Genomic DNA, 288,358 nt, shown 5'->3' with positions numbered 1-288,358 from the left:
TCTCGCCGTGTTACATGAACCCTCTCAAATGTCTTTCTTTAAAAAAAAAAAAAAGAGAAATCTCCTGATATAATAATTGTTTTTGCTGAGTTTTTGTATATTTCTTTGCAGTGTAACCGGTGGCGAGCTGTTTGAGGACATTGTTGCGAGAGAGTACTACAGCGAGGCGGATGCCAGGTACTTCATAAAATGTTTCCACGCATTCAAATCACATCAGCGACTCTGTATTACAGCTTCATTTTTTTATTGTTTCGGAAAAGTTAATCTGATAGCAATAGTAGTGTTGCACTGATACCGATACCAGTATCGGGCAGGCCCCCCGATACGGCACTAAAATGGTGGTATCGGTATTGGCGAATGCCAACAAATAGGGCACTGATACCGTTTTCAGGGACAAAAGTTTATTCAACTATTGTCAGCCATTGAAGGTAGGCAATAAAAAGTTCTACTAGATTCACTTTCTATTAGTCTTTTTCCAGCTTCACAAAGGTAGGCAGCAGCTTATCAAAGTCATGATGGCATTTGTTTTAGATCCAAGTAGAATGCAGTTCTTCGTGTATACACAACAGATGGTATCGGTATGGTATCGTTATTGGCCAATACTGCACAGCCAGGTATCGGCTAACCAATAGCATACATTTTTAGCCCTGAGGCTGTGAGCATCATGCTGACCAACATGTTGAATGCAGAAATGAATCACACATACAAAAATGTCATCAGTTTTTTTTTTTTTAAGACTCATGTTTAGCTTGTTGGTATTATTCTTTTTAGTAAATTATTGCTCTAAATCTGAATACAAAGTTGGAAATGTTGGACTCCCTGCAAGTTTAAGGGGCAGCTATTTTTGCCAGAGCAGAAATGGGGAAGAACAACATGTTCTGACGTTTGAATTGGTTGATGATGTTTGTGCTTTGGGCCGTACTGGTAATCTGCTGGTGCGGCTTTATTTCTGACCAAGTGACTCAGGCCTTTTAGATTTAATTTCTTGAATAAATCATGACTAAACTGCTGCTGTGTTTAAATCCTATTTTGAGTCTGTTGTTGGATACTGCAGTATGCTTTTTATTATTGAACCCCTTTACCTGCAGATATAAATTCTTATCTAGCTTTTGGAAATTTGTTGTAATTCATATTAAAAAATGACAACCGCAGCATGAAAATCTGCACAGATAATCAGAAGAAAATGCAATTGTCAAATTTGTCCTTTTAGTAGAGAAGTAAATTAGAACTTTTTAAGATCTGTTTGGTCACAGTTTAGTTTGGCTGATAAGATGAACAAAGTTATAGAAGATTTATATTCAAGCACTTTTAAATCGTCTTAAAGATATGAGATTCACTGATTTAATCCTTTCTTGTCCTTTTAAGTTGTTTTTTTTGGCTTATTAAATAGCAAAAACCTGAACAAGGGGTTGCTTTAAAAATTGTAGACTATTAGTATCTACACTGGTTGGCAGGGCCGCTGGAAATAATTTTGAACAGTGGGTGCTGTGAATGTTTTTTTGTTTCTTTTGGACAAAAGAACTGTTAGCCTGTAGGCTTATTTAGATAAAATGATTTAAATAAATAGATTAAAATAAATAAGCAAATAGATTGACATTCACTCCTTTTTTTTAATATACACTTCAGCGCATGCAACCAGGGTCTATAACACAAAGACACGCGCTATTAATTAAACTTCGCAATAACATTATAACAACATAGATTTGGTCAGCTGGCATGAACCTGAGTCACTGTGTTTGTCACATGCGACTATTAGCTCCTAAATCCTTTTTAAAGTAGAGAAACGGGCATTCCAACCATTGCATCTTCGAATTCTCCCAAGTGGTGCACGACTTTACACGAGTAAATCAAGTGAATGTGATCGTTTATCGAGTGGGCGGGATTGTTGTGGCTGAAGGTTCGCAAGGAAGTTTAAATGTGGCCGGATTCTCGGAAGGATCTTGCTGACCAGTTAGCAACTTGATGTTAGTAGGTTCACAATGGGAAATTATGTTGGGACAAAGTAGCACTTAGCAATGACACTGTTGAGGAACATGCAAGAGGAGGGGAGTTTTGTGTCGGAGGTTGTGGATGAGTCTCCTTCATCATACATTTTTTTAGAGGAGGAAAGCGGGGACAACGTTGTTGTGGAACAGGACGCCAGGGCAGCGGAAGCTTTGTTTTGTGTAGAAGGCTTACAACCATACATGTTTGTCCCTTTGTCCATAGGGTGTAGATGTACCACAGAGTCTTGTCCCGAGGAGGCCGCTCTTCTGTGTTGGGCCATGCTTCTGTGGAGAGGTTATTTGGTTTCTCCAAAATAAAGATCAACGCATTCCTTACTGCATTAAACTGCACTCCACTCAAACGACCCCCATTCCATAGGGGTGGACCCATTCATCCGTTTCCATTGAATTAAAAAAGCTTCCTGCATGGGAAGCAAAATGTCTTCAATCTTGGGAAATAAAAGTCCAATGGATTGTTTTTTAACTTTTTTGGAGTGACATGGTGATTTAACATGTTGGCCACCTTCAACACTTTAGTTGCATACGTTCCTTCTTACATTTGCATTTCCAAATCGGATAGAAAAAAGCTGATCTTCCTGTAGCTTCGTTCTCTCTGCTCATCCCTTGTTCTGAAACATGGTTTACTCCTTACAGTCCATAGTTGCTACAGGTTTGCACTAGTGAGGAGATGGTACCTGAAGCAGTACATTAAGAAATTCACCCAATGTAGCAACATTTTTAGTCTTTATTGTAGATTTTATCACACTGTGAACACACGTGAGGCCTACTTATATTTTTGGAATATGAAGGTCGTCTTTTAAATAAATTAACTCTGTGATAAAAAGAAGACAACCTAAACATAAAACCATCAAATTTGTCAACTTTTTATGAATTATTTGATTCCCTTTCATTTGGATGTTTTTAACTTTTTTTATTCGGATTGGGTGTTTTTAACACAATGCCATCTAGTGCACCCAAATTAACGGAACATAAAATGCTTTTACAATTTATTACAGCCTTTTAGAGGATGGTTTTCATGTTTTATTGAATGTAATCTCCATATCTAAAGATTCCTTGCTTCTCTGTGTGAGATATTACTTGGATATGTCTAGAGGAGTGCCGGCTGTAATGTGTGAGACAGGAACTGGATAAAGATTATACACATTTCATACACCTGGATAATCATGTTGGCTCAAAACGCAAAGGTTATTGAATCAGTTCTCTCATATGAAATGTATTCTGATATTGGCTCAAAGTGAATTTCTATTTGTTCTGTTTTTATCAGTTCTGCAGGAAATTATCTGGGTCTTTCCTTTTACCATCTTCTAACAATCAAAAGACATCCACCTAACCATTACTGTACGGCTTAATCTGCCATATTCTTTGTGCAATGTCTGCGTTTGTGCCATAAAGAAAGAAGCATGAGCAGTTTTTATATCCAACAGCTTAAGAAAATGTTTCTGTCATGCTAGATTCCCCGATCAATAATCAGAAAGTTAAATGAACTCAACATGTTTCTTTTTTTCTTTGCTTCCTTTCATACATTTAACTATAGCCAAACTAATTTCCTTTGCTTGCACTTGGTCTTTCAGCACTCAATAAATTCTTCCTGCTACCCATTAGAGTCCAGATATGTGCATGAGAGCAAAATCTGCTCAATATGGTTTACATCACTTCACTCACCAAAGGCCATTAAAAAAATAAGCTGGAGCTGAATTGACAATCTCAATTTGCTGAGCAGGGATGTTTGTTACCATTTCAATGCCCCTGTTCCCGGCTGTCATATTGAGCTCATCTGTATTTTATTTTAAAAGGCTTCCATTTTCTTACGTCTTCTAAAAATCAGATTTATTTCTTTTATTCAGGGTTTATATATGTAGCTGTTGTCATAGCTTAAGAAAAAACAACCTAAAAATCGTTTTAAAGTTGACACCAAAGACTTTTTTTCTTGGTTTATTTCTTTAAAATGTAATTTTTTTGTATTGCAAATTGACAGAACTGTCTGTGTTTTGTCTTTTTCAGCCACTGCATCAATCAGATCCTGGAGAGCATCAGCCACATCCACCAGCGTGATATTGTGCACAGAGACCTCAAGGTGAGCCGCCGGACACTCGGCATGAATATTGGAGGAGATTTGATTCAATCTGACAGAGTAAATGCACACAAATTGCCCGCGCCCTGAGCGTGCGATTGTGGTTGAAAGGTGTGCCAGCAGATGTACAACAGGTCTTGGGCTGCGCCGACGTCATGCTGTGACGTTAAGAGCATCTTCTGGGATAAGCGTCATTGCTCACCTCTGCAGCTTTTTTTCCTCTCTCAGCTCTCCGGTCCCATGGCAAATCTGTATCTACACCGCCTCTTCCTTCCTCTGCATCCTTTTTACTCTGGCCCCCCCCACCCTCCCCACTGCACCGCCAAGGAGTGACGAAAGCAGACCAGCTGCTATTAATAGCGCATCTGTGTGTTAGATGTCGGCCAGTGACTGGTTACTGCACGAAATAACCCTGCACACCTTAACAACAGAATCCCCACAGCTAAATGGTGGCAACCAAACACATGAGGTTAAGATTCCAGATTTACCCGAATAGAAGATCTCGTTTCCAAACTTTAATTCGGACTTAAACTTTTACCTTCAATCATATAACGGTGTAAAATTTTGCCAGTCCTCTGAAGTTCAGTAAAGAGATATTTTTCATGAAAGCGAACCATTTACAGTAATGATGAAAGATGAGGTCTGTGGACAAACGTTTTTCAGTCACAAAGCTCTCTTTCTATGCACATATGCTGCACTGTTATTATATCCAGATTGTTCTTAGATTTAATCTTGAATCCTTAAAACCAAGTAAAATAAGTATGTTACCCTTGCATCTTAGTTGGTCTCATGAATTTTTTGGCAAAAATTTAGTATAAAAACACCAACAAAAGAATAAACTTAAACTGGAATAAATGTTTCCAGTTCGATAATCTAAAATGTTTTTATTTTTTTTTATTTTTCATATTGAAGAAATGACTGTTAAAAGAATATTCAAGTACTGTATAGTAAGTTTATATGCAAATGTGAGATTATCAGAAGTAAAAATTGGTCATAATTGCGAATGAAAATTAATATCAATGTCAAAATCTTAAATAATAAGGATATATTTTTTAAAGCACCTTTCAGCACACCAATATATATATATATATATAAAAAAACTGTTTTCTCACCCCTCGTGGGGTGTTATGTGTCATCCTCAAGCTCGGGTCCTCTACCAGAGGCCTGGGAGTTTGAGGGTTCTGCGCAGTATCTTAGCTGTTCCTAGGACTGCGCCCTTCTGGACAGAGACCTCTGATGTTTTACCTGGAATCTGCTGTAGCCACTCTCCCAGTTTGGGGGTCACAGCCCCCAGTGCACCAATTACCACTGGCACCACTGCTGCTCTTACTTTCCACATCTTTTCTAGCTCCTCTTTCAGCCCTTGGTATTTCTCAAGCTTCTCGTGTTCTTTCTTCTTGATGTTGCTGTCGCTTGGGATTGCCACATCTATCACTACTGCCTTCTTGTGCTGTTTGTCGATCAACACGATGTCTGGTTGGTTAGCCATCACCTGTTTGTCAGTCTGGATCTTGAAGTCCCATAGGATCTTAGCTCGGTCATTCTCAACTACCTTAGGAGGTGTCTTCCATTTTGACCTTGGGACTTCCAGCCCATACTCATGGCAGATGTTCCTGTACACTATGACAGCTACCTGGTTGTGGCGTTCCATGTATGCACTTCCTGCCTGCATTTTACACCCTGCTGTTATGTGCTGTATTGTTTCAGAGGCATCTTTGCACAGTCTGCATCGGGGGTCCTGCCTGGTGTGGTAGACCCTGGCCTCTATTGATCTTGTACTGAGTGCCTGTTCTTGTGCTGCCATGATTAGTGCCTCTGTGCTGTCCTTCAGTCCAGCCTTCTCCAGCCACTGGTAGGATTTTTTGATATCAGCCACTTCTTCTATTTGTCTGTGGTATATGCCGTGCAGTGGCTTGTCCCTCCATGATGGTTCTCCTTCCTCTTTCTTGTCCTCGCTTTCGGTTTTCTCCTGCCTGAGGTATTCACCAAGCCATTTGTCTTTGGGGGCCATCTTTCTGATGTACTCTTGGGTCTTAGTTGTTTCATCCTGGACAGTGGTCTTGACACTCACTAGCCCTCGGCCTCCCTCGCTACGCTTGGCATACAGTCTCAGGGTGCTGGATTTGGGGTGGAACCCTCCATGCATTGTGAGGAGCTTTCTTGTCTTGATGTCAGTAGCCTCTATCTCCTCCTTTGGCCAGTTTATTATACCAGCGGGGTATCTGATGACTGGTAGGGCATATGTGTTGATGGCTTGGATCTTGTTTTTCCCATTCAGCTGACTTTTCAGGACCTGCCTTACTCTTTGTAGGTATTTAGCTGTGGCAGTCTTTCTTGCCATCTCCTCGTGGTTTCCGTTAGCCTGTGGCACCCCAAGGTATTTGTAGCTGTCCTGCACATCTATAATGTGGCCTTCTGGTAGTTCAACCCCCTCGGTTCTGATCATCTTCCCTCTCTTTGAGACCATGCGACAGCACTTGTCCAGTCCGAATGACATCCCAATGTCGTTGCTGTAGATCCTGGTAGCGTGGATCAGTGAGTCGATGTCTCGCTCACTCCTGGCATACAGCTTGATGTCATCCATGTAGAGGAGGTGACTGATGATTGTTCCGCTTCGGAATTGGTACCCGTAGCCAGTCTTTGTGATGATCTGGCTGAGGGGGTTCAGGCCTATGCAGAACAGCAGCGGGGATAGTGCATCACCCTGGTATATGCCGCACTTGATGGTGACTTGTGCTATTGGCTTTGCATTGACTTCCAGACTTGTTTTCCACAGCTTCATTGAGTTCTTGATGAAGGCTATTAGAGTCCTGTTGATCTTGTACATTTCCAAGCATTCCAGTATCCATGTATGTGGCATTGAGTCATAGGCTTTCTTATAGTCAATCCAGGCAGTGCACAGATTTGTCTGCCTGGTCTTACAGTCTCGAGTGACTGCTCTATCCACTAGTAGCTGGTGCTTGGCTCCTCTGGTGTTACTGCCTATTCCCTTCTGGGAAGGGTGCATGTATTGAGCCATGTGCCTATTCATCTTAGCCGCTATGATGCCTGACAGGAGCTTCCATGTTGTACATAGGCAAGTTATTGGCCGGTAGTTGGATGGGGTTGTTCCCTTCTGGGTATCCTTCATGATCAGGATTGTCCGTCCTTGGGTTAACCATTCTGGGTGGGTCCCATCCATCAGCAGTTGGTTCATTTGTGCTGCGAGGCGTGCATGAAGTGCGGTTAGTTTTTTCAGCCAGTAGGTGTGGATCATGTCAGGGCCTGGTGCTGTCCAGCTCTTCATACCTGCCGCTCTTTCTTGGACATCTGCCGTTGTAATGGTTACTGGTTCTTGTTCTGGGAGATTGCTGTGATCTGTTCTAAGATCTTCTAACCATCTTCTAACTAATGACCTCCTGTTTTTAAAATATATATATATATATATATATATATATATATATATATATATATATATATATATATATATATATATATATATATTTATTAAAAACAGGAGGTCATTAGTGGAGTTTTGCAGTCTGGAAAAGATGAGAGTTGATTTAAATAGAGGTAAAGTTTTAATATTACGAATATCATGTCACAGTGAATCCCTGAGTTTAGGAGCAAAGTGGGAGAAAGCTTTACTCTCCATGGTGACAAGGCGGGCAAGAGGCTCAACAATGTGGGTGGACGAGGAAATCTGAGAGGTATAGGGAAGAAAGATTATGGAAGACCCTGAAAGCAAACAGGAAGATATTAACTGGATTCTGAAGCTGATTCTGGACTAACTGAAACTTATGCAGAGATTTTTGGGGAAGACCTAAAAAAACAAGAGTTGCCGTAATCGATATAGGAGGTGACAAGGATATGGACCAGAACAGAAGCAGAGTGCAGGGAAAGAGAGGGACGAAGACGGTGAATGATTTGTTGGTGAAAATAGGAAGAACAGGTGATGTTATATATGTGGGAGGTGAATGACAGAGTGCAATCAAGAATGATAATAGATTCATATAAGAGGCGGAGCAATGCTTTAGTCTCATAAGATGTATGAAAGCACCATATTTGAGCAGATAATGGGAGTGGCGGCCTAGTGGTTAGGGGATAGAGCTTGGAGTTCTGAGGTTCTGAGTTCGAGCCCCACTCCCTCAGCCTCCACTCTGGGTCTCTGAGCAAGAACCTTAATCCGACACTGCTCCTTGGGCGCCGCACAATGGCAGCCCACTGCTTCCCAAGGGAATGGGTTAAATGCAGAGGTAAATTTCTCCAATCTGAGATCAATTAAGTTCAATTATTATTATTGTTATTATTATTATTAAAATGCAATTCTTAGATATTAAGTGTTTTTATTAAAGGAGCAGTACTTTCTAATCCAACCAAGTCATATGAGAAAAAAGTGCCAATGACTGTCAGGAAAGGTTTGCAATAACTTGTCAGGGTTGTGCACCTGTTCAAGGTTGTGTGACAACATCTTGGTCTGATTTAAATTGAACACTCCCACGCAGAGCCTTTTTTTTAAAAATCTCTTTTTTTAACATGTTCAAAACATTGAAATAATCCAAGACAAGTAAGGTCTGTAGTGCATTAGATGTTGTCGCTGGTTGATAAGTTGTTTTTTGACGTCCTTGTTGAGTCATCAATGAGCCCTTGGAGTAATTTTGGTTTTCCTATTTGTAGACAGTAGCTTCCACAGTAGTACACTGAAGCCCCAAAGCACTGGAACCTCAAAGACTTTGTAATCCAGACTGGTGGATATAAATGACTTGGTTCTTGAATCTCCCCATCATTTTGCCACATCGGTTCTATTTAATCATGCCTTTAATCTATAGGTCTGCTAGTTAACAGGGCAGGGTGCAGCTAATGAAATTTGAGATCATGTGGAGTCCAGGCTCTTTCAAAAAACTGAAAATCCCACTTTAGTTCAGTATAGTGTTAATTTTAGCAGCCATTTTTAAATTTAGTTTTAGTCTTAGTCCAGTTTCAGCATCGTTTGTTAGTTTTTATCACATTTAGTCGCTATCATCGCATTTTTATTTAGTCTAGTTTTAGTCGACTTAAGTCAGCATTTTAGTCTTTATTTTAGTCCAAGAAAACATAATTTTATCAGTTTGGTTTTAGTCAACAAAAACTGTCAACATTTTAGTCTAGTTTTAGTCAGGACATAATTTTAACCTTTTACTTTTTTGTCAGCAGATAACGTTTAAGATTTCCTAAAATTATTTCAACATTTTCTCTCATCTTTTTGATAAAAAACACAATTTTAAGGAACACATGCAGACATGGAAGATGTTCTGACAATATTTGCATATTTTTTTTGAACATTGTTAAGGTTCAAAGACACAAACACAAATGCTTGCATTAAAACAAATAAAACACACCTGGCAAAGGAAACAAATAAATAAAATAAAGTGTCTTATGAACTTTACACAAGTGCTGGCTGTTTAAAGCTAGTTCACATAGAATAATAAAATAAATAGATTTGAGGTCAATGTTGTTAAAAAAAAAAAAAAACTCCAACTGATACAACAAAAGTGCTTTCCTTCCAGCTTTAGCTGGCCTGTCATTGTTTCTGGGTGGCTGGTAGGTTGTTGTTGTTAGTGTATCTTTAATCTGGAACAGAAATGAATACAATGTCAGGATAGATGCACAGCATAACAGGAATTCCAAGTGTATAAGTAGCATATAGGTCTCTTTTTTTCCTTAACAAAAACTAAGTCTCTATAAAAACTACATTTGACCATCCATTTCAAACTCATACAAACAACCTAACTATCATTTAATGCAGGAATAAATTGCAGACATTTTTAGGTGTGCAAGCATTTTGGTTGTATTAATATTGATGCCAATTCAATTAAAATGTCCTTGTAATAGTAATATGCAGATAAACAGAGCAGCATTTTATGTCACCAAATAAAGACATCCCTGCAGTGGTTCCCCTAGCAATGACTATTTTGTATATGAAAATCTTGGTTAAAGTTGTTCTGAATTATGTGTGGTATATTATTTTTATTTGGTCTTATCCTGATAAATAGTTTCAGTTCTTTTTAGCATTTAGCATACATGTGTAGCTGCCGAGTTGTTCTGTGTTAGCTATAGTTCACTTGCAGCTTCTAGATTACCTAAAACGTCTGTCTGCTTTAATCAAACTTGCAATTTAACTAAAACTATAGTTGCCCTGCCAGTATAACATATCTAAGTTAGCATAAATTTAACTTTACATACAATGCTATCAACAAGTGGCTACCGTCGCTACGTGCTAACAAGCTAACGTAACGTAGCCAACCTGGATACTAAATGCTATGAGCTATAAGTTAGCCAACATTGGTTAGTTTATCATTGGGACATTATAGCCGTTGATTTAATGTTACATTATAAACAAGCACCACCAATCTTTCTGTTAACTTACCGTAATGTCTTTGTGGTGAACTGCGACGTGTCTCTTCAGGTTGTGTTTTTTCCAGCTATCATGTGGCCATATTCCTTCCCTTCCACTAAAATCAAGCATTTGGGTTTGTTCTCCACTTAATTGAAGTGAAAATGTGTCCATATAGCACGTCTCCTCTTTCTCCCGAGCCCCAGAGTAGGCTACTCTGTGCCGCCCGCTCCAGGTTTGAAAGTGGGTGTGTAGGAGCTGACGAGGAGGAGGCGGAGGAGGAGACGAGACAGGATTTGAAAAAAACATAAAATAATAATATATAATTTTCGTCTCGTCTTTGTTCGTGAACTAAAATGTCCATAGATTTTAGTCCAGTCTTTATTTACCGAACTGCATTTTCGTCTCGTCTTTATTAGTCCACGAAAATTATTTCTGATTTACTCCCAGTTATTGTTTATTAGTGGGGATTTTCGTCTCGTCTCGTCTAGTTTTCGTTCGGTGAAAAATGTGCGTTGACTAAAATATTTTCGTTTAGTTTTCGTTAACGAAATTAACACTAGTTCAGTACAGATGGGCCGCTCTGAGTAACATCCTTTTTCCAGAATATTAACCATCCTGTTCCGCCTTACATTCATTGTTTTTTGGTATACAAACTTAGCCTGGGTGCCATTTCGAACTTAGTCCCGCCCACAACGTTTGAGTTCGGGAAGTTCGGTCTGGCATTGCTCAATATTAGCGTGAGTATGCTGGCACAAAATCTGGCGATCCAATCAAATTGTCAGGGCGGGCTTTATACGATGATGGACAGATGATCAACCGTAACGTAATCAACCACGTCACCAAAGCACGCTTGGATGACCACAACAATGGCTGCCGCTGGAGAGTTGGAGTTAGTAGATTCTGCTATTAGGTCTGTTCTAGAAGATATCGACAGCAAATTAATCTTAAAAGAGGAACAGAGAAACGCGATCAAGGCTCATCTCCTTATTCTAGGCGTGCAACTGCACGCTTAGATTTTTGTTGACAACAACTATGCGTCGCTTAACATACGTCACTCACTCCGTTGCTCTTATTGGATGTAGGTCTATCCAATTCAGTGCAGAGGCATTTTTTTTCCTGGTTTGTTCGAAACACGCCCCATAATCACAGCTCTATGGAGCAGTATCAGACCCATATTCTGACTAGAATTGAGTAGGACTACGTAAGGCTAATACAAACTACCTCAATACTAAAAGTTTTTAGTTGGTGTCATTTTGTGGATAAATGATGCTAAAATACATATGAGAACTTTGGATATAAGCCATTTCCTTAAATCATATTTCTGATTTGGACCGTCTGACCCTATTAGAATATGGCTGTTTTCATGGCGTCGAAATTGTATCAGGGTGGATTTAAGCTACATCCTGTAGATTGATATTATTCATCCGCATAATGAACTGATATTCACTTTGAGTAGACTTTGAGTACAATATAATAAATTACTTAAGCCACAAGGCTGTATTTTCCTCTTTCTACTTGTAATAACAATCCTTATAACACAAGAGGGGAAAAAAAGATGTTTTATTTGTATTTTATTTTTCAAGAAGGCAGAGGAGGCAGCTGGAATACAGAATACCAGGAAACCAGAACTCTCAGAAGCAAATTAGGCAGTATAGATATGCATCCTCACGCACAGGTTTAATATTTTCTGGCTTTTCGTCATCTTGGGGGTGAACCGCACACTTGGAAGAGAGGTGGCGTAGGTGCGGTGTTGGGATGTAGGAGAGGGAAGAGTTGAATGGTGGTGGCAGGCAGGGTTGCTATGGTAACAGAAGGGTGAGGTCACCCGGCTGCTGCGGTGCCGTTGTAGGGACTCATTATGCCACCTCCCATCTATCTATCTCTGTATGTCTGTTTCTGCTGCTTCAGAAAAGCTCTGTGTTCCCAAGTCCTCTTTTCTTTATTGCCTTTTGTAAGATCTGAGACTTGTGTCGGAAATAAAGAATGTGTAGCTAGATAAGGGCCAACATGTAAAGAGCTAGTACCAGTTAAAAGTATAGCTACAGAAAATGAGCCAGTTTGGATTTTTAATTTGACAGTAAAGTCAATCGGGGTGTGGTATGCAGTTATCCTTTTACTTTAGAAGGATTTGCAGCACAATATTAGCTTTCAAGGTTTCTTCATGGGGAGGTCATGAAACCAATGAAGACAGAGTCAAGAAATTATATCTATAATAATCTCTGCCATTAATAGTTGGGTGTAGACCTGAGGAACTTGGTCGTGCTTGTGGTTTCTATATTTAAATAAATTTGGCATCAAAGGTTTTGTGCTGTAGTAATCCTTTAATGCTGAGTAGCCTCGGTCGACTAATTAATAAATGGCTTTTAATTGATGTAGGCAAAATGCAAAATAAAAGCTTTTTTGTGTTGGAGGTGAAACGCTTTGTTTTTGCTTGTAATGTTGTTTTAAAGACCATTCCTGATGGCAGTGAAGGAGGCCCTAGTCACCCAAGACAAGATCTATAGGGGGCAGCCTGCATGATCTTTAAACTTTAGTAAGAATAAATGAAAAGCAGGCACTAATATTTCAACCTGCGTGGTATGGAAAGTCTCTGTGGCTGCATTTTAATACAGATACTCATAGCGCTCTATGTTTTCACAGCTCTAAATAGTAACAATAGGGAAAGCAGCTTAAACCAGTAGTATACACCCATCCAATGAAAAGAATGAAAAGAGGAGACAAGAACATTGGTTTGGCTTCACTATAGGGAATTTCTAACATTATTACTTGTATCAATTAGAAGATGCATTCCATTTACAGCGTACATACTTAATTTTGTTCATGTTTGCATGTTTATACTCCTCATTTAGGTGGGTGATTAGGATTAAACTAGTAACCGTTTCATAATATACGACTAACGTTGATTGTTTTGGGCTTTTAACATTCTTTGTTGTTTATATAAGAATTTAAATGATTCTACTTTGGCTTTTTTAACTTTTGTCTAATTGGGCTATTAGTGAAAGTAAAAGCCAAAATTACACAAAAAGAAGTTATTTAGTTAAAATGATATGCTAACAGATTGGTCCACTGTCGCCTTGAGTTTAAACATCCCTTCTACCCCCCAGGTTCTAAAGGAAAATGTGTTACAACCAAGGTTTAGGTGTTCCTAAAATATCCCCGATGAAGTGTCGTATAAACCTGAGCACATCTTTGTTTCTCCAACTTAGTAGTTTTATGTTGGTAAATTATTGTGAGAAACCAAACAGTAAAATTATTTAAATATCAACTTCGAAGATGTACAGAGTTGTCTGCTGTGTTAAAGATTGTTCTTGTGCCTTACATTCGATTTATTTATCAAAATGGAGAAAAACAAGGAAAATAAATGGAAAAACTTGATGGTAGACTATCAACTAGATATATATTAACCTTTGTCAAAGCCAGACCTTTATGCTTGACGATGTAATGAGATGGACATAGTCAAAGTGTTGGGTTAAATACCGTGAGAGCCAAATGAAAAGGTTCTTGTCAGGCAATCTACAGTGACCAACTCAGCCTCATAATGCTTCATTGCACTTGTAGATGTCACCATTGTCCTGCAGCTTCTACAGAGATGAGACATTTTCTTAAAGGAAGGAAGCGTGCCTCTTGCAAATAATCACATGGATCAACTTGTTGCTCATTGTCTCTTTTGTGGCATAAAATGTTTTCCTGAGCACGAAATTGCTTCTCTTTCGTTTTTTTACTTCAACTTATGTCCCATGTTTAAGATTCTGACATCTGCTTCATCCTCTAAAATGATTTGCCTGCATGTGTTACAGCCAGAAAATCTTCTCCTCGCCAGTAAGATGAAAGGAGCAGCTGTGAAGCTTGCTGATTTCGGTCTCGCCATTGAGGTGCAAGGTGACCAACAGGCATGGTTTGGTAAGAAGAGGCTCATTTTAACCGTTCCCCCTCTGTACTTCCTCTTCAAAGCTGTATCCCTGCAGCAAAAGTTGCTCCAGTAACTTATAGTGCTACCCTTTGGTAAATGGGTTTTATTAGCTAAGTGTACAGACATGTTGTGTATGGCCAATTGCTGCAAACAAATTGAAAAATGCAATTTTTAAGGACTACTCAAAGTTAAGCAACCCCTTAATGACAGCATGTGTAGTGCATAGCAGAGCAACATTTTGCTGTTAGTGACTACAGCAGACAGGATTCATAGCCAGACACAAGTTTCATTACAAACTCCTTACTTCTTATGGCTAAAGGCCTTTAGAGTGTTGAAATAGTTTGGTTTGTGTATAAAAAATCACACCTGATATAACAGATCAAGCTTAAATCATGCATGTCTGATTGCTACTCTTGTGTCTGGCAGGACTTTTCCTATTTTTTTATCCAATGATGCATTAGCTTCAGCTTCTTCACTGAAAGCATATTTCGAAGATACAGTATCCTGATGTCTGATTGAATCCATCTTGCCATCCACAGACTTTTAGCTTTCAGTTCCAGGAGACACAAAGCAGTCCCAGAGCATTACTGAACTACCACTGTGCCTCACTGTGAAATTGGTGCTTTTCTTTTTTTTTTCAGCTTATAAATTCCAGCTTCTTCCTGCAGGCATGCCCCTGGTTAGGAGCACTATAATGTCCTAGTACTGTAATGATTCAGTGCTTGATAGAATAGATCTTGTTTCTTTTGGTTTACCTGTTGGAGATCAGACATGGAGCTCTTCTACGCTTGGCATGTCCCTTACTGGAACCCTTAGCACCTGCCAAGCTTTTGCTGTTGGGCTTTCAGCAAGAGAGTCTAGCTGCAGACCTGCAGTGTCAGGACCCTTCATTGCAGACCTGCAATGTGAGGTGTCCTGTGCTGTCAGAACTTGACATTTATTCAAAGCCTTTCAAATTAAAAGCAAAGTAAAATAAAAGCTAGTTTATTGGAAATATTTTGTGTTCCCGTGTTTTTTTTTTTTTTTTTTCCTGGGTGCTTTATTAGCTCCGCACTTGAAGCTGTTTCTACTGTGACTGTATTCTTTAACTGCTGCAGGTTTTGCTGGAACTCCTGGATATTTGTCGCCTGAGGTTTTGAGAAAGGACCCATACGGCAAGCCAGTGGACATCTGGGCGTGTGGTGAGTAAAATGTTTTTATTTTAGATTGCAGACACAATTTGTTAATCCCAGACTGAACAAATCATTACTCTATGGTCATTTTCAACACATTTCCATGAATTTCATAACATCTGATTTGATTCAACATTTATCTCTGTTATCCTCCAGTCTGATGAAACATAAGTATTTCAACACATTTAAAGTGAAAATTCAACCTTCTTTTGTTACATTTTTCTCATTTTTGTACAACTTTAAAGAGTTATTTAAAACGAAAAACAAATAGCATTATGGTCTTTACATTTATTCCTAAATTGACTAAAAAGTTCTGTTACAAAGTTTCTAAACTGACAGAAATGTTGTTTTTCATCAGCTTTTTTGCCTCATTGCTCTTATTTTGTCAGATCTGTTTACAGCTAACTGAAATTAATGCGAAAAGGCTTCCGGTTAATTTAATTTAGAAAGATGATGGATTAACCCCTTAAACCCACAGGGTTTTGGAGCAATTTCCACCAAAAATTGGATATCTAATAAAATTGGCTTCAAAATTATAAGGTGGAAATCTAAAAAAAAAAAAAAAAATTTTAGGATAAAAAGTCAAGTGGGGCCACTATTGTGTCATAATTTCTGATTTATAGATGATCAAACAGCAAAAATTGGTACTTCTTTCACCAATACTGACTTGGCAAAGGAGTGGAGAGGGGCTCAGGGGACTGTCAGCCAATCAACAGAGAGTTTGGTTTAGTTTTTGATTAATTTTAAACCCCAAAAAATTGTGAAATTACTACTCTTCACCAATAATGAAACTAGAATCCGATCATTGTCTTAGAGTTTATGCAGGTCTGCGTTCACTGATGACCATTTTCCATGCAGTCCATAAACACCATTTCTAAATCAGCTCTTAAATGTTTCATATCATCAAGTAATGTTAATAAAACTTGTTTCAATCAAATTTCCATTGTTTGTTTGAATGAGAAATCAGTAAGTTAGAACTATGAAGCGTTCACAAGCTCCGCAAAATGGTGTAAAAAATTTAATGTGGTTATATTAGGGCATCTGTTTGCAGAACTAGATGCCACAATTATATGTTGGTTGAATAGTTCCTGTGCACTATGATCCTTTAGAAAATCGGGCAGCAATAGCCTGTATCTGGATGATAATGGGTACCTGATGATGTCATAAAATAGGAATGTAGTTCAGACATGCAATCTAAACACCAAAGAACAGTCAGTAGTAGAACAAGCTTTGATTTATTCATAAAAGGGATTTAGCATGTTTTTTTAATGGGCATAATAAAGCAGTCACATTGCACAACTTTGATTCTAAACTCCAAAACTTAAGTTTTTTTGCTAGGATTAGGTCTGTGGTTGAGTCTTTTTTTTTAAACAATGCTCTCTGAGTATAGCTGAAATTAAAGCTTTAACTTACCTCACTAAAGTCCAACCAGTGATTGACTCCACTCAATCAACACGGCAGCTTCATTCAGTTTGCCTAATGTCCCTCAGATCTTTGTAAGAATGTCCTTGTTAATTGTTATTATTTTTTTTTTTTGTTGCAAGGTGTGATCCTCTACATCTTGTTAGTGGGTTACCCTCCTTTTTGGGATGAGGACCAACACAAACTCTACCAACAAATCAAAGCTGGCGCCTATGATGTAAGTCATTACTTCTATTGTTCTTGTACTTTAGTCCGCTTCTACCATCTGTACTTGTGCGACTGGTTAACAATAAATCTGTCCTTGCTGTTGATTGTTCAGTTACATGCATAAATGAGCACAACATGTGTGTTTGCTCATTACCTGTTGACCCTAACCTGGTTTAACCTCTTCTAAGTTTACATTTTGTTTCCCAGACAATGGAAACAGGATTTATTTCTGAATTCTAACCTTTTCCTCACCTTTTCACAAAGCATCTGCAGTGATGTCTGTTGCATATTCATGTTTTATGGTGTTTTGTTGAGTAATATCTTCAGTTTTTAAACTCCTGAATATTTCATCTAAAGTTGTAAACTGGAAAATTGTACCAATCTGCTGTTAACAATTTTTCACCAGTTGTTAAATTATTAGGTACTGTCCTGCTTTTAGTTTCACAGCTGTTTGAGCCTATACAACATCTGGAATTTATGCAATAGGCTGCAGGCTGCTGTGGCTTTTACCGTTTAAAGTGAAAAACTGTGTTTATCAGTTTATTGGAAAATGCAATACATTCTTAGAGCTTACCTAAGTATTGCTATACCAACACAAAATAGTAATTGTAAAGTAAAAAGAAAAATTAGACATCGATATAGATTTTTTTTTTTTACAAAAGAAAATAATTATGTGCATTTACTCAAATAGTTGAAATTAGAGTAAAGTAGCTTCTGCCTTCAGAAACTACTCTAATAGTACGTTTTGTTCAGGATAATGCTCCTAAACATGCAGAAAGTTTCTGTGGATTAGTTCATAGCATATGTATCTGTAAAATTAAAACTTTAGTCTTAAAGAACATATTGGAAGCTTCTGTTAGACTTAGAAATATATTAATATCCACCTTTTCTATCAAATGCCGTTGAGCTTTAGCTTCAAAGATAAGGAAGCTTTAATTTTGTGCAGATCTGAAAACATCCTAAAAAAAGACTTACAGCTGTAAATACTTCCACATTTATTCACCTTTTTTATTTATTTTTTTAAAGGAATCTATCATTTAAATTACAATAAGGTGTTTTAAAGGTTTTGGTTTTAAAGGAACAAAATGTGAAAAAGTTCCAGAGCTATGAATTGGGAGAGTGTCTCCCTGGTCAATTGCCTTTAAATATATCTAGACACAGCTATTTATCATTTAAGATGGATGGAAAAAAGATTTCATTCACCCCACTGAGACCATTAATTCCAATTTAGTCATTTAGGGATAAACTTTGTGCTTTTCTACCTCTAGGAAAGTATAAAACAGCCCAGAAGGAGTATGTATCAATAATTGCACATTTAGTTTTCCTTCCTTCCTTCCTTCCTTCCTTCCTTCCTTCCTTCCTTCCTTCCTTCCTTCCTTCCTTCCTTCCTTCCTTCCTTCCTTCCTTCCTTCCTTCCTTCCTTCCTTCCTTCCTTCCTTCCTTCCTTCCTTCCTTCCTTCCTTTTCTCACCAATTTGCTGCCTGTTCTGCTTCCTTGCCCTCCATGTTACCCTCCTTTCCTTACCTGTCCATCCATCTTTTTTACATATGTCCTTTCTTCCTTGTGTCCCTTCATCATTCTCTCCCTCCTTTTCATCTTTCCTTCCCAGAGTCTTCCCTCTTTTGTATCCTCATCACCCCGTTTCCTTGCATATTTTCTCTCTTGTTTCCTGCCCGTCTTCTCCTCCTGTCTTTCCTTTTAATTTTGTTCTTTTGTCCTCATTACTTCCATTAAATATTTTGATTTTGCTTGTAACAAATAGGCATGAAAATACCTTTTGGAGCTCTTTGCCTAAGATGAGTCCAAATCTGAGACTATTCCAATTTTATTCCAAAAAAGTATAAAAAAAAAGAACAATCCACTGAAGTTTGTTTCCAAGTTATAAGATGTTGTGCTACTCTTTCAGGAAGCTTTTTCAATTCAAAATGTCAGAATAAGCATTGAGTTGTAAATTGAACCGTAAGAATGGGTCTGCCCCTTAGGAATGGAGAGTCGTTAACCTGCAATACCCGATACTGGTCTATGCCTCTGAAATGGGGCAATGACTATGACCTGGATGACTGAAAAATCTTTACCTGCCTATTCCATTTTTAAAGACATGGCTGCTTTAACCTCATTGTTACTGTTGTTTCTTTGACATGCCTTATCCAGGCTCTGCCTCTTTTACATCGTTAGTGGCATATGCTCTTTGCTTTAACAAAAAATGACTGTCAAGAGAATATGTTAACAAGAGGATTAACCTTCAAGATCAAATCATTAGGCTAAACGTGTTTCTGAATAAAAGTCTAGAGTATCTCATTATTAAATGGATCAAATTTAATCTATGCAAAACTGAGACAGATTTTATCCCCAAAACTCTTTTCTCACAGCTCTTCCATTCATGCATTCCCTTCTTTGACGTATTGCTTCCACACATGGATGCAAATTGCCTAATTTTAACAATCCTGATACTTTTGCAAACCTTGTGGTTAAGATTTGACTCAAACACATCAACATATACATCTATGTCTGAGTTGATAGTTTTGGGGTTTCATGAATTAGATAGGCTATTTACCCTCAGAGTGTTCTCTCAGCAGTGCCAAAAGGAACATAGTGTTCCACATATATTTAATTACATATTTATAAACTTCTTTATGACTGCTAGCCTTTTTTGAAATTCAAATGTCTGAATTCAAAAGCGCTATTAAGCAGATCCCATAAAGCCTGTTTATGTTCCACCCCTGTGCATGAAACATGAACCACAAAACCTGATCTTCATTTCATTTTTTTTACTGTAATGATCTAAGTAATCTAAAACAGACAGGGTGTTGATGTAGAAATAAAAATGTAGATTGTAATTCCTCACTGCTTTTTACTGCAGAATTTTTTCTGTTACTATAGCGAAAAGAAATGCTTTGTCAGAGAGTGATAAACATATTTATTAGATCATATCCTGTGGGTGATGAGAACTTATTACCCATGTTAATTTTCAGAGTCTGAAGCAACCACATCTGGTGATTAGGCATAAGACTAATTTGCACATCTTGAATACCATTGCTTTCATGAAGATAGCTTTTATTTTGGTTAACTATATATTTTGTCACTAATAAAAACGGAAAAACTAAACTATTAGAACCTTTTTTATTATTATTTTATTGGGATTTTAATCAACTTATTTAAGTCTGCTAAAAGGATGTTCACTGATGATTTGTAATGTAGAAATTGGTTGTTAAAAACAAACAGGCCTGCTAAAACCTGCTCCTTCTTCTGCCTCACGCCCCACTTCCTTAAATTTTTCTTACTTTTTACATTCTTATCTTTTAGCCAAAGGAATTTTCTGGGAGACTAAAACTCCCTATTAAAATTTTCTCCATCAGAGCAGACTATTTGAAAAGGAGCAGTACTCGTTACTTTGTTGAATGATTCACTCTGTATCCTGGATGAGTTTGAATCTTTTGAATATCTGGCTGTCCAAGTACAAGGCCCTGTTCGTGCCATGTTTCTGAATGTTTAAAGACCTCAAAAGTCCATCTCTGAAGTATACAGATTTGAGTAAAATGAGGCAATCATGTCCTTAATTTCTTCTGGATCAATAGTTGAGTTGCCATCTTCTTTACGAATTTGTGGGATTTGTTGAGATCACTCGATTTTATTAGAGCATCTGGAAAACTGGGTCAGCCTTTCTGGTCCCTCGCTGGACTGGTTTAAATCCTATCTGAAGGATTGGTACGTCTATGTGTCAGTAGGGAACTCACACATCTACATGTTCCCCTTGGCTCAGGTTATAGCAAACAACAAGATCAGTTACCATAACTATGCAGACAACAGACAGCTTTACATCACAATGTCACCAGGAGAGTATGAACCTATCAGAACCCATTGTTGGCTACATCCATAGAACAGAGAGATATAGAGTTTAGCTACTACAGCTAGAAACCTCTTATTATGGCCAAAATCTTGGTGACTTGATGGACTCAGACCTGAGCCTTCAGGGGCACAAAAAGGCAGTTACTTAGTCAGCCTCTAATCAACATTTCCAGGATTAAATAACTAATGTCTGAACAGGATTTAAAGAAACGTATTCATGCATTTATCTTTAGTAGAATTGATCACTGCAACAGTGTCTTTGCAGGTTTGCCCGTCAGACAGCTGCAGCTGATCTAAAATGATGCTGCATGTGTTCTCAGTACAACTAAGAAAGTAGAGCACTTCAGCCCGGTTCTGAAGTCCTACCACTGGTTCCCTTTAGCTCAGAGAATATTCCTTCTGTTGGTCTATGAATCACTGAATGGATTAGCACCTTAATACGTTACAGATTAGTTTTCAGTGTATCAGCCTCCCAGACCACTCGGGTCTTCTAGTTCAAACCTACTCTGTACAACCAGGACTAGAACCAAACATGGAGAACTAACATTTAGTTCCTATGCTCCATTTTTCTGGAACAATTTCACAGAAGACTTTAAAAGTGCTGAATGCCTGAGTTCTTTTCAGTTGAAGTTAAAAACACATTTGTTTAGAACTGCCTTTAAACTGTTAACTGAGATATTATTAGTTTAAGATTGTGATGTAACTGTTTAATTTTTTTTCTGCCTGCTTTTATGTTTTAATCATTATTTACTTATATTCTGCTTTTAATTTTTATATTTTATTGTCAAATGCATGTACAACACTTGTGCTATACAGATAAACTTGCCTTGTCTAAAATCCATGTTTATTTGTTTTTTTCTTTACTTTAAAGAAGAAAATATTAAATGTAACCTTGTTAACCCGTGATACATGCTGTTAGTATTTACATATGCAATTAATTTGTGACCTTTTATGTAATTTTAAGTGCAAAAACCTTTTTTATGATATTGAATATGACAAAACTTTATTTTGACAAATCATGATTTTTTGTTAAAGGTTAAAGTACTCTTGTTTGTTGTTTTTTTGTTTTTTGTTTCTTTACAAATTTTTAGGATCATACTAAAGGATGTCACTAGTAAAAATCTGATTTTTAAAGGATAGTTCCATTAATTACATTTTTATTTTCATCTCTCTTCAGTTTCCTTCCCCTGAGTGGGACACTGTGACCCCAGAAGCCAAGAATCTGATCAATCAGATGTTAACTATTAACCCTGCCAAAAGAATCACTGCTGACCAGGCCCTCAAGCATCCCTGGGTCTGCGTAAGTCAGAATCTTGCTCTTTTCTTATCACGATGGTGGAAGGACCTTTGGACTTTTGCTCACTTTTCATCTACTTTATGTGGTTCTCATTAAAACTATAAATGAAATAATGAGCCTTACATACCCCTACTCACTGCCCTGTTGTCAACTCTGGATGAGGAAAAAAACTGCAGTGTTTTAATGAATTTAAACTTTTGAACTATTTCAGTTTAATTTCTCCACTATACCACAACATATCAACTACATTAATAAAGATTGTTATAAGACATTTTTTTATTGGAGCTCAGTGCTGAGTTAAATGTAAAGTACTGAATGAGGACTGAAAACTGTATTGGATTGGATTGTAATGTGAAAGATTGATTCCCATCTTATTTTTGTCCATTATGACTGCTTTGAGTTACCTACTGTAGGTATTCTAGACCTCAGCAAAAAAAAAATTACGTGGAATTTCTCAAGGTTACGTTCTCCAGCCCATTCCTTATCTATTACTTATATCTTTGTCCTTCAAAAACATGTATTGCTGTTATCGTATGACCTCAGTCCATGTAGGTCACTAAGCAATTTTGTCCTTGATAACAGTGAGCAGATAGATTAAAACGACTTAAAATGAGCTAATTGATGAAAAGTAAAAAATGGCAGCATGTAGCCACACTAGCTACCTTATGTTCCGGACTTATTTTCCTCACTATAAGCCACGCCCACAATGTCTTTTTTTTTTTTTTTACTGGGAACATACCACAACGGGCTATACGCCTGTGATATCTACTGAACTGTCCCCCACCTCCTGTTAGGTTTTTGACTCGCAGCAATAGAGCTTCTAATGAAAGATGGGGCTTCGTCAGTTCTTTATTTCAGCTCTGTAGGAGTTGATCCCAGTCTCTGTATTGGTTCGGCAGCTTTAATGCGGCAAATGAATGTCAAAATGTGTGATTTTGGGATATTTGTTCTCCGTTGTGTCAGCTGCTAGTCCCTTATTCTTTCATTTCCACCTTTGACTTCCCCCTCTGGCAGTTATGAAAAATCCACAGAAAAGCCGCTGTTCTGTCAGATGAGCATACTCATAGTCAATACCTGTTAATCCCTTTAGTTTATCCCTTTAATTTATGGAGTTCTTTGAGGCGTATGGCAATCTCACCCTAAATATTTTTTTTGTACATGACTAAAGGGATCCACGCCCATAGTTTAAAGTCTATTTTTTCTACAAAACTAAAGGGATAAACGCAAATCTGATGTCTTGCGTATGCTTATTGACTATGGTTTTGCTGGTCTGACGGGGTATGATAATCTGACAGAACACCGCACCTTCTTATAAGCCGCATGGTTGAAAGCGTGGGAAAAAAGTATTTGCTTATAGTCTGGAAAATACAGTATTTATACATTTTTTTAATTATTTAATTTATTTACTAAGAACATTGTCTGATAATTTCCCCACAACATTTTTTATAGTATTTATCTTTTTTTGCTGATGGTTTATAAATGTGAAATAATGCGTCTGTTGTATGTGCAGCAACGCTCCACTGTTGCCTCCATGATGCATCGTCAAGAGACTGTTGAATGCCTGCGCAAGTTCAACGCCAGGAGAAAACTTAAGGTGCGTGGTGACACGATTAGAGGTTCTTAAGATTAAGATAAAAAACAAACACCTGTAAGATTATTATATAATGACATGTTTTTTTTTTGGTCCTGTCTTCAGGGAGCAATTATCACAACAATGCTGGTTTCCAGGAACTTTTCAGGTCAGCTTCTGAAATTGTTTTAAAGTGAAACATACATTGAAATGTCTCCAAACTTTCCATTGAGTGTACACAGCAAACACACATCAGAGCTGCTCTGCTGCTGTTACTCCTCTGCTCTCTACTTCCTTTAATGGCCTGGTTTCAGTTTTGCACTTTTGGACGCACTCTATGATTTTATCGTGGTAAGCAGTTTGATCACTGAGAGCTCATGCCGCTTGTGTTTGAACATCCAATTTGTGGGCCGGATGATGGCCTAGCAGGCCAAGGCGTTAATACTATTGGCTCTGTGTTTACATGCTTTCATGTAAGCAACCCTGTTCAAGTGGATTACTGTCAACCACTGATGTGGACTGAAGGAAACAGACTGAATGTGTTTCCACATCACTCAGAGCTTTTTCACAAATTTAATGATCAGATAATGCAATTTGTCGTCTGAGTGTCTTAGAGTGGAGATTCAACATCAGCTACTTCACTTAAATGAAAGGCCGTTAACTTTTAGTGAACATCTAGCTAAAATGTTTAAAATTCAATATTCAGTAAGTGGCTCTATACATTGAAACACATTATGCTAGCAAGTTAGAGTTTTGCTCACAAGTTGAGATTAAAAAAAAGTGTCCTAGTAGCTCTGCTTAAAAGTTTACACTACCTGCATGTTTTCATCTAGAATTATCTCTAGGCCTTACTTTTGATGCATAAAAAAGGGAAACTACTGGTAGTCGCATTGTTAATTCAGTGGATATGTGTTCAAACTCCTCAAATCAACCCTGATTGGCTGTTTACGTAATTTTGAAGATATTTGGACAATCAAAGGTCATACCTGCCAGGATGGCAGGGTGTTTTAAGACCGATTATAGGGGGACCCATGAAGAAAAAGGGGTCGCCTGCTTTAGTCGACAGATGGCACACACACAAAGTACAAATCTTGTGTAACAAAGTTATTTGGAGAGATAACTGTATTGACCATCCCAAGCAGTCCAGATGAGCTGGATTGTTGATGGTTTGGACATAAGAGAGCTACAAAGACTTGATAAAATTGGTGAAGAGATGAAGGGAAAAATATTGTCGGAAAAATGCAGACGTGATCCACGTGGACGTTCCAACATAACGATGACCTGAATGTCTAGACCCAGATGGAAAAAATTTTGAAGAGGTCATCCCAGCCTCCTGACTTTAAGATCATAAATCTTATGCAAAATTGTAACCTGAGGCTTTTTGCATGAAGAATAGGTTCTATTTCATCCCTACAGACCGCCAGAGGGCGGTGCTGAAAGCACTGAATGTTCCCTTCGGGCATGCGCAGTTCGAGTAATTATACCAACAGAGTCACACCTGTGACACCGGATGACCACTCAGAAGCTATATAGCCTGGTGTCATCCTTTGCTCTGCTCCTTTTTTCTTCTTGCAAGCGGTTCACTAACTTCCCCGTTGTCTGAAGCCCCTGTATCTTGACCGGAGTTGCGGTTATTCTCCGCCCTCCCAGGGCTGCAACGGGTCGATTCTGAGGATTACGGAAGGTAAGTGAGTTGTTTGCTGGTGATGGTAGCGTCCGCGCCCCCTCTCCCGGCTCACGACTTTAGCTTTTTACCTACAGCTTCGTGCTGTTTTGTTTCGAACTGGTGAAGGCAGCGTTTTCGCCCCTACTCCCAGTGTGAATAACTTCACTGCCGAAGTTATATACGGCTAACGTAGTTAGCTTCTTTAGTTTGTTGGTGTTATACCTGCTGACGGCAGCGGTTTTCGCCCCCTCTCCCAGTATATTCCCTACTTTTGCATCCTTTTTTTCACCGGTCTGCGCTGCTATAATTACTGACGGCCGCGGTTTTCGCCCCCTCTCCCAACCAAGTGTGGTCTACTTTGTTTGCGGAAGTTGGAGACGGCTAACGTTGTTAGCCTTTTTTGGTTTGTTTGCAGCCTTCTTCATCGGTCTGCTTAGTTATGAATGGTGACGGCAGCGTTTTCGCCCCCTCTCCCAAAATCAACCTTTTTTGCAGCCTTTTCGTTGGTCTGCTCTCTTAATTGGTGACGGCAGCGTTGTTCGCTCCTACTCCCAACTTAAGTTTCCATACAGCTAACGTTGTTAGCTTTTTTGGTTTATTGGTTTTATACCTGGTGACGGTAGCAGTTCTCGCCCCCTCTCCCAGTATCGGCTGCCTTGTGCTCGCAGCCTCTTTCGTTTCTCTGCTGTAATTGGTGACGGCTGCGTTTGCGCCCCCTCTCCCGATTTTCGATAACTTTCTGTTCTTTAAGCCTTGTCGGCCTTCAACATGGATGGCTCTCACAGCTGCATGGGTTGTGGGGCTGCCCTGCAGGCAGAGGATGGCCACGACCTGTGCCCTACCTGCCTTGGACATGAGCACCTTTTGGAGGCGCTGTCTGAGAACCCCTGTATGAACTGCAGCTTTATGCCCCATGCAGTGAGGGTGGCCCGGTTGGCCCAGTTGTGCCCCCAGGAGGGCTCGGACCTTCCGCCCTCTGGGCAGGTGGTTCCCCCCAAGCGTTCTAAGCGCCGTGGTGGGACCACAGCATCTGTGCCCCTCCCCCGGAGGAAGCGGGCCAAACCTGACCAGGGCCTGTCCACAAGGGTGGAGCAGTTGTCAGCAGAGCTGGCAGAGATGAAGTCCTTGTTGCAGACACAGCAATCTGATCCCTCGCTCCCAGTGGTTGAGCTCTCTTCCCCACCAATGCCCGAGCTGGTTGTAGAGGATGACGTTATCTCTCTGGCTGCTTCCGCTTCTCATTTTAGAGATGAGGAGGAGGCAGGGTCCTCTCAAGCCTCTGAGGCTGGTTCATTTTCATCTCAGAGTGCGGTTGGAGAGGCCGGTGACGGTTCCATGCGGGAGGTCATGTCTATAGCCCTGAAGCAGCTGCAGCTGGAACTCCCACAAGGACAGGCATCCAGCTCCGGCAGTGCCTTTTTCAGACGTGGAAGGGCTCCTACTCCTTTTTCTGTACCTCCATCAGAGGAGTACTTGAAGGAGTTACACGCCTGTTGGCGGGAACCGAGAGCGCTGTCGCGTCTCTCATCGGATGGTCGTGTATTAGCTGCCATGCATGAGTCGGTGAAGGCCGGCCTGGACCGTATGCCAGCAATTGAACCAGCTGTTGCTTCACTGATTGTGTCACCAGATGAAGCCCTGCGTCCTGATGTCTGGTGCCTGCGGACTCAATGTCGGGTTACAGATGACCTCCTCTGTAAGGCGTACAATGCAGGAGCGCGTGCTGGCCGCCTTGGCAATTCTCTGGCGCACCTCATGTTTGCCCTGTCTGCATCTGTTCAGGACACTGGTGGTGCATGTGCGGCGGTTGGTTATAGTGACGCAGCGCTGCAGGCCTTCGGGCTGATGACCAGAGAGCTTGGACGGGTCATGTCTTTCCTTGTCCAAGCTCTTAGACAGGTCTGGTTGGCACAATCTCCTCTGACTGAAGCATGCCGTAGGACCCTCAGGGGTGTCCCGGTTGTACCAGGGGAGCTGTTTGGATCAGCTGCCTTGGAGGCGCTGGAACGGACTGCTCAGGCACGTCAGACTAGCCAGCAGCTTTCCGGCCTTCGCAGGAGCATACCTGCCTTTCCCCAGCGTTCGGGCCGCCCTGCCACTACCCCCAGCGTTCAGCCACGACCTCAGACTGGTGGCAGACCTGTTGGTTCCTATCCCCATGATGTGCGGCAGAGACCGAGGAGGGACTTTCGTGAGCCAGTCTGCCGCCCTGTTAGACAGACCCGGGCCTCAAATCCTGGACGCCCTCTCCCCAGAGCCCCCAGGGGCCGTGGGGATAGAAGATGATGCCACCGGGCCAGCCGTCGGACATTTTTCCCATCAGCAGCTGAATTTCTGGGCTGCTCATGCCGTAGATCCATGGGTGGTTGCCACCTTAACCAATGGCTACAGGCTCCAGTTCCGACGGCGGCCCCCCCTCTCACACCGGGTCAAGATGACTGTCATCACAGACCCGGTGAAATCTCAGGCACTAGACCAGGAGCTTTCCGCCCTCCTGGGCAAGGGAGCAATCGAGTCTGTAGATCCTCTGCGGCAACCCAGAGGCTACTACTCCACATACTTCCTTGTGGCCAAGAAGACCGGCGGTTTTCGCCCCATTTTAGATCTAAGGGGACTGAATCGGTACCTGAAGGTCCTTCCCTTCCACATGCTCACCATAACAGAGGTCCTTCAGACCATTGTGAAGGGAGATTGGTTTACATCAGTAGATCTGACAGACGCCTACTTTCACGTGCCTATTGCGGCAGAACATCGCCGTTTTCTCAGGTTTGCCTATCGGGGGCGCCATTGGCAATTCCGGGTGCTCCCATTCGGGCTCTCCCTTTCCCCGAGGGTGTTTACTCGATGCGTGAAAGCAGCCCTCTCTCCTCTACAGGCCTCCGGAGTCAGGATTCTGCCATACCTGGACGATTGGCTTCTTTGTGCTCCCTCTCAGGTAGCTGCCTCTCGGGATACGTCCCAGCTTCTACTTCATGTGTCACTGTTAGGCCTCAAAGTCAACTTGGCAAAGAGTTGTCTTGTTCCATCTCAGACAACCACCTTTCTTGGGATGCATCTGGACTCTGCTACCATGATGGCCCGTCCATCTGTTCACAGGGTCGACGACATACTCCAGCTTGTCCGTCGATTCAGACTGGGCAGGGAGTTTCCCTACATCATCTTCCTGCGAATGCTGGGCAAACTGACATCAGTCACTCGTGTCGTGTCCTTAGGGCTGCTCCTTCTGCGTCCTTTGCAGCGATGGCTCAACAGCTTTCGCCTAGACGCCAGGCTGCACAGGCATCGCAGGCTAATGGTGACCAGGAGCTGCCTCCATGCCCTAGCTCCTTGGCGAGACGGGACCCTTTTGTCCAGTGGTGTTCCAATGGGGCTAGTAGTGTGTCGAAGGGAGGTGGTCACCACGGATGCCAGCCTCATGGGCTGGGGTGCCGTGTGGCAACACATAGCTGTTTGGGGTCTCTGGGACCCAAGGGAGCGCACCGAACACATAAATGTGCTGGAGCTGCGGGCTGTGCACATGGCCCTCAGGTGCCTTCTGCCCCACCTAGAGGGAAGGCACGTGCTGATTCGGACAGACAACACCTCTGTTGTTTATCATATAAACCACCAAGGTGGCACCAGGTCAGCACGTCTCTTGAAGGTGTCGAGGGAGCTCCTGGAATGGGCGTTTCCCCGTCTGTGTACCCTGCGCGCAGCGTATCTGCCAGGACGGCAGAACCAGGTTGCGGACTCTCTATCCCGCCAGGCACCTGCTCCGGGAGAGTGGTCTCTTCACCGCGACGTAGTGCGCATAATCTGGAACCTCTTTGGGCAGGCAGAGGTAGATCTGTTCGCCACAGAGGAGTCAACCTATTGCCCCCTATGGTATTCCCTAACCGGGATGGCGGGCGCACTGGGCCAGGATGCACTGGCTCATCCATGGCCGCAGGTTCTCCTGTATGCCTTTCCACCCCTCTCACTGATTTGGCCGACTCTACGGAGGGTTCTCGAGCAGGGCCACAGGGTGTTGCTGGTAGCTCCGTTCTGGCCAGCGCGGCCGTGGTTCCCGCTGCTTTGGAGTCTGTGTCACGGTACTCCATGGCGTCTTCCAGCAAGGAGGGATCTGCTGTCTCAGTTGGGGGGACAGATATGGCACCCCAACCCTCAACGTCTCCAGCTGTGGGCATGGCCCCTGGGAGGCTGACTGGGTGTTCAGACACCGTGAGACACACCGTATTGAGTGCTAGGGCTTCCTCCACTCGGCTGCAGTATGCTAACATATGGCGCCTCTTTTCTCAGTGGTGCTCTGCCCACAATGAGAACCCAGTTTCCTGCTCGGTGCCCACTATTTTGGAGTTCCTCCAGTCTCTCCTTGATAAGGGCCGCTCTCCTTCGACCCTTAAAGTGTATGTTGCAGCAATTTCATGTCTTCACCGAACTGTTGACAACCGTACAGTGGGGCGCCATGAACTGGTTTCACTTTTTCTGCGTGGTGCTCGTAGGTTGTGCCAGCAGCCAGCCCCACGAGCCCCAGATTGGGATCTGCCGTTGGTTCTCACAGCTCTGTGCCACCCTCCATTCGAGCCTTTGGCACAAACAGAACTCAAGTGGCTTTCCTGCAAGACTGCTTTCCTGATGGCTATCGTCTCAGCTAAGAGGGTCAGCGAGCTACATGCTCTTTCTGTCAGCCCTAGGTGTATCAGGTGGAATCCAGATGGCTCTGGTGTTACCCTGTGGCCTAATACTGCGTTTGTGCCTAAGGTGTTTTCTCCTTTTCACCGTAACCAGCCATTGCGGCTGGCTCGGTTTCAGCCTCAATCTGGTACAACTGAGAATGAGTCTGAGTTGTTGTGCCCAGTAAGAGCGTTGGAGGCATACATTGCAGCCACCGCCAATCTGAGACGCTCGGACCAGCTTTTCCTATGCTATGGGGGTCCAAGGTTAGGCTGTCCTCTTTCTAAACAGCGTCTGTCCCATTGGATTGTGAGTGTCATCTGCCACGCCTACGCTGCAGGTCACTGCTCCCTGCCAGTCGGTGTGAGAGCACATTCCACCAGGAGCGTCACCGCTTCCTGGGCTGCTTTGAGAGGGGTTCCGCTGGAAGCTATATGTGCTGCTGCTTCATGGGCTTCCCCAACCACCTTCACCAGGTTCTACAGTGTCAATGTGGCTGCCCCTCATCCCCTGGGTCAGGTCCTTTTACAAGGTTCTGCTGGGCCTCCTCTGTGAGGTATGTGCTCAGGATTCCTTGTGACATCGTTGGCATTAGTCATTCAGTGCTTTCAGCACCGCCCTCTGGCGGTCAGTAGGGATGAAATAGAACGAAAGTTACGTATGTAACTACGGTTCTATGAATCCCGGATGACCGCCAGAGCTTCTCTGTCACTCAGAATACTTGCTTTTGCGAGAAGATTCTGTAGGAGCAGAGCAAAGGATGACACCAGGCTATATAGCTTCTGAGTGGTCATCCGGTGTCACAGGTGTGACTCTGTTGGTATAATTACTCGAACTGCGCATGCCCGAAGGGAACATTCAGTGCTTTCAGCACCGCCCTCTGGCGGTCATCCGGGATTCATAGAACCGTAGTTACATACGTAACTTTCGTTTTACCATGTCTGTCATTGAATGCACAATATTAGAACAACAACGCGCTGATGTAAACGTTTGATCGGGGGCCTCTGGGTACCTTGTTTTTATTGTTTCATTTTAAACAGCTTCACCTAAGCACCAACTATTTATGTTCCCTTAATTATGGGGAGAAAATTAGTCATTTTGCCTGGGTTTGTAAACTTCTGAGCACAACTTTAACTTGAGGAATGGCCAAACTGAACCCCTCTCTGTCCAATAGTGGGACGGCAGCACACCAGCCCCGCTGCTACCACCAGTACGGCCGCAATGGCTCAGGAAGGTACGTCTGCTTGAATCGAGTGTCCTACGGGGGGCACGTTCCACTCTGTTTTCGGGCTGTTGGCATGTGGCTCGTGCTGCTTGAACCTCTCTCCTCCCCTTGCCTCCACCTGCCGCCTACACACTGATGCACCACTTTAAAAAATGGTCATCACTGCACAGAGGCGGAACTTGCACACAAGCTCATAGATGGAAAGTGTAGCTGAATCTCGGTTTTTGACCTTTTGGCCTGGTTGCTGCGCTCTTAATGCTCTAATGAGCACGCCTCCCTCCCAGGTCAGACTGTTTGATTTCCTGCACAGAATGTAGCAGTCTTTTACCTGAACCCCCAGCATGACTCTCTGACCTCCTTTCAGCTGCCGCCGATCAAAGCTGTCTTAGTGCAGCGCTGCATTTGCATAAGGGATGCTGCTGCTCTTTTTTCTCTGCAGTGTAACACAGTAAAGCCTTTATATTTCAAACATGAATAATAATCTGAGCAGTTTTGCCTCCTTTGTGAACTGATGCCTGCCTGCTCGCTGCCACCTTCCCTCAGCATGGCCCTGGCTCTAACAGCCAGCCAAGCATGTTTCCAAGTGATTTCAGTTTGATATCCTGCATGGAAAACTGGATGAACAGAATGCAAATTTTCCCTCGCTAACTATTTTTCTTGTTGTCTCTGCTCTTCTGCCTGCTCTCTTGTTTTTGTTTAACTGACTAAATCAAAAGCAGCGTTGCAGAGTTATTGAGCTTTAAACAAAGCGCTTCTGTCATCGCCGGAGAGTCCTGGCAGGAAGCTGTGATTTAGGAATCCCTGAGTGATGCTAAAGAAAAGGAAATGACCTAACAGGAGTAGAACCGCAACAAGTGATGCATAATTATGCAGTGGAAAGTAAATTTTTATTTTTAGACTTAAAAAAAAAAAAAAAATAAGAAATGATAAACATTTGGCATGCTTTTTGTACAGAAGAGGATTAGAACCATTGAAGGGGAAAAAAGTACTGGGAAAAAGTAAGATTCCATATTTATCATATGACATATGGCAGTTGGAAACTGGTTTATATGGAAGGTAAATTATATTATTGCAAAAATATATTGTCAATAAAACCAAATTAGGATATTAAGCGCCCATGTAGGTCCTTTGACAAAACTGGCATTTGCCATTTTTCAACTGGAATATACCAGTTTCCAACTCACAAATGCTTATTACCAACTGGCATATGCTAGCTGGTAATCTTTCTAACTGGCATAAGCCGGTTCCTATGTGGCATAAACCAGTTTTCAACTGGCATAAGCCGGTTCTTATGTGGCATAAACCAGTTTTCAACTGGCATAAGCCAGGTACCTAACTGGCATAAACCAGCTTTCAACTGGCTTAAAGGAATAGTACACCCAAAACATCATTAGCCTTCATTTTCTACTCACCCCCATGCTGAACAACACTCTGGAGTACTTTTTTGATATCTCAAATGCATCTGGAGATCTGGGAGGCTTCTTGCTGTCTGCTGACATTCAAATAATGGAGGTCTATGGTGCCCGAGACAGAAAGGTCCATAAAAGTCCACAAAAAACGTGTCAATATTCCTCCATACTGCTCGTCCAATGTATTTCAAGTGTCCTGAGTGGGTAGCATCCAGAATTTACTCGAAACGTAGTCATTTAGAATGTTTTTAGAGCATAAACAGTAGTGTATAGGATTTCCTGAAAGCGCGCACATGCGCGTTCACGACGCTACGGAAGCCAGCAGACCAAACCAGCGCATTCAGCTCGGCAAAGAACTCATGCTCTTCCTCAACACTGAAGTCCTCAGACATTTTTCTTTCGTTGTTTCTTTCTTTGCACAGGTAAACAGCACATTTCTTCTTCTACGCTTGCATTATTGGCAGAGCAGACGCTGAATGCGCACTATCATCTGGTTTGGTCTGCCGGCTTCCGTAGGCTCGTGAACGCGCATGTGCGCGCTTTCAGGAAATCCTATACACTACTGTTTATGCTCTAAAAACATTCTAAATGACTTCGTTTCGAGTAAATTCTGGATGCTACCCACTCAGGACACTTGGAATACATTGGACGAGCAGTATGGAGGAATATTGACACGTTTTTTGTAGACTTTTATGGACCTTTCTGCCTCGGGCGCTGGGCACCTCCATTATTTGAATGTCAGCAGACAGCAAGAAGCCTCCCAGATCTCCAGATGCATTTGAGATATCAAAAAAGTACTCCAGAGTGTTGTTCAGCATGGGGGTGAGTAGAAAATGAAGGCTAATCATGTTTTGGGTGTACTATTCCTTTAAGCTGGTTCCTAACTGGCTTAAACTAGTTTCGACTGGCATAAGCCGGTTCCCAACTGGCATATACCATTTTTTTTAAACTGGCATCCCACATACCATGTTTGGTTCTTGCTATCACTCCAGAATTCTGACTCCTTTTCTCAGAACTTTACACTGCATGAAAAGTGGGATTTTCGTCAATATACGGCACTGTAGATTGTCGTGGAACTTCAGGTTAGCGGCAGTTTACGGCAATTTGCAGGCTTCGTCGAAAACTCCCGTAAATTGTCAGAAATTGACGTGGAATTTCTTAGGCAGTGTTCCCCCCATGCCTCCCCCCCATGGAATTCTAGGGGAGGCTTTAACATGTAAATGAACATGCTGTGAGCTATACAAATGCAAACCAGGGTTGCAGGGGGGGTTTTACCCCAAGTGACATCTTTCTGAGGAAGAAAATCTCTGATACAAAGCGATCAGGCTTAGTATAGCCTCTCACATTTTAGCTTGAATTGATTTATTTAATTAAAGTTTAGAGACCAAAACAGATCTTTAGCTGACAGAGCAATACATTTAGAGCAGTAATTATTTTAAAAAAAAATTGCATTTAAGATAAAAAATAAAATATTGTCTGTCAATATGCTCAATTCACAATTACTTAAGTGGAAAAGTTTCAAGAAATGAGTCTGAGATGATTCACTTTATAACATGGCGCATTATCCTGTTGGAAGTAGCCATCAGAAGATTGGTACACTGTGGTCATAAGGTCTGGCCAGGTCAAGATCCGCAATTGCAATTGCACCAAACAGGAAAAAGAACATCGACAAATTCCGGTTCGTCAAATTAAAATATAGCAGCAACAGATTGGTGACTAGAAATTATAGCACAATTCTTATAAATATCAAAAAAAAAAAAAAAAAACACCGTTTATTTAAATGATTGGATCCAAACTATTTGTTATTCACCAACCAGGAAGCAGATTTCTCATCTCCATTAAAATATTTATTTTATACCGAGGGACTTAAAGTTTAATCAAATCCAGTTAAAAGAAACTTCTTATTACAGGAATGAAAAGAGATGCTAAGTTGTAGAGAACAAGTTCATAAAAAAAAAAAAAGCAGTTTTGATTTATCCTTATCTCTGTTAAAAAAATCTACAAAAATATATATATATATTTGGGCAGAAACTGAACATATGCTGGATGATGGTGGGATTTTTTTAATATGTCATATTAAATTAAGCGCTCACAGGGTTCATACAGGAATGAGGGACTCTAATTTAATGCTATTTTAATGCTATTAGAAATGATTTTAATGCCATCAACAAGAACCATGTACACAAGTTATTAGTGTACATGAAATATGAAGGAGCTGCAAGCACAGTTCCATGACTCCTGTATGTATGTAAACACACACACACACACATATATACGTATATATATTCTCTAGCTTTTTCTCCGCCTCGAGCTTCCTTTCCGAACATACGGCTTTATAAACAGTTCCACGCAAATTAATAGCGATATAATATCTGACGAAATTGTTTTTAGAAGCATTTTTATTAAAGAATCATAAATGCAACGATAAACATATTTAATTAATTTTAGTGCCAATTAAGGCCTTGATTAAAAAAAGAATTATGAATTGTAATTATTTTTAATGATCCGCGGAAACCCTGGTTCATCTGGCGCATGCCCTCTACGATCTCCAAGGAACTCAGAGAGGAGGGGAGGGGACCACAGCGGCGGCTGTAGGCTTTGCTTTGTGCAGGCGGTCTGGAGCGCAGCGGGGCGGAGCGGAGCGCAGACGGAGTATGTGGGTTTTCGGGGTAAAACTCTTCTTGGACGCGATGGCGACTCTGCATCGAACAAGACGAACTCAAAGAAGAGATGCTAGCGGTAAATATATGTTCGATTACTGCCTGCTAAGCTAAAAGCGGCCTAGCCTGAGCTATGGCTAATAGCAGCCTAGCTATTAGCCTATCTAGCCTAGCCTTGCAAGAACAAGCTTTATTAAAGTGCATTTTTTGTGATTTACAGGAAGCAGTACGCCGTCTTAACAACTCGGAGACTAATTGCAGGCGCTATGAACCGGAGCAAGGGTAAGATTTAAAGAATATGCTTTCATTCTGCTGTAAAAGGTAATGGATACCGATCATAGCTTTACATTTTGTTTTCACAGACCTCCTTTTTGCTCTGAGCCATATCAGCAAGTCCAGATTTGCACGATGTTGATAAAGACGACATTGTGTGTAAGTGACTTGTTTTAATGTTTTCTCCTTCCTTGTTACTGTGACTTGCGTTTGATTTTTTATTTATACCGCTCTCATTTAATTGTTTTCCAGCTGCCTGTAAGAAGTATTTTCAGACGGTACGCAGGAGCTTCAGATATACGCTGCCAGCCAACACGCTGCGTGCGGAGGCTATCTGCTCGGAGTCGGGCCAGAAGAAAGAGGGTAAGACTTTATTTGGTGACTATTTTTCAGGTGCATTAATAGATGTGTTGTGTCCATACGCAGTGCGCTGATTCATTGTTTTTTTTTTCCAGCTGCTGAAAGCGAGGCAGAGTGTGCTAGCAGATGAGGAAGTGGAACTCTGGAAGTCCGCCGTCGTCAGCGGTGTCTCTGGATGGATTGTACGGTCGCCACCATTTCGTAGGCCGGATCCCTCTGAACTCTGTGTTAAGCTGTAGTCCCGGTTAGAAGCGATGCCGAAGTACAGAGCCACGCACAGTAGGCGTCTGCACATCGGACCTGCCTCGGAGGGAATGCTGCCCGTTACCTCCAACCCCGAGGAAGCAAACGGACCGTTCACGGACTTTTAATTTTTAGAAACGCATGTGTTTGGATACGCGTTGTATATAGTTGTGTGTGTTTTAATAAAGCTCTTTCTTTGCATAAACAGCTTCCTGGCAAATGTTCATTTCCTGTATAAATTCATTCATGTCCTTGATGGTAGCATAATAATTGTGTAGTAGTGTAGGATAACATAAATACACACCATATGAATGAATAAATATATGAATGAATAAATAAATATATATATATATATGAATAAATATATATATGTAAATATATATATATGCCAACCAATCACGAGCGACTTTACTTGTTTAAAAAGAAGCGGTTCCGTCCAATACTCAGTAAGAAAATTAAAGCCTGGCGTGGCCATGTGTGGTTTTGCTGCCAATCACGAGCGATTTCATTTGTTTGAGAATAGTGGTTTCAGCCAATACTGAGTAGGTTATTCAAGCCAGACCTGGCCAGCCGCGCGGGTTTGCTGCATTCATATGCTAATTAGGGCTATTAGTACAGCTGATCGCTCTCCACATACGTCACGGTACGTTTCCGACAATTTGTGGCACGACAAACGCGGACAAGCACGGGTTGCAAATTGTCGGAAACTGACGAAAATCAGGCAGATCGGCGGGAGTTTACGGGGGTTTACGGGGACGAAAATCTCACTTTTCATGCAGTGTTAACTTAAATCTTAGGATTCTGGGCATTTCTTCCAGAATTCAGATTTTTTTCCAGAATTCTACCATTTAATCATATGACATTTCTTAATTTTTATTTTTTACAGAGTTGTAATGTTAGTCTCACAAATTCATATTCTGAATTCCTTGAAAATTTCAGATTTCTGAAAAAAAATAATTATTTATTAAAGTCAAAGTTCTTATATTAACATCTTTATAATTACTCGCATGCAGACTGAAATTGTGGTATATTAACTTCACGCTTGTCAAGTAAGTTGGAGATCATGTATGAAAATTAATTTAAAGTTTTAACCAAAGTTTCATATATAAAAAAAAAAAACCTTACTACTGTATGATGCTGCTACCACCAAGTTTCCTCCTGGTTTTGATCGTTCAGGGTGTGATAAGTTAAAATTTTCCTTTCCATGTTTTCTGTGCCAACTACATTTTTGTTTTAGCAGAGGACTTTTTTTTTTTTCCTTGCCAGATTCCCCAAAATGTATTGTTAATCTTTGGATCTCTTCCAGAGATCAATTTCAGGTTGACAGCAGACGTTGGCTCCAAAACTCGTAGTATTGCTTCTTTATCAAACCATAATATTAAAAAGTTTAATTTTCTATCTATAAGAAAAAATCTTTCCTTACACTTAATAATTATGCACTGCGTTGTGTTGTGCTGTCACTCAGTAAAAGGCATTGAAATTAGCGGTTTAACTTAACTTTTACTTTTCTACCTTAAGAAAAGAATAAATATGGTTAACAATAGAAGTGTATGAATCTACCTCATGCTTGTTGTAATCCCTGACATTTTTCCACTTTTACATTTAATGGCAGATAAAAGAAAAATGTTAGATAAAGCAGGATTGAGTGCTGATCCCAAAAAAGCTAACATTGTTGCTATTTGGTAGATTTGACTCATTAGAATAAAGAAACCCAAAGAAAAAAAATGTTAACCTGGTAATAAAGTTAAGGATGATTCCGTATTAAAATAGTTTATCTGCTAAGTTTATTTTTGTGTGTGGAGGAAACACTGAACTAATCATCAATCTGGATTTTTATTTCTTTAGAATGAATTCCAAAAAAGTAAAAAAAAAAAAAACAATCCACTGGTCTTTGTTTCTAAGTTTGAAGACATTTCACTTCCCATCCAGGAAGCTTTTTCAGTTCAAAATTTAGAATGAAGAATTCTGAGAAATGAAACTCAAAAATCCTCTGAAAACGGTCCAATTGTATCCATGTTCATGTAGTTTCAGAATAATCCTACACAGTCATTTTCAGTTTAGAAGAGGCCTGTTTGTCAGATTAAAAATGCTTTTTATTAAGGCAACATTTTTGTATTAGAATGTGATTTTAAACTGGCCTTGTGTTTTTTTTGGTCTCCAATTAATTAGCTGTAATGGAAAATCATCATGGCTAACAGGAATAAAGTAGAACATCAGTCGAAGGGTAATTTTTCTATGTAAATGTTTCACTAATTGAACAGAGTTACTGAGATTAATTAAATGTACAGTAATTCTAATTCATTGAATATATGATATATATGATATATTTAATAAGTTAGAGCAAAAAAATAAATGCTGAATCATGTTACATTAAAAAAAATTCATGATTTTTTTTTAATGTAACTTTAAATATTGCATTTATTGATAAACTTGTTAGTTAAAACCTCCTTCAGCATGTTAATTAGCACGTTTTATCGATTCTAATAAACCTTAGAACATGTTTGAAATGTCTGAAGCTGAGCATCAGGCTTAAGAACAAAAAACAGGTTTATAACAGGATGCTTCCATCATTGGCCCTGATGAGTTTTCCACGCTCCTTTGTTGAATATTTGAGCTCACTCACTGGTTCTGAGTCAGGGACACATTCATGTTGAAATTAAAGGCGCTTCAGAGACTTGGTTCCTCTGCAGCGTTTAGGATGAGGACTTTGAAGTGGATGCTGCATGCCATGCTGCATGAGCCAACCACTTGAATGAAAATGATCTCAGGAAGCTTTTGAACTTGAAGTGAAAGCCTGACTCTTCATCCCTGCAGTTGTCTTTGTTTTCAGTTAAGATTTTAAGATATTAAACGCGTCAATGTTCTCTTGACTTCTTCTTTGCTCTCCTTTTCTATTTTCAAATGGAAGGTAAGGGTGGCTCACTGGGAGGGGATGAACATGGATATTGTTTTTTTATTGTTTATTTGTGGACTGTTAAACATTTTATTTAGCTCCATGTTGGTATGGTTGTCAAATATCTTAAAGAGCTATCAGCACATCTGCTTAAGTTTGATTTTTTTTTTTCCCTGAACTGAAATAACTTGAGTCAAAATAGGGTTAAAATGTGCGTATCTACCTGTTTTTCATGTTGACATTTTATTTAATTTTTTCAAATTGACTTAAAGTGGTCACTGCTGTTTCAATTTCAAACATGTGATTAAAAAAATTGAAACTACAATTACTTAAAAAGGAAAAACCCTGCTAGAAATCTCTGTCTTTATCTAAATAAATGCCTTTGTCTACATTTTTTCTTTCTGTAATCTAGAAAGACCTTTATTTTTATAAGATAGTGAAACTGATCAGATCAAAACAATCTTACCCTTTTGTTTGCTTAAAAGGTAAAAATAAAAAAGAGTTATGATTACAAAAATAAACACATATGGAAAAGTCTTATTTAAAAAATTGATTAAAAAGGTGCTATTTTATCTAACTATAATTTTTTTTACCAATATTTTAACTGAGTAAAAAAGGACTGCTGTATTTTAATTGAAAAATTACATAGAAATAAACTTTGAGACTGATCCTGTCTCCTGTAGCAAAACAAGTATGTTAATATAAAAAAAATACACTAAGAATAAATAAAATTGTTCATAAAGTAAAAAAATAAATAAAACAATTTAAAAGTAATTTAATTTCAAAGTAAATGAAATATAGCACTTCAACCGTTCATTAATCTATTTTGTTTCCGTCATTTTCTGCTGCGCCATCTATATGAAATGACCATTCCTAATTAGTCTGATGGTCCTTTGTGGTACAGCAGTTATGCTTTTTCATATAATTATCTTCCTTACTGCGTTCCTGCTGCAGGAAGGATGAACATGAAGTGAACCTTTTTGTTTCCTGTCTATAGTTTGTCCTTATAGTGTCATTTTGTCTTGCACTGCTCACCCTGTTCTTACCACTTTTGTCTTACTTTCTTCCAGCATGCAAAACCTTACTAAACAAAAAGACGGATGGTGTGAAGGTAAGTTTTGCCCTGATGAGTCTTATTTGTGATTGAAAAAATATCTGTGATATTAGCTTATGAAATGATTTTTTTGTATTTTTTATTATTTTATTTATTTATAATTGATAAGTTTTTGTGACTAAAGATATAGGATGGAACCAGAACATTTCTACTCTACAGAAAACGCCTCTCTCCTTTTGACTGAGAGAAAGCGTCAGTGCATGCGGTGAAGCGCCATGAATAAAACTGCCATTACATCCAGCAGCTCCAGCCTCTCCCCTTGCAGACCTCCACATATGTTACAGCTCTTTTATTGACTCCCTGTGTTTCTTTCAGCTTATTCATTTTTCCTCCTACAGCTTCGGTATTTCCTTGTCTCATCTTTGCACCTGTGCAGCTGTTTTTGTTGTTCCCTCTTTCTCTGAGATGACCTTGGCAGCTTCACTTTTTGTACTGCTTCTGATGCTTTCCTTGTTTCCCGATGACTCCTTCTTTTTTTCCCTCCTCCTTTCCATTGCTGTCTGTCAGAAAAGGAAGTCCAGCTCAAGTGTTTGTTTGATGGTGAGATCGCCTCTGTTGTTGTTTTTTTTCTTCTTCTTTTTTTCGTCTCTTCGTTATAGTTCTTCTCCTGTCTGGTTTTCCTGCTTGCTCTTTATTTCTTTCCTTTTGGGAAAATGAGCTTCCAGTATCTCTTTTTATTTTGTCTACTCTTTTCCCGTTGGATTTCCAAAATCCAACATTTGTATGAACCGCTCCCTTCCACCAAATGTGTCCCATGATATCATTTTAGCTGCAGACAAACAGCACATGCCCAGATTGCTCCTTTGATTCTGCTACTGAAACTTTTGACCAAATCCAAAAGCATCACAGATGTGAACTTTTTTCCCTTCTGCAAACTTTCTACTCCTTTGCAACCATGTTTCCTTGTTCCAGTTATTACATTCCCATTGTTTCATCATTGCATTTTATGTCTAAGGATTCCTTCAGTCCTGTGAAAACAGCTGTCTTGAGCCGCTCCATATAATAATTAAAAAATGTTCTAGTTATGCACATTTGATTAATATGTCTTTTTCTGAGGTCTGTTAGGTTAGGGGGTATTTTCGATAAAGGCCTTCAGTGCTTTTTACTCAAACAATGCCGCACACCAAAATTTTCAGTTTATTATAGCAAACCTATTCTTACCAAAATGGAGGAACAAAGTATTTAAAGGCAGCTTGAATGTTATGGGCAGTTGTTGAAGGATTTCTAGGCCAGTTTAAGCCTCAAGGCAAGGAAGGTAAAATTGAAAAATTGCTAAAATTTCTATAGTTTAAAGCAGTGGTGCTACACTAGCCAGAATTTGCAGTATGAACTCAGCTGCAAGGATAACAACAACGTTTTTAACATCTTTTCTAGCGTCGTTCTAATTCCTGTTTTTCTCTTTTAATCGCCCCTGCCCCTATAGGCTACCTTAGTCAGTTCATAGGAGAGGGATTGGGTTCGTATTCTTTGTGCCTGGGTGTGACGCGCTTTTCTCCACCTCGTTCCTTTGTTGAGTCTCTTCCACTGTTGACGCATTAGTGTGAGAACACAGGTGACTGCTTTTGAAAATAGATCGAAAAACAGCCGCCACAAATGCACTTAACTCATCATAGATGCTTCTCAAAAGTAAGATGATAAAACTTTCTTCCAGTGAAACAAAAAGAGCAAATTTGAAGCCTGGTCAGCGTCTGAATAAGACGAGGGAATATTGGAGGTGCTTTCAACAAGAAGGAAGCTCTTATCTGAACTGGGATCTGTTTGCTTAAAAAGTATGACACTGTGACAGTATCTGTTTTAAATCAGGTGAAAAATGTGTTTTTATGCTCAGAGCAGATCTTCAGATCAGGTGCAGAGTGATTTACAGCAGACGGCGTGTGCAAACCTTTTTTTTTTGTGTGTGTCTCATTGCAGATTATAAAATCTGATGGCCAAACTGTATACACTTGTGGGTTGAGACAACTAAAATGGAAAATTTCTTTGCAAATTCACTTTGGATTCTGGACACAGAAAGTAAAAGCTAGTTCTCGTGATGGAGAAAATAGTGGCTCAGTATTTAACTACAGCCTAATAAAATTGTGCTATTTCATGGGGTGTATGGTTGGCTAAAGCTACCTACCCAACCCATGCGTAATCTGGAATGATTTAAGGAGGCTGATACACTTTTCCCTTCTAAAAGAAAGGGTTGCCCTTTTGCAAAACACATAGTTTAAAGGCCTGAACACACCAGTTGTACACAAATTTTTAATCTCCCATCCAGTTTTTTTTCCATCCATTTTTTTTTTGCATATAGAGAAGCTACAACTAGGCAGGGTGAGCAGCTTTTTTTTCCCCCACTTCTGTCTCTGTGCTATACACAAATTAAAACAATTCCCCACATTTGACTTGGACAGATTCGGAAAAGTTATAAAAAATAAATAACAAAGCCCCACTTAACGAGTCTGTGCAGCATCTCAAAGCAGAACAGATGGAGAATGTTAATATATTAAAAAAAGATAATTAGATCTGCGTCTAAAGAAAAAAAAATATTAATCAATTTTGATAAACTGTGCTTTCTTTGCCTCGATGGTTTTTTGCGAGGCTCAAAGAGGCTAACTACTTTATCCATTTTCTGTCCTCCTGACCTATCATTGGTAAAGAATTCTATTTTAATGTTTCGTTCATTTTGCAAGAGTCTGTCCAGCTTACTATTAAACGTGTTGTGCAACTCCAAAACTGTCTCTTTCCCCATGCGATTAACAGATTTTATTTAGTATTTTCCCCCCGAAGCTGATTGGTTTTCCTTTGTAACCGCATCTCTCTCCATGTCAGACCCATGAAATTTAAACTGAATTGCTTCATAGTCAGACTAAAATCGACCTGGGGTCTATCTCAGTCAGAGCTATGCAAGCCCCCTGCAGAAAATCAGTGTCCGGTGTGATCATCCCCATTGGCTTTCAATGAGCGCTAAACACCACAACCTTGTCCGACACAATTTTCTGTAGGATCGGACCCAAAACCGGATTCGGTTTGTTCTTAAGTGGCGCGCCGGATAAAAACGATTCTACATTTTGTAAAATTTTTATGCATCATTATTACATATCACTACTAATTGTTATTTTAGCATAGCTGGTAAAAAACAAAACAAAAAAAATGCAAAATATTCTTTCTCATAAAAAATGTATCAGATAATGTTTGTTTTTTCTTTTGCATGTTTGTAAAAAGATTTACCAAAAAATGTTCCTCTGTTAATAAAGGTCGCACCATCTTACTGTACTAAACATCAACACACATCACTTCCACCACTTTAAAGGCCTTCACTGCATGCACAGACCTGAACAGGCCCATTTATAGAAGTTTTCTCTGACTGGTAGCTATTTCTTACTGTCAGATGAGTTTAACCTGTATGAGTATTTAGAGTTTTGTTTAGTTGGTGTCTTTATTCTGTCACAGTAAACCAGAATAGACTTTTTTTTATGTTAACTTTGTGGAGGCAACATAAAAATGTTAGTTTGTAAATACCTGTTCTGACTAATTCTTCTACATTTTTTTTTCTTTTTTTTTAAATATGTTTTCTATTTTGTAGGTTGCATTAAATAAAGTCTATACATACTAATGGAGGATTCTAGTCTGCAAAAATTTTGATTATTAAAGGAAATCACATTCTGGACTTTGGCTGCTAATATAATACATATCAGCAGGGGGAAAAATGTATGGTGCATCTAATAACTCCTCTCCACCGTAATAGTTTATGGAATATGTAGCTCTGCCAAGTTATAGCTCTGCTCCTGTGACTCCTGTTTGAAGCTTACCGCTTTAGTGCAAGTCAATCTGTGTTGTGTTTCTCTGACCCAGTCACAGGGAAACAACAGTAAAAACAGTGTAGTAAGCAGCAGCAGCAGCACCAAAGACAGCAGCATGTCATCTTCCACACCAATGGTACCGCATCGGTTTATTTTCACTCACTTTTAGTTTTTTTATGGCCTCATCTTATGTTTTCCTTCTTTTAAATGTTTAGTTTCTCCTTATCATCCTTATTATCTGTCTCGTTCCTCCCCTGCATTCTCTCTGCCTCTTTCCCAAAAACAACCTGTGGTGTTGGTGGAGATTTGGACAGCTTTAAAACTTAAACATCTGCTCTGTGACTCGGAGTGTCTCCCTTGGCTCATGTTTTACCCAAACCTCTTGCAATCACACACAAACTCTGTGCACATCAAGCATAGGCAGACAAATTATTTTTATTTGAACTTTCAGCAGCAGATACTTTGGTTAATTTCTGTTGAGCTTCAGCAAGGTGACTATATTGTATATCTAAATGTTCAAACTGAGTTTTTTTTTACTAAATTTGGGTTCAGAATAACAGCAAAGTGATGCATTTTTACACAAAAACATATTCTGTGGAGGACTTCTGGGTACAACAGGAGCTTGAGAAGTCGAGTAATGAATTGTAACTGCAGGGGGATGCAGCCCCGGTGACCCACTTAAGGTCAGCTTGGCCTGAAGGTCCTCAGTGTTGCAACACGTTGATGGGAAGCCTTTAGTAAAGAAGCAGGACCGTGGAATGAGTTAAAGGTTAAGGTCATGACAAGGAGATGATCAATCACCTGGATCTGAGCCAGTCATCAAAACCAGTGGAAGCAAAATCATGCTCAGCAATTATAAGAGAAGTTTGATGTTGCACCAAAAAATGCTTTTTCTGTTGATTGTTTAGAATGAGAGAAATGTTATTTTACTGGGCTCAGTTATATGGGTTTTTGGGTGAATCATTGTGGCCTTAAAGCTAATATATCCGTTTACTGATAAATTAAAAGAAGAATTAAAGATTTCCAAAACTGATATTTTAAGACAAGTGTCTTAGTTAGAAATTATCATTATTAACCGTAGACCATAGTTTTAATTTGTGTTTTTAAGAGGATATAGACACTTGGAATAACTCGACAAGCTAACAAGATGTTTACAGTTTGAGTGTTTTTTTTTTTCTTTTCTTTTTTTTTTTGGAGGACAATCAGAGCTTGAACGTTCTAAAATTTCAAAAAGATAAAACCGATCCTGTTTTCTGGAACACATTTAGCCTTCCTGTTGTCCTATCAAAGTCTCACTCTCTGCTGACTGAATTTCAACAATTAAAAAATTGTATGCAGTTTAAAAAAATCTCAATACATATCTAACATGTTTGGACCCCCCCCCCCCCCCCCCCCCCCCCCCCCTTCAGTACCATAAATTAAGGCAACAGTGCCTGAATTAATTTAATTCCACATATCCTGCAGGGGCTGCATCCTCCAAGGTTAATTGCAGCTCTAAAATCGGTGTGCAGCTACACTAGAATACTGTGGGTTCTGTCTTTCTTGATGTGTGGAGCTCTTGAACGTCTTTGTGCTGAATGTTCCGGTGGCAGGCTCCAGGCTGAGAAAGAGGGGTTGTTACACAAACAGGGTTGACACCAACTACAAAAAACCAATATGCAGATTTTGGATGGATGCTTGCTGAAAATTTAAGTACCAAGTACCAATCTTTTGGAAGACTGGTGCAAAATAGTATAATACATGCTTCTTGTAAATGACTTGGCTCCTCTATTAAATAGAGACGTTATCCAGCTTTAACCTAAAACTAGCCGTAAAGAAAGAATGTAACTACAGAGAAAATAAAGAGTTTGTACTACACCAATCTGAATGTGCCTGTTCCAACTTTGATATTGACAGAAGTGTTTATGATTAATAAGCTTCTGATGAGACTTTCAGGTTAAATGCACACGTCATGAAATCTGCTAATTCAAATCCAACAGAACCCTCCTCCTCAGTCATGACCTCAGTTGGTGAATATGTATACTTTTGTATGCGTCTGATTTTGTGTGTTTTATACTAAAATCATCCCGTTGACCATGAAGGGGGAATAAACTGAGCGCTTTAATGATATACTGCAAACAGTCTCTCAACCTCTGTGCTGTAGCTGTTGTGCCTTACTGTTTTTGCACATGGGATTGTTTGGTGTGTCTCTGTCATCGTGGAATATGATGGTATTCCTTGGCATCATTCATTCCCTCCCTGCATGGTAAAGTGTCTCCATCCTCCCACCAGGAAGCCCAGACAACAGTTGTACACAACCCAACAGACGGCACCAAGGTAAGCCGCTCCTTCTCCAACCTGAAGCCACCGGCCTGAATTAACAATCAGAACACAGATTGCTGATAAAAATGCACAAAAATTAAAAGTCCTAGATTTGACTCTGTTTTATAAAGTGTTCCCTCTTTCTTAAGATTGATTTAGAATATTTAAATCTTTATTTAATTAGTATAATCTCCCTAGTTAAAGTAAGCCTTCGGTAGTTAGAAGTAGTATCTGACTGGCAATTAGAGGTTAAATTGGAGAGCAGGGCTGATTTAAGAATACATTTTTAATATTATTAGTCTAATATTTGCATATCTCATGACTTTATTGTGCTTTGTTGTTAACCTGTGAGTCCTGGTTGCTTTGCCCCTTTTTCTTTTATAATTCTTGCAGTTTTTGGGGGTTTGACCCTGACTTTCTTATATCAAACATAGGAGAAACTTTTATAGCTTGACTTTATAAAAAGCAAAAAAGTATCAAGAAGCTCCCACTCTTTGTAACCTTTACCATGACTATTTAAATTTATAACCTACCTAAATTATTCTAACATTTACTGTAAATATCTGAAATGAAGTCACCCATTAGCAGGGCTACATTCACAGTATTGACCTATTAACTGGGATTATCCCTAAAGTCCAACTGTTTATGGAATACTTCACACAATAAAATCATGTTTAATTCTTTATAAATCAGCACCATAGTTTGATAAATATGAGATTTAAAAAAATGCTGAGGTTCTCCAACTCAATATAATAATAATAAAAAAATCCTCATAGATGCTGCTTTACTTACTTTTAATGACACTTTCACCTTTGCTTGCATAGAAAACTTCCACAGATTTTCTTTAACTGCACCAAATGCCCAGTGAAAATATTCCTGTCAGATTTTATGAAGAGAAAATTTCTTTCAGATTAGTTCACAAGCTTGTAAGTCTTTTTTTCCTACTGACACTATTCTTAGACCTTCACCCGACATGTGAAACTAACATGCAGCCAGACATTTATTTCAACATTTTAATTTGTGATTGAAAGGAATTAGAACGGTGCGTGCAGCTCTGAGCATGTCCCCTCACCTCGCCGTTGTTTTTGCTGGTTTGTGCTCCTGGGAGGGAGACATCCACCCCTCCATCTGTCCATCAGGTTGACTGTGTCCTTATAGGCAGTGTGTCCAGAGCTGTCAATCATGTCTCAGTCAAATAACTCAGGATCAAAGAAACACTTTGCTTTTTCTCTTTCCTCCCACTCTCCTCGTCCCTTTTGTCCCCATCTCTTTCTGTGTGAACCCTTTGTGTTTGACAGGGCTCCACAGAGAGCTGTAATAACGCAGAAGAGGAGGAGATGAAAGGTAGGAAAGGTACTTGTCCAACTTTCACATTCTATGCATGCTTCTTTTACTTCACTTTATAGCCTTTTCAGATCAGAGGGATAGAAAAATGACAATTTGTTCCCTGCCTTTGTATTGAGGTAATGCATGACTGCAGGGTTGGTGTTTTAAGAAAACTGTCAACTCTTATTTCACAACAAAGAGCTTATGTGAGGGCTGGGAGTCTTGCAGGTTGGGGGGGCGGGGGGCTTTGTAGTATGATGAGCATCACAGGAAAGATAAGTGTTGCATGTAAGTGGTTTCCTTTTGTCTGCTCAAAGTGAAATAAAAAACATGACGCCGAACAGATCAGTTCTACCCTGATTTCTGTAAATGTTTTGGAACAAAAATAAAAACATGCATTTAGTTTTTGTGCCACTAAAGGTCAAAGGTTTCCTCCTTTCCTAAACATGTTTGGCTGTTCATATTTATGTGTTTTAGTGTCTTTCTTTATAGATAAATTATTAAAAGGCTCACTTTTAAAATAATAACTTCTAAAAATATTTGTTTTTTTTCCACACGTTTCACAGCTAGTTGAGTAGATCAATTATTGTTTTTTTTCTAAAAGATAATGTTACTAAGCTTAGTATGTTGACGCATGACTCCGGAGTTTACTATTGTTTTTTAATGTGCTTTTTTTTTAAAAGTTGAAGTGTGAAGAATGTATAACTTTATGGGATGTTAACCAAAAAGACTTAAAAATGACCTTCTGTCTCTAGTCTTTGGCTGCTTCAAACTGTTTTTCCTCTTGGATTCAGCTCCTGTTTCATTTCTAAATAAAATCCCTGCTGCATGATGCTGCCTCTACTGTGTCTGACAGTGGAAATTATACATCCTGGATGGGTCATTAAGAGAAAAAAATATCTTGCTCCAACACGTTTGCTGTGACCCCTATATAGCTTGTGGTAAAGTGGAAACCAAACTTCCCTTTATATGACATCTCTAACGCTAAACTCATCCTGCTGTCAGTTTAGGTGGAAAGTCATGGTTTACTGGGATTGAAGTTTTACTGTTTCCATTTTCAGATGATTCAACCTTATAAGACGTTAAGAGCTTCAGATCTTGTTTTTTAATCCTTTATAGGTCCCCACAAAGTGCTCCCTGACCCATTGCATCTGTTCCATGGCCTTAATTGTGCTTTTTTCACCAATACGTCCCCAAAAATGTAGTTTTTGCAGAAAAAATTAATTTAAATGATAAATTTTGCAACTGCTGACAGCAAGTTGTGTGACTAGACACTTTTAAGGAGGAACAGGGTTATAAGGTGTTGAAAAGAATGTGTGGCACACTTCTGATTTTGATAAGTGTATAGTTTTACTGAAACGCCAAAACTATAATCTACTTTGTGTAAGTTGGTGTAAGTAGAATCTAAATGAAATACCTTGAACTATAATTTTGATTCACGTCTCTAATAGGTTTGATCTTTTTTGAAAAACCAATCCTGATCATTGTAGCTCCTGCCCTGTTTCCCCGTCGCCACACAGCTGTTTAGAATAAATGACTCGTTGCTGCTGATCTACAGAACTAGAGATGTGAAGGAGTTAATTCAGTTCTTGGAAGCAGGGAATCGGCATCATTGGAGGCCACTGTGAGTAGGGACCGAAGCCGAGTCGAGTGGGACTAACCTGAAAGCTGATTGTATTTTCTAACCTCTGTTTTCATCAGTTTCTGTTCCAAAGGTCAGGATGAAGCCGGTTAAGCATGATGCTGTTGGCTGGTTTGCAGTGTTGCTGGGATTTTGCTGTTTGTTTCCTATTATGTCATCTCGAAATGACCTGCTAAGATATTTATGTCCTCCAGCCTTGTTTGTCGTCTGCAGGCTCGCTGTCAGTACGCATCTGTGTTTGTTTTTGTTTATCTCAGGATGGGGGGGGGGTAAACAAAAAAAAAGCATTGGCTGCTGTTCAGACTGCTGGTGCAGAGAGTTCAGCAGCAGGGCAGTGCAGCTCTGCTGAGGAACAGGCCTAGATTTGATCACCTCTATGCCCTTCTGTAGGTTACTGTCAGCTTCCTTTAACTACCAGCAGCAATCCTTCAACCTCACTTCTACCCTGAAACCAATGTAGAAAATGCACTTATTAGGAGGAGGTAAATAAATATGTTCTTTCTTCCCTCCTTTATCCACCCTGTCCTGTGTCGCCATCTGCTGGCATGCTGACATGGCTGCAGTTATCTGCTGCTCTCTAAATCTTAACGTCCATCTCTAAATGTCCTGTGTGCTTCACTGACTGATTTATCATGCAAAGATTAGAGGCTCTGCATATCTTCAACTTTATCTGGACCGACTGCATGTGATATGCAGCTGGTTCCCCACAGGAAGGCAGAAGCAGCTTCACTGACGCTGCAGCTCAGACTGGTTCGGCTCTGGGCTCCGATCAGTCGAACCCAGCACGCGACTTCCAGCTGCAGGCGAGTTAGTGACGGGGCCTGTGTGCTGTGGTTTGTTGGAGCTTTACTTGCCCCTTGCAAAGCCTTTTTTTTGTCGAGTCCAGACATTCTGCACTTGTTTTAGTAGTTTCTCTCTGGTCTTAGACCTGCATCTAATTACCAAAAACTATTCTTTTTATGCTTTTCTTGTGTAATGTTTGAGCTCTAATTTCTCAAGTGCGCACCTATGTGGGTATTTTCTATCTCATTTACCTCATTTCTGGTATCTGAGTGCACTTTCTTAAACAGAGAGACAGAAGGTGTTTTTGTGTTGGATTTGATGCACCCAGGGTGGGGAAGCTGGTGCCCTCATCAGTGGAGTTTTTCCTAATGCCGCGTGCTGAGGTGGAGCATGTGGTGTGGGGTGTGCATGTTTGACCTCCAGATGGGTTCTGACCCTCTATAATGTTTCCGGTTTCCTGCTCCCCCCCTCCTTCCTGTTTTCAGCTCGGAAGCAAGAGATAATAAAGATGACTGAGCAGCTGATTGAAGCCATCGACAATGGGGATTTCGATGCCTACACGCAAGTTTTATTGATTATCATCTCTAGAATAAATTCAGGTTTATAATGTTGTTTTGGCAGTTCTTGGTTCCTCTGGGTTTATTTGCTTATTTTCCTTCCTTCAGGAGAATCTGTGATCCTGGACTGACTTCTTTTGAGCCTGAGGCTCTTGGAAACCTGGTGGAAGGCATGGACTTTCACAAATTCTACTTTGAAAATCGTAAGTTCCTCCTTTTGAAGTTTGTACTCTGTGCTATTGGCTTCACTTTACTGTAGCCTGATATTTTATCCACAAAGAGTTGTCTGCTTTTTTCTGGGGATGTAGAGACTGATAGAAATAATGATACAATTGTGCTGCTGGTAATAGAGGAAGAAGAACGTCTCAGTGGGGAATCAGTACTTTCATCCCAGTCCGTGTGAGATGTGCATCCCCAAAGTCGGTCCTCAGGGGCCGCTGTCCTGCAGGTTTTAGAGGTTTCTCTGCTTCAGCACAGCTGATTCTGATGAATACAGTTCAGCAAAAGCCTGTTAATCAACTATCAATGTAAATCAGCTGTGCTGGAGCAGGGAAACCTCTAAAATCTGCAGGACAACGGCCCTCGAGCAGCGTCTTTGGAGATGCCTGAGAGAATTAGATCTTTGTTTTTCTTTATATAAAAAATTGTTTTCTGTTGTTAAAATAGTAAAAATAACCAACATGAATATTTTACCTTTCTTTTAGTTTTACTCTTTTCTTTTTTAAATGAAGGAAGAATTAAATGGTTTAAGAGAAACCCATATATATTAGTTATTTATATCCAAAATATTGTTTTATTCCAATTGTCTAAATCCCCTATGGGGAAAAAAAAATATTGTTAAATATATTGATATTATTAAATGTTTTTCACAATACAGAACACAGCAGGGGGGTGTTAAAGCAACATTTTTATCCTAAAGCTGCAGTCATGTTGTGCTCAGTTAAGGAAGCACTGATCAGAGAACTAGTAAAGAGTCCCATGGCTTAGAAAGTTTTCATGTTATCCGTTGTTTTGATTTTTCAAAAGAAAGAAATGTTTAAATGTTATTTTTTTTATAGAAATATGAGGAATATATAAATATATGTTGTATTAACATTAAGACTTTTTTTAATGCACCATATTTGCAGAAGAATGATTCTCCTGTATGTGGCTTATAAAACATCTGTTTTCTATGAAAAAAGGAGTTTCCTTCCATGGGAACGTTAAAGTGTTTGTTCCTAGTTATCTTAATAATAAATCTGGGATAGAAAGCTTTAAGATGTAAACACAAAGCTTCCATTACAGTTTCTCTTCTTATCTAACTGCCATGTTGAATCTATCAGTTTATTTATTCCCTTAAGTAAGAGTTTTGTTCCTTTGTGGTCACATAGTTCTGAGTAAAAACAGCAAACCGGTGCACACCACCATCCTCAACCCCCACGTGCACCTGATCGGCGAAGATGCCGCCTGCATCGCCTACATCCGTCTGACGCAGTACATCGACGGCCAAGGCCGACCGCGCTCCTGCCAGTCGGAAGAGACCCGTGTGTGGCATCGGCGTGATGCCAAGTGGCTCAACGTTCACTTCCACTGTTCAGGAGCACCGGCGGCACCGCTGCAGTGAACGAAAATCCAGGCCCAGGTGAGGCTGTATCCAGAGGTGATAATATGAAGCAGACAGCATTAAAGTAGCTAATTCTGCATTTCTAGATCTGGTTTTATATATCACATTTGACTGCAGTAAAGATATTCCATTTATCAAGGTATTCATTCAAAGATTGTGGGGGTTTTTTTCAACCATTGTTATTGTTGATAAGAGCTAGATCCGAATACCTCAAGTTGTAGCTTCTAGCTCATTTTATAGCTAGGAAAAGAGCTCTGGGTAGCCTTAAACCCTACGGCCATCATTACGCAGCAGACAGACAGATGAATGACTAGTAAAATTGGGACTACAGCCTTCGCTTAAGTGTCCATACACCTTTGATGTTTTTTGGATCAAGCCAAGCATCACCCAGAGTCTGGAGTTCTTTTCGTAACCACAATAGTGTTCCTACTGTTGACCGCCACAGTGAACTAATGAGAAAAGCTTTAATTAATTACATACGTTTGCATTTGATAGGAATTTTCTGTTGAATATAGGGCTGAAACAATTAATCGGATTAATCGTGATAAATCGATTAGTGAAATAATAAAGTAATTTGGTAATCGATTAATGGTTAACTTGGGCATCGAGACTTTAAAACATACCTTTAGCTGACAGAGCAACCTGCCTAGAGCAGTAATTATACTACAACTGTAAAAAAAATTTGATAAAAATTTTGCATTGAAGATGAAAAAAATCCAGAGCTCCTCATGTAGAAAAGAATTAGTTTCACCTGGTTTAATTTTGTAAAAAATATTCTTTAAGGAACCTTTGGCTATGAGATTATTACTACAGAGTGCATGTTTTGTTTTTTGATTTTAACAAATGTCTAAATATTAGTAGAGGGAGTTGAGTTTGTTTAAAGTTGATTAGCTTTTTTGACCCTTAGACCCCGTTATTGTTCAGTTTGAAATCATCTAGCTGCATTAAGATGAATGTTTTCCGTTTTTGTCCGCAGGTTTGCCTAAACTCTGAAGCTACTTTACCCTCCGAGGTCGGAGTGGAGCCTGGATCCTGACTGGGTCAAGGCTGCTCGGAAAACTCAAAAGTGGGGAAAATATTACGATCTATGAAAAGGAAACCCCTCCCCCTGAAAAAAAACAAAACAAACAAACACCTGAACACACACAGAAAAAAAAAATGTTTCAAAAGCCTGAGTAAATGACTGACCAACACCAATCCAGTCCATCCATTAGTAGATGATGATAGGGGCCCCAGCTGGTGGGGCCCTGCCTTGCAGAGGGTGCACGCTTCTAATGGCTACAAAAGGGGGATGCTATCCTGCTCTCACACAGCCTTTTTCTCCCAGTCTCAGATTTATCTGAGTGTAAGAAATATTAACACTTATAATTACCTAAAAAAAATTCCTGGGCTGTGATATTTGGTATAATGTGATCACTTTTGCTTGAGCAGAGAAGAAAGTTGTTTACTTTAATGCAAGTATTGTTTGTGTTTTACTTAACTGGTTTATCAATGTGCTCGTAAGGTTCATGGGAATAAGTGACTAGTATGTGCTTAATGCCAGGAGTCAGTGTTTAAACATGATGTTACTGAAGGGATCCTTAGTTTGAGCATTTTTGGAGCATGTGTTGAGAACTTGATGTTGTATCCTGATTGATTTTCTTTTTCTTTTTTTAAGCATTTTGCATTCATTTTTTAATAAAATGGGATTTTATTTAATAGAAGTGTCTATAAAGAGATATTTATATAGAGGAAAATAGGGGGAATAATGTGCTTTCTGGATGTAGGAGGGATACAGTGCAGTTTTTTTGTTTTGTTTTTTTAGGTCCGTAGATGTAAATACAAAGATATCACTAGACAACATGCATGCACAAACACAGTCGCATTCCTCTGCTCTCTTAAGTCGAGTTCAAGGCCAGCTCATCCTGAAGTTGCAGAAGAATCTGTTTGGTATGCGGTGTTTTGATCCAAACACAAGGTGGTGCTGTCAGTGAAATTTTGAAGCTCCTTAAAATGTCCAACCATGAACTATAATTTAGCACAAAGGCGCTGCTGGTTTCAGTTTGCATATTTTGAGGTGAAGCATGATTTCTCCAACTATCCACCGGCTTGGACTGTTTTTTGCACACTTAAAGACTTGTTGCTGTTGCGTTTGCTCCGCTGAAGGAGCAAACCTTTCTGCAACTTCAGGTTAGGCTTGCCAAATCCCCACCGTCTCACTCTACCTCTGCCCTCCTCCTTCCATCAATGACTTCCATGGAAGCAGTCTGATTGTTGTGATGGAGAACCTCTCCCGCACGCGTCTCTTGTTTTGGTGGTGTTCTTACTGTATATTGTCCACCTTGGCTTTCTGTACTTCAATGTGAAGTCCTGGTAATGTAAAAAATAAAAAGTTTTGTCAACAGTCTGCAGCTGAGGGATTCGATGGAAAGAGGGCTACTATCAGGACCTCCGCCGACACCAGTCAGTTGGATTTGGTCCTTTTTATCCGTCTCTGTTCTAAATGTTGTAGTCTTAGATGTTTTGATGTTTGCATTTTAATGTTTTTAAGCTTAGAAAAACAAATGTTTTCAACAGGACAGAAAACATTAGCAGAAGAATGCTGAAGTTGTTAAATGGACTCTTCCAATCGGAAAATGACAGAAGCACACCAGATCAAATGTTCTCTCTTTGGAAAAGGAAAAAAACGCACATATGTGTCGGTGTTTGTCGTCTCCAAGCGTTGTGTGAATCTGTACCAGCACATGAGCAGAGGCTTTGTCGGGTGTCCTTCCTGCACCAGCCTGGTAATTTGTGCGCTATAGCAGTTGAACGAACATGTTTTTTTTTAAGAAACAGTGAGCCTCGTCTTATTGTAGAAACTGCCTGTGCTTCTGTCCGGTCGACGTATCCCAGATGCCATGGAAACTGTCTTCACTCTTTGCAGCACGGCGCTTTGTAAATCAGAATCTGTGTGACTTTTCTTTTTAATGCTTCTGAGTATCTTGTATGTGCTGTGGGCACCAGCCTGGTTGTGTGTTGATGCCACCAAATATTTTTTTTTCTTTTTATTATTATGAGGGTGAATTCCCAGACTCTTGTGGGAATGTTATGATGGGGGAAAAAAGGACTTTGCAGTACATTTAAGATGTTAGTTTCAGAGCAAAGGGGTGTTCTACGAAGCAATAACCAATGGATTCAAAACTGACCTTATTTGAACCCTAACCTGCACAGCTTAAGGTCATGTTTGAATGGAAAACTCCAATTAAGAGCTACGTATTTTCTAATACTGTCCCACAAAGCAGAAACGGGTATCAAATTATAAATATTGGTTAAACAAAAGGAAACAGTTACATTTCAGTTTGACCTGCCCTGAAAACTTTCATGCTGCTAAAGGTAAATATTTGTAGAGTTAGCACCATAGTGGCAGTAAATTAAATCGGGTCTAATATCAAAGACAGTTAGTGTAATTTTAACTGATACATTTAAAGCTAAGAAAAGAAACCATAATCAATAAAAATATTTTTTCAGCTCATTATGGTTGTGCTGAACTTCATCTGCAGTTCCCATCCCAACCTCTTCAGCTATAGGTCAGTATCTTCCCCAGAAACAAAACCTAAAAGTATGCATTTAATTTGTGTTTAACATGCATTGTTTTTTTTTGCTTTAAAGGCGGATATCTTTCCAATTCTGTTGTGGTTTGATGCACACAATGACATTTCACAATGCCAGATATTAAGGAATATGATTTATTTTTATTTTTATGGCCGAGTAGTGGTAGCATTAGATCTGAAACACTAACATGATGTCAAACACAATGTCCACCCGGAAAGAAAGTGTGATAAGAAATAATGTGATCAGGGAATATCAGCTGATTCGTTTATAGAGATAAAACGAATACTAACAAACAAAAGCCACAGCTAAATGTCTTTTCTTATCCAGTAAAATAAAAATGCCCACAACTGAGATGGTCTGCCTGTTAACTCCCCGTTTCACATAGATGTACTACAAACATTATGTAATTATCCATCTACCTATTTATTGGGCTCATTTTTAATAATTTTGCAGCCTTTGAAAATAGGTAAGACTTAGTTTTTAGCTCTAAAATATATTTTTCATTTTAATATCAGTGCTGCTTGCACCACTATAAGGACATAGAAGACTTCCATTTTAGGGAAACATTTCTATGGAAGAATGACCCAAAAATGTAATGGAATTACACAGAATGTGCAAATGTTGTATAAAAGCCACGTCACACCAATTTTCTGTCTGTAAAACCTGTTTCATAGGACACCCCCTTTGAACCTGCAGTAGGTGAGAAACCATTTGTCAAAGTATTTAGAACAAAGTCTTATTTTGAGTTCAATAGAAATACAAACTCATCAACTCTCTTCTTCGGATACTGCAGAGATTTTTTTGCACACTTGTCTTTTACAGTTTTTTTTTTTTGGCCATAAATCTGATTTTAATTTCTCGTCAATTGTTACTTTAACCAGTCATTTGCCATAATTCAAGCTCATGCTCCTCTTTATCTACAGGAAGCAATTCTCTCCATTTAGTTTCCCACATGGTCGTAAAATAATGATATAAATAAAATAAATAAGAGCACAAAAATAGACTTTAAAGCTTGATTTTTATGGTGTCCTGTGAGGTTTATAAGAGTTTGACCACCTAGCTCAAGAACTGATTAGATAGAAATGTTTAGTTCATATGAATCAGTGTCATACACAGATGGTAAAATACACCAATTAACAGTCTGAATGTTTAATATAAAAACATCCAGACCTTTAAAAGATTCTATTCTTTAAATCTTAATCTCTGCATAAGCAAACACACCCAAAAGTTTCCACCATCCACGCTGAGACTTAAAGCCAAATGAAAAATAAATACAAAAAATAAACTCACCCTGAAAACCCTAATGGCAACATTCAAACTAAATAAATACTTTGACAAATGTTGAATATGATTATTTTGAAAACTGTAAAGTAAAATGGAATAAATGCTACAAATATATCGGGTGGGGAAAAAAATCTGAACACTATATATGCAGTTTTACGAAAGGAAGAAATATGCATGTATGTCTACTTTCTGGTAATTTTTCACTGTTGACTTGATAAAGACGTTGAAATTTGTTATCTGCATCCTCCAAGTTATAAAATGGAGATATAAAGAATAGTGTTATTTCACATACAAATGTGTTAAAGATTAGCTGAAGCCTTAGCCTGATTGTGCTCCTTTTAAAGTAAATAATGTTGCATTGTGACTTCATAAAAAGAAGGGGCTACATGTGTCTAAACTGAAATGGATGCTGGATTTTTGCATGATGATACAAATAAAAATGCTGATAAAAGAAAAATGGGTTTTGTTTTGATGACTAGAAAAGGTATACGCAACCAAAGTTGGTGTGTTGTCAGACTTCCCAGCATGCAAGTCTTCTTAGCAAGAAAAATAACTCCAGAAGATTTTTGGAGCCATTTGAGACGCATTCATTGTTCGTTGAATTAAACAGTTTGATAAACATGTCCTGATTCTTAATTGTTGAACAATATATTTGTTGGGTCAAAGCATTACAGTGGAGAGAATAAAAAAAAAAATGGATACAGTGATCAGTTTTGCTTATGATGAACAGTTTAGCAACATTATTCCTCCAACAGAAACTTACCTTTTTGGTGTAAAGGAGAAAAACATATAAACCTTCTCTTTTAGGTCAGTTGTAACTAATTCACTGTTCAGTTTAGTTAAGGTTCAAAATTACATCCTTTTGGTGTGTGAGGAAAAAAATAACAGCTGATAAATGTGTAGATCTCTATGAAATGCGTATTTGTGTTCGTTTTGTCTTAAATTAGTGATGACTGTTCTGCAGTTAAGGCTCAGCTCACCTCTAGGACTGACACTAACATATTTACATTATGTGAATTAAAGTAAAATTGTGTAAAGTTTTTTAATAGAGGATCAGATTGCAAGATTCAGTATTTTGAAAAAAATAAAATTGCTGGTTGGCTTTACATGAAATTGAAATCATTTTATCCATAGGATCAGCTACCTATCAGTCTGTTACTATGAGCATCTGGGTTTTCCTTTGATGGTAAACTTTTGGTTTGACAGTTGGCAATATAAGCTGAACTGGACTGCACAGTTTCATAAGTAGAATCAGTAATTGACTTGAATTTGACATCAGTCTGACTGATCCCTGTTGTGAGCTGCCTATTTCTCTTGGGCATGTTCTTGAAGCAACTATTGCTTTTACTTTCTCCACTTCATATCGATTTTTTTGTTACCGTATTAAGACTTGACAACATTTTTTTTCTGGTAGGCTTTTTGACTATTGCACTAAAAATAGATACAAATATTCCAAATTTGTGACAAGTTACATTTTATAACGGGGATCAGTTGAACCAGAAACGAGTGAGCCAAAGGTTCCTTGTTCTGTGCAGACTGTAATAACTGGAATTGGGAAGAATTTCTACACAATCTTTGCCGTTTATATAATGCAAATGGTTTGTTGCATATTTTCAACATTACGCATGAAGGGGTAAAATTAGAACAACATTTTCTGATAATGTTTTCCACAAGGATAAAGTGAGGATTTGTCATATTTTATAATTGCATTGTATTTTATCGTTATGCACAGCGCTTTGGTCCTGTCGGTGTAAGTGCTTCAGTCAAATGGGAATGTTTTCCAACATACCAATTTTATGGAGTATGAAACTTATTGCATAGGATCCATGAAGCTCCTAACGCACCATTGTTGTGGAGGTCTGGAGCAACCAACTCTTTAGAAAAACTATTTTCCATCTTTTACAGGTTTGCTACAGGACCCATCATCAGTGGAAGGTTTTTAATAGGTCCATAGCAAATTTCACTGATCAATAGTCATATTAAAATGGTAAATGAGTGGTACATTTCCTAATCCTATTCATATTGAACTTTAAACCTTCAAGAAACCTTTTGGTCAGAATCCCTTATGAAATAAACTGATTATATTTGTAATTTTTTTACAAGAAGCGTTTTTGAAATTAGAATTTAAAACAGCTGAACAATATATGGGATAAATTATTAGAAAAGCTCAGACAAGCTTTCAGTTTAAGATTTTTTTTCAATGACCATTTAAAAATCGCTTTTAAAAAAGTTGCCATTTGTGTACTTGCTTTTTCAACATTGATAATTAAAAGTCTTTAATCAGAGAATAAAGCCTAAACCCAATGAATTTCTTTTTACACAAACATACAGAATAAAAACTCTTTTCACATGTAATTTCTGCTTTTTTCAAAATGTCTTCACACATTTCTTTTCAGAAAGGTCTCCAAAGTTTTTTTAGTTCAGGATTTCAAACTCAAAAATCCAATGATGAGAACTTGATGGCATGATAAGAAACCATATGGCTCGACTCAGAAGTCTCGACTCGGGCACGTCTGATAAGTTTTGGACCAACAATCCGATGTTATTAAAACATTCCTTACAATCGCTGCGCTTCATAAATTAAGAGGCATAAACAGTGGTCTTGATGAGTTTTAATTACATCAAATGGAGACATGTAAAAGTGGAAAAAGGAGAAAAAACATTGGGTCTCATTGTCACCATCATGTTGAACACAACAGAAATGTAGTGTGCAGGTCACCTACATCCCAGGTAGACTGGAGCAGTTTGTGATTTCTGTACGTTAGAGCAGGGGAGGAACTATGACTGATTACCAAGGGGTTAACTGTATACGATGGAGGATTTTAGAAGAGAAAAAAGGTGTTTCGGGTCACAAACCGTCTCCTAGGTGACCTGAACAGTCCCGGGATCAGTCTCTTTCTCTCAAATCAAACAAACTTAAGTGTCATGGCTTTATGTCCCACTGTGTCTGTTTCAAAACTTCGAACACAATCCTCCTCCTTGATTGGATAAAGAAAGTGGAATGATTGATTGCTCCATGCAGACTGTGATTCTTCAGTCCAAAACGGAAGCTTTTTTTTGTGCAGACATGCTTCACATTGTTTTTGTGGTCTTCCTGTTTAAACTATGTAGTGATGGCTTCAGGCTTGAAGGATGCGTAGATCTGGGAAGGAGTCCTGGATCAGGGTTGAGATTTCCTTTTTGGCTGTTGTGTTAACATTGGCACTTCAATCAGACTAGTGCACATTAGAGATCTGCCACATTGTTTTAAAATGGCAGAATAATCTGTCACAGTCTTTAAGGGGTAAAATGTCAAAGCGATATTTTTTACTTTACTGTAGCTTCCTTGATTCAAGGAAAAAGAAAACAGAGAAGGAAGCCACTTTTTTCACTAAAGTGTCCTGAATCTCCTAAATAAAAAGTTGAATCTGGGACAAACAATCTTTTCTCACTGTAGACGGCTGCAGATTAGCTCTACAAAGCTCCAGACACACAGCTCCAAGGCCTTTCTCTGAGTGCCAAACAAGCAAAGAGGAGTGCAAAGAATTGGAAAAAAAGAAAGATCACTGGTTAGAAAAAAAAAAGAAAAATCTACAGTCAAATAGAACAAAACATACTTTTTACTGCATTAAAACATGGTTGCAACAAGGGGAGAAAGAGAAGCAGCAGCCAGCCTGGGTCTACATGCAAAAGGGGAAGGATCCAGCATTACAGCAAAGCCATGCAGCAGTGAGAAGCAGCCTGATAAGGAGCCAGGAGTCACATCATTTACACCAACACAGGACACAGCATGGAGGATGAACACTGTGCTTCTCTTGGTGAGGAAGACAACAGGCAGAGGAGTAAAATGGACCATATGCCAAGCTGACCGGGTCCCATCAGGACCTGGGAGGAGTTGGGCACCGCAGGAGCAGAAGGGAAAGGGGGCGGGGCTTACAGGGAACAGCTGAGTGAAGCAGGGGGAGCAGTGCACAGCATGATGGGAGACATCTGTTACACGACCACGTTGTAGGGTTTCCATGGTGACAAAACTGACCCACCCTCCCTTCCCTTCCCGGCCATTTTTTCCATCCCACTCTCTCATTGCCCACTCACCACGCGCTCGCAGCATGGAAGCAGGCAGGCGAGGGTGGCAGGGGCCGAGCTCAGCAGCTTTGCTGCGGCTCCCCGCTCCTGCTTTTAGACTTTCTGCCCTCCAGATCTGTAGGACAAAAGCAATGTTTGTTACATCTCGTAGAAGACTTTCAATAACTTCAGAAATGCACCGACTCTCCATTGGCATAAATAGCAACTAATAAATAAAAAAATCTAACTGCAAAGTTTTAATAAGTTTGGCACAATAAGCAGTGCTTGTCTTTGATTATAAATTACCAACTTTATACAAAACATGGCCGCAATGTGGTAAATAAGGGCAGTATATATATAACAAAAAAATCAAAAAGCAAAAAAAAAAAACAATGATACATCCTTCATTGATAAAACAATCCAACACTTGCAGCCTTTATCATCCATATTATATCAAAATCTGCAGAAAAGTGAAAAATTATTTTCACCAAGATGTTCCAACAATCCGGTACCTTCACTGTCAACTTTCACTTGTCCCACCAATGACATCCCAGAGATCATTTTAAGCAAGAACTTCATCCCTTTGTCACCAGCCCCACATGTTAGTTAGAGCTCACCACACCATAATCAGACACCCACCCGATAAAGCCTCCAGTTTACATATATGCACACATTGAAACCAAAAAAGAACCCCAAAAGAAAATACAATGAATGCACAAAACAAACCGTGCAACAAAACAAAAAAAAGCTTAAAATCCATTTTGATTCTCAAGATCAAAATCAACGTTATAAATCAGGCTGACAGAACAAAGCCATGCAACTTAGTGAACAATGCAGAACAATAGACCATGAAAAAACATTTAGATTAAATAATACCATAAAGTGGGAGGTGAGTTTAGAACAGGACAAACTGAGACAGTTACTTGTGACAGAAAAAGGTTTTGCTGATCTAAATGGATCTTTCCCAAAGTATCAGCCAATTCAGGCCTCACATCTGGAAATATAACTGGATATTTTCAGTATTACAATTACAGCAGAGGAAAAAAAACAGAAAAGGCCTTTGGATGGAAAGTTTAAAGTCCCAACTCAAAAACGGGGTAAAAGAAAAGAGGAAAACCAAAGCATTCAGCACCATGAAAAACAGAAAATAACCTTAATGCACCGAATCAAAAGATAGTGCTGCGATGAATACATGCAGGAAAGAGGTTTGTTCATCAATGATCTCATTCTCCAGCTCTTAGGGGCTGTGATCATCACGTCAGGAAGCTTCGGGTGAATCAAACACAGCCGTATTCATACCACAGAGACTGGTTCTCCTCTGGGTTCAGTGTCTGCTCTGAATTGGCGATCCTGTTGGGATCCATACCATCATTACATTCTGCCAGGCTGCCTGAGCTGGATCTCATCTGGCCATTGGACTGGCAGTGTGGGCTCTGGTTCAGCCCCGGATGATTTTGGCTCTTATTTTGGGCTGGGGGACCACTGATGTTGCTGACTAGGCTGGGGTTCAGCGACAGGAAGGGGAGATTTTCTGCTGACTCACTAAAGATTGAGTCCATGAACACTGACTCTACAGTGAAGGAGGGGCCGAGGAAAGACTCGAAGCTGTCGAGGTCGGGGTCCTCTGAGCTGCTGCAGGGTAAGCTGACAGATTTGGGCATTGGGGAGGTGGCGGAGAGGGGTCCTTTCAAAGAGGTGCTGTTGGGGTAGTACTCACTGGGTTTCGGCTGCGAGCGTACTCCAGCCTTGGGGGAGGGGACGTGAGGAGAAGCATCAACAGACACAGGCTGACGGTGGTCTTTGGACAGCAGGTCGTGGATGCTGGTGCGCCTTGTGGTACCTTCAGCTGTGGAGATGACGCTGCTGGCCCGTGGAAGCGTGGAGGAGGCAGAGTCCAGGCGTTCGGAGACGGACGTGGCTTTCCCCTGGGAGGAGAGGCTGGAGCGGATGGGGGCGGAGCCTTTGACGCGGGTGCTCTCAGCTTTCCTCAGGCTCGGGCGCCCGGGTTGTCCTGAGGATTTCAGAGACCGGTCGGTGCTGACTGGTGCCGCTTTGCCACTGCTGGAGCGTAAAATGCCTCGGCCCTTAGTAGACGAGCGATCTTTCTGAGCGTGCTCAGAAGAAGTGGAGAGGCGAGGAGAGTCGACAGTGAGGTTCTCCTGACTGCCAGACTACAGAGGAAAGAAGAAAATGTATCAAGACGACACCTACATGAAATGAAGAGATCGGGTGGAACAAAAAAAATCTGTTTCTATAGAAACCTGCTGCTCTGCTGAATTTGACAAATATTTGGTCACAAGTATCAGAAGGGGAAATCAGACAGTTTGTCATTTAGGTCTGACTGACATGATAACAAATTAAAAAAGAAATGTTAAACCTGAATTTCTCTTTAAAATCTTAAACTAAAATTTATGATTGGAGAAAATTTTAAACACATGCTTTACCTGCTTCACATGCTTTCTAGACTAAACTCAAATCAGCTCAATAAAACAATCTGTCTGTATTCTGCAACTAAGGCAAAAGCTGGGGAATCATTATTGATGTGCCTTGACTGCGCATCTGCAGATAGATACAAATGCACTTATTTCTATTTTTAGGTATTTACAAGTCAATACACTGTATTCATATACCCTAAATGTAGAAAAAAACCATTATGACCTGATGCATTTTTAGTTTTAATCAGTGCTTTTGATTCAACAAGAAAATTACTCAAGGCAATCTTACAATCTTTAGCATCAGTGAAGAAGTGATGCCAAGTGATGCTTTTAACCTTCTGACCCCAGTCTGGGGTTCTTTATTAAATTGAAGCAATAATAGGACATTAACCTTTATTTTGCCAATATTTTGCAGAAATAAAACAAGATTGTTTTAAATATTGAAGATAGTTAAGCTGCTTTATAAATTACCCCTCAGTCTTCATTGATTGGTACTTAATGGATGTCAATAAGCCATCATTCAGGTTAGTAATCAGGGATTTATAACATTTACTGCAAAATTATAATTAGGGCGGCAGCAAACAATTATTTTGCAAATCGATTAATCTGTCGATCATTATTTTTTTGATTGATAATCTGATAGTCAAAGATTCTATAAAAAAATACTTTTTACAAAATTACACCAGGTTAAACTAAAACGTTTCCACTTGAGGAGTTCCCTATAAAGTATATTGACAGAGGAAAAAATGTTCTTCATCATAAATGCTAAATTTTTTCAATTTTTATATAATTATGTCTTTAAGTGGGTTGCTCTGTCTGCTAAAGGCATGTTTCAGAATCTATATTCTACGATTAACGATTAATCGGATTAAATTTCATCAACTAAATTAGTTGACGATTATTTCAATAATCGATAAATCACAATTAATACGATTAATTGTTTCAGCCCTAAAGTAAATTAAAGCTCATAGGTCTGTTCTTACTTCATATTCATACATCGGTTCAAAGGTAGTTAGCCAAAAGGTCTGATTAATTATAGACTAAATGAGTAAATAAACAGAATCACAGTGGAAACACAAAAGCCTCTTTGATTTCTGCTTCCCTGTCTCGAACCCCCCAACACACAAGCACACCCTCACACCCACCCCTTTATCTTAAAAAACTGCAACATAATCACATTCCAAGCCCTCACCTCTGCAGGATCGATACCCTCGTCCAGGAACTGCTGCAGGGACAGAACCTCACTGGGGGATCCCGTCTTCCTGATCGGAGCCTGGCTAGAGCTGGCCGAGCTGCTGGAAGGCTCCAGTGACCTTCGCAGCTGCAGGGGGCTCTGATGGGAGGAACGCAGGGTGGCGGTCTGCTGGACAGGGCTGCTGCCGCTGCTGGACCACACCTCCTGGTCCAGGCTCAGACTGAACTCCCCACTGCTCTCACTTTGAGGCCTGCTAAGGCAGCCATTCAGGGTGCCTGTGGAAGGCCAAGGATTGGGTAAAGAGGACAGAAACGTTTTCTTTCTTGATCCTAATTACAGCTTTTTGACAGAATAGTCGTCTTTTTTTTTAAACTGTGTCCACCCACAGAAAAACGACAACCTTTATCCTTCAAATTAGAAAAGGTCAGCGTCCTCTGATCATATGGTTTGAACAGAAACAAAAACCAAGAGGTTAAGAGGTTAGTGGAGGTGGCTAAAAATGGAGGAAGATGGAGCAGCATACCTTTGCCCTCCAGGGGAGAAGTGAGGTGTGAATTATTGTTACTATTGCTACTTGTGGTCCTGTTGCTATGAAGACTTGAGGGTCTGGAGGCTGGGTAGAGGACAAGAGGGGAGGCGAACACACGTTCAGTTAGGATTTACACAAGCTTACATTTATCCCCCGACATGCAGTGAAACAAGGAGAAACATGCAGGTGCACGTCAACAGGCCGACAGAGCGTCACCTGCTGGGAAGGCAGATGGCTCATGTCAGGCTGAGGGACAGGAAGGGTGGCTGAGCGCCAGCCTCAAGAAGACAAAGAAACTACTGATGGAGATGGAAGGAACACCATAAAAAAAAATAAACGCACTCTATTTAAGATGAGAGGAAAATCAGAGCGAGTCTGTTAGTATAAAAAAAGGAGATGAAATGGACCGAGTTACAGGAAGCCAAAGAGGGGGATTAGTCCATTTTAATCTGTGCTCCCCTACTCCCACAGGGGTTAGTTCAAAAAGGAAACCAGTGCAGGTGAAATGAGCTCAGACTAAGTTTCATCATACCAAATTAGAGGTAATCTCAACACTTAGAAACCCATTATTACAGGTGTTACTCTGAGAAAAACAGCCCTTTCATTGAGCCCCACAAGTGACAGCCTGTGCACGGTAAATGGCACTTACTACAGATGCTACAGGGCACTCTGCACATTGCCCTCAGCTCAAGAGGACGATACAAAGCAATGCCTAATAAAACACACACATACACATAATGCAGCACATCCACACGGTGGAATCTAAAATTCCTAATGCTCATAAGAGTTCTTAACATTCACTAATGCTAGGAAACAAAACAGACAAGTGTTTCAGAAATCAATAGATACTTCAGACAGAGACCTAATGCATCAGAACTAATGTACAGGGACCGGACCTCCATTTCCTCAATGCCATTATAAGAAAGTGGGAACTCTGTCTCAAAGGATTACATTTTCTTTTATAAATGCTTTATGCAAAGTTGTCTGAAAGAAATGAGCAGTGCTATAGTAAAGCATTAAACTCATTTAATGGAACAAAATTAGCCAGTTAAGTTCAGATTAAATGTGGTTTGATGCAGGAATAAATACAATTCTGAAAAAATGTGAAAACAAATCAGATTTTTCTCTAAACTATATTGAAAATTGAGAATGTTGTAGCTATTTTAGGAGTAAATAACGTGTGACAGCAGTTTGGATGCTGTGTACAAACTGGGTCAGCCATATTTTAACAGCGCAGGCCTGATTAATCTGGCGGGTGATTAGATGTCCTGGACAAAATTCAAAGGCCTAAATAAGAGACAGTTTCACTTTTTACCCTCTAAACTTAAAATTCTTTCAGTCGGGAGACCGGGCTTAATAAAGGCAACATTTCTGCAGATGACCTGCTTTTTTTCTTGATTCCACATCTATTCACTTCTCACATCTGAACATCCTTTATCCTGCTTTCATGTCAGTCTTACCTTGACTCTTGGGGTCATCTGAGGAACCAGCAACATCCTCACATGAGGCATTGTCTGTGGAGACAGACTAAAAGTTAGCCATTTGAAGAGGCAGCGAGGGTTTAAAAAAAAAAAAAAAAAAAAAAACTCAAAAGCTGTGAGAAGCTATTTAAAACCAAAGAACCATGCCGGCTGAGAGATTACATCTTAAAACATCTGACCTCAACATGCTGGATATGAATATATTGCTCCCTACTGTAAATATAACTGCTTTTTTAGTATGCCAACCCTCCTGATAGCTAATATTAGATACTAAAGAAGTTTCAAATAGAGCTGCAAATGATTTTTTTTAATTTTTTTTAAAGTTCATCACTCTTTACATTGGTTGGTCCTGTAAGGTGATATGATGCTGTTTGTGCCACATATATAAATAAGGACAGCCCACTACGGGAAGGCAAAGGACATTTTTAAATGCATGTTCATATTTTACAGTCATAAAGAACAACTATAAAAGGCTCAGTGAGTATTTTAGGTTCAAATACTTCACTAAAAATAACATCTAAATATCATAGGTACATTTTCCTACCTTTGACCTGGAGGCGGAGCTTAGCTCTGCCGTGCCTCGCTGATGGCAGCGTTAGTGCAGCGCAGTCGATAGCATTGGTGGATAAGGCGAGCTCCTTCATTCGCTGCCCACTGCGTCTGCTGCTTCCCGTCATGCCAGAGTCCCCTGCTTCAGGTTCGTCTAGGTTCTCCGTGCTGCCCGTCCACTGTGAGGCGGAAACACCTGCCACTGCCATCTTCTCCAGCAAGTCGTTCATGGCTGATGTTCCAGATAGAAATAAAAAGATGTCACAAATAGCAACTTATAATCATTGAAATGGTTACACTTGAAAGGACCCTTTAATATTAAATAATCTCATTCATCATTTCTCTTTCTAAATCTTTAAAAATGACTCCGTTTTCCTTCCCGTTAGGCTGAACGTGATTAAGAAATGAGCCGGTAATAAATGACAATGCAGCAATCAAAGCTATGATGTAACTTGCTTGTAAAAACACTTCTACGTATAAATGTTTGGGTTTCATTTTAGTTTTGCTTGGTATATTTAATTATAACGGTATTCGAAACAAAAAAGGAAAAAAAAAAATTGAGTAGCACAATCTAGAAAAGTTAATTTAATTAAAATACATAATTTAAAAGTTCTTTTTCTTCCCATAAAGACAGTAAAATTGCTTCCTGAAACACTATTTTTTAAATTGTGTTTTTCACAGTGGAAAGCAATATAGTTGAATCTTTCCAGACCAAGACTAAAGGTTGCAAATAAAGCAGAAAACAGCCATATTTTGTAGGGGTGTCGGAGTCAATTTCTTTAATTTTGGGGGATCGTTGATGGACTGACCCTTAAATGTAAAACCAATTGTTTCCAGAGATCTCATCTACCTCTGCACAGGTCTTAAAATGAATGCTCTAAAATTTAATTTATATTAGAGAGCAGTAATTTCAGGTGTTTTTGTTGTTTCACAGGTACTGCTTAATGCCTATTGAAAGATTGAAGGTGTTTTGTGATCTAATAACAACCAACAGTGTTGGTTATAAAAAAAAAAAAAAATAAAAAAAAAAAAATCGGTATGGATCAAAATTGGAATCGGCATGTCAAGCTTTTTAAAGATCAGTTACCGGTGCAGCCAAAAAGCTGCAATCGCTGCTCTCCTAGTATTTTGCAATAGCCCCTAAACTTGCAAGTAGGTTTATTCAAATCAAACAGCATTATAATCTTATAGCTCAAAACAACTCTTACAAAAGGCCCATGCAGGCAAATATGGCGATTTTACAATCAACCAAAGTGCATAAAGAGGGCAGCAGCAGAACCATCGATCATTCTGGCTCATCTAAACCTTATAGACATTACATATCGTCTTTGTGCACTTTGCTTATTGAGCCATATGCGGCGGTAGAAAGGCATGCAGAGCTGCAAGCAGCAAATGTGAGTCCATGTCAGCAGAATAAGATCTGAAATGCAGCACACTGACAGAAGAAGATAGAGAGAGACAAAGAGTGAGACAGAGAGAACAAAAGGCTCCATTTCAAGTCCTTCGTGGTGAGTGCGAGTGTTGATCGAGCAGTCGGTGATTCATGCCATATATTGGAAGAAACAACTCAGGCGCATGAAAGGCAACCACAGTCTTCCCTGCTATCTCACCTCAACAGGCTATCTTCCACGCACACAAACACACACAGCCTTTCACTCTGGATGTGCAAAATGAAAATACTGAGCACAAATTAAATCTGCCCAACAAATGCCACATCCTGAAGGCCTTTGTCTGGAAATGCAAAATGTGACAGCACAAGAAATACATCTACATAGGGAGAAAATCTGACTTTTTTTTTTTTTTAGTTTGAGAAGGGAATACATTTATCTGAGAACAAGGTGAGACTACACAAGAGAGGGCTTCAAATACTTCACAGCAGAAAGTGGAAGCATTCAGCAGAAAAAGTGATGAGAAGTTGGGTTACAAAGAAAAAGAGTCTGGACAACAGATCACTGATGTTATCAGATGCAGAATGGGGGAATGAAGGATACAGAGAATATATAATGAAGACTTAAGTCGTTAATGCAGACGTTTCTAACGTACAATAGAACCTGACAAGCTATGGCTTATGTAATATTAAACGTTAATGCCACAGCATCGCAGCCCCACTCTCATCAGTATGACATCAGTGACCACTCCCTCTCTGTTTCTACTAGAAACACAACAAGAGGCACTGGAAAGGCTACGGTGGCGGCTAACGGAGGTCTTACACATCGAGCGTCGGTAGATGGCCTTGGCTTTGTCTTTGTCCTTGGATCTGTTCCTCATGAAAGGTAACCTTTTTATAGCTGTCGAAGCACAGCCGGAGGCAGACAGACAGACAGACAAGGGGGGGATAGCAATAGAACAAGCCGAGAGAGGTGGAGGAGAGAAAAATAAAGAAAAAAGGTGGGCAAAACAGATGGATGTGGTTAACGTTGGCTCAATCAGAGCCAGGGGAGACATTAACAGAGAGCTTAGCCTCCACTACTAAACATCAGACGTAAAATATTATAAGTCGGGATCAACTGGAGCCTAATCAGATTGACCAGCATCATATATTAAATTCTAAACAAACAGTTTTTATAACAATAGAGCTGATTTTAAAGACTGGAAAAAAATTTAAAAGGAAAGGTTTTTATTAAGCTTGTGTTAGAAAGACGGCAAATGTTACAACACCACATTAAATCTGGTGACATATTAAATGCCAGCTTAACATTTCGAGTTTCTTAATTATACCTTTCACAAAATTAATATTTACATAAGGGCAGGCTTATATAAAAATCAACAAACATTTAAACAAAAATATAAACATGATATGCAAATAGACACACACTCACACTGCAGCTGTCAGCACGCGTCACAATCATCCTCATGTTAACGATCCTAAACTCTAAAAACTACAATGCAAACTATTTTCCAGACATTACACTGGTTCAACATATGACTGTCGACACATGACCACATCTAGACAAGACGAAGAAGATGAGAGGTATTAAAGGGTGCAATCAGGAGAGTTTCAGGTATTATTAGTGTCCCAAAAGGATCACAGACAAGAAGAACACATATGAGCAGCATAAGCTCTGTTTTTTTATGGAACCGGGCTCAATGGAGATAAAATCCAATCTTACTTTGTTTATTTATGAGGTATATTTCACAGCTAAAAATATTAAGAACATTAGATTAGATAAGAATATTATCTAAGCCCAAAAAAATTATTTCAAACAGAAATATACATATATTAAAAGCTATGCTGTACAGCACATACACTGAAAGCTCACTTTGCATGATAAACATTAGTAATAAATGTTGCTTTAATATAGCACATAGCATTTATTAGAAAGCAGACCATATATAAAAAAGAACAGTGGCCTTCAGTTAATCTCCACTGTTGTATCTGATTTTTTTTCCCCCTTTTTTCCTAAAATATAACAAGCCCTGATTAGTGGAATCAGTGATCTTGCTAACTTATGGATAATTAAATGTTATCCGATACTCGTGTCAGTCAGAATGGCAACTCCAAGACTGGACTTTGATTGACTTGGCCTCTAAGACTCCATGTTCCTCCTTCAGACTCATCATTGTTGCTAACTTACTGCTTTTAACAGCAAGTTGTCCTTCCACTCAACTTTCCATTGGACAGTAACAATCTGCTGGATACCTGTCAGGTACGTTTTCAATGTGATCATGTAGGTAATTTAATATTTGCATAAACACAATCCTTTTACAATATTCACATCTGAAACTGGATTTAAAGTTTACTTTAGCTGTAAGTCTTAATCATTAAAATCAGCTGAAACAACTCTTCTATTAAGATAATAAGTTTCAATTTTAATCTAATTACTGAAATATATTATGTTTTCTTTTAAATGTAAACTCAGCTTAAGTTTGACTACAAAGATTATCCACAATTCTTCAGAAATAAAAATCCACTCCAGCTTCAACGCCTGAAACTACCTTTGCAACGTGTGGGATGATAAGCTGTGATAAACAACATCAATCATCTATTGTGACAATTTCTCTTATTGCACCCTTTAATAGTTTTATTGCTATGGTAGAGAATGATCCCGTCCCTTTTTACAGGTGAACTGCAGTATCAGATGGTTAACCTGCTCTTGGATTGTTTGGAGATGGTAACAGAGGTAGACCTATAGGTTGTAATATGGCATAACCTGCTTTCAGGATTAGAAGCACATGAAGTAAACTGAAGTAATCTGATTACAATTAAGGTAACCTAAACAACTCTGCTAAATTAAACCGTTAAACCTGAAGGAAAGGTAAAATCACCTTAAAATAAAAAAATAAAAAATCTGTGTTAAAACAAAAGAAAATGGTTTAAGATAGAAAGACAAGTCTTTAAAATACACAGTAATTAAGCTTTAACTGATCATTATGCAAGTACTCCTTCGATTTTGCACAATGATGTGTTTGATGATGATGCTTGAGTTCCTTCAAGGTATCAGACTCTGCTTACTCAAAATCAGATGCTTATATTACATAGTTGAACATCAGCAGCTGGACGCCACTGGATAAGATGTTGACACAATTAACAGATATGAAAGGTAAAGGATAAAACATTTTTTTCTTTTAGCCGATCATTCTTTTAAAAATGTTGTTTTATTGTAGCTATTTGGGAAGGGGAGCACACAGACGTGAGCTTATAAAGTAAACACCAAACCAGGTATGCCTCTGTATAACTGTTAAACCGATTAATATTTACAGCTTAATGCTTGTAGTTTTGAGACATTTTAAAAACAAACAATAATAGGGACTATTGAAAACCATAGTCCTATGAGGTGGAATAACAATAATCAAAAATTTTAGGCTTTGTGAGCTTGGTTACCATCAAACTAAGGTTCAACAAACCCACCTTTTGCTGTTTCAAAGGTGAGTTTCTGCTATTTTTGTTAACCAGGTGGAGTCAGAGTTAACCTTGTCTTTCTGCACAGCTCAACTGTAACCTCTATGAGCGACACAGACAATGAACTCACAAAGACATGCCCCAAGAGACATGACAGTTGGGTCATTAACCCCGCCCACCCTCCCTATCCACGGCATACCATTGGAGGAACCCTGACTTTGGGCATGGGGATGCTGCCCTCTCCTTCCTTTGCACAGAGAGATAAAGAAGCAAAGGAGCAGTTAGGGATTTAAAGACTCACTCAGTCCTTCAGGCACACTCTACAAACCCATCTGACCAAACGTTATCAATCAAGAAAGCATGTTTAGGACGAGATAAAGGTATCATTATTATACTCACTGCTGCTCCTCTTCTGTGTGAGCGTGTCATCTAGCGAGTTAGAACCAGAGCCTATGGATGAGCTGTCCTGGCTGTCAGCAGGAAACGTAAAAAAACCGTCTCCGAGCTCCGAACGAGAAGGAGTTAGCGTGAGAGAACGCATCCGCTCCCTCTTTGGCTTGATCAGCTTCTTCATCTTTAGAGTGATCCAGTTACCACGCCTGTGATGAAGAGTAATCACAGTAGGGATTAAATACAGCAACCATGAGAAAATGATGTTGGGGGAAAAAGAAAAAAAAAACTATTTGTAGTGCTAATGAGTTTCCTTTTAAGTGCTTTTTTTTATGCAGCTAATGAAGGCTATGCAAACCATAAATATTTAATGAGTTTCTCATGATGATGGTGCATTTTTTACAAAGCTAGATTGGAAGCTAGATCATTTACAGACTGAATGTAAATTAGGTAAAACATAGTTATGTGGTACAATCATAAATAATCTATTCTTTGCAAAGTAAATCTTATTATATATTAAAGTTGCTTTTTACCTGCGTGGAGGCGAAGGATCGTAGAATTTGTACTGATCCATTATTTTTTCTTCAAGTTTTTCCTTCTGTCTCCTCAGCTCATTTAGCTTGTCTCTATATATAGCAGATAGTAAAAAGCAAAAACAAAGACAAAAACTCTAATAAACCAGATCAAATTGATTAGAGAGAAAAGTATTACAATATTATTCAAACTTTTAAATGTTCACAGACCTGGAAATTTTTCACATTTTATCACGTCACAACCAAAAACATTAAAACACTTTACTGGGATTTAATGTGACAGACCAAAGCAAAGTGGTGCATTTTCATTAAGAAAAACTGAAGACATAAGTAGTATTGAGATAAAATGAATACAACTAGGAAAAATATGGCTTTGATTTGTATTTAGCTCTCAAAACCAATACTTTGTAGAATCATATTTGCGGCCTACAGCTTCAGGTATTTTTAAAATGAGTCATAAACAGGTTAGCACATTTAGGAAGGGGATTTCTTACTCATTTATCTGAGCAAAACAGCACAAACTTTGTTAGATTGAAGTAGGAGAGAAAGAGCAGCCGAAGGTTCCCTTAAGATTCTTAGCTGGACTTTGAATAGGCATCCGATCTAAAGTCTTCCTTGTAGATATAGCTCTACATTTAGGATAGTGTTTGCATTTAGGCCATTTTTAATTCTGGTCCAATCTCTTTTTTTCCAAATTGTTGCCAAACAGAGCTCTTAGCAAACTTAATATGATTACCTATGGCTTTATATAAAAGCTGTATTTTTTTTGTGGGCCTATATTATGATGCAAAAATATTTTTGAGCTTTCAACTATCCTATAACTATTCCTTCATTTAAATCATGCCCAGAGTGGCATTTTCTTTGGTGGTGTCACAATGAAGGCAAGTGTCTTTTTTCCAGGTTGGGAAAAATAACAGATAAGCTATATAAATAAACTGAATTTAAGTGAAAAAGAGGATCTCGGTAGGACATCCACAGCTACCGTGGATCCCTTGGCTGTTTCTCTGATCAGTCTGTTAAGGTAGACCTCCATTCTGTTTATAAAGGACCTTTGTAAGCAACTCAAATGTTATTTAAGGGTCCCAGATGCTAGAATGTGAAAAAGGGGAATGGATTCTTTTGCAAAGCATAGTATGTCAAAATGTATGTTTCCGTTTACATGTATTGTCTTTGCTCTACATGGAACAGGTCCTTGCTCTCCATGGTCTGCTCCAAAAGCGTTCGATTTTGCAGCATCAGCGTCTGGATCTGGTCCAACAGGTGACGGTTCTCCTCCTCCAGGTTTCCTTTTAGTTGGCTCAACAACTGAAAATGGGAAGACTTGCTTATAACTACATCTTTGAACATATCTGAAACAACTGTAAAATGCTCCAAATGAGGGGCAGTATCTTTACCTCGCACTGGTTGGTGAGTTTTGTGGAGGTGATGTCCAACTGCTGGTATTGCTCCTTCAGTTTAGAGAACTCAGCTTCTAGCTTGGTCTGCTCCAGCTTTGCACTGTTCAGCTGGCTCTTTATGTTCTTATGGTCCACCTGCAGGTTCTCGTTGTCCTTCATCAGCTGATGATAGGCAGTGTTCAGCCTAAACAGATGGCACAGAGGTTTAGAGGTTATGTAGTAATTAGTCACTCTGATAACATCCAGGTTTCTACACTTTATCCATTCAAAATGTCCATATATTCCTGAATTGGAGTTTCCAAACACAGGCTCAGTTTAAGATACTAATTTTGTATCTGTTGAGGCAAATTTTTGATTTTAGCAGTGTTAACTGAAGAAAAATCAATCAACCATACCAGACATCTTAAGTAATGCTCCTATCCAGTAATAAAAAAAAAAACTACTTTTAATGTGTGGTTTGTCTGTGAAATAAATTAGAAATAATCTATTTTTAGACATAAATTTATCTTGTTATGCATATACCAACACTTACATGCAACGATCATTTAAGAATACTTAATTTGACCTTAAAATTACAAAAAAGAAAGATGTTAAACTCTTTTTTTTTTTATAAATGATTTCCTTTACTCCAGCCTCATTAGAAGCTAACCTGTCGTTTTCCTCTTTGAGCAGTTTGCACTGGTCAGCTGTGGCTTGGTGGCTCTGATTCTCCTGTGCCATCTTCTCCTGTTGGTCATTCAGGTTTTTCTCCAGCTCCTCCAACTCCCCCTTTCTTTGCAAGAGCTGCTTATATCTGTGTGCATAAATATAAAATGCAACAAGAAATTAGGATTTGTTTCTTTAGTTTGCAATAAAACGGTGAGTGAATATTGCTATATTAAGATAGAGGCTCACTTGTCCTCCAAGTCTCTGTGCTTTTGTTCGAGGCTTTTATGGGAGGTCTTCAGGCCACCATGTTTCCCTATTAGAGCTTCATACTCTGACGCCTGCCTCTCATGAAGCGCTGCAAGCTTCTCGTGATCTCGGAGCAGCAGCTCATACGTCGCCCTCAGCTCCTCTTTCTCCTTCAGCGCTCCCTCTCGTTCTCCCTCCACGCTGCTCTGCTGGCTCTGCAGCTGGGCATTCTGGGCCATGAGGGCAGCACTCTGGGAGTTCAGAGTAGAGTTCTCCACCTACAGCACAAAAATAGAGCAGATTTTTTTTTTTTTTTCTTCATGCAAAGATGTTGGAAATCAGGCCATATTCTCCTCAAACCAAACAATAAAACCAAGTAAGAAGTTATTGTGGTCTTGGTCTGTAGGGGGCACTGTGTCTATTCAGTGAAAGATTGAGATTTGCAGAAATGGAAACGTGGAACTATGTTCCTTTATCAATTTATGAGTTCCCTTTCAGTCAGTATACTTTACCTGCCTGAAACTTCTCTACAGTAATTAACAGTTTATTCACACACACTGAGAAACCATGTCCAGGTAGCTTTCCATACAGCAATACACATAAATGCCATCTGACTGCTGGCTTTGCACACACAGAAACCTGCTTGAACCCTTTCCAGACCCAGTTAGCAGCTACTGTCTAACCCCTGCACACATCAGAAGAGTTTGAAAAGCTGGCAAACAGTGAGAGCAAATGTAAATCCATAGCAGGGAGTAAAGCCGCTTGGCTGGGGAGCTGCACAAACACACAGGGTGCAACAGCTTAACCGTGTTTAAACACACGCTCCTGAACCAATCTTCTGACATTAGGATAATATAAGCAGAGAGGAGCAAGGTCACACTTTCCCACTGGCCAAAAAACTTTTTTATAGTAGGGAAAATCGGCTTTTTAGTGGCAATGGGAACAGCCCGCTGAAGCCGAAACAACTCTGTTTACATTTTACAAACATGGCGCAACACTGGTCAGTGTTAAAGCACACTTATTACTCTCTGGCTTCCTTACATGTTGCTCTCCATTGTTTACTTTCCTGATTTTTTTTTGTTGCACTGATGACAGCATCAAAGCTAACATTGTGTGATTGTGTCACCAGACATGCAGCTGCAGGGCTACAGAGGCCATGCAGATTGCCAGCTAGAGGTTGGACCAGGCTTTTCTTTGCCAATAGGAAGGGAGCCATATACCAATTCTTAGCGGATCGACCCATATTCGAAAAACATGCATGAACCTGGTATTTTCAGTGGGAAATAGGCTTTATTTGAACAAAGACGTACCTGCAGTTTGGCGTTCTGTGTCTGCAGGGTTGTGTTATTCTCTTGTAGGGAGGCTGTCTGTCTCTGCACTGCAACTATCTGCGCCTGCAGGTTGGAGTTCTGGGTCTCCAGTTGTTTGAGTTGGCTTCTCAGGGCCACCTTCTCAGCCTGCAACGTAGCATTCTGAGAAAACACACAAATATGATCAGGAATAATGCAGAGAGTTGGAGTAGAAACAGGAAAAACACATGAGCAATCTGAAATGCTCACTAGAACTTACATTTCTTTCAACTTCAATGAGTCTGTCTTTGACTTTCAAAAGTTCTCTGGTGGCTTCATGGCTCTCCTTTTCCCACTTATTGACACTCTGGGAATTTTCGCCTCCTTTAGGAGGTGAACTGTGGACCATCCTTTCTTCCTCCTCTCTCTGGCGAAGTGCCTCATAGTTTTTCTTTACCTGAGGAGAATCAGAAAAAACATCAAAATGAAAGCTTATGTGGTTTGCAACAACCTAAAAAAAAAAAAAAAGGAAAAAGTACAGTCAAATTTAGACTGTAAACTGTTTGTTTGGCTAAGACCTCAGTAACTCATGCATAATTTTCACAATTTGTTTAATACGTAGGTTTTCTTCAATTTATATATGTATTGATTGTGTCTTTTCATTTTTATTTTCTTTTATAGACAATTTAATCTTTTTAAGCTCATCACATTCTCATTGCTGCATCATTTACCGTTTTCAGCTCCTGGCGAAGTTGCTGGTTGAGGTTGGAGGATTCCTGCAATCGCGCCTCTAAAGCAGCAATTTTCTCCTCTTTAATCTCCAAAGATGATTTCAAAGTTGACTCCAGTTTGGTTTCAAGAAGCTTAAACCTAAATGAAAAAACGTGGTATTTGTACATTAACTGGATAAATGTGACAAATGAATAGTGTTAAAGGGGAAAAAAAGGTAAACTGGTATTTTGCATAGCATGACAAGATTCAGGCACAGAAAAAAAAAATTATAAAACTGAGAACTTAAAGTAAAAAAAAAAAAATCTGCCTCTCTGATTTATATACATTACACTGATTTCAAAATGACCCATCATCGAATAACAATATTATTGCATTATTTTGCTTTTTTGTACGTGTACCTGTCATCCGAGCTCTCGTCATGGAGAAGTCTCTCTTTGTTCAGCCCAATCTTCTCCAGCTCATGAGTTAGCTTCTCCAGGTCATTATTCATCTGCTGAGTCCGCAGTTTCTCACTCACAAGTTCCTACACACACAACACTGCATTCTAATCATCCTGTATTATAGGCCTGTATTTATCTGCAATTCATATTTAAAACATCTTATCAATTGGTTCCTTATTTTTTCAGGTAAGTGATGAATCATCTTGTTAATAAGTGGCTCCGTTTCAACAATATTCAAAAAAATAAACTATTTGGATTTAAAATAAGAGGGAATTTATTTTGACCCGATTGTTGGTCAAAGATTTAACAGTCAATATTAACATAATCAAAGAAAAACTAAAGTGAACCTGGGAAACTGGTCTGGGTTAATAGGGATCGGTTCCTGATTCAGTACTTTTATTTGTACTGGACAAATTCTAATGGTACCAACAAGGACCTCTTCATGTAAAATGAAATGTTACCATGTTTTGGTAGCTTAAATGCATTATTGTGACACTCAAGTAGTGGAAAAGTACCCAATTTTCAATGGCGGACATAAAAGGAGCATTGCATGCACAAGAGCATGATGATGTCAGAAATAAGGTAATTTGGCTAATTTAGATTAGGGTAAATTTAATTTAGGCAGGCAGCAGGATTACTTTAAATTTGAGGAATCCAAGGCCAAAACTCCTCCATTCGGCACTGTTGGCATCCTTTAGCAGATCGTCATCTTTAGCAAGCAACATCATCATCATCTTCATTTATTTAAGGCACATGCAATCACAATTGGCATTGGGACTCTAAGGCCTTAAAGGTGAATGGTACCTATCCCTAGTCTGGGTGTACCTCACATTGGAGATGCTGCACTGAGGGAAAATATTCAGCACAACAAAGCAACACTGCAAACACACCCCGACTGACTGTCAAATAAGATCAGCCCAGATTTGGTAACAGGTTTGTGTCTCAACCTCCCAGCCCTTTGAGGAATGCCAATTTGTCCTTGCTCTCACATCATGTAACCCAGCAGTAACCAAGGAACAGCAACACAATGAGTCGCCGAGCCTGTAGCCAAGTATAGAAAAAGCAAAAATGGCTCAACTACACCCAAAACCTGCGCACATCCATCCTGAGAACAGTCAAAACCAGCAGATCTATGTTTCTGTTGTCAGGAGGATGAAACACATGCATTTTAAGCACTCTCTCAAAGTCAGAGTGCTTCTGATCTAAATAAATCTTGGTGCACACTGAGCTCAAACATACAATGCATTCCAGATACCGAACATAATTCAGTTTGATCAAGGAAACTTGTGCATGCAAACATGGCTACTGTTATTCATGCAGTGACAAGTAAACATGAGCATTAGGTCAGCTAACGTTAAAGCTGAGGGGGGTAAAGCAGGACTCTGCTATCAGAGCTCAAACCAACTGTGTGTGTTTCCCTGCTTTGAAACGAAACAAAGGTAAGGAATTTCAGTGACTCACAATGCAGATGACCTCCCTTGATCCTGATTGGTGTCTGTGTTTTTGCCATTAATGCATAATAACTGTAGTATTCTTAAGCACTTTAAATGAATTTCCAAAGCTTGCATGTTGCCGTATTCATCGTGCAACACGATGACTCAATAATCAAATTATTTTCCGACACTTTTTTTTTTACAATGCAGTATTATTGCACTATTCTTGCAGTTTATACTGTTTGATAGTCTGATGCTGGATCGCAACATGTAAATATATAAGATCTGCCTACCTCTCTGAGTGTCAGTAAGGTCTTTTTATCTATGCTGGCCTGTTTAACAAGTTCCTTGTTCTCTTTCTCCAGGTCTTTGACTCTCGTACACGAGTCCCTGAAGAAGATCATCTCCTTGCCCATCGTGCGGTTCTCTTTCTCCAGGGCGGTGATCCGCTGGTTGCTGTCATCCAATTTGGAGTCGCGGATCTCAGCCTGCTGCCTCAACCGTTTGTTCTCCTTCTCCAGAAGCTTCTTATCCTTCTCCAGTTGGGAGCTTTCTAGTTCCAGAGTTTTATTCTAGTTTTGGATAGTTTGTTATAAAGAGGAGACGGTGGGAAAAAAAACCAAACATATGTGATCAGATTATTTTAGATTATAAAACCTTTTCAGTAGAAGTCTGAAAGTCCAAGTCTAAAAACCTCTTGACCAAAGCATCTTGGATAATCTGTTTCTGCTTTGAAACACTTTCAACGCATTAGTTTAACTGTTGTTGTGTCATTAATTAAAGTCTACAACTGGAGACAGAAAAAAACTGTCCATATATAGTAAAACATGTAATACTTGTGAACAGGGTAATAAGTAAAGTACAATTTGAATATTTCTAAAGTGCATTAAACATTATTTTCACCACTTAGCATCATTGTAGTGACTGTTTTTAGAGCCCACCTCCTGCTCCAGCTGCTCCAGCCTTTTACTGGAGATCTTCAGCTCCTCCAGGTTACGTTGAAGGCTTTGATTCTCAGTTTCCACCTCCTGCAGCTCTGCCTCCAGCTGCTGGATCTTCTTGCTGCTGTTCTCTAAAGCTTTCTGCAACCGCTGGTTTTCCGTATCGAGACCTTGGTAGCTAACCTGGCAGAAGAAATTAAGAAAAATTTTAAAATGATAATTTCTTCCCTGAAGTAGTTGTGAAACTTCTATTTCAATTAAATTCTAATATTACAAACCTCTAAACTTGTCACAAACATCGGCTGGTTTGATATATTTTAGTAAAAACCATAACCATATATTTCATCACTAAGCAAAAATTTAAAACAAAGTTAATTTGGAAAGTTATTTATTTTATTTATTTATTTATCTATTTATATAAGATATTTTATAATTAGGGACTTTAGAAACAAATTTCCACCGACATGTAGTGAGATTAAATCTATGATTAATATAAAAAATATATAAAAATGCCTCATGCCACACTTGATTAAATAATTAACTGCTTTCAATTAAAAATATGATGCATTTCCTTTTTTTCTGCTGTTTACCAACACTTAGACCAATGCTGGGAATCCAACAAGCTAATATTAGCAGGTTAGTTCGTCTGGATATTGATCTTGTTCAGTCAGCTGTTATACAGAAATGTCTCCTGTTGCTTATAAACTGTATTTTCAGTTTGTTATTTCCTCGCTGGTGAGGCTTATTTTACAAACCGTGAATTAGGAACAGCTGACATGGTCTGTAAATTACAAGCAAGAGGAAAAATAAAGGAGCCACTGCCAGGACGTAGCAACAGGTGAGGGAGGGTCAGCTGGCGAAAACTATTCATTTTGACATCTTCTTTTGTCATTTTAACAATACTTAAACCTTTAAAGGGTTTGATAGCATATGTGTGTTGTTCTAAAAGCATAAACTTTAGCTTATCTTTATACCTCAAACCAGCCAAGATTTAATCTTAAATATTTGTTTCCTTCACAGTCTAGTTTCAACGCTTCTCTGTCAGAGGAGCACCTCCTGAATGTGTTAATACCTCTAATCTTTCCGTCTTCTTAGAGGAGGCTTTAAGCAGTTCAAAGCTGCGCTTCAGATGGGTTCTCTCGCTTTCCAGCTCCCTGTTCTCCGCTTCAAGCTGAGCAGCCTTGGCACCTGCTGACCGGAGGTTTTCAGCCGAGCGCCGAAGCTCCAGGTTCTCCTGTTCCAGCTGGGAGTTCTCCTTTTCCAACGCTTCTAATTGGAAAGCCATGTTTTTTAAAGCATCCAGTTTCTTCTTTAGGGAACGACCCTCTGCCTCCAACTCAGAGTTATCCTTCTCTAAAGAAGACACCTAAAGGAAAAAAACAGAGAGCTTAGAAAGGGCCACCTGGGAATACCATCAGGAAGGAAGGAAGGAAGGATGGATGGATGGATGGATGGATGGATGGATGGATGGATGGATGGATGGATGGATGGATGGATGGATGGATGGATGGATGGATGGATGGATGGATGGATAAAATTCCCCACTTTTCTAGACTCTGCAGTAATCATGAATTTTAATGCGTTATACATTTTCATATAATCGAATCAAATCATTTTTAAAATTGTCTACACCATTCTAAAGATGTCTAGACTAAACAAGGACTGCAACTGGGCAGTGCTTTTGGAAATTATTGAAATTATTGGTTAAATGTAAAATACGGAAATGTATAGAAAAAAAATGGAGCAAACCCTTTCACAGGTAATTCCAAGAGTGGCAACTTTCTTCTGCAGACTTTCGTTTTCTCTCTCCAGCTTCTGTAGCCGAATCTCCAACTCTTCCGCTCTCTCACCCTTCTCCTTCATCACTTCCAGCTCCTTACCTGCATTTACACATAAACTTTCACTTTTGCAGGAAGACTTTTGGCTTGATAATTTTTTATAAAGAGAACAGATATCGAACACATGTAAATGCGTAAAAACAAATCTCTTCCCATACATTGATAGACGTATCATAAACAGCACAACTAATATCAGTTAACAGGTTACTCACGCAGCTGCTTCCTTTCAAATTCCAGCTTATTTAGTTTGGCCGTCGTCTCACAGATGGACTCGTGAAGAACTCTGTTCTCTTTCTCTACATCTTTCACGCGGGCCTCTGCTCCAACCTGACACCTCTGACGCAGGGTGGATATAGTTTGGCTCAGGTGCTTGTTCTCCTGTTCTAGACCCTTCATCTAAAGAAAGGAAAGCAGACCTTCAATAGAGGCTTAAAGTCACATTAAAAAAAATATATATTTTTATTTTTTCATAAACCCTGCTCTTTTCTGCATGGCAGTTGTTCAATCCTCACATTTTTCAGGAGAATAGAAAATAAAAACACTAAAAACCTATTAGCCCTTTACCAAGCTGCAGTATGTGTACAGGAATAGCTCAGCATTAGTTACATCTCATTATATTTGCAACAAAGCCGCTAGGCTGATAATCTGATAGCCCGGCGTGCTGTTTGCTTTCCCGCCGAAGCTCATCAAAGCTGGATTTAACTTATCACAAGGTTAAAGTAATCAAAGGTGTCAGATTTGGGTCTGACGACTACAGTCTCCGCAGCTCTTTCAGAGCTGCAGAAATCTTTGTGCAGACTTTACTTTAAATGAAAACATATGATGCTTCATGGGACTAGAGGTCAGAAACCTTATTAACAATATCAACGATGATGTCTGAACCAGCTACCTCTGTCATATTGTACTATAATTAAGATGAGTGGGCTAATCTAAGCCATTATAAACAGAGTTATGGACGGGATTGAGTCCTGTATGACGGACCTGTCTCTCTGAGTTTTCCCTCAGTGTCTCCAGTGTCTTCTCCAGCAAAGCCTTCTCCTTCATCAGGTCTGTACTTAGTGACTCGGCACTACGGAGTGACTCCCTGTCCACAGTCAGTTCACTCTCCAGTCGTTCTAACTGCAAACAAATAATACAGTCCTTACATGTTAGATAAAACTCATTTCATAAAACAAGATTTTTCCAAACCGTGAATTATGCTCAGGCTGAAAACAACAGATATCTTAGTGTAAGCTGTTTGTTACACATGGGAACGGCATCCCTTTTATGTCATTAGAGCCTTTGGAAATGTCTGTGAGATTCAGATTTCCTTTATAACCAGTATTATAGTTCAATTTGGGAATGGATCATTTTTTTAGCATCAAGGGGAAAATAAATCTCAGCCAATGTTCTCAGAGAGAAAGGGGAAATGTAACATATTCACCAGCAGTATGAAGGAGAGCTAAACACTCCACTTACCCCCCCTTCCCTTCCATCTCTCTATGTACTGCAGGTTAGTTGCTGGAAAGAATGGTCTTTTCTGGGAGCTAGAATCAAATTCATGGTGGGAAATTTAAGGAATAATTTAAAATATGACAGCTGACAGGATATGAGGAACATCTGTTATGCAGCTGACTTCACACTGGCTCCTTAAAGGATGTAATAGTTGCTGGTTGTGGATTTCAAACTCAAAAGTCCTTTATTTTTTTAAATACAGGTTTTATAAACTTGATGATGTGATACAGGATTATTTTCTACACAAATTTTACCCATGAGAACTTACAAATTCTTTTTACAGATATTGGGGAAATAAAATGCACCTTTAATTCTGGAGTAGGTTATTATAAACATTTAACATTACTTTCACTGACATGTGAAATATCTAATTTTACCTTTTGGAAAGAGAAAACAATATATGAAAATACATAGGAGCAACAGGATATTGATTAAAGTCTTCATTAGTTTTTTGGAAAGTAAAGAGGAAAAAAATAACTGAGGTACAGTGAATGCACCATGATTTAAGGCACATTTTTGTTTAAGATCAAGTAAAGGGGGGTAGTTTCTGCAAAAAGACAAGTCCAAGGAGCAGGTGAAAGTGTGGGTTAAGATTAATAATTACTATTACATAATAAAATCATAGCAAAGCTTAAAACAAGTCTCCATATTCGAGAGAAAATGTTAAAAATACAGTTAAAATCATAAATTCATTCTCTCTCAACTAAAACTATACAATAGTCCACATTTGAACGCACTCTCAGCAGCTGCTTTCACATTTGAATGTATCCTGGATTAGAACCAAATTCCACATTGTAGACTTTCTCTTCGGAGATGAACTCCATTTTATGCTTTTGCTTTAGAGGGCACAGAGAGGATCTGCCGCTCCTGAAAATAGTTGAGAAAAATCTTTCAGCAGAGAGTGTTCCAGAGTTAAAGGGAAAAGGCTGTAAACTTTGCGTGGATTTACAGCTTTCCTTTCATCCTCCTATCCACCCCTCTTTATCCTTTCCCCAGTTACTTTGTCAGCGTCATTGTGGTCTAATGACCTAAAGCTGAGAGCAGGCTTGTGTGGTATGGATGCGGTGCTAAAGAAATATGCTAATTTTGGCATTGAGGAGGAGAAAATTAAAGATGTCCTAGAAAAGCCCAAGGCTGAATAAACAAAACGTTTGAAAACAATCCATTTTAGAGCAATCAATGAAATTCCAGCTTACTTTCTGGTTGAGTTTCTGGTTTTCTTGGTTGGCTTTGGTCAGTTTAGCTATGGTTTCCTGACTGGCCGCTCCTTTGAGTTCCTCCACCGTCTTCAGCAGAGCCTGGTTTTCTTTTTCCAGCTTCAACAGGCGACTGGAGGTCAGCTCGTTCACCTCCTCACCCAAAGACTTCGGTTGGGCTAAAGCAATTAAACAAACATGTTTAATATAAAATACATTTTCTCAGCTTATCAAAAATATCTCAAAACCTTTGTATATTGTTTAAAAATGCCATATTTTCTGCCACCCATCTCCGACTCATAATATAGGATCATTACAAACAGAGAAATGTGTCAGAAAGCTGCCAAATCATTGGGCAGACTGCTGCCTGGACAGATGTCTGGAAGATATCAACACGTTTCACAAGGAGACAGAGCCACCAAAGGTTATTGCTGAGAGGCAGGAAGTTCACATGTTGTGTATCAACAGAAAGTTGAGTGGAAGGAGGACTTGTGGTAGGAAAAGCTTCAGCAACAGACTGTCCTTACAGCTGCTATTAACGATCATTACTCTTTCAATTTTCCGTTGAATGATAATATAATACTAGTAAAAGCTGAAAAATTTGTTTAATACAAGCCGTTTGATTTGAAATGGGACAAGCTCAAATCACATCAGATTTCTTATCAAACACCTAAATAAATCACAATGCATTAACAAGTGTTGCACCGATACCAGTATCGGCCAGGGCCCCAATACTGCACTAAAGTTATAGTATTGGTATCGGAGAGTACTAACAAAAAGGGCACCGATACCATTTTGAGAGCCAAAAGTTTATTCAACTATGGTCAGCCATTCCACGTAGGCAATAAAAAGTTCAACCTCGATTCACTTTGTATTAGTCTTTTTCTTGATTTAAAAACGTAGGCAGCAGCTTGATAAAGCCACGATGGCAATTATTTTGCATCCAAATGGTATGCAGTTCTTCATATATAAACACACATCAATTTCAAACAGATGGTATTAGTATCGGATAATAATGCACAACCAGGTATCGGGTATTGGTTTTGGGGCCAAAAAAAAATGGCATTGGTGCAACACTAGTATTAATAATTACAAACACTGGATTAAGTCTTACAGGTTGTAATTCCACTAAGGAATTTCTTAAACATCAATCCTCACAAATCTTTATCCAGATCCTTGGCTTGCTAAACCTATTAACAGCCCTTATTATCCAACCACACAGCTTATCCCTTTTGAGCCATTAAATATTAATTACAGTAAAGATCCAAGTGAAAAGGAAGCCCTGTGGAGGCTGGCGAATACAGAGAGCCCTAAGAGATAACGCCAGGATTGAGGGCCAATGACTGTCCTGGTCAGTAGTTTCCAGTATAGCTTACTTGGTTATTTGTTGGCATCTTCATTTTTACTTTATGAATCTTTTTTTATTGAGTCATTCTATGTATAATATATACCATTTAAAAAAAGAAAACTTTTTTTTTTTTCCTACCATCCGCCAGCTCTGGAGTCTTCGATAACTGTTCCAGCTCCCAGCCCAAATGCAAGGACTCGTCCATACTCTGTTTCTGGGCCATCTCCAACACGAGGTTCTCCTCCAACAGCTCCTCCATGCGCTTTCGGTCAAGATCCCGCTCCTGCATGACAGATTAGGTGTAAGAGAAATGTCTTTCTGTACATTCTGCAGCTGTCCCAGATCAGCCACCCCTAAACAAGGCAGCCATATACCATCTCCAGATCATGCATCTTGGACTTAAGCTGAAGGTTTTCTTTTTCCAGAAGATGTAGTTTGTCAGACCGGGTCCTGGTGGAGTCCAGCTGCTCTTCCAGCATTGTCTTTGTTTCCAGCAAAATCTGGTTGTCCTCCTTTAGCTCCTAAGAAAAAAAATTATAAAAAATGTAAGTCTAACACATATATGATGAATACTTGTGTGGTTATTTTAGAAAAGAAATAGGCTAATATCAAAATTCCCTAAGTAATTTCCTTTTGTAAACCATAGTTGCAGGGTTCACTACGCAAACTTTTCCAACCTGATAGATGGAGTGATGATTAAGCAGACTGATAAATAATGGATAGATGTAGGAGAGGGGCCTTTTTTACCTCCACTCTGGCCTTATAGAAGTCGATGTCATGTAGTCTCTCCTTATATCGGCTGACTTCGCTCTCCAGTTTGTCGACACGTATGGCTTTTTCTCGGAGCGCGTCCAGCTCATCGCGGTAGGCCCGGGCTGAGCGAGCGTCTGACAGCAGCTGATAGCTCTGCAGGGATTCACAAACACAGACATAAATGTAAAGATTCAAACTACTAAAACAACAGAAACTAAAGAAAAACTTTTATTTCACACAGACAGAAATCAAAGCATACTGAGCCGGCTATTTTATGATTTATATATGATACGATTAGTACATTATGTAAAACAAACTAATTTATTTTTGTTGGTTACACAAAAAAACAATAAAAAATAACCAACAGACTCTAATAATCAGCTCTAAGAAAAGGACTCGTATTAACATTTCATCACAACAGCTAAAGCTTTTTTGAAGGGGTAAAGCCTTACATCAAAGCTCAGACTGCATCTAAACCAATATGAATCTACAGTTAGACTAAAAATAGCACAAACAGCCCCTAATGAGATAATGAGTGGCGAGCTGATTAAAGCCTGGAGCACTTTTAGAAACAGTACGGAGGAAGAAACCAGGTGGAGAGGAAGTGAAGCCTGTGGAATATTTGAAAACAATGTGCATACAGCTGTGTTAGTGTTGCCATGATTGGTGACTTTACCTCCTGCTGGAGTCTCTTCAGCTCCACCTCCATGTTCTCCAGCTCCTGCCTGGTGTCCAGTAGCTGCTCGCTCTTTTCCTCCCTGCATAAGAGAGCAGGAATTTTTCAGAGGATAAAACCAGAAATAAAAGTTCAAAGTAAAGTGGTATTGGATCGGTGAATCTCTAGTTTAAATGATGCATTCAGTGTTGAATACTTTGTGTAAGCGCATCTATTGGGAAAATCCTCCCCACATTTTTGCTACTTTTTAACACTAATATGGTACTCGAGGCCTGTTGAACGGTACAGGTAGCAGAAATAGCGTTTTAGCAGATTGTTCCCAGTACCGGTAATGTTTGGGCTGTTTTGCTTTCCTTTCTCCCTTAATTTAGCTGAATAAGTTGTTTCCCCCCCCCCCCAAAAGCAGATTTTAGAACCTAAAATGTAAATACAAACATCTTATACTAGGAATGCATAGTGGGAGGAGCCTAGTGCATGCTTTAGTTAACAGAATCCCAAAACAGCCCAAAGCATGTGCAAACACAAGCTGGTGGAAAGTTTAGTTCTCCGTTGGCTGCACTTTCTCACACCCAAATCCTGGAAGAGGAACTAGCTCAAATACCTGAAAAACCCTTTGACAACGCTTAACATACAGCAAATATTCCCCTCAGGCTAAAACCCTTTATCCTCCTTGACTCTGAGAAAGAAATAAAAGCTGAAAAGTAAAAAGACTTTAAAATCAAAAGTCTGGAATGTTTTCATCATTAATAGTAGTGGGTGTTTTATTCCACCTAAAAGGCTACACGCATGGATACCAGGGAAATATGCCACTTTTCTCTGTGTACATGTGTGACTTCTCCATGCTCATCACAAGGGGAGAATCTGTCCCCCTCTTTGAAAGAAAACGACTGCATTCCTGAGATGCTGCTCAGTCTCTGCATGTGTTTGCATGAAACTGAACATCTGATGCTCCATTTAATTACAGCTCTCTTTAGTCTCCCTGTGCATCTCAATAAGGAGAGGCATCCCATCCAGTCATTCTTTTCTCTCCAATCCTTTACCTCCCGCTTTCTATAACAGCTATCTGGGAAGCAAGACAAAAACGGTGCAGGGAGTCACCCCCTTCTTTTTTTTCCAACTGATTGACTTGTCCATTCTCTGCAGCTTTGCATCATTTTTCACACAGACTGTCATTTGGAAATTACAAGCACCTGTCAACTGTTGTGTGAAAGATTAGCTTTTTCTCCTCATATTATGACTTCAGCTGGTTCCGTTTCCTGCCATTTTTACAAAACAAGCTCCATCTGTACTGAATGAGGCTTTCAAATTAAAGCTGCTTCATCAAATGCAGCTGTGAGATTCTGTCCATTTGGTGGATTGGAAATCCTCCACAACTAGCTGGAAATGACTCACCACAAACATTAAAATCAAATAAATGTAAAAAAAACATTACTACATGAAAGGTCCTCATCGACAAAAATAAATAAGTTGCTAACAGACTAAATGTTGCAGACTGGGGTAGCATCTTACCATTTCAATCCTTTTTAAAGGATCTTCAAATCTAAGTTTTTTGTTAACTAAACAGCTCTGGAGACATAATCCATTAGTTTTACTTGACTGGCTCCAACCTCTGAAGGACACTGAATGAGTAACAGAATGTCTTCAATAATTAGACATTTCTAGGATTTACAAATTAATGTCTAATTATATATTCTCCAAACTGAATTGAACTTTATAGCTTCAATGTTGCTGCCATGTAGGACAGATATACTCTTGCACAAACAAAATGTTTAGAAATGCATAAATGTGAAAAAAAAAATAAAAACTGAAAGAAAAAAAAATAAATCTCAACCTCAGCTTTTTTTATCCAGTGGCATCAGCAAGTGTCTGAGGAAAGCTGCAGCCAATTTAACAAACAAGCATTCTATAACAGAGCGCTGTGGGAGCAGAGGGGCATATCCTCCAGCGATGACCTGGCATCCCTTAGACAGAGGTCAGAGACATTATCTCTGCATGCACTCAGTCATAATCATACTTCTCCTTGGCTAAAGAGAGGAAATAGAAGTCATATGACATGATCCTATAAACTGAGATATTTTCTTTCCCTCTTGTACAACGTACTTCAATAAAAAGTTTCCATTATAGATACCGCAGCTACAGGCTCCAAAAAACAGAACAAAAAGAAAATGGCTTACACCTTGTTCTAAATCCAAATTACAATGTTTAAATTGACTTAATTCAGTCTTTCATTCTGCCCACACACAAAGGCTCCAGTTTGAAATGGGACAAAATACACAGTTTTGCTAAATATAGAGGGAGCACGATGATGGATTCTGCAAAACAAAATCATGGCCAAAAATTCTTCATCTTTGTTTCTTTGCTGTTGTTTTGCAAAGTTGTGTTGTTTTTTTGATTGTGCACTATAAAAGTATATGCTCTGACAATAACAGATGTTCCTATAATAGCTCCAGCACAGACTTATGATGGGAAGTGGGTCTGGATCCATTAATATAGATGTTAGTGCAACACAGACATCCCTCCTTGAAATGGGAAGCTAAAACCACCGGCCAGTCATCCTGTACCACCTGATCCGTTAGCCATTAAAGCATCGTCTGGCTAAAGACGACAGCACTCTGAAGAGGAAGTTCTATTATTCATCATCATCAGGCCTCTGGGAAGCCTTCTGGAGCAGGTTTACCGTTACTTTGTGTGTTTCTGTAGGGCAGCAAAACATTGCAACAGCAGCCCCTAAACACATAAAATGTAATAATGATAATTATTACCTACCAAATCTTAGTGCCTGTTTAGAATACAAATCTAATAAAATCTTCTAGATTTCATGATCGTGTCTTAATTCATGTTTAAAAAGACGTTAACTTAAATATATCTCTTTTTACTAAATATGAATGTGAACAGCAAACCTTTTTTAATGGATTTTTACAGATACAAACTAAATGAACTAAGATCATGTTTGACTAAGAATCATGTACCAGGGGACAGATAATAGGATCCTGATAAATAGTCCTAATCGTGGCTTTTTTAAGTGACTGTATTAGAGCCTCTAGTCAAAACTGGACCATCTTGAACCAAAGTAAGAGGAGAACAAAAACATCGGACATTCAGAACTCATTAGTCTGTATTATCAGAGGTCCATTTACATGCTTCATTTGAATAATTGCTGATCTAGCTGATGGGACTCACAGTTCCTGACGCAGGCGTCTGATTTTGGCCTTGGCATCAGCCAACTCTACTGAGAGGTGCTGGCGACTTTCAGTTCTTCTCATACTGGGAGAGTCACCAGGAGACTGGGTGGCAAAGGGAGCCAGTGGAGAAAGCTGTACGCAGTCCCTCTCCTGGGTGAGCTCCACGATTGTCTGAATGAAAGAGGAAGAGAGAAGAAAAGGTAGAGAGGTGAAGCTGTGTTGCACTGTGATTCAAGAAAAAAAAAAAAAAAAACACAGAATGGACTTGCAGATAAAGAAAACCCTTAGATTTTATCAAAGCAGTCTTCATTTAAAAAGTAAAGCAGGGATTATGATAAAGGTTACACAGAGCCCCACACCAATCTTATTTTAATCTACCAGCCTCAACAGGAAATGGGATTTTAATTGAAAACGGCTGGAAAATTCAATGGTAATCTGGGGGCTATTACAACCCCTCACATGCACCCACACACAAAATCAGCCATTGGTAATGGGGATCCGTACCCCATAGCTCGGAAAGTCATTTAATGGTGCGTAAAGTCACAGCAGAACACTCCCACACAATTCAATGACAGTTAACAGTAACAGCCCTTCCTTCCTGCGGCTGCTCTTTTGTGGGAACAACAAAAAAAGGAAAAGTTTCCACATAACCCTGTTAGAAAAAGCATCACTGGTATATATCCCTGTAAAAACATGAAACGAGATAACAAACAGGCTATTACCTCCAGCTGTGTGTCTCTTTCATCCACCAGGCGTTTGAGGTGGAAAGCCAGATTTCGGGACAGACTATCCAAATCCTCGGTGGGCATTTCCCCAGTTTCCAACCACTGCAGGTCCACCACATTTTCCTGGTTCTGAGTCACCTAAAATCAGGACAAGTTAGACTTAATCCAACCAAAATACAGTTAAATAGTCACTGTATTAATCAAACATTTTAACAGATTACTCTATTTTTTTTTTCATTAAAAGCAAACAGCACCTCTTGAATGTGGGATGCTATCGCAGCTTTGGTGTCAAAATCCAGAGTCTGGATACGTTCAATGAACTCTTCTTTCTTCTCACACTGTTAGAGAGAAGTAAGTTAGGAGCTTTTAAATGCATCAGTTTCTAATATAGGGAAGAGAAGCAGGAATTTGTTTAAGTCTTTGAGGAGTTGGAAAGTGGAAATCAATAACTGGTTAGTAGAGATCGTACACACACATTTAAGTAGTAGCTGCACGTGAAAAAAAACATAGTCACATCTTTAAATCTATCTCTTAAACCAATCAAAATGTATTAACCACTAGAAGAACAAAAAAAAATCCTATGTAAGACAAATTGCACACAATGAGAGGTTTGCAGGATCAAGATCAAAATATTCATTGAGAAAAAGTTTTTGCTACAGTTTAAGACATTTGAAACGACAACAAAGCTTGTGAAACATCATGAGCCTAGTATGAAATTTACAAAGACTAAATATGTGGGTTAGATTAAATGGGTAATTGAATTGGTTTCAGATAAATTCTGCATTACAGTGATACCCTTACCTGAACAGCGCATCCTAAAAGCAGCAGCAACATTTTCTTCATCTCCTGCAGACCTTGTTCTAAAAGGGAAAAGTGATAACCATTTTTTAATAATCGATTGGTTATCAAAAGACTAAGAATAGCAGAATTTTTCAGTGCAAGATAAAAATACCTGGTTCTAATAATAGGTTTTAGAAAAACTCTGATAAGTGTGGCATGCAAAGCCATTGTCTGTCGCCGTTAGATATCGCATAATGATGACTACAGTTCTTTTTCTTTAAATATGGAGTAAAGTAAATATTTCCTATTATGTCTGTTTGCACTTATTGAACCATTTGCCCAAATAGGTCTGTGAACTATAATCTAAATAGATAAGATGAAGATAAACAACCCTGATCAGGTTTTATTAGTTACAAAACATTGATAGCAGGGAATGTGACTATTTGGGAAAAAAAAAAAAAAAAAAAGCACAATCTTTTCTTCAATTTGTTCTAAAAGTATTTTGCCTGAGGTATAAAATGGTCAAAATATATAAAAGGCTTATCTTAATTTTTCTTTTCAAATTTTCTCTCCACAAAGAAAAGAAAAAAAAAAAAAAGAATACAGCAAAACCAAGTGTTTTCCCACAAGAAATGCCAACATTTTAGTCCCAGCTAAGAATCAATTCTAAGGCACATCTTTTCTTGGCAGATGTGCGCTCACTCATCTGCAAATACTCGACATATTGCTGTTAAAACCTGGATTTAGTAGATCTAGTTTCCCACATTGAATTCCAATTAGCTGGATTCCAGCGTTGTTACAATTTCCACCTCTATAAATCCCTCCCTCCAGATCCAGAGCCACAATGTTTTCCGTGGAGTATTTGGCCGGCCGGATAAACCTCCAGCTCTCCTCCACATGTTGGGGCATATTATCAGAAACTGCCGAAACCTACAAACAGCTGTCTGCCTATTCAACAGGCCTGAGCTCATCTGGGGATTTGGAGCTGCACAAAAAGCAAAGCAGGTGGTTTATATGTGTGTGTATGCGTGTCCTTGTTTGTAACAGATTTAGTATAAAATAATTAGGAGGGTTACACGTGGTTTTAAAGCCACACATAGATTATTAAGTTTTAAGCAAGGCTTACTTTTGTGTGTGTAATTCTAAATACTGCATATTCATGACTATTATTGTAGACCAAAAGGACTAATTGGAACCAAAGCTTGGTTGTTATACAGTAGAACCCCTTTAAAAAACAAAAACAAAAGGGATGCTCAAGGTAATTATTAGTGATACGTATATAAGAAGTTACTTAAACAGATAAAAGTCAATACAAACTCCCAATAGGGGTAGAAATACAAATGTGTGTGTTTATGCAAGAGAGGGATTTAGTCGTACACAATAAGTAATTAGTCATTTAAGTGCGTCTGTGGCTGAGAAACCGCTGGGATATTTCCGCTGTTTGAATGAGTGTGTTGGTGTGATAAGACAAGTCATGATGTGACCGAGGAAGCAGTGAATGCCAATGCTGTTCCGGCTCTAATGACAATAAATCCAGCTTAATGACAGCAAGTTCTATGAGCAGGGTGGCCTGTTGGCTTGTTTGGTTAATAGACCATCAACGGCACTGAGATATCTAAAAATAGGAAGGGAGATTATAAAGTACATTTTATGTAAGGACTAAGAATGATTTTAAAAATCCTAATGCTTTCTAAAATAATGTACAAAACTACTGACTACTATCAACATTACTGGTAAAGGGGGGAGGGGTGTTAAAATAGTGCTGACACTGCTGGCTTAATGCTACAACAGTTTCCTCAGGATCCATCCATCCAATTTACTAAACAATTATTCCTGAATCAATATATAAACCCTAGACAAGGCACTATTGACAACAGCTGCATGGATGCAAGAGAGATAGCCTATGTTATCATATGTAAGAACATTATATTTTAATTGCAATTAATACTGAACTAAAACATAAAAATTAAGCAAAGAAATGTGTTGTCTTAACTGGTACTAATTTATCTTTTTATTTTAGAGTCAGAGAGGTCACAACATAGGAGGAAGCTGCTGGTAATCTAACATTGCAGCACAAGCCTCCTTCTGCACTTCATTCTGCTTTTAATTCTTCCTGATATGACAGAGTGGAAAAATTTGTATGACATTTCTGTTAATTTCACAGAAATATAAAGAAATTTCTGTTATCTCTGTGATTCTGAGAGAAGCTATTCAGCTTGAAAATCTGAGCTTACTGTGATTAATGTTTACAAATCTTGCCAGAGGCAAAGTGAGGGTTAAATGTGTAGACATTGACATACACTTGTTGGGGCTCATAAAAAACGTGGATACGAGACAGTAGTAGTGGACCACACACAAATAAAAAGAAAGTAAAATAATCAGGTTAGATGTTTCTTATTCCTTATGCAATGCACTTAAGTAAATGTCAGAAACAAAAATGTCTCCAATAAATTTGTACTGTGAACTGGTTATTTATATATTATTTACGAATAAAATACATAAAAGACAACCTAAAACACAGCACAGTTAAATTTATACATATTCTGGACAGTTATTATTGATTAAAACCCAACTTGAACTGGTGCAATACGTAATCATGTAAGAGTCAGTTTTACCATGGTTTAAAGTTAAAAATGAAAATACAGTAAATGACTGATGGATGCTAGTTGATGGAGTGTAGGTAAGTAAAAGTAACTTTTTTCCCCCCTTCTAAGTGTTTCAGGTTGACAGTAGTTCAATGGGAGGATTTGGTATCTAGGTAACGGAGAGTCCCAGCCTCCTCCTCTGCTTCTACATAACCTAAATTTACACCTGATTCTGGGCACATTGCTTTCAATATTCCACCGGCTTTTACAATGTGTCAAACATAAATATGAATTAGTCAATTAATAGCTAACAGTTAATTCTTGGTTTATTTTCTGGGTTTGGTTTCTTACTGAGAAAATTTGTTTGGCTGAGATAAAAGTTAGGCTTCAGATGGAAGAGTTTTGTTCAACTTTGATGTGTTATTAGAAAGCAGGAAAATGCATCCCTAAATAAATAATTCCCTCATCTTTAAAAATAAATCCATGCAAAGAATTTACAACTACTGCAGTTCAACAAGGATTCAATCAAAAAGGAACACAGAGCAAATATTCGGCAGGGTTTCCTTAGCACATTTCAGTTCAACAGTCCATTAATATTAACGGCTGTTAATGTACCGGTAATAGAAATCACACCAGTACTTTACTCATGCTATAAAATAAAATATCTTACGTATTAAATAAAGTTTGAGTGGATTTATTTGTGTCTAGAAGGGTAGCAACAACTAAAACTTTTCAAACCGACAGAGCTTAAAAATACTTCATTAAAACCATAGGAACCTATTTTAGTCAGTGAAGGGATTTAGACCAGCTAATCTACTGGAGGAACCCAGGAGAGATAAAGAAACCCACAGGATAAATAATTCATAAGGTTTGAAAAGAGGAACAAGAGGAAGATGCAGCCAAAAGGAGAGATAAAAGCAAACCAAGAAAGGAGGAGGAAAGCATCATAAGCTTAATAAATAGAAGGATAGAAATAAGTGAGAGACGGAGCAGCAGCAGCAGCAGGGAGGCAAAGACGCAAGACTGAAAATAGAGGAAATCTCCCTGCAGCACCAGAAGCTAAAGGCTTAAAGGAGGGTCCCTGGTCACACTTCACACCTCATCTGGTCTGCATTCCTTTTCTGTTGCTGCTCACACACTCATTTCATCCAGATATGTACTCTCTGCAGCATGAATTCATCCTTCCTTCCTTCCTTCCAATAGGATTGCTATAAATGAGCTGTCCCTTCAGTGTCACCATCTGCACTCAAAAATCTAGTCCTTTGTTTTTATCTTCCGTCTTTCCGCCCATTTTTATCCTTTTGGCAGGAAATGGGGTCAAAAGGACAGTGACTAACCCTTCACTTTGCAATGCCATTGTTGATCAGTCTTCGAGAATGTACCGTGAGTGTTTATGGGCATGTATACAGGTGCTGGTCATAAAATTAGAATATCATGAAAAAGTAGATTGATTTCAGTAATTCCATTTAAAAAGTGAAACTTGTATATTATATTCATACATTACATACAAACTCATATATTTCAGATGTTTATTTTGTTTAATTTTGATGATTACAAATGACAACAAATGAAAATCTCAAATTCATCATATCAGAAAATTAGAATATTGTGAAAAGGTTCAAAATTGATGGCCCCTGGTGCCACACTCTAATCAGCTAATTAACTCAAACCACCTGCAAAAGCCTTTAAATGGTCTTTCAGTCTAGTTCTATAGGCTACACAATCATGGGGAAGACTGCTGACTTGACAGTTGTCCAAAAGACGACCATCGACACCTTGCACAAGGAGGGCAAGACACAAAAGGTCATCGCTAAAGAGGCTGGCTGTTCACAGAGCTCAGTGTCCAAGCACATTAATAGAGAGGCGAAGGGAAGGAAAAGATGTGGTCGAAAAAAGTGTACAAGCAAGAGAGATAACCGCACCCTGGAGAGGATTGTGAAACAAAACCCATTCAAAAATGTAGGGGAGATTCACAAAGAGTGGACTGCAGCTGGAGTGAGTGCTTCAAGAACCACCACACACAGACGTATGAAAGACATGGGTTTCTGCTGTCGCATTCCTTGTGTCAAGCCACTCTTGAACCACAGACAGCGTCAGAAGCGTCTAAAGAGAAACAGGACTGGACTGCTGGTGAGTGGTCCAAAGTCATGTTCTCTGATGAAAGTAAATTTTGCATTTCCTTTGGAAATCAAGGTCCCAGAGTCTGGAGGAAAAGAAGAGAGGCACTTCATCCACGTTGCTTGAAGTCCAGTGTAAAGTTTCCACAGTCAGTGATGGTTTGGGGTGCCATGTCATCTGCTGGTGTTGGTCCATTGTGTTTTCTGAGGTCCAGGGTCAACGCAGCCACATACCAGGAAGTTTTAGAGCACTTCATGCTTCCTGCAGCTGACCAACTTTTTGGAGATGCAGATTTCATTTTCCAACAGGACTTGGCACCTGCACACAGTGCCAAAGCTACCAGTACCTGGTTGAAGGACCATGGTATCCCTGTTCTTAATTGGCCAGCAAACTCTCCTGACCTTAACCCCATAGAAAATCTATGGGGTATTGTGAAGAAGAAGATGCAATACACCAGACCCAACAATTCAGAAGAGCTAAAAGCCACTATTAGAGCAACCTGGGCTATCATAACACCTGAGCAGTGCCACAGACTGATCGACTCCATGCCACGCCGCATTGCTGCAGTAATACAGGCCAAAGGACGCCCAACTAAATACTGAGTGCTGTACATGCTCATACTTTTCATGTTCATACTTTTCAGTTGGCCAACATTTCTATAAATCCTTTGTTTTTATTGGTCTTCAGTAATATTCTAATTTTCTGATATGATGAATTTGAGATTTTCATTTGTTGTCATTTGTAATCATCAAAATTAAACAAAATAAACATCTGAAATATATGAGTTTGTATGTAATGTATGAATATAATATACAAGTTTCACTTTTTAAATGGAATTACCGAAATCAATCTACTTTTTCATGATATTCTAATTTTATGACCAGCACCTGTAATCTATTGCTACAGCCTCATTTGTCTCGAAATGACAGTTATTTAGAACACAATTACCTCCCTGTAAGGGATCAAGCTGTTCAACATACTCACCATGTCTCAAAAACGAAAAACTAGTTTGGGTAATTTTAGAGAAACTTTGGAAGATTAGATTTAGTCATCAAAAAAGGCCTGAAGCCCATGTTTGCCATAGAGAACATCTACATAACCTCAAGTAGCATCATCCAATGAGAACAGAAGGAGCATTAACTTCAAAGTAATGTTTATTAGAGACTTTCAATTAATTCTAATAATCTTTTTCTATTCTGTGTATGTGCTAAAGCCAAAAAGGTTACTAAGACCCAGTAAGTCGTTTTTGCCCAATTACTTTTCACTTTAAATGACTAATTTTCTCTGTTCTGTTAAATGGTTTCTAGATAACTATTATTATTTATCTACATTAAATATGGATCTTTTTACACCGGATATCCAACTTTACTGATTACAACTAGCAAGCACTCAGAGAGTCTGTCTCTCTGTGCGTATTTATGCAAGGCAGAGAGGTTAGCCCAAAGCCTGGGGGGTAAGGAGGGTAATACAGTGCATTCCCACTGTTCACTGTTGTGAAGTCACCCCTCCCCCAATCGCCAGCCAAACGCACACACGCATGTGCCCAGACACATTCAGCGCTGTCCCCTGCCCCCATGTGGGATCATAATAAAAGCCACATGGCGGATGACTTTCAGCTGGCAGCCATCAAACCTCCCTCCTTACTTGCTGCTGGTCTGACTGGGCTGCTGACTGATTATAAGACGGGATATAGGTAAAGCACACGTGACTCTTTCAGAAATCGAATGCTTTCTGTCTGCTCCTGTCCACCTCACCAAAGGCTTTATGCACAGTTGGTTATCTTGGCTTGACTTTAACTCTGCAGCTTTGTGTAAGCCTGTAGAAACTCGTCACTACTTCTGCTAAACTTCCAATGTCGGATAAAAATTTTAGACTGTAATCGGGACTCTCCTTGACGGTCCCAGTTTTTAACCAGGTGGTCATACAGCAATTCCATATCAACTCTGAGATGCTTTATATACGGTGTGACTTTCAGTGTAGCCTGAAAGCCTTATTCAAATGCCTGCTGTTGCCAGGTATTTACTTTTGGATGCAGGAGAACTTAAGAGAGAAATGAACCATGGGTTTACACGGAAAGATGACTACATTTGTCAGCTTCTAACTAGGACTCATGAGAACACTGAAGTGCTCAATGAGCAGCCAGTATAGATGGGGTCTGAACAAAGGGGATGGTTGGGTGAAATCAATTGCTACCAATATAAAGAAAAGCAGATACTCTTCTGTTCAGTGAAATCATTTAGTAAGCTTCCCTTACCCAAAGGCTGATGCCAAATGAAACAGACAAAACGTTCTCTTAAACTTTCATACTGAAAACCCAGGTTTTTCAAAACCTGACACGCTAACAATCGGCTTTGCCTCTTTTCCCATCTGACCAAAAACCTGAGTCTGACCCTCTGCCGGCAAGCTCTGTAGCCACTGTCCTCCACCACTGCATGACTGCTGCATGTCTGATGACGGCATCACGCTGGGTGAGCTTTGATGATGTCGACAGTGCGACCGAAATAAGGGAAGTAAATAATGGAGAGCAACATGGACAGGAGCCAACGCGTAGTCAGTATTCTTTATTGTTTCACTCTATTATGCGTCAGAATCCCTCTTACCAATGCTGTGCTATATTTATCAAATGTAAACAGAGTTGTTTAGCTTGACAGATCAGAAGCGTCTGGCGCGGTGTGTTGGCATCCATAAGTTGCATTCAATGGTTTCACGTAATTTACTGGGTCAACCTGGGTCTGGTGTTCCAACTGTATGCCAATCAGAGGCGAGGCAATTTTAACACGGGTCGCTTGCTAAGTCGTTTGACCCGGGTAAACACGCGCCGTGAGCCGTTCCCACTGCCACTAAAAGCCAATTGTTCCCGGGTTTAAATGGGTTTTTCAGCCACCTGGAAAAGGGGTCCTCTTTGTAGGGGTGAACATCAACATACCTTTGTACATTCTCAGTAGTTCCTTTCACTAGATTAGTATTTTAAAGCATAAATTGTAAATGGATTGTAAATCCATAAGCAAGATTCAGTAAGTCTTAAAAGCTATTGGATATACTGCTCAGATAACTATCCTGAAATAGTACTTTGAAACATAATAACAACTGTAAAATAAAAAAACAACATCATATGTGTATTCTAGATTAGTGCAAAGCAGTGTGTGTTCAGTCCCTTTAACCTTTTTACCTATATACCTTTAGTGCTGAAAGGGGGTGAATGAAAATCAAAGAGGCAACTATGGCAACAAAAGGGTGTTGAAAACCCAAAAACAACATGTGATGGAGCTAGCTGATGGATTAAGAAGCCATTTAATTAGCTTAAAAAGCCAAAGGCTTCTTTCATCAAAGTCTGAAACTCCCTTTATAGAACTGATGATAAACTGATGAACTCAAAGGGCAACAAACCATCTGCTGAGAGTGATTCCAGCTGGTAAACACACATTTTCAACATATCACTCTCCTTTTATTTAATAAACCTGGTTTATTATAAACTCCACTGACCACCTGCTTTTACTTTTGTTCTTCTCAAAGGTTTCATTTTGAGATATCAGGTGTCAGAAAGGCTGCAGGTCAAAGTGTTTAAAGATGGTTTAATGACACTCAGCATTTGACACAGCATCATTGCCCTAATGCCACTCAGACGTATCAAATAGCGTGGCTAAGCGGAGGGTCAAAAAGGCATGCTACGATATGTTCAGATGATTTAACACTATAGTGCTTCACAGATCTGGCCCTGGAGTAAGGACATACTGACAAAGGTAGTCTGTCACCAACCCACAAAACAGTTTTCTGTTACCTCAACAGCAGAATAATCTATTTTGACTTTCTTTTATCTAATACTGATTATTCATTCCAGATTTTCAAACTCTTACTTGTATAATTTCTGAATTATTAGCTCATCAAGGAGATTATGGAGACAGAGATATAAGTAACCATGTCAGGAAATTATCTACTAAAGAAGACAGACAAAAACCAAGTACAAAATCATTAAAAGAAGATTTGTACTTTATTTTAATGGAGAGACGAAAAGACTACTTGAATATCATGTCACCCTCATAGTGACTTGCAAAAACACATCAACTACCAGCATGTAGGCAACCAGAGGATTGCCTTGGAGCACACCAATAAAACCCACATAGCTCCATCCAAACAGTTCACCAGTAAAATGGCATTGCTGTGCTCCATATAAGAGGATTACTCACCAGACAGAGGGTTTCGGCCCAGAATCAGGACGTTTGGTAAAGGCATCATCACCAACTGCTGGAGACTCTCCTGATGAGAGAAAAATTGACACATAGATGTTAGATCAAGACAGTCGGACAGACAGAGGTCATGATTCAGTAGTCAGAGCTGTGAAATTCACATGAAAGTAATTAAGGACATCATTTTAAGTCAATATTGATTTTGTTTATTACCGTCTGAAGCAAATAAGGAGGTTGAATAAAATAAAATCAAGACCAAAGGAACATAGATTGTGATGGTAATGATTCTGTCCATCAACTAGGTCACATGTAGACATTCAGTGGCTATCATAAAAAATGGAAAGACCCAACTGATTTCCATTCCGGTTCTTCGCAATACGACTAGTCAATAGATTGATATGCTGAATCTGTACAGCCCTCACTTAAAAGGTCACATAGTGCTGAAGCATCATCATTCTACATTTCCCTGTTTAACCACAGCTGAAATCAGGGCTCAAACAACAGTGTGTGAAAACATTTAATCATTAAAAAAAACAGCTGTAACCCCTTAAAATATATTTAGTCTTTATTTTTATTTAATGGCTACGTTTGCAATTGCGTGCAAACCTTACATATTTTATGCTCATTTTTCTGCTTTTTCTTTACACTTTAAGCATCCTGTTGTCCACCTAGGCACTGTGCATATCATCTAAAGACTGGATATGATCGGCAGGCCTTATAATGACCATGTCTGCATTGTATAAACAACATTTCTAGCAGGGATGAGAACCATTAAAGTCAGTTGCAATCTATCTGCCAACACATGACCACAACCTTATATAAACATGTTTTAACTGCAATAGTGTCAATAATTCCTGTTAGGATGCTATGATGAAACAGAAAATCTGATGTTCACATGTAGGCACTGTAACAAAAGAGTTTTTGAGAGTGACTATGTGGATTGCGTGAATGAAACAGCTGGGACCTATAGAGTCCCTTTATTCGACCAATCAAAACCAAAACGGGCTCAAAAGCTGCAGTTCATAAGAACCATGCAGGCACATGACAGAGACGGGGGGGGGGGCTGTGGTTCAAATAGCAAACATGAAGATGTAACTTTAGCATTGATGCTCAACAAGCAAACATGAGCTCTCATATTTGCCCAATAAGACTTTATTTCAGATTTAAATGCAATTTCCGATCATCTCTCAGTTACACGGAAACCCTACCACCTGCATAACTTAAAAATGGTCTTTAATGTTTGAATTAAATGTTTGACCCTTAAAGAAGAAAATAAACTAATGTAAAACAAAAGCTTTATTCACAATAAAGTCTGCTTTCTCTAAACAGAAACAGTTTGAAGGTCAAACAAATTGAATATTTCATGGTTTACATTTCTCATTGAACACATAAATCAACTGCAATTCCATTATTAGCTCAAAACTTTGAAGTCTTATTTCAACAGTTTATTTGTGCATCAAACAAATGATACAAATAAATAGTTAACTTTGCAAATAAGGGCTACAGTTTGCAGGCTCTAGTTATAAACCTCAAGTGTGAAAACAAAGACAGATTGATCGCCACAAGGTTCTGACAGAGAAATCAAAACAGAGAGAGCCACAGTTCATCTCACAGAGACAGTTGGTGTGTCTGACAGCCCGCTGACCATGAAGTCCTCCCACACATGCATGCACACGCACAAAAATCAAGAAAACTATGCGTTGTGTGACAAAACAGAACCATAATAAAGTTTTGAGCAAAATGTTAATAATTCCCTGTAACATTGTTCTGGTTTTAGACATATAAAGCAATAATTTTGTCAAAAGCATATTATCCACAAAGCTGTCCTATCAAATCTCCCACCTGTCACTGTGTCTGGCAGCATGCATTTGCAGAGTAAGTATGATGTGACAGCTGTGCTTTCTGTAACCAAGCAAATACACAGTGACTCTGCGGTCAGCAGAGGATACCCTTTTTTAAATGCGCCTGTTAGATAATCCTGCAAAACAACAGAGGTTTAGCACCTTAAAATTCTAAAATCAGGTTATTTTAAAACATTGAATTCATTTTCATTTAAGCCAACGACCAATTGATAATGTGCTGTACCCTGTGGAATCATAACCTGACCATTTTAACATGTTTATACAAAGCCCATCAGCAATGGACTGGTTACTATTAAGGTTTTTTAAATTCCAGTTTCAAAATGTTTGAAAATGTAAAATCCCTTTAATGATGTGATGTTGGACGCTTCTGGTCAGCTGGCAAAATAATTTTATGCATTAAAAGGAAAATAAAGGTTTACTAAACCTTTAGTTTGCTTAAAATGAAATAAAAATCCATGTTTTCACATTCCTGAAAAACACTACCAGTCTGTAAACTCAAAAGAGAAAAAAAATAAATAAAATAAAATCCTAAACTCCCAATGTCAGAGCAAGGCTGAAATAGAAAGGTCTGGTAAACTAATAGCAAACGCAAAGGTTTTCAATTTATATATGTACAGTAATGCACAGCCTAATTAAAATAGTGCGTTACTGGAAAAGAGCACTAGAAGGAATACTTTCACCTCTAGAAGTGTTCTTAATATGACTTTGTAGGCTTTAACAGAGTTGAAACATTGATTTGAGGCCTGAAAGATGTTCAGTGCCAACACCTGAGGATTATAATCCAGTCCACATGGAGAGGTTAAATTACCAATACTGGCTCCAGATTTTTTTAAAGATCTGGGAATGATAATAAACAAAATAAGAAAAAACATAAACTCCTATTTGGCATTACCTGGTAAATATCATTAGATAAACAGTTTATAGATTAAAATGATCCAAGTTAAATGTTCTGGACTTATTATGGATAATAGTGAACATTTGCCCTCAGAAATAGTCAAAATAATAAAAAATAAAGCAGACAGACCTAATACAGACTTTGGCTTATCTAGATATAGTTTGGATTTTATACATATACAAATAATGTACATGACAGCAATGGGAATAACATTACACTGAGGATGTTGTAGCAATATGTGAAACACTGAGGCACACAAGTGAGCACACATTAAGGCTTTAAGATAAAGCTTTAGCACTCTATTGAGGCATCACTGCAGAACTGTCTCCTGCTTGGTCACTTTATTAGTCTCTTCAATGATTTGTATAGATAATCCTGTCCATGTCAGATAGCTGGCTGTGAAAAAGTCCCAGCTTTGTGATGAAGAGAAGTATTTAAAACCATAGATAAAACTGAAATACGGAAAAGCCAAGTGTTAAATCCATCGTTTCTCACTCTAGTGTTGCAGTGCTGCCGTTAACACCTCCCTCCACATCTTTCGGTTCAACACCATCCCCCTATCCTGACACAACATAGCTGTGTTATTGATTCTAGCATCATTCAAGGCTTTTCAACACTGGATCCTATTCCACCCCACAGAGATATTTACACAGACTGAATAAATGAAGCACTGGGTAGAGTGTTCATTCAAGTCATGTTTGGAGTTTTGCGTGACATGAGTCCAGCTCTGTAAACATGTCACATTTTGACGCAACAAATGCACCTCTGCTGATAAAAAGATGTCAATTCTGACGATTTCCAATTATTCTAGCTGATGGTCACACAAAAGCTGCAAACAGTATAAAGTAAGGCTCATGTTGCATTTAATGTTACATTTGCAAGGCTATATACACATTTATTTTGTTTTTATTTTGAAGAAATGCAGAGCAGTTGAAAGGTTGTAAAGTTCCCGTGTTGCTTTTGAACAGTATCTCCAGTTTCCATCCACCTTTCCATCCCTCCACCCAAGCACAACTTCCGCTAGCGGTAACGCTTAAACAGGGGGCTAATTGTACAGCTACTTAATGTGTGTGTGCCTAAACCCTGAGAGCCTGAATCACACCCATTCTGCAGACACAGAGTTACCATAGAAACGGGAAGATGGGTTTATTCTCCCCATACTAGGGAGCCTCCTGCACACGACACAGTAAATTTACACACACAGGCACACCAGCAATCTCCCCTGGTCTCTGCAGACTGTCCTTCTGCTACAGAAGCTGTAGAGATTATGAGATCTACAGTAAAAGGTTATTTCCTCATCAGAAGTGGGAAGAAACATGCTTCTGCTTTTTGACATGTAGACTTGCATATTGAAACACAGATGATCCAACATCACGAAGTGAATCAATGCAAAGAAACTTTGTTTGCAGTTAAGAGCAGTAAAAGACCAAGTCATTCCCATTAAAATCATTTCAAGAAATCAAACTAATGCGCATAAGAAGGGTAAGTAATCTAATATGAGGTTAGTCTATATGACAACACCTGCTGCCTAAAATTGATTCATCTAAATAATACTCTTGTCACCATTTTAGCAGAGCCAGATGACAAAGACACTTTTTTTCAAATGTAAAACAGAAATTAAACTAGTTATATTAAGGGGGGAACACATTCAGATTTTAATAGCAGATTGAAGTATATAGAACAAAAATGTGAAGAAAAAAAAAACCTCCCTGAAAAGAACAGCAGCTGAGGAGAAACCAACAGACAGATGGGCACACGATCTCTTACACGAGTAGGTGGAGGAAACCGGCCATTAGTATCTCGTTTCGTTCGCATTTCTATGTAATCTATTAGCTAAAATGTGTTTTACAACACAGCCCTGAGGCAGAATGAGTGGAGTGGTTGTAGCAGGTGGGCTGGGGAAGCATGACCCCATCACCCCAGGGCTCTGCTTCAGAGTGGCATGAAAAGTTCACACAATCAAATTTAAATCAAGGCAGCCATTTTACTCAGTATAAACATTGGATCAGCTCCTTGAAACATTTCACAAGTTGATAAAACAATATGAAGCCAAAAATCATTTGTGTTAATTCCCAATCAGTCCGAAATCATATGGCTCTGCTGTATTTGAGGCTCAAAAAACTATTAACAAACAGCTGTGAGATATGCTTTGAGATGTTAACATTTCAAATAGATGCTATAAAAACTAAAAACTTTACCATGTTCAAAGAAACGTTGTTGCACTCATTGTACTGTAGAGGTTACATAACATCATAGCCACAGTCAACTGAATGTAAAACTCTATTTTTACTGAAAAAAAAAGCATTTCGGCTTCATCAAACTAATTGTAACGGAGCTACAAGAAGAAAGCACAAACCGCTGAATGGTAATCATGAATAAAATCATTACGTCAACAGATTTCGTTTACATCCCAAACACATTGTTTGATCAGTGAGGCAAAACAAGAAGCCAGCTTTGAGTTTCCCCTAGTTACTCTGAAATAGCTGCCTTTTAGTATATGGAAACCAGCTACACATCATTACTGCCACTAATTCCCCTTCAAGGCAAACGTATAAACAGTAACCGCATATACACATATTCCATTCCCCCTGAAGACTGTAATTACATCACGTTATATTTGGACCAGTTTTTAAACAACCTCTACTTTTATAAAGACAAATGTTTTGCTACTGTAAAGACAAGTCCTGAAATAATTTCATATCAGAAAATGTACTTTTAAAACCAAACCTCTTGCATGTTAAAAATTTTTTTTCTTTGTTTTAAAGGAAGTCATGATGAGGAATAATTTTGTCCTCAGTTCTGCTATTTAAAGCAAACATCTAAAGAGCCCTAGTCCTTGCTTTTTAATAGTATACTGGATTATGCACCAATTATCTTTTGAATGGTAACAGATTCTGTTGCTCTAGGAGAGTGTTAGCCTAGTGGTTACAGCAGTGTGCTTGTGCTCTGAGAAGGTTGCAAGTACCTGGTTCGATCCCTAAAAGACCCTTTAACCCCACACTGCTCCCCTGGCGCCACACAATGGCAGCCCACTGCTTCCCAATGGGATGGGTTAAATGCTGAGAGTTAATTTCCCCAATTATGGGACAATAAAGGGATTTACATCTTTTACATAACTCAGCAGTCTGCTCAAGTACTTATATAAATTATAAGCTGTTTGAATCTATTTGGAGCACGTTCAAAAGCCTTTCTTTAAAGGTAACATTCTGAATCTTCCACCTGAGCAGGCAAACATATCACAAACATGTCACTAGTTTATAGTCATTAAAGTTGGGAAAAAAAATTATTTTCCTTTTTGGCCTCTTCTGGATTATATATTGCTGTATATGAATGACTAAAGATGTGGAATTAAGTAAATTCATGCAACAGAAGCTGAAAAGGAAAAAAAAGCTAACTTTTCACTAAACTAGCTAAAAAAAAATGTCAATACCAGTTATTTGTATAGTTTATGTGATATTAAATACATTTTACTTGAACATTTCCTGCTCATCACACAGACTGAGCACATGTAGATCTATCCAACCTTTTTTCAGTTATATTTCAAGGTAATCAAAATAACATGCAAGTTTTGCAAGTTTAATATGGGTTAAACAATAGTCCTTAGAGCTAAATTAAATAACAAAATAGATTCATTAATACCTTTTATATGTGCCAAAACCAAACAAAAACAAAAGTGGTGAATAAATTAACAGTTAGGTCTGATTCTGGACCAAAGTGAAAAGACAATTCCAGAAAAAAGATGAACGTTTATTATTTACATAAATGCAAATATGGCAACTGCTACATTAGATTCATAAACTACACAAATGTAGATAGTATATTTAAAAAAAAAATAAACCAGCCAGCTAGCAGACATCAACAAATAGATACTCAGAATAGCAAGCATGTGACTTAGCATGATGACACACATTTAGCCTGCAGCTTTAAGCTTGTGCCCTACTAGACTGCTTTGACTATGACTGATGCTGAAAAGAGCAGCAAAGCAAGGAGTCAAATGAGGAACAATGAAGCTTTAGCTACACATGAAGCACAGTGAACATAAACGCATGTTAATCTTTTTATATTAGAAATTAGTGCATTTTTATACAACTATCTGGCATAAAGGATTTCCAATGCCTTTTTGGCCCTAATTAATCTGAAGTGCCTTGTGAGTTTTCTTTGCTATTCCCTAAAGATAGACCATTTGTTGCCTGAACATGAGGACCAGGTACTGTGAGAAACATATGGAAAGAAGATCAACATGAGATAGGACTATACTTTTTTATTTTCAATAAAAAGGGTAAGGTTACCAATTTCCCTCGCAGAAAAACTAAACAAGCGAACAAATGTTCTGATATTAAGACTGGTTAGAGAGTATGAATATGTCAGAAGTATTACCATCTGAAGGTTGAATTGATCCATTTAAATAATTTATAATCAGAATAAACCAGAAAGAAACTAGTTAACAAAAAAGCCAGAGTCCAAAGTATGGTGGAATCTAGCAAACACAGCAAAGCAATGGGAGACTCACAAGCCACCACTCAGACTGACCAAATAACCATAGAGCTTTAGGGCCAGTCGTAGCTTTAATGAATAGGGTTCTCTGTTACCCTTTTAACAGTCAAAACATAGCTCACAACATTTATGACACAAACTAAAGAGATGAGAAAAAGACAGAAGGGCTTTTCTTTTGCAAACTAACTAACTAGATATATATACACAAGAACAACATCTACAATCTACATATGGACAAAACTCTCCCAACTAAAAGTAAAAGACGCCAAGAGAAAAACAGGTTAATGATTCCTTAAGTGGACTCTGCTATGCAAAAATGGCTAAGCAACTGGCAAAGTTAATATGTCGCCCCATAGAGAAGTGGTAATTACTAGTATGCAGATATATCGAGGCCATCATACAGAAAAAAAGTTTCCCGTTTTCGTCAAAAATTAAAAAGCATTTTTAATTTACACGAACTAAAAAGCTACAGCTGCTAAGCCTTGATACGTTTACCAGCTTGTGGAATCAAAGAGTAAGGCCAGTCTAGACAAAGACGTCCTCCTACACAATATACTTAAACAGCAACGAAGACTGAACACTCTCATATGGCACATGGTGTGGAAACACACTCAGCTCTCCCCTAGAAAGCTCATTTTATGAAATTTAAACCATCATTATTGAATTTCTTGTCAACCTTCACTCATCCTCTCATGCATTCTCCACACAAGCTCCTAATATTACACTCAGTAGAGACGTGAGGAGGAAAAAGACAAATGGGGGAGGTGAAGTAAAAAGAGCAGACTAAGGAAGGTCCTCAACTGTCTGTCAATAAGAGTCCAACAAGCTTAATTAATTACTTTTCCTCTTGACACCAAAAGATCCTTTAGGGAGTTAGCCAGGGCTCAGATTTAATGAACTCCTACCTTTGGTTTCCCTCTAAAATAGGAAATATAAAGCTTTGGCATTGTCACAACATTTGATATACATTTACAAAGCTCTGCTTATATGAATTGCTTTGCATCATCTTCCTCCTCTAACAGGCAACAAAGTCAATATTACAAAAGACATTACACGAAAGTGCTCTGTTTATTGCACAGAAAATAAAATATCTCTGAAATAAAATCCCTTTTTGTAGATTAGGACGTCACAACAGCCAAGATTCACAGCACTTTTACACAAAGCCCTTGGAAAGCTTGTTACCCTACCTAAAGCTGGGCATAAACTGTACGATTTTTTGCCCTTTTCGGGCCGATTTTCTAGTCGTGAATTTTATGATCGGGCCAAGTTTCAGCCTCATCGTGTGTCCTGCGTCGTGTACCACACAGGGGGTAGAGAGGGGCGATCAGCCTCTCACGACCATCTCCCAATCAGAGATCATAAGGTCGGGAGGAAATCAAACTTGTCTGAAATTTAGTCGGGCCTCATAAGGTGTTTGTGGGCAAATCCTGCTGTTGAAGCAGAGCTACGAGTGTCTATGAGCGGAAGGGAAGAAGGGAGTCCAACCAGCCCAATCTCTCTGTGCTCATCTTGTATGGTTTTTGGACATGCAGCGTGAGAACATGCATCGTGAGCTGTGAACTTTTAAACCCTGCGCATAGTACAATTGAAAATATTGCACAGTGTATGCTCTGCTTAATTCTAGAGCCCATCATGTTAGTGCGAACCAATCCCAGAACTTGGAATGGACCAGATAACCGCAACTACTGCTGCTCCATCCAAAGCTTGAAGAGATTTGCTTGCAGTGTGTATGTATACCGCTCCCAGTTTATAAGAGGCAGAGTGTGACATAAGAATGGCAGCATTTGGGCAGAAGAAGAACAGCATTTGGAAAGAAGAATCTGCTTCTGGTCCAGACCAATTGATGAGAGGACTTTGTTCTTCATGAGTCCAGAATATTTCAGTGCAACTGAAAAACTGTCTCGCCTGGCCTCAAAATCTGTGAAACTAACGAGTGGAAACTGAAGGTGCACATTTTCTAACTCTACTGAAATTTGTATTAGAACATCAGTGTGAATTCACATTAAAGTCTAGTTTATAATCAATGTATTGATCGTATAAGGTGGTGCAAAATAACCATAATGCAATTGCACCAACCCTACCCCCCGCGTTGTTAAGCTGCATGGTCTTGCTCTCACTACCTTTCATCTGGTTACGTGCTTATTTTCCCTCCTATGCATCAGCATTAAGATGCTGGTAAACGCCTCAGCACTCAAAATAGGAAAAATAGAAATGTGCAAAACCTTTTACACTGAGGTTATGGTCTAAAACTGCTTTTTCTAGTATGCAGCGTCACCATTCTAAAGTTCTTTAACTAGATGCCAGTGAAATATTTTATGTAGGGTCTACATGCAATGATGATATCCGTTATAATAAAGCCTTTTACCCATCTTTCTCATCTATGTTTCAATTACTGTCTGGGAACTTTAGCATCTTTGGAAAAATCACATACTTCAAGTGGACTTCAATATCTGCAACCTTTTAGTCCTGTGTAATATACTAAAAAAACTAGGGCTGAATCAATGAATCCAGATTAATCCTGATTGATTATTGAAATAATCATCAACTAATTTAGTAATCAATTAATCATTACTTGGACTGTAGAGACTGTAAAACATTCCTTTAGTTGACAGAGAAACTAACTCAGAGCAGCGATTATACCAAAATTGTAAAAATATATAAACATTTTGCATTTAAGATAAAAATGGGCTCTATCCTGAACTCCTCAATTGGAAAGTTTTAGTTTCACCTAAGTTTAATTTCCTAAAACATCTCATTTAAGGAACCTTTTGCTATTCATTTAATCCGAAAAAAAATAATCAACAGATTAATCGATTTGAAAAATTATTGTTAGTTGCAGCCCTAGAAAAAATAATGATGCAGCCCAGTTTATTAGCAAATAAAGCACAGAACATCAAAAATTTACCTTTTTGGATCAAGTCCATGTATGAAAACCTAAAATAAAGGCAGACTGAATAAACTCTATTATCTCTCAAATGATAATATGTTTCATTGCTTGATTTATTGTCATTTCAACAAACAACAAAGCAGTACATACCGTCATATTCAACAAATGAGGGTAATGGAAAAGTTTTTTTATTTCAGAAACTCATTTTGCTATGTGAAAAAAAATTAATTACACATAGATTGATTAAGCCTAGGTAATTATGGTGAATTTCAGCCAACAGCTAATTAAAACAAAAACATTCAGGATAAAAATACTACAAACCAATTTAAAAAGATATATTTAATGTAGATATTTGAGGTAATCAGAAAAAAAGTTTAACCCTGGGCAAAGTTTGTTATTTTCAAAAGCTATTTAATCAGACTCTAGCCTAAACAAAGGGGTACGGCATACGCTTATCTTTTGAACATGACTAAATGAGGTTTAAAAAAAAGAAATGTCAACAAAATTTTCATCATCTAAGTGTATTTATGACAGTTTATATAATATTGGTTTGTTTGTTTTTTTTACAGACATTTCTCAATTACAGTCAATCAAGGAGCCTTTAGGGAGCAGTAAAGTCTCTGAAATGCCATCATGAGGGCGAATGAACACACAGCGAGGGATTTAAACCCAATAGGTGGTCTCTGAGTCGGGGCCTACAGACACAAGTAGCAGAACAATAGTATGACCTTAAGGTCAATGGAGGAGATGTGTGCACAAATGGGCAGAATTAATCAAACGTCGCAGACGAACAAGAGTTTCATTGTTGATTCATAATGTTCTTCTAAATCTAAATCCATACAAACCTGACAGCTGAATGGTCACAAACGTCACCAATGTGTTTAGACATTTCTCTGCTGCCAAACAAATTATTTAATTGGTTAAAAACAGAATGCTAATTGTTTCGGGGGGGTTCTATGACAATATATACTTACCTATTTCTCTAACTTTTTTTAACAGTTATTTTGAACTAACCCTAAAACAAATTCATATAAATATCTTTTTAACCCATAGTTCAATCTCTAATGATTCAAATTTCCCATAATCAGGACGGCTCTTTATATCATCATATAATTGCTCTAAAGTCCTAACAGAGTCTAACAGAGTCACAAAGTTGACCCCTGGTAATGTCGTTAACCTCTCTTCATCTAGTCATCCAGACACTCTACAAGTTAGGACTTAATGCAGGCAGACTCTGATAACAGTTAATTCTGCGGCACTTTGAAGCGCCCTAATGGAGCTCTTAGTGGTTCCCTTTCAAACAATAGCCTCACAGTTTACAAAAGATGATCCAGGAGTGTCAACCAGGATTTTTACAATCACAGAAGCAATGATCCAACAAAAACAAGACAAATGATTTCCATTTGAGAAAAACTGTGATATCAATCATAAATCAATTAAATCATAAATAAATAAAACTAACATCTTGCCCACTTGCTGCTTTTAAAAATAAAAAAATGGGGTTTTGATGATGCCCACCTCCTTTCAGCAGACCTGCATCAAACATTTCATCAGCAGGACTTTTCAGAAATCTAAATCCTGCAGAGGAGATGATTTATTGACTTGATGATGATGTGTTGAACAAGTATGCATCTAAAGGTTCCAGGACACTAGAAGATTGGAGTCTTAGACCAAGCGTTAACTTGCGACATTGTGCAACAGGCTGGTTGGTTAGCCTTGACTGCTACCACTACAAAGACTTCACAGGAAATGACAGATATTGCATTTAGACAAGACAGTACAGGAGCAGGGAGACTGAAAAACTAAACCAATGATATAAAAACTAGTAAGGGCAAGTTTTTTATTTGTTTATCTGTTCTTAAATGTGATAAGAGAATGGGATACAACATCTGCGGTTACAAAATGATCAGACAACTGGTACCACCATTACTGAGCTGAAAGGTTACGGACTTTGCAGAAACCTGGCATAAAGCATCTCCTCACAGATACCATCTCTGCTGCTGCAACATGTACTGGCAAAGTAAAGCCCATCCAACTTCATCCAAAACAAGAAAAACAAGATACCTAAAAGTAAGGCTGGACTACAGATTTATATTTTCCTAAAGGCATTGCTATAAATGAACAAGATTTTCTTCTTAGGTATGCATCTTTACAAAATGAACAGACTGCTTTGAAACATCCTGATCCTGAATCAGGGTTGAGTGTTGATTATTCTCAAAACATGTCTGAATCCCTATTTAGATATTCATGATAAAAACGAACTAACTTCAGTGTAAAGGTGGATTTAAAAAGCTTTAAGTTCTTTCCCCTTTTCTGTTCTTTCTTTCAACTCAGGAGCAAACAACAAAACCAGAAATATTAGTTTTAAGAGCTCATCTGCAGCCCTCTAGCTGATTTCAGTTTGCCAAAAACAGCAAAATGCTGCTTGTTGTTAATTTGATCCTTGCTGTATAAAGTCTAGTTAAAGAACTTCTTAATATTTCCTCTTCCGTAGCTTATTTTGAGCACAGAGGGATGGCAAACTGCAGCCATTTTCATTCAGATCAAAAAAGATCGGTCATGGCGATAACAAAAACCTCAATGTTTTGAAGCTGGCTAAGCTGATACAAGCCTCTGAAGCGAAGAAAAGCTGGTAAGATAGCATCTCTTTACAGCACTATGAGCACATGTTTTGCTTTCACTTCAGAGGAAAGCCAAGGTTTGTCTTGTAAGAATTTAGATGACTTTAAAGATCCTCTTTAATATCATCAGTTTCAAGACTCTACGATAAACTAACAAGTTATAGTACAAATCTCGTCTAGAATGCTGATGAACAACAAAGAACATTATCCCAAGGAAACTAAGCTGCAATAAATTAAAGATTTTAAACCAATACAAGAGATTTATTGTTTAACATGTCGCCATATCAATGTGCTTTCATTTTCTGATGTTTGCTTAAATATTTGGCACCATCACAGATCTGGTTGATTGTCTGGATGCTAAATCACAATCATTTACATCTGCAAATATCTTTGTTATACAGCAAAGAGTTGATGACCATGTTATTGTACTTATATACAACAATATGCACAGCTTAAGCCAAAAATAAAAGGAATTTTCATTTGATTTACATTATACAAAGGAAAACCTTAATATTTGAAAACTATTAAGCTAAACTTTATATGTGATGCACATATAAAAATTTAAAATAGGAAAAGTAAAATATCTTACCTGATAGTAGGTTTTAATCTGCCTGATGAGAATAGAAAGGTTCTGAATACGCAGCGTAGGGTCATTGTTTACTTTCTTGTTGGTCCTCTGCACAGTAGCTTTGGGATTTCTAGAAAGAAGAACAATAAAATAAGGTTACCAAAGATTTTTCCCCCTCAAATGTTTAACTTTTAAACTGTTAAAACAAGTGTCTGCTACAAAATAAGGAGGACAGCTTTTAATGGATCATGTTTTAAGAAAAATCAACAAAAGGAAACTACAAGCCTTTAAAATAACAATTCAAACTGAAATATTTTTGATGAAATAAACTGAAAGAACATTTAATGATCGTTCTGGGCCTAATAAGTGTCTCTGGATACTTGTATGACCTCCACACATGACTTTGTTCTCATGACCCCGAAACCAATTCAAATTCCCAACTCTTGTGCAACAGACCCTCTTGACTGCTTATGCAAAACAACACATGACCACTACTGTATTAAAGTCTTAAACAATATCCATATGGCTCATAAATTCTGTACCAGCAATCCTGGTGTAAAACAAACATCAACTATAAATGTTTCAGAAATTTCTAAAACATCTACAACTTCATATTATTTAAACACAGAGAGCATTGACAACTGTAGCAACCTGATGCTTCCCTTAGAATGTATATTTGCCTTATAAGACAATCCGCTATCTGTCAGGTAAAAACATTGTAATCCCTGCATCATTTGAGAGCTACAACTAAAGAGGCCGAGATTATAATACATGAACATGGTTGAAAAGTATTGTTGTGTCTCTACTTGTCACTAGGGTTGTCAAAAGTATCGATACTCAAAAAAGTATCGATACTGAAATGTTGTATCCGGATACAATACTCATTTTCAAAAGTATCGAGTACCAGTCGCACCTAAACAGTCATTCATCTAAAGTGCAGAATAGAGGAAAATGCACTTTCTGAACACTGTGATTGAATAATTCTGTGCACTTTTCAGTTTCAGACTTTTTTTGTAACAGTTGCAGCTGCTGAGAATTATTTTTGTTTTTTAACCGGTTTGGCTAGTGTCATTGTTATGTGTGCAAAGCATAGCCAAGTAAGGAAAACTTAATTTTAATTTTGTAAGTTTTTTATCAAGCTTGCTAAATACTGTGCACAGCAAACAACCTCAAAATGTTGTTCTTATTGTTTATTGTATTTATTTATTTATTGTATTTTAATTATTAATCAAAATATTTCTGTTGAAATTTTATCCTTGTGGTATCGAAAATGGTATCGAGTATCGAATATTTTCCTTAGTATCGGTATCGAGTTGAAAAGTTTAGTATCGTGACAACCCTACTTGTCACAAAAGACAGGCTTTCTCTGACAATGGTATGCTTTGAAAAAGGTTTCGAAAGTGGACGAATTTCACAATCGTCACCCTGTGCATGCACAAAAGAAATTAAAAATAAAATAATAATCTCTCAGCCTGGAGAGCACATGTGCAGTAGGACTGCAATCAGTGAAGCAGGGAGTTTTTATAGCCAACCCGATTTCATTATGTCTTAAAAAGTCAAAAACCAAAAATGCTAAAAAAAAAAAAGATCCCAGGCACTACACTTTATCTGATTCACTATTTTAGCTAGAAATCTTTACTGACATCATGTTATGAGTTAAAAAGAAAGTCCCCCTCTTTATAAAAGTTTCAATTTATTTATGATAAGAAGTTTCAGAAATATCTTACCAAGTTGCCACTTTATTTGCCAGTAAACTTTAATAGTATAAGATATCATCTAAATGGTTATTTGCTCATATATAACCTAAAAGGAAAGAATGTTTAAGTGGAATCTGAAAATATCTAAAAGAATAACAGAATATAAAATTCCTTGCTTCATATAAAATTTATAATTGAGTTTAAACTTAATAAGGATTTACTTTCTTATACAAATCAGAATATTTATTTAGTCTGTTAGACAAAGGAAGCTTCCTCTTGACAATCACTCTCATCTCTCAGCTTCTAATCTTAGAGAGTCTGAAGTAAAAACTATCATCTTCTCTACGCTGTGAAAGAAAACCCATATCTGTATTTCACAGGATCTGACTTGGATTCATGTAGAACAATTCTTTTTATATTCAAGATTTATAGAACCTTAAAGCATCGATGGATCCATTAAGCTTTTCATATGATCTTCAATCGATAACACATATAGACCCAGCGACCTATTTTTTAGGGGTCAAATGCCAGGAACATCCTCTTTAAAAACAGGAGGAGGGGGCTCCAATTGTTTATGAATGCATGCAGAGCAGCAGCACCAGTGAAGTCATGCGTGTTCTGTTCATGCATTGCCTATAGCCTGCTAATCTGTTTACCAACAAATGTGTGACACTTTACTATTGAAATAAAGGAGATGAGAATGTCCCTTTGCATAGTAGGGCTAATAATGGCTACAAAAACATGTTTTCTAAGCAGAAACAGCTGACAACCTCTGTTCTATAGAAATAAATTGTCACATTAAACACAACTGCAAGGTGAAAAATGCCAGCAGACAAACAGGAAGGCCATCAAGGAAATAATGTTAATGTTCATAGTGATGCATGCTTTATATTTTCTGAAAGCCTTTTTCCTCACCCAACTGGCCATTTTTTGTATGTGCTAATTAGCTTAGGTCAGCCTCCACCCCAATACACAGAGTCATTTATGCTAATTGGTGAACACAGGGTTCTTTTAGTGCTGGTCTAAATGGACCCCCATGTGACCTTCCCATCTACCCCCTTCACACACACAGCCCTTTTCGAAGCCTATTATAGGGGGTCTATTTAACTCTTTAATTAAAATCACAGAGGAGGCTATAATCCTATCAGGGCGAGCAGGGTAATGTGTTGTGGGAGGTATGGGGGAGAAAAAAAATGGCATTCCGTCACTGTCGGAGTCAGATGACTACGTGGCTGCCATAGAAGTGGAACCAAAACATCAACATCATTGATGCCACTCCTGAGCGGTGAAGCACAGCCCGACACCCTTTTGGATTAAGAGGTTAATAAATAAGGAGACTTAAAACAGTAACGGCTGTCAAAAACATGCTTATTAACCCCCACCCCCCTAATCCTGCTGATACAGTAAATCTAACACTTTAAATACACAAAAAGATTAGGGGTAGACAGCCAAAGCCAGTTCAGTTGCCAGGAAGGTGGACAACTCTTCAGCAAGACGACCAGACGGCGCGTCAATAAGCCGGCCCGTCGGTGCCGTCCCTCCTCAGCAGCCTCAGACCCCGGGGCCACTGGGCTTCCTCCTCCCGTGTCCCGCCTTTGATTGGTTGAGTGGGTTATGGAGTCGTGTTAACCTATATATGACAGGCTGAATTAGGCTCAGCTTGGGCAGCCACGCACATACACACAGAAGCAGAGAGCAGCCTAAATGTGCACACACACACAAAGAATACGGGCTACATTTGGCCACGTGCTGGAGCTGGGGATTATAAGCTGTACTGTCCAAGCACAGCGGGGCAGCGTGGGCTTGGCTCCTGAGGTGTGCAGGGCAACACGAATAGAAAACCATTTAAGCCCGAGGTTAATAGTTCAGGTAACAGGAAACAAAATAAAATGCTACATGCAATAAAAGTCAAGGTTTCAAACTTTAAACATCACATCAAACCTTTTCTCTCTCCATCTTTTACTTTATGACAGGAAATGATACTAAACCAACAGCAACTAAAGAAATATTTACAATTTAAAATGAAATTAAGTCGTGGTTCTCCGTTTTATTTTGGGGAAAATAAACATTTTGTTGAGCATGGATAGTCATTTAAGATATTATATACAAAAGAAATATCAGCTTAATAAAATAAGAATAAACCCGATAAAAAGTACCCTTGACATCATCTCTGAATTCAAAACCTGTCAAACTGTGAAGCGCATGGACAGCAACAGCAACAGAGGAACCCCCCCCCCACCCCCCCCCACCACATCTATAAGAACAATAAACAGAGGTTAAATATCAGCTCCAACATTTAGATGTTATAGAGAGAAAATTTAATTAACAGTTTTAGGGGTTCTTTCCTGCCTTGAGTCCATACTGTAGTTCAATGTGATGGTCTAATTGTACTGGGAGGTGCCTAAAAACCAAACCTGACTAACTTAAAGTGGTCATGGATGAGGCTAAAGCTTGGATTATGCTTGAAAGGTCCTCGAGGTCCGTGGAGCCAAATTACGTCTTTTTGGGCTTCCACGCCTCTCTGCTCAGACTCGATACAAACAGGATTTCCACACAGTCACCTAATAAAATTTGCGACTACGAGGACGAAAAAAGAGCTCAGGAAACCTGGCGAGAGAGTAGGGGGTCCTGGTGGTGAGGGTTCACAAATGTAAACATCTTCAGACATCCCATTATTTAGCTCAGAAATATCTGCACTATCAGGTTTCAGGTATTACAGGAGACAATCCCCCCCGTTAATGGCAATCCCCCCTTTAACGACCGACCCCTAGAATCATAGACAGGTTCAGATATTACAGGCTAACGACCCATTCATCGGTTACCATTGCATGTTTCCAAGCGATACAAGGCGTGTCTATATAAGACTCAAACTCACTGCGGATCCAGACATTTGAATTGAGAAAGCTTCCTGGAGAGGTGGCGAAACGTCTTCAAATCTTGAAAACCAAGTCCAGTGGATATTTTTTGAATTTTTACGGAATCTGCACTATCAACACATTTTGGAAAAACTCCAGGAAAGAAACTGCTTTCGCTCTCCAACAGCAGTTTACAGGTAGGTCCACTTTCGGCCACCTCAGTAACTTCGGTTAAACATCCTACAAACACTCCACACCTCTATTAGGGTACCGTTGCACATAAGGTCCATTAATGAGCACAGTCTACTCATTTTCTAATGGCTGCTCTAAACATGATGGTCTCCAATGGTCTCCACAGTCAGCAGATGTGCAGCCAATAAATCTGCAGAAACTACCCAATGTCATGCTTTATATGAACCAAAATCTTTCAGGCAAGAAGTGTATTCAAAAAGTGTATTTTATATTAGAACCTGTATTACCTGTATTACCTGAGTATTCAGAACTTTAATGATACAGATTGTTTTGCTCCAAGTCAAACTAAGAAACCAAGATAGTGTAGCTGGTAAATAATTATTGCAACCATGCTGCTAATTGCCAATGTTAAGCTGTAGTTTATGGACCTCAATAATCCTGCTGAAGTTTTATAACAAATGTGTTTGAGGGGACCATTGAGGGGGATTATGTGTCCCTTAAGCCATTGGGAGGCTCAGAACAGATGGACAAAATGTTGAGTCTGCATTAACTGAGAAAAGGCAGAACTAGAAAATTAACCCCAATAATGGAAGCAGAAAATGGAAAATGTAGAAGTAAAACAGTAAAGTATAACCATAGTGTTCAACCTAAACTTTTTGTGTTCGTGCGTGAAAAGCACTTAATTTGCATTGCGTGACATGAGAAAGTTAAGACTCACAGTTGTAACATCCTCCTGGTTATGAGGCTCCTAGTGACTCGCGCATTGGACTCACATCACCACAGCTGTGTGTCAAACTTTCATCCCTTAAGGTCAGAGCTACAGTTTCCTGACAGGTATGATAAACAACCTCCTGCTGTATGAAAAACGAGACTGGCATGACTCAAAGATGATTATAAGTGATGAAAGATTAACATCAAACTGAAAAAAAGAGGCCCTGCTCCCCCTCCCAGACAGTAGCCGTAAAAACGAGACAGAGAGAGACACCCCAGTGGCAGATAAGCCTGGCTCCCTTCTTTAGTCCAAGAATCTGAACTATGTCTGCTATAACCTGGTGCAGGCAGGAAACGGTAGAACAAAGAGAACTGAATAAATGAGTGGGAACAGAGAAGGAATAACATTAAGGTAAAATGGTTCAATATAAGTATGGGCTGAAAGAAGAAGACGGTCAAAAGGTGATATTTTTCACCAGCCAGATGTGAAGCTAAAGATAAATAAATAAACCTATACATTATTGATTTCTTTCTCAAATATTTTTTTAGTCTATATCCCTCTCTTTTATTCTTGTATAGCCAAATAAGAAATTACAACAAAAAGGAGAAGAATTGCAATCCAAGGAGCAGCAATAAATCATGCAAGACTCTGCAATGAACTCTGCTTATTGATATGTATAACTGTGATTCAAATATTCAGTATCCAATTCTTGTTTGGTCTTTTCTGGCTTATTGTATTCGTAAAAACTCATTTTAAACAATGACTTACTGAATGTTTTTTCAGATTATTGGTGTTACCTATGCAGTTACTTAGTTCTCTATACTTTCCTGATATTTGGCCTTCAAATACGACACAAACATCCTTACAACTAAAAAAATCCTGCTCCAACCTCTTCCATCACAAATATAACATAAATGGTTTAGTTTTACAATTGTAATAGAGCCTTAAAGGAATACAATGCCTAATATAGGAATTGAAAACATCTTAATTTAATGACCCAATAAAAAAACTTGATCATGACCAGAAAAGAGTAGTCATCAAGAACACGGGGACTGTTATGTGCCCCAGGCACATTATGATTTTTGTCCATTTCTTTTCTTCGTTTGCTTATAAACTTTAGTTGAAGGATCCTTTTGTTAATATATTTTAGGATTCTTTTAGTAAATCAATTATGTTAATTTGTGGTGCTGTCGTCCGCCTATAAATAGGCTGGCCTTCAGCACGTTAGCGCGTTCCTTGCGCGTTCCTTTCCAACCTCGTTTGGACGCCACTTCCCACCTGCTTCATTTGCTCCATCGTGCGCGGTGCGCACTTGTCTTGTCGCTGCGGCCTGCAGCGGACGTTCCAGCCTGCCATGTGGTATTTTTGTTACCTTTTTCTTACTTTTTTCTTGAGGTTTTTGGCCTGGCGGGACCGGTAGTCCTGTTTTCGATTTTTCTTTCGCTTAGGTTATTTTTTGCCTTTAGTCCGGTACCAGTAGGGGCTTCGACGGCCCTGTATAGGGTTGGCCCCCTGCTGTACCGTTTTATTCTGTTTGATCGGCCTGCCAGGTCCAACTTTCTGTTGTTACTTTGGGTTTCTTTTTTATTTTTTGGGGCACGGGATTTGAGGGCCGTTAACTATTTTTCTCTTCGCAGAACATCTGAAGAAGCCGAACCAAGAACAACTAAAACGGAGAGAATTTATTAATAAAATATCTTTTTTTGAACCCTCATTTTTGTCTCGTGTCCTCAAATATGTTGTGTCCTTGGTGGGCGTAACATATTTTTGGGGGCTTGTCAAAACAAAGTTTGCCTTTAGTGCCCTCCGATATGTTGTGTCCTTGGTGGACGTAACATATTTTTGGGGGCTTGTCAAAACAAAGTTTGCCTTTAGTGCCCTCCGATATGTTGTGTCCTTGGTGGACGTAACATATTTTTGGGGGCTTGTTTAAACAAAGTGTGCCTTTTAGAGACAGGTCGTGTCCTACGGTTGGTTCTTGTTTGTTGGCGGTTGTGCTGGGTTTGTGTGTATTTTTGCGCAGCTGACGCGCGTTGCGCTGATTAGTTAGAGCATTCGGTTCTGGTGGTGCTGTAGCTTTGTTTGTGCAGAGGTGTCCCTGATTTGGTGTGGCTTGATTCCAGGGGTAAACATGGAGTTTGACCTGGATGAGTTTGTTCGAGGGCCCACATTGGACACTTTGCATAAATGCACAAAGGATCTGTTGCTGGTAATGAACGTGCGCCCGCTCTGCATAAATCTATCGGTTGTTTCCAGTGAACGAGATGACGCAGGTGTCGGGGCAGCTGCAGATGCACGGGAAGCCGAGCATTTTGAGGTTATTGTGGATTGGACGATTTGGCTCTGGTGTTTTTTGTGGCTTTGTGTGTGTGCTTGACAGTTTGTGTGGCTAGATTCCAGGGGTGGACATGGAGTCTGACCTGGATGAGTTTGCTCGAGAGCCTACATTGGATGGAGTGTTCCTGTTTAGTGTGGCTAGATTCCAGGGGTGGACATGGAGTCTGACCTGGATGAGTGCTCGAGGAGCCACATTAGATGTCTTTAGTGAGTGCACGAAGGATATTTTTCCTGCTGCAGTTTTAGCACAGAGTCTTGATGAATCGCCGAATAAAACCTCACTTGCAGCTGATCCGTGTCGTTTAGAGGAACTTCAGATCAAATTAGGACAGCTGGCTTTGATGGAAAAGGAGCTGTTTTTGGAAGAACGCAGACTGGAGTTGGTGGATCGGCTGTGTTTGCGCGCTCGGTGGCATTGAGAGCGCATTAGATCATGTCTTGGATGTGAAAGCTATGTGACGCGTTTTTATTGTAGGAAGAGGGGACAACGTAGTGGCTGACGCACTCTCCTGACTCTAGTCCCGCTTTCCTTTTAACGTGTTTTTATTATGTGAAGATAAGACAATGTAGTGGCCGACACACACTCACGACTGTAGTCCCGCTTTCCTTTTTTTTTTCTCTGAATGGGTTGAGCTTTGCTACGGACCCCATTCAGAGTCTTTGGGTGGGGGTGTTATGTGCCCCAGGCACATTATGATTTTTGTCCATTTCTTTTCTTCGTTTGCTTATAAACTTTAGTTGAAGGATCCTTTTGTTAATATATTTTAGGATTCTTTTAGTAAATCAATTATGTTAATTTGTGGTGCTGTCGTCCGCCTATAAATAGGCTGGCCTTCAGCACGTTAGCGCGTTCCTTGCGCGTTCCTTTCCAACCTCGTTTGGACGCCACTTCCCACCTGCTTCATTTGCTCCATCGTGCGCGGTGCGCACTTGTCTTGTCGCTGCGGCCTGTAGCGGACGTTCCAGCCTGCCATGTGGTATTTTTGTTACCTTTTTCTTACTTTTTTCTTGAGGTTTTTGGCCTGGCGGGACCGGTAGTCCTGTTTTCGATGTTTCTTTCGCTTAGGTTATTTTTTGCCTTTAGTCCGGTACCAGTAGGGGCTTCGACGGCCCTGTATAGGGTTGGCCCCCTGCTGTACCGTTTTATTCTGTTTGATCGGCCTGCCAGGTCCAACTTTCTGTTGTTACTTTGGGTTTCTTTTTTATTTTTTGGGGCACGGGATTTGAGGGCCGTTAACTATTTTTCTCTTCGCAGAACATCTGAAGAAGCCGAACCAAGAACAACTAAAACGGAGAGAATTTATTAATAAAATATCTTTTTTTGAACCCTCATTTTTGTCTCGTGTCCTCAAATATGTTGTGTCCTTGGTGGGCGTAACATATTTTTGGGGGCTTGTCAAAACAAAGTTTGCCTTTAGTGCCCTCCGATATGTTGTGTCCTTGGTGGACGTAACATATTTTTGGGGGCTTGTCAAAACAAAGTTTGCCTTTAGTGCCCTCCGATATGTTGTGTCCTTGGTGGACGTAACATATTTTTGGGGGCTTGTTTAAACAAAGTGTGCCTTTTAGAGACAGGTCGTGTCCTACGGTTGGTTCTTGTTTGTTGGCGGTTGTGCTGGGTTTGTGTGTATTTTTGCGCAGCTGACGCGCGTTGCGCTGATTAGTTAGAGCATTCGGTTCTGGTGGTGCTGTAGCTTTGTTTGTGCAGAGGTGTCCCTGATTTGGTGTGGCTTGATTCCAGGGGTAAACATGGAGTTTGACCTGGATGAGTTTGTTCGAGGGCCCACATTGGACACTTTGCATAAATGCACAAAGGATCTGTTGCTGGTAATGAACGTGCGCCCGCTCTGCATAAATCTATCGGTTGTTTCCAGTGAACGAGATGACGCAGGTGTCGGGGCAGCTGCAGATGCACGGGAAGCCGAGCATTTTGAGGTTATTGTGGATTGGACGATTTGGCTCTGGTGTTTTTTGTGGCTTTGTGTGTGTGCTTGACAGTTTGTGTGGCTAGATTCCAGGGGTGGACATGGAGTCTGACCTGGATGAGTTTGCTCGAGAGCCTACATTGGATGGAGTGTTCCTGTTTAGTGTGGCTAGATTCCAGGGGTGGACATGGAGTCTGACCTGGATGAGTGCTCGAGGAGCCACATTAGATGTCTTTAGTGAGTGCACGAAGGATATTTTTCCTGCTGCAGTTTTAGCACAGAGTCTTGATGAATCGCCGAATAAAACCTCACTTGCAGCTGATCCGTGTCGTTTAGAGGAACTTCAGATCGAATTAGGACAGCTGGCTTTGATGGAAAAGGAGCTGTTTTTGGAAGAACGCAGACTGGAGTTGGTGGATCGGCTGTGTTTGCGCGCTCGGTGGCATTGAGAGCGCATTAGATCATGTCTTGGATGTGAAAGCTATGTGACGCGTTTTTATTGTAGGAAGAGGGGACAACGTAGTGGCTGACGCACTCTCCTGACTCTAGTCCCGCTTTCCTTTTAACGTGTTTTTATTATGTGAAGATAAGACAATGTAGTGGCCGACACACACTCACGACTGTAGTCCCGCTTTCCTTTTTTTTTTCTCTGAATGGGTTGAGCTTTGCTTCGGACCCCATTCAGAGTCTTTGGGTGGGGGTGTTATGTGCCCCAGGCACATTATGATTTTTGTCCATTTCTTTTCTTCGTTTGCTTATAAACTTTAGTTGAAGGATCCTTTTGTTAATATATTTTAGGATTCTTTTAGTAAATCAATTATGTTAATTTGTGGTGCTGTCGTCCGCCTATAAATAGGCTGGCCTTCAGCACGTTAGCGCGTTCCTTGCGCGTTCCTTTCCAACCTCGTTTGGACGCCACTTCCCACCTGCTTCATTTGCTCCATCGTGCGCGGTGCGCACTTGTCTTGTCGCTGCGGCCTGCAGCGGACGTTCCAGCCTGCCATGTGGTATTTTTGTTACCTTTTTCTTACTTTTTTCTTGAGGTTTTTGGCCTGGCGGGACCGGTAGTCCTGTTTTCGATTTTTCTTTCGCTTAGGTTATTTTTTGCCTTTAGTCCGGTACCAGTAGGGGCTTCGACGGCCCTGTATAGGGTTGGCCCCCTGCTGTACCGTTTTATTCTGTTTGATCGGCCTGCCAGGTCCAACTTTCTGTTGTTACTTTGGGTTTCTTTTTTATTTTTTGGGGCACGGGATTTGAGGGCCGTTAACTATTTTTCTCTTCGCAGAACATCTGAAGAAGCCGAACCAAGAACAACTAAAACGGAGAGAATTTATTAATAAAATATCTTTTTTTGAACCCTCATTTTTGTCTCGTGTCCTCAAATATGTTGTGTCCTTGGTGGGCGTAACAGGGACCTAAACCCAACTGTAGTAATTTTAGGTCTCAAACACCTCTCTAGAGACCACATCAATACAGTCAGAGGGACTAACCTGCCTTTGGGTAAGAAGTTAACAGTATCTAAAGCCAAGACTTGTTGCAAATCACAGCCATATATGTCAAAGTCAGGTCTGTTTTGCAAAGCACTATTTAGTTCTTTTATTGGTGTAAACTATTTATATAAAGACAGAGATCCAAAACGCATGGAACTTTGTTTGGGGCTTTTGATTTAAAAGAAGAGAGAAAACAAACAAAAACTGTTACCAAAAGATTAGAGTTGGTTAACAACATTGAAGTCAGTATTTCCTTCATAAATAGCCGTTTCTTTGGGGGGGCTTTTTTTTTTTTTTTTTTTTTTTACAGAATCGAAAATAAATTGAGTCCCAACTTCTTGTTTTAAGTGTAACATGAGCTGAATACATCTATACGGTAGTGGAATCTTTTTGCTTTATTCCATTGGTGCAGAGAAACACAGAGACAAACAACCATTCATGCACACAAACACACCTAAAGAGAATTTAAAGACACCAATTAACCTAATCATGTTTTTGAACTGTAGGAGGAAGCCGGAGTACCCGGAGAGAACCCATACATGCACTGGAGGAAAATGCAAACTACATGCAGAAAGACCCGGGGCTGGGAATCAAAGCTGTAATCTTCTTGATGCAAGGCTGCAGTTCTACTTGCTGAGCCACTGAGCAGCCAAAAAAGATCTTCAATGTGGATATTTTCACCAGAGTGGGCAAGAATAAGAAAAACACTACAGTCTAAAACATCAGAAAATTCTTACAGATTGTGGAAGACCATTTAAACCTTCATTCATTAAACCTTCTGTGGAACTGTGGGTTAGGGTGGCATATTTTTCTGCAATTAGCTGAATTTAAAACCAATTTTGCAAGTATTCCCGGTTTTTAATCAATCTTAAAGCAGAGATTATTGATTCTGCATACATGCACTAATAGTACATAGCCATGACTGATTTGTTTTATCGTTTAACCAAAGCAAAAGTAGTACATTCAGCTTGGGAAGCTAAATATACCAAAAGCTTAAATAAGTTTTGTGGGTAATACAGCACAGAAAGACAAGAGCTCAGCAGTCAGTCATTAAAAACCTTCAAGCGCTGTGATAGCACACATCTGGATGATGGATTTTTGGATTATACAAACTTGCAATAAGGGTATACAGTTAATAAAATTAGCCTCTTAGAAATAAAACTAACATTAGAATCCAAACTGCTGGGTTCCTGCTTACCCATTATCTTTACAGAACATGAAGCCAACTATTAAGATAAGAAAACATCAAAGTGACATAGATCACAGTTAGGGATAAACCAAATATTCTTATCTGGAAAACAGCAGAAAGTCTGACTAATGGTGTTCACTCTCACTGAACTATTTTACCCCATCTGAATTTAAACCAAACTCTATAAAAGGACTGTACAAACTGAAAAGGGAAATAATGTATCTGAGTCAAGCGAAAGCTTCACCAAATCTACATACCACCAAAAGTTCAGTTTCTTTTCATCCTTGGCTAGAAAAGCAGCAGTTAGGTTGTGAGAGGCAGAGAGGTGCATCTTACTCATACCTCATCAGGACTGCGCTGGTTTATATGATGCATATCAGGGTGAGGCGTCAGAAAGGCAGGTTGTAAATCGGAGGTTCACTGAGATGCATATAATCATAATATCACTAAGAAATGAACCAATAACAATGGCTCTACTAAGGTATGGGTTGAGGGAAAAATCTTCAGTGAGCATCAGCAGGGATCAGGCCTGTTGGATTTACTTTGGTAAAGAAGTTAACAGTTTCTGCTTTGCAGATTTATGAAAACGTACAGACTTACAGAAAAACAGAAAGTAAATAAACCCAGACAAACTATACAGCATGTTCAGGTCTAACACTAAAAAAATGTTCAGTCAAAATCACAAATGGTAACCATTTAGAAAAATGTCTCTATTAAAAGGATTTTCTTCACTTTATTTTCAATTATTTCCCAACAGTCAGAAAAAGACCGGCTGAAAGATTCACTGGAACGTCCAAACAGTTAGAACTGGTCTGCAGAACTGCCAAGAAAACTGATTTCAGACATGCAGCATCTCTGACTAACTTTAATTGGTGCCTTCTTGCTAAGCAGCACAGCTAATTGGTCTGACATCAGTATGGAGGCGATGTAATTGGCTAGATGATGTCAGTCACACAAGGGCAAGGGGAGGGGACCCGGTGCCATCTGGGTGTCTGTCAGCAAACCGTTAGATAATCCTGGGGTCTCTCTACGCTCTCCCATGCTGTCCTGATGACAACTGCTGCCAGCCGGTCTACCACGTCCATGATAAATACACACACACACACTGGAATAATGGACTACACCAGGAAACATCTATAATGGCTGAATTTTTTTTTTTTTTTTTCATTGTTCTTGGCTTTATATCTATTACCTTTCATAAATGAGGGCTTTCAAGAGAAATTCAGAACATTCTGTCATTTTCAAAGCAGAAACTGGAATTTGAATCTATAAATTAAGCATTGAACTTAGTTTCTTTTTCTGACAAATTGGAGTTTTTCAAGGAGACTAACAAAGTCTGAAAGTGGGGAAGCAGACAAAGAGCATGCAGTTTCACCAACACAACTTCTAACCAGTACTGAAGCCCTTTGTGTGGGAGGGCGGCTGGGCTAGACGACTACCAACAGCTGCCTCAGTCCAAAACCAAATGCACAGGGAATGGAAAAAAAAAACAGAAAAACATCCACATGTACACACACTCCCACACAAACACAGAAGCCTTAGAGAAACGCAGCAACCAAGCAAGCCTCTGAATGGCAATCCTGATATCCTGTAAGGAAATGACTGACACTGTAACAGTCCTATTCAGTTCAATAAAGGCTTTCCCCTCTGCAAGATCATTAAACTGTCCACTGGAAATTTTAAATTCCCCCACAGCACATTTTTCGCTGACAGAATTTAAACCAAGGTCACATATTTTTCCTTTAAACATAGAACTAAGGAGCTGTTATGAGGTTTCTATCTTACATTTTCTAATTCAACTACTGCATTTCCTTTTGTTAGCTTTCATCGTGTGAAAGGTAGTTATCCTTTAGATTTTGCCCAATTTTTCCTTGTTTCTGTTCCCCCTCTAACCCTCCCCCCAAAACCCTTCCGCTTGCCAGTATCCGTTGGTCCCACAGGGGAAAAATGCTGAAAATACCAGACTTGTTCTGTTTTTGCACCAGTTATGTGTAAACAAGAAAACATGGAGTCGTCCAGCTAAACCTAAAAAGAGCCTCTCTAAACATGTTTCAGTTTTGAAATGGCTCAACCAGTCAAAGCAGAACGAAGGAGGAAAGCTAGTCCTGGTGAACGAGTTTGAAGAGGTGGTTTAAACTGGATTCATCTAAGCAGACTGAACGCTGGAGCAGGGGGAGGTCAAGGACTGAGGAAGGAGAGAAGCTGCCATCAAATGACAGGAAACAGCCAGTAGGGTTAAGCAGCTTTTTGTGCAAAACAGGGTTCAGGAACGTTTCTTTCAGCTCCACACTTCTCTAGACTAAAACATTCACATTTCTGTTCTTTTTTTTGGAGCTTTGCCACAATGTACTACACACTGATGAATAATGGTATAAAAAAGGAAGGATAGAACTTTGAAATAATGGAATGAGGAATAAAAGCTTTAATAAAAAAAAAAATGTCCTCCCACCCTTAAAACCCAGAAGCAGTTAAAACAAATGGAATACATTCCAAAACTGAGCAGGAATCCTAGCTGGAAAAAACACAAACCCTTCTTCATCACTGACTCTAATGCTTCATCTGACATCAACACTATATATCTACTTTTTATCCATTACTTATTTTCTATAAAAAAAAAACAACTGTTATCATCTTTCTGTGCTTTAAATATTGCCAAACTGACTAAGAGTGGAGCTGACGTGAGGCGACACAGCATGTGCCACACATAATCCTCTCCTGTGAAGTGACAATCCCTTCGACTGAGAGAAGCCGTAGCTGAATGCTCCTTAAGACATGCAAGCGGGATAAAACGCTGACAGTGTAAAGCCTGGCATTAGTGGGAAATATTAAAGAATACGGAAAACTCTTAATAGGAAGATGTAGCTGCCTGGAGCCAGACAATGGAAATCAGTCTCCTGTCATGCAGTATGCATTATTCAGTGACTGGAACGACACGAATCTGACATGCTATAGTTCCCTCAGCAACAAGAAACAAACGTTTTTTTATTTTTTTATTGTGTCTTTAATTGCATAAAAACAAATTTACTTTAAGGTTAACCTTTAAATGTGAGCGTTTATTGCAAAAGAAATTATTTGCAGCTAAAAGTAGTTCTTTTGGTTTAGGCTATATTTGCAGAATAATCTACCGCACAGCGGGGTGCCAACTCAAGGAGGTATCTTCTAATCAGCACCAATTGATGGAGGATATGGTGCACATAAAAACAAAACAAAATGAAGACAAAAAAAATTACAAAAAATAAAGATTTGAAAGGAGAGCAATATGCTACATATATGTACCAAAGATTACAGACGCAACAATCAATTGGCCAGAGATTGGAGTAAGCTCCTTTCTCCTTTATCGGCTCTCATCAGATTGGCAGGCCAAACATGCTTTTTATGTCCTGTTCATTAAATGCATCAAACCCATGTAATCCCACAGTTTATGTTGCATAAACGCACCAACAGAATGCACTTAACTCAGGTTATTAAAATGAGATAAAAGATTTGCAATCTAGCATTGCAGCCTACCAAGACAGCTACTGACAGCAAAAGTTGGTATTACAACCCAACACAACAATTCATCATTTAGTAGGTAAATCTCTATTAAGCATCTGCAAAATGGAGAAAACAATTCTGGCATTTGAAAGTTGTGAAACAATAATCTGCATAAAACAAGGTAGAAGCGACCCAATGCTTATGGAGAAAAGTTCTTGTTATATGCTGTTGAAGATCCTCAATCATCCAGGTCATAGTCAAAAAAGTAAAAAAAAAAAAAAAAAAGACACCACTGGACTTTGGAAGTTTGAAGACGTTTCGCTTCCCATCCAGGAAGCTTTTTCTATTCAAAATATCAGAAATAGCGTTGAGTTTGAGGCTTTATAGAGTGGACCAAAAACAAATTTACTGGTTAACGCCTCCAAATGGTCTGCAGATTTGCTTAATTTCTGCAACAAAACCCATTTTCCAATCAAATACATCATTGGACAGATAATTTTTTCCATGCACCCTCTATTAGACAAAGGTTATGGATATGTGAGTTGATAATTGGTGCAACTCAGCAACACATGGCTGCAGAAATGCTCAAAATGAGCCTTGAAATAAGATTTTCTGACCCAAAACAGAGTCCCTTTGTCCCATTTAGTTAAAAAACCTACAGAGGCTGCAGTTGTTTAATTGACTAAAAGAGATGACCCCTCAACCCGACAAAAAAAAAGGGGGGGCCCTAAGGGTTAATGTCATTTCAACCATTCACTAAAATGTAAATAATCACACAGAAAGTAGATCGACAGTAGATCTAGTTGAGCATGTCCTCATTTGGGCTAATTCTGTCCCTCAATGTAGGCCAAAGAGGAGGGACAGATGGGAATGTCTCCCTTCCTGTCAAATCACTTACATCTCAAGCATGAGCTCGTTCAGGTAAATCCCATCCACCAGCTCCATATATTCCGATAATTTGCTGCCATCGGATACTGCAGAGTGTCCAACACTCTTCACCTGTCATAAAAAAAAAAGGTGGGGATAAGTAGAGAATCCAGACTGATATATATTTAATTGAAGGGGGGAGGTAAGGTCCTCCTTACCCAGCAGACCAGAGGCGTGAGCATGAACTGCTCCATCAGTGGAGTGAAAACCTCGTTTTCCATCATCTCCTGATGCGCTTTTACGCGGATACGCTGAGGGCTGATCTGAGCGAAATATGCCTTTATTTATATTCCACTCATTTTGACGATTAGATTTAAATTGGGTTCAAACAACCCCGGGGAAAGGGGGGGTTCTTCAAGAAAAAAAAAAAAAAAAAGATGTTAATCCTCAATCTTCTCGACGCGACCCAGCTGTGTCAGATGCCAAAGAAGGGGCTTGGCTTCCTCTCCAACATTTTTTTCCTCCCATAAATAAATAAATAAATAAATAAATAAAAAACTGAAGGTATACAGCGATGTAAGGTCAATCGGGTTCTTAATCCGAAAATGGTTCATTAAATGGAAAATATCCAGCAGTGAGGGGGAAAAAATAAAGGGAAAAAATAAAGGAAAAAAAAGCAAAAGAGAAAATCCAGACGTTTCAAGTTCTCATGTTCATATAGTCGGGTTCCTCTCGTGTTTAATAATAAAGTGGGATCCAGACAGCCTCTGCGGTGTGTCTCTGTTCAAACGCTGAGCTCTGAGTGAGCTGAGGAGTTGAGGATGACTGGAGGACAAGAAGATCCGCCTCCTGATCCCCGCCGCCCTCCCTGCTCCTACTAAACTAGGACATGGATCAAAGCATCCTCTTCCCTTTCACATTTCCTCTGAGTCATGGCTGCAACAAAAAAAAAAATACTTATTAGTCAACATTTTATCATGCAAGTCATTTTATTAGGCTTTAATTGCAAGTGTGTGAAGGAAATAAACCTACATTTGTTTCTTTTTTAATGAAAACCATATTTATTATATATCAACACCTCAAATGAACACTGCAGCAAACACATATTTAGGTATTTAATTTCTCCTAAACAAAAAAAAGGTGATCCCCTTTGTTTGCATGAATTGTATTCAATGTGGTAGATATGTGAGGACTCGATGATACTGACACCTGGTGGGTGAACAACTGAACAAGATGCCCAGACTCTGACAGATCCAAATACAGGTGCTGGTCATAAAATTAGAATATCATGAAAAAGTAGATTGATTTCAGTAATTCCATTTAAAAAGTGAAACTTGTATATTATATTCATACATTACATACAAACTCATATATTTCAGATGTTTATTTTGTTTAATTTTGATGATTACAAATGAAAACAAATGAAAATCTCAAATTCATCATATCAGAAAATTAGAATATTACTGAAGACCAATAAAAACAAAGGATTTATAGAAATGTTGGCCAACTGAAAAGTATGAACATGAAAAGTATGAGCATGTACAGCACTCAGTATTTAGTTGGGCCTCCTTTGGCCTGTATTACTGCAGCAATGCGGCGTGGCATGGAGTCGATCAGTCTGTGGCACTGCTCAGGTGTTATGATAGCCCAGGTTGCTCTAATAGTGGCTTTTAGCTCTTCTGAATTGTTGGGTCTGGTGTATTGCATCTTCTTCTTCACAATACCCCATAGATTTTCTATGGGGTTAAGGTCAGGAGAGTTTGCTGGCCAATTAAGAACAGGGATACCATGGTCCTTCAACCAGGTACTGGTAGCTTTGGCACTGTGTGCAGGTGCCAAGTCCTGTTGGAAAATGAAATCTGCATCTCCAAAAAGTTGGTCAGCTGCAGGAAGCATGAAGTGCTCTAAAACTTCCTGGTATGTGGCTGCGTTGACCCTGGACCTCAGAAAACACAATGGACCAACACCAGCAGATGACATGGCACCCCAAACCATCACTGACTGTGGAAACTTTACACTGGACTTCAAGCAACGTGGATGAAGTGCCTCTCTTCTTTTCCTCCAGACTCTGGGACCTTGATTTCCAAAGGAAATGCAAAATTTACTTTCATCAGAGAACATGACTTTGGACCACTCACCAGCAGTCCAGTCCTGTTTCTCTTTAGCCCAGGCAAGACGCTTCTGACGCTGTCTGTGGTTCAAGAGTGGCTTGACACAAGGAATGCGACAGCAGAAACCCATGTCTTTTATACGTCTGTGTGTGGTGGTTCTTGAAGCACTCACTCCAGCTGCAGTCCACTCTTTGTGAATCTCCCCCACATTTTTGAATGGGTTTTGTTTCACAATCCTCTCCAGGGTGCGGTTATCTCTCTTGCTTGTACACTTTTTTCGACCACATCTTTTCCTTCCCTTCGCCTCTCTATTAATGTGCTTGGACACTGAGCTCTGTGAACAGCCAGCCTCTTTAGCGATGACCTTTTGTGTCTTGCCCTCCTTGTGCAAGGTGTCGATGGTCGTCTTTTGGACAACTGTCAAGTCAGCAGTCTTCCCCATGATTGTGTAGCCTATAGAACTAGACTGAAAGACCATTTAAAGGCTTTTGCAGGTGGTTTGAGTTAATTAGCTGATTAGAGTGTGGCACCAGGGGCCATCAATTTTGAACCTTTTCACAATATTCTAATTTTCTGATATGATGAATTTGAGATTTTCATTTGTTGTCATTTGTAATCATCAAAATTAAACAAAATAAACATCTGAAATATATGAGTTTGTATGTAATGTATGAATATAATATACAAGTTTCACTTTTTAAATGGAATTACTGAAATCAATCTACTTTTTCATGATATTCTAATTTTATGACCAGCACCTGTATGTAGAGATGATTTCATCTTTAGTTGCATTAACACATACTGATAAATAATAGGAACTACTAATTTGGAGCAAGTGACTTACTGCTTCTCAGAAGTTTAAATCTAATTTATCTCAGCCATTTTTATCAAAAGGAGCAAAAACGTGTCATTAAACTCAGGCAGAAATGTGTTCATCCTGTTTCATGACACAGCAGACAGAATTCGACTGAATATGTACCCTTTTTTAATGTAAATTGGTTACTATTGCAATTACAGGTTAATTTGTGTAAATGGCTTTTGCACAAATTTTACCTGTTGTTTGCTTCTGGGGCTTTAACTGGAATAACAGGTCCATAGGGAAAAATTTGAGAACTATATTTGCTTAGAATGTTATGTCTTTGATGTTCCTGTGTGTGAAATATAGAGGGCTGTCCAATGACTTTATTGGTAATCTGCATACAACCTATTAGTCTTTATTTGCTTATATATAGTCAAATAAAGACTAATAGCTGCCTTGCAGCAAGAAGGTTCTGGGTTTCGATTCCCAGCCCGGGGTCTTTCTGCATGGAGTTTGCACGTTCTCCCTAAGCATGCTTGGGTTCTCTCCGGGTACTCCGGCTTCCTCCCACAGTTAAAAAACATGACTGTTAGGTTAATTGGCTTCTCTAAATTCTCCTTAGGTGTGAGTGGAGTGTGTGAGTGAATGGTAATTTATCCTGTTTGTCTCTGTGTTGCCCTGCGATGGACTGGCGACCTGTCCAGGGTGTACCCCGCCTCTCACCCGTAGACAACTGGTGATAGGCACCAGCAACCCTCGCGACCCCACTTGGGATTAAGCATGTAAAGAAAATGGATGGATGGATATATATAAATACATCGGTAGACACAAGCTCAACCTTAGGTTAAACTTAAAGTATTCAATTAACACAGTTAACACAAGTTAACACATCCGTCAAACAAAAACAACTTATCATTGCACTTTTACAAAAAACGGTTCCACATCCTTTATATCTCTAAGTCATTTATAACAATTACAATTTTTCTAATTGATCTGTGTTGAAACCATTAAATCATGTTGATACCATTGTATTTCTCAATAAATGAAATTATATTTCTATACCTCTATTAAAATGTACTAATTTATTGGAGGCCCCTTAACAATGGTTTAAATTTTCTATGCCTTTGATATAATTTTAAATGTGCAACATGTTAAGCTTACATCAATTGGTTACAGGGAACACTTAAAGCAGAAATGATAAATAATCAGTACTTTTAACAAAAAGTAGCATCTTCACCTTAATACTAATTCATTAATATTATTTAAATCAAAATTAAAAGGATGGAGTAGTTTTTCTCTCTAAAATATTGCTTGCTTAAAATGCATTATAAGAAAAACTAATTTAATATTTATGGTGGTTTACCATTGCAAATGTTTTGAATTATCAATCCATAATAGCAAACATCCAAATCTTAACACTTGCAATGAATAAAAGAAACAGTTTCTGATTGGATTAAGGAGATTAATTTTGAACCTAATTGCTAAAAGAAAGTCTGCAGCAGGGAGTTGTATCACACACCCAGCGCCTGAAGGTTAAAGCAGCATGAATGTCTTGGGATTTCAGACACCTCCTTGATGAATGGCTCTGATTGTGTGAAAAGGGAACAGGGGTCACATGGTAAAACAGCCAATTTAAAAGGCAATCGCTGATCTGGGAACCTGGGAAATAAAGAGTTTTGCTACAGTGTAGTTTGAATTAAAGCTAAAATTGAGCCCTCAAAGGCAGCCTTTACGAAAGGATAGCTCTCAGTTGCATACATTATGGCAGATACTGCTATCTGTGCTTTTGCAGTCATTTATAATGGCTTGAGATTTAGATATGTTCTAAGTAACAGTGTTTTAGGAAGTCATTGAGGCAGAACTAAAACTAAAAATCTATTTAAGGATGGGTTACAAAATTGTATATACCTCAAATTTTGACTTTAAGGTGAGGAAGTGCGCATTAAAAAAGTATTTACATTTAAATAAATAAACGTTTTCTAAAGTGTTGAGATCCAGATTGTTCTGACCTCACAAGTAAATCCATCTCCTGTTTGTATGAAATGCACTAAATCATCTAAATTGCCAGCTTCTCATGGCAATCCCATTGCATAGTTATTTATATATATGGGGTTTTAGGGTAAAGTGGTTGGATACAAATACACAAGACACATTTTAAACTTTAGTTTTTTTATAGATCCTTAAAAAAATAACTCTTATTAGAAGTGAAAAATTAAACCATGGATTTATGAATCCCTGGCATAAAATCCCAATGAGGCACCTTAAGATTTGGAGCTGAGATGTGTTAAAATGTAGATAAATGAAAAGGTTGAGGATCTTTCATTGAGATCCAATTGAATTCAGTTTATTTATCTCGGCATAATCTTAAGACACTTTACAGATATTATGTTATAAAATCACACAGACAGATTAGTTTTCTAAGGAAATCAGCTGATGTGGCATTCGCTTGCATCGTGTTGTTGACTCTCTCATAAAATGCACAGATGTATGTTTTACTTGAAAAACAAGATGTCTGCATGTGAAGTATTTTTTTTTCAAACAGTTCCCTTTTCTAAGAAAGGCCACACGCATCTCTTCCTAACCCCGTCACCTCAGCAGACAATTAAACTCTGACGCACCTAATGAAAACCTTTCAACGCTGCAGCTTTCCCACACAGCAACCAGAACACTGTCATTTTCTGCTCTGTCACTGCGGAGGCGAATAAATTTAAGTTCAGGGTGTTGTTATTGTACGTTTTATTTTATTTGGAGCACTGCTGGGTTTTTCTTGTAAGCTTTAACATTTATCTGATCAATCATTGAGTTTATAGAAAACCACACTCTTCCCTTGGAGTATGACGACTCAAGGGGCCTAAATGTTTCTCTATCAAAGGTTGTTTTGTTCATTAAATGGGTTACATCCAAAGCAGCATTGCTTACTAAGAGCAAATACCACCTCCTCTCACTGCTGAGATTCTCTGTAGTTATTTTACAAGAATTTGTAAGTCACCACAAGCATTTTTATTTGGAGCGTGTTCTGCAGTGTGGTTCTGTCTAATGCTGTGTGGAATTTTCAAATTTTACTGAAGTGACATTTAACCCACAGCAAGGTTCCTCTACGACATAAAATCCTAAATAATTACAGATGGGCTGTGTAGTGTAAGTTCCTGTTTAAGAGTTAAGTATGAAGGGAACTTTAATATAGGGCCTGCCGAAAGAATTATTGTGCTTTTTGAAACATGATCTTTTTAAATACGCGTTTTGGTTTTGTTATGTAAAAGGCTAAGCATGTAAATGAACCTCGAATATGTAATAAATACAATAAAGTTGGGTCTAAATAAACTAATCTATTCATTATTAAAAGATCCCACTAATTTATCAGATGAAAAGTAAAAAGTATGAAGTTTATTACAATAAATCTAAAATCATGCTTGTAACTGTATATCTCTATTATTTCATCGTCTGTTTTGTGCAGTGCTTCATGAAACAGCTTAAACTTTATGGTTAGTCTTTTTATTTTACGTACATTCTCACGCAAATAGAACTTTTTTTTTGTTTTTCATTTAAACATTTTTTGTATAATTTAAGGCAAAAACTTTATCTTACTTTTGCACTTAAGTTACTTTACCAGTCTTTTTGCACAGGTATCTTTACTTTTACTAAGGTAAAGCATGTGAGTCCTTTTGACACCTCTGCATTGAGGGAATAATTTAACTCCTTTTTTATTTTATTTTTTTATTTAAACAACTTTGGTCCTCCACAGGTAAAGTTTTTACCCATGACACAAAATGAGCTAGCACTAGAAAAAACATCCTTCCAATGCCTTTTTTTAAGGATTTTAATTTTACAACCAGGCAGCTCTCAGCTGGATGTGTGCAGTTACATGTTTCCAACTGTGTAGATCTCTGCCTTTAATTCTCTGACTTACTCTTTGTCTATTCAAACTAAAATCATGTTATTCTCAGTAGAAAACTTACTGAATATACAGTATTATCTTATCAAAAATATTTCTCTCTTACATATAGTGATACTGTTCTCAGCTGTATGCATAAAGGAGAGGTGTGGTATACATTTGCACAAATTTAAATGTTTGTCTAATTCAACTCATGGTAAATATGAATCACGACAATTGTTATATTGTATTGTATATTATATTGTATATATATAAAAATAAATCTAGGATTTTAATTAAATAATGTATAATGTATATAATGGCATGAATGTATGTTTGTTTATGAATGTATGATGTATGTTTATGAAATCCCTACCGCCAAGCGAGATGCTAATGGTTCCTAACAGAGTAAACTCAGTTACTAAATAATGAATAGGTGTGACATGAGTGTTTGCTATGAGGGGACTCACTGTTGTGCTGTCAAGAGACATTAGCTCTTGGAGAATCCATGCAAGACGAAAGGCTGAAACTGCATAACAATGAATGTTAATGAACATGAAAACACTTAAGAAGGGACAGATTCCAACTATGATATGACATTTAGAAATAGCTCCTAACATAAAGATTCTTCTTTTCAAATGCTTGCAATTCATCTCTTTGCTCAATAGCTTCTTGCTGTGCTCCTATATCGTTTACAATAAATTACCTGAATTACCGATCTTTTCCAGAGGTAAACAAAAGGAAACAACTTCAGTACATTACATAAATCAACCATGATTCATTTAAATGAAAAATACCACATTTGAAGAGTAATTATTTTATTCCGATTGTTGACAAAATTCAACATTGCTATCAAAACAATTTTAGAAATCTATAAAAATCTGTGGTTTATTCCCATCTTTTCTATCTTGAAACTGACTGTGGCAGAAAAACAAAAAGAAAAATTTGTAACATTTAAATTTTTTTTTAAAGCCATGGAGATTTATAATTTTAATTCTTTTTACACAACTTACTGCAAAGCTAAAAATCTTGAATTTAAAATGTCAGTGTTTTTTCATGTTAGGAGGTGAGTAGATGTTTTGCAGTGTGGACCAATGTAGTGGGGGTACATTTTCCCATGAGACTGGGTTGATTTTTGCTAAGAATTCTTCCATAGTTCAGTCATTTAATCTTCTTCTGAGAAGAGAATCAGGTGTAAGTTTGCCATCTACCCTAATGTAATTATTATGCTTCTGACAAAGAAATTCATGTCACACCAGTTCAGGCTGCCAAGAGCTGTCTATCCAGCTTCTATCAGGGTCCTTGCATATCAGTTAGATCCTTCACAGGGTTGTCATTATGAGAGGAGAACAATACAATATTCTTTCTACAGAAAATACTTTGATATGAGCAAGCAATTTAGCATCACTGATAATAAACCCTAGCCTCAGGGGGAGATCGTCTCAGAATAATGGATGAAAACTTGATGAGTCATGACCAGAATGTATTACAATTCTGCACAATTCCATCTGCTCACTGGAAGCTTGTAGTGAATAGAATCTCCATGTGCATACAGCTTGCTCAATACTGCAGTATGAAAACATCAAATTCATGGAAATCCTCTGAGTATTGAAGGGATGAAGCATGCAGACGATGGAAACCTCCTAAACTACCATTAATCCACCATATTCTATTTCAGGTTTGTATCTTTACAGCAAAGATTCAAATAATCTGAAGTTTAGTTCAGCCTCAGTTCCACTGAGAGTCTATTGTTATAAATCAGGGAAAGGCTTGTTTTATAGCCTCAATGAATATTGATTGGTCCTTAGCATTGTTTTGATCTGCTTTAGGTGATGCAAATGCTATGTCAGTATCCCCCTAAGCCCTCAAAGAAGATAATAGACTGATGTGTTTCTATAGTTGAAGCTTCAGGTAATGATGGGAATGTGAGGCTGTTTGAGCCACTTGTGTGCACCCCTCTATGTTCCCCAGCAATTAGCTGCTGTTTTCATGTGTCTGTGCTTGTGTGTGCATGTTTCCATGCCTGTAAGTAATCCACCAAGCACCAGAGATGCTGTTAGCACTCATCTGTTGCCATAACAACCTAGAGTGCTCCCACTGCTAGTGAGGCTGCTTACTGACTGACTGAAGGCTTACTGCTGGTAAGATAACTTAGCGCTGGATGAGCTGAAAGCTAGCTCACTAAAATGACTAATGAACTAAGAACAATTAATCAATTAAGCAGCATCTCAATCTAACACAAATGTATAAAGGAAATACTTTCATACTTTCTGAGAAAAGTCAATGTTTACATTTTGTTAGTGTGCTTTCAAGTACAATCTTCATCTGTTTAGAAATTAAAGAGTGAAAATCTGCATGACGAATCAGTCAGGAGAGGGATCTTTGATGATTTCAAACTATATCGGTAAATAAATAGCTACATAGATAAACTAATACATGAGCAGTCTATCTGTATTGGTGAGAGATCTAAAACAATTTATTGGCAGTGCAATAGCGTTATGTTTACAAGCCTGGCATCTAGCGGTCACATGTTGTATTGCACCTTTTCCCCCACCAGAGGAAAATTATAAGAGACTAGAAAGTAGATTGCCTTTTAAAAAATTAAGACTGATGCAATCTGTGTTTTTTTAGTTCTACTTAAAGTTATTTAAATGAATTCAAATGTTTTTAATTACAACATCTGAACAAACTTTTTTTTTTAACTATGTTCTATTTCTGGTGGTGTTTTTATTCTCTTCTTGGTAATTATGTTTGGCCTGGTGAACACTGGCTAAAGTTGATCTGCTTGACTATATTGTCAACTAGATAAATCCTTTAATGAAAGCACTATTGATATCAACTTTTTACTATTTTCAAAGTACTCCTAGATCAGGGCTTCTGTGTTCTTTTTGTGTGGTTGTTCTGTCTGCTTAAACCACAGTTCATCCTGTTGCAGATTGATGTTCACACTGGGCCTGATTTTGCTGGAGTTTTCTTCCTGTTAAAGTGGAGGTTTTCTCTCCACTGTCACTATATACATGCTTAAAAATAAGAGATAATTGGAAAATCGAAAGCACAATTTAAGTGGCAGTCCACTTAATCACGTAATAATAAAATTTACTTGACTACACACATATAAGCAACATTGGTTAAGAACTTTATAAATAAGCTTATCTGATAGTATTTGATATCCTAGGTTCCAATAAAAAATACATAGAACTGATAGATTAACGAAACCAGAACTTTATTTTTGCAAATTACCATGAAGGATTGCAGCGGGGTAGAATCAGATTTGAGCAAGTTAAATTCAAGTACCAAAATATGTTCAGGGCAAATGCACTGTGTAAACCCATATAGTTCAGATTACTCTAAACCTTTATGGAAATTGATTACTTCAAAGTTTTTGAGGGAAGTTTGAAGTACTTACATGTTTTACATCAAATCCGGTATTTCAAACTTTAATATTCTAACTTACCAAAAAACTTTAAGGCAATTGATTTCCACAAACATTTAGAGCATTCAGAAGTTATTCAGCTTTACATTGTGAGCTCTTTTTAAATTATATCTATTGTGTAAATAGTGTACTTTTAACTCATTTGGTTTGCCACTAATTATTCTACATTTATTTCCTGTGAACTTCTATTCAATTACATTAGTTAATGTTTTTAAATAACGAAAGAAAAAAATGTTTTATATCACAATAGTGTTAATTAGTATACCGTAGATTGAAAGTATTGTGACTTTTTCATATATGACTGAAATGAAAGGAATGATCCAGTAATAGAAATACTGTTGGAGACTTTAGACAAACCACTATTTTCTGTTGGAATCTGCCTAATAAAATATTTTTAAAGGGTTGTTGCAACTAGCACAACTTTTACAAGTGTACAAAATATACCCAGGAGGGTCAAACTGATGCACACGTCTGATATTGCCTTATATTTTTTCTTTCCTCACACATTAGAATTGATGTTTAATGAGTAGTTTTTAAAATGTATTTATTTTAAATATGCTGTCATAAAGAGGGTATATGGTAATCCAGCAACAACACTTCTTAATACTGGCTAAAAAAGTGAGCAGGGATTTATTTAGTTAGTTTTTAACGTTTTATTGAGCTTGGGGTCATATTTGAATGTCCCCTAACTGGAAAGTCAAGTAAACAATTTTGTCTAAAATATTTAACATTTTATACTAACACTGTTAGTTACAGCTTGAACTCATATGTATATTAAATCAAAAGCACAGTTACTATTTTTATATGATAACAACTATTTCATAGCTTAATGGAAAAAATTAGGCATCTAATTCTAGATTATGAACTGATGATCCAGGGGATATAGATTTGGAAGCCTCACAAACTGTTGGGTTGACTTGTTTTATTTTATGGTGTCAGTCACTTGGCTTTAAAATAGAGACCAACATTTAATGAAAACTTTTTCTTTTGTTTCTTTTTAAGTGGTCCTTTATAATTTAAATTAAGTTATATTTTATTGCAATAAGATTACCGGTAAGTGTTTAACTCCAGATAGACAACTTTTGAAATTGAAGTTCATTGACTAAAATAACTGTTAACTGAGTATGTTATCACCACTTTTTTGAAGAATGACTCCCGAAAATGGTAGTCGTGATTTTGATGCATTCCTGATATCAACGTTCTTTTTTCTTTTCTTTTTTTTTTTTTTTTAAACTTCATACCTTTTTTTACATCATTAAAGATGCACGCCGGAACCATCTGACCCGACTACATTTTGATGTTACACAATCTGTTCTTCCTAACCAATCAGAAGCGACGGTTTCGTTACGTAGTTTCGTACATGTGACCAACTGTCATGGCAGCTCCTAGCTGTAAAGTGTAGCTCCCTCTGTCTGTCTTCCTAAACATTTCTGCCTCCTTAAGTTTCTGTAAACATGAGGTATCTCCTCGGACTCTGCCGCTCGTCCGTCCGCCTCCATGTTCGCTCATGTCACCAGAGCATTTATAGCAGACACTCCAACCCATGGAGAGTGGGAGTGGACCTTGGAGAGAAGTGAGTTGACTTTCACTCTTTTTCTCTCTCTATTTGCTAGAACCAAGCTCCATATGACTCTGAAATCGCGGTTCGTTCAGGATAGATGAGGTGAAGCTGTGATTAAGGGACTTTTTCTGCTTTTGATTTTGCAGGAGACTTGAAATCTCTTCTGGGCTGTTGGCCAGATTTGCTGATGGATCTGCTGTAGTGCAGGTAGGAAAGAAAATCCTGAATTTTTCCCATGTTTTCATCTTCATGCACATTTTTTTTTCTTTTTATTAGGTCAGTAAATCTTTTAATATACGAGAATAATCTCACACTGAGATATTTCAACACAACCTATAGTTAAGTTTAATTAATTTAATAGTAAAATAAACCCCTAGTTTTGAAATACTTGCCTTTTTTAACTCCTACCACCATAATAAAAATGAATGTTAGAACTGTAACCATACAATGATATGTTTACATTACTGTTTTTTTCATCAAAATGTTTTTTGTTTTTGTTTTTATCACTGCTGCTCACCTTTATCTAGGCTGCACTTAAAAAAATAAAATAGTCTAGAGAGCTGTTCTTAACTAAATTTTCGTTAGTTTACACTTGTGTGTACAAAATGACAAAATAAAATCTGTGTAAGTCATGATCATAAATATGAATTTATTAAACAGTACTGGATCTGAGACCATGATGATTTTTTTAAAGTGAGCATCTGAGGTGGGTTACGCTTGAAAGAACTAGAAGAAAAGCACCTTATTTCTGTTGATTTTGATGGTGGAACTGTAATGCTGTTGGCCTGTTTCTCTTCCAAAGATTACTGAAACCTTGGAAATATATGAGACCTCATTAAACTGATCACCAGCAGTCAAAGCAGGTCATCATTAGGCATGCCAAGTAGATAATGTTCCATATAACACAGGACCAAATCAAAACAGACCTGGTTCTCCAAATGCAACCAGTAGTCTTCTGTGGTCACCTCTTTTCCTATCTTAAATCTTAGGCCAAAGATCTATCTATCTATCTGTTTATCAAGCAAGTTTTACTTTATATGTGTAACAATTAACAATGACAGTTCATGATCTATAATAAACATTGTTTGTAGAACCTCTCCTCGTCTTTCTTTCAACAAAGTTCCGCAATATATACTATTTATATGACAGTTTCTATCTTAAGTAAGTACAGTCATTCAATGTTACTTTTTAACAACATGCATGAAACAAACAGAATTTTTTGTGCATCCTTTTTTGTCAATATACCTCTTGGAACCGAGGTTCAAGAGATATAAAAAACAAACAAACAGTATTTTAAAGTAGTTATATCTAATAACTATGAAATTCAGTTGCCCAAAAAAGGCGGTGCTGCTGATTTGTCATCTACATTGCTATAAAATCAGCCTGCTGTTTCTCCTAATTTGTGGGTGGAGTGTGGAAATGTTAAAGAGGCATAAATATATATGCAAGATTCTGTTTTTTTTAACTGCTTTGAATGTTTAAGGCTTTTTGTTTTATTCATCTAATTCTAAAGCCTCCTTTAAAAGCAGCTAAGATCAATGAAGCAGGACCAAAAACCCACTGATCGTGTTTTTAGATAATTATGGTGGATAATACCTGAATGTGATGTTTTTGTTCTTTAAGTTCTCATTTTTGTTACTGGAAAATCTTTTAAAAATTGTTTAGAAACTTTAGATAAATTGAGATTGGTTGTCCATGTTTAGACTTTCAGTGTTACATTTTCCTTCTGCAGTTAATAATCGAAGAGAGTTTTGTAACAACGCATACATAACAAGATGTTGTTTTCTAAAATGATTTTTGTTAAATATGGAATCCAAGAAGGCTGCTGTTAATGGAGGGTGTTGATGCTACCTTTTCCTGTATTTTTCCTCTTACCTTCAGCTGGGAGAAACCTCTGTGATGGTGACTGCTGTCAGCAAAACCAAACCTTCACCATCTCAGTTCATGCCACTTGTTGTAAGTTCCTTACCCTGTGTTTGTCATTAAAAATTTTAACGTTTTGAGCTAATGGAGCTCATTCTCAGAAATGCTGCTGTTCTGTTTGGTCGACCTGTATGTGAGTTAAGGTGGATCTAGTTCTGGATTTGTGCTGCTCAGTAATTTCTATGTTTTAAAGGTGGACTACAGACAGAAAGCAGCTGCTGCAGGTCGAATCCCCACCAACTATCTGAGACGAGAGCTTGGCACCACAGACAATGAGATCCTCACCAGCAGACTCATTGGTGAGCTTTATCTAAAGCTTTATTATGTATTGATACTGATGTACATGTCGTTAACCGACTCTTTATCGTTCAGATCGCTCGATCAGACCACTTTTTCCTGCTGGATACTTTTATGACACTCAGGTAAGTTCAGTTTGATCCTGGTTTAACATAATTCCTTTAAAGGTTTGCACCAGTTTTCCAGAAATGACAATATTCCTGCTCCTTTTCATATCTTTTAAAGGTCCTTTGTAACCTGCTTGCAGTTGATGGCGTCAATGATCCAGACGTGCTTGCAATTAATGCAGGTAAAAAAAAAAGAATCTTGTAAAATCCATTGTTTTCAAGTATTACATTTAAAATCTTTCTAATACCCAAATTCCTTTGTTGAAAGCCTCTGCTGCCCTGGCTCTGTCTGACATCCCCTGGCATGGACCCATAGGTGAGGAAACCTGCAGCTGTTTCTGCTCCATTCAGATTTTCAGTTGAATTTCTTTGCTTTTATATTGCAGTCCTCTAAGTGCAACCCTGCTCACATTGGGACTGGTTGTCATTTATACAGAAAGGCTATAATAGCTTTGCTTTTTTGATTCTAGTTAACTTTTATTGTGACCATTTTTTTCTCACTAATTAACTTTATTTAAATTTATTTTTTAGGGTGGTTTTGCTAGTTTTTATCAGTTATTTTTAGTTATTATTATTTTAATTTGGTTTTAGTGTAGTTCTCATTAGGTCTACAACTATTTTTTTCCTGCTTTCATGAGTCTTGTGCTCATGTAATTATTTGTATAAGTAATAAAAACCAACAGATTATAGCTCTTTCTAAGGCCTATAAATAATGAGGGTATATATCAGTTTCAGTTAGTAATATTTTTCACCTTTTAGTTACCGTTTTTATTTATTTCACTTTATTATGTTTTCTCAATTTCTTTTTAGTAATAGATAACTATGATAACCCTGGTTTACAGGTGCTGTAAGAGTGGGAATGGTTAATGGAGAGTTACTGGTTAACCCCACCAGAGCAGAGATGGCATCAAGCAGTCTAAACCTGGTTGTGGCCGGAGCTCCCAGCAGTCAAGTGGGTGAGTAGAAATTGGTCAGTTTAAATGCTGTTTTGTTGAAAAAAAAATCAAATACATTAGATTTTTTTAAATTGTCAAACTTCTGTTATTTTAGGCACAATCTGGTGAAATGAGCTCAGAAGTCAGTCTAGATTTGATCAGATCTGTTTATTTGAGGTATTGCTGAGGACATTTAACTTAGAGTTCAGTTTGTGCTGATTGTGTTTAGTAGTTTTGTAAAGTCCTGCTCCATTCAAGCTGAAAGGAACAGAAACATTTAAATGTAGAGTAAGAACTTTGTCAGGCAGCTACTGTAAACCAGCAATATTTCTGGATATTCTGCCGTTTAGGTTTTTTTTATCTTGCTACAGTGAATCTAATGTTGCTCAAATTTCAGTCAAAAGCTGAAATTAAAAACACACTCTGGAATATTCCTTCAAATTTCTGAAGGTTCTTCAGTTGTTCCTGTCAGACTTTCTTTCATAATCGGCCCTGCTTCCCTCTGTGTGCGATAGTCAGCTTTTGTTTCTGCTCCTACTAGTGATGATCGAGGCGTCTGCTGAGAATGTGCTGCAGCAAGACTTCTGCCATGCAGTGAAGGTTGGAGTTAAACACACCCAGCAGATCATACACGCCATCCAGCAGATGGTGCGGGAACAGAAGGTCACCAAGCGCACTCCTACAAAGATGTTCTCCGTCCCTATAGAGATGGTGGAACATGTCCGGCGGTAAGATCGAAGGTTTAAAGATATAGAGAAGGATTTTGGGGAATTGTTGATGAGACCCTTACTCTCCACAAGCCCATTTCTCCTCCTGCACGCTCTTTACAAGTCGTCTCTGCTAATAACTACAATTAATTACCAATCCCTGAAACTAAGAGGACTAGAGCATTAAAAAAATCATGACATGCTTAAAAAATATGAACATGTTTGAGGGGTGAATAAGGATCTATGGCAAATTACAAAATAAATAAAGTAATCTTACCTGGAAAGATACAATATAAAGGTAGATAACTTTGATGTGAAATGGATTTCTCCACATAGCATGCCAAATTTTACCTGTCAGGTAGAAACTTCACAACCGAGGCATCAGTTGGAAACCCGACCTGTGCTTTCAGTGCACGCCATCGTGGGAAAGGATCTCCCAGAAACACTCTGGTCTTGTTTCTCTCTTCTGAGGCCTTTCTCTTCTTCTCATACACTTCTTTGATACTTTTTCTCTTATGACTCTCAGCCATTAATAAAGAACCGAGGCGAGAAAGGGGAGCTTGAATGGATGAAAACGTAGCTCACTACACATTTACACTTGAAAGTGCGCATGAGCAGAAAAAATATAGCTAGCTGGGGACGAGCATGTTAGACGGCCTTACGTAAACACATCAACAGAAGGATTGACAATTAGAACTATATGCAGGAACATTGGAAGTAAAATACTGCTATTTCTCCTTATTTAATTTCTTCTAAAGGCTTTTACTTATTCAATGAATGTTGATATGATATGAGTTATGAAAAGCAATCAAATTTCCTGTTCATGTACCAAATTTGGGTAATGAAGTTGATCCTGAAAGTTGCATCCGTCTTTTATCAGTGTGTCCAATAATCTGCTTCTGATTCTTTGTTCTAGATTATCATCTGAGAGGATTTATGCAGTTTTTACAGATTACGCACATGATAAGGTACAGTCTGCAGCCTGTTTATGTTTCTGTGTGAAGAAAATCTAAAAAGCAACAGGAGTCTCCTTCCTCTGTTAGATTTCAAGAGATGAAGCGATCAATAAAGTTCGACTAGAAACTGAGGAGGACCTAAAAGGTGATTGGTCTTTTATCTGTTTAGCCACCTTCTTTCTATAATCAATTACCATTAATTCTGCCATCTTACATGTTAATGAACTTCCTCTGCGTTTAGAGAAATTCCCGCAGGCTGAGCCCTTTGAAGTCATTGAATCCTTCAACGCTGTGACTAAAGAGATCTTTCGGGATTTAGTACTTAACGAGTACAGGAGGTAAGTACCGTTTTTATCAGAGAAATATGTTTCATTCAAGCTTTATGAGGCAGGTTTATTGAAAAAAAAATGCTTTTTATTAACTTCAAAGGTGTGATGGGAGGGAGCTGACGGCTTTAAGGAAAATTTCCTGTGATGTTGACCTCTTCAAGCCGCTCCACGGCTCTGCTCTGTTTCAGAGAGGACAAACGCAGGTGTGTGAAAAACATAAAGGTTAAAAAACAGGAATGGACACATTTGGTTCCCCCCTGATAGAGATTTGTAAAATACACTGGCTTAAAATAACACAAAAAAAATGTAGAGAAACCCTTCCCTGACTCTAAGATCTATTCAATAGAGAAAAAAATATGATTAGAAATGATTTTCTTTACTAATTAAAAACCAAATTAACTGAGCTTTTTTGTTTTAAATGTATACTTTGGTTGGAGTTTCTAAACACTTTGGTTATAAATCCCTGGGAAACTATTTATCTGGGGTTTATACAAGATATAGCCCTAGGGACCTTTTCTCCCACCTTTAGCCACTCAGCTTCTTTAGGAGCCATATTTATCTAGTATCTATGAGCATTAAGGAAAATAACTTTAAAGAAAAAAATTTTTAAAACTGCATCAAAGAAATAGCATCCTGGGATGCCCAGTTCTCCATAGCAACCATGACTTGCAGACAATGAAAAGCCTTTTCTGTTCAACCATCACCAACTCTGCTTGATGAGAAAAAAAGACTGAACAGTGTGGCAACAAATACTCCAGGAGGGTCTGGCATCAGGGATGGGTAACATAGACTCAGTATTCTCATAATGATGCAATTATAAAAAATAAAAATAACAAGTAAAATAAATGCAGTAAAATGTATTTTGGCTCTAAGTTAGTCAGAGCTTCATAAACAATAATACTCATCAAGAAATGCAAGTATTATCAAACAAGCTTTTTCAGTGCACCAAGTGAGCAACTGTACCGCTAGGTTTGCTATTATTATAACTAAACATTTATTACAATGTTTTCTTTTTTGCTCTAATTGTGTTTTGGTTTAACTTATACAAATATGAACCTCATTCTACAGTGATTTCAGTCCCAGGGGGAAAATACTTTAGGGGGGGAACCAGGACTCCGGGCGACGCTGCAAATTGTGCAAAGAGAAAATGATCCATGCAAGAGAATAAATGCTCTCCTGTTGGCAGAAATTGTTTTTACAGGCTGTTAACAGCAGTGGTTTGGGTAGTTTTGCTCTGGGGGATGTATCTATCTATTTTATTTCTGAATTAATTTATTTATATTGCTCTGAAATGTTCAATGTTAGATAATGCTGCCCCTATGAGTGATAGACTTAAATTGAAGCATTATGAACATCTTTACCAAGCATTACAACAAATATTTCCACATCTATTTATAAATAAGTTTATTTTTTGTTTCTAATAAATCATCTTTTGTTTTAAAATGGTTAAAATCCAAAAAAAACAAAACATTATTGAAGTGTTTGTTGCATGTTTAAAAAGTGACTAAAAAGATTTTTAAAGAAATTGACTCCTTCTTCTGTACTTCCTGCAGGTGCTGTGCAGCGTTACATTTGACTCCCTGGAGTCCAGCATCAAGACGGACATCATCACTACCGCTCTGAGGTAAAACCTTCATCATCATTAGGGATAGTCCTTAGAAATTAATATTCATATTTTCAAAAAAGCTGGTTTTTGTCTTTATAAAGATGAATTTGTGATTGCTGAAAATAATGGAATACATTAAGTATAAAATCATGCAAAAAAAAAATCAAGTTTCTATTAAAGAGGACCTAAGAAAAAACAGATCTAATTAGGTTTTATTATATTAAAATGGGTTTATTTTATCCTGAAATCAGGAAATATCCCTTTTCCAGGCATGTAAATGTGAGAATAGCTTACTCTGTTATTTATCCAGCTGGTAAAATGAAGCCCTAACAAATTGTCTTTATTTTTTTTCCTTGGCAGTGGCATCAAAGACAAAAATTTCATGCTTCATTATGAGGTGAGTAAAATGCTGTTTTTTTTTTTGGTTTTGTCTGTTTTTTTAAGAAAATTGATTAGCATTTTTCTTTCTTTTCTTGTTCTCTGAGTGATTTTAAAATCGACTCTGTGTCTGATTTCAGTTCCCTCCTTATGCAACGAATGAGACTGGAAAGATGGGAGGGCTCAACAGGAGAGAGCTTGGACATGGTTCGTTTAGACTTAGACTAACTTTATTGTCCTCTTTTGCAGACAACGTGTGTACAAAACGGAATTTTGATGCATACAGCTTTTCAACAGCGAATGAGCAGCTCACAGCAGTGAAATGAACATTTCCATTTTTAAAGTGCAACAGTGATCAGAAGAATAGGTCGCAAATGCGGTAGAAACATTGAGTTGAGTTCTATTTAAAGGGATTTGAAAATTCACCACGTAGTGCAAATATGTTTACAAGTGTGTCTCAATTTGTGACTTGATTAGACGTTCACCGCTGGTCCTTTAGCCCAAACAACACCTTTAATTTTGGACTTTTTTTTAACCTGAATTCATCTAGTCTGAGTTTAAAGTATTTCTGCAGTGGGGTATTTTCTAGTTTTCATCAATTCATATCTGATATGGAGAGATTTCTTTCCTGCCTTGACCATCAAAAATGTTCCAGAGTGATCAGTTGTAAACTGTGAGGAATTATACTTCGATAAAATTCGGTCCATTTCCAGATAGTTTTGGTTTCAGTTGGGCTACTAATCTCTTATATATATCCTTGAGGTTAACTAGCTTAAAAACAAAATAAATGTTTACTGGGTAATTGGGATATATCTGCATTTTAGATACTGTTTTATCTTTCGTTCATGAAAACATTATACTCCAGCCTAAAAAGAGATGGTTTAGTCAAAAAGTATAAATTGGCAACACATTAATATGAATCAGGAAAGGAGTGAAATAACCCAGAGCCTGTATGGCAGAAAGTAGTCGCATTTAACTGCAGTATGTTTGTGTTTGCAGGAGCTTTGGCTGAAAAGGCTCTGAGACCCATCATTCCTAAAGACTTCCCTTTCACCATCCGGGTCACTGCCGAGGTGCTGGAGTCAAACGGTTAGTGGTGTGATGTGTTTAGAGGGTGATATCTGTATTCATTAACCAAATAACTCATAGGTCCATTTTTGCCTTTATGTCCTCTAAGGATCCTCCTCAATGGCTTCAGCATGTGGAGGCAGCCTGGCTCTTATGGATGCAGGTACAAACGTGGAGAAATCTATTTAGTCACAGATGCAATGGTGGAAACAAATGACTAATTTTATCATAGTGTTTTGTTTATATAGCTCAAATGAGCTTCCCCCATAGGCTGGCTGGTCTTAACTGTAGCTTGGAGAGTTGGTCATCAGAGCTCATATACGAGCTACTGCTCCTCTGCATTGAAAAAAGATGGTCTGATACGTTTAGATAAACCTCATTGGCTCCCTTTGCAGGTTTCCTGGTAACCAGATCTTGAAAAAGTGCATAAATGACAAAAACTATACGACTCTATTAAGGAATGAATTTCTAACCAGAAACAGAATTTCCCCATTGTGGGACATTAAAAGGATCTTCTATATGGAAGGCCGCTCAGCTGACAGGAAATATTCTCCTGTCTCAGTTTTTTATCAACTTATTTTTACTTCCTACGGTTAAATTCTTTATAAAACCTCACAGATCTAGAACATCACAGTTTGGTTTATATCCACTTTGGGTCATAAAAACTATAGTTTTTGTTGTTCTTTAAAAGGAAGTCATAAATATTACATCATACATTATATCAATGCTGTGTGTCACTAAATTTATAAAGCAGTGAAAAGCAAAACTTTGCTCTTTAATAACTTCCATAAATGAATCTAGCAAATCTTTGATGGCGTAAAGAAGAAAATCTAAGACAGACAGACTTTATTGTCATCTTGTACACACACAGTGTATACAAAAAAAGATTTTGTTCAGTACAGGATATTTCCATTTTTAAAGTGCAGCAGTGATAAAATGACTGGTATATGATTTACAGTTTTTTTTTTAAACAGGAGCTTAGAAGTCTAATGGCAAAATAAATCCTATTTATTTTAAATGATTAAGTTAATATCAATGATTGTAGAGCTGATTGATGCTTTGTTTCCATTTTACAGTTACCTTTTATGTTGATGTATTGGATTCATGATTCTTTGTGTTTTAACTAAAGCTTTGCGGCATTTAGAGCTAATTATATCCATGTGTGTGTTGTCAGGTGTTCCCATCTCCTCTGCAGTGGCAGGTGTCGCCATCGGTCTCATCTCCAAAGCTAATCCAGACAAACCAACGGAGATCGAAGACTACAGACTGCTGACTGATATTCTGGTAGATGGAGCGTTTTCACATTTCACAGTTTTACTTTTTATTTAGAAGAAAATTATCTTAAAATGGGTTTATATTCCTTGGTAATCATTTCAGAAATGTTTAATATTTGCCATTAATGTTTTCCTCAACAGGGAATAGAGGATTATCTTGGAGACATGGACTTCAAACTGGCAGGAACAAACAAGGGCATCACTGCTTTACAGGTAATGTTTTCAACCTACCATGAGCAGGAAGACTACAACTGCATAATAGGGACAAACTTGTTTATTTCTCATGATTATAAGAATAAACTCATAACAGTAGGTCTAATAAAATAGATTTTAAACTTTACGAGAAAAGAGTTAATAAGGTTTTCTTAGAGTTTTTGAAGATCTTGAGCTTTATTGTTAATAGACGAAGACTGATTTTGTATTAATAAAAGTGCTTCTCTATTCTCATAACAATCAAAATCATTTTCTCGTAATATTTCAGCATAATTCTCATTCTCAGGACTTCTATTCTGGTAATATTTAAATTTTATTGTAACATTACAACCATTAATGTCACAACTTTATTTTCGTAAAACTTTTTTCTAGTAATACAAATTTCAGAATTGTACTAGTTTAATCTTGTAGTATCATTACTATTTTTCTAATGTTAAAAATGTTTTCTTGAAGATCTAATATTGTGACTTTATTCTCAAAATATTGCTTTTATTTTCACTATTTAAAAAATAGACACATCTTTTCGTACTGTGGAAAATTAGTAATTGCTCCTTCTTTTTTAGAAACACATTTCCCATGTTGGGGTTTTATTGCAAATTATGTCTAATGTTAGATTGATTAAAACCTTCAAATAAATAGATAATGCTAATAAATAAGTATAAGAGTCTGAAGTATAAATTCTCGCCACAAAATATTAATTCTGAGTTAAAATCCAATTGCCTTTGACTATGGAAGTTTGCTGTAGATTAATCAGCTGGGTGAGGACAGTGGATATTTTATTGTTCTTACTGTTCTGTATGGATCTGTTGCCATTGCTGCTTGTCAGCTGCTACTAATGTCTAAATGTCTCAATGCTAATTGAAGTTCCTTTTCTTTAACTTCAAGGCTGATGTGAAGATTCCAGGTTTACCTCTAAAGGTAGTCATGGAGGCGATTCAGCAGGCCACAGGTATACCAACTCCTAAAGAGATGACAGATGACTTAACAAATCTGTAAATGTAACTCTGTGTTTTGGACAAATGTGCTTCTGTTTAGTGGCAAAGAGAGAAATCTTGGGCATTATGAACCAATGTATAGCAAAACCCAGAGAGAGGAGAAAAGAAAACGGACCTGTTGTTGGTAGGTTTTGTGTTTTAAGGTTAGAAGAGTCTGTGTGTTTGGAATCTGTGTAGATATGCTTTTTGGATTCTAATAGTTTTTCTTCCTTTTATTCCCTTTCTCAGAAAATGTGCGGGTGCCTGTGTCTAAAAGAGCTCGTTTTGTTGGTCCAGGAGGGTATAACCTTCGTAAGCTTCAAGCACAGACAGGTACTGTTCGAGTAATGAAGCTGTGTCTGCAGAATATATTCAGAGTGCCTTGCAGAAATATTAAATCAATCAATTTTTTTTAGATTCAGAATTTAGTTATACTAGAACAGCAAATTAGATAGCAACTTATTTGGGGTTTATACAATAGAATGCCGTTTGTGTAATTTGCGTAAAAAACGTGACGTAAGTCGTGCTACGCTAGGCTCTGGTGGTGCCTGGAATCGTTAAGATAATCATTAAGCAAGCTGCCAAACGTTGCCATGGAATTGGAACACAGAACCGGTTCTGAACAGGAACCAGTTTTCGATTCCCATCCCTACACTTGATACGAGTAGCATGCTTGTTTTGATCTGTTAGAAAAGAAAATCCAGTGAAAGACAGTGGAATACAAGGGCTAAGAAGAATAGAAAAGGGGATGTTTAATCACTGCAGTCTTTAAGCACTAATTAACAAGGACACATTTTCTTTCTTCCCATCAAGGTGTCACAATAAGTCAGGTGGATGAGGAGACTTTTTCCGTCTTTGCCCCGACACCGGGGGCAATGAACGAAGCCCAAGACTTCATCAAAGAGATCTGCAAAGACGATGTGCGTCCTCGGTTGTTTGTACCACTGATTCTCTGATTGCATTCCTCACATTCCTCAACCTAAATCATCAATATTTTATAAATCTATATCTGAGCTGCGATTCATGCAACAAGTTAATACTGGTGCGTTTTGCTTTTGTTTTCTTTGGCAGCAAGACCATCAGTTGGAGTTTGGGGCTGTTTACACTGCCACAATTACAGAAATAAGGTATGCAAACATCATCACGCATAGTGTTTTTAATAGAAATTAGAAGCAGTGCTGTGTAATTTGGCAAGGCAGCTTTATTTATGCAGCTCATTTAATGCACAAGGCAACTCACTTTGCCCCACAGCAACACCAACAACACAATAAAACTAATTCAATCAACACAAATATATTTTTTTTAAATCAATCAATGGCCATAGGCAACACTGAATAGGCATGTTTTGAAGCTGGACATAGACAGGATTGAGGCTTGTTTTACGTCCTCACTGAGGTTGTTCCAGACCTTGACTGCATCAAACTGAAACGCAGCATCTCCATGTTCGGTGGTGACTAGGGACCACCAGGAGACCCCTCTCAAGGCCTGAGGTGGTATATATGGCTCTAACATTTCACAGATGTAATTTGGTGCTAAACCATGATAAGACTTGTACACAAGTAGAGCTGTTTTAAAGTCTATTCCCTGGGCCACAGGAAGCCAGCGCAGAGACCAGAGCATTGGGCTAATATGGTCGTATTTCCTGGTTATAGTCAGCAATCGAGCAGCAGCATTTTTGAATAAACTGCATCTGCGTCTAACAGCTAATTTGGAAAGGCCAGTGCACAGGCCATTAAAATAGTCTAACCTGCTGGAGACAAATGCGTGGATTAACCTCTCCAAGTCTGGTTTAAACATTATATTTTTCAATTTAGTAATGTTTTTTAGATGGTAATAGGCTGCTAACATAATGGACTTAATATGACTGTTGAAGGTCTGAGTCCATGATTATGCCAAGATTTCTAACTTGGTTTTTAGGTTCAGTCTTAGGATGACCAATGGAAACTTCTCTAGGTTTTTGTTGTCCAAAGACAATTATCTCAGTTTAATCCATATTTAGGTGGAGGGAGTTATTTTGCATCCACACACTGATCTGTGTGATAAAATGGCACAGAGTATCTACTGGTCCACGTTCCCCAGCCGTCAGTGAAACATAGATCTGAGTGTCGTTTATGTAATTGTGATAGGATGCCTTACTAGTGGAATTTAATTGACCTAATGGAAGCATGTACAGATGGAACAAGAGGGGGCCCAGAATCAACCCCTGGGGAACCCCACAGGTCAATGCCATTTGGTCTGAGACATAGTTTCCCATTGCAACATAGTAAGTAATATGCCAAAACAGGCAGCTGATGTGGAAAAATACATCTTTGTGCTAAATGAACTAATTTGACGCACAGATTTAACTGTAGTTGTCTACTGGCAGGCCTTAGATATTCTTAATTTCCTTCTAGCATTGTGAGCTTTTATAGGTACTGGTGGCCTTTTCTTTCTTCTTTAGGGACATTGGTGTCATGGTCAAACTTTATCCCAACATGAGTCCAGTCCTGCTGCACAATTCCCAGTTGGACCACAAACGGGTTAGTACATTTGCTTCTGTTAAAGTTTATTCTCAATCTAAGAAAAGGTTACAGTTTAACTGGTGTCTATCATCCTTGTTATAGATCAAGCATCCAAGTGCTTTAGGACTAGAGGTGGGACAGGAGATACAGGTAGTTTTTCCTTTTATGCTTTGTTTGTTAAAATGAGCTTCATGCTTTTATTCTCCGTTGCTAAGCTGTAATTTGTGCTGTGATCAGGTGAAATACTTTGGACGGGATCCAACAGATGGAAGAATGAGACTCTCTCGGAAGGTGCTCCAGTCTCCTGCTGCCACTGTTGTAAAGACGTTGAGTGAGAAGCAGAGTATCTCCATGGGTTCCAGCAGCATCCACAGGAACGGCAGTGATTCATGACCTGGTGCCACTGCAGGGTTTTTATAGGAAATATGGATTCACACTGTGATGCTGTTCATGTAAAAAAAAAACAGAGCTTCTTTCTGTGAACTCAAAAAAAAGACTGCAGTGTGAAGATGACAGGTGCTGATTTACAAAACAAGCAACCTGGCGACAATCTGCCTCAGAACGAGTCTAAACTTAAAGAGAAGTCTTGCTTCCCTTTTAGAAGATGGTGTCTTTAAAGTGATCTTTTTGTATTTTCTCACTGCATGAAACCATTCAGAGATCTGTTCCCCCTCATCACAGACAAACATCATTTCCACTGTTCACACCTGAGTTACAATAATGGCTCTTCTTGCTTGGGATCTTCATATTTAATATCCAAGTTTCTGATGTGCTCTTAAAGGGTGTTCGGATGAAAACAGTGATGCAACCATGTGGAAGACGTAGCAGAGGCATTTGTCCTGTTATGTTTATAGTTTGTTAGTAATCTGTAAATAAAAAGTTTGCAGGTTCTTTAATAGTACAATATATACTGTGATTTTTTTTATTGTATTTATCTATTGTAAGCTTTTGTTAAGTTTAACAAATACATTTTTTTCTGAAAAAGGAGAAACTGTCTCATAATAAATTGTGCTAAGAAATAAGAAATATTACTAATTAGAATAATCTAATCAAAATGAGTTTACACCTCAAAAAGTATCATATAAAGACATAAACAGAAAAAAAAAATTACTTTCATTATTCTGCACTGGAAGAAGGTTAAAGTGTTGTTTTTTCCATTTATTACAGTCTGGATCAGTCCAAATCCATTCTTTGAAGTCTTTCTTTTGAAAAATATAAATATGAATCTCGATAAGTGTTTCGTGCATGAAAAAGATGTAGGAATTCTGGAAAATGCATCAAATGTACGGACATATTTTTTATGCACCCAAAACTAAAATGTGAACCTAAACCTCTTCTCTAGGTGGCTCTGTTGCCAATTTGTTATTGACCTATAGGTGGCGCCTGGGATTCTCGGTTTTGCTCCGCCCACCTGACGGCAGTTTGATTGACATCTGCGAATATCGGATTACAAGATGGCGGTCTGTAGATGTTAGCGAGGAGGCCGTCAGAGTTGTTGTGCTTTCTTTGCATTTAACTGTTTTATCATCAGGCCTGTTGCTTAGCCCTTTTATATCGTACACGTATTGTGTTTATGAAGTTGGCCCCAAAATACAGGATTGCTGCCGTAAACCGTTATTAGACGCGCGTGTTTCATAACATGCAGGTGAGAAAAAAGTTAACAGGTCGAGGAAAACACTAGACGGGGTGAGCTGGTAGCCTGTTAGCTCCGACTCGGTTAACCATGTCGGACACTCGGCGGCGGGTGAAAGTGTACACCCTAAATGAAGACCGACAGTGGGACGACCGGGGCACTGGACATGTTACGTCCTCGTTTGTGGAACGACTGAAGGGGATGTCGTTGTTAGTTCTAGCCGAATCTGACGGTAAGTTCCTCGTTAGCTTAGCCGCGTTTACATAGCGCTAGCTAGCCTTAGCATGCTAGCCACAGCTTGTTCAGACTCGGGGTTTACAGTAGATGATTAATTGATTTTATAAGTCTGTTGCAATAAAAGCGAACTGACTTTGGGGGTTAAAGTTGGTTATTCCGTTCATTCAAACCAATCTTTGTGTATTTTTTAGATTTCCATTATTTCCTTTTTGTGTAATAGACATCCACATAGTTAGGGGGTGCGCTTCGAAGTCTCGTTGCACACGTAGAAACTTATTATAATAGGCTTCCCGCATTCGCTTGTATACAGATTATTTAAAGTTTTTTAATATTTGATCAACTTATTGAAAATGTTATGTTTTGCACATGTTATTATATTAACAGGCTAGTTGCCTGCTTTTTTTTTTTTTTTACCCGTTCTCTTTTACTTTTTCAGGTTCATTACTGTTGGAGTCGAAGATAAGTCCGAATACCGCATATCAGAAACAACAGGTAAACCCTTTATACTGGGATTGTTATTGTTAGGGCTGCATCTAACGGTTTATTTGCATATCGATTAATCTGTCGATTATTTTTTTGATTAATAATCAAATAGCCAAAGGTCCCTAAGGTGAAACTAAATTTTTTCCACCTGAGGAGTTCTGGATAGAAAATATTGACAAAAGAAAACATTAAATGCAAAATGTTTATATATTTTGTTTTACAACCTTGGTATAATTACTGCTCTAAGTGGATTGCTCTATCAGCTAAAGGTATGTTTTACAGTCTCTATACGCCAGTCAACGATTAATAGTTAACGATTGATTCAATAATCGGTAAATATTGATTAATCCAATTCATTCTTTCAGCCCTAGTTATTGTGTATAAAAAAAAAACGTACCATGTTAATTATCATTTTTAAAAACCATAAATAAATGTGAATTTGTTATGGATCTGAGTCAAACAATTTTTTCCTGTTTTCAAGGCTGCACTTAAAAAAAAATGAAATTGTCTAGAGAGCTGTTCTTAATGAAATTTTTGTTTACATTTGTGTATACGAAATGACAAAATAAATCTTTCTAAGTCTAAACTGGATATTTCTTTCTCTTGCTTCTAGGACACGCTGATTGTCTGGTCAGAAGCAGATAATTATGACCTTGCCTTGAGTTTCCAGGAAAAAGCAGGCTGTGATGAGATCTGGGAGAGGATTTGTCAGGTATTATTTTTTTTTTTATACAAAGAACTGATTGTTGCCTTTGTGTTCTGTGACAATTTATCATTATTTTCTCCTTTATTGTTACTGCTGTGAATCTGTAGATGTTCTTTCTATTCTATCCTAACCAGCCATGCAGTCTTAAGCCATACCTATTTTAATTAACTTCTGTAGGAATGCACTTCAGCACCAGTTTTTCTTCATTTGTATATATTTTAATTAAATATTGAGAGAGTTTATGGGAGTGGTGGCCTAGTGGTTAGGGTCCCTTAACTCCACACTGCTCCCTGGGCGCCACACAATGTCAACTAGAGATGTCCCGATCCAGGTTTTTGCACTTCCGATCCGATACCGATATTGTTTTTGGACTTCCGATCCGATACCGATACTGGCCGATACCAGCCTATCCGAGCATGTATTTAAGTTTAAGTTAAAGTATTTAGCCTTAGTTGTAAGACTCATGTTGAAAAGGGTTTTAGTACTCTTGATAACATCTAGCCAGCTAAATTAGGTGAGATTGAATAAAACACAATGCTTGGTAACAACAAACTTACCTGTTTATTAAGAGATAAAAACAAACTGGACAAAATTATGAATAGCAATCTGAAATTGCACAGTGAACAGTAAAACCGTAAACAGTTAAAGGTGCAAGTATTACTGTAAGTTTTAATAAAAATGCAAAACAGGGAAACACTGGCGCAAAATAGTGGAATGGATCGTTTCAATCGGCGAAACTGGAAAATACGGACCGGATTTTTTTTTTAAACTGGATCGGCAGTCTGGATCGGCATTTTACATGCTTTGCCGATACGCATTTTTTTGCCAATATCGGCGAAGCCTAATGTCAACCCGTTGCTTCTCAAGGGGATGGGTTAAATACACAGTCAATTTTGTTGCTCTGTACTTGTGACAGTGTAATGACAATGAAAAGCTGGGCAAAGCTGGGGATTTATTATTAAATACATGTCTTAGCTGCTAAATAAGATGGTGGTTTTTTTTAATTCGTGATCAGAACCCCATTTTTGTATTGAAATTGCCATAGTGCAGATAATGATACATCATGGATAATCAACACTACCTCAAGTTGCTAACTGTGAAGATGCTTTCATTTTATTGATTTGTGTAGTTACAGCCAAACATTTCTTACTTAGGTTCAAGGTAAGGACCCTGCTATGGACATCACTCAGGACCCCATCGACGAGTCGGAGGAAGACCACTTTGAAGAGATTCCAGAGACCACCCACCTGGTCGAGCTCCCGCCTTGTGAATTAGGTCGGCTTGAAGAAATTGCAGATCTGGTGACTTCTGTCTTGTCCTCGCCCATTCGGAGGGAAAAACTTGCCCTGGCGCTGATGAACGAGGGATACATCAAGAAACTGCTGGGTCTCTTCAGAGTTTGTGAGGACCTGGACAACCGAGAAGGCCTTCATCACCTCTATGAGATTGTGCGAGGCATCTTGTTCCTCAACAAAGCAGCCCTGTTTGAGGTCATGTTCTCTGACGACTGTATCATGGATGTGGTGGGCTGCCTCGAATACGATCCAGCTCTGGTTCAGCCAAAACGTCACAGAGAGTTTCTGACCAAGACAGCAAAGTTCAAGGAGGTGATTCCCATCACAGACTCAGAGTTGCGACAGAAAATCCACCAGACCTACAGAGTTCAGTACATCCAGGACATAATCCTGCCCACACCCTCAGTCTTTGAAGAAAACTTCCTGTCCACACTCACATCCTTCATCTTCTACAACAAAGTGGAAATTGTCAGTATGTTGCAGGTAAGAACCCAAACAGGTTTACTTACAGTGTAAGGAAAAGTGATAAGTTGATGTATTTTGAAAAAGTTTCTAATTTATGATGATTTTTGCTATTTTTGTATCCAATCTTTACAGTCCAGTGTACTATTAACAATGAATGTTATGCTGTCCTGCTGTGACCTTATTAAATATGGCACCCTTCCGTTTTTCCTAATAAAAAAAAACCCATCCTGCAAGGTAAATGACTGATAGAAATTCCCTCTTAAGTGGGAACACATTTTATGACAATATTTAAAGAAAATACATGGATTCCTTCAATGTATACAGAGTTATATGGCTGTAACAACTATATATTTATCTTTCAAGTAATAATTTGTGTGTCAAAAGTGCTCTCTAGCTAGAGATCAAACAAAGTGATTTAGAAAACATGGAGTGAATTGGTCAGGATGCATTTTAAGCTTCGGGGTTCTTAGGTGATCTGTTGCAGTAATTTGTATTGCACAACTTTTTATGTTACCGACATTCTTAAAGTGTTTGTGTATTCTCTGTGTTTCAAGTCTAATCTGTTCAGATTATATACATATTTTAAGGGCATCTCTGTTTTGATCAAATGTTTTTAGTACCTGCCTGTCTTATTTGGCTTAAAATTAAAATATATTAATATAACATTCCTGGTGTTTGTTTTGAAACAAAGTCTTACGTATTGGGGAGTAATTGTCAGAAAAAATCAAAGGTAAAGCGAAGGAGCAAAGTGACATTAAAGAAGTGATGGGAGTATAAATTCTCTGTTAGTCTTTTCCAACAGTTCTTATACAGGTGATTGGAAACATTTCTAGAGGTAATCATCATGGTAAGCGCCAATAAATGTCAGGATTGGGTTTTTATTTTATTTTAGTTTGAATCTATCTCAAAGTTGTCTTTATCTTGTTTTCTCCATTTCTAAAATGTTTTCTGATGTTGTCGCAGGAGGATGAGAAGTTCCTCACTGAGGTCTTTGCACAGCTGACAGATGAAGCCACAGAAGAAAGTAAAAGACGGGAATTGGTAAGTCAGTAAAACTCAAAATGTAACGGCTCTTTTATTTTAAATTATTGTTGAAATGTGCTTTAACTTGCTTTTTTCTCCTTTTACTCTGCAGGTGAATTTTGTTAAGGAATTCTGTGCTTTTTCCCAAACATTGCAGCCACAAAACAGGGATGCTTTCTATAAAACTTTGGCAAATCTCGGGATTTTACCTGCTCTTGAAATAGTGATGGTACGTTGTTGGCGCTTCTATGAATGTGATTAAAATCTTATGATCAGTTTGTCCAAACATTGGAAGAATGAAAACTCCTAGGCTACACATGGCATGATCTTTGCTTTAATCAAATAATTTCTTTTAAATAAATATTTTTTAGCTGTATGGATGTTAGAAACCTCAAAATTAGAATCATCATAAAACCAACTTAAGACTTTAAATACAGCGGTGTTTACTGGGCGTCCATTTCTAAACGGAATGGACAAATTACGTTAATCTGAAAATCTTACATACTCTGTCACTTAATAATTTTAGAATCTTGCTGTGTGAAATAGCCTTTAATAAGAATGATCATGCCTGATCAAGCAGCTTCCTGTTGATGAATAATTATGCATTCAGGTTACCAAACATCCAAAAAGGCAAAGATTAGATAAACCCACTAAGGTGACTTCCCTTTATTCTGCTATTCTGCTGATGAATCATTTAAAACTGGAAATGATGCATTTTTTTGTATTTCTTCTAAAACATCTTTTCTAATCTCTTTGATTTTCTGTAGGGAATGGATGACTTGCAGGTGCGAGCAGCGGCTATCGACATATTCTCTTACCTGGTGGAATTCAGCCCATCGATGGTCAGGGAGTTTGTCATGCAGGAACCGCAGCAAACGGAAGATGTGAGCATTGGTTTACAGAACTGTTCTAGTTCTGGATATTTACTCCCCAGTCTGTGATCTTTAGTGTGGAATAATGTAAATAATGTAGCTTTATGCTCAAGATTTAAAGTGTAAGTTAACACAAGTCCTGTTTTTGAAACCATTTATCCAGTTAGATCCCTTTTATTTATTTATATATATATATATGCACACACAAATTTATGAGTTTTCGAATAGATGTGTCTGTTAATGGTTGTCTGGTTTTTATGCATCTCTTTCAGGATGTTCTCCTGATCAATGTTGTGATCAAGCAGATGATTTGTGACTCTGATCCAGAGTTAGGGGGCGCTGTCCAATTGATGGGTTTGCTCAGGACACTCATTGACCCTGAAAACATGCTGGCCTCCACCAATGTGAGTAAAAACCAGTTACAATTAAGCCAGTTCCCATACAAAACCACCACTTTTTTCTTTATTTCCTGCTTGTTTGTTTAATCCTCACATTTTGTGTGGGTCCAGGGATACAGACATTGATGAATGGAGCCTTGTTTTTAAGTTCAGAGCCTTGTAAAAGTAATCACAAACCTTTTCACATTTTATCACTTTGCCTTATGCCTGTAACAATTAATATTAATGCGACTTAACTAGGACTGCATGGAATACGGGAAAACCTGCAGTAACACAATAACAGTGCCTTACGTGATAATTTCTTGCAATATATGAATAAATATTTACAGTGCACCTGAAAAGCTTTCACTGTGCTTCACTTTTTCAACATTTTAAGAGTAGCCTCATTCCAGATTGTATAAAATGAATCTTTCCTGTGAAGTGCTCTTAATACCTTACAGATCCAATCTTAGTTTACATATTGATGTCTTTCCGCTCTGCATTTATAGCAAAAAAAAAAAGCCCCAAAACATTCCTAGGACATGTTTGACAAATCTGTGGAATAATGACTTGGGATAAGATGTGATGTGGGTTAGTTTTATTCATTTATTTTTTAAACTAGACGGATGAAGTCTTCTCAGCACACTGTATTCCTGGCCATCAGGCCCTTAGTGTGGTGCAGCTGTTGGATGCATAGCTTCATATTGGATAACTGGTGGGGAAGAAACGGCACTAGACTAGAGCTAGATCATCCTTTTCTCCATTTAAACCCACTGCAGAAAGTTTGGGAAATGTGGGAATATATCATTAGAAATTTGGGAAATTGGTGCCCTAAACTATAAAGGTAAAAACTACAGGGTGCATAGAGTCTGCTTGACTTCTGGTATAAGCACTGCTTAAAACTTTGATTGTGCTAGGACTTGTTGTTTCAGGTTCTCCAAAAGACAGGTTTTTTCCAACCATGAGTCCTTCATCATTTACTTTACATCCACTTTTCTATCTCTCTGCTCATTAAAGCTTCATAATGGGTGTTTGCTATCCACCCGAAGCGGGCAGGCATCTAATGTATACAGATCTGTCTGATTGCCTAAATACATGAAGGTTTTCGATTGATTGGTGCTTCACAGAACATAAATCGTAAATGTGGCTAAGGAGAAAAAGAATCAGACACTAAAAGATGCCGACGTGAAGGTTTGTCTTCTTACAGGACAAACTGAAATCAGAGCTGCAATAAATGCATTAAGGTTCAAAAATATGTTAGAATGGCCTAGTCAAAGCTCAAACATAAATCCATTAGAGAATGTGTGCAAAGCTACAGTTTTAAAGTTCTTCTAAACCTCAAACTATTCATTTCTTCTCCTTTTCAGTTATGCTTTGCATTTGGGTTTATTATGACGATATAAAATCTCTAGTCTATTGTATTTTTTAATAATGAGACAAAACTAACATTACTAGGGCACTGAATGACTAAACTTTGTACAGTTTTAAACTGATGCACTTTAACCTAATTTCTTCCAGAAAACCGAGAAGACAGAATTCCTGGGTTTCTTTTACAAGTACTGTATGCACGTCCTGACCGCTCCTCTTCTGGCCAATACTGCGCATGACAAGAACTCGAAAGGTAAACTAGACACATAGAAGCACCGTATTTCTGACTGTAAGATGTTTGATACTCACTGCTGTGGCCTTTCAGATCATCCAGAAGGATCTGCAAAGATGAATCCAGTTTGTCCAGGTGGGTTCTGATGGATTTTATTAATCTAACTTGACTTATTTAATGTTTGAATTGTTTTGATCAGAGGCATTTTTTTTTTTTTGTGTGTGTGTAGACAACTTTCAAACAGCTCAGCTGCTCGCACTGATCCTGGAGCTTCTCACGTTCTGTGTGGAGCACCATACCTACCATATCAAGACCTATATTATGAACAAAGACCTGCTCAGGAGAGTTCTGGTGCTCATGAATTCCAAACATACCTTCCTTGCTCTTTGTAAGTCCCAATTTACAAACCTATTAAGACGTCCTTCCCCAAAATCGTACAGCAATGGTTGACTTCCATTTCATTTGCATCTAACACTGCATTAAAACTGACTTTTTCTTTGGCCAAAGGCGCGTTGCGTTTCATGCGCAGAATCATTGGTCTAAAAGACGAGTATTACAACCGCTACATCATCAAAGGGAACCTGTTTGAGCCCGTCATAAATGCCCTGCTGGACAACGGCACCCGATACAACCTCCTCAACTCGGCCATCATCGAACTCTTTGAGTTCATCAAAGTGGTGCGTCAACGTGAAATCCAAACCTCGGTAAAAAACCGTTAGCCTTTCTGAAAAGTTAATTGTTCTCCTTTTCTTCCCAGGAGGACATCAAATCTCTCATAGCTCACATTGTGGATAATTTCTACAAAGCACTTGAATCCATCGAGTATGTTCAGACGTTTAAGGGCCTGAAAGGTCGATACGAGCAGGAAAAAGACAGGCAGAGTCAAAAACTCAACAGGTGAGTGAAGTAACGGGAATATTTTCCTGGATGGTTTCCTGAGAGGGATGGTTTGGGAGCTGGAAGGTTCTAAAAATCCACATTTCTGTAGGCTTTTTTAAAGAACACTTCTGAAATGGCCTGGCAGCAAAACTATAGATCCTATTTTAAAGTGTTAAGGGGGATGAAATAAATGACTTACTAACAGCTGGAATGAGGATCATCATAGTGAAGTGATTCGGATCAGTTTAAAGTTCTGTATAAGCAAAATGGTGCTTTTTACATCATGTTTCAAATTTGTTCTTATAAGATATCGCAGAGACGCACGGCCGTTGGACGAGGATGAGGAGTTGTGGTTCAACGATGACGACGAAGATGACGAGGGAGAGACTGTGGAGAGGAGGATGGACGAAGACTTCTCTGACAGCTATGAGAAGTTCATGGAAGCCAAAAAGGGTAAGCTGCGCCGCTCTGAATGTATTCAGCTTCCTGGAAACGTTTGATTCAACTCCTGAATCTAAACATGGCTGCCGTCTGTTACCGTAGGAGCCGCCAACGGAGCCAACAACGCCAAGTCTGCCGCTGTACCACCTGCCTCACCAGCCGTCACTTCGAACAGTTCATCTTCCTCTGTCAAAACAGTTGTTCTTCCTGCCACTCCTGTTGCTAAGGTAACCCATGTCCATAAGTGTGGATTTAAACCATTTAACCATGAAAACCATTTAAAATAATTGTGTAAATTCTTCCCCCCTCTCTTTTTCATTTAGACTGCTCTTGTTGGTTTGGTGGACTACCCTGATGATGAGGATGAAGAGGAAGAAGAAGAAGAGGAGGAGGTGGAGGAGTCTCCAAGAAAGCGACCCCGTCTGAGCTCTTAAGGCTAATAATAGTCCTCTCTGGTTTGGCCATGGTGGGCGGACGTCACGTCCCTCCCACTTCCTTCTCCCCCGGCTTTCTCAGCCTGCCGGTGCCGCCCTTTGGTCCTTCTGAGGTGTTGCACCAAATGAGATGAGCCACCCGCCTTTCTCAGTACTGAACTCTGCTCCTTGCTCCCTCTCTGGAAGGAGGTGGAGAGCTTCTCTGGAAAGACAGATTGCAGTCTGTTTCTGTAGACTGAGTTTCAGTTTATTTTTTTTTTAATTAAAAACAATCCAGTCAGGAAATCCAAATCTCTCTTCTCTAAAGGAACCATCCTTGCTTTTCACTTGTTTTCCTCCACTTTTCCTTCAGCGTTCAGCTGTCAAACAAGCCTTGGTTTAGTCCTATCCTCCTTTTTTTTCCTCTGTATTTCTGTCGCTGCAAAAGCCAGGAAGCTTCAGCACAACAACAGTCTTTGACATCCATCACCGAACCAAACCGAAGAGACGGCAGAAAACTAAACCCAGCCAGCCAGCACCAACTGTTCAGCTGGCCGTCCAGGCTAGCAGGACTAGCCCTGAGAGCTCGGCTGGCTGGAGCAGATTGTTTCAGATTCAGGGCAGCATAGAAATGTTAAATGAAGGGGGGGAGGTGACGAAGCGAAATGTGGATGAACACTCAGCTGTGATGCTGCTGAGCTCCAGTAGAGCAGGACTCAAACGTTAAAAGCCATGGCATCAGAATACAAACACAATGTTTTGCGGGGCTGTGTTAGCCAGGAGTCCTACATTTCACAAGTCTGTTGAAATACTGTATATATGTTTCTCTTTCTACCCATATTTCCACAATGTGGTTTTAAAAAGAGGGAGATGCCCACCTGCCTTTTTTCTTTTTATTTTGTCATAACAGAAAAAGGTGGGGATCACTGTTCACCCTTCCGTTTGAGTCAGTATAAACTTCTGAAAAGGTTAAATGTCAGGTAAAAAAAAAAAAAATCAATATTCGTACTGCAGCAATGTCACTTTTGAAGACACCATTTGGAGGATGTTAGGATTTTCTTCAGTTTGGGTTTGGTGGCCTTTCTGTAATCCAGAGCCAAACATTCTGCTCTGGTTTCATTTGACCTAAGCTCCACCTTTCTTAAGGCTGAGTAACTCGCCGTTCACACAGATCACAGGTGCAGAATTCCCCACTTCATTGGAGCTGAAAGTCTTTCATATCCATACCAGCTGATATTCCTGAACACATTTTGCTCCATATTTGCTTTATTTTAAAACTGCAGTGAAATAAGTTGAAGGAAAAATTTTGATGCAATGCAAGTATGAATGGATGAGCTTCTTTTCATCTGATTGCGACATGATTTGGCCCTTATGGTTGAGGCGGTGTAGATTTTAAATTTACTTTGTTTTACTCAGTCAAAACGCACAGAGTCAGATGAAGGGATTGAAAACATGAGTACGAGGATAAAGGCAGTGTGGCTGGAACGTCTAAGATGCCAATGTGCTTGTCTGGAGCTGAGCAGCTTTGCTCCTTTCTGTCAGCATCACCCAGCAGTGACCATTTCTGCTCTCAACTTGTACCAAGTGCATTTAGTACCACTGTCCATTCTTAACATTTGTATGAATTTATTTGATAAGTTTTGAAATTAAATGTGATCCTGACATCGAACTTTTGAAATTTGATGGTTTCATTCTTTTTTTGGTTGTTGGTATGATCTGCGTATCTGGATGTAAATAGATGCTAATTTGTGATTTAACAGGTGACACCTTTCTACAAGCTTACAACAGATTAACAAGCCACAGCCTGACCTGCACCGTCATTTTAAAGCCTGGAGTTTGTGTTTCTACAAAATGTGATTTATTAAAACAGCATTACATAAACATGCATACACAAACATAAATGCTTATAGGGAAAACTGCTGGTTGCTTTGTGGACGAATACTGCATTATGTAAAGCAACACGTCCCCCTAGTTGGCCCCTTTAGGAATATGTGATTAGTGTTAATCCCTTGAACTCTACTAAGATAAAGATCAACCGTGTGAACAGAAGATGCTTGCCAATGGAAACTTTTGAAAAGCAGAACATGCAAAACCTAGCACCAGCATAAACAAAGCTGTTATCACAGGTTTAGTTTTCAGTGCTTATAAATATTCCATAACTTCTATTACTGCTGCAAAAGGGATTTAAGAGCATTTTGGGGTGCATCATAAACATTTTAGTTAAAAAGATGAAAATTAGACTTCATTCATGATGACTGGATGCTAATTTGACTGGTTGCAGATACCCTGCAGCACTGCCATGTTTCTTCAAGAACAATACATGATCATTTGGATTTCCTACGCTATCAAAAGAAAACAATTATCTTTATATCACTTACTGAACCTGGATGAGATTCACTTTTTGAGTTGAGTTCCTGAAATAAGTACCATAATGGTCTGAATTAGGAAGATGTAGCTGTGATTTATCACTATATGGGGCAACAACACCCATTTTTACTAACATCCCCATAGTGATGTCTTAATTTGCTTCTTCTGATTGTAAACGGATAATTTTTGAGCCGCAACACTTAAAATGTAATAACCTAATCTAAAAGTCTGTATCCAACATAATCACAAGTAGAAAAAAAAAATGGATGGATATTCAAGAAAGGTCAGTATTTCTATAGGAAGAAAAACTGATCATGAGTTACTTGGTGCAGCCCTGGAGATATTTACAAGCTACTTTACAAACCATGAACACAGATTTGAATGCATTATGACATTTTAGGATAAATAAACTTAAGCATCCTCAAATGGGAACTGGATTCCAACGTGGTGAGAAAATGAATGCACTACATCCAGAACTAGGGAGTGATTTTTGACCAATCATTGAGCAGGATACAGATACACTCTTAATTTAGTTGGCTTGATATCTTCAAATTTCTTCAGTCAACCTGAAGTTTAGGGCTGTTTACCCAAAACCCAAAATAAAACGCACCACTTTGGACGGCATGAAAAAATAGTCGATTTAGCTACCTTTCGGTCTTATGAAAATAAAAACAAAAAAGGTTTTATATACAGTGAATTACAAGTGAGTACAAAGCATGACATGTTCAGATCTGAGAAGAGACAGGATAACTTATTGCGTACAGAGTCGGAGTTATTTCTTGACTACTTCCTCCTTCAGTTTGTCGGCCAGGTGCTTTCTCTTCTGGAGTTTCTTCTTCTCCTCTGCAGATTTTTCCTGTATGAAGCGATCACAGGTTAACCATGCTAAGCAACAGCTGAAAAAGCTGAAATGTTATCAGCGTTAATTTTAATAAATGTTAATAAATGACCTGGTATAACCTCTATGTGTCTAAGAGAGTTATGTGTGGGACAAAAGGCAAAACACACACAAAAAACAACCAACACTAGAAAAACACAGAGTACAGCTCCCAAAAGTATCCACACCTATTGAACTTTCTCACATTATTGTAGATTCCAACTTTACAGTAGGAGCCATTCAAAATGTCCCCCCTCTCCTTGGTGGGTCCCCTGAGATTCCTTTTTTAACATCTATCTTTGTACTAAAATATTCTTTCTGTCATGATTTGTGGGCATTAGGATCTAAAGAGAAGCACCTTCTCCTGGTCAGACCCTCTAATTCACTAAAAGGGTGGAGTCAGAGTTAAAAAATATGCACACCCAGAAGAAGGAGGGGTCTTGCCAGTGGCTATAGTGTGCTGCCATTCAGCTGCCGTTTGACTGGGAAGGGCCACTTTGAATGGCTGTGACTGTAACTGATATGAAAAGAAAAGACATTATTACAACATTATTTTTCAATTTTGTTAATCCAAACTTGAAAAACTTAACATATGCATTCAGCTCAAACCAAAGCATCTCTCTGATGCAACTACAGCTGCAAGTCTACGTATTTTAGTTTTTAGCTACTTTGCAATGTAACTCTTTGCTCTAATGCTCTGTTGGATTCAGGTCTGGACTTTGACTAGGCCGCTCTCACAAATAAATATGCTTGGATCTAAACCCTTCCATGGCATAGGATATTGTTCAATAAAAACATCTTTAAAGGAATAGTACACCCAAAACATGATTAGCCTTCATTTTCTACTCACCCCCATGCTGAACAACACTCTGGAGTACTTTTTTGATATCTCAAATGCATCTGGAGATCTGGGAGGCTTCTTGCTGTCTGCTGACATTCAAATAATGGAGGTCTACGGTGCCAGAGACAGAGGTCCATAAAAGTCCACAAAAACGTGTCAATATTCCTCCATACTGCTCGTCCAATGTATTCCAAGTGTCCTGAGTGAGTAGCATCCAGAATTTACTCGAAACGAAGTCATTTAGAATGTTTTTAGAGCATAAACAGTAGTGTATAGGATTTCCTGAAAGCGCGCGCCAGCGCATTCAGGACGCTACGGAAGCCGGCAGACCAAACCAGATGAAAGTGCGCATTCAGCGTCTGCTCTGCCAATAATGCAAGCGTAGAAGAAGAAATGTGCTGTTTACCTGTGCAAAGAAAGAAACAACGAAAGAAAAATGTCTGAGGACTTCAGTGTTGAGGAAGAGCATGAGTTCTTTGCCGAGCTGAATGCGCACTTTCATCTGGTTTGGTCTGCCGCGGTTTCCGTAGACTCGTGAACGCGCTTTTAGGAAATCCTATACACTACTGTTTATGCTCTAAAAACATTCTAAATGACTTCGTTTCGAGTAAATTCTGGATGCTACCCACTCAGGACACTTGGAATACATTGGACGAGCAGTATGGAGGAATATTGACACGTTTTTTGTGGACTTTTATGGACCTTTCTGTCTCGGACACCATAGACCTCCATTATTTGAATGTCAGCAGACAGCAAGAAGCCTCCCAGATCTCCAGATGCATTTGAGATATCAAAAAAGTACTCCAGAGTGTTGTTCAGCATGGGGGTGAGTAGAAAATGAAGGCTAATCATGTTTTGGGTGTACTATTCCTTTAAGCTTCACTTTAAATCTCTACAGCTTCCTCCCTAACCTGTTTGCTGTTTTCCTAATGCCCCCCGTTCGTTAATGACCGGGTGTATCACATGTGGCTGAGTACAAATACACTTCTTAATTATCAGATTTCTGTTTGTGACAATAATGTCTAGCAAAAGAAAGTTTGGAGGTGTGAAAACGTTTTGCATGGCACTGCAAGTGTTCACATCAGGGTGCTCATTGGATCACCTGTTTGGTAGAGTTGGGAGCGTGTTGTGTTGGAGAAATGGAAGCAGGAAGAGGGGAGCTGTCCCCATTCATCTGGGGCTGTCCCACTCCCTCCTGAGAGGCCAGACCGGATAACATCAGACACAAGAAGAAGAACAATGAACAAAAAAAACAAAACAAAAAACATCTGGGGTACATGAGGAAATCCAGAGCGAAGCCATTTAAAATCGATGAAATGGGAAATTTAAAAAAATGTATAAATTATGTGGAGGATCCTAAATTTATCAGGCACCAATTCAGAGCCACTGGACTATGGAGTAAAGAGATTACAAATTAGGGAGGAAATCTACTAAAGGTGAAATTCTTTTTGGGGGAGAAAGAAGGACAGAAACAGGCTGCACTTACCAAATTGGTGGCGGGTTCTAGTGGAGGAGTGTATGATGGCTCCTCTGGTTCAGCCGCCTGTCTACTTTTCTGCTTTTCTCTTTTCAGGGCATGAAGCTTGTCTCTCTGCTGACGCAAATACGCTGCCCTTTGCTGGAGCTGCTCCTGCTGTGACGGTGACAGCTCCTGCAAACAAGTAAACACAAAAAAAACCCAGGAAATGAATGCAACCCTTTAATGAAATGGATATAGAGAATATTAACCAAAGCAGAATGTCCCATTTTAATACTTCCTCAAAATGTTTGGATAAAATATCTCTATATCCTGCAGAAATTCATCTATCAGTAAGACAGGCATCATCGTCGTGGGATTCCATGTTTGAATGAAAATCTGTTGAATTTCCTTTCTCAGCTCTACCAACCTGAAATGGTTCTAGAAACTTTTGATCTATGCTATCATCAGAGTAAACAGATGGGATGAAGGCGGTTAAAGCCTTACAAATGTTTAGACTCACAGTGTATGGCTTAGAGAATCCAGCTTCTCTGTGTGCCTCCTCCAGGTAGGCCTCTGCTGCAGCCTCCGTGCTGCTGCTCTGCTCCTCTGCTTGATGCCTGTTCGCATCAGAGGACTCACTGGATTTAGTCGGAGCTCTAACAGCTGGAAGAAGATTGGGTTGAACGCTGCTACCTGCACACATGAAAAAACAACCAATGGCTTTTATGTTTTTTTTTTTTTTATATCTTCTGAAATATAACAATATTAATATGTTCTCTTTTGGGGAATTTGACTTTGATGTTCTGGTACCTGTGAACAGATATCCCAGTGCAGGATGACTGGACTGCATTCTACAATTCCTCTTTATTTCTGTTTCTGAGGAAGCCCAGCAGTAAAGACAGGCTTTTTCAGCTAACTTCATTGCCTACTGTTAAAACCAGGGTGAGAATAAGCCAGAGTGGTCCGTTACTTCATACCAGTAAAACATTTAGGGTAGTACTCAGCTCCAGGAAGAGCTGCTGGCTACTATTTTGTGCCAAGAAGGGCACAGATACAAACTCGATGAGACAAATGCGCAACAGTTAAATTTCCCACACGTCTGCGCTTGCCTCTAACCTCAATTCGCTCAGCGGCTCATTTCACAGCCAACTCTGCCCTCGCTACTTAATAAACTATATGTGGCTGATAAACACCATCTCCCAAACGCAAAAAAGTGCTTCTGTCAAGCTTTAACGCTTTTATTACTTCCAGATCACAAGAGGTGATGCAAAACATCAATTTCTACCAAATTAATCCCTAAATTATATCACAAAAAATATTTATTGCTTACTGTTTATTTTTTGCTTAAGCCCCAGATGAAAATGTGAATAGATCGTTTTGGACAATTTCTCATAGTTCCTGATTCTAGGCCTATTTATTCAAGTAAAACGTAAATGTCTTCCTGTATTGTCATAAAAAAACATTTTCTCTGTTTCCTTTGAATATTATAATGTTTTGGTTTAATTATCTATTAAATTGAGGTCTGGATTGCTGGCTGGCTGGATATTTTGTATATAGTACCGGCAAGAATTTCTATCTACTTTTTCGCTGGTTAAACCCTACTTCCAACATCCAGGTTGTGAGACGGAGATGCAGACATTTTAGATTTCCTTAAAATGTAGCTGTTGACCTCAGTGTAGCTAAAGGAGTTGACTGCTTTACTTTCTTGTATTAGCTTCAAATCTATGTTTGAATTCAGTTAAAAAAAATTACTGGTACTTCAAACCATTAAATGATCCGTTGAATGTCCCATTTCACTATACAATCAGCTGCCTTTGTCTAACAAACTGCCTGTTTGACTGGTTTGTTTTAAAAAAATGCATGACCACACAGATTAGACTCCATGTTATTTTACATGCACCCCCTTTAGAATAATGAATAATTTACCAAGAAAAAGCAGCATGCATGCCATGAGTGTTGGATTTGTTAGTCTTATATTACTTAAATAGACATATAAGAAAATTATTCTTCATACAGAAATACAATTTCTATGAAAACAGCGACTAATCTGCTTAGTGATAACAATTAGCTTGTTTTTGTACAATAACTTCACTTTTGTCAGTGTAGTTTCACTGGTCTTTGCTTCTCATCACTCACCTAATGTGGGTTTGGAAGTATTGCTCTGTTTGCTTGAAGTTAATGCTGCGCTCCGAGCCTCATCTCCTTTATTTGGCTTGTCTGAGGAGCTGCTGGAAGTGGAACCCATTTGTTTCTCTATTAGCAGCCTCCTGGACATCTCCTCATCATACTCTTCCTTTGACTTTCTAAGCAGGTGACACAGGTCAGTAGCAAACAGGTTAGTATCTATGAAATGTCATTCAGACACGAAACAAATGGTTCTTCATATCTGTTGTAAGGAACGTGAATTATTTCTTGTCAAATGCCAAGAATGGTAGTAATATATAGCTTAAGTGTTTTACTTATTAATGATGATTATTATGGTTCACAGCAACTGGAAACCTCAAAACCAACCAGGAAATTTTAATATTGCCTAAGATTAATAATAATCAATCCCTTATTGAATGATTTACTGCATCAGTGCAGGGTGGATGAAGGTAGCCAATTAGAAAAAGACAATATTCTCAGTGCTCTAACTTTCAGTCCTGCTAACTGCAATTAGCTGAGAGCTAATGAGCTTAGTTGCATTCCTATTGGATTCCCTGTGTTTTATTTGGCCTGGCTGTCACTGGTGAAATCCCATTAGAGAGCTGGGGGTATAGCAGCTGTAAGATGCCTGCTCACTTATTCACAAAAAACAACAAATATACAGTAAAGAAATTCAAGTAGCATAAATAAAAGAAAGTAAACCTACTTTAGAACGTCCTCCAGGATTTTCATCTCCTGCTGCTGCAACTCTGTCATCACATCAACCCCATCGGTCAGACACTCTGGGAGGGCCCCTTTACACGGAGATTTGATTTGCAGCATTACCACACAGAGACAGAGAGCTTGGATAAACCTTCCGTACTTCCACCTACCGTTTTGTTCTTTTATGACTCGAAGGGCTTGAAGCTGCAGCTCTGTGTTCTTCTGAACCATCAGTGAGCGAAACATCTGAAAGTCATCTGTAGCCAGAACTGGCTGGAACACGGCCTTAGAAACAGAAATACAAACTTATTAAATAACAAGAATGTGGGAAGGATGATGACAACCATGGTAACTGGTGTAAAAGGCAGAATAAAAAAAAAGATTAGGCTATGGACCAGCTCAATACAGGTGCAAGTAATCCTGATAATGACATACCTATTTATGAAACATTGATTCTGATATGACCTGGTTGTGAATGAGTTTAACTTGCTGTGCTTTATGGACAAGAAATACATGTGGATAAAAAGGGGATGAACTTACTACTCCAGGGGTATCCTTACTTTTTGTCATGTTATCCAACATAATAAACTGTTTATTGTTCAATTTTACCTTCTTATATCAACAGTGCAAATGTTTAGACCTAAGTATTTGGGATACATAAGATGACGTTTCAAGTCAACATCTGACACTTGATGTACATTAATGTTCCATGCAGGTGGCTCTTCTCCAGAAATCCTCTATCTAACTTTCTGGCTTATGGCTGAACTTCCCTTAAATACAACAGCGAACAAAGCTAAAAGTTATTGTCTGCTATCAGATTCCAGAACATGGAAGGAGGGAGGCAAAGTGCAGTGCAGCAAGTTGCCTGCGAGTTACAGGTCTAGCGCCCCTAGTGGCTAAAAGTTGCACGGTTGTTTAAACAATATTGTGAACACCTAATAAGTAAATGAAAAATTACTCCAAGCAAAAAATTATGGGCAAGTCATTTTAGACATTAAATACAAGAAGATATCTTACAGGTTTGCCTGGTTAAAAAAAAAAAAAAAAAAAAAAAAAAAATCTAAATAAGCATAGAATGTTCTCAGGTTGACTATAACTATAATGGTCTGAATGTTTCTAGGTGTATTTTCCCCAACTACAACAGGGTATTGTTCAGTGTTGTAAATAGAGTCTGGTTTTTCAGGAATATTAATTTAATCATTATTCATAATTAAAATTATCAAAACAAAACAAACAAGGCTGATAAAAACACACATACTTTGTGTGGCACTTGAGTTTGCCCTGACAGAATATTTCCATATAGCTCTTTCTTTTTTTTTTTTGAAGTCTTGCATCAGTAAAAATACAATTCGCACATTTTTAATAGACATTTCTTTTAGACTAAGTTGGCAAAGCAAATTCATGTGACTTTTGAATTATGGTTGTGGGCCAAACAACCTCTTTTGTACATACAGTACCTGCGCTTTAATCAAACAATGCCCTAATAAACCAGGCAATGTTTTCAAACACTGCTATACTTACAGCTAATCCTATACACGTGCTTCCTGTTCTATTAGGAGTCGATCCTTCACCTGGGCAACAGTTTGGCAAAGTCCTTAATGTTATTTAGTGCAATGCACTTGCACCATTTCTTTCTCACAATTTAGCTCCCTGCTTTCTTTGTCTGATCTCGATAAAATTACCGTAACATAGTAGCACATAATGCTGAAGAGGAAAATATTAAATTAAATGATTTTACAAATTAAACTTTTGAAGTGTGAAACTGTCCTTGGGCTCCTTTGGTACCCCTTAAGAAAAAAAAACCCCGGCTCCCTTTTTAAGTGGAACCAAAGTTGACTCTGATAAAAGAGACGCTGCTAAATGAAATCATATATGAATATTGTACCCTGTACAATAACAAACCAACAACAGCTTCTTATTATTATTCAGAAGTCATTTAACCTGTAAAAAGTAGGGGTGTGAAATTATGTGAATACGATACGTATCATGATATATTAACAAAGACAATATATTACGATTCTTATAATAATGTAGCTTTGGAAAACATAAGAGATCTTGCTGTTGCTCTACTGCAGCTGGTGGAGAAAAGCTGAATAAAAGGCTCTTGGTTGCTGCACGGCCACGTAGCAGCTGGAGGTTAAAGGGTTATATAAAGGTAAGACAATGAAATAGAAACTTTTATGTAAATTATATATTTTTTCAATTTAAAATCAATTCGGTCCTATTGTAAAGCAATAACAATATAGTTGAATGAAATATCTCAATATAAGTATGTTAAATCCATACAAAAATCCTGTGATGAAATATTGTATATTTGACAGTATAGATTTTTTCCTCACACCCCTAGTGAATATTGTCCATCTATGTAATAGATCTACAGACCTGGAGGAAAATTCTATTGAAAGGACAACATTAGTTTTTAGCTCAAACAATCTAGCCGGAAAAGTAGGGAGACACCAAAGAAGGTTGTGTGGTCAGAGGACAGACCAATGGATGACATGAAAAATAAAGGGTAATGTAATCAAAGCTGGTCAGGAGATTTATCAATTAGAAAGCTGATACAGCTCAAAACAGCCTCTTAGAAGCTTCAAGATCCACCTTTTGTCACCAACAGCAGTACTTAAAGTGATGAATGCTGCTGAAATAATGAATGCACTAATTAATGCTGGTGAAAATTCTCAGTCATCCAGGTGATAATCATTCAAAAAAAAGAAAGTTAAAAACAATCCATTGGACTTTGTTTCCACTTTTGTAGACGTTTTGCTTCCCATCCAGGAAGCTTCTTCAATTCAAAATGTCAGGAAAAGCATTGAGTTCGAGGCTAATACAGTATGCTGGTGAAGATTCTCACCACTAATAAATATTTATCCACGTGTTTTAAAAGCCCAGTCAATCTAAACCCAATCGAAAAATCTGTGGGGATATGAAAATAGCTGCTTACAAACTCTCCACATCAACCTAAAATAGTTTGAGCTACGGCACATATTATGCTTCTGCAGCATAATTACATTGAACATTTATCAGTTACATTTTATGCTCTCAATCATAAACTGAATACATTGACACCACTATGCCCCAGATAGAGTCATCAGTACAGTGCTGAGAAAGCTTTATCTGCCTGGGAACTGAGCCACGCATAAAGAACTGTCATCTTAACCACAAATGCAATAAGACATAAATAAACACCATCTTCTTTCCCCACATTAATCTGTGTTTAAGACAATCAACACAGTATTTGCAGTAAGCAACTGTTTACCTTTGAGATAATTAATGAGTTTAAACCCCTGGGGACTGCAAACAAATCCCAAACCTAATCACTGCTGATCTGGCACGGTTAGCCACAGTTAATTTTCAGTGCCAGTGAAAATCTGGTCCACTAACCCTGGTACTTAGGGGTAGCACTATACCCGGGTGCAGGTTCCAAGGACCCCTGATACCATATTTTAAATATTTCATCATGAATTTGGGTTTTAAGATGGATAGTGGTTTTAAATTGGGAAAGCAAATTGGAGCCCTTGTCAGATCTTGCTTTTATCAGTTAAGACAAATGGCAAAGCTAAAACCTTTTCTTTCAACGCATCCCTTTGAAACAGTTATCCATGCTTTTTGACTGGATTACTGTAACAGACTCTAAGTTGGTGTGTGCCAGTCTGGTGCAAAACGCTGGGACACCAAAATATGATCAACTCCCTCCTGCCATGGCCTCCGCTGGCTGCCTGTCCATTTTAGAATCGATTTAAAAATACTTATCTTTCTTTCTATGTATTTAAATGACCTTGCCCCATCTTATCTCTCTGAGCCTCTTCATCCCTACTTGCCTCCTCAGTCACTCAGGTCAGCAGAACAGCAGCTCCTGCAGGCCAGAGCCTTCTCCATCGCAGCTCCTCTGCTTCCAAATGCACATTAGGGAGCCTCCTTCAATGCCAAGTTTTAAAACCCAGCTTAAGACTTACTTTTATTCGCTGGCTTTTAACTGGCAGGATTTAGTTGTTTTGACCCTGTTTATTTAGCTTAAACAAATTCTTATTATTACCTTATGTTGTATTTTATTCTTTTTTTTTTAGCTGTGTTCAGCACTGTTTTCAACTGTTAGCTTTTTTAAAGTGCTCTCTAAATAAGGTTGAAAAAAGACAGGATCACAAGGAAAGAAAGTCCAGAGGAAATATTAAACAACATCTCAAGACACCAGCTACTGCTGTCTTCTAGTTCCAGCCGACTCTGTACACCCAGAACTAGAACCAAACATGGAGAAGCAGCATTTAGTTCCTATGCTCCATTTATCGGAAGCAAACTCCCAGAAGACTAAAAGTGCTGAAAGCCTGAGTTCTTTTAAGTCAAAGTTAAAAATCCATTTGTTTAGAGCTGCCTTTAAACTGTTAACTGATGTATTATTAGTTTAAGATTGTGATGCAACCATTTAATTTTCTTCTCTACCTCCATGGCCACCCTTAGCAGATCATTGGCCACCCCTACCATTTTTTCCCTCTCAAATAGAATATTCAAAACATTAAAATTTTATATATATATTAACAATTACTTGACAACAAAAAACACTGTGGTTAATTATGCACATCAATATACCAACATTAGAGATTATTAGTACAGAATTCATGCTCTTTCAGAACTAGATTATGTGTTATATGCCGTAAAGTGAAAATGATGTGTCTCTGCAAGTCATCTAAGAGTCTTCAGCGAAATCATAGATACTGTAAATAACTATTTTAATAAAAAACTATTAAAATATCAATTTATGTCGATATTAGTACTTGTAAATATCAATTTAATGTAGAATGATATTGATAAAAGTAGGTAAGTAATGAACTCCAGAACTCAAACCTCAAACAGTTTGATCCAATATAGCTTTTATCTAGACGGATGTTTAAATACATGCATCTATTTCTAGGCAAAGGCTGAAGGAAACTATAGTTTGTCTTTATTTAGAAATGTGGACGTTGTACTCGTTCCTGTTGGAACAGTGTAGACTGACCCTGAGGTTCTGGTGCCTATCCGCTTTTGGCCACTCCTCAGTATACATTAGTTATTGCCTGGACACCCTTATAAAAATGTTATGGCTATGCCTCTGTTTACTGGGAACACTAACTTTTCTGGAAGGAGAAGATTACATAAGCAAATCCCAGCCTTGACCTTGCACTCAGTCTCTGCATTAAAGTCAGCTGGCAGGCTGACAGTGGTGTGCAGAGGAGGCTCAAAATACCTGCAAAGATTTGGACTTGGCAAAGGGAGAGGTGCATGCATCCAGGAACTGCTGCTCGTTGATGCCAACCTCCTGCATATAATTTTCCAGCAGCTTCTCCACCTACAGAAAGGAAAGCAGCTTTCACCACGTAACACGAGTCAGCAATTCTAAGCAATGATTAATATGTTAATGCCAGGGGCGTGCATACATAGACACTAGGTGGTGCTAAAGCACTAGGAAGTTTGCCCTTTTTCAAAGAAAATGCCCTTTTGAAACTCGTTTTTTTTTATTTTTTTTTTATTATTAATATATTAAGATTTTACTAAGGTCGGTTTTGAAATGATCTTTTGAAAACCTGAGCCATTAAAAACAACTGAAACAATGCCCCAATATGAGCCAGCAGCCGACCAGCCCACTGTATCTCTCTTCCTTTGTCACGTGACCTCGCTCGGTCGCCCGCAGGGCATGCCAGATGCGTCGCATCATAGCAGTCCAGTAAACGTCTTCAGATAGCAGGAACGGTCGCTGACAGGCTGCTTCTCCCGTGCCCCATTAGCCAGGTAATAAACAGATCAAGCAAAATCATTTTGTTGTGCATTAAAATGTCTCATTCAGCAGCACCAAACAAGCATTTTGGCCGACTGGTCACCTGATAAACTAGTTGTCTCCTTGTAAGATGCTATTTTACTTTTTATATTTTATAACCATATTTTTATCTTAAGTGTATATATTAGTCTATTTTATTGCATGCTGTATACCCACAGTTTTAAGATATTTTTATAATTTTTTTACCTATTCCATATATGTTTCATGTTGCACGATTGTACCATAAAAAATTCCTAGTTTGTGAACTCCTTCACTAACAGTGGCAATAAACCCGATTCTGAAAGTTTTACACCGTAGCCCAAGTCAATGACAGATAACGTGAGGACGACCACATAGGCTACAAATAATTTCGGTAGAGTTTGCAATTGCAAATCTACGGAAGAGGATTAGGGCCACTGAAAAAAAAAAATAAGTTAACTGATTTTTACATTTTATTTCAGTTTAGTATGGGAAAAAAGTCAGAATTCTGAGATTAAAGTCAGAATTCTGACTTTTTTTCTCATAATTCTGACTTTTTTTCCTCAGAATTCTGACTTTTTTCTCAGAATTCTGACTTTTTGCTCAGAATTCTGACTTTAATCTCAGAATTCTAACTGAATTCTGAGAAAAAAGTCAGAATTCTGACTTTTTAACCCTAACCCTTTAAATAAAATTTAAAAATCAGTCAACTTTTTTTTTTCCAGTGGCCCTAATCCTTCTTGTTAAGACAAACGTTTTCTGTTGTATAGGTTTTGTTAGGCAACATAAATTAACACATTTTGGTCTCTTTATTGTCTTAATTGTATATTGATTTAGTAATTGCAGCACAAGGCCAAGAAAGGAGGGTTAATCGTATTGAAAAATCTTAAAAGCTGTTCACATTTTATTTTAAAGTGGTTTGTACAAAATCAGCAGGTATTAAAATAGCTATTATATTGTAGGCTACCATAAGTCATATCCACGTGACAAGACTTCCAGTCATGTTGCCCTAATAGCCCATTATTTAAACTAATGTGGCATATTTGTTAAAGCTATTATTATTATTATTATTGTCATGATGGTTATTATTATTATATTGTAGCCAGTCACAGCAGGGAAGCTCTATACCATCAACATCTACCAGGACAAGAGATGAGGAAGAGTTCAGGGAAGACACAGAGACAGAAAAAGACCAGGATGAGGGAGAACAGCAGGATGAGGGAGAGCAGATGGGTGAGGGAAAACAGGGAGATGAGCCAGATGAAAGAAGTACGCTTTAGTCTGTTCTGTTGGTGATGTGACTTTTTTCCATTGCAAACTCACGTTTAGAGAATGTTACAAATTAAAATCAAATTTCATTCAACATGCGTGTGTATTTTTTTTTTTATAATTAAGTGTTCCACGTGCGCTAAAAAGTGCCCTCCCCCCCTCCTGAGCACCTGCCCCCCAAAATGTCTGTGCACGCCTCTGGTTAATGCATTGGGTTAAAAAGTGGAGAAACTTTACATTCACTCACCAGTTTCTTATACTGCTGATGGATATCTGTGTATGAAAGCTTATTTTCATCTTCATCGTCAAAAACTAAAAAAAAAAAAAAGAAGCACAAATAAGTCAATAAAATAGCAGGAGTATTGTGGAGCTGCAAGGACCATTGCAAAATTATCATTAAACGAAAGTATGCACGCACGCAGAAATCATAAAAAACTGGCTACGCAACTAAAATCATAAGTTAGCGTTAGCTTAGCCGCTGCTTCACAAAGCAACATATGGTTCAGGCTGAGGTAAGGGACGGATTTTACCTGTGCATTTGTTTTCCATAAAGTCCGTGACAGGGATAACCCATTCAGGACTTCCCAGGTAGCCAACGATGCTCTCTATAATCCACTCGCTGTCATCCTCGGCCATGTTGGCCGAAGCTGGGGAACAACCGAGCGGACACAGCTATGTCGCCTTCCTCCTCTCAGGTCCAGCTTTGCGGCGACCGCTCCAACATATACAACCCCGAAAACCAGAAAACAAAATCCTCAGCGGAACTCTTCCTCATAAACATGTAATTTCTCTCTGGGCGTGCAATTTTCTTCAGACCACGAGAAGAAACGCGAAGTCATGGAATTGAAAGTAGAGAGTGGTGACGCCAACTCGGTTGCTCTAGCAACCACTACGTCACTCCGCTGCCGTTGGACGTGGTCCAACACATTCTGTTACATTTTACGGCTGCAGATGGCGCTGTTAAACAGCTGTCTTAGAATATTAAAGGAGTAGTACACCCAAAACATGATTAGCCTTCATTTTCTACTCACCCACATGCTGAACAACACTCTGGAGTACTTTTTTGATATCTCAAATGCATCTGGAGATCTGGGAGGCTTCTTGCTGTCTGCTGACATTCAAATAATGGAGGTCTATGGTGCCCAAGGCAGAAAGGTCCATAAAAGTCCACAAAAAACGTGTCAATATTCCTCCATACTGCTCGTCCAATGTATTCCAAGTGTCCTGAGTGGGTAGCTTCGATAATTTACTCGAAACGAAGTCATTTAGAATGTTTTTAGAGCATAAACAGTACTGTATAGGATTTCCTAAAAGCGCGTTCACGAGTCTACGAAAACCGCGGCAGACCAAACCAGATGATAGTGCGCATTCAGCGTCTGCTCTACCGATAATGCAAGCGTAGAAGAAGAAATGTGCTGTTTACCCGTGAAAAGAAAGAAACAACGAAAGAAAAATGTCTGAGGACTTCAGTGTTGAGGAAGAGCATGAGTTCTTTGCCGAGCTGAATGCGCACTTTCGTCTGGTTTGGTCTGCCGCGGTTTCCATTGACTCGTGAACGCGCTTTTAGGAAATCCTATACACTACTGTTTATGCTCTAAAAACATTCTAAATGACTTCGTTTCGAGTAAATTATCGAAGCTACCCACTCAGGACACTTGGAATACATTGGACGAGCAGTATGGAGGAATATTGACACGTTTTTTGTGGACTTTTATGGACCTTTCTGCCTTGGGCACCATAGACCTCCATTATTTGAATGTCAGCAGACAGCAAGAAGGCATCACAGTATTCTTCAATTACTCTCACCCTACACCTGTTCTTTGACTGACTGATTGATTGACTGGTCGAAAACTGAAAATGGAGAAAAAGCTCCTACAATTACAACTTAATTTGTGGGAAAAATACACGCGATTAGGCATTCAGCACCATGGAGAGCGCAGCTTGAGCACAATTAGAAAAGCTGCAACGCAATTCCAACCCCCAGCATTGGTCAGTGACTTGTTGATTAACTAAGCCCAGTTATGTAGCATTAACTTAACAGAAAACAACAAAATAAAAAAGATAAAATGGAGAAAAAACAGCTAAAGAAAACGTAAAACTTCATCGGACGTTGGGTAAGCAACAAAGTGGAAATATAGCTCAGTTATGTCATATTTTTGTTTCAGTTAACTCAGCAAGTCCGAAATATTATGAAAAATCCCGCGAGTTATCTAAATGCATTATATATTTTCAAAATGTTTTCTTTTTCTCTCTCTATGTTAAGAAAGAAAAACCAATCTTAAACAGAGGGGGTGGACTACAATGCAGTAATTGAGTTAATCCCTTCCTGCTATCACCGCAGCTCCAGCCTCTCTACAGGAGAGCGGAGGACCTCACCTATTCAGCCAGGCCAAGAATCCCCTTTAAGGACCCCCTTTCAGACACTTAGACAGGTATGGGGCATTGCAGGCTAACAAAAAAACCCTACTACTCCAATTCCAAAGGGGTGGACCCTTCCGTTCGTTTCAATTTGCATGTTTTCAAAACAAAAACAAGGCTTTGTTGGGCTACTGTATAAAACCTCGAATTCAACGCTATTCCTGACATTTTTAATTGAAAAAGCTTCCTGGAGGGGAAGCGAAATGTCTTCAAACTTGAAAACAAAGTCCAGTGGATTGTTTTTAATGTTTTTGTTTTGGAATCTCTTTTTTTATTATTTCAGTGTCCCTTTACGGGCTCCATACCATAATGATGAGATAGTTTGAGTAAAAATGAAGAAGATCCTTCGAACCTCGTGTCTTTTTTCTTAGATAATCGTAGAATCCAGGCTGATACTAAAGAAGTTACAGCACTCATAAACTAATTTCATTCTACTCTAATAAAAGTAGAACACTGGATCTTTAAGCCTCTTGCTTTTACAAACATTGACGTAAGCGTCCAGCTGAGCACTGAAAGCTTATATTTTGATTAAATATATGATCAGAACTTTACATCCTGCTAAAAAAAAATGTTACATTTTCCTGTATGCTACAGCACTGAGGGAGAAAGCCCCAGCAGAAACAAGCTGTGTGTATTCCCAGTTTTCAATATCAGGTGATATGTCAGGTGATATTATCTTATTTAATACATTAGGAATGATACATTTCATATGTATAGCAAAAGCAGAACATCGATTAAGGTACGATTAAGTATAAAAACCATAGAAGCTAGGCATGACAGTAGATGGCAGCAAACTTCTTCCAAAAGCACCATTTAGGTGTAGCTAAACATCCACAGAGGGACTCACTCATAGAGAGAAAATAATGATTTGTTTGTTTCTGTGAAAGAGCCAGTTCAAAGAGACAACTCGACCACGACCGACTCATCATTAGATAGCAAAGGTAGTACAAACTTCAGTTTTTTTTTGGATTCTCCAAAAAGATAGCTTAAAAATTCAGTGTACTGGAGAAAAACATGCAGAGCTGAGGAATTATAACTACATACATAAAGTAGAGTGCATTTTGTAATCATAGGCACACAAAGCAGAGAAAAATAATCTATATCTAATGAGAATAAAAGGACTCAGGTGATCAACCTCCCTTCTGCAAAACTTTATCACTGTTAAAGTTTTGCCTTTAAGATGGAAGAAGTCTTAAATTGAATGTAGTTTTGCAATTAAGTTTCAGTTTTTAATTGATTTGTTTTCGCTGATTAGCTTTTCCATTGCTGTATGCTGTGAAACAAACCAAAATGCATCTTTATACTGATTTTTTTAACATAAGTTCCCAACTGAGCATTAGCTAGTGTTAGATGTAGGTTACCATTCTTATTTTTTCTTTTTACAATGCCTTGGAAATGTATTTAATGGCTGGTCTACAGGTCCCATATTGTTGACAAGTAGGAAAGTAACACTTACAGTCTCCAAAGTTACTAGATAAGCTGTTAAAAAAACCCAAAAGATATAAATTGACATTAAGGGATTGGAATGTAAACTAACATATCACTGTGCTTGCACGGTGAACATATTTCTTGCAGCAAGAAGGTCCATGTTTCAAATCCTGTTCAGGGTGTACTCTTCATTGAGTCTGCATTGTGTCCTCATGCACATGCTGGTTCTCTCTGGGCACTCTGGCTTCTTCCATTCCAAAAGCATGGCTGTTATGTTAATTGGTAAGCGCCTGCAGGTTCTGTTTGAGTGCACGGTTGGGTGTTTGACCTGTGATGTCCTGACAGGTTTAGGCGTACCTTACCCATTGAAGTAAGAAGCAGATCCCCTTTGACTCTGAAAGAATGAGCATGTATAGATGAAGGCTGGTTGAATGGATCTAAACTTTAATCAGTTTTGGGCATGTTTTTTTTCCATAAATTAAATGTAAAATATACAACTCTTGCCAAAAAACATAGACACCATGTAACCTCCTTCGTGATTTCGTGTAGATTTGATGTATTTGTTAAAAGCTTAAAATATATTAATCGCATCTCAATAAACAGATTGAGTAACAGTTTTGTTGGAACAAGCACCCATGCTCAGTAATGATGTGTCAATAAACAAACTAAACAAACACGAGTCACAAAGATCAGTAGGATATTTGTTTTATTAAGAGTAAAAACTAAACAATCCAAGTACCAGTAGTATGCATCGGCATAATATTTAATAAATATACATTCCTTGTGTAGCTTTAAAGGTTTACAAGACTTCCCTTTTAGTTTCATTTCTATAAAGGTTTATAGCTTACTGTGCAAAGTTCATAAAGGCAGTGCATGCAATTATCATGCTGACACATGTCAACAGAGTAAATATAGGTAACATGAAAGCTTTAGCAAGGAAATACAAGTCCTTTTTTGCATTCCGCTGAAATTTGCAGCTCCTCAAAAAACATCTGACATCTAAATTTAGTTTCCCAAAAATTGTATCCGTCCAAATAGCTTCCAGCAGGTGATGCAGAGATAGGACTCCTCCTGATTTTACTTTGATTGGTCTTAAATGCATCTGCAAGAAATTTCTGAATTCAAACTTTGACATGTGGACTGTTCGGTTTCAGTTTTTCTGTGTATAAAAAACAAGCTTCAGTGTCATGCATATACAGTGGTCCCTGCTAAGAGGGAAACAGACTAGCAAGTATTAAGCCACCAAATGACATTTGCAGAGTATATTAGCAGCATTTTTAACCAACACAGGTCACAGGCAGTTGGTAATCGATTCTTACCAATGACAGTGTGGTGACAGAGTGCATTAGACAAGAGGGGAAGAACATGAACATCTTTAAATCTGGTTAAATCTAACAACAGTAGATAACAGGTGTCAAAACATTTCCAGTTCAGTCGGTCACTGATATATTTGTTTGACATTACAGTTTATATATTTCATGTGAAATAACACATATTAACCTGTAGGAACCTTGAGACCACTGTCACTACTAGATATTGAGTTTTTTGTATCGATGCAAAGTTGATGTTTTTTCTTATAATATCCACTAGATGGCAGAAGATATTTTGTCAAGCTAAGTTTTTTGGCACGTTTCTTTGATCTTCCACTTAGATCAGTGATTTGGCATGATATGTGGTGTCTGTTCGGTTAAAAAATGTTCCCTTAAAATATTTTTCTTCTTAAAAGTCGTGTGACTGAAGGTTTGATAAGGATAAAGCCACTAATTAATTGCTTGACAAATATATAGTTCAATATTTTTAGGCAAAATAGAGAAGAAAAACAAAAATGTTAATAAATGTAAATAATAAAAAAAGTTTGAAGTGCAGTTGACCCAGCTACCATGCTTTATACAGTTCCTTGTAAAAATATTCACACCTCTTGGACTTTTGCCTGTCTCTCCTGCACATTTTATTAGGAGCTAATGTGATAGAGTAACACAAACTATTAAAAGCGTTTTCAAAAGTTTTTACTCAAATGGACTGATCTTATCATCCATTTCCTTGTAGTACTAACTATTCATAGCACTTTAACACCACAAGTCACATTCACCCATCAATGCACAGATCAATAGGTAATTTGGGATTTAACATCTTACTGCAGGACACTTCCACATTAGAAGCTTCTGATTGCCTTGTATCTCCTCATCTCACTGTGCCACAGACACCCTACAACCATCATGAGCTGATGTACCCAGCTCCTTTTATTTTGAAACAATCAAGCAAGTGCAGCTAACTGCCTTCAGAAGCAACCTTATTAGTCCACTTTGGTGTATATTATCTCTGTATAAATATAGAAGCTATACTAAGGCATTAACTATAAGAAGAAAAGCAACATAGAGGACAGAGCAAACATAGAGAAGAAAGGGCTCTATTCAGAAATGACCAAAACTTATTGTTATGACCTAAATGTAATGTCAGAAAGCAACCACTTCACAAAAAAGAGAATCAAATGCCCCACAGTAAGTCCAGAGCAGCTGCAAAGGGAATGACTATTATTTGTACACACTACAAGCATTTGACAGAAAGAGTGATGGAATAACAGCAAAAGAAAATAAAAAAATAAACAATGGTGATCACCAACGTGATACATGATGCTAACAGCAATATGCTTTTCTTCAGTGGTGATGAAACCTGGTTAGAGCTGATGGTAGGATGAGAATGGAGTTAAATAAAGGACAATGAGACAAAAGACTGGAGTTGGAGATGGAGGTTCTGTTTTCAGAAGGAGAAAGACACCAAATATACAGCCAGAGCTTTTGAAAGAATGTGTTTGAATAGTTTAAAGATAGTACAGAAGGAGAATCAGGGGAACTGATCAAAGTATATATTTGAAGACATCTTCATGTCATCTGAATGAGCTGAAGCTATTTTGTAGAGAATGTACAAAAGTCTTCACTCCTAAGTCTTCACTCATAAAGCAAAACAAAAAAACTGTTAGTAGTTTTAATGTACAAGAATATGAAAAAGTTCAAAGGGAAGTAATTACTTTTATAATGTACTATAAATATCTGTGTATGGAACACTTTATGTCTATTTTATTTGCTTTTGTGCTTTCTAACTTTGTCTCATCAAACTGAAAATCCTTTATTACAGATGATTTACTTTTAACAGTGACCAAGACAACATGTTAATCCCTTCATTGTCCTACAATGGGGAAATTCACTTATTTTGACCCAACCCCTTGGGGAGCACTGGGCTGCCATGGTGTGGCCCCCAGGGAGCAGTGTGGGGTTAAGTGTTTCGCTCAGGAATTCAGAGTGGAGGCTGTGGGGATAACCACTAGGCCAACACTCGCCTAAACAACAGCATGTAACAACAGTTTTAGCAGATGTCATCCGTTGGCTTGATCAATGATCTTTAGTGGAAGAAAAGGCCTTAGAAAGAATTATTAACACCAAAAACATGGTTAGGTTTATGTTAACACAAGCCACATGCTAACATTTAAGATGCAAGATGACATTTACTACAAGGTTTTATTGAAGGAAAAGCTTTTCCTTCCAAAAAATAATCTACGGCCTAGGTTTAGCATTGCCTACATTAAAGGGAATGCCTGTTAGGTTCAGGGGGTGACGTAACAGTCCAACATGTCCTTTAGGGTCCATAGCAGCTACATCAGCTCTCAGCTTGGTTAAAAATTCATTGCATTGATTTGGTTTACAGCAGAGATCCAGGTGCCCCCCTTCCAACTACTGTGTAGATATATACAGTGTTTTATTTAGAAAGAGTTAAAGCGTATGAACTGAGTTGCCTTGCTTAGTTTGGATTTAGGAATACAAAGAAAGTAACTTTTAGTTTTTTAGAAGCCCTTCAGAATAAAAGCCCAATATCCAGACTGGGGAAAAAAAATACTTCTCCCAGTGGAAAAAGTACAGAAAGTTCTCTAGCAGTAGCAATGCAACAGGAAAACACATTTACCAATGTACAGCTACCTTATTTAAACTAGTTTTGCTACTGATAGAATAAGTAAATTTGATGCATTCAATTTCATGAAAAGAAGAAAAGTTGGAAGTATCTTTCAAGTTGTTGAACCATATTGGATTTTGGATGTTTTTAGATAATTTTTTTGTATTTGTTTCTATGAGGACCAAACACATTTTGCAGAAAGAGCCACATTAGCATCCTTTTTTAATTAAGGAAACTGAATATGACATTTTTTTAAAGCTAGAAATGCCTACTCTGGAATAGTTACTAGAGGTTAACAAAATTAACATATTTTTTTTCCACAAAAAGGCAATTGTAATAAAGTTTCAGTTAATTTGAAGAGCTACTATTTCAATGTAGCTATTATAGCTGCACATTCTGCACCTCTTCCTGTCTATGCATAAGCATGCAGGTCTTTCCCCCCTTTTAAAGGGCAATAAGGTATGACTGCCAAAAACATTTTATGTTACATACAATATTCGGGCAATCAGTTAAAATTCACATACAACGTTTGGCTGAAATTTGGTGAAATATGTTGCAGATAAGTATGTTTTTGTTTGTACAACAGTCCAGTGCCAAAACTAACCTGATGCTTTGTATTTTATTTTTTTTGTTTATTTAGCAGCCCTGGAAATGTCCATGCTGCCATGGGAGGTTTTATTCCTTCCAAGAGTTTCCTTCCTGGGATATTTGCTAACTGGGGTCTGTCTCATGAAGCAGGTTCAGCAAACTCAGATTTAAATTGACAAGCCTAAATTGATCTAGCCTAAGGTCGGGAACTCTGAGTTTTCAGTTTCACTATGGCTGCTATGAATTAGGCCAATCTACTCAAGCAGGTCCACTCAGAGTTTAATACATGCGTAACAAGATTGAAAAGCCATCATCAATGGAACCCCCATTCAAAGAGTGAAGAAATAAAAAAAAAATGGAGAATGTGTTTAAAAGACAGAGAAACAGCGCTACAGCTGCAAAGAAGAGGAAGATGACGAAGGGGAAGATTGTTGCTCGAGTTAATTCGGAAGTTTATATGAAGTCTGATATGGCAGGTCGTTTTTACATTTATTAAAAGCACTCTCCTCTCTGTTGTGCTACCTATAGATCAGTATACATTTATCAGCTTGACTGAAAATATATTTATATCTGAAAAACATTTCTTCATAGTAAAAAAAAACATACAAATGAAGACAGTAACAATAGGAATATGGAGATCTGAAATTAATTTCTAGATATCCAGAATGTTTATTCTAGATCTGAAGAATGTCATTTTGTTTGAAACAGTAATTTTGACAAGGAAAACATGTTTTTTCAGATATCAGTAATGCATATTCAGTATAACCGCTTGCCATAGCCCGCTGTGACCATGATAACACCACCGGTTTATTTCTTGAATGGTAGTGGATCAATGTATCTATTTAGGTGAATTCATCCGGTAGCAGTGAGGATGAAGTCTAAAAACGTTTTAATAGAAGGAACCTGGTCATAGTCTCATGGGGTTCCTCTTCAGTTTAATTCTGTCTTCTATTACATAGCAAGTACTAAGTTGCTGCTTCCAGCAATTTCTGATGTTGTCATCCAAATAAATGGTCCATATTTGTGGTTATCATTTACATAGAATGGCATCAGATTGTGCCTGTAGACTCAGTAGGTTGTTACCAATGAGTGAATCTTAATCCTAACCCTAAACTAGTTCCTCTTCTGTCCGCGGAATTAATTAATCTATTTATGTTTAATCTGAAAATAATTTCAGCAGTTCTTCATGTACTGTAAAATAAATAAATAAAAATAAAATGATCCGCATGTTGCTCAAAATAACAAAACCAAGAAGAATAAATCTCATATCCTGTCAACTGAGATGTGGAATCCTCTCCCTATAAATATTTAATTCTCTGTGAAAAAATGCTGATCATTCTTTAATAAGATCCTCGCCAAACAGACATGTAAAGTTTGTTTTTAAAACCTAATGTGTATAACAGAACTAATTAATTTTTTTATGCACAAAACTATGACAAAAACCAAACTAAATGCCGTCTTTGTGAAACGGAAAACTCAGAATTTCCCATATATCAGGTTTAGAATAATTCGTTTTCAGTAAACCCGCTTCATGAAACAGACTCCTGGACATTACTTAAACCTTAAAAGGTCTTATTTACCTAAAAATAACTATATTAAAGGGCTACAAAAGTTAAGTTGCAGAATCAGGTTGGCACATCACAAAGATCCATTGAGCATCTCTCTGAATCCGCTGCTCTCAGCCCACCTACTGGGTGGATCCTCTGAAATGTTATGCTTCCAAACCTTTACATGTTGGCGTTGGTCATCGGGGTCATTCTTTATGTCTGCAGGTCTCTCTTGGTGGTTGTTTGTAAATGGCCGCTGCTCATTAGCCAAGCTTTGGGAAATCATTTTTCTAAGCCCATCTTCGTGGTGTGTTATTTTGTCCTGTGTGACTCCATCAGCTTTGTGATGGTTTCTTAGTGGTGTAGGACCGTTGTCATACTGCCTGCTAGGCAATGGTCCATAGTTTCTGTGGCTGGATTTAGACAGCACAGATTTGTTGATATGTTGTTTGCTGCAAACAGGAATTTTATTAGTCTGTAGAGTGTTGGCGTAACGTGAAAACCAGTCCCGCTCAAATACAGCCTGTAACTGCTCCACCACAGTGAAGTTCTTCTCTGCGACATTTCCTGGATGACTGATGACAAGGCCCGCTCCTGCATTATGGGTGAACTCTTCCCCCACCCAGTCAAGGTTGCCTGACAAAAAAAAAAAAGACCAGAGAAATTAGATTCAAATATTTAGATGGTTATTTTTCAGTTAGGATGTATTTACAATGAAGTAAAATGTAAGATATTATTTTGGTTAAGATCTATTTAGCCTACATATAATGTGAAAAACAAAGTTCATATGTGCATTGAAGAGGGCAACATTTTGTAAACAAATTTATTTCACCTGGACTAAAAGCATAGAAAAGTATTATTATCAATCGACCATCTGATTGGATAAAACTACCATAATCATTTGTCTTATTGACGGTACAAAGGTTGATGCTTAAGCACTACTTACTCAGAGCGAGTTAAATGGGATAATAAAGAATATTGTGGTGTTAATATGATCTGCATTTATTTCGGTCACTTTAGTCACTAGTAAAACTAGTGCATATCAAAACGGCTTGCATTATCCTACTCCTTATCATAAAAACATTACGGGATTATTTATTGAATGGTAGTAGAGCAATGCATCTATTCATTTTGAAGAATAAAAATGTTGTTCTAATATATAGAACAACATTTTATATAGTCTTCTTTTACACAGTAAAGGGGCTGTTTGCAGAAAAATGGCCGTTATAAGCAGCAATCAGTCCAATAGAATGGCTTCAGATTGTGCAAGTAGGCTCATTAGGTTGTTATCAATCCTAACCCTAAAGTAATTCCTTTTCATCTGTGAAATTAATGAATCTATGTATGTGTAATCTGAAAATAATTTCAGTAGTTCTTTAATTACTGTAAATATAAATAAATAAAATGATCCGCATCTTGCTCATATTAAACAAACCAAAAACAAGTAATCTCATGCCTGGTCAACTGGGTTGTAGAATCTTCTCCCTATAAATATTTAATTCTTTTGGAAAAAGTGCCAATAATTCTTTAATAATGTCCTCGCCAAATTGTATGGACATGCAATTTTTGTGTTTAACGTACCTAATTAACCTAGTGAATGATATAGATATAAATAGTTTTTAATGCACAAAACTACGACAAATATCTGACTAAATCAGGAAATAAAACAACGTGATTGGCTGTAAGGAGAGAGGAGACAGAGGAGACTCAGGGTTTACCGAGGAAAACCTACCAACCATATTAGCTCTGAGGAGAATGTTACTATGGTGACTGAAACAGAGGTTGAGGAAACTCTTTGTGAACCAGAAAAGTCCGAGTTTCCCTGTTTGCAGTTTTACACAACTTAGAGTTTTCAGTAAGCCTGCTTTATGATGCGGACCCCTGTTTAAAAAAAAAAAAAAAAAAACTTTGTTGATGCATCATAACTTTGCATTATGTTTTCCTTCATGGTTTTTGCCAAGGGTATAAAATGTCATTTCAATCTGAAAAACTCACACAGAGAGAAAAGATAATTAGAAGAATTTATTGATAAGAAAGTATAGTCTTTGGCGCTCAGACCTCGGCAGGAACATTCATGCTGAATTATGCTTTAACATGCATGAGTAGATGAATGTGAATAGGGATGTTCCCCCCGGGCCTGAAACTGGTGGTGGTTTAATCCGAGCTGGTTGACAAGGTGATCTGCTGAGCAGAATTGTGGGACTAGAAGACTGAGGGAGCTGACGCCGGGGCTTCACTCAGACTCGGGATATAGAGGTCCTGCTCGGTGATGCAGGTACCGTGAAGTGTCCATGATGAGCAAGCATGAAGCGACAGTGGAGAGGAAAAACTCCCCTTTGGGAAGAAACCTCTGGCAGAACCGGGCTCAACATGGTGGTCTTCTGCCGGACCAATGCGATGAGACGAGGGATGGTGACAACTGGGATTAATACTCTCTGACGAGGTTGAGGTGAAGTCGTGTCATGGAGGACGATGAGCTGCGATGGCGGAGAAGGGGATGGAGGTGGGTGAATTGTCGTCTGGATCGAAATCCGACATTGCGATTGCAGGATAGCGGCTGTGGTGAGATTTGAGGGAGTTTATAAAGTGGAAGCAGGACGCTGATTGGGCTTCGTGGTGGAGTAGTTCAAAGCTGATTGGCTCACTTCGGAGACGGATCGGCTTCTGATGATGTGAGGTAAGTCAGAGTTTCTTCAATTGAACTTTCGCTAGAGCTTCATTTAAAAACTAAGTTGTATCTAGAATTAAAAATGGTTGTTACCAACACATGTTATCATGGCATTTATGATAATGTTTAAAATAGGAACTGGTGTTCAGACAGTCAAAAGATGGGGGAATAGAATGATTTATACAACATCAAATCCTGGCACTACTTTGTAATATACCTGCTGCTTTTGATACACTCCTGTTCAGAATAATAGGTAATTTTGCAATAAACTGTGTATCATTAGCTGGGTTTTGCTGCATCCTGACTCGGTATGTTACCCTTCAGTGACATAGCGGGTCATTCATCAACTGACATCAACTGTCAGAAAACCGCAGAAAAAAAAGTTAATCAATGGGTCACTAACTCTAAAGGGCATTATTAGATATGCTTGTTTGTTTTACTTTGGAGATGTGTGATTGCCCTGAAGAAATCAGATTTTTTTTTTTTTTTTTTTGTCAGAGTTACACCAACAGCTGTTTCAAAATCTGCTGATGAGCTCACCTATATAAAGTCCTCTGTCTGTAACCATAAACCTGTTGTGATTTATTCCGCTGAGGCTGCCATCCCTCTGGAAGCTGAAGAACTTCTACACACACAAACAAAGGCACACAATTACACAGTAAGCATTGATATAATGCATATGCAGGAGCTGGAAATACTACAGAATGGTGTTGAACTCACAGCCTCCAATGAACAGTTGTCCTCCTCCAAGCAAAGGCTCTTCAGGGACCAGATGAAGTTAAAAGTCAGAGGATGAGTTTCTTCCCTGCAACTTATCAGCAGTCGTATGCGGACCTTCCTCAAGATCAGTGCCTCTCTTAAAAGCCCGTCGATACCAGACCAGTATCTTGGCACAGGCAATGAAATCCAAAGGCATGGAGCCAGACAGACAGCGAAGCACAGACAATAATAAATCGCTTGAATCAAAGCAATGCATCTTAACTGTTAATGGTTAATGCTTGCCAAAACACTGGAGATGCTCTAACCTTTGCATGCTGATGAGGGGCAGGTAATCAATAATGGAGATGTATATGAAATGGCGGGCCTGCTGGATGACTCTAGAGATTGCTTCTAGATCACTGCTGCGATCTTTGGGGATGAAAAGCGAGCTCTGTCAACAGTGGAGAAGGAGAATACAAATACAGTTAGGATGTGTTGCTACTGTTAGACAAGGACTACACAACTGCTGACTATGTGCTGCACTGTGAAGAAGACATCTACACATGGTGTAAATAGTTTATTTCCACAGAGACTAGAGCAAGAATCTTGATGATGGGCAGAATATCTGTCAAGGTTAATGATGCAAATATCATACCAATGAACTATGACCAGTTTAATTTGATGTTTACACTTGTTTCAGCCTATTTATGCATGTGTATGTTTTCTAGAAAAAAAAATGGGAGGGAAAAAGTGAGAGAAAAGTTTTTTTTTAATCCTCTAAGAATGACAGTCCCCAAAAGCAGAATACTGCACCAAAAATATTATTTGGTTTTATATTCTGTAATATGCTGTAACATTATAAGCAGAAATGCTGATGTTTGATATTGAGAATATATAGATTGTGGAAAATTTGTGAATAAATGCAGTGTGAAAGAAAACTAGCCTATTTAAAACTTATGAAGGTGAATATATAGTAAATTAAGAATGGCAAAAATAATACTTACATACTTTGGTCAAAGTTGGTCATAAAAAAAATCTATTACTGTCAAATCAAAAGACTCACTTCTAAGATACATCATCTCACTTAGTGAATCTGATAAGAAAAACAAACTGAAACTATCACTATTACTTACAGAGATGTAGGTTTCAAATTGTGTGCTGTTTATTGTGAGGTTTCCAGGTCTGTCCCTGTTAAAGAAGGGAAACAGGCGCTTGGACCAAAAGTTTGGCATGAAGGTTTTATGCTCAAGCCCCCAGTAGAGACTGAAAACTTTGTGCAGGTCCAAGGCCAGAGGTTTGCAGTCATACACCACCACACCAAGCTCTTTTCTCTGTAGAGCAGGCAAAACACATTTAGAGATGAGCCTTTTTGGAGTAAATTATACATCAACACAAACAAACAATAGTTAATGCAAATAGAAAGATTCTTTCTTCTTATTTATAAAGATAATTTAAGTAAGGTACTTTTCCAAACATTTTCTTAAGCCACTACTTTTTCTCCATGCTTTAAACCATGCAGTTTATATTTTTCCTAATGGCAAGGAAGTGGAAGTATGATGGTTCTCTCCTTTTGGACTTTTGCGTATCTATGTCATTCTTTTTTATTGATCTTCCGTTTATTTTCCATTTTGTGTTATATTTAAGCAGTCTTGAGTTACTCTCTGTTGCCCCCTTGTGCCTGTCTATTTTCCCCTAGCTCCCTTCTAGTCACTTCTATCCACACCTGCTCCATATCAGCTGATTACTCCTCTGTTCTGTCTCCCATATATTTTCCTCCTGTTCAGTTCTTCAGTGCTGTTTCCTTGTTGTTACTTGGCTCCTGTATGTGTTTTCTCCTGATGTCTCCTAGCTTTTTGGTTTGATTCTTGAATTCTGTTATCTTTTTGATTTTATTAAACTTGCAAGAACTCATCTACCTGAAAGATGAGTTCTTGCAAGCTCTTTAGTTCAGCCAGAGCTGAACTAAAGAGCCGTCAGAGCCTTATCTTTCATTATAAGCTCTTACTGCTGTTAGCCAACAAGCTAATTTGAACTAATATTCTTCTTTGTCCCTACTCCAGGGGTGATATGTAGAGCTCCCTCTAGAAGTGTGTCGAGGGACTGTTCAGTAGATATCTGCGGCTTATAGCCAGGTGCGCCTTACATATGTATATTCCCAGTAAAAAAAAAAAAAAAACGTTGTTGGTGTGATTTATAGTGAGGTTTACTCTATAGTGTGGAAAGTACAGTATATATAATTCAGAGAATAACAAGCAACATAACGATCTACTACCTCTTATGACTTGTTTATAATTCCTATGCCTTCATCATCTTTAGTGCACCTAGATTTTTTCAGAAGATTGGATTCTCTAATTCTAACAGTAGCAGATCATGACCTAACATTCCTTTAATGCACTCCTTTTTTTTGGTCATGACATTTTTCTTTTATTTTCCTGTACAGCGCTTTAAATCACTTTTTGAACTATGGTGCTAAAAAAAAATAATTTGCTTTGCTCCCTTTTCTGATACATTGTCATAATTTTCTTTTACACTTTCCTTTAATATATTTCTGCTTTTTGTTTGTTATGTAATGTGCAGTGGGTCTACATTACGGTGGACAGAGATTCCAAGTCCATGCCGGCACTGCCGATGTAGAAATGTTTTCGATCAACCACCCAAAAAGACGAATGGAGGTAGCTGTAGGCTTTGGCGAGTGCTGTCATGTTCACCTCGTGAACCTCAGCATCTATAAAATTGGGAATGATGGTCAAAAAAAGCAAAATTCCCAGTGCAGTTAAAGGACCGAGAAAGTTTTTTCTGAAATTGATAACAAAATTAGGGGCTAATGTGCCTAAAATTAGTGGCTGAATGGTGCAAACCTGTTGCAAATACATGTATGTGAAACATAAAGTTCTGCAAAAACAAAACATTAGACTAACACAAACTAAAAATGCATGCAAAGGAAAGTGCTGCAACTAGCAAAAAGAACTGTAAGTTAGAGAAAGCTAAAAACTAGCACTACTAACAGAAAAGTTTCAGATCCAAGGGGGAGACGATCAACTCAATTGGTACTAGACCAAAGATATGAGACCTTACCATCATAGACATTACTATGAGATGCCCGCTTGGGGACATTTAAAGGGAAGACTTTAGGCCTGGGAAAAAAATTGATTCAATTTATCAATTTGAATTTTTTGTTGAGGGCGATTTAAAGAAAATGTAATCGATTTTATTTACTTATTTTTTTATAACGGTGCATTTTTGGCTCCCCAAAGTTTCTATAGCTGCAGTATTACTCTCAGGTTGCAGTTTGGTAAGCGTCAGCGTCACACGAAACAGCAAAAGACATAAAATTACAGTTGAGTGAGAGTTTGTTCTCGTAATCGGAAATTGGATTAAATATTGGATTAAAAATTAAAAAAAATTGATAATTTATTTTTAGGCCATGTCACCCAGCCCTAGAAGAATGAAAATATAGTATTTTCTTTGAATCTTTGTTATTACATAATCTCTCTCTCTGATTTTACTGAGGGTCTCTGTTCCAACGTGAGTTAATGATTGTTTCCCTCTAGCAATGCTTTTCTTAACTTACAGTCATTTTTACCTCTTCCAGCATTTTTGTTTTTCTTTGCATGTGTTTTTTATGTTTGCAACAGCTTCAGTATTTGCAGTGCGTTTATACTTTACTGCTCTCTGTGATTGCAACAGGTCTTGTTTCCAGCTTTTTTGTTTTGTATGTGTTTTCTAGTCAAATTTTTTGTTTGCACTACTCTTTTTCTATTTGTATTTATCTGGTTGTTTATGAATTTGCAGTGTGTTTGCACCTCTCAGCCACTATGACATATTTCTATATATATATGTCAAGTTCCATTTCAGACTATTTGAAAGAATAGTACAGAAAAAAGTGGTAAAAAAAAAGTGCAGAATAAAAGCAGGTAAAAATCAGAAAACAAAGAAGGAGAGCCGACCGTGATTTCTTTCAAGGTCCTTCAACTCTTTTGAGTTGAATTCTCCTGTAGTGATCTTCAGCTGGATGTCTTTGTGCTTCAGCTCTTGCAGCCTGGTCAGTAGATCTTTGCTCTGAAACACCCAATCAGACCACCTGGTTTGTATTCAATAAATCGGTTCACTTCTAAAAACTTGCTTAACTTATGAAACAAATCATTTTCTACACATTGTTTGCTTATGTAGAAATCTACAGCATCTGTATCTGTAATGTTTCCTGTCTCCTTTCCGAGTTCCATTCAGAGTGATAGTCATAGTTGCTGGTGCAACATCACATATAGAGCAATAAATCATTAAAAGAGACAGGGTGGTGTTTCTGCTTGATGACATCATACAAGATTGAATTACGCCTTGGATCATTTTTATCTAATACCACAGCAGATCACTTTGAGGACAGAAGTGAAAGTATATCTTCTAGTAGCAAAGCATGATCATATGCTGAAAATAATGCTCGCTAAAAAGCTTTCAAAAAATGAAGCTATTCTGTTATAGTTTAGTAGACGAAGTTCATTCAACACTAGAAAATATGTAAATTAAATCTAACAAAATAAGTTTATTAGAGCAATAAAATTCTGGGTTACAAGGATTAACAGACATCCAACACATCCATCTTTATATCTATCATCCAGTTTGATTTCATACAGAAACATGTTCAGCTCAACAATTTATCAAAGTTGGATATTTAAATGAAATCGAATATAACTGAAAACATTTATATATGACATTTGTCTGAAAACATCCATCCATCCAAATAAAAAGTCAGTAGATAAACCATAGCATTCATCTTTCTAAAACAACAACATACAGGGAGATATAAAGCAGACTATATATGCCAATAAACATCACAGCCTCTGTGGTGTCAAGTGTCCGGTTAGTTGTTTTGTTTTACCTGTCTGGCTGCAGCATAGAAGCTGGATTCATCATCAGAGGGATTGAGGTACCACTTTGGGGAAACTATCTCTACAACCCTCTCAGCTTTGTCCAGCAAGTTGTTCAGTCCTGCTGAGAGTGGAAGGTGGAAGGTGGTGTTGTCTGGGAACAACAGGTCTGCAGGAATGTTCTCCACAAGGACGATACTGTGAAAGACATTGATAAAAAAAAAACAGCCTCAAGTATGAACAATCTCAGCCATAGATATGTATAAATGCACTAAAAACTTGTTATTTAAACAATTATGTTAAGGTTTTATTTTTGTCTTCAATTTGGATATTTTTCTTCAAATCTCTGTGATTTAATCTCTATATGAGAACAGTTTTTTCATTTTTTTTTTTGTCACTACAGGTGGGATTTGTTGGTCAGTTTCCATCCATCCATCCATCCATCCATCCATCTTATACAGCTTAGTCCTTGGCTGTGTCTGAACTTCCGGTCGGATGTAGTGACTATGTCATTTTAGATGAATGTCTGAACATCTAGTACAGGCATCCCCAAAGTCAGTCCTCGAGGGCCGCTGTCCTGCAGGTTTTAGAGGTTTCTCTGCTTTAGCACAGCTGATTCTGATGATTGCAGTTCAGCAAAAGCATCAACTATCAATGTAATTCAGCTGAGCTGGAGCAGGGGAACCTCTAACACCTGCAGGAGAGCGGCCCTAGAGGACCGACTTTGGGGATGCCTGGTCTAGTGGATGAAAAAGTAGCGGACTTCAAATTTCCCACAATGCACCTTGGAAAGTAGTGATCATCCATGGTCACTGGACAAGCAGATATATCGTGGAATGCTTTGCGAGAGCTCTCCTTGCAAAGAATCATGAGATTTGTTGTTACAGCTGTCCACAACAACAACAAATAACAAAGATGGTGAAGGAACCATGCAGGGAGGTGGAGTTACATGACCAACAGGGAGTGAAATATAGTGATAATCTTTCCGAACAGTAAGTTAACTCTATATAGTGATTGAGGGATTTAGGGGTTAGGGCAGACAATTTCGACACAGTCCTTGTCGTGTTGGGGCGGGTGCCTATCTCTGGCAGTCTATGGGCAAGAGGGGGGGTACACCCAGACAGTTTGCCAGTCTGTCGCAGGGCAACACAGAGACACACAAAGACACATAACCATGCACACACACACTCACACCCTAAGGACAATATAGAAAAGCCAATTAACTTAACAGCCATGCTTTTGGACAGTGGGAGGAAATCAGAGTTCCCAGAGAGAACCCACGCATGCACATGCAAATTAATGCAGAAAGAAAGGGCCAGGAATCAAACCCAGAACCTTCTAGCTGCAAGGCAACAGTGCTACCCACTCCTCCACCATGCAGCCCTAGTTAATTTTCATATGTTTAATTTGTTCACCGTGTTTTCCTTCCAGTGACAGTTAACTCTTCTGTTTTCATGAAGGGATTTGAAACAAGTTTCAAGTTTTCCCTTCATCTCCTTGCTTGACAGCCTGAGTGTGAGTTTTTACTCTCATATTCAGGCAAAATTAACGAGGTTCACAGTCTTTCAAAAAGAACAGTAATTAGTGGTGCTTTCGTGATAGAATCATAAACACTGTGAATGAAATAAGACGGAAATTCTTTCCTTAACCACAAGGCAAATTAGTTTATAGCATTCCTCCTCCTCCTGTTCCTCTGGATCATTTGCTTAATGAATGTACTCATATTTTCTATGCCCTTAGATTCCATAACACATTATGATACTTTGTGTAAGATCTCCTTTAACAGAAACTGCAAACAAGAGAGGTTGAGGACTAATGAATGATTATTTTTAAATAAAAATTAATTAACTCTTATTGTATTTCTTAAACAGTTAAGCTTAATTTCGTCACTTTACATCAAAACAGATTTTTTTCTTTCCCAAAATAACTGATTATGTACAGAAATATTTAATGAATTATAACATGCCTTCACATTAGTTTTTTTTGTAATCATTTTTTTGTTGTTGTCCGCCTTAATCACTATATAGGGCACTATATAGTGATCACGCCATTTTAGATGAGTGTCCGAACGTCTAGTGGATGAAAAAATAGTGGAATTGAAATTTTCCACAATGCACCTTGAAAAGTAGTGACCATCCATGGTCATTAGTAGAGTAGATATATCCCAGAATGCTTTGCAATGAATCTTAGGATTTGTTGTCACAGCGGCCAAACAAATAACAAAGATGGTGCAGGCATCGTGCGGGGAGGTGGTTCATGTGACCAAAGGGAAGTGATAAGTAGTGATCATCTGTCCGAATGGTAAGTTAACCAAGATCACTATAAAGTCCACTATACATATAGTCCCCGCTCTGTATAGTGATGGAGGGATTTAGGTGTTAGACGTTTGGAAACAGCCTTTGAATCAATTCCTTCATTTTATCTTTTTTTTGGTCATTTATAGGCTGAGTTGCTGTTGTTCTTCAGATCGTTGTCAGGAGTACATTTAAGCTTAAGGTCACAAACCTTCAAGACAGTCTTTTATGGTTCAATTTGTCTGGTTTTTGGTCCTGAATCACAAAAGCAGCCCCAGAGAATCACATCACGAACAGTTAAATTGACTAATTGTGCAATTTCCTTTATTAGACACTTTTACTTTTACTCCAACTGCAACAGCAAGGAAACGTTTTTCCCCATAAGCTCGAGAATTATTAACAAATTTAAAGGAGAAGTTTTTGGGGTTAAAGTCTGATAGGTCTTTATGTTATTTATAGTCTGCATTAGTCTTAACCCATTTTCTTCATTATTGTTGAACCATGAACACAGAGTGTAACTAAACAATTGAAGCCCGCTGTGCATTGAATGTAATTTTCAGGTGATCTTCTTTTGTGATCTTCTGGATCCATAATGTTTCAAAGCTCTTTCACATTTCACTTTTTGTGAAAATTGTCTCTCACTGTGGTTTGCTGGTATCCAAAAGCCTTAGAAAAAGCTGCGTAACCTTTTCCAGACTGATACATGTCGATAACATTGTCTTTTATGTGTCAGTCCCTTCTAGGAAGGTAGGAGTGACCTTCTACTGTTCCATGTTTACTCCAGTTGTGGATAACAAATAGCTCTCAGCGATGCGCACTGCAGTCCCAAAGCCTGACCAATGGATTTATTTTTTTTCCCAGACCAATAGATCTGTCCTTCAATTTCTTATAGACTAAAATATGATGGGTGGTTTAATGAGATCTTGTAACTTATTTCTAACTTATTAGATCTGACAGTAAACATGCTTGGATGTGGCTCTACTTAGTCAGAGCTGTGTTTTATTCACTTTTAATTCATTTATATGGATTTGATAAGAGGTCAAGTAGTTTTTCATAGAGAGGTTGGTTAGAATATTTAATGCTCCTCATAAACTAAGTCATTATTTTTAAACCTTTGATATACTTTTTTAAAAATGTTTATTTTTGTGATTTTTCTAAAATCCATAAATAATAAGAAAAGAAACATAACAGCAGAAATCTGTAAGAGAGGAAATACTTCATGTATTTTTAGAGCAATGATCTTACTCTCTTTTTAGTGCACGTTTTGTACCACATAGTGTGTTGTAAAGTAATCAGCAGTCTCGGGCAGTAACTGCGGCTTTAAGGACCTCAGAAAATCCCTCACAGAGGCCATAAAAGCCTATATCTGCGTCAGCCGCATGTTAGATCCAGTAGACTGTGTGATACACATCACAACCTGACATGCACCGTTTCCCTGCTTGAATTTATTGGACATTATTATAAACAGTAACCTAGACAATATATATATGTTAAATGATGGGGAAAATAGTGTTTGTCACACATCATTTAAAAAAGAAGTATCTGTCCTATATTTTGCTAAGTTTCCAGAAATTAAGAGGGCCATTAGAACTTAAATCAATGACCCTATAGGAATGTAAATCCTATTTCTGCATCCATTATCCAGCTCAGCGCTATTCAGGTGCAGAATTTAAATCTGGCTTTAGCAACAGTTTCAGTTTAGGAAGAAACATAGACAAGAAGGCAGCTGTTTGTTGTTGGGGAACAGCTTTAATGCAATCTTTGCTGCTTCCTGGTTGATCAAGCAGCTGGTTAAAAGGATTCCAGGATGTCTTCTCTTTCACTTCTGACAAGAAAATAAATAAACAAATGTGAGTGATGTGAGAGAATAAACCATACAAAGAAATAATATGATATAATATAATATAAAATGATGGAGGTTTGTTGAGAAATTTAGTCTTTTTATGCTCTTTTTTTTTTTGTTACACATATTTATGACACTACAGTAGGAGGAATAGAAGCAGAAATAGGTAATTAAGCGTTTGGTTCTTCAAGTTTGGATTAACTCATTAACCTATCAAAACAAAGCATTGCTCAACCCTCTGCTGGTCAGATCAGCTCCTCCAAGTCCGACGCCATGGTTCTAGACCGGAAAGAGTTTCTGCCTTAAGCAGAGGAGTTCAAGTATCTTCAGTGAGGGGACAATGGAGATCGACTGATGAGCAGGTGCTGCTGTGGCGAAGAGAGAGCTGAGTCAGAAGGCAAAGCCCTGGATTTACAGGTCATTCTATGTTGCTACCCTCGTTTACAGTCATTAAATCTCGATCATAACCAAAATAATGAGATCCTGGATATAAGCGGTTGAAATGAACTTTCTCTGAATGGTTGTCGGACAATCCCTTGGAAATAGGATGACAGCTTGGTCATCTGGAAAAGGCATGGGTTCAATCCAAATACCTCAAATTATAGCTCCTATTTCCTGTTCCCGCATCCTATCCCTTCACCTTTCTCAGGGTAAACAGTCAGATCCCTATCCAGGGTAGATAAGGAGCTTGTGACTGCTGTGCTGATTCCAACAAGCGTCATTACTCAATGGACACACACATGAATAATGCTAGTCATTGAACAGCAGCCCTCCGGAAAAGAACAAAATACCACAAATGTTAAAAAATTTTAGTAAATGGATAAAGTATACTGCTTCCTGGTCCTAGTTCCTTCCTAACTACCAGCATGAGTCTCTGCTGAGACTGGGACCCTGTCCCAGATAAGCGGAGGAGGATGAGGTTATGATGAAAAAAAGGTTGCAATTAACCTACTATTTTATGTCATTAGCAAGTATTTCAAACTAATTATTTCAATGATTCATACAACATCCGCTTATACCATAAAGATTCATTTATTAAACTACTGTAACGCAATTAAAACCCTGTTATGTGTCACAATATTACAGTCTTAATCATGAGTAGTCCCATAATTGAGTTAGGCTGCGGCCACTGATTTATTACATACAGCTAAATTAGATTTGAGGGGTTGGGTTTATTCCAAACTCACACGAACGCCACCAGTGTTTGGTATAATTCTGTAACCATCTGTGAACCTCTTAGATATTTATTTTCATTTCATTAATTCTTAATTTTCTCGTTAACAATATAATTCTTATCTTCTTCCTTTCCCTTTGCAATGTTATTTATTAAACTTATATCTATGGCTTTTTATTCTATGCAATTCTACTCTTTTATTCTACTCTGTGTATTGTTGACCCATTGAGTCAATTATAGGAACTTGATTTGTTTGTGCAGCAAAAAAAGGAGACTCAAGCCAAAGGTTTAATACTTGGTTGTTCTTTTAAGAACCTTATTTACATTTAAATGAATATTAGGATAAGAAAGACTAATGTTTAAGCATAATTTCTCTCAGTCAGAAAGCTCAGGGATTAACATATAGGAAAAAAATGTATTTTAACTAACTCTGCTTTTTACATTTTGAGATTAAAGTGGACATACTTATGTTTTCTTCTGCCTTCACTATTGTCTCAGTCTTCACTCCTGAGGAAATTTTCTCAAGCTGCAGTCAAAGTCAGTTCAATGCAATAAAATACATAAGAGACCGGAAAGAGGACGAAAAGTATTAGTTTTAACAAGGATTTAAAAAGAAGTGGATGAGGCTTAACATTCATATTTTTTGTTTAGGTTAAATTAGAAGGTTTCGTTCCGTTGGTCTGATGTGAGTTTTGGCTGGTTACTTGTACCATGGGTTTTGGTTGACTTGTTAAGTTGGGGTAGTTTTGGTTGTTAAGCTGGTAAGGATGGTAAGTTGTTTTAATTTTGAGGTAGATTTTATTATGTTTGATGCAACTAGTTTACCTTGTTTGGTTAATTAAGTTGGTTTGGTTGGCTTAGGAGATATGTTAGCTGGAAATTGGTTGGTTGATTTACCTGGTTAGGTTGGTTTAGTTTTAAGTGGCTTGATTTGGTTTGATGGATTAAATTAGTTTTCTTTGTTTGGCTGGTTATGCTGGTTTGTTGCACGTTTCTTGGTTGCTTTAGCTTGCTTTTTGTGACTGGATTTAGATTGAATTATTTAGCCTGTGTAGTGTATTTGATTGGTTTAATTATTTTGGTTGATTGTTCCAAAGGTTTTTCTTTTGTTTGTTCAGTTGATTTTAGTTGACTGGTTTGTTCCAAATAGAAATAAAACAAAATGACTTAATATTTTTTTGCTTTCATTGTACAACTGGATCAGTTTTAGTCAGATAGGTTGCCTTAGCTGTTTTTCTTGGTTTGCTGGTTCAGTTGATTTAATTGGTTTGGTTGAGGGTGGATGCTGCAATAGTGGAATTAGTTGAATTTGTTAGTTAATTAGTTAGTTGAAAGTTGCTATGTTTAACTAAAGGATTCTTACTGAAAAGCAAAACAAGAAAAAAACATACTTTATAAACCATCTCTAAAGCGATATGACAGGGAAGAAAGTGTTAAAGATTGATATTTATTAAGAAAAGGACAAAATAAACCAATAGGATTGAACGGGATTAATGAAAAACAGACTTAAAACAACGAGGAAACTGGAGGACAGTGAAACTGCTGCAAAGTCTAACCGTTGATGGACGACGCATTAATCTGGTAAGGAGGTAAGGAAACCGGTAAGCTTTAACTACTGTGAATAAGTGATATGAGAGCCAGGTTTGACTAATTAATGAAACAAAAGGGCTGCTTCGGGAAGAAACAGGGAAGGAACCCAAAGAAAGATGATAATATATCCTGAAACGAAAGCGAAAGGAGCAGAACAAGACTCAGAAGGATATACGTGACCCTAAATTACGGGCTAAAGTTTAAATAGGAATCTAAACCAAAAAGAACAAAACCAAGGGAGAACCAAAAACACCCACCAATTATGGCACTTTATAGTAAGTGCAAATAAATTTTAATGATTTAACCATCATCTAGAAAAACCAAATTGTAGAAAACGGTTTATGGGGAAAATGTACTACACTATGAGATATAAAGGAGTTGGTTAAATATAAGTCAATGTAGTTCACAAAACACTGGTAAGGCACATCTATGTCTCAATTTAGAACTTCTGCTGTATCTATTCTACTCGTCTAAACCATTTAAAACATATTCACTGACAGAAAAGGTAGAGAATGTGTTTCAGGTGTTAATAAGCTGGAATCAAACTAAGAGGCCAATTCACAGTTCCAAAATAAATTCCTGGCTAAAGTAAAGCTGTCCTGTTCAAACTATTCAACTCAGCCTGTGTATGATAACAACATCCTAATATATTAAGTAAGGAAAGATGTTTAAAGCTTGCCCAAGATTGTGCAGGGTTAGATTCAGTGGTTATGCTCTGATTTTATGATGTAAAGCTTAAAAATTAACTTTGCAGTAAGTAAAATGAAAAAGCCTATGTAACAAGGATTGAGAATAGAGAAAACATGGATGGATGAAAAACAAGTAGAGGCAGGCATAATCCAATTGAGAAACAAATACACTGAGTCTTTTGTAATGGCTCAGAGGTATGATGAATAGTAATTGTGGCTGGCTCAAACACCCAGACAGGCTTCTGTATAAAAATCAGACAAAGCAGGGAAGCAGAGGTTGTTTATCCATGCAGAATATTCATTGATTTATGCAGTCTGTGCTGTCTGTGGCTGCTTTACTCCTCTGTAACCCATCTGTGCAGTCATGGGTGCCATTCAGACCCAGCAGCCAATAAAGCAGTTGGGTAAACTTCATTCTGTATTTGTGTGTAGAAAGACCCAAACAGGAAGGGAGGGGAAACATCACTGAATTAAACAACTTTACCTCTGCATGATAATACATGTTAAGCCTTATTGTTGTGCTAAAAACAAATATTTCCATCTAGATTTATTTTCTTAATATGATAGTGTGGAAATGCTTCATCAAACCAAACAGCTGTCATAGCAAATTCATTTGAATAGGTATAAAACACAATATAAAAATCACAATGTAGTGTAAACAAACCGTATATAACACTGCCTTGTGACACATTGTGCCCACTGAAGCACACTCAGACTAACAACCTGGAATCATGCACGAAATCACAGTGCTCATGAGTCGGCTCTTGTCATTGGATGTAAATCATCCACCCTCTCATGAGCTTCCCTGAGCTCTCAGTGTGCAGCAATCAGAACAGTAATATACAGGTTTCACAGCTACCTCCACCCTGCTCCCACTAGTCTATCAATTTAGTTTTGCCAGGGAGATAAAAAATACGACCAGAGAAACAAAATAAGAAAGGGCTCCCAGTGGTTGCTGCTAAAAACTTCGACAGATTGCAGATTTTTTTTATGGTGTTCTTGGATATTTCCTCTGAATTTAATTCATGTTCTGCTAGACTGTAGGCATTTTTTCCCAAACAAATGGAAAATAATAGTATAGCTCGATTACATCGAGTTTACAGATATTACAAGTAGGAATGTAAGTGTGTAAGGAAATTCATGACAATGTTATATGGAAGTAGGGAACCAAAGGTTTGTTCAGCAGACAAAGTTGCTCCAAATGCTACTTGGTTATTTCCTATACCCAAATATTGGGTTAAAAATATGTTGTTGGGTAACTTTAAGCAAACTTTGGATCTAAAATTGTTACCTCATTTTAAAGAGGCAGGGAAGACATTCTTCATTAATAGCCATTTTGAACACAGTAACAACCTGATCACACTTTTTTCCCCAACGCACTTCACAGGATGAAATAAGAAATCGTGAGATAGTAAATTAACACTGTATAAATATGTTAATTTCAGTTGGTTGTGTTGTATATGTTGACTTTAAAGTTAGACATACTTGCTAGCCGGCAAAAATGAGTGCTAGCCATGCTCATTATTTAAATTTTTACCAAAGATCTTTAGTCGATATATTAGGCTAATGTTTGAAAAAATATATATTTAAGAATAGTAGATGATATTTTGAACTTGCATTGTTTGTCAGTGATACTCCTCTAAGTGGTGAAAACAATTGGTTGTTGTACTAAGAAGGTCATCTTGGCAAGCGTCTCTCTGCATGAAGTTCAAAAACCTCCATTTTAGGGAAACTGGTGAACCTACAATGCCCATGGTGGTGACTGTAAGTGCACAGTTGCTTGTTTGACTTTATGTGGCTTGTGAAAGACTGCCTGTTTATGTTGCATCCATGTCTTGTACATGAAATCTAGTAACAAACGGCTTTCTACACAAAAAGGACATAAACATATAGCTCATAGGTGGAAATATGATTGCTTGTCAATAAAAATCTTTCGGATTAGGTGTAAAATTGTCTAGAACTGCCTGGTGAAACCAGTTCTTAACAACTGGTGTTCAGTGTTCTATCAGTAAGCAGTAGTCCCCCCTCCCACCATCCAAACATCTGCATTCCTGCAGCATAATGTTGCTACTTGGATATATCTTAATTTTTCCATATCTCAAACTATATTTAGGGTTTTATTCTAGTAAAGGCTATTTACTTACGGTAACAAGTTCCTTTAAAAGGGAAGGCTTCATGACTTACCCTGTTCTATCTTTTGATCGTTGCCATTCCTCCAAAGTTACCATAAGCCTCTGCTGCTTCTCTGAATAAAGTTGTCTTTAGCCTATTACATGAAACCCCAAGGGCAGCTAACTTCCGTTATACTGTGAAAAGTTTAAAGGATTTAAGTGTTTTTGCCAGGAAAATTGTTGATGTGTGCTTGAGAAAAAAGCTGATTTAGATATGTTTACTCGAAAGCACCCAATTGCAGATTCTTTGGCCATATATTAGTTTCCACAAAGTGGTTGTAGTCATTGCTAAATATCCCATCAAGTAATTATATGAGCATAAAAAAGATGCACTTTGCTGATATTAAGCTGAGAGCATATCAGCAACTATAACTTTATGTTCAGCAGCTTAAAAGCTTAATAATTATATGTGGTTGGTTACCTACATTAAAAGTTTATTAAAGGGAATGTTTGGGAAGCCAAATAAAAAAAACACAGTTCCTCATCTCTTCAGATCTAAAAAACAGCACATTTCACGAAGCAATCAATGATATCTGTACAAAAAAACAAGCAACTGACACAATTATAGCACGACAGGGACTGCTGAGTCACTATTTGTGTGACTTTAAGCTTCAGAAAGATTTCTTGTTAATGAATCTAGAGCAGCAGATCCAAAGTGAGAGTTTGAGGTCTGCTGGTTTTCGATTATTCAGAAGAAAATAAATTGATCACCGTTAGCTGAGCTACATGTTTTCTTTAATGAAGTAGAAGCACCTGTACAGATTTACCTTAAATGAGCTGGAACAAGCTTCATCCATCTTGATAAGCATGACAGATGAGCATCCATCATTTTTATTTATTTATTTTTTTTAACAGCTTGCTTGGCTTGAGTGAAAAAGTTTGTGTAATTTTCTGTTATACAGAGTGACAGTTCTTTGTGACCGCATGCATCAGGCATGTGGTTAGAAAATGGTTTGAAACGTTATTATTAACCTTATCAGTGACAGGGAACACATGGAAATATTTTTTTCAGAAATTTTTCTCTAAGCATTCTTGAATGGACAAGACCCATCATCACTGACAGCGAGCCAATAAAATCTGATGAATCTATTCACCAGCCTCATTTCCCTCCATCTGGTTCACCCCTCTTCAACCTCATCTGTATCAGTAGCCTCAGGGGTCCTTCAGCGGACAAGAGGAATTCATTCAGCCTGAGAAGTTGAGATTTCACATTCAGCCTCAAGAGGAGAAGAAGGATGCCTGGTAGGGTTTCCTTAAAGGCTGTTAATGGTTTACTTTAAGCAGAAGGAGGAGAAAGGAGATGGCCATGGACATAAAGGAGGAAGGAGGGAGAGGGAGAAGTAATCCGAGGACTTTAAATTGAATGCTATGTGTCTAATGGTGGAGAACCAGCAGGAAATGTAAGAAGGGGAAAAAAAGCCCCTGCTGTTTCAGCCCAGCACCTGCTGATGAGCTAATTTCCCCCACTAACGGCAGGGCATACTGTGGTAGTTTTTAGACTTCCCATCCAAGATATTACATTGTTAAATTTTGCTTCGACTACAGTTTTGCAAAAGTTTGGTTTAAAGTAACTTTCGGAAAAGCTTTATAATCGTTACTGGCCCGCGGGCAAGACAGCAGGGGTTAGCAGATCGAACAGAGATTCATTGTGTGGGTGGTTAAAACCACCTGTAATTTTAATGTCAGTATCCTAATTAAAAACCATGTTGTTTTGGATTATTTTTGCTCAGCAGAAGGCAATGTGACAAAGCCGCTTTTGTCTTAGATAACTAGAAAAGCACTATGGGAGCACAGACCTCTGCTCCAAAAATACCTCTTGATGTAAAATACCAACTACATAATTAATATCTGCTGATGTCAGTGAATGCTGGTAAGATTGATATGATTTTTCTCACACACCGAATGTTAAATCTGTATCAGAATGAAACTATTGTGACAGATTTAGTGCCATACTACAACAGGTGCCCAAGGGCCCTGTAATGGTAGGTGCTGATGTCGCAAGTGGGGCCTCTGGAGTAGGCGGCTCTTCACCCACCTGTGGTTTAGCATCGACCAATCCGTTGTTGGTCTGAAATGGCACCAATTGGTATCGGTTTCTCCTCAGAGTGCCTCGGGGCACCTGAACAATGTAGGAGCGAGGAGTGCTATGTTGTGATATCACTGTTCCCTGGACTCGCGCATCAGTGACCCACACATCCTCTCCAGGTAAGAGTGGGCGCAGGATCCTTGCCCCATGGCGCTTATTAAAGTATCCAGCATCCTTCCTCCTCTTCTCCTCTTCTTTGGCCCCCAATTCACTATAGTCTGGCAAAACGGGGTTCAGCAGGGTCGGAAGAGCGGGGACAGTAGTACGGAGGCGGCGTCCCATCAACAGCTCAGCTGGGCTATATCCATTCTGCAGGGGGGTTGCTCTATAGGCCAGTAAGGCGAGGTATGGGTCTGACGCTTTCGTTAACAGGCTTTTCACAGTTTGTACAGCTCTTTCGGCCTCCCCATTACTCTGAGGAAACTTGGGGCTGCTTGGGATGTGTACAAAGCCATACTTGGCTGCAAACTCTCTAAAGTAGCTACCTGAGAACTGAGGCCCATTGTCACTTTTAAAGAATTCACAAATGCCATGGCGGGCAAACATGGACTTTAACTGCAGCACCACCTCTGTGGATGTTGTGGCAGACAGTAGTGCAATTTCTACGTACCTTGAGAAATAGTCCACAACTATCAGGTAAGTCTTGCCCCTCAGTGTGAACAGATCAGCACCCAAGGTTTGCCAGGGCCTCATGGGCATCGCTGTTGGCATCAGTGGCTCTTTTATGTTCTGTCTCTCTTGAATGCAGGTTTTGCATTTCAGCACCATGTTGTTCAACTGGCTGCTGAGTCCTGGCCACCACACTGTCCCCTTGGCCCGGCTTCTGCATTTTGTTACCCCCAAGTGCCCCTCGTGTAGCCTTTGCAGCACATCTTCTTGCAGTGCTGATGGGATGACAAGTCTTGTGCCCCGTAGCAGTAGACCATCGTGTACAGTCAGCACTGCCCTGTCAGTCCAGAATTGTTTCAGCCCTCCTTGTAGTTGACTTTTATCAGGCCAGCCATCTGTGCAGTACTTAATCAGGGTGGAGCAAGTGCTGTCTGCCTTCAGATGCTCGCGCAGGCTGGCCAGATAGTCCCCACTGACAGGAAGGTTGCTAATGACAGAGTCAACATATATGTCAGTGTTCTCTAACAGGTTTGTGGCTGAGTGTGTTTGAACGGATCTCAGAGGAGCACGAGATAAGGTGTCAGCCGTCCATAGGCTTTTACCAGGGACATGTTTGACTATATAGTCATACCTCAGAAGCCGCATCCTGAATCTTTGGATCCTGGGCGGGAGCTCATCCAACGCTTTGCCTCCCAACAGAGTCACCAGCGGCTTGTGGTCGGTTTCAAGTTCAAATTGTTTTCCCAGGATGAAACAGCTGAACCTTTCACAAGCCCACGTCGCTGCCAGTGCCTCCTTCTCTATTTGGGCGTAGCGTTGCTCCGTCGGTGTCATGGACCGGGATGCATACGCCACAGGTGACCACCTGTCACCAGTCTGCTGCAGCAGGACCGCACCTAGGCCGAAAGAAGAGGCATCGGCTGATATTTTCACTGCACTGTTTGGGTTATATAATGTGAGCACTGGTGGGGACGACAATTCAGCTTTTAGTTGATCGAAGGCGGCCCGTTGTTCCTTACCCCAGTACCAGTGATTTTTCTTGGACAGCAAGTCTCGTAGAACCTTGTGCTTTTCAGCCAGGTGAGGTATGAAGCGCCCCAGCTGATTGACCATACCCAGGAAACTCCTGAGTTCACTGACATTTTTAGGTGGATCGATCCCTTGTACTGCTCTCGTCTTCTCTGGATCTGGTTTCACACCGTTTGCTGAGATCACGTGACCCAGGAATTTAACTGTGTGGCGTGTGAGCACACATTTGTCCATGTTGAGTGTAATGCCAGCCTCTTGTGCTTTCTGAAGCACTGCATGTAGTCGCCTGTCATGCTCCTCCTGTGTCCGTCCCCATACCAGCACATCATCCATATGACACAGTACCCCATCTAGGCCTGCAATTACCTCCGTCATCATCATCCTCTGGAAATGCTCTGGGGCCGAAGCTATGCCAAAGGGTAGCCGGTTAAAATAGTAGCGCCCAAAAGGCGTGATGAAGGTGGTGTATTTGGCAGACTCTTTTGTTAATGGTACCTGCCAAAAGCCCATATTGGCATCTAATTTACTGAAAACTGTTGCACCTGCTAGCATGCCCAGTGTATGCTCAACTGATGGCAGGATAAATTTTTCTCTGCACACTGATTCATTCATTTTTGTAAAATCGACACAAATGCGAACAGTACCTTCCCACCACCATCCCAGCGCACCACTCAGTCGGCTCCTCGATCTTGGTGATCACGCCCATTTTCTCCATGCGATCTATCTCCTCCTTCACTTTTCCCATGAGTGGCAGAGGGACCCTGCGAGGTGTTGAAAGAGAAAAGGGCACTGCGCCTGGTTTTAGTTTAAGTGCATATGGACTCCGCACAAGACCCAGCCCGCTGCACAGCTTTGGATACTGTCGCTTCACCGTATCCATGGTGATGCTGTTGACCCTGCTTACAAGTTGAAGCTGTTGAATAGCAGGGCGACCCAGCAGTGCAGTGTGCAGATCTTTAACAACATAAATGTCCTCTTCAGCCGTCATTTTGCCTCTATGCAGTGTCTCTTTAGCTACGCCCAGGACATTGAGTATATTGCCACCAGGTCCAAACAGTGGGCGCGTCGATGTCGCCAGGTGCATCACATCTAGCCCCCCAGCAATGTCACGGTACACCTCGACTGGCAGGGCAGTGACATCAGCACCTGTGTCTATCTTAAAGCACACTTTTTTATCTCTGACTTGAAGTTGCACTGTCCATGGATCTTTTCCAGCATCCACAGCACCAAGGAAAAAACTTTCCCCTTCATCTACTATAACAGCATTCAGAGAGGTTGCACTGTTCCTACATACATTACTGTAATGTCCTTTCTTTCCACAGCGATGACACACAGCATCAGTAGCAGGGCATTCTGCTTTTCTATGTACCGGCATTTTCCCACATCTATAGCAGGCCCTTGTGCTTTGCTGCGCGTGTGCCGGTTTGTATCTGCCTGAAAGCTGTTCCTGTAGCAGCTTGGACGGAAACCTCTGCTTTCTGTAGCCAGCAGGTGTAGCATGCACAGCATCGACATTGGAGCATCCACTATTTTCTCCTCTCAGGTCCGACTGCTGTCGTCTGATTTCCTCCGCTAGCCTCGTCTTTTCGATGGCAGTTTGGAGCGTGAGGTCTCTGTCTAGCTGTAACTTTTCAGACAAGGAGACGTTTCTCAATCCAACTACCAGCCTGTCACGAATCAGCTCCTCATGTCACTGTCCATAATTACAATGTTCAGCTAAGTTGTATAGAGCAGTGATGAAGGAATCCACTGTTTCTCCTGGCAATTGCACGCGCTGATTAAACTTGGCTCTCTCATATATGACATTCTTCTTAGGTACAAAAAATGCATCAAAGCCTGCTTTCACGTCTGCATAGTTGTTTCTAGCATCTGCAGTTAGCGGTAGCCCCTTTAGCACATCTTCGGCTTCATCGCCCATGCAATACACCAGCGTATTTACCTGGTTTTCCTCTGGCGTTGCGTTTAGATTACTTGCAAGCCGAAAGCGGTCAAATCTCCTAATCCACCGTTCCCATTCTTGTGGCTTGGTGAAATCAAATGGCTCCGGAGGTTGTATGGTGAACGTTGCGCTTGGCGTGGGTCGCCCCATTTCTGCCTGGTTGTCTTTCGTCTCGTCACCAGAGCTACTTGCAAAACTTTCTTTTAATCCGCTTGATGCACGATTTCTCCTCTTAGCCCTTTTCTTCATCTTTCTCCATTCATGCGCAGCATCCCACTTCTGACACCATGTCACGTTGTTCTTTTATTTACTGATAAGTATCTCACACAGCGCTGCAGCTTCTGTCTCACATACACTTAAATTACAAACAGCTGTTAGGGACCGGAAAACCCCTGCTCTATATTCTGTTGCTTTTCAAAGTAAAAGACGTCACATAGCATTACACCACACATACAGCTCACCACAAATGACTTTGTTTTCACTATCATAATACTAATAATAATCACTTATTTGAGGGAGATCTAACTCTTTATTAAGGTCTAGACTCATGTCTAAATGAAAGGATGTAGCCTGATTAAGACATCATTTTCCGGGTTGTATCTAGAATTTCTTAGTCCATCTCCCAAAGCCCCAGCATTTTGTCAGTCATAATTGATTGTTTTTAACTTAATATTGCTCAAAGATTCACTCAGAAAGGCACATAGCAAGAGATGTGGTAGGTTTTTTAACAGCATATAACAGCAACTATGACACTTTTCATGAATAACTTTTAAAGGTAATTGAAACCCAAAAAAGTTAAAGAAAAAACATCACTGGACTTTGTTTCCAAGTTTGAAGACGTTGCATCCAGGAAGCTTTTCCAATTTAGTCCAGTAGATTGTTGTTGTTTTTTTTTAACTTTTTTGGAATGACTATGGCTTCACCAGCATAAAGGTAATTGAACGTTAATAATCTCACACTGGGGAAATTCCCCTCTGCATTTAACCAATCCCCTCAGGGAGCAGTGGGCTGCCATTGTGCAGGGCCCGGGGAGCAGTTTGGGGTAAGGTGCTTGCTCAGGGATACAGAGTACAGGCTGTGTGGGATAAGTGAGAATGCATCAATGCACTTATTGTTTTCCTGTTTCTCTTTTTCCGTCTAGTCCTGCATACTTCAGCCGATTTCAACAATTTTGGCATCAAAATGTTCAGCTTCTTCTGGAAGGTTATGCTATGTCTTTTGGTAATTTCAGCTATTATAATTTTTGAAATATTAAGCTACATAGAAATGAATTGGATTCTGCCAAAATTCCAATAAAACTTCAGCTATTTTTCCCTTTAACTACTTCTGCATAATTTAAGCTAGGAATACCATTCAATTTTTAAATGTTTCCGCACCCTTCGGCTATTAATGTTTAACTCAGCTTTTGGTATCTTTTGCGGGTTTGCTTCAGTGAAGCCTCAAACTTTTAAAGACAATGAGAGAATCGCTGTGCTCCTTGAGTGGGCCACTCTAGCGCTTTCAAACATTTTACTTTTGGCTAACAACTTGTGAAAAACGTAGGTATTTTTGTCAGAATTCAGGAAATGTAACCCTCACTGGTGTGGGATTTACAGTTTTTCTACACTTTGGCCCAGTCCACTCCCCCAGTAGAAATCCAATGAGAGAGTTTCCAAAAATCACTGATGAAAATTCAAAACAACACGTTTTCATATTGCTGCCACTTCTGAAACACTTCTGAACATCAGACCCTTCTAGCACTCACATTGAAGGACCTTTTTCAATATCATTTATGGTTTAGCTGTTTTGCTGAGCTGTTCAAGCAAACGCTGATTCTGGGAAAAAGCCTCAGACTAAAATCTTTCAAGACAAACCACATTTTAACATCGTCACTGTGACTAAATTTATTTTTTGTAGAAACATGAAAGTTGGCATATTTGTTTATCAAAGCCCCTGATGCCTACGCTCTAAATGTTATTTCTGTATCTGTTATTGTTTTTGATTTATTAAATATAGTTCAACACAAACTTCTATACGTTTTTCAGATTTTGTCAATTTCCCTCATATTTCACAGGGTTCTGTGTCTTTTCAAAAGCATTTTGTACAAAAACAGCGCTGAAGCTTCGTTCCCCTATTCTTCTTGAATTAAATCGTGCCAGTGTTATATCAATATGACTTATTATGCCAGAGTTACAGCCATTTGTTTGGCACAAGATCGTACATGTTATTACGCGAGGGATAGTTAGGGGAGAAAAGGCTGAAAAACACATTTTGCAATGGATGTCTCTCTCAAGCTATTCAATGTACAAATATGAAACATAGTATGGAACATCCTCAGACCCTTACAGCACTATTATTAAAGGAATTTTGCCATGCAGCTGGGTTGTATTTGTATATTATAGTGTTGTTCTTATGGTTTTCTGTCCTTTCCTCTCAGACTATACATGCACATTAGCTCATAGAGTGTTGTGGCATGTGTTGCATGTCTAAGCTTAAGAGTTTGTTTTTTTCTAATTTATAATCGGCCATGCTTTGATCATTTGCTTCTCTCTGATTCCTCTATTTTCAGGAAGACCATTAAGCTTTTCTTATTGTTCATTTCTAACACTTTACCTAAGTTTTTGCTTCCAAGTTTAGCTTATTTCTGTATGAATCTTTTTTCCATGTTATATATTACTTCAACTTTTAAAAACTTTAATCAAACTTCTTATGTAGCGCGAAGCTGCTTATTCAATATCCTATTCTTTAAAATTGTATTCTCTATCCTTAAACTAAGCCTTTATTTCTTGAACCAGATAAGATACAAGTTTTTCTTGCCAATTGCTCTTCTGATTCTGCTAATTTAATGCATTTAAGCCTATATTTAAATCATTGGCTTAATTTTTGGACAGGCGTTAAGCTTTTCTGTTTGCTGCTAATTCATAAAATGTCTGCCATGTTTTGGTTGTTGGCTTCAGCTTGCTTCTACTAGTTTTCAATGGAAAAAATTTAGCATTTTTCTTTTCCTCTATTTTATACCATTTTACCAGATTCTGCCATTTTCAGCTAACAGTTTCGCGTAATGCATTCTCACGGCTGTTTCGCAGGAACAGCAATTTTTCTAATTACATAATTATGCTGTCAGATCTCATGTATGACAATGCTTTGATACATAATAATGCATGTTTTGAACACCACTGTGTCCATTTTGAGACTGTTTTATGAATTTGGTAGTTTTTTTACACTATTGCAGCAAACTTTTATGCAAACGTTTGTGAAACAAAATACTGGCCAAAATGTGATCTTAACTCCACTGTCACATTGTTTTAAAAGAAAGTATGTTGAAAAGTGTATCATGCTGGTTTAATGGTGGGAAGGCAGAATTTTCTCTTATTGTTTTACTAAGTGAAATCTTGTAACCAAATTGTAATATATGTCAATTTTGATGTGCTATCGGTAGATTAGCACAGACATATTGAGATATATCTCTCCGGTATACACAGAATTTGAGAGTTGTAGTACAGATTCTGCAGAATATCTGTTTCATGTCCAAAACTATTGTGTCTTAGATAGACATTAACCTTATGTATGCTGAAGTGGAAAACACAAAGGATATCCATTTATGCTTGGATGCTAATTTTCTTGTGCAATCGAAATACATTAATTACATTACATTAACAACTACCAAGATCATCTGATAAAATGAAAGATATTTCAGAAATAGCATTTGTCTGGAGAGATACTTAATCAAAGTGCTGACATTGATTCAGCTTTGTGTCTTGCCTCACACTGCTAGTTTTATTTTAGAAAACTCACAGCTATGTAAGATTATGTCATGTTGTAATTTATCCAGAGGCAGTGTCTCTTGTCTCTGAGGATTTATAAATGAAGTATTTTGTAAAACAGGCTATGCAACTCTATCTATTCTAAGGAGGGATTTTAGAAGCCATGAAGTGTGAAAAAGTGAGATTTGAATAATTGTGATGTTTGTCGATTCTATGTACCTATTTGTCAAAGTTTATAGCCATTCATTATCTCTCATGGTTTTTTGGTTTTATTTAATTCGATTGACTTTAAGTTATGTTTTACATTTATATTCTATGTATTTATTGCTGTTTAAGTTGTTAATAATCACAGCAAATACTACATATTATGTTTTAGGATGTTATTCTGTATTACTCTAGATTATTATTAATTAAAGGGACTAACTTTTTCATTTTCATAGATTTTATTTAATTATTCGACCATTATTAAATTAATGATTAGATAACTTGTAATCCAAAAAATATTTTTTTCATGTATTTCCTAATTAATTATTTGGAAATGTCAAAAGTTGCTAAATAAAAAAAAATGTATGAGTCTTTGTATATTTTCCTAAAGATAAAACAGACAATCAAATACTTAATCCTTAATTTTCACTGAACAACTAATGCTGTTTTTGCATTATTTATTTATTTATTTTTTTACTTCTATTTAAGTAATAAATGTTTTAATTTAATCATATTCCAGCATTTAGTTAAATTAACCACTAACCAATGGCTTCGGGCATCCGAATGGAGGCATCATATTAACCTGTTTCAGTAGATCTCACCTGCAGTTACTCGTACACTCTTCTTCTGTTTCTTCATCCTCTCCCCAAATATCAACAGCGGAGAAAATCAACGCCAATAGAACAGCAAAGCAGCACACCAAGGCAAAGATCACAATGCACTTCTGCTGAGACTGCAAGAAAGAGGAAAAAAGCAAAAGCACATTGATTATTTGGGTTGCTCTTGAACACTTCTGTTAAAAACAAGACAAAAGATCCCCAACCTTGGCTGCTATTAGCTGGCTGGATGACAGAACTGATTTACTGCTCAGTTCAGCAGGTCATATCATGATGGAGGGGGAATTCAACACTAGCATGTTGTGCCATATGACCTTATAGTCTCAGACCTAGATTTAAACATGAATAAAGATGGATGAGGATCTAAATAAAGGAGTGGAATATTGTGTTTTTTAACAATAAGAGGACTAGCTGACCTTCATGTCTCCACTATTGTTACAAAAAGCAAACCTCCAATTTCTCTTCAGCCTTACTGGAATACATCAAAAAATACGAATCACTGACTGAAATCATTAATTCAATTCCTCCTGATGTCTTAATGTTTTAACCAGTGGATCTATTAAGAAGGTTTTAGAGTCTGATTTCACTCGAATCATAAACACATCTCTTAAGTCAAGTGTTTTCATCCAAAGCCTTAAAAACAGCAGTTATCAAAGAATTGTTGAAAAAAAGAAGTTTGAACAAACAGATCCTGCAGAAATACAGGCCCATCTCTAACCTCCCCTTCATCAGTAAGACTTTTGGAAAAGTTGTGTTTCAACGGTTAAATGCCTTCATAACCATGGTCAGCTGTTTTTATGTCTTCCCTCCAGGTTACCATGTCAACCACAGTACAGAGACTGCACTGATTAAGGTGTTCAGTGACATCTGTATAAATGTAGACTTCGGAAAAACCATAAACTGGGTCGACCTTTCTGGTACAGGACTTGAGTGATTTAAATATTGCTTGATGGCCAGGGACTTTTATGTGTCAGTAGGGAACTTTAAATCAGAGAACGGAAAATCACAACCGGGAGAAATTATGTGCATCAATTTTAATTATTTACATAATAGAATAATTTGTATATTTTTGTTTAGTGACCTTGCATTTTTTTGTGAATGAGTGTAATTCTTTTAGGACCCTGAAACCTTATCTTGTTGTATTTAAGATATATGAATTCATTCTGGAGGACTATTATCAGCTTTACCTGGAGCAACTGCAATGTCCCTCATTCAAGCTTCCGCCAAATAATGTCATGACTGAACGTCCTCCGACATGCAGTAGATCCAGCTTTCAATATCCTCTTCATTTAGCTCCTGGCCTACCCTCCCTTCAGCACGCCAGCGAACAGTTCAATTAACTTAGACAACTTTTTATGACTTAGACAGACAACTTTGATTGTCATTTTGTATACACACAGTGTATACAAAGCAAAGTTACATTTTGTACAGCTTTCAGAACATGTCCATTCCATAAACAGCAGCAGTGATCAAATGTTAATAGTCTGGGAGAAAAGACAGGGCGAAAAAACACCTATATAAAAGTTCGGAGTATTAAATATATATGATGCAAATCTGCAGAATTTTGGTAAATTTACAAAGACAAAGTTGATCTTTTCTTATTTTATTGAAACAGTATCTTACTCTGTAATAATTAAAATCTCCACAACAATAGAAAACAACAAGATCAGTTACCATAACTATGCAGATGACACACAGCTTTGCAACAGTAAAGTAATTACTGCACAAGAATTGTCTGAGCTCATGTAGGGCTTAACATTATAGGATATGGTCTTGATATAACCCTGTTATAACCTCTTTTTTTTTTTTTTCATCTGATCAGAGTTCCTGCTGCTTTAACTCCTAATTTCTTCACGATAAAAAAAAAAAAAAAAGGCTTCCGATCCATCTTAAACCTGCCGGAGGAGCTCAAACTAATTACTCATGAACATCCCAGAAAGGTGGTGATGTCAGCTAAACTCATTATTCTCAGAGCCAAAACTCATATCAAGCAGAACCTCTGTGCGATACACAAACCTAAAGGCTTCATTAGTTGCAAGTATTTATGTGTATGAGCCCTGGTATGGATGATAAATTGATCTAAAAAACAGTTGATGATGTGTTTTCACTAAATTAAAGGGGCAGCACAGGGAAAGTTACAGAAAGGTGGAGGCTTATGTAACTATTGATCACAGCCACGGCTTGCACAAAAAATGCTGCAGAACAAAACAATCCATAAACCCTTTCCCTGAATGTACACACCTCATACATTCTTGCTAGTGAGTGTATGTAATTTGATGATTAAAATATTCACTATCACCTGAAACTTTCAGAATTGGGCCTAAATTACTATAAAGTTCACCTTAGTTGTAAATCTGTAGAGAGTTTTCTTTTTATTAATTAATTTATTTTTTTATCTAGCAGCTAATGCGTCACAAAAGGATGTTGTTCATGGGAGGGCCTGCTATTTGTATCTACAAATCCATTGTCAGTGCAATAAATGTTCAGAAAGATATATTAGAAAATCTAACATAAAGTTTATCTAAACTTCCTGTATATATGCATATTTTTTGATATATATATATATATATATATATATATATATATATATATATATATATATATATATATATATATATATATATATATATATATATATATATATATATATATATATATATGTTGGGGTTCAAAGAAAACATAATTTTATTTCCCTTGTATGTCTTGTGCATATGAAGAAAGTGACAATAAAAGCTGACTTGACTTGAAACCTGTTAAACTTTTCCCTGGTCTCTCTGTTTGGTCTTCTGCATCTTGGGGTCAGACCTTAGAATATAATCACGACAGCAAAATGTAAAAGACTAAGTAAATCTATTCTGAAAGGGCGAATAAGCAATGATTTATCAATTAAGTCAAAAAGATCTAAAAAAAAAAAACCAGCAATGTGTAGAAGTAAAAGTATCTTGTAGATATAATAAGGTGTGACGTCACATGTCTCTGTGTTGTTCTGCAGTCTTATGTTTGCAAGCTAGGTTGTCCAAATGTGCATGAAGCTGTCCTTCAGTGGCATAGCTTAGAAACAAAATGGCGGATAGCGTAGCTTAGGAACCAAATGTCAGAGGGCGCATCCAGAGGAATTAAACCTTCACCTGAAGGCAATTATGGTCCTTATTTCAGCACTGATGCCTTGTCTGATCAATAATTTCACACACCTGCTTAGCTCCGGCCAGTTCTCAGTACCTGCTCATCTTATCCAACTGCATTAGTCACTATATAACCAGTCATCAGTGCATGATCAGTTCAAGCCTTTGGTGAGACTTATTCCAGCATTCTTGTGTTCTGAAAACCTGATCCTGTTAAGTCCTGCGTCTCGAACTCTGAGCCTGCCTGTTCCTATCCAATCCGTTTGCCTGACCTGTCTTCTGCCTAAACTGCCCAATGCCTAACCTCTCCCTGCTTGGTCTGCAGCTAGTGCTCAGTAGCCCTCCTAGTGTGGAAATTTTGCTTGTTATCCCTTTAAGGTCTAACTGACCATAACTGGTCCTGAGCATCTTCCCTCTAATAGTCTGGGCTTGAGCACAACCCTCTTACTTTGCGGAGGACTACTATGAGTAACATCAGATGTGCACGCTGAGGCCACGCACAAATATTAAGTTTGTCTGAAAACTTGGATCAAACACAGTTACATAGCTTATTAAAAGAATAAGAGATTACAGCAGGAATTTCCCTTAATTTACTTTTAATGTAAGTGGCCCACTTAAAAGAAAAACAAAACAAAAAGCTCATTGGTCATGAGATGTTTATTATGTTGTATGAATGCTTTGGAAGAAATGAGACATTACACCTTTCAGATATAACTTTTTCTTGAGATTAATTCATTCACATTTTGCACAATGAAATATGTGCTGAAGGTTGTGATACAGTGTAAATTCCTGAAATTCTTTATCTGTCAAAATTAAATTACATTCATTTATTGTAAGTGATTTATTTTTTGTGCTGATGAAAGGTAAAGCGGATATGGGGACAACTTTGATGGTAATAAAATGATCTGAAAGGCTGCAAGGTAATGGTTAATGTGAATACCTCCAGACCATAAGTCAGCTGGGTAAAATAAGCAAGCCTGATTGAAAAGGGTAAGTGGGTGGGTGGGTTGGGGTGAGGAGACACTTTCTTCTCTACCTTTGCACTTAGCAGGAGCACTCTCAGCACACACTCAAAGGGTAAATGGAGGTCAAATCAAAACCTGTCAATCTACTGAGCCAAATGTCAGGCAGAAAGCACAGAAACCAATTATATAAAAAAGAGCTACCTGTAAAGGAGAGCTTTCTACCTCCACTACTTCCAGTTTTTATTGAAGGGTTAATTCATGAGTTGTTGTACACATACAAGCGCATAGGACAAATGCATGAGGTCACACTAATACACCCTATGGACAGTAAATGACTCTGCAGCACAGCCAAAGATCAATGTGTCTTCAATTACAGACAGTAGACCGAAAGGATAGTTGTTCGAAAAGTAAACCAGAAAACGACACAAAAGTAATTTAATGTATGGACTTTTTTTTTCCAGCTGAGTGTCACATTTCTTTATGTGCTATTGCTATGTTATATTTCTACCTCTGATTTCAAAATCTAACAAATCGACCAGATGAGGTTAAAGTACTAGAAAAAAGCTTTTGACAAAATATTAGAAAAATGCTTTGAAACAAAGGCCTTAAAAATGGGGCGGTGTTTTTTGTTTCTTTGCTAAACTGTGGAGGCATAGAGACTGATGCCAGTCATTATAATGTTTTCAGACCTGCAGGAAAAGTAGAGTGCTTGGCCTTTAGACCAAGTGCAGCTTTTTGAGGCTCTATTAAATTACCTTTGAAACTCAGTTAATATTGTACTGCAGCTTTAGTTTAGATCTTAAAGTACAAAAACAAAACAAGTTAAAATAATGATCTGGGGTCCATTTCACAAGGCAGGTTTAACATACTCAGATTCAATTTTGCAACAAATTAGCCGAAAGTTGAGAACTTTGAGTTTTCGGTTTCACAACGGCTGCTATGAATTAATTCAATCAACTCCAAGTATAACCACTCAGAGTTCAGCATGTGCGTAACAAGTATGAAAAGCCATTATCAGGGTAGTCCTGATTTGATGAGTCACTGTGACAGCAGACAACAGGAAGTGCCTATTTCACCCTACTGGAACCAAATATTTTGATGAAGGAATTAAGAAAAAAAAAATCGAGAATCGGTTTAAAAGACTACAGCTACAAAGGAGAGGAAGTTGGTAAAGGAGAAGATTGTTGCTCGAGTCAAGGCATACGATTATATGAAGTGGACTATGGCAGGCATCTTTACATTTATTAAAAGCCCTCTCCTCTCTGTTGTTCCATTTGAAGAACACTAAAATAAGATTCTTCCTGATAAAAATCACACTCTACACAAAACTGTAATATAATATTTTCTAAATAAAATGTTTGTAGCAGAAACTGAATTTTAGAAAGTAAAAACTAAAATATACTAGTAAGAATTAAGTTTCCTAGAAATGTTTACACATCTTATTTGGCGGTTTTGACATTTATCAGCTTGACTGAAAATATATTAATGATATCTGAAATATATTTCTTCATTGTCAAAGTAATACAAATGATAGCCAGTAATATTATGAACATGGAGATCTGAGATTTATTCCAGACATCCAAAATGTGGAGAATGACATTTTAGAATTGTTTGAATTGATCATTTAGACAAAGAAAAAATGATGGCAGTGGGGAAAAAGCTGTTACATAACCTGCTGGACGGTTGCTGCGGAGCCTCCACACCACACAATGAGACAGCTGGTCGCTGATATATATATCTGCTGAACGCTCTCTTTGGTGCTTCTGTAGAGGGTTGTGAGGATGTTTGAGGATGTTTCCTCAACATTTGCAGGAAGTACAAGCATTTATTTTTCCTTTTGACCAGTGATGTGGTGTTTACAGTCCAGTGAGGTTGTTTGTGAAGTTCACGCCCAGGAATTTGGTGTTGCTGACCACCTCTACAGCTTAGCTATTGATGAGCAGTGGAGCGTGGTTTGGCCGGTTCTTCCTGAATTCATCGATGATCTCCTTCATCTTCTCCACATTCAGGATCAGGCTGTTATCTCAGCGCCAGCCCACCAGCTAATATACCTCCTCTCTGTAGTCCTGGTTCATTGTCGTCTATGATGAGGCCCACCACCGTAGTGTCATCTGCAAACTTCACGATGTGACTGGATGTAAACCCGGGGGCATAGTCATGTGTCATCAGAGTGAAGAGCAGGGGGCTCAGAATGTTGCCCTGAGGGGAGGCTGTGCTTAGAGTAGTGATGACATCAGAGGAGTCAGACACTCCGGGTTTACTGAAGAAAACCTGCTTCTGACCAGGTTAGCTCTGAGGAGATTGTTACTACGGTGACTAAAACGAAGTCAGGAACATTCAGAGTTTCTAATATTTCCGGTTTCGGTACACCTGCTTCCTAAAACAGACCCCTGGTCATATTTTGCTATTTGTAATTTCCAGAAAAAGAAACAGAATCTCAGAGAAAACTACATCCTAAATCCACATCCCTTTTCTTTAAATGTGGTGTATTAAATATTTAAATATGTATTAAAATGCTATGAAAAAGTATTTCCCCCTTGTAAGTTTTTCTTTATTTTCTTTGTGTCAGACTTTCTAAATTTTAATAGAGGACAAACACAATGTGAGGGTGAAACCTTACGTCCAAATACAACATATATAAACCTAACCTAAGGAAAAATTTAAAAAGTGGGTTAGAAAGCAGGTTGAGCTGGAAGAAGCCATGCAGACCAACTGGTTATGCCATCAAATATTTAGAAGACAGACAATCAGTGTTTTACATACAGTAGCTGTGGAGGAGTTTTAACCCTCTGTTTTTTTTTCAGAATTATCATAATTCAGCCCCCATGGAAGAGTTGCAATACATCAACATGTTTAAGCTTATATCACAGCAGTATGATTTAAGTTGAAATGTTGATTAACTATGACCAAGTCATTAAAAAACCACCATGTGATTTTCTTTCGTTTCTAACCATTCGGATGTGAATTCACTGATTGTCTTGCTGTAAAACACATGTTTGCTAAAGCTCAATTTGACAAACTGATAAAGCAGAATTTGTGGTTTAATTATGGCAAAATGCCCAAGTCCAAGTAAGGCCAGCAGTGTTGAGATATTTTGGGCTCTATTTTTACCTCCTGGCCTTTGAGCCAAAGATTTACATACCTGATTGACTGAACCAAACATTTCCCCGTTTATTTGATCTTTTGGACTTTTGCCTCCTTTGATGCACATGGAAAGATGTGCTACTGATGGATGGACACCAAAACCTGACCCTCCTGATGGACATGTTTGTATTGTCACCAATTAAGGATTTCTATTCGTTCATTTTCTTGTGCTAATTCTAAAGGCTTTCCATTATATTTGGCATTATACATTATACTCAGGCATAAACAACCTAAAATCAGGTTACATAGATAGCTGTGTGAAGTTTGGAACAACTAGATTTCATCTATCCATCCATTTTCCTTTACGCTTATCCCTGCTGGGGTTGTGAGGGGTGCTGTGCCTATCTCCAGCTGTCTACGGGTGAGAGGCAGGGTACACCCTAGACAGGAAGCCAGTCCATCGCAAGGAACTATTGTTTTAATCAGTTTATAATTGAGATAAAACCACAAAACTACCACTGAGACTGTTCTCCTTCTGGTTTTACAAATGTATTATTTAAGGCTCAAATGGGCCAGTCTGGTACCAAATGCTGATGTGGAAATGATAGAGATAGCTGATGGGTGAAAGTAAAGTAGTCTGTGGAGATGAAAGGCAGCATATTTGCTAATTTCAAAGCCATGCACAAAATTAAACAAATAAATCACAGATAATTTGGCTGTAAAAACACACCATGAAAATTAGTCCCAGTCCATCACACACAGATGCAGTTTATTATTATTAAGGAATAAACATGAAGATCTGAATCCAAGTAAAGGTGAAAAATATGTATTATTACTGGTCTCATAAGGATTTCTCATCCCATTATAGTGTTCTGCGGTTATTAAAACAAGGTTCAACCAAATTGCTGTTTGGCTTTTTGTTTTTTTAAAGCAGCTCCCTATGGTCCATTAAAAAAGGGCTGTGCAAGGTGAAATGCACTGTGCCACTAATCCTTACATCAACTCACACAAAACCTTCCATGTGCTAAAACTGTTTATGTCTTCCAGCCTGTTGTCCTCTTTGCACACAGACAGGGGTGAAGGCCAGAGCAGAGAAGGTGGATGTTTACACGCTCACTTCAGAGGCAGCAGTATTAAACAGAGACCATGTCCTGCTCTCCCTATAACCCTCAGCCAAACTGCTATAAATCTGTTCTATGCTATCTGTCAAAGGACAGGATCATTCCACTCACCAAAGTATCAAGGAGAAAAATCTGTCTTACAGAGCTGAAGAAATAAAACTCTTACAGTAAAATATTTTTGTTCTGAGCTGTCGGCGGATTAAAACATTAAATTAAAGCAGGTTCACGACAAATAGTGTAGAGAGCAGATCATTTGTGACAGCAATGCAAGATTTAAAAAAACCCTGTGGATTTTGAAGCTCATTTAAAACAATCTTAAAGAGTGACTATGGTGAGGAAGAATAAGCTTCTCTGCAGGATAGTATGAGAAAATGCATTGTTGTGCCAATTATCTGCTTATGAGATGCTTCTGTGTTCTGTGGTAAGAGAGCAAATAGTCAATATAAATAGCGCAACAGTAATGGCCCAGCTACAACGGACATATCCTGGTCTAATTTAACTATAAAGCGTTTATTCCTGCAGATGCTTCACAAATCTTTGAAGGTTTGTACAAAGATTAAAGTAAAGAAACATTTTTTTTTTTCTGTTGCCTGGACAGAGCAGAGGTTACTGCATAGGAGCTTAATCAACAACCATATGCTTTTAATACAAGGGTCAAGCATCCTTAACATCACTAATAACCTAACATGTTCATCTGGTCCTGTTTTAAAATAAAAATATTCCACAACTAAAGTCTCCTTTATCAAGTCATAATAGTTTTCTTTTGCTCTTGAGTTCATAGTTTATCAAAATGTTTTTCATAAGAATATTATAAGGGTGTTGGCAAGGTGTTAAAAAGGAAAAAAGAAAATGTAGCTACCATAGATTTTTTTTAATTGTTAGAGCAAGACTGAATAACTTCTGACAAAATCGTAGTTTAATTTGATATATGACACTAACATATAACATCATTTTTCAGTTCAATATACTGTACTTGATACGTATCAATGCTCTGTGGGGGGCTGCTCTTCTCAGAAACTGCTATTTAAATCGAGAGGATCGTATCTATCGCTAAATGACTCATACAGTATGAACCACAGCACCACTTTATGAACGTCTGACCTGCCCTTAAACACAGTGCTATATCACATGTCCCACTTTAGCAATATTAACTCTGGCCCCTTTGTAAATTTACTTATGTTCTGCTTTTCTTAAAGTTTGCGTTTATATATACATTTATATATATATATATATATATATATATATATATATATATATATATATATATATATATATATATATATATATATATATAAGACTTAGACAGACAATATTGTTCAGAAATTTTGTTCAGTACATCTCTCGAGACGTTATCATTTCTTAAAGTGCTGCCTTTACAAAGGTAAGCAGCGGTGATAATGTAAACATACACTGTATATTAGTTACAGTTCCAACATTCAAGGTTTTTTTTTGTTTATGTATATATATATATAAATATATGTATATATTTAGTGACTATAACCTACTAGCATGCATTCAAGTGTAATTATAATGCAAAGTACACTTTCCTGATATAAAAGACATGTTGTCACCTTAAAAACAAATCATAACATTAACCTTAATAAATTGCTGAAAAGTTCCTGAAAGGGGTGTTAAAGCCAACCCACCATTATTCTGATCCACTCTGGGAGACAGTCATGCTGGATTGCTTGCATTAGCTCTGAATGCATTTTCAAAGTCTACTTCACGATATCTACACAGAGCACAGGTCTTTGGGTGACTTTGCACACATTTCAATTTTTTTTTTTTATTGTTTTTTTGTTAAGGCTATAAAGAACTCTTGAATTTTACTATTTTTGAAGCTGAAAATATTACCTTAATGGGCATATTTTATATCTCCTTTGATAACAGATCATTTTAAGTAATTTCAATAAGTCTGCTGAGATTTAACAGTAAGAACATGTGTTTTTCCAATTCCAAGTTACATATTTAAGTAACATTTATGTCCAGTTGATTATGCTTGCTGCTTTTGTTTGATCAATTATCACAATCTGGCATTTTTATATTTGTCAGTTAGCTCAAAAGTAGAACAAAACCACAAGCTATTGCAATCTGCTGGGATAAAAATGTATTCAGTAAGTCATATATATAATTTGGTTAAATTCCACATGACCTTTTAACCTTTTCGTGATTGCATATATCATACTTAATTAACAATAGCACAAAATTTATACACAGTGGGTATAAGGCAAGGAAATTGTATGTATCTGGGAATCAATCGGATTTAGATCGGGATAAAATGGAAATGCGATGATGCAAGAAGGCTGCACAAAAATTGATGAACCGACCATCTGAACCCAAATATTTTTCAGACATATAAAAAAAAAAAAAATGGACTGCCTTCCTTAGATAAAATAGACCCACATCGAATAGAAAAGTTGGCTTTAAAAAGGGTTTTATGCACCAAGGAATCAAGTTTTTATTTTGTCCAACTAATCTTATAAACATGTCTTATCATAACTCTGCAAATCTGATTAAAGTCTGTTTAGTAATTAGAAGAGTAGAAAAAAAGAAAAAAAGGAACAGAATCTGCTCTGTTCATCTAATCCTGCAAACAAAAGCAGATGGTTCTTATGAGTCTTGCATCTGTTGGAAACCTGATGCATATAGCATCAACAAGGAAATCTGTAGATATACTGTATCTTCAAAAAGTCTGATGTATTTACATATTTGAAGTTATTTCTCTTGACATCTTCTTTGCTTTCCTGAAGACTGAAAGTGTTTTATTTAACAGTTTTAGAAAAATTAGGATTATTCCCAGAAGCTATATTTTCTGTCCTATATGCACTTATATGTGAAATAAAGACCAAATGATTTCACACGCAACGTTATTATTTGTAGAAATTTTTGTGTAAAAATGTATGCCCTCATAATGCTGAGTAAAATGCATTTCAGAAAAATCATACCATGATTTTTAATAGGCAGTCTGGATCAAACATGGTGTGCATTTTTATTTTTTGTTTTAATTATGATGCACCTTTTTCTTCACTTCCTAAATCCCTTTATAATACAGTTGGACTTACAATCAAGCATTTGATTTGTCTTATTTATTGCATTAGGGTAACACTTTGTAAACTAAGATGATGAACGCCTGAACTACACAAAACACAGGAGCATTATCTCTCCCAGTTTGTGCTGTTTACTTAAGGATTGGGTCAATTGAAGCACAGCATTCATAGTCCTAAGCATCGCAACAATAGGGGAGAAACAACAACAACACTTTTGTCTGTGTGGATGTGAATTCATCAATCACACCAGGGCACAAACGGAAAAAACGTACCAAGATAACCTCCTTCAAATGTTTTCCAAATAAAGTGCTGAATATTTTTCTGATCCTCACATGTTCTGTTTCCAAATTTCATGGGGAACAATAGTCTTTAAGGCCTCAGTGATCAGAGTCAGGTGTGTTGGGGAAGAGGAATAAGGTAACCTTGTAGGATGAGGCTCAAAGTTCCCCATCACAGTACTAAATAAAGAATTTGAATTTTGGGACATTGCAAAATTCTAGTGCATGGCTAACCAGTCTTCCTGTGGTGGCTTTGCCCAATTGTTTACCTCATTCAGCAATAGTGGGTTGGTGAAGTGTTCCCACGGTAGCATTAGCAGCTTTAGCTGCATAACTTCAACCGACATGTTTTGGGTTTAAATGAAACGACAAACTTTTAATATAACTACAAAACACCTTGTTGTGATTCACAGTCCTGTCTTCATTATTAAATAAAAGTTACCATTCATTTCTTCTGGTGTTGATGGTCGGCAAACAGCTTTAGGTGTATTACCCCCACCTAGTGCCTGTGTTGTTCAGTGCCCCAAATTTTAAATGCTTGTGCATTGAGTTGGTACTCGCAATTAATTTATTTTTATTTTTTTTTTCAAATAATTGATTAATTTGCAGTGTAAGAAATTAATCTAATTAACGCGTTAAACTGACAGCCCTACCTTGGATTTAAGTTTTTTCAATCTTAATTATAACTTTTCATCTAAAATGTGAAGGTTTTGGGTCACACCTGTCTGGTATTTGATTCTCTGCACTCTGTCATCAACCTTGACCAAAAGCCTGCTTCCCTCTGAAGAGAAGTAACCCCAGATATACCAAAACTATCAGATTTTGCTCTGGGTGTGGTGTTTTTTTTGTTTTTTTTTTAATGAGTGTGTTTACCTTGAAAGCAAGATGAATTGCTGCAAGATTTGTAAATTCACAAACTCCTGAAAATACATCTTGTCAGTGCCCCACATATGCGTTAGCCCCTGTGCAGAAATGGTTTGGACCAATGAGATGCAGTGACGCGTATGGCATCAGCCCGTCAACAGTAGGGTTTACACACTTAGCAGACACTTTACTTTAACTCTCATTGATTGTTAGAATTTAATCAGTTGTCTATGATTAACATGGTCTGTTTTGTTTCTTTATGTAAAACTTCCTGATTTTGACAATCACATCATTGAGAGCTTAACTTTAAGGAGAGTTTCTAAAACCACATTTTGAGTCCACTGCTCTAGCTGATCAGTTTTTTTTATATGTCCATGTACTGTATGTACAGTAGCTTTTAATAAGTGAGGGCTGCAAAATGACTGACAGTAAAAGAGCAATATCTGACAGCACACTGCCATCTTCTTTAAGTTAGTGCTGAGGAGGCAGGTTTTCTTTATGTCTCTGGGTGTTGAGTTTCAATCCTTTGGGGGAAAAGACAGAGAGGAATCTCAGTTTCTCAGAGCAAAAAAAAGCTTGACTACTCTGTAATGAATTTTGTAGTGCTTTAAGACAGTATAGTCTTAAGACAGTATAGAATTACGCTTTTCATCATAGACATGATACCGTTACTGCCTTTTTTATCGTGTCATCTCCTTTTCTGTATTTCTGTATCATTTTAGGGCACTTATTTCACTTCTTTCAGCTGAGTCACCTTGTTTATCCTACAGCAAGAGAACAGTCTGTCAGATTTTCTTTTAAGGCTTTGCCTCGCAGCAACAAGGTCCGTGGGTTCGATTAGCCATGCGCTAGAATTCTTCATGCAATGGAGTTTGCATGTTCTCCCTGTGCATGCGTGGGTTCTCTCCAGGTACTCCAGCTTCCTTCCACAGTCCAAAAACCTTAATTGGTTAAATAGTCTCTAAATTGGTGTGAGTGTGTGGTTATATATCTCTGTGTTGCCCTGTGACAGACTGGCATCCTGTTCAGGGTGTACCCCACCCATAAACTCCTGAGGATGGGCAACAACCACACTGTGACCTCTTCAAAAAGCTTTCTAACTTGTCAGTTATTTAAAAGCGTGAAAAAAAATACAGAGGAAAAAAATATTAAATTAGTTTGTTTCTAAAGTTGCTGCTTATTTTAGTCTCAGATGTCATAATTGTATTTTTAAAGCCTTTGATCAAAGTAAAGTCAGTCTTTTAAGGCAAAGTGTGTGAAGATGGAGCTATAAATGATGCTACGAATTCAGCATAGATGAAAGAAAGGATATCAAGCACAGATTGAGGTTTGGTTTGTAGGTTCTGATCTCACCACTCCATGGAGCCTAAGGTGTCATAGTTGCTGAATGTATTTCCACCCCCCTGAACGTGTTGGGTTTTCGATCAGGCCAACTTTCAGCCTCGTTGTGCGCCGTGTGGTGTACAGGGAATAACGAGGGGCGATCGACCTCTCACAACAACCTCCCAATCAGGAATCGTGAGGTTGGGAGAAAATCAAACATGTTTGAAATTTAGTCAGCCGTTGTAAGGTTGTATCAGAGCATTGGGCCACAGAGTGTGAGAGCATTAATTGTGAGCTAGAAACTTTTAAACCCTTCATTTTCATCGTACAGTTTGAGCTGTAGCTGCGTGCAGTGATTGAAAATATTGCACAGTGTATGCCCGGTTTAAGAGGATACAGACAATAGGCAGACAGCAGCTGTGGGCATTGATGCAAAGTTGTGTGTGAATTTTAGCAGCTTGAATATTTCAACAATATTTGTAAAATGTATAATCTGTGTAGATCCTATGTGGGACAGAAGCTCTCTTCTTCCCTGTTGATTGAATGAACAGAAATCATTTGCTAAACATGTAGTGTAGATAAGGAAAAAAACGTTAGTAATATCTACATAATAAATGTATCCCCTCACAAGATTCAGCATGGCTTAAGGTAAGATTTTGTTGACATATAGCACCTCATGTATGCCAACACACTTAACTCCAGCTGCAACATGTCGTTCCCTGCAGTGGATAGGAGAGGAAAACTACAAAAGTTACCAGTGGCGTTACTCAGCAGAACAACCAAAACTGCTACACAGCTCTCGGCTGTAAGGGGTTAAAATGCTAGACAGCTATTTCAACTATGCACTTCATATTATTGCAAATGTTTTTATCTATTCAACTGTTGTTTTTCTACCTAGTCTTGTAAAGTTACTAAAAAAGCACTGAGTGTTATTTTTGATTGACATTATCTATTAATTAAAAGCTGACTGTATCCAGTCAACAACTTTGCAGGATTCACTCCTTCTGTATGATCATGTAGCAACATTCACTTGTAGTGCGTCACTGACTTTGCAACAATCTCTTACATCAAGCACGCATGCAGTGACAGAGAGGAAAAAAGTAACTTTAAACAGGAGGAAACATTTTGCAGAACCAGGCTGGTCTACTGCAGAGGGGACTCAGGGTTCAAGGAGAGCGAAGCATACACACAAGAGGAACATTGAAGCCCTGATACAGGAATGCATTTGTGTCAGAAAAATCTTTTCCAATTCAAATTGGATAATCCTTACTTTTTCTGTTTGCATCATTTTGCTTACCTATTCTCAGTATTGTTGGATGTTGTTACAGAATGATGTAACAAAAAATGACTGAGTTGAGAAAAATAAACCTGTCATAACCATTATGACAGCTTTCTTCTTCCTATTCCAGCTTGTCAGCGACAGGCACTTGTGAAGTACTAACAATATTGCCACAAAATGTTTGGCTTTTGTTTCAAGGGCAGCAGCTTCAGAGACAGACAGCTTTGCCCTTTCTGAATAAATTCAGGCAAGTTTTATTAGCGGATGACTTCCTGGCAGTAGGACTCACAGCGGAAGCAGGTTAGTTTTATGAGGATTTCTTACTGTCCAGGTAATGAGATTTCTTTTTAAAAACAGAACTGAAACCAGCTCAGGAAAAAGACACATGGAGGAGAAGGAAATATCTTCCAGACTAAAAAGTAAATCAAGTTAAAGTTGAAGCATTGAACACTCAAGTTATTTGGCACGTGGCCCTTTTTCCATTTCTGGTAAATCTGAATGAGAAATAATAACCTCAGCATGACGCTGCTGGTTAAATTAAAGAAAGGAGTCGATGAACAGATTCATGGTGCTTGCTTTGTAATGGCCATAAGCCCAGAGCTGCAAGTCTTTGAAGATTTTTCCACTATCAGTCTGTATAATAGCTCTGTCTAGCCTTGTGCAAGTATGGAAATTCTATTTTAGGTTAAAGGCGGTACAGTGGGAATGTTTTAAAAACACACCTTGAACTAATTACATCACACAGAAAATGAGTGCAGAAATCTGCTATCAATTTAAGCTTTTCTCAGTATCATAAACCTTACATCAAACATTAAACTAGAATCTATCATTTGTGTAAAGTGGAGTGAGGTATTTGTCAGGATTTTGGAGATTGTGGTTTGCTCCTGTGTTTTCATTTTTTTTCTGTTTATTTTATTATTTAACTATATTAATTTTTCAAGTCTAGCTTTTTGGATTCATTAAATATATTTTAAGTTAAAATTTGAGACCATTATAAAAAGTGGGACAAAATTTGATAAAATTCAAAAGTATTTAACATATAGGCAAAAAGGATCTTCTGTAGCGGTCTGTCTTGCACCGGATCTGGAGAAGTCTGACTGAAGAATCTTTGTTGTTGTTAAACAGGCCTCTGAAGAAGATGCTTTATCTTTCCCCTTATTTACTTTAGATGGCACAATGCGTGTCTCTTTCTCCTTATCATTGTTAGTTATTCATGAGGCCTAAAATAAACTTTGTTCTTAATACTCTGTGAAGTTGAAGCTTTGCCCAAAAATCCCAGAAGATCGCATTTAACTTATAAGTTCCCACAAAAAATGTGGTCCTTTGAATTCTGTAAAGTTAAGTGGGCCCATGCAGATTGCAATTCCCCGTAAACTGCATGTCATAAAGTCTGACTATGTTGGACTAGATGATATTTCATTCAGACCACTGTCAGACCAATATAACGAAACACACATGAGGTGAGACACAGGGACAAAAGGAAAAAGATCCACGTTGGGAAAAATACATACTAAAATGGTATATACAGGATACACATTCTTATATCACATACTTTTTCCTCTCAAAGCAGTGACAAGAGACCATCCCATAGTGGGTCCACTGCCTGTACGGGAAGAGAATTTGGCAGTGGCAAGTGGAGGCCTCCACATATGCACATATGATTAAGCTGGCCCATGGGGTGCGGAATGTCACCTTGTTTTTGGTGGAGGCTGAGCGTTTGCATGAATCTAGAGTGGACTCTCTTCTACTATAGAGTCAGTCGTAGGGAGAGGTGGAGGTCTGGGGTGGTTCTTCATGTTTCTGCTCAGCTACACTGGATGAGTTGGAGTTGGAGAGTACCCTGTTGGACAAGAGGGTCACTTTCCTTTTCCTTCGGGTACGGTGGTGGTCTTCGGACACTCGGTTGAAGTGAGAGATGATGCTCTCCACTGATCACCACCTGTCGGTGAGTTGGATATGCTAGAAGAGGACGAAGACAGACAGACTCAGGAGGCCCAAGCAAGTAGTGGGGGTCTGCTGGTACAATGGTGAGGGACATATTGAACTGATGGGATGAAAATTTGCTCCTCCAAGTCTGGTTCTCCACTGTAAAAAGATGGTTTGTTCCTTTTCAGGTTTGAGGAGAAGCGAAGAGAGAGCTGAGTGAAAAGGCAAAGCTCCCAATTTACTGATCAGTCTACATTCCTACCCTCACCTAAGTTCATGAAGTCTGGATAATGACCAAAAATCAAGATCATCTGAACATCTGAAATTAATTTTCTACTCAGGGTAGATCCGCAATCCCAAAGAGATAGTGTGAGGATTTTGGTTTTCTGAGAGAGGCTTGGAGTAATGCTGCTTCTCCTACACATTGAAATGAGTCTGCTGAGGTGACTCGGACATCTCTTTGGATGCCAGGCTTCCTCTTAGAGAGGCAAGTCCAAAATGGAGAAAGCCAGGGGATTAGCCAGGACACCAAAACGGGACAATCTGTCTCTTAGCTGGCTTGGGCTTTCCCTAGCACAGCTGGAGGAGTTGTCTGGGAAGGCACTGGATAAGAGGAAGATGAGTGCAATGTATTATTCTTTGATATCATTTTAAAACACTTTTTTAAGGGTTTGCCTTTATTCAGACCTTTGATTGAGACCTGTATTTTACAACAGTCCTGCAACAAAAGCCATTCCCTCACAAAGATATCATCTTACACCACATTACAAATGACACCAAAATAAAAGAAAAACCAAGAAGATGGTAATAACACACCTTTCGATTATTTGTGTGTGCCTAGGAGAGATGTAATATATATATATTTTTTTGCTGTATCGTAATAAGGATTAAAAAAAGAACGACTGTTCTTCCTGAACAAGTCTTCATCAAAACAGTGTTCACCTTGTCAATTTTTATTAAACATCACTGTGTTTTGTTTTTAATGAACGGCTTGACATTTGGGAATTTTCTTTTGCTGTCAAAAGTCAGACAAGAAAATCAATACCACTCTTATGTCTGTGCATTGAGCCAGAGGGAAAAGCCCATTAGCTTAGATTAACTAAAGAAGAAAGGGAGCTGGGAGATACAGACACTATAGTAACAGTAATTAGCTGTAGCGAAATCTCACAGTAGAAACAGGATACTGCATCTTTAGGCCAATGTAGTACGTTACACAAATGCGCAGGGCATTTAGAAAGTATTCATAGAGCTCCAGTTTTTCCACAATTAGTTATGTTTCAGCCTTAAAATGGAATAAAAGGAATCCCTTTCCTCTCAAGTATACACACAATACAACCCATTATGACAACATATTTTTAAACATTCTACATCTACAAGAAATTGAAAGCTAAGGAATCACATTTTTGCAAGCATTCACAGTCTTTGTCAGGAAGCTCAAAATTTAACTGCACTGTAAACTGTTTTCACTAGTCCCACTTGAGATGTTCCTACTACCGTATTTTCACGACTATAAGGTGCATATAATTGTCTTTTTTTCCCCTCAAAATGTTGGGAACTCCCTATAGTGCAGTGCGCCCTATGTGTTACTGTGGACGTTGTTGAGACCGCCATGAGAACGTTAAAGGGGGAAGTGTGGGCGTGGATTGTGTATGTGCTTTATGCAGAACATTTTGTCATAACAACTCTGAAAATGGCAAAGAGACAGGCCTATGAGTGCAATTTTTCCATCCAGATCAGGTACTACAGTAGCTCAGCAATGTCCGGCAGATTATAATGAAAAGCTGGCGAGCTTCCACTCCTACTGCAGCAAACTGCAAACGCCGACAAACTCATCCAACCAAGCCTCATCACCAACATGGACGAGGTGCCGCTCACTTTCGACATCCCGGTGAATCACACGGTGGAGAAGAAGGGGACCAGCACGGTAGCGATACACACAACGGGGTATGAAAGGTGTCGTTTACTGTTGTGCTTGGCTGCCACGCAAATGGACAGAAACTGCCGCCTATGGTGATTATTAAGCGAAAGACTTTGCCTAAAGAGACTTTTCCAGCTAAAGTCGTTATTAAGGCAAATGAAAAGGGCTGGATGGATGAGGAGATGATGAAAGAGTGGCTGAGAGAGGTGTATGTAAGAAGACCAGGTGGTTTTTTTTCCACGCATCACCATCGCTGTTAATCTGTGACTCCATGCGTGCCCATCTCACAGCCGATGTGAAAAAAAAGTTGAAACAAATGAACGCTGTGCTTCCGGGAGGTCTGACAAAGGAACTTCAACCGCTCGACATCAGTGTGAACCGGCCGTTCAAAGTAAGGCTGTGAGCGGCGTGGGAGCCTACAGTTTTACGAAAAGTGGAAGGCAGTGCCAGGCAAGTTACGCCACAGTTTGCGGATGGATTGTAGATGCTTGGGCTAACGTGTCTGCTGGCACTGTTGTTCGAGCTTTCGCAAAAGCCGGCATAATTTTCGAAGAGCCGCCCGGCACGGAGAGTGACTCTGACAGCGAAAAAGGGGAAATTGGCATATCTGATTTAACACAGCTGTTTAATTCAGAAACAGAGGACGATGACTTCGATGGGTTTGATTAATACTTTGTAATAAATACATGAATAAAGCACAATCATACTCAGTTTTGCTCCCGCTCTATTTTTAAATACGCAGTAGAGGTATTTAAACGTAGTAGAGGACATGTACCTGTATATAAAACCCGTGCCCTATATTCCGGTGCGCCTTATGTGTGTGTTAAATACAGTAATGGCACACATAACTGAGACTGCGCCTTTTAGTACGGTGCGCCTTATGGTCGTGAAAATACAGTACTTACCTGGAGTCTACCAGTGGTGAAACCAGTTAATTGGACTTGATAAGGAAAGACCCACATTGATCTACATAAGCTCCCATAGTGGACAATGCATGTCAGAGCAGATACTGTACAGCAAGCACCAAAGTCTGAAGCCCAATGAATTGTCTGTAGACATTTAATAGAGCAATGTCTTGAGTTACAAATTTGGAAAATAAAATTAAATGATCCAGAAATGTCTCTACTTTGAAGTTACCTATGAGGATAGTGGCTCCCATCATTCATATATGGAATATGACTGAAATGATTGGAGCTCTTCCTAGAACTAGGTGGCTGCCTAAACTGGGCAATCAGGGTAGAAGGGCCTTGGTCAAGGAGCTGACCAGGAACCTCATGGTCACAGTGTCAGAGCTCTAATATTACACTGTGGAGAGGGTAGAACTTTCTGGAAGTACAAGCATATCGGCAGCAATCCAACTATCAGACCTGTATGGCTGTAGGCCAGATGAAAGCCACTCTGCAAAAATAGCCAAAAGGAAGGTCTGATGAGACAAATATTGAAAGATTTGGTGTAAATGCCAAGTGTGATGTTTGGAGAACACTAGGCAGTTCCTTACAAGTTCAGAGGTCTAAAAATTGCTGTTTACTGGCATCTCCCATCCAGCCTGATGGTGCTTAAAATGTACTGAAAAGAAGGTAGTTGTGATAAGCATGTGGCATTGAGGCTGTAATTACTGTCAAAGGTAGATAAACAAAGTACAGTCTAAAGTAAATCTGTCCAGAGTCACTGTGCAATATGACTGGATAAGAGGCAATAGCCCATTGAGTTTTAGGGTAACAGAAAGTAAACTGTGTAAAGCAGCCAAAGGTAAGCCAGTTGTTGTAATCTCCGATTGCTACCAAGTAAATTACCCAGCCCCACAAAGAGCTGCCCAAAAGTTATTTATGAGGTTATTGGTTTGCGAGTGCTTTTATACACAAGAGTTGTCACCTAGCCTAAAAGGAAGTTAAATCTGTCAGTTTAACAGGGCATCCAAAGAACTAATTATTTTCTTACTGTTGCTAGGATATGGATAAGAATAATCATCCTCACTGACCTAAATTACAATGATAGATGACCTAAGGTTTGTTGGGCTGGCGGAAAGACAGAGTGTCTGGCCCCTTCAACATGACAAAGTAAGCAGAGACAGAATGTGAAGCTTAAAGCACCTGGCTCGCCTCTTGTTCAGCTTAGCTGCTTTGGGAGAAACCTGTGCAAAGCCCAACACACTGCTCTAACACTACAATTGACGAAATTCAATGGTCTAAAAGTAAATAAGTTTGTAAGAAAGAATAAAACCTTGCCCTTTAAAGTTTTTCTACATGTCATCTAGCTTTAGCCTGCAGTCACTGTGCAAGGATCCTTTGGAGACCAAGATTGAAGTTTGCAAAATACTTTTGTATCTCTTCAGAGAATCAAAGATAAAATGATGGATGTTAAAAATTAAATGTTCTTAGAATATAGATGAAGCTTCCAACTAAAAAACATCTATACTTAACTATCCATGTAACAGGGCAGAGAGGGCTGTTTAGAAAATATTGGTCACAATGCACAAAAAAATACAAATTAATAACTGCGATTTTCCCAGACTTTTTAAACCACCAGTGCTGTTTAATCAAATGTGTATCCTTTCTAAGTTGGACTCCAAGGACAATATAAAATCCTTCAAATGGACCACTCTACCCCTGGGTCACATTTTGGTCCCCCAATGGTCTGGGCTCACACATGGAGATTGATCTTTTACTAATGCCAACCACACAAATTCCAAACACAGCATGCTATGACATTACAAAACAAGAGCAGAGTTATTTTTCACTGCTGTTCTTATCTCTCATATTTTTGTTCTTAAACAGAAAATAAAATGAGAGAAGCCACTGATAATCCAACCATGCATTTATAATGCAAGGTTTCATTTATCAGAAAACATACACATGATTAAAATCTTACACAACATAAAAGTACCCTGGTTTGAGTTTAGATCCATGGCCTTGCATCATCAAATGAATAGAACATGAACATTATTAATTTTCAATACACAGCAAGGACACATTGCAGAAGATAAATTACATCAACACTTCAGCTACAAGAGGAAGGTCAAACTTTCCAAATATTGTAGTTTATTTTCAGTTTTGATTGCCAGAAGCTTTGAGTCTAGTCTAACTTGTAAAATCTAAGCTGGACAAACTGAGGGAGGATTATCTGGTCGCAAATGATCTATGATCACAGATCCCATATAAATTGTTATATCAAATACTGACAAAATACAAAGTAACCAGTTCATCATCATCGTCGTCCGTCCGTTCGTCCATCCGTTCATCCGTCCGTCCGTCCGTCCATCCATCCATCCATCCATCCATCCATCCATCCATCCATCCATCCATCCATCCATCCATCCATCCATCCATCCATCCATCCATCTTTGGTTTAAACAAGCCTTGGAGGCAAACTGAGGCAATGTATGCTCAATACTGACACAGCCTTTGTGCACGACAGTTGAATTCTATGCAGCTCATTCATTTGCTAAAAACATAATGACTGATAAAGGCCCTCTTAATCAATAATAACAAGCAAAAAGACTCACATCTTTTAACCAGTCACTAAACTGTAACTGTTCATAACAACTTTAACATCACATATATCACCTGTAAATTTTAAAACATGGAGAGGGAAGATTTTTAGATCCTTCAGAAGCCATATTTAATTAAACTTTTCAATACAGCTATTTAGAACCACAGGATCATCACTTGAGGCAAAGACCGGTTGGGAGGATTTTGGCTGACCAAAAATTTGCCCTTGTCATGTTTGTTGGTTAAGATTTTTTTTTCTGTTTTCTTTTTTCCCCCCTGATATCTTTTGTTAATATTTTAGTTGTTAAAGTCTGTTTTTGTTGTTTTGTTTCGATGATTTCCCCTTAAGCTCCCCTGTAACCACAACTTGGGTAAGAAACATTCTTTAATTAGAATACATGACCCTCCACAAATTGGTGTGGTCTGCTTGCTATGTTCAATGAGTGGGGTTACTCTCGATAGTGTGTTAGTGAGTGGCAAACTCACCCAATGAGAAAAACAACTGCACCAATGTGAAAAAGGCAATAAGTCATTTGTCACACCACTTGCTCGATAAGGACTAGATTGAAGCAATGAAAGCTAAATTTTTCCTGCTTTTACAAAAAAAAAAAAACGGCCAATTTTTTAAACCAAAAAGCCTAGCTGATGGTGGTTTACAAGCTCAAATGAGAATGTAGTATATCAACAGTAACAGGGGATGGAGGAAAGAGGTACAGTAAGAGAAGAGGAAAACAGTAGAAAATGTTATTCACGTTTCACAGATTTTTTTAAAAGATTTTTTTTCCCAATGGATCTAACAAACTTTTTTTTTTTGGATCCCGCGACACTACAAGTAAATCTGTTGATGGAACAGCCAAAATGTGTTGTGTGGTTGACAGAAACACAGTAGTGTCGGTTGTTTTTTCTTTTCCGACAGACAGATGACATTGAAAGACTGGTTAGAACATTATTATTTATCTCAAGGCCTTCTGCACCCATATTTTCTTGTATTGTTGTAACATTTAGAATCGTTTTTGTGGAATTTAAAAAGAAATTATATTTCTGATGGCATGTTGAATTATTTTTGAAGGTACTTTCTTCATAGATCTGGAATTTGAAGCTTTAGTTTCTTGTGAAGCTATTTTGATGAAACTAACTCATAGTAGTGATTAGAGCAGGAAGCAAATAAATTCTGTTAGATGTAATTAATGAGGCGCATTAAGGCCTCTTTCCACCTAACTGTTGGGAGCTGGAGAAGTTCCATCTTTCTCCAGCAGAGTCCGCCATGGATCCTCCTGAGCTGAGCCTTCGACACACCTGAGGAGCATCTCTTCATCAGAGGATCCACAGTATATAATCTGCCTTCCGACCTTGCCTCGACGCCGCAGTGTTAAATCCAGTTGGTTAGCACCTGAGCCTAGCATCTTCTGAGAACCTTTGTTGCCCTTGAATCCAGTTTGGATTCTAATCCTTTGTCTCTGCTTTCAGGAATCCTGTTTTTCTCCTGTGAGCTTCTTAACCTGCCGAGCCTGCACTCTGAGTCAAACCTGAAGACTCTTCTCTGGATTCCCATGCAGCTCTGGACTAAGAGCTGGAAACCCTAGGTCTGCCTTCAAGCTAGAAGTGAGACGCTGAAGCAGTTTTCGGACTCTGCTGAACTAAACAATCTCTGGACCCAACAGTTCCTCTCTCAAAGCCTAAACCGGACTTCTCAAGGTACAAACCTGAAACTCTCAAACTCAAACTCATCTGTTCCCAAGCTAACTTAACTGTCTCCCACACAGACTCCAGTGAACCAGCCCCCGGGCCTGAACCAGTACCTGTGTTAATTCCATGTGCTTGTGAACAATAAAACTTGTTAAACTTTTCTTCAGTCTCCATGGTGTTCTGCATCTTGGGCTTTTCAGTAACCCACCATGACAGAACACTGCGGCCAAACACAAGGCCCAGCAGATCACCTCCGCCGTCAATTGGAGGAGCAGGAGGCTCAAATCCATGGACACGCTCTGGCTCTTCGTGAGTTAAACACCCATATTGAAATGCAGAATCAAATGCTTCAAAGCTATGCTAACTTCATGAGCAATGCTAATGCCACGCCGGCAGCTCATTTCCGGGTCCAGTTCCACCTCCGAGGTCACTGGCAGTGACATCATCATCTGAGTTCCGCCCAAGTCTACCTGAAAAGTTTTCAGGTAATATGAAGGACTGCAAAGGATTTTTGTTTCAGTGTCGTTTGATTTTTCAAAACTCTCCTGGCAGTTTTCCCACTGATCATAAGAAGATAACTTTTATTCTGTCCCAATTGACTGGAAGAGCCCTGGAATGGGCTCAGGCAAGGTTTGCCTCCGACGAAAGCCTCAGTTGTCGATACACAGATTTTGTCTCTGAATTTTCTCAAGTATTTAACCAAGAAACTGATCGAACCATTGACTCTCGTGCTCTTTTTAACCTAAGACAGGGAAATTCTTCAGTAGCGGATTTCTCCATTAACTTCCGGGTCAAAGCTGCAGCTTCCGGATGGAATCAAAGCGCTTTAAAAGGCGCTTATTTCATGGCTTTGAACGAAAGCATCAAGGATGAATTAGCAACCCTCGACGAACCTGCAACACTCGAAGAATTAATCCGCCTGACAATTAGGCTGGATAACAGGATCCGAGCTAGAAACAGCTCCAAATCTAGGAATCAGGGTTCTTTTGCCTCTACCCCTGCTTCTAATAATGTGACTGTTTTTTCTGCTCCCACAGAACATTTGTCCAAACCGAGACCTAAAACCCAGTCTCTCCCTCTGCCTGTTCAAGCCTCTCATACTGGAGAGACGGAAATCGAACCCATGCAGGTTGGACATACTAGGCTGACTCCAGAGGAAAGACAAAGACGTTTTTTGAGCAAACTGTGCATCTACTGTGGTGAGAGTGGTCACTTCATCGCTTCATGCCCAGCTAAATCAAAAGCCGGGGCCCGTCAGAGGTTCTGAGGAGTCTGGCGGGCCATGTTAACTCTGATCTGAATCTCCTCGTCTGATGCTCCCTGCCACTTTATTTTTCTCAGATCAGAGCCTCACTTTTTCTGCTTTCATTGATTCAGGCTGTGAACAAAATTTAATTGACTCCAATCTTGTCCAGCAGCTTCAAATAGAAACCGTTCCTCTAACCCAGCCTCTTTGTGTCTCTGCTATCGATGGGAAGAAACTCCACCAGGTCACCCATCAAACCCAACCTCTCGAGCTGCTAATCTCAGGTAATCATCGAGAAACCTTAACATTTTTTGTTTTTCCCTCCGCATGTTCCCCTCTGGTGCTTGGATTTGAATGGCTGGAGAAACATAATCCCCATATAAACTGGACTGATTGTCATGTGGAATCCTGGTCAACTTTATGTCATGAAACATGCCTTCGTTCGGCAGCTCCCGCTGTGAGGTCTCCTAGAGGTGGGGGGGAGATGGACTCTCCTGATCTTACTTCCGTCCCTTCCGAGTACCATGATTTGGCTCCTGTCTTCAGTAAGGTCAGTGCTACGTCCCTTCCACCACACAGACCATATGACTGTGCGATTGAGCTATTACCTGGAGCACCCCTACCCAGCAGCAGACTTTATAATATTTCCAAACCTGAACGAGAAACCATGAAAAAATATATCAATGAGTCTTTAGCTGCCGGAATAATTCGCCCATCTTCTTCTCCGTTGGGTGCAGGGTTCTTTTTCGTCGGCAAGAAGGACGGTTCACTAAGACCCTGTATCGATTACAGAGGCCTGAACCAAATAACTATTAAAAATAAGTACCCTCTCCCATTACTCGCTTCAGCTTTTGAACCTGTACAAGGGGCTACTGTATTCACCAAGCTTGATTTAAGGAACGCATATCACCTTCTCAGGATTCGAGATGGAGATGAGTGGAAAACAGCCTTTAAGACTCCCTTGGGCCAGTTTGAATATTTGGTCATGCCCTTTGGTCTAACAAATGCCCCTGCATGTTTTCAAGCCTTGGTAAACGACGTTCTCAGAGACTTTTTGAATGTGTTCGTGTTCGTCTACATTGATGACATACTCATTTATTCTAAAAACCTTTCTGAGCATAAGAAACATGTCCGCCTGGTGTTACAAAGATTACTGGAGAACAAACTTTTTGTCAAAGCCGAAAAATGCGAGTTTCATCAGTCTTCAGTCACCTTTTTGGGGTTTGTGCTCGAGGGCGGGCAGGTTAAGCCTTCTGAAGATAAAATAAAGGCTGTTTTGGAGTGGCCGGTTCCTGAAAACCGTAAGCAGCTGCAATTTTTATCGAAGATTCATCAGGAACTACAGTCAGACAGCTCTTCCACTAACTTCTCTAACTTCAGTCAAAAGAACCTTCCAATGGACCCCCGAGGCACAAACCCGTTTGATAAACTTAAGACTTTGTTTTCCAGAGCTGCCGTGCTGATCCAGCCCGATCCTTCAAAACAATTCATCCTCGAAGTAGACGCTTCCGACTCTGGTGTGGGGGCTGTCTTATCTCAGAGGCTCGACACGGATCAAAGAGTTCACCCATGTGCCTTTTTCTCTCGTAGACTTTCCCCCACAGAGCAAAACTACGACATTGGAGACCGTGAACTCTTGGCCATCAAGCTGGCATTGGAGGAATGGAGACACTGGTTGGAGGGAGCTTAGCACCCGGTTCTTGTTTGGACACTAACACGGTTATTGACATTGCAGGTTGAACACGGAAAAAACATTTCTTTAATTACTTTAATCACATCTCTTACCTGCTGATGACTCAACCTACAAGGAAAGACACAGGAAAGAAGCAGGAGAGACAGAGAGCAGGCTTTTTCTTCATGTTCTCCCCAGAAATTACTCATTGAATTGTGCCTATTATTATTCCCCCATAAATAAAATGGGATTTCCCCTGCCTGTTAATGTATTTACCAATAATCTCTTCCAGTATAAATAATCCAAAAAAGTTGATCTCAGTTGGATACTTATTGTTACTATAGTTCTTTTTCAATCAGCTCATGCACAACCACTAAGGTGTTTGCTGTGTGTGTGAGATCTTCCATCCAGTGATGTGCACCCAGCCGTTTACTGGAGATCGAAATCAGCCTACTTCGCAGTGACTGGTGAGTCAGGTACAGTACTGAGCAGTCTTCAACAATGCCCCATTTTTATGAGATGCTTTAAATTCTCTTTTATTTATTTGTGACTGTACCAACAGACTGCATTCTGACTCTTGCTCTTTTTGTAGCACATTTAGAAAATGTAGCTTTTAATCACAGGAGCATTAGCATTGCAGGCCTATGGTATTAAAAGAAAAAAATTGTTGGATCAGTCAGCCCATAAAAACAACTCAACAACTCATTAATCATGTTTTTTGTAGCAACTTGATGAAATTCCTTCAAGAATTACTCTTTTTGACTCGGACCCCCCTTTTTTCCTAATACTGTTGCACAGATGAGTTCTATAAATGGGGTTTTGATAAAATGGGTTACTGTGTAAATGGAAGACAGAAACAGCGTGGCCATCCATCACCTCTACCGGCAGAACTGAGAGTTTGAGCTATAAAGTCCCAACAGATCCAATCTTACCTAAATTTACTCTGAGAGAGAAGCACCTTTACACTTACTCTGAGTTTTAAAAACTTCATCAATCCTTGCCCTGTGTGCTGTCGCTGTTCAGTCCTTTCATTCTACGTCTCTATCTGCACCCTTCATCCTGAGATCTATTACCCTGCTCCTGCTTTGGGGTGAAGGTTAGTACATCCAATTGTTCAAAGGGTCTGTGGAAATTATCAGGCATCCAGCTGAATTCGTCATGTCATCTCTGCACAAGTGGAGAAGGGACACAGAAGCTGTGCAGCATATGTGAAAGCAATTTGGAGGTCTCAAATTTATTACCACAAAAATCTGAATTTGTGACTTCAGTTTCATTTCACTGTATTCAGAATCTTTCCTGGGATTGGAAAACACTCTCAGCCAGAGTAATTGATGTATAAGAGGCTGAAATTCATGACAGCAGAGAGTAACTGATACTTCTTTCAGTCCAGGGGGAGCAGAAATGATTGATTCAGTGATCAAGTGAATACTTAAACGTCTCGTCCCATCAGAGCTGATGAGCAGGAACACATAGTTATGTTATTTGCTTGTTAAAATCAGTGATGTAAATTTACTGATTCATCTTCTCATGCATCAAAAAAAGGAATAGTACATTTATAGCTCAATTTGAAACATAAAGTAACCAGTCCTACCTGCACAAAGAAAATTGGTTGACCTTTTTTTCCTTTATAAAAAGGCTTGACAGCACCCAACACAAAACTGATCACTCCCCAGAATTTCTTAAGAGCTGGTTGGTTTGTATGTGTGTTGGTGTTTGTAATTCATATTGAAATATAAAAAGACATTTAATTATATCTATGCTGCACAACCCAGAAATGATGGAAAAAGCACAGTTAAAACATACAGAGGATCTTTAATGCAGCAGAAATCAAAAAAGCACCTTCAAGTTTTTAGAAGTAACGGTAGAGGCTTAAATAAGAGGAGCCCAGTTGAGTAGAATTAAAGCTCACTATGAATAGAGCTGTTTAACTAAAGCCTAATTTGTTTGTTAGAACATTACTAAACAAGAAGCAACATGATGTGCAAATAACCCAGAGAACCAGTCAGGGACGTTGTTGTCAGGGTTAACAGGATGGCAGATAAGGCTAAACACCAGTATGAAAATATAATAGAGGCAGAAAAACAACTAAAAATGTTTTGTTTCCAACAGAACATGAAACAATGAATATACAGTTAAAGCTCCATTGGAATGGTTCAGATCTGAGCTTATGACTTAGAAACGTCCAAAGTTTTGACCTAGATTCAGTCAAGAATCCATAAAAAGACTGTAACCACACATCCAATCTGACAAACCTGAGCAACTTTGCAAAGAATGGCCCAAATTTCTATTCTCTGGACATTTGAAGCTTGTGGAGACCTGAAAACCCTTTCAGCTGAAACTGCATAACAAGGTAATGTCTTGGGGGGTTGAATATACACAGATATGTCTTTGTCAAAAAATGGCAGAAAAACTATTAATTTCATTCAATTCACTTTGTTGTACTCTTTGTTGTCTTTGACCTTCTTTTGCTTACTGGCCTTGTCTTTGTCATGAAAAATGTACTACAGTCTAAGCCTATAATGTATTTCACAAGATGTCTCCTTGTATTTAACTAATGAAAATTAGCATATTGCCTCAGTCCACCAAGTACAGAGTCTGAGTAATGACTGCTCATTACAGTGTGTCCAATATTTACTAATACAAAGAAAGTGTTTAAAATATTCCAGCTGGTCTATTTTACTCTAGAAACCAACAGCATGCCACAGAAACTGAAAAATTTTAATAGCATCAAACTGTATTTTATTGGTAATAAAATGTCAACGCTCTCTCTTTGCAATGGTGACAACTGCTTTGCTATGCATTTGTCTGTTTTGTCTCACCCTGCTCACTGATCCCAGCTCTACACTCTGAATCAATATGTCAATTACACTCCCATTAAAATGACATGAAAACCCTGCTGACTCTGATCAGACTTGAGCCCCCTCAATCCACTGTTTGTCTCTGTTTGGCGGCAGCTCTGCTTGAGCATTAATCTGCGTCCATTTAGTCCGGAACGTTTGGTTGTGTTAATGAAGGAGACATTTGGCTCAGGTTTATGCTGCATGAATTAAATTTATGAAACTAATGAACCTGAGTTGTATAAATAAAGTGGAATAAACTTAATAGTTTTAATTTTCTCCTCCTACCTGCTAGAGTTAGAAGCCAAAAATAGCATTAAAACATTAAAATATTATTTTTTGTGTCACTCTCATAAATCTTTAACCTGATTTTAAAATAAATTTCTGTAATTTATCATTGGAGGAAATATCAAGTGTAATATAAAGTGTAAAGTACCCATTTCCATCCCTGCAGCTGGCACTCTGGGTCCCTGAGCAGGACCGTCAATTCAACCTGATGTGAGATCAATAAAGTTCAATTATTATTGATAATTATAATGTCTTGGTGTCTGGCTTTTTATTTTGTTTTGCTTTGAATTTTTAGGTACTCCAAAGAAATTTTACTACTTATAAAATAGAAATTTGATGCAGCTGTAATCAGTCTATTTAGCGTTCATCTTCCTTAGTTCATATACTATATGTTTTGTATGCTTAAATAAATCTACCCTGTCAGAAACTGTGGAGCTTTGATCAACCCATGTGCAGATGGCAGATGTAGGAAGCAGTACAGTGAATTTGGTAGCTTTATTACAAAATAATACGTACTTCAGGACAAAGAGAGAATAAGGACAAATCCATCTTTGTCTGCTCAGCTTATTGGAGAATATGTTAAAAACTTGTAACTTTGATTAAGCTTTTATTTAGGACCCGGATCGGTTCTCGGTATTGTCAAAACTGATATAAAGCATTTAAGAGGGCTAAAAAAATCTAATAATGGGGCATCTCTGGTTTTGTGTATTTCCTTTTTTTTTTAAATATCTTTTTTTTTTTTTATCTCTTTCTCCCTGAAGACACAGTCATTCATGTTCACTTAAAACCAAGCTTATTTCACTTGCTACTTGACCTCCTGGTTTCTCTTTGCTCTCTGGTGGTTTTCTCTGTTTCTGTTCTTTTCCAGGCCCATTGCAATAAGCTAAAGTTGGAGGAGTGAAACGAACATTTCCTCAACAATATAATGTTTCAAACTTTCCGCAGCCTGTAGCGTTTTATTGCACATTACAGCCCTCTGATGCCATTTCCTGCCATTGCTTTTTTTCTGCTTACCTTTTTATTGCAAATGTATTGTGTTGCCACAGGTCATGTTACAATCAGCTGCATTTCCCTGCTTTTGCACACGTGTGTGTCTGAGTTTGTAAGTTAGTGTTGGAATCAGCAGGATGTTCAATTACACTGGCTCAGCTGGTGTACATAGCAGAGGATGGTGTACCGAATATCTGTACACACACATACTGTATATCTCGTAAAACGCACACACGATGAGAGCTAAAAGTGATTCATTAAAGTTTCCCAGCTGAGCTGCTTGGACATGATATCCTGAAAGGCTGCAGGGCTTCTGCTAAATGAACGCGATGGAGAGGACCATAGAAAGGCAGAGAACAGAGGATGCCTAAACTGAATCACGATGAGAGATCAGCTTGCTGTCTCTTCTGGTTAAATTCTTCTTGACCTCTTGAGGGCTGCACTTTGAAACTCATCGTTTAGGGAAACAAACTGACTTATACATCCCACATTATATTGTTAAGCTGTAAACATCTTTACACAATTTTTTTCCTTTATAGAATATCACCTTAGTGACTAACTACAGATTTTTTGTACATTATTTGCAGTAAGGTTAGATGCCACCCTCCTTTCAGAATTTTTTTTTACCAGGAAATAAAAACTATGACAGAGGTAAGGTAAGGCTGCTACCATCTTAATCGTCTGACATCCAAGAGCAGAGGTCATAAAGATGACAAAAGATTCCACTGTTATAGTGATTAAAAGTATTTAAACAGAGCCAAAATCATAATCTTCATATGTAAATGTATTATGAAAATATAGATAAAAATCTATATATTTTTCACCATTAAATGGGCTTAAACACAGATTTTTGAGGTCAGAGTCAAATTTAGAAAACAAACAACAATGCAAGTGTAGTTGCAGATTCTTATGACTCTGCTAAAGCTTATTATGTAAGAATCGCATACTTTTACTTATGAAGTTTTGTTGAACATTATTCCTTTTTTTTAACAGTGGATGTGAAAAAGCAGTTTATTCTGCTGTCAGCCTGTCAGCCGGCTACCTAGGCAGCATTCAGGGATGCTGATGCTTGCAGTAATGAGCTGGCATATTGAGACATTTAGAAGCAGAGATAAAACTGGGAAAGAGGGGCCAACTTTAAAATAACTCAGTAAAGTTGTTTTTCTTTATTCTAATTCTAAGCTTTAAAAATGTTGGAAGTGGGAGCTTTTTTTGAGCTAATTCAAATAAAGAAATGAAAACTTAATTTTTAAAAACAGCTTTTGGGGGCAGATTTTGTGAATAATAAACTGTAAATTACCCAGTTATCGGTCAAACTATTGAAGGAAAAAAAAAAAGTGGTTGCTGATATTTTGTATTCAAGAGTATCTTACATAAATCTCTAAATAATCTCTCAGTATGGAGGATTTCGCTAAAGTAAAATGAATGTAGTTCTCAATTGATAAAAAAGACCATAGTCCAAATGTTCACTCTTCTGTATGCTATTACCCCAAAAACATAAGTCAACAATAAACAGGACTTATATGTGGCTATAAAATGTTATCTGCTTCAGTTGTTCAACCACCAGCTGTAGAACCATAAAACTGTGCTGACTAAATATTACCTCATTATAGTTTAATGAGACCATTTCTGTTTTTTCTCTATAGAGTTGGCCGTGCAGATACTTTATATCTTCAAACACTGACCAATAAACAATCAACACCTTCCCCTTTTCTTCACACCAGACACATTCATGATTAATGCTTTGATAAATAAGACAGTGTGTTCTCTGCTAAGATCTTGTAATGTTCTGAGAGGTGTCATCTGTTATGCCTGATAGCACAGAATGATGAATAATGTGTCTCTCCAAACTGCAGAGTCAGTTTTTCCTCCAATCTGTGTTTATGTGATGGGGTGCTAACATACTAATGCCTTCATAAATGTGCTAAGATAGCCTGTAGGTCATTACAGTTGGAATCAAATTACTGCTTTTGTTCACATAAACAGGTTGTAAAGAGGCTACTGCTTTGTGTGTTTTTTAGTGGCTATAAAATCAGGCAGGGAATATTTGCAAAACCTTTGGATAAAAATGGACCAATAGTAATTTTGCTGTAATGATCTGGACGCCATTTAAACTTCCGTTTAAGATCTGTTGGAATTTATGAGAGAATGTGATTTTCTCTTTAACTTTGTAAAATCTTCTATAATATATATATATATATATATATATATATATATATATATATATATATATATATATATATATATATATATATATATATATATATATATATATATATATATATATTTGTAAAATAGAGTCACTCCAGAGACTAAACCTCAGCCAACATGTGTAGTTGCTAAAAACTGCTTAAGGGGTATTTTTCAGAACCATTATGAGGCAATATTTAGGTTTACTGCTCTACTCCACCGTATTGTCACAGGTCCAGCTGCTGGACTAAGAGATGTTCCAATTTTCAGAGAGCCAATGCAATTCAAGAAGCGTGTGTGTTAGCAAGGCAAATCAGAAATGCATCTCAATGTTTCTCTTTAATTTGAGGTCCAGACAAAGTGAAATGTGTGCGTTTGATTAAAAACACACGTCCTACACGTCTTATCATCACAATCCACTGGTGTTTGGATTTTTGTTTTCTTTCAAGTGAGTGTTGACATAACTTCATTCATTATGATTTAAAATGAAAAAAAATAAATAAATAAATTTGGTATGTAACTTTTATCTCTGTTAATAGTTAACCTTAATGATTGATAAGTTTCAAGATCCGCTTTTTCCTTGAAATTTTATTAATTCTGAACTCACTCAAGCACTGACCTCATTGTTTAACCAACAAACCAATATATTTTATATATAACCTACATATATAAATTTAAATCCCTTTATTGTCCTACAATGGGGAAATTCATTCTATGCATTTTAACCCATCCCCTTTGAGAACAGTGTGTAGGTAAGGGTCTTGCTCAGGAGTCTGTGGGGATTGAACGGGGCATTTGCAACCTTCTCTGAACACAAGCGCAATGCTCTAACAACTAGGCCAACTCAATATATATTATATTATATTATATTATATTATATTATATTATATTATATTATATTATATTATATTATATTATATTATATTCAATATTACTGAAATATTGTGAACTCAATTTCTGTTCTCTAATTAGTTGCGCTGTTCTATCTAATGTTATGTTTTAGTACATTTCTGCACTTTGAGAACAATATGTATATACAAGTATGTATATCCTACTTTGTTTGTTGCCATTAGAAAGCCTGAGGATTTTGAGAACCTTCAGGCTTTTGAAAGCCCTCTTAGCATTTTCATACAATAAACGGTAAATTAATTTTCCTGTGGGTTTCGACCCTCTAGAGATCGAGTACTTTCTGGGCTTTTGACGGATGGTTTGTTTAAAGCCGCAATGCTGTATTTCACCACTGGTGGCAGTAACCGATGAAAGCGATCATAGGAATACTGTTGTATCCATCTTATGCTTGTAACGAAAAAATTTTGAAAATGTTTTTAGGGTGAGAAGGTTCTCAATACTTTATCTGTGTAGTCAGCCGACCAAGATTATGAGTGTACTTTTAAATATGTTTATCCTAATTGAGAACCTTATAACCTGGCCAGGGGCTTTAACCTGGCAGTAGCTAGATTGAATGAGTTGAGTTCTACGTTATGGCTGGGATGGCTGCCGTTCAGTCTGTCCGTCTAAAGGGGGGACGTTTAGCACAATACTTAAGCTGATTGGGTTACTTGCCAGCTAGTACCCACCTTCCATAATATGCTCTCAACCAATCGTAGCAGCAAATTGTTACGTTTCAGATGTGCGCCAGGAATCACAGTGGGGAGTGTTTTCACAACTAGCAGAATAAGCTGATAAATCAAACTTTTCCCAGAGCTGTTGGAAGAAAAACACTGACATCTTTCCCATCTTCAAATATGCAAAGTGTTTCTCTTTGCTTCTTTTTTAAACGAGAAATAGACACTGTTTTAGCTAAAACCCAGTCAACTGCAGCATCAACAGGTGAATCCTCAAGCGTAGCAAGGCCCTTCTGACTGTCGTCATTCCTACATGTCCCATCCCAAAAAAAACACTGCTGGCATGTCATTGTTCTGACTAACTTGTTATTAGCCTTTCAAGATGGATTTGTTGTGTGATGGATTTGTTACGCAAGGTTACAGGGGCTATGTGAGGGTAAGAGTATATAATGTACGTTTCACCAGATAGTTTTGACATTTTAATTAAACCGTAGGTACTGTTTTGTAACAGCATAAAGACAAATATTTAAAGTCATGATCTGACAAAGCACTTTCACATTTCTTGGTAGAAACAAGAAATATGCATTCTCCTCAGATTGGCTTTTCATATACTTAGTTAAGTGTAACCATGTATAATTACACATTTTCTATTTTTATTTTTCATGATTCTGTGCTGACAGGGCTGCAAGAGAAAGATCACGAGTTGGATGATGTCTGTTGGCTTCTGGGTATCCTATCACCCTCAAATCAAAGGTATAAGTAGAAGTAAGCTTCTACTTTGTATAAATACAGTATATGTTTATTTGAACTAACTTTAATAAATAACATTTGTATTAAAAAAGCATTTCTCTGTTGTTGCGGTAGATATCTGAGATTTACTTCAACATTATAGCTTAAGGAAATAACTGTGTAAATTAGTTTTTAGTTATTTTTGAATGAATTACAGGATAAAAAAGATGCAGGTTGATACAAAATAAAATGCCAAATGAACTTTTTAAGCTCCTGGATTTACTTGTAGCTGGTCGACAGTGGACAGTGCACCTGCTGGACTGAAGGTGTAGTACAGTTTCCTTCAGGCTGATTGTCGCAGGGCTTCCAGAGTACCGTATTTTCACGACTACAAGGCGCACTTAAACATCTTTTTTTCCCCTCAAAATGTGCAGGGTGCCCTTTGGTGCGGTGCGCCCTATGTGTGTTGTAACTGCGGACTTTTGAGACCACCTCATTGAGGAGATGATGAAAGAGTGGCTGAATGTAAGGAGACCAGGTGTTTTTTTCCACTCATCACTATTGCAGTTATTCTGTGACTCCGTGCGTGCCCATCTCACAGCTGATGAGAAAAACATGGGGAAACAAATTAACACTGTGGTTGCTGTTATTCAACTGCTCAACATCGGTGTGAACCGGACGCAGCAGGCGCAGCAGAAGCAGCGAGTTTACATGCAAAGTCAATGGTTGGTGCGCTTATTGACGCAGCAAAAGGTCCCGCAGCGCATTTTGAGCAGCAGGCGCAGCGCATCGGGAGCGTTTATCTGACGCGCCGCCAACGCGCTGCTGCAGCTCGAGATGGAAAAATTGAAGTTTTGCTGCTGGAAGCGCCGCATCAACCAATCAGAGAAGTTGATCTGGGAGCTGACAGCGAGACAGACACATAGCTCTGATGACATATGATATTAAGGCAAATGAAAAGGGCTGGATGGATGAGGACATGATGAAAGCGTGGCTGAGGCAGGTGTATGTTAGGAGACCAGGTGTTTTTTTCCACGCATCACCATCGCTGTTAATCTGTGAATCCATGCGTGCCCATCTCACAGCCAATGTGAAAAACATGGTGAAACAAATAAACGCTGTGCTTGCTGTTATCCGGGAGGTCTGACAAAGGAACTTCAACCGCTCGACATCGGTGTGAACCGGCCGTTCAAAGTAAGGCTGCGAGCGGCGTGGGAGCGATGGATGACCGACAGAGACCACAGTTTCACGAAAAGTGGAAGGCAGCGCTGGGCAAGTTATGCCACAGTTTGCGGATGGATTGTAGATGCTTGGACTAACGTGTCTGCTGGCTCTGTTGTTCAAGCTTTCGCAAAAGCCGGCATTATTTCTGAGGAGCCACCCGGCACGGAAAGTGACTCTTACAGCGAAGAAGGGGAAATTGGCATGTCTGATTTAGCGCAGCTGTTTAATTCAGAAACAGAGGATGATGACTTCGATGGGTTTAATTAATACTTTGTAATAAATACATGAATAAAGCACAATCATACTCAGTTTTGCTCCCGCTCTATTTTTCTACCTGAAAACTTAATTCAACAGCAGCCTCTGGGGCGGGTCTCCTCCGGGTTCACCGCGGCGACTGGCAGGTGTTTTTTCATCTAAATAATCTAAATCTTGCAGCTATATTTGCTGTGATCAGTGGGAATAAAGTAGTTTTAATATGTTTTTAAGTGAGAAAGTCCACCTGAAAACTTCATAATTGCAGTCAGTTCATCCAGATTATTATCCTGCCTATACTATTTCTGTCGGAGGCGCTCAGACCCCCACATACCAGCGGTGCGCCGACAGTAGAAATCCCTTCAACAGCAGCCTCTGGGCTGGGTCGCCTCCGGGTTCACCGCGGCGGCTGGCAGGTGGTTTTCATCTAAATAATTTAAACTGCAGGCACCAGGATACCGGTAATAAAAGCGAACATATTCCGTCGGCAGGTTTCAGGATTTTAAGTTAATTTAGGAGCGATCACAGCGCTCTGTCATCTGCGATGTGTCTGTCTCACGGCCAGCTCCCAGGTTTGATTAATACTTTATAATAAATACATGAATAAAGCACAATCATACTCATTTTGCTCCCGCTCTATTTTTAAATACGCGGTAGAGCTATTTAAAGGTAGTAGAGGACATGTACCGGTATATAAAAAACGCCCCCTATAGTCCGGTGCGCCTTATGTGTGTGTTAAATACAGAACTGGCACACATAACTGAGACTGCGCATTTTAGTACGGTGCGCCTTATGGTCGTGAAAATATGGTAATGGGAAAGCGTGCTGATGAACTACCATGGATTCCTATTACCTGGATAATAGAAATCCTGGAATTAAATCCCTGGGCTTTCAGTGGAAAAGGGGGGCCATTTATAATGACAATAAGGGGCATTCATTCCTCATTATTAGTCGTTTTTTGTTTTTGTTTTTTTCTTAGTCAGCTCTGATACTGTTAATAAGGTATCCTCCATCAATCTCCCTGCTCTGCTCCTCATAATCCCCCAATGATCTCACCCATATTAAATGCCATTCTCCACACTTCCCTCAGTATTTAAGCCCATTGATTGGCATTGTTCTTTACTGCATGGCTACTTTATACTACCTTATAATCTGCCTATGTCATGATCATGTCTCTGAGAGCTGGCCTAATTGTTCACTTCATTCACCTGCCTAACTCTGCCCGGTTTCCAATCAATATTCATCTAATCCACCTGCTTCTGCGTCTTTATTTACGACTCAGTCACAGCTTTCAGGCCCAGATCATTGACTTGGAGATTATTGTTGCTAAATTTAAGTTTGAGATTACTGATGGGATTTTTAGGTGGAGTTCATAGCCCATGCCATAGGTCATGTTCTCAGAGGCCAGTGGTGAGAAAGGTTTTTAGTGTATCGTAGAGTTCCTGATTATGTCCTGTCTCTTATCCACTGAGCATGTCCTGTTCCTGTCTTGGCTCAGTAGAGGTAGTGAGTTTTAGTGTACCCTACTTTTCCTGATATCCTGCCTTGTCCTGCCTCTCAACTACTGAGGTTGCCAGCTCCCGTCCCAGCGTTTCTGCCTGAACTGTCTGTTGGACTCTTGGAACCCTGAACCTGCCCGAACTCTCTGTGTACCAGCCTGTTCCTGTTCTGATCGGAACCCCTGACCGGGCTAAGGACTCCTGGATGTCTGAGTCTTCCTGACTGAACTGTCTCCCTGTCCTGCCTCAGATTCCTGCTTGTTCTCTAGAGCTGCAGCATGTGGTTCGCTATGGGCGGAGCCCTCTGCTTCTCGTTGGCAGTCCATCGGCTGGATCCTACCTCGCTCTAAGGAGATGGACTGAACCGTTAAACCAGGTAAGTGACTCACATGGATAATCATCCTCTGTTAAGTTTTCGTGGTCACTTATATGTGTTTCTCTGTAACCAGAATTGCCAGTGATGGGCGATGCCCCGAATCCCCCTGCAGCCGGTGCAGATCCACAGCTCAATTCTGTCAATAAATGCGTTTTAAGCAATCACCGTCTGTCTCGCCTCAAATTCTTGGTCCTACCTTCTGAGTACATTACAGCCTAATCTCCATGTCCATTTCACCTTTTGCAACTCCAGTAAGTTATCTCTTTTTTATATTTTTTTTAAAAATGCTGAACTATCAAATTGTACCTACTGATAAATGTATGAGAATGTAAGTAAATGTGTGAAATAAAACAAAGATTAGATAAAATAGCCCATCTAGCATTTCATTATCTGATTGTGCATAGTCATATAGAGAAGTTATTATTTTTCAATATGATTTTAAAATTAACTAACATAGTATATTCTGGCTTGAAATAGTTAAACAAAAAAACGGATAAGATGCATTACCAGTTTTTTTTTCTTTTCTATGTAGTTCTTCTGTCACCTATAATTTCCAAAGTAGAAATCAGGGACAAATCTAATTAACCAGAAATGGTTCAAGAGACAAAATCATTGTTCCCTTTTGAAAGCTATTATTTATCTTTGATGTGATATCAGGGCATGTTATTTAACATCCCTAATAAGAAAGTAGTACTTAATGAATAAGCATAGAATAAAGCAGGTGATACAAGTAGTTCTGCCTTTTTTTAAATGCATGAGTAAGATCCTGTATGGTGCTGTCAATAAAACTACTTTAAGATATTAAGACCAAAGTTGCTATAAAAAAAAGCGTTTGAAAGTATTTAGAGTCTCTGACACAAATAGAAATAAAATAATTATTTGCATTTAATGAGGCACACATGCAGGTAAACATGTTTGGTTCTTTACTTATCCAGGCTTTCAATATTAAAATTCTGTCAATCTTTTCCCCAGTGTTAATTTATCTTATTTCAGTTATATCTATTTTCCACTGTGAAATACTGAAATGCTATTTATGATTTATTTAGGCTGCTCTGTTATTCAGGGGTTTACAGCAAGTCATTACAACTTGCTCATAGCCTTGGCAGCATTTTATACACTGAATACACTGCATTTCCCAATGTTACCAGGATTTGAACCTGGCCCCCCATAATAAGGTGAAATACTTACAGTAAACCATTTCAACATCAAGGACACTACAGTGAAATACAATTTCCTTAAATATTAATGTTCTTTACAAAGATTGAGCACCCAGGTCTGCAACACACTGCTGTAAAATCACTTCGGGAAAGCATCAGAGTGTCAGCAAAGACCAAAATACTGACCGTCGTTAAGAAACCTACTAAATAATGAATTTTTATTCTCCAGTCCTTTCCTCCAACTTCTTTTGAGCAGAGACACCCAGGTATAATACTGAGAGGAATTCATTATATGACTGGTTCAGGCAAAGCATTACATTAAAATGATTATGTAATGTAGAACGGTAAATTGAACAACACTATAGCCATGCATATACCAAGCAGTTTCTGTATGTCTCTAGTGTGTACTAATACACCTATTGATTTTAATCCATTAAGGATGAAAAGATATGTAATTATGAAACAAAACTTTTGAATGGGTTAGAATATGAGTCTCTTTTGTGTGCAATGCATGTGTCATTTTACTGAGAAGAATGGCACAGAGAGATTTTTAAAAGACTTTGTTTTAAGTGTCATGTAGTAAAACCTTTACCCACTCATAAGAAGTAAGATTTATTATTTACATAAAGAAGTGAGTTTAAAGTGACCGGTCCTGCACCTGAAATGCTGAATAATATTTTTTTCTTAAGATGTTCTTTGAATACTCTGTTGTTCTCTTTTTAGTCAAACTCAGCTTTTTATATTTTACAAAGATGTCCATTCTCAAGACTCCACTCTGCTAACAAACTTCTGGCAATAGAAGACAAAAGGAGGAATAAAATCTGAATAATGGTTCTTGGCCAAGAATGGTTAAACTGCTCAGCAATTTCTGTTTAAACTGCAGCTGAGTTGCTCAGTTCCTGCTGCAGTGTCTATGTTCACCCTATTTCCTAAATAAGATCTTCATAAAAGTGAGCTTTATGGTAGGAATTTTCTTTTCTGAACCAAGGAACTGTCTTACTATGCATCACATAGAAAAGAACCAAAGCACTGAAAATTTTTTGAATGCATGCTTCATTTTCAGTTGAACAGTTCGCTAATAATTTCTGCTTTATTTGTCAAAAACTATTACTTATTTTGCAAAACTTAAATTCCCTGTTCACATTATATCATGTAATAGGGAGTTGATTATGGAGGACCAATCCCACCATTATTAAAAATGCTTAAAGAAATAAATAAGTGACTCAAATAAAAATCATTTGCGAAATAATGGCTTGGAATTTAAATTAGTAAGCCATCAAATGCAAGAAACTGATAAAAAACTAAAGATATATTTAAAGCTACAGTGTGTAATTTTCAGCGACATCTAGCGGTCAGACTACAGACCGCAGCAACATGAACATCTCCCCCCCACCGCTTCTCCCCCCCAACAGTACGGCGAGCGTTACGGGACAAAATTTCTTCTACGACGTCCGCATCACCTACCCTCTCAAGTGATGAGGTTTGTTTACATAGATAATTTTACAGATAGTATTTCATTAGTCTGTGTAGGGTATAGATTTCATGTAGACTTAAGATAATAAATATACCCGTTATTTTTTCTACATCGTTGTGACGTCTTGGTGAGCTGCTTTGCATGGTGATATAAACAGACGAAGTAATTGTAGTCATTGGTTTAACAGCGAGATTGTGTTCGCTGGAAGAATATATATCCCCCGTTTACAGAGTCCAAGTCATTTTGGTGGCACGGGGGTTACAACGCGAGGGAGAGGGAGAGGACGAGGGCGAAGGCAGGGAGGCCGTGCAGCTAGGGCCAGGCGAGAGAGGGGAGCCAGCGGGGTGAGAGCAGAGGAGGAAAGGCTTGAAGATCTCCAAAGGAGCCGGAGAGAAGTAACCGAGGTATATATCCAGAAAATTATTTTACAGAAAATTACTGAATCATTACCTGTGAAACGTCAGGGACGTTGCTGAATAAGTATACTGGAGAGTAACAGCATCATCACGCAGCATGTTATTGTTTTAGACAGGTCTGAGCATCCTGTACTCCAAAAACTGCAGTGATATTAGACAATTGTGTGTGTAGGATTAATTACCTGTCCAAGAGAAAACTGGCAACTTGAGCGTCACTTTGAAAACCTTTTTCCTCCATCAGTGACTTCCATCGTGTAAATGCCGTGCCAATGTTGATCCGTGTTTTTTGCCGTTTCTTGTCACGCTTGCGTTTATTCTCGTCGTGTTTCCGCTTCTTAGATGACGGGGGTTCGGTGTCCGCCGCTTTTCGTTGTGATACAGAGTAGGCATGATCCTCCATTCGTCTGATGTTTGGCCACACAGTGCCAAACAGTTTGCAAAGTCACTCACGCCTGCCGCCTTGTTCACCTTTCTTGTTACTGAGGCGCAGTATACCTGCTTCTTCTTCTTCTTTGGTTTCAGGCAGACTAAACGCTTCTCAGGCATAATACTGCCATCTACTGTTCAGTACCGTCTCAGTTAATCTCTCTCAACTTGCCGTAGTTATTTTTGAGCGTCATGGGAGATCTCGCAATCGCTAGTTTGTTGCCTCTGCGCTTGCCGTAGCGCAAAGATGTCAGCCTCCATGGCTGCGAGACCCGCTCCTATGTAATTATAAATAACGAATTCTAAGGCAACGCAAATATTATGGTTAAAAGGCTGAGCTCATAGGTGATGATAAATAACATAGTTATGTATAATATATTAAATTTCTGACTTTATATGCCTGTAATTATTACACACTGTAGCTTTAAGCACATATATTTTATTTTAACTGTTGATTTTATATCTATAATTTCAGTTTTTATTTTGAAAATTAATGTTTAGTCTTAGTTTTTTACTCCAATGCTGTATTGTTTATGCCCTCCTAAATCAGCTAAAACATGTATGAAGGCCATATGAAAAAAAAAACTAAATGTTTAAATAGTATTTTCTTTTTATTTTCCAAAGCAAAGTATTTATTTCTGCTAACAGTCCTCTACTTCTTGCTATTGCCCAGACTTTTTAATATACTTTAATAAACAACATTATTCAGTCATGCAAATCAGTTTGTCTGCCATCAAGGGAAAACAAGACCTATTGCAGGCTATATTTCTTTCTGATGGTATAAGCAAATTTCATGAAACAGTAATTAGATTTTCAATAATGAATGAAATGCTTTGGATGAGTAACCTCCCTTAAAGACATGAAGCACTCATGTCTCAACAAACAAATGAGGTAATTGCATACACAGTTGGAAGCAGTGATTGGAAAAACAAGAATAATTCTGTTAGTGTGAGTTTTATTGTCCTTTCCTATGACACAATTATATTGAATGCTTTTGTTATAAACTATTAAACTATATATAGGAAATATACAGCATAGAAATAGGTTAAATAAATAAAACAAGTATGTTCTAATAGAGTTTGAGATGCTAATTATTTAGCTGTGCAGTCATGCTCAAGAATAGTACATATACTGATTGGGCATTCTTTACATGCATTATTTATTATGTTTATTGTTGTAAGATGATCCTATAGGAATTAACAAAAACAATCCATGCTGTAAAATTGTAAACCTGGAAAAGAATATACTCCATGTCTTTAAACACATTGTTTGCTGTCATGCTTTGCTTTCAGTTGACACACATCTTTAAAGATGTAAATAGGCTACAACACCTCAAGATTGATTTTTTTCTGAAAGATATGCTGTATCTTTTACTGAGGCAGCATGCTGAGAGATTCTGGGAGGGATACAGTATTCTGCCTTCTGTGGATCTGATACATGAAACCATCCGGTTTTCCTGAGCTGCATTTTAATACTTCAGACTTGTACCATTTTCACCACTAATTCTTCCTAGAATTAATAATAATTTTCATTGTAACATATTTCTCATTATATTTCCCATGTATTACATGCTTCATAATGAAAGTAGTGTAATCAAAGCACAAATAGCGAATCAACTAAAGCAAAAATCTATCTATATTTCCCTTACTTGAAGCACACACACACAAATGCAAATAAATTGATTTAATTTGCATTACATATTCCCAGTCATTACACCTCACAGCTTTACAGAAGCTATTTTAAGGTTTTAACCTGCCATAAAACCAGTCTAAGGCATTTTGCCCCATGAAAATGTCCCAATGAATTATCCGAGATTGATAATAAAAACAGCAAAAAATCAATACAGAGCTCATTACTTTCACATGTACACTGATTTAGCTTGATGCACACTATTAAGGGATGTTCCAATAACATCAGTGAGATGAAAACCAGCAGGAACACTACAATGCTTTTATACAACCCGCTACAATAATGTAGTCAGTGACAGATCAGCAAAGCTATCTTCCAGCTCTCCAACTGTTTCCAAGACCTCCCTCTGCACTCTTGGGGACTTATCACTCTCTCATCCTCTCTACAACAAGCCACACAATGCAACGCCGAAGACAGTCAAACAGTTGTAGTGATGTAAAGCTCACCTTCATGATGCTTCCCTCTGTTGTTTCTCCTCTCCCAAACACATGTGCCTCTCTGGGTGTGTGACAACAGTAAAGGAAAGACTGTGTCTACGTCTGCTGATCCTTAGCTCCCCCCTTTTCACCCAGAGTCACTGGGGAGGGGAGTCCTTCCCTCTGCACGGGAAAAACTACAGCGATGCTGTTTGTAAATGCATGTGTGTGTAAAGAGTCATAGTAGCTGAGCGAGAAAGAGAGGGAGAGAGAAGCCTCAAAGTCTCTGAAAACTCTGAATCTATCTATCTATCTATCTATCTATCTATCTATCTATCTATGTCTATCTATCTTTATCTTCTCCTGTCATCTTGTTTCCTTCCTCTCTTCCTTCGAGTGTGTTTTACTTTCCTCCTCTCATCTCACCATATCGAATGTTCATCCAGCTTCTTCTTCTGACTCTCTCTCTCTCTCCATCCTCCCTCCCTCTCCCCTTCTATCCTTCCTGCCTTCCTCCTTCCCTTCCTCTTGTTATCTCACCGCTCTTTTCTCTGTAATAGCAGGCTCACATTTCTCTCTTCACCCCCACAGACCCATAAAGGGGAAGGAATAGAGGGATCGCAGTCCAGCAGTACATCCAGCCTGCTTGTCTCCTCTCACCTTATAGTGCGTGTTCCTCATAACAACAAAACACAATATAGATATAGTTGACATTTTCCAGAAAGCACTGAGACACAGGTTTTGATCACCAAAACTGCATTATATAACTGAAACAAAGAAGTAAAAGGAGACTAAGAGGCTACCTGTTTGACAGTAACATCAATTCCATAGGTTATGGATGTACTGAAACGGTTGCTAAAATGCCACTCCTTTTGCAGAAGGTGATGTAAAAGGCTCTCTGAAACTCAACGGAACTTCAGATTTTGACAAATGCAAACCCTGCAGCTCTGTGCTGACTCAGAATGCTCAATAGAAGGTTACTAAACTTTATTGAATCAAGCATCTTTAGGAGAACTGGAGTAAGAAATGTAGAGAAACCGTTACATTTAACTTTAAGGGCTTTTTTATACTATTTAAAAAGCATTTGGTATTTTTTCTTATTTAACATTTAAATGTTTTAGAATACCCTTTGATAAACATCAACATAATTATTTGATAAATAGAAAAAAGCTGGCCAAATAAACTTCGTGCTTAATCAAAATAAATAATTAGAATTAGTTCAATGATTTTAAACACTGAAGGTTAACTGAATCTAAGATGCAAAGATAGAAGCAAACATGTAAGGAGAAAAGCCTTTTTTCACTCTAAAACCATTTAAAGTTACACTGAAGGTTGAACTTCACATCTTTGTCCTTCAGCAGTCTAATGGGAACATTGAAGAAAGAAACAGTGAATGTGTGTTTTTTATGGTTTAAAGTAAATGTTGGGTGAGTTTTATGAACCAGAGAGACTCTCACAAAACACCTTTATAGTTAGAGTAACTTTAATGCTTTGGCAATAAAAAAAGAAAAAAAAAAGTAGACAAGTAATTTCTTTACTAATTGTATGCAGGACTTAAACTTTTCTCACATTTAGGCAGGTCACCTCTACAAACTTCAGTATATATTTATGGGAGTTTATGTGTTAGAATAAAAACACTGTGGTGTATCCTCCAGCTCATTCAGTAAGACAGGTTGGCTAAATAGGATGTCTGTCTAAGAAAGTCTTCATATGCTAACCTCCAAAGGCATGAACCAGAGGAAGTCGTGGTCTAGAGGGTTTCCTGAACCACCTCACCTGAATCTTGCTCTGTTTTAAGCTCCCCCATGACAGAGATCATCATATTGTCTTTCTAAGCCTAAAGAGGAAGCTCACTTTGGTTGCTTGTATCCAGACTCTCATTCTTTCAGTCATGAGCCAAATCTCATAACCATAAGTCAGGGTCATAAGGTTCACAGATCAATAATCCAGAGATGTAAAAAAAAATCTATCTGTCCATCTGTTCTACTCTGCCATCCCTGGCGATGAAGTCACCAAGATACTATATGAATATGATATAAAATGATGATCAGAGACTTTCAGAGTTACTTATTATTCTCTGAGCCTCCTTAACTCTAAATAAAACCCATTGCAACTAATTACTTCATTGCCTTGTTGGTTAATTAGTAAATCAAGTTGATTTGTCTTTAAAATAATCTCAGCTGCTCTTGAATAGCATTTAACTTTTTTCATTTTGTTGGGGACGCCAGAGAACAAAAAACAAACTGAAGTCTTCATCTTCAGATAATGAAACAATTGTTCAAGCTTTGAACATTGTATAAGGTTCTATTCAGTGTATAATCCGGTAATTCAATAAACATAGCAGAAACTATCAAGCCCTGACCATTTACCTAAATTAGCAGGAAAGGTTTAATCAGAGAAGAGGAAGAGCGTTTCAGACAATTATGGGGGAGCTGCTTTAATCCAATGCTCTGAAGGGGAAATCAATTGAAAGGTCAACTACTACATGTAAACAGAAGGAGAGGATTCAGGTTTCAGCTTCCAAGCATTTACAATTCAGTCGTGAAACTCATTCCAAAGAAATTACATAAGCACTCTCATTATGATCCAAAAGACCAATCACATAACCCTTGCACAACAAAAGCATCTGACCTGGAATGGGTGCAAGAGGATGGACCTCCATGCTGTTGAAATACATCAGTACTCCAACTAAAGTTTGCTCTTGTGCGAGCCGACAGAAATGACAAAGACTCCTGGATGTGTTTCAAAACGTCTTAAAGAAACTGTGCGAAATTCCGGTTGTCTTACAATTTATGCCTGTTTGCGTTTACCTGATATAAACTTTACAAATCTGCCTTTTACAAAAACATGGGCAAGAAAGTCCTTGTTCAGACAAAGACAAAATAAGTCCAATGTACAATTTCACAAAAGCCATGTAGTGCAAATACAGCCAATATGGACAAAAGGGCTCTGGTCATAAGAGCCTATACTGAAGTTGTTCTGCCAGCACAACACTGCATGAGGTGAAAAATTGGAAATTGCAAAATTGGGGATGCTTTTAATAAAAAATCAGGAACAAAGAAGCAAAGCAAAGTTGAACATCAGCCATTATTGAAACAAGGTTGCATAATCTTCGAGAATAGTTGCTTGTTAGCAGACCTGGATTATCATAATGTTGTAAAGTTCAGCGCAGGATTTGCTTCTATAACTCAGAGAAAGCTGCTCCAGACATCTAGATTAATTTTTAGTTACAACGACATTTCAAATAGCTGACTCATGTTTTGCTGCTGATAACTTAAAATAGAAGCAACCATACGTGCTGAATTATCTTCCCATTCCCTTTCACCTTCTTTGCTGTGACACCATCTGTCTTTGAAGTGTCAATGAGCCTAGAAATGGCAAACATAAATCTCAAAGGCAGGATACCCTAACCTGTTTCTGCTTATCTTTTATATGAAGAGCTCTATGCAGAGCCGGAGGCTGAGTAATTCGTTTGTTTGTTTTTTCAGCCATTTGTGAATGTCTCTAAAGTTTCTGAATGCTCCACATCACAGGATATGGTCAAAGAGACAATTGCACATGAAGCACTGTCACCATACACATAAAAGGACATATTCTGTGGCTGAGACTTCTGGTTTTATATTTCACTTGAAAAAGGTTACTTTCTCACTGCTTACAGGACATGTCTGTGTTTGCCCCCGTCTCCTGTGGACAGCTTGCTGTGTTGTTCGAGTCATTTCACTGCAAGCCTTTGCAGTTGAGCTCCGGACTTTCTTTTTGCCATGCTCTCTGGCAGATGGTTATGGGGTCCTCAGATGCTACACTTCTTGGAAAGGTCATTGCTGGCTTCAGCCAAACAGCGTGAGAGAGGTGTGTGGGAGTGTGTGCTCTGGCCGTTTGTCTTTCTGCACTCTGTTTTGATGTTTTTTGGAGGACACAAATCCAGAGATGGTTCACAGCTTTAAAACCCAAGCTAAAAAGATGCTGAAGATAGTGTTTAAAGATCCGTGGGTACTTTATTACAACATAAAAGTTAAAAAGATCATTTGTTTTTAAAGTTCAGAACATGACTTAATGGATTCATTCTTATTACCTAATTAATGAAACCGACACATTAGCCCAGTAATGCTTTTTGTGAAATTTCACCAATAATTTGACTCAGCATGATGTCCAGAGCAAAGACATACACAACAAGAATCAAAATCAGCTCTAATTACCGGTTTTTGCAAAAACAGAGTGGTGAGCAATCAAAAGGAAACTTTAAAGCCAATTAGCCCCTAATGGATATTGGAGCTAATGTATAGAGGCTCTGACAGTGCCTTGCTTTAATCCTCGCATTCTTAATGGAGCCATGATACACATGTAATGGGATCAGATGAGTGCATTACAACTAGTTAACTGGAGAGCCTCTTCTGCCTGATAGATTATGCAAGTGCTCCCTCTGCTGGTCGGTGACCTTGAGTGTCCAGAAAGGCGCCTTTTTAAATAAAATGTATTATTATTATTATTATTATTATTATTATTAGAATTATTAGAATTACCAGCAGCTAAAAAGATCTGTGATTAAATTTTTGTATGAAAGAAAGAAGATTTTGCACCCTTGTAAAGGTTGAGAATGAGAACATATATAAAATCCCGATTCAACACGTAAAGAAAAGACCAAACTGCAATAATGAAGAAACTAATGTTCTAGACCAGCATGTAGCAGCAAATAACTTTGAAGTGGAGGGATAAGAAAAAAGGGGGAAAAATTGGGTGCAGCCAATTGCCATGAGAACTCAACAAACAAGTAAGGTCTACCTTATCTCAGTATAAATGGAGATATTCTGCCTCTGAGGTTTGTTGGAGAACATTAGTGAAAAAAACAGCATCATCAACATCCAGAAACACAGGAGACAACTCAGGGCGAAAGCTGTGTAAATTGTTCAAAGCAAGTTACTGAAATTCACTTAATGAAAAAAAAAATGGAACACAACATCAAAGATAAACATCAACATCTGAGACTTTGAACCAGACTAATAATAGGAAGTAAGCGGAACAGCCGGAATGATTCTTTAAATACACAAACAAAACGAAAAAACAAAAGCCCTCAACAAGATTTTAATACACTTACACATTATGGCATACCTACACTGCATATATCATGCTTTTAAAACATCCAAATCACTGACCACATCTCTCACTGGCCTTTAATAGGCTTTTAGATAAAAGTTGAAGGAACTGATAAGGTAGAAGTTTTTTTACGTTTAGATGTTATTATACATTGTTCTATAGCAGAAAGCAATAATCTCCCTGTCCAGTTAAAACCTTCTACATACAGTATATCTCCTTAGATTTCTGATTTGAACAATAGAAGCAAAGCTTAAATGCAACCAACCTCTGTCAAATGGTTAGTAGAAAATATTGGTAAATGTTAACCATGTGTTTCCTATTTGATTTGATCAGTCTTTTATTTATCCTTTCATTAATTCCAAAGAGAGAGCATCTGCTTTAACACAACAATGAAGGCTTTTAATTAAAGAAACTCTAAATACTGTGAGGAAACTGTGAGTCAGCTGAAACTTTTGAAAGATCAAAACATCATTATTAGAAAGCTGCTTGCTGCTGAACAGCTGAGAAACCATTACAGCACAAAGATAAAGGTGACTCATTTCTCCTGCTAATGACTGTCTGATAAAATTCACCGACTACAGATAAGAGGGTGAAAAAGTCTGAAACTAAATGTCTGGAACTGCAAAAACTGGACCTTTGCTGCTGTGAATGTGGACACAGTGCTAGAGGTGTTTATGAACTATCATAGCTGAACGGCAGAGATTTAGATTGTAAGAAATAGGTAGAGAAAATGACAGGGGCTGAAAGACTGTCTTTATGTTCCTCATTTGTCTGTCAATTGTAAGCACTTTTAAACATTAGGATAAGTCTCTACTGGGTTTGTTAGCATTCTGGATTTTTATACATAGAATAGAAAAGAAGGGATGTTTGAAAAACAATTTTTTCCCTCTTAATTTATGTTTATTTAAAGTTAAAAGAGTCGGTCCAGTTCAAACATCTATAAACATCCTCACACTAAGTCGAAGTCCAGCCATCCGACTAAGATTTTGCTACTCCAACAAAAAATACACACAGAGACAGAAAGGAAGGTGAGAATGGAGAGGGGATAAGAATTAAAAGAGAAAGATGAAAGGAGTGGATAAAAAAAGAGAAAATAAAACGACAAAAATAAAAAAAACCAGAATATCTACAGCAAATCCTTGAAGTCTGCTTCTTCACCTGTGTGTGACGAAAGGGTGTCATGGTTGGTTTAGGGATTAAACCCACATGCAGAACACCACTGGAGACTGATAAAAAGTTCAACAGAGTTTATTGAAAGCTTTCACAATAATAACATGGACTGGATTCAGGAAACTGGTCCGGGCAGGATTCTCTGGTGTCTGCAGAGACGGATAGTTTGATTAGCCAGTTAAACAGGTGAATTGTTGAGTTTCAGATGTTTTTGGAAATACCTTGAAGAGGTTCAGGCTTTCTCCTTTGAGAGAGGGAACCGGTTGGGTCCAGAGACTGTTGGTTCAGCAGAGTGCTTAAGCAGCAGCAGCGTCTAGCTTCTGACTTTCCAGTGACAGACCTTGGTTTGACTGATCAGCTCTTTCCCTGAGAGCAGCAGATGGATTCCAGAGTGAGATATTCAGGCTTGGCTCTCTAGGGCGGGCAGGCAGGTAACAGGCTAAGCTCATCCAGAGCTTCAGACAAGAGACAGGTTTCCTGTGAGTGAGAAGACAGAGGCAGGTTAGAATTGGGTTTCTCTTGGGAGACAAAGATTCTAGTAATCACAGAGGCTCAGGTTTGCTAACCAAACTTGGTCAACACTGTGGCGTTGAAGGAAGGTCTGGCAGCTGCTTAAGTAGAGCAGGTCTCCTGATGGGCTGACGAGATCCAGGTGTGCAGGAGGATTCCAGCCCAGGAGACCCACGGCACACTCTGCTGGAGAAAGGTGGTACTTCTCCAGATCCCAACAAAGGGAAAGAAAACCGGGAACATAACAACAGTGAAAAGAAGACAACAGACAACCAAGGTAAATATAATACCTTCCAGAGCAGTGGGTTAGATATCCCTTAGATATCCAGTCAGTATATGTGTGGGATGCAAAACCTATAGTGATAACACAATATTACTCAGGTTTTTTATGTCTGTGGCTGCAAATAGTATTTAGTATCAGTGTGTAAATGTGAGCACTTGTAATCAAACAACTGTGGTATGTACGTATGTATGAGCATACTCATGTGTTTTCTAAGCTTCCTCAGAAAGAAAATATGCTCAGTAGCAGGTGTGGGGAGCCCCAGACTCGCCCCACAGGGCCCTGGAACAAGAAAGAGGCAACACGAGCCCCAGATATTCAAAGGCACCCGAGATCACACAAGCAGGACAGACATAAGGATGGCCGCACCACCCAGAAAAGGGCATACGAGAGCAACTGGCGCCCGAAACCCAGAGGGGCCGAACCCTAAACTGGCCCTGTCCCTAAGGGGCCCAACCTCATAGGGGATAGAGCTTAGGTCCCACGGGGCCACAGCAGCAAGCCTATGAGTTCTGCCAGTGTCTGGTGATGCTCCAAGTGGAACCGAATAAGAACACAGGGGTCTGAGGGCTGAGGAAGCACCACCCCCAAGCAGGAACCGCACAACACCAGGAGGCTTAGGCATGGCCCTGTAGCCATCAGGTATGTGACAAAAAGCCCCTCCATGGTATCCCCCACAAACTGCACATCCACCCCCACAGACACAAGAGCAGATAGCCAACCCGCCAAAGTGCTCACCCTGCCCCGAGCCAGTCACAGCCATTCCAGACCTCCACATTTATATGAACCTCTCACACATATGGCCACCAGGCAATCACAACACGCGCAGTCTGCAACCCTAGTCCAAATATGGCACACCAGCCACCCGAGTCTAACTGGGATACTGGGTTCTCCCAGGTAGTCTCTCTCCTGCTGACCCCAATTGTGTCATGAAGCTCTTAACTTAGAATCCAAAATTCAGATGAGACGGACAGAGGGATAATTCAAAGCGTTTTATTAGAACACAAGCGGGGTGTGGATCTGCAGCAACTGTGGCGGGGCACTGGTCATCAATGGAAACTCTGGTTTGAGAAAAACACAGGTAAGTGACCATGATACTCTGATGGAGAATGATTATCCATGTGAGTCATTTACCTGGTTTTACACTTCAGTCCACCTCCATAGAACGCGGTAGGATCCAGCTGGAGGGCTGATTAGATGCGGCTGGCACTGCCCAGAGTGAACCAGATGCTGCAGCCCTGGAGGGCAAGTATGAGTCCGAGCAAGGTAAGGAAAATAGATCAGCACAGGAAGGCTCAGAGGCTCAGGAGCCTGTAGCTGTGGAGTCCAACAGAGAGTTCAGGCAGAACGTTTAGATAGGAACAGGCAAGCTCAGTAGTTAAGAGGCAGAACATGGCAGGATATCAGGAATACTACTGTACGTTAAAAACTCGCTCTCTCCACTGAGCCAAGACAGGAACAGGGCACGCCCAACCAATGACTTTGGTTGGGCGTTGAATTTTCTCAACTCCAGCAGCTGCTGCTTGATGCTCAGAAGCTCATGAGGTGCTGCTTCAGCTGCTCAGACGCGCTGGTCGTGCTCCTCATGATGAGCTGCAGGACCTTTTGCTGCACCGTGATGCACATCAACCATTGACTATGCATGTAAAGTAGCTGCTTCTGCTGCCTCTAGCTTGTGCAGTCTGAGCGTAGCATAAGGCATTAGCCAGTAAACAGACAATCTGACAGATCCTTACATGCCTGCTTTCTAAGCAGATATCAGATATCTGTGCAAAACCCGTCTTAAACATCAGTTGGCCTTGATAATGTACTATGTGAACGATTTTGTATTGAATTCATTTTGAATATCTGGTATGTTAAAAGTTTTCTGAGAGATTTTATACCAAAAATCTTGATCAAGGCTAACTGAAAATGTCATTTTCCCATCCCATTTTCGAATACATTTTGGATAAACTCCTATATATTTTAAATAGTGATATGAAGGATTAATGTTTAGAAAATGCTTTAGATTTGGTGGCATTTGTAAACTTTCTTGATTAATCTTATATCAGTCTTTTATAATAAATAAATCTGTTGTTTTTTTAATTCGCATGCTCACATATATTTATTTACTTCAAATAAATTACAATTTAATTATCTTCCTAATACAATCAGGAAACCTTACAATAGTTCTTTTTTATTTATGATATCATGGTTGTTAAAGATGGGCATTTTAAGAAACTCCCACAAAGTGTCAAAGATGAGTTAATGTTGAGATCTTTAAAAAATGATTATATGCCTTTTAATCTTTATGTTAAAGGAATAGTACACCCAAAACATGATTAGCCTTCATTTTCTACTCACCCCCATGCTGAACAACACTCTGGAGTACTTTTTTGATATCTCAAATGCATCTGGAGATCTGGGAGGCTTCTTGCTGTCTGCTGACATTCAAATAATGGAGGTCTATGGTGACCGAGACAGAAAGGTCCATAAATGTCCACAAAAAACGTGTCAATATTCCTCCATACTGCTCGTCCAATGTATTCCAAGTGTCCTGAGTGGGTAGCATCCAGAATTTACTCGAAACGAAGTCATTTAGAATGTTTTTAGAGCATAAACAGTAGTGTATAGGATTTCCTGAAAGCGCGCACATGCGCGCTCACGACGCTACGGAAGCCGGCAGACCAAACCAGATGAAAGTGCGCATTCAGCGTCTGCTCTGCCAATAATGCAAGCGTAGAAGAAGAAATGTGCTGTTCACCTGTGCAAAGAAAGAAACAACGAAAGAAAAATGTCTGAGGACTTCAGTGTTGAGGAAGAGCATGAGTTCTTTGCCGAGCTGAATGCGCTGGTTTGGTCTGCCGGCTTCCGTAGCGTCGTGAGTGCGCATGTGCGCGCTTTCAGGAAATCCTATACACTACTGTTTATGCTCTAAAAATATTCTAAATGACTTCGTTTCGAGTAAATTCTGGATGCTACCCACTCAGGACACTTGGAATACATTGGACGAGCAGTATGGAGGAATATTGACACGTTTTTTGTGGACTTTTATGGACCTTTCTGTCTCGGTCACCATAGACCTCCATTATTTGAATGTCAGCAGACAGCAAGAAACCTCCCAGATCTCCAGATGCATTTGAGATATCAAAAAAGTACTCCAGAGTGTTGTTCAGCATGGGGGTGAGTAGAAAATGAAGGCTAATCATGTTTTGGGTGTACTATTCCTTTAAGGAATGGAAGATCTGCAACACTAATGTTAGTTGATAGAGTGTTCTACATCTAACCAGGACTTATCTTGTAAACTGTTTTTTAGGCATTTACAGATGTATTGTGGCCTATTTGCTCGGAAGTAATGATAAAAGTAAATCTAATCCTTATTTGTTGTCTGTAGAGTTTTTAAGCTAAAAGGTGGGGGTTTGTATAAAAAGGATAAAAATTAATGGAGACCTATCTGACCCCTTTGTTTTGGAAAGGGGTACGAGGCAGGGATGCTGTGTTTCGCCGCTTCTCTTCGCCCTCTTCATAGAGCCGTTAAGTCAATGGATAAAACAGAGAACAGACATAGCTGGGGTTTGCATGGCATCTGGGGAACAGAAGCTTTCATTGTTTGCAGATGATTTATTGCTAACCATAACAAATCCATCTCAAACTCTACCTGTACTTATGGGAGCAGTTGAGGAATATGGCTTGCTCTCGGGTTTCCAAGATATACGTCACCAAGACTCAGGTTCTAACAATAAACTATAACCCACATCAATATTAGGAACCTGTACAGTTGGAACTGGGAGGCAGATTCCATAAAATATTTACATTGCCCAAGGACTTTTCTAGGATTTTTGATGTGAACTATGGGCCTCTAATCTCAAATCTGAAATCAGACATACAGAGATGGAACCTGACCCCTTTCTCAAATTTATACACTAGAGTGGAGTCGGTCAGAATGCACATTCTCCCATGCTTCCTTTATCTATTTCAATGTTTACCTATCCAGATATCAGAAAGACGTTTTATAGTAAGAGAATAGTATATTTGTTAGGGGAAAAAGGCAAGGGTGAGATATAGGACGCTGCAATTAAATAAAGAGAAAGTGGACTGAGTCTTCCCAATTTGCAAGTTTATTACCTTGCAGCTCAGTTAAGACCAGTGTTCTGTCTCTCCATCATACGATGCAAGGTGGAAAGATATGGAAGGTACAACAGTGGAGGGAATACCCCTAATATCAGTATTAATGGATACGGAATTACAAGATGGCTGAATATACCACATGGTTCAATGTTACACACAATGCTGGATTCCTGAAGAAAGGTGATTAAAATCTGTAAATTGGGCAACCAGATAAAAATACTCAGATGGTGTGCCTTTGACTCTGCTTTTAAAGCGAATAAGATGGATGGGAGATTAAGAGGATGGATCCAAAAAGAAATAACCACCTACCATACATTTACCAAGAAGGGGGTGTTTCAGAGTTCTGAGGAGCTTCAGAGATCTAATGGGCTAGAGAGGGACGACTTCTTCAGATATTTACAAGTGAGGGCCTATTTCAATCAAAACATACGTGACGATTAGGAAATAGCCAAACCAAAATTGGTTGATATGTTTTTGTCCATGTTGAAGTCAGGTTCATGCAAGAAACTTGTTTCCATACTTTAAAATGCTATCTATCTTCTACACAAGGTGATACGATCTACATAAGGAACAAGTGGGAAAAAGAAGGAAACTTATCTATCTCTACTGAAGTCTGGGAACAGATTAATAAACTGCACTGGATGACTTCGAGCTCCAACACATGGAGACTGTTCTGTTGGAAAAACTCTGTTCGATATTTTGTAACTCCAGCTCAGAAAAAAAATTGTGGCAGCGGAGAAGCCTGTTGGAGACTCTGTGGAACAAACGGAGCAAATCACCACCACATCTTTTGGGGATGTACGGTGATTAAAGATTTTTGGGAGCAAACATGTTCCCAAGTAAACAACATCTTTACTAAAAATCTCCCATGTAAATGTGAAATTCTGTACTTAAGAAACATTCCATTTGACAACTGGACTCTGGAAGATTAAAAACTGCTGTTAATGTTGGTGGCTGCAAGTAAAAAGACAATCACCAGAAAATGGTTAAAACCTGAAGCACCTACAGTTGAGGACTGGTTTAGCATAGTGCAGGACATTTACATGCTGGAGAAGCTAACTTTTTCTGTCCAAGGACGTAGGGAATCATTTTTCAGGATCTGGTAATAGTGGACAAACTATGTAAAATCAGTAATCCCTGTGATCTAAACTTGTCTGATCACATGCAAATACTGTTGTGCTGTGTATTGTACCCTATTGGCAGGCTTATGTCCTGGATTGTGCTTTTCCCCAAATATAAGGAAAACTTGAATCAGACCTCATGTTCCCACTCGCTCGCTTTTCAGTTATAGATGTTTGGTTATTATACAAAAAACTCTGGATCGGCTTATGTTGTTCTTTTCCATATTTCCACTGTGGTGGAAGCTTGAATGTAGAAAGTAATTGTAACCTGCCTTTCCAAATAAAAAAAAAAAAAATAAAAAAAAAATACTTTGTTCTTGAATGACTTGATCATAGAGACCAAGAACAATCTAGCCTGCATGGACTAGAATCCCAGGTGGGCTGTAAAATTCTCCATCTCAATTTTCTTTTTAAACCAGAAGTGCATGCAATGATTAATAAGAGCTGTAATCTGAAAGACTGAATTAACGCTTCAATTGGGATAAATGGTGCATTTCCTCATAAACTTCACCCCATAAACAAATAGAGTCAGAACTATATAAATTGAATGGATCAAACCTCACATTAGTTAGACTCAGGGGGAATCTCCTCACTGCCCAATAAAGTTTAACCATCATTACAGCCGACTTAGACCATCCATCACCTCTGCTGCCATTCAAGTGAAGATGCAATCAGCCTCTCTACTCTGAACTGTCAGTGCCTAAAACTCTTCAGGGAGATTTCACTGTCTATCTAACTGATGCAAAGTTAGCCTTCTAGCCCGCATGTCAGCAAGTGATCATCCTCCTTTATGCCATCATTACTCATCCAGTCGCTACAGCAGAAGAAATTGGAGGCTGTAATGTATTTAAATGGGTGCTGTGTGAAACTGAATGCATGAATGTGAAAAAGGAGAACTTAGATATAAAAGTCCAGAACAGTGTTAATTAATCCACTCAACAATTGCAATGTTCCCTAATGTACCATTAAATGTGCATAGTTCCAGGAAAAGTCAATTCAGTACTATGAGATGTGCAACTGACAAAAATGTCAACATGCTTGTGAGAGTGGAGTGTAAAATGAAGATTAAAGCTGAACAACATGATGAGCGAAAGTGCTTCCATTTTGCATTGCTAAAATACATCTAAAAACTAAAAATTTAGCTCAATGCATGTAGCACTGTGTGTAAAAAAGTATGGTGTTTCATCCAGTTTTAGCCCTACTTAAAAATAAAAGTGTCCATGGTAGACCACAAAAAGGAGGACAGCCTCTAAGGAGGATATCAAAAATGGCTTCATATTTCTTAGCAAAAGATCATTAGGTTTATTTTCTTACTTCAGTTCATAACAATGCTCTGCTTGAATAGCTCTGTTCTTTGAGCAGTTTAACAGTGTCAGATTTTAACAAAATGTTTGAAGTTCAGCAGTATAACAATGTACAGGAGCCTTCATTTTAACACATGTTGCATGTACTTTTTAAAGTAATATTAGTATAAGTTTTTGTTGAGGACACTAAAATAAAATCTGATCTATGAAAAAAAAATCAATTCAATTCCATTTATTTATATAGCACCAATTCACAACACACGTCATCTCAAGGCACTTTATAGTTCACCAGATCATAAAGTCAAATCGGTTCAAAGTTTTTTATCTAACCAGTCGATTGACTCGAAGGAGATTCCTCACAATAAGCATGCTTGTAGCAACAGTGGAGACGAAAAACTCATTTTTAACAGGAAGAAACCTCCAGCAGAACCAGGCTCAGTGTGAGCGGCCATCTGCCGAGGCTGACTGGGGTTCAAGAAACCGACGTAGAGGCTTATATTAAAGATAAAACTAGACACTGCATGAAAATTTTCGAAGCAAGAAAAAAAAAATATGGTCGATCATTTAAATTTTTTTTAAACAGTCACAGGAAAAGGAAGCAAACCTCACTTCAGCTACATGACAACTTACTAGTGAGAGAGTCCTGTTAATGGCTCTCCTATTCCAGTGTTGGACAATAGTGCTCTGTGATCAAAGGGGGTGCTACATGTATTTCACCACAGACTTCTTTAGGTTTAGGTATTAGTTTTGTGAACTGGGGTTTAGGCATGGCTCCTGTCATGTTAAGGCTAGCAGACAGCATGGTGAGGAGAATCTGCCACTGCATGCTTTTGAGTCACAATATATGATGTAGCACAGAATATGGTCTAACATCAAGATTACAAGAGCAACTGATTACAACTTGCAGACTTGCTTAAAGGTGAGGCAAAGCAGCTTCTTTCAAAGCAGGCTGGACACGGGGCTTTGATGTTGTAAACCAGGCGTCCAGTTTGGACTCATTACAACTCATGATGTTTAAAGATCAGTGATCTGTGTTGTGTCTTCTACCTCATTTCATGCTGCAATTTGGACACATTCTGTGTGGTCAATTTGGCTATACCACTTAAAATGTATGATGATTTGTCAATATAAAAGTTTCACTGTAAATATGAGTAAATAGTAACCCACAAAAAAGAAAGAAAAAACCAAGGTAAAGAGAAAGAAAATTAGTTAAACCTTTATGTATGGCTCCCTCGTAGTTTTAATTTAATAGGAGATCCATTCTATACAAGCACCATTTTTGCAAACAATCTCAATTTAAGACTAAGTGGCTTAAATAACAGTAAATAACAGTAGATGCCCTATACAGCATCTCAGTCAAAATTCTAACAATTCCTTCGAAAACATAAATTGAAGCACATATCTTCATTAATTTTGGAAACAGGTATTTAATTGTTATGTTAATGAAAACCTAAATTGTAAAAGTAATGAAATGGGATTTTAAAATAGACATAAAAACTTAAAGAGAGATTATTCCAGTTTTACTATACCCTGCTTGCTAAATCTCTGGATTGGATGATGTTAAAATAAACCCTCTGAGTTCTTTCTCTATACTAAGGTACCACTTCATCCAAATCCTCATCAGTTTTCTCTCTTCCTCTTCTACTCGTTTACAATTTCTCTCAGTAGATTAACTCCTACTCTTCAATTGAAAGTACAGTACAGCATGTTCAGTGTCTCATCAGAAGACAATTGATTTAATCATCTTGTTTTTCTTGGTTATTCTGTCAAATCTAATCTGTCAGATGTTGCTAACATCCAGCAACCATCATAGTTTGTAGCCAAGCCTTTCCAAGCAGCTTTAGAATATTTTTTATTATAGGACCAGCATCTCAAAACCAGAGTCAAAACTCTCAGTCTTAATATCACGAGAACAGCAGGTGGTTATAAAGACAGTTCAGTAAGAGTCAGACATTTTACATCTGGGATGGTAGGATAGCTTGAAGAAGATTGTTTATCTTCTTTGCGTCTGAATAAACTGCTTGGTATGTAAACATATTTTAAAGCTTGTTGCGGAGACTTGTTCAAATATAGGTGGCAAATACATAAAACCATGAAACCAAAATACTGTATGTTTTTAAAAATATTTTTGGTCATGACTTAAAGGTACCAAACATTTCAGCACATTTCAAGTTTTAATGGAGGCTGTTCTACAGCTCAGAGGCAAAGAAACAAAAAGCTCCCTTCAGTCAATGAATAAATAAGGAGTCTACTTGGTTCACACTTGAAAACCAACTCAGAAATGTATTTCAACCAAAGACCATTTACTTTATTGACGAATAGCAGTTTTTTTTTTACATCTGCTATCTGACAAAATGGGAGAAAGTATTGAGTGATTTAAGAATTGGTATTATATATATAGTAATCCTTCCAAAAATATGAGCAATTATTTCAGTGGCAGCAAGTTGGGGTTTGTCCACTCTAAACTGTGTTAAACAATGTGCATGCTGTATGTTTACATGGTGCATATAATGTGAAAAAAGATGTTTTCAAAGCTGCTGCAAGGGTCGTTGATCTAACATTTGTAGGCAAAAACTTAAGACTAAAACTAGATTTTTTAACTTGTGTGTGCATGCAAGTCTACAGAACGGAGACAGGATGCCTCATCCCAGTTGATTATGCAGACAGAGCTGGAAACAGCTCTCAGGACCTGATGCTGTTTGCCTTCAGCATCAAATATTCAGCACACAGCTTTTCTACGCTGTTCCCTGATGCTGAAACTCTTCACTTAAAAGCCTTGCATTGAATGCTGATAATATTCACCTGCCGGCAAAGAGCCTCCAGCAGAGCCTCTACCTTTTTTCAACTAATGAACAAAAGCCTAACAATAAAGAACAAGATTTCAGGACATTTGCATGAGGAAATTTGTAACATAGTGAAAAATGTTTAGGTTTGATAATTGTTTTAATTTGGGGAAAGAAAACACATGACTAATATGCATCATAATATTCCCATTTTCAGGTAAAAATGTAATGTAAAAAGTATGTAAAAGAAAAAAACCTCCATAAATAAGTATGTATGAAACTGAAAAAAAATCTATATATAATTTCAATATAATGAACATTTACACAAAGTCTGTAAAGATTTTTGTGGATAAATCTTAATAAAATTGTGCTTGTGCTTTACCCCCATTTCACCTCTCTGCAGGTGGTAGCAAGGAGGAAATCTAACAAAAAAACCATCTCTGTTGGACAATGTCTACCATCCTATTAGTGAAGCAGTTCCTGAAAACAAGTCCTTATTCAATGACACCCTAGGCACACTACAGTGTTATCACAGATCCTTCCCTCCAACAGCTGTTAGGCTTTATCAGCAGCTGCACCACTCTATCTATTGATCTTCTGCTCCATTCCCCCCTCACTCATGAATATGCCTCCTAGATATCTGAACTTCTCCTCTCCTCTGACCTGAAGCAGACAAACCACCTTTTTCCGGTCAAGAACCATGCCCTCCGGGTTGGAGGAGCTGATAACCATTGCCGTTGCATTCTGTAGGTCTTCTATCTTCTGGTCCCTGAAACAGATCCCCACCTACCCTTGGCTGCAACTGGAAATCTATTCCATAAAGGTTACGGACTTGACAGGTGACGTAGGGCCGTTTGGTATATGGATGGTTTGCCAGAATCACTTTCAAAGCACGGTACTCAATCATGCGATTCATCAATTCATCTGAGTATGCCATTTTGAAAAACTGTACTGTAGTTTTCTCCTATTTTAGACTTTTCTCCAGGTTTTTAATTCAAGATTTCCCTTACCTAACTTCACCCATCTTTTCAGCAAAACTGATCAACTTCCATTTGCCAGCTGAAGAAAAAAAAATCCTCATATTAAGATGCTGCTCCTACAAAACACTCAGAATATAAATATATATACAATATAAATACATTTAAATAGAGTTGATAGGTTAAGTTCAGGTGCAACTGAATTCTCCAGAAGATTATACCCACCACCCAGAAATCTTCAGTTGTGATACAACTGTTTTATACACTCACCGGCCACTTTATTAGGTACCCCATGCTAGTAACGGGTTGGACCCCCTTTTGCCTTCAGAACTGCCTCAATTCTTTGTGGCATAGATTCAACAAGGTGCTGGAAGCATTCCTCAGGGAGTTTGGTCCATATTGACATGATGGCATTACACAGTTGCCGCAGATTTGCACATCCATGATGCGAATCTCCTGTTCCACCACATCCCAACATCCCATGACTGTGGAGGCCATTTGAGTACAGTGAACTCATTGTCATGTTCAAGAAACCAGTCTGAGATGATTCCAGCTTTATGACATGGCGCATTATCCTGCTGAAAGTAGCCATCAGAAGTTGGGTACATTGTGGTCATAAAGGGATGGACATGGTCAGCAACAATACTCAGGTAGGCTGTGGCGTTGCAACGATGCTCAATTGGTACCAGGGGGCCCAAAGAGTGCCAAGAAAATATTCCCCACACCATGACACCACCACCACCAGCCTGAACCGTTGATACAAGGCAGGATGGATCCATGCTTTCATGTTGTAGATACCAAATTCTGACCCTACCATCCAAATGTCGCAGCAGAAATCAAGACTCATCAGACCAGGCAACGTTTTTCCAATCTTCTATTGTCCAATTTCGATGAGCTTGTGCAAATTGTAGCCTCAGTTTCCTGTTCTTAGCTGAAAGGAGTGGCACCCGGTGTGGTCTTCTGCTGCTGTAGCCCATCTGCCTCAAAGTTCGACGTACTGTGGGTTCAGAGATGCTCTTCTGCCCACCTTGGTTGTAACGGGTGGTTATTTGAGTCACTGTTGCCCTTCTATCAGCTCGAACCAGTCTGGCCATTCTCCTCTGACCTCTGGCATCAACAAGGCATTTCCGCCCACAGAACTGCCGCTCACTGGATGTTTTTTCTTTTTCGGACCATTCTCTGTAAACCCTAGAGATGGTTGTGCGTGAAAATCCCAGTAGATCAGCAGTTTCTGAAATACTCAGACCAGCCCTTCTGGCACCAACAATCATGCCACGTTCAAAGTCACTCAAATCACCTTTCTTCCCCATACTGATGCTTGGTTTGAACTGCAGGAGATTGTCTTGATCATGTCTACATGCCTAAATGCACTGAGTTGCCGCCATGTGATTGGCTGCTTAGAAATTAAGTGTTAATGAGCAGTTGGACAGGTGTACCTAATAAAGTGGCCGGTGCATGTATGTTTCAATCATGCTTTTATTTTTACTTCCTTTTATTATGCTTTTATTTTCTTTCCATTTTACTGTTTAATTCATGTTAAACACTTTGAATTGTCGTTTTACTGAATTGTGCTCTACAAATAAACTTGCCTTACATTTAAAAAAATGGCCAAATTTCAGCAATAAAATGTTAATAGCACAACTTTTCAGTTTTTAACCACAAAAGAGACAATTGTAAACCCAACGTAACGCTGACAGACTAATATTTGTTTCAACTTCAGCCTCAGTATATCTGCACCAAGTTTTTTTCAAACATTTTCTCCAGAAATCAGAACTTACATGTTCCAGTTTTTCCCTCCTGCGAAGCCAAACGCTGGCTGAGTAGTCCTGCTGCTGGACTGCAGTAATGATGGAGCTGGCTGGAAGTCCAGGGGTCTGAAAGCTAAAACCAACCCCCTGACCCTTCAAGTCGTGGCCTCCTATGTGGCCCCTGGTCCTTCGTGACTCCATTGCTGAAACTTTGAGGGATTCCTGCAGCACTCTTCCAGTCTTAGTAGGAAATTCTATCTATTAAATCATATTTAAATTCCTCGTTGATGCTCTCTTGATGAGTGTAAAAATTACACTATATTCAGGAAATCTGAATTTACCTTAAAATAGCTGGTCATGTTTTATTCACATGCTAAAAAAGTTATTTTACTCTTTTAATAAAAAAGTAAGCTCCATGCATTCAGTTCCAGTCTGTTCAGAAATATAAAGGATATATGAATTTCATTATTTAGAAGGTTTTTTTCCATTGCATTTGGAAATTGCTTTGGCTGCCATCATACCCCTGATTTTGTATGAAGTGGGAGCCCTCCTGTCTTCAGCACCGTGGCCATGAAGTCCAAAATCTGTAGGTTTCCCTCCAAAGTCGATCTATCCAAAAAGGGAGGATTCATTTCATCACTGTATCCCAAAAAGTTTCTCTATTTCAACTGGGTTCAGCCAGATCTCTTAAGCTCTCAGCAGACCAGAGACTCTGTCAGACAGTGATCAGGGTTTCCACTGATCCAGGCATCCCCGGTGTGGAAGTGTGTGTATGTGTGAGCAGAAAAGGGATGGAGGAGAAGGGAGGGGGTTGGCAAAGCCAGAGAAAGAAGAAGAAAGAGAGTGGCAGTAGATGGAGCAGTGAGAGCTAATGCTGCATCACAGAGAGAGGAAGGAACCCTGAGAGAAACACCAATAAGACATAATAACAAAGTGGATTGACACGCCCATTCCTATGTCTCCCTCCGGTCTCCTTCCATCAATCAATCTCTCTCCTTTCTGCGTCTTTAGACAGCTTCCTCTCACTAAATCCTTCCTTTTCTTTCACAAACCTCTCTCCTTTCATTTCATCCAAACTTAAAAAGCACTCTGTTTTCATGTTTCTCTTTCATTTAAGTCATTAAAAGTGTATCCTTCCACACATACACACCCAGACACACGCACATAGCTCCATCTTAGCAGAATGGTGCAGTGGAGCTGCAGTATCTCTGCTTCCTTACCTTGCTTCATCGTGCCAGAGAAGCAACAGAGCCTAAAACCTTTAATTGGCTTATAACCAAGACCTCTTGGGCAAATCATACACTCCATTGTTTCAGTCCCCATTCAGAGAGTGTGGCTTGTTTTGGTACAGTATTTACTTGAAGCTTGTTACAGCCAGAGATATGGTCCCAGCTCTTTAAATAAGAAATATCGCCCCCCTTTAGGGAGATGTCTTACAAAACAGCATCTGTGTGTAGAAAACTGAGGTGCAAGACAGCTCTAGTTCCACACACACCAACCCAGCACAAACAACAAAATCATTAGTGGCTAGCAGCCAGAGATCTTTGTGCATTGAAATGGAAATGATGCACCTTAATTGGATGCCAGAACCTCCAGCTTAAGTTTTGAAAATGTCTGCAAGAGATGTCAAATTAAAATAAGGAGGATGGGTTGGTGTGTACACGTAAAAGAAGATCTTAACATAGAGGTTTCATTACATTGGTATTTGACGCAGGATAATCACATCTCTCTAAATCCAATTATATCAATGCTTAGAATGTTTTTATCATCCCTAGTTAAGATTACTGTCATGTCAGTAACTCAACTCACTAAGTAAAACACAATGTATGAGCTAATTACATCCTGAGTGGTGTTTGTCAGTATTTATATTCGTTAATTATGACAATGTTTCATTTACATCTAATTAAATCGTCTAGTTTAAGATTGGAACACTATATCAGACTGATAAAAAAAAAAACAGAAGTGGGGATTAAAATATAAGAGACAGATACTTTTAATGTGACAAATAAACCTCATTTGAAAATATTGAAGGACTATATTTGGGTATAAATAAAAAAAAAAAAGATCAACTTGAATTCAATTGGTTGATTTCTTTGGCTTTTTATAGAAAGCGATGAGGAAAATCGTTAACAGATGGGGCTGATGTTCATAACTATTAGAACATGTGGCACAGTTTGATGTAAAATGAATTTTGAATTGAACCAAGTTTTTTTTTTATTAGTGTGAAAGAAGTATAAAATGTGTCTGTTATTTATCATGTTTCATCAAAGTGTCTTGAAAACTATTGATACACTTTTTGAACCCAAAGGGAAAACATTTATTGGGCTCAGAACTATTGATTCCTGCTTAGAATTACTGACAAGCTTTTTGCACTTTTTCATTAATATATGTATATATGTATGTATATATATATATATATATATATATATATATATATATATATATATATATATATATATATATATATATATAAATTATTTGGAGATGAGTTTTAGATCATTGAATTTGGAGGCCTTTTTGCTTCAACCATTGGCTTTAGAGTAGTTCCCTCCTCAATTTTTTTTTATCAGCAGGAAGCCAGCACCCCAAAACCTAAAAAAGCATAAAATTCCAGTTATATTAAAAGAAAGTAAGGTTCAAATCTAAACCTGCAGGAGTATAAGTAATGTCAGACAAAATTGTAAATAAAAAGCCAGAGCTCCATTATTTTATTCAATTTAGTACATGCAAAAAATGAATTATGTACATTAATGCAGTGCATACTTTGGGTGCATATCAATAGAAAATATATTCCAATGAGTTCAAATAAAATAAAAAGTTGATAACTTGTCTATAATAGTGGTAACATACACTCACCTATCACTTTATTAGGTACCCCATGCTAGTAACGGGTTGGACCCCCTTGTGTCTTCAGAACTGCCTCAATTCTTCGTGGCATAGATTCAACAAGGTGCTGGAAGCATTCCTCAGGGAGTTTGGTCCATATTGACATGATGGCATCACACAGTTGCCGCAGATTTGTCGGCTGCACATCCATGATGCGAATCTCCCGTTCCACCACATCCCAAAGATGCTCTATTGGATTGAGATCTGGTGACTGTGGAGGCCATTTGAGTGCAGTGAACTCATTGTCATGTTCAAGAAACCAGTCTGAGATGATTCCAGCTTTATGACATGGTGCATTATCCTGCTGAAAGTAGCCATCAGAAGTTGGGTACATTGTGGTCATAAAGGGATGAACATGGTCAGCAACAATACTTAGGTAGGCTGTGGCGTTGCAACAATGCTCAATTGGTACCAGGGGGCCCAAAGAGTGCCAAGAAAATATTCCCCACACCATGACACCACCACCAGCCTGAAGCGTTGATACAAGGCAGGATGGATCCATGCTTTCATGTTGTAGATGCCAAATTCTGACCCTACCATCCGAATGTCGAAGCAGAAATCGAGACTCATCAGACCAGGCAACGTTTTTCCAATCTTCTATTGTCCAATTTCGATGAGCTTGTGCAAGTTGTAGCCTCAGTTTCCTGTTCTTAGCTGAAAGGAGTGGCACCCGGTGTGGTCTTCTGCTGCTGTAGCCCATCTGCCTCAAAGTTCGACGTACTGTGCGTTCAGAGATGCTCTTCTGCCCACCTTGGTTGTAACTGGTGGTTATTAGGGGGGCCACATGCCGAAGGCATGGCCCACCTATTACTATTGCACATATTTATTAGGGGGGCCACATGCCGAAGGCATGGCCCACCTATTACTATTGCACATATTTATTCCGCGTATTATTAGGGGGGCCACATGCCGAAGGCATGGCCCACCTATTACTATTGCACATATTTATTAGGGGGGCCACATGCCGAAGGCATGGCCCACCTATTACTATTGCACATATTTATTAGGGGGGCCACATGCCGAAGGCATGGCCCACCTACTACTATCTCACATATTTATTCCGCGTATTATTTTTATTATAGCTTATAGTTCTCCTCGCCACCAAAAACTTCGGCGCGTAACTAGTCACGCACCATTCGTCGGATCGGGCCCAAAGTTGGCACACGCGTAGAGACCAATGGGGCGATGCGTGCTTGTATAAAACTTTCTCATTAGTCCGAAGGTTTGCGAATTATTAGCGAAAACGTCGCAAAAAATTCCCATAGGAAATGAATGGGGAGAGGAAAAAAACAGCATAAAAAACAGCGCTTCACTGTGTTGGCATACATTCACGTAGAAAAACAGTTTAAAGCTCAGTTTGTAGATAAATCCTTCGTCTGCATAAAACTGAAGACGGCATGTTGATAACTGCTACGGTTTTTGTATAATCAGACCTCAAGCGCCACAAAGTTTTGGCAAAATCCAGCCTTCTAGAGTGGAGAGACTGAAAAGCTAGAGTGTGAGGCAGCCATTTTTTTAAGACCCAAAAACATTTTAAACT

At 38.5% G+C, this 288,358-nt stretch overlaps 6 protein-coding genes across 38 annotated transcripts in view; 3 read left to right on the top strand and 3 right to left on the bottom strand.

The window, feature by feature from the left end:
• camk2g2 (calcium/calmodulin-dependent protein kinase (CaM kinase) II gamma 2) overlaps positions 1–54,692 on the top strand; it is a 101,027-nt gene extending 46,335 nt beyond the window's left edge. The window contains exons 5-21 of one of the 21 annotated variants that reach the window (XM_038295748.1): positions 112–177; positions 4,008–4,080; positions 14,230–14,332; positions 15,440–15,523; positions 17,059–17,153; positions 22,167–22,289; positions 23,797–23,880; positions 23,983–24,025; positions 31,350–31,409; positions 40,309–40,349; positions 44,184–44,267; positions 46,403–46,447; positions 47,731–47,776; positions 50,669–50,744; positions 50,849–50,943; positions 52,111–52,361; positions 53,320–54,692. In XM_038295748.1, coding sequence (XP_038151676.1) covers positions 112–177; positions 4,008–4,080; positions 14,230–14,332; positions 15,440–15,523; positions 17,059–17,153; positions 22,167–22,289; positions 23,797–23,880; positions 23,983–24,025; positions 31,350–31,409; positions 40,309–40,349; positions 44,184–44,267; positions 46,403–46,447; positions 47,731–47,776; positions 50,669–50,744; positions 50,849–50,943; positions 52,111–52,343 — 1,351 coding nt within the window. In that variant the 3' untranslated portion in view covers positions 52,344–52,361; positions 53,320–54,692. Of the gene's footprint in view, positions 1–111; positions 178–4,007; positions 4,081–14,229; positions 14,333–15,439; positions 15,524–17,058; positions 17,154–22,166; positions 22,290–23,796; positions 23,881–23,982; positions 24,026–31,349; positions 31,410–40,308; positions 40,350–40,859; positions 40,893–44,183; positions 44,268–46,402; positions 46,448–47,730; positions 47,786–49,308; positions 49,383–50,668; positions 50,745–50,848; positions 50,944–52,110; positions 52,362–53,319 lie in introns of those variants that run through there. The other 20 variants (XM_038295747.1, XM_038295755.1, XM_038295750.1 and 17 more) reach the window with 20 other exon arrangements.
• A 5,104-nt stretch (positions 54,693–59,796) lies between these two features.
• ccdc88ab (coiled-coil domain containing 88Ab) lies at positions 59,797–132,087 on the bottom strand. 11 transcript variants are annotated; one of them, XR_005281699.1, is made up of 39 exons: positions 131,485–132,087; positions 131,298–131,398; positions 114,550–114,658; positions 101,202–101,271; positions 92,336–92,394; positions 91,789–91,872; positions 91,532–91,672; positions 90,808–90,980; positions 87,628–87,709; positions 86,946–87,104; positions 86,573–86,719; positions 86,337–86,481; positions 84,851–85,029; positions 83,142–83,279; positions 82,373–82,556; positions 82,072–82,202; positions 81,395–81,688; positions 80,323–80,505; positions 79,675–79,953; positions 77,907–78,031; positions 77,508–77,646; positions 77,057–77,233; positions 76,798–76,959; positions 75,488–75,765; positions 75,243–75,386; positions 74,591–74,777; positions 74,356–74,501; positions 73,197–73,289; positions 72,673–72,872; positions 72,473–72,520; positions 69,644–69,721; positions 67,429–67,665; positions 66,864–66,917; positions 66,053–66,115; positions 65,398–65,487; positions 64,872–65,149; positions 62,962–63,415; positions 61,275–61,380; positions 59,797–60,690 (listed from the first exon to the last, which is right to left on the bottom strand). XR_005281699.1 is itself a non-coding variant. In XM_038295745.1 (38 exons), the coding sequence occupies exons 1-38, from the start codon at positions 131,548–131,550 to the stop codon at positions 61,325–61,327; spliced, it is 5,733 nt and encodes a 1,910-aa protein (XP_038151673.1). In that variant the 5' UTR covers positions 131,551–132,087; the 3' UTR covers positions 59,797–61,324. The 11 variants fall into 11 exon arrangements, 8 of the variants coding, with proteins under 8 accessions (XP_038151673.1, XP_038151674.1, XP_038151666.1 ...); XR_005281700.1 differs by having other exon boundaries at positions 63,085–63,415; XR_005281698.1 differs by having other exon boundaries at positions 61,275–63,415.
• A 10,732-nt stretch (positions 132,088–142,819) lies between these two features.
• Positions 142,820–157,215, top strand: LOC119790257 (polyribonucleotide nucleotidyltransferase 1, mitochondrial). The gene is made up of 28 exons (XM_038295729.1): positions 142,820–143,053; positions 143,188–143,248; positions 144,923–144,997; positions 145,158–145,263; positions 145,337–145,386; positions 145,487–145,550; positions 145,637–145,684; positions 146,211–146,324; positions 146,845–147,031; positions 147,927–147,978; positions 148,054–148,111; positions 148,208–148,304; positions 148,396–148,498; positions 149,849–149,919; positions 150,262–150,298; positions 150,420–150,486; positions 151,279–151,368; positions 151,457–151,510; positions 152,522–152,631; positions 152,763–152,834; positions 153,720–153,783; positions 153,870–153,953; positions 154,058–154,141; positions 154,622–154,728; positions 154,880–154,935; positions 156,249–156,327; positions 156,412–156,459; positions 156,547–157,215. Exons 1-28 carry the CDS (start codon positions 142,935–142,937, stop codon positions 156,700–156,702), a joined length of 2,313 nt encoding a protein of 770 aa, XP_038151657.1. The 5' UTR covers positions 142,820–142,934; the 3' UTR covers positions 156,703–157,215.
• Positions 157,216–157,739: 524 nt separating this feature from the next.
• ppp4r3b (protein phosphatase 4, regulatory subunit 3B) lies at positions 157,740–168,411 on the top strand. Its single transcript, XM_038295733.1, has 16 exons — positions 157,740–158,174; positions 158,616–158,671; positions 159,276–159,374; positions 160,523–161,146; positions 162,092–162,169; positions 162,264–162,380; positions 162,919–163,035; positions 163,296–163,427; positions 164,919–165,021; positions 165,094–165,135; positions 165,230–165,388; positions 165,508–165,677; positions 165,758–165,897; positions 166,187–166,332; positions 166,423–166,547; positions 166,644–168,411. The coding sequence occupies exons 1-16, from the start codon at positions 158,033–158,035 to the stop codon at positions 166,752–166,754; spliced, it is 2,361 nt and encodes a 786-aa protein (XP_038151661.1). The 5' UTR covers positions 157,740–158,032; the 3' UTR covers positions 166,755–168,411.
• Positions 168,412–168,568: 157 nt separating this feature from the next.
• On the bottom strand, positions 168,569–183,059 carry cfap36 (cilia and flagella associated protein 36). 2 transcript variants are annotated; one of them, XM_038295734.1, is made up of 10 exons: positions 182,685–183,059; positions 182,402–182,466; positions 180,340–180,441; positions 175,295–175,409; positions 175,129–175,216; positions 174,414–174,580; positions 172,798–172,970; positions 172,305–172,469; positions 171,921–172,013; positions 168,569–169,956 (listed from the first exon to the last, which is right to left on the bottom strand). In XM_038295734.1, the coding sequence occupies exons 1-10, from the start codon at positions 182,788–182,790 to the stop codon at positions 169,873–169,875; spliced, it is 1,158 nt and encodes a 385-aa protein (XP_038151662.1). In that variant the 5' UTR covers positions 182,791–183,059; the 3' UTR covers positions 168,569–169,872. The 2 variants fall into 2 exon arrangements, with proteins under 2 accessions (XP_038151662.1, XP_038151663.1); XM_038295735.1 differs by lacking the exon at positions 171,921–172,013 and having other exon boundaries at positions 182,685–183,058.
• Positions 183,060–191,918: 8,859 nt separating this feature from the next.
• On the bottom strand, positions 191,919–284,716 carry LOC119790230 (inactive phospholipase D5-like). Of its 2 annotated transcripts, none has more exons than XM_038295683.1 (10): positions 283,963–284,716; positions 220,280–220,410; positions 200,318–200,504; positions 199,392–199,503; positions 198,036–198,169; positions 196,578–196,775; positions 195,771–195,895; positions 195,466–195,631; positions 195,286–195,370; positions 191,919–192,713 (listed from the first exon to the last, which is right to left on the bottom strand). In XM_038295683.1, exons 1-10 carry the CDS (start codon positions 284,131–284,133, stop codon positions 192,169–192,171), a joined length of 1,854 nt encoding a protein of 617 aa, XP_038151611.1. In that variant the 5' UTR covers positions 284,134–284,716; the 3' UTR covers positions 191,919–192,168. The 2 variants fall into 2 exon arrangements, with proteins under 2 accessions (XP_038151611.1, XP_038151612.1); XM_038295684.1 differs by lacking the exon at positions 283,963–284,716 and adding an exon at positions 264,872–265,289 and having other exon boundaries at positions 191,920–192,713.
• Positions 284,717–288,358: the final 3,642 nt, after the last annotated feature.

Source organism: Cyprinodon tularosa, unplaced genomic scaffold, assembly GCF_016077235.1.
Source record: "Cyprinodon tularosa strain WSP-4 unplaced genomic scaffold, ASM1607723v1 ctg359, whole genome shotgun sequence".
Lineage (NCBI taxonomy): Eukaryota > Metazoa > Chordata > Actinopteri > Cyprinodontiformes > Cyprinodontidae > Cyprinodon > Cyprinodon tularosa.
Note: the sequence above shows the minus strand (reverse complement) of the source record. Positions and strands in the feature narration are given on the sequence as shown.

Excerpts from the sequence above, each read along its gene's own strand:
- cfap36 (XM_038295734.1), bottom strand. The coding sequence starts at position 182,790 with ATGGCCGAGGATGACAGCGAGTGGATTATAGAGAGCATCGTTGGCTAC. Across the intron at positions 180,442-182,401 it reads ATCAGCAGTATAAGAAACTG|GTGGAGAAGCTGCTGGAAAA; the intron begins GTGAGTGAATGT and ends TCCTTTCTGTAG. Across the intron at positions 169,957-171,920 it reads CTCCCAACTCTACCAAACAG|GAAAAATCTGCAGAGGAGAA; the intron begins GTGATCCAATGA and ends CGCTTCATACAG.
- ccdc88ab (XM_038295738.1), bottom strand. The coding sequence starts at position 131,550 with ATGATGGAAAACGAGGTTTTCACTCCACTGATGGAGCAGTTCATGCTC. Across the intron at positions 75,766-76,797 it reads CACAGAACGCCAAACTGCAG|GTGGAGAACTCTACTCTGAA; the intron begins GTACGTCTTTGT and ends TTTGTGCTGTAG. Across the intron at positions 73,290-74,355 it reads GTAGAGCAAAGACAATACAT|AGACAAGCTAAATGAGCTGA; the intron begins GTAAACGGAAAC and ends TGCTATATATAG.
- LOC119790230 (XM_038295683.1), bottom strand. The coding sequence starts at position 284,133 with ATGGAGTCACGAAGGACCAGGGGCCACATAGGAGGCCACGACTTGAAG. Across the intron at positions 220,411-283,962 it reads GGAGGGAAAAACTGGAACAT|TCTCAGCAGAAGTGCATTGT; the intron begins GTAAGTTCTGAT and ends TCTTTCTTGCAG. Across the intron at positions 200,505-220,279 it reads GAGTGTACGAGTAACTGCAG|TATCGTCCTTGTGGAGAACA; the intron begins GTGAGATCTACT and ends TGTCTTTCACAG.
- ppp4r3b (XM_038295733.1), top strand. The coding sequence starts at position 158,033 with ATGTCGGACACTCGGCGGCGGGTGAAAGTGTACACCCTAAATGAAGAC. Across the intron at positions 165,678-165,757 it reads TCTTTGAGTTCATCAAAGTG|GAGGACATCAAATCTCTCAT; the intron begins GTGCGTCAACGT and ends TTTTCTTCCCAG. Across the intron at positions 166,333-166,422 it reads GTTCATGGAAGCCAAAAAGG|GAGCCGCCAACGGAGCCAAC; the intron begins GTAAGCTGCGCC and ends CTGTTACCGTAG.
- LOC119790257 (XM_038295729.1), top strand. The coding sequence starts at position 142,935 with ATGAGGTATCTCCTCGGACTCTGCCGCTCGTCCGTCCGCCTCCATGTT. Across the intron at positions 143,054-143,187 it reads GGAGTGGACCTTGGAGAGAA|GAGACTTGAAATCTCTTCTG; the intron begins GTGAGTTGACTT and ends TTGATTTTGCAG. Across the intron at positions 145,685-146,210 it reads CCCCTGGCATGGACCCATAG|GTGCTGTAAGAGTGGGAATG; the intron begins GTGAGGAAACCT and ends CCTGGTTTACAG.